The sequence below is a fragment of the Glandiceps talaboti genome, chromosome 4 (assembly GCF_964340395.1).
Source record: "Glandiceps talaboti chromosome 4, keGlaTala1.1, whole genome shotgun sequence".
NCBI classification, from domain to species: Eukaryota; Metazoa; Hemichordata; class Enteropneusta; family Spengelidae; genus Glandiceps; species Glandiceps talaboti.
In genome coordinates, this window is record NC_135552.1 from 1,525,464 (window position 1) to 1,813,821 (window position 288,358).

The window sequence follows — 288,358 nt, forward strand, 5'->3', positions numbered from 1 at the left end:
AATATGTAGTTTTCTAAATAAAATCTGTGTGTGATAGAACAGCATCTTTTTACTCTCTGTATTACCCTGTGCGAAAACCAAACAGAAAATTGTGGCAACAAAAGTAGGTGTTCAACATTGACGTAAAAATAATCCGGATATCTCAAAGAAGCAAAGAAAAAAAAAGTTGCCAGCATAGGCGAAGGAGAAAAATAATTCTCAGGCAAGCAGGTGGGGCAAAAAATAATGACTCTCCAACAATCTTCCAAGCCCTCCCCCCCGGATATCGAATGGTCTACCCCTAAGTTCTCCAACTCAACTTACAACACGATTTGCGTATATGCGTACGTACGTATTTCCGGGTCCCAGTGACATGTGCCAAATTCAAACGATAAGGACACTGAATATAGTTGGGGATCACATTATCATTGATTGTTACAGGAATATCAATATTATTATCCAAGAAGGCGTGAGGCTTGCTGTCCAGTGCAGTGTTATAAAGATGGTGACTGTTATACTGTGTGTGCGCAAGTTAACTGACATCACTAGAATGTAATACAATGTAGCAATATATAGCTATCACGCGAATCATGCATGTCACGTGCACTGCACTTATGTGTGTATGCAGTGGTACGCGGTGTGCGGTACACACATCATATACACAAGCAAGATAGACAATGAAAGCAACCAACTCACTAGCCTATTGTTTACATGACCGCCGCACGACTAGGAATAATCGAAGTTGCTAAAATTTACACGAAGTTGACTTAAAAACAGAAAGGGGCATATATTTTGTAATGCATGCGTAGTCCGGATTGTTTGTCTTGCTTTCAAGCAGACTACCGAGAGTTGATGGCTTTTATTTTGATACAATAACATGTTCCACTCACGCAATCAATGTAAAAAGACGCAACAATGATGTTGCCATTGTTGTATCTACCTGGAAAATTACATACATACGCCATGCTCCCACATCAAAAACCAAAACAAGATAAATAAATAAAACAAAAATTTGCACTGTAAGACATGCCTAGCCATAGTTCTCTTCAGCATGTTCAAATTTTATTTTACGAGACAAAAATAGTCGTAGACAATATACGGCACAATGACACACTGTGTAAGCACGAGTAGTTTTTTGAAGATGACAAAACTGCTGCTGTATGTATGGTAATGAATCCAATCAATAGAAAATGAAATAATTAAAACAAGTCATTGAGAATGACATACTCCCCGCTATGATTGGATTTTAAGGAATTATCACTACTCTGATCACGCAACAACACTTGTGAACCTAAATCAAACAGACTTAGATATGTTGTGTCTGCTTGTTGGACATGGAACATGCCTACAACAATAAAGAATGGGTCGGGTATGGGGGATCATACCACGACGAAAATGGATATGCACATGTATGTCATATAGAACACTGTCCTAATACCAACTTTGAATGAGATATGTTCAAGCATGTCTGAGTTATGGCTTTGAACATAGAAAAATCGCAAACAAAATGGCTGCCAGGCGGCCATATTGGATCGTATCACAACAACAATGAATATGCACATATACGTCATAGAACACTGTCCTAATACCAACTTTGAATGAGATCTGTTCAAGCATGTCTGAGTTATGGCTTTGGACATGGAAAATTCACAAACAAAATGCCTGCTAGGCGGCCATATTGGATCGTATCATGACAACAATGGACATGCACGTGTATATCATAGAACACTGTCCTAATACCAACTTTGAATGAGATCTGTTCAAGCATGTCTGAGTTATGGCTTTGGACATGGAAAATTAGCAAACAAAATGGCTGCCAGGCAGCCATATTGGATCGTATCATGATGAAAATGGACATGCACATGTATGTCATAGAACACTGTCCTATACCAACTTTTAATGAGATCTGTTCAAGCATGTCTGAGTTATGGCTTTGGACATGAAAAATGGCTGCTAGGTGGCCATATTGGATCGTATCATAAAACAAATTGACATGCATATGTATGCCATTGTATGTTGCCCCTGTATCATGGAAAACCAGACTGCCGTATTTTTCTTAAAAGAAGCAAATCAAAGAGATGAAGCAACTTTGACAACCATACATTTTGGAGTACATACAAGTACACAAACACGGACATTTCTGCCCATCCATGATCAGTGGACTCGCCCATAGGCACGTTATTAATACATTGCCTCATGTGTTGTCTTATCGTGAAGCCCTTTCTCATCAGATCTCTGTAAGTTTGCGAGTACGAAAATATCTGATCATTTTCGATTAGAATTCAATAATTGGGAATTAGAATGTTCCATTTTGTTCATTTCAGTGACATTTTTATATTTAGAAGGTAGTGTGCTGTAGGTCGACAACACAAGACAGGGTGTGTTTACATGTATACATGGCTCTGAATTCATATGCTAAGAGGTTCGATCAGGGACATATAAACTTCATACTAATATTTTTTTTATTGTCATTATTATATAATATTAAACCCCTTCACTTTTTTATTCTCCTGACATGTAATTTTGAAAACTTTTATTATAGTTTAAACTCTCACAAATTGAATGCAGAATTAAGTATGTACAGATAAAGTTGTGAAAGGGCACTCTCAAACGTCAGCCAGCATAGCAAATATGAGCCGGCATAGCAAATATATGCTCAAACGGATACATTTTATTGACAATAGGACCAACAGGCACCATTCCTCTAAATTGTCTGTCACACAATGCTTTATTATTATATAATATTTAAACACCTTCACTTGTAATAGTAATAATAGTAATATTAATAATGATAATAATAATAATAATGTTGCAAAACCAAGATTATTTATGTTATTTTCCCATTAACTCCAACATGCGCCATCGTTGAAATGTAATGTTTCGAACTGACGGAGAACACCTGGAAAACACCATACTGTTCTAAGTTGATATCGGATATCTGCACATGAAAGGTTTTAGAATTAGTATGGCACTGTATTTAATTCAGATTTCAACAAGAAATGCGGCAAACACATGAATGTGACATTTTAAGTGTACATTATTTAATGAACACATTTAGTCAATGGTAAGAATTATTGGTATTCATTTCAAGATTGCCAAAGACGAATTTAAGAGAAAGAAGCAAAGACGATGTACAACATACCAACGTTCTAATATACTTAAGGCTGGAGTCAGAATTTACGTTGGGGGGCGGGGGGAGAAATTGGGGGCCATGAAAAAAATATTGAGGATTCAAAGGGAGGGGGGCATGAAAATTCTGATGGTCTGAAATTTAATAAACAATTCAATTTTAAGATGTTCATGTTTTTCAGTTTCACTATCTTAGTCATATCGTCATAGATTTAAAATCAAGTATTTATGAATACACCTCTCTCTCTCTCTGTGTGGAGATTTTCTTGAACAGTCAAACCTCGGGAGCAGTTGTTTACCATGTAGTTTGCAAAATTGTACACTTCATTTACCTACCATACATTTAATTATAAGGCAGTCAATAGCCAAGAAAATGTGTGTGTCTGCCAAAATATCTCTGAATAGGTAAGTTAAAGTGTAGGTAATATAGCTATACAGTTGTGTAATAATGTATTGACTTGAATAAAATTGGGATATCGAAGACAATTTTCAAGTATTCTATGGCTTTTGATAATGTGTATAGTTTGAATTTTAGGCCATTAAAATGACCTTCTACATGGCCTTATGTTTTGCAACACTGTACACTGGCACTAGCTGTCATGGGGAGTGTTTTCTGCCCAGAATCAAAATTGAAAGATAAAACCCTGCCGACTAAGTATCTCAAAGTACAGACACATATATTTGTAAAGAAATCTCTAATTGTTATGTATGGATGCTGCAGTTGATTTCCACGGTTAGTTTAATGTAGTGCACCATTCTGTACAACTCTGAAGTGGAGCGGGGGGGGGGGGGGGGGGGATACTGTATCATTACACATTAAAATATGTGTAGCCAGGAGGGGGGGGGGGGCTACAAAAATTCTTGGGTTTCTTTCGGGGGAGGGGGCATAACATTTTTTGAGAGCTCGAAGGGGGGGGGGGGCAAATTGTTTTTGACCAATATAATCCCCCCCCCCCACCCCGGTCGTAAATTTGATTCCAGCCTAACAGTAACAACTTGCAGATAATCAAAATAACTATTCAAAAACTATACCGTATACTTACCTTGTCAATTTAGTCGTTCGAGAGATACATACAAGAAACAACACTAAAACATAAGTTAGCACTGGGAGTGATGGTTGACTTAACTGAATTAATTGAGCAAACACTTTGTAGGTAGTGTAATGATATTACAAAGTCGAGTTCTGTGATTACTTCCAGAAAAGAATGCCGACAAAAACAACTGTGCGATTGTGACCAAAGACACAACAAAGAACCCAATGTTTATGTTGTAAGCTTTGTGCATCTTATGATTATGATAACATTGGTGACTGGCAAGTTAAATTTCTGTGTGCTCTGTATATACATTGTAGCAGTTTACGTCACGCGCGTACCTAACTTATCCTAACTTGTACAAATAACAATCTGTTAGAATTGGGTAAATAGGTTCACCACACTAAATGATGGTTGTGTCAGTCTTCAGTATTCTATTAATGCATTGCTCTGGTGACGAGTACTTTTGCGTGTCTTCTCTGTATTTCAGACCACTAAAAAGAGTGGTCTGAGTCTTTATATATTGTAACAGTTTACATCACATTTGTGCCTAGGAGACCTTACCTGTATCAAATCACAATTCAGTTGGAATGAAATATTAGCTCACAAGTGACCGTGATCCAGACCCACATAAAAAATGGGAAGAGCTACAAATTTATTGGTGCTCAAATTTCAAAATGCTAACCCTGGCCACCAGATCTTTCAAATTTCAAAATGCTAACCCTGGCCACCAGATCTTTCAAATTTCAAAATGCTAACCCTGGCCACCAGATCTTTCAAATTTCAAAATGCTAACCCTGGCCACCAGATCTTTCAAATTTCAAAATGCTAACCCTGGCCACCAGATCTTTCAAATTTCAAAATGCTAACCCTGGCCACCAGATCTTTCAAATTAAAGTGCAAAGTTCTTTACTAAGGTCATTCAGAAACTACCAAAAGGAGGCGTGACATTGGCAAAACAATTGCCACTTTAACCCAATACAAAACGCTCATATTATAATAATTCTAACCAATCGCATATATGCTTCGAAATGATCAACAATAGATTATTTCTTTATCCTTGCTTTATCAGTTACATTTTTTATTTCCAGGATGTACAGGTGGGAAGGCTGACAGTGCTGGGAATCCTGAAAGCCACGCCAACATTAAATTGAGTGGCAGGAGGCTCATAAGTCAGTGATATTGCAAACAGCGCCAATGGCGTTGTGGCACAACTGTACATTTAAAAAAATGTTCATCCACATGCTTATCGATGCTAGGTATACGTGTTCATTTGCTGAATGACTATCCAGTTGCCTATCCAACCATGTTGCTATCTTTGCGATCATTTGGCTGTTGCTATGGGCGTGGTCATGTTACTAGATATATTTGCATACATTTTTGAAGGTTTTTGTTCACTTGTGTATGAATTCATGATATTATCTTTGCAATATATGTGATCATTTGCCTGTTGCTATGGGCGTGGTATTGTTGCTAGGCACATTTGCATACATTTTTGGAATGTTTATTCATGTCTTTCAATTCCTGTTATCTTTGCAATTTACGTGCTTATTTGGCTGTTGCTATGGGCGTGGTCTTGTTGCTAGGCAAATTTACATACATTTAAAAAATGTTTATTCAATTTTCTATTAATATCTGTTATCTTTCTGAAATACACGGCCGTTTGGCTGTTGCTATGGGCGTGGTCATGGTTGCTAGGGATATCTGCACACATTTCTAGAATGTTTACTTACTTGCCTACCAGATGATGTTCTTATTTAACCAAAATATACTGCCATTTGGTTGTTGCTAAGGGTGTGGTCATGGTTGCTGGGGCCAATTTTGTCGAAATGTTTTGAAGAAAATCTGCATTATAACACTATAAGAAACACCTCAACAAGTTTCAGTCTCAAGTACTTTGTCAGATATAAGTTTTTGACCAAAAACAAACATTTTTACACCTAATTTGCATATCACTCACGACATAATTGTATCCTTAATATTTCTTCATCTATACATCCCTAGATGCATTCCCATTAAATTTCAGCCCAATCTGCCCAGTAGTTTTTGAGTTTAAGCTTTTTGACCAAAAATCACATTCTTTGACCCAAATCACACACCGGTGATAAGATCATTTTGATTTTGACAATTTCCCAAATAGACACCCAAGGTAATACACCCACCAAATAACGGTCCAGCGTTTTTTGACTAGTATGTTGTTCACACACACACACACACACACACACACACACACACACAGACTGACAGACAGACACATTTTGCCATGCACTACTGAATGTTATCAGTTCAGTTGTGCTAAAAAGGGCACATTTTAGCAGGCTTATAGCACTGTCACATTGCCATAACCCTTTGGAGGGTATGTATGTGGACTTGTGCCAAGTGATTATATAACATACTTCATATTTTTACACTGAAGATTACAAACTGATCAGATGTAAGTTGAAAATTTAGAAAAGAATTTCACCCACACCCTAACTTCCCTACCAAATATGAAGCGCGCACACACACACACACAAACATTTGCCATGCCCCTAGCACTTATTTCAGTGTGTGGAAAAAATTAGAATAGAGTGTGGTATGTGTAGTTTGAATTGTAACTTGATATATTAAATAAATTAAATTATTTCCCTTACAGAGTCACTTAAATAGAAGGAGAAAGTCTAAAGTTTTATCATTAACATAGAATCAACCTCTATTCTCTCCTGGTTACAGTCACCCATATTTCTTCACTTGGCAAAGTCACAAATCCAAACTTTCTCTGTATATTTTGACCTTCAACCAAATGAAATTTAAACTTTCTAAGAAGTGTTGCTAAGAAAACACTCCCCTCTGCATAAGTCATGCGATATCCAGGACACATTCTTTCTCCAGCAAATCCAAAGGGTGAAAAGGCTAACTTGTGACGCTTGGCAGTCTCTTCTGGCAGAAAGCGATCAGGATCATATCTAAAAATAAGCAATTAATTTTAGTACTTTATCATTTTACAAGTCTATTTCAGAATAAGTCAATTATATACAATAAGCTTTAAAGAAACACAAGCTGAATTTATTGGGTGTAAATCTTACTGCAATGTGGCACACTTACAAATGGTGTAAATGTTACCACAATGTGGCACACTTACAAATGGTGTAAACGTTACCACAATGTGGCACACTTACAAATGGTGTAAACGTTACCACAATGTGGCACACTTACAAATGGTGTAAACGTTACCACAATGTGGCACACTTACAAATGGTATAATTGTTACCACAATGTGGCACACTTACAAATGGTGTAAATGTTACCACAATGTGGCACACTTACAAATGGTGTAATTGTTACCACAATGTGGCACACTTACAAATGGTATAATTGTTACCACAATGTGGCACACTTACAAATGGTATAATTGTTACCACAATGTGGCACACTTACAAATGGTGTAAATGTTACCGCAATGTGGCACACTTACAAATGGTGTAAATGTTACCACAGTGTGGCACACTTACAAATGGTATAATTGTTACCACAATGTGGCACACTTACAAATGGTGTAAATGTTACCACAATGTGGCACACTTACAAATGGTGTAATTGTTACCACAATGTGGCACACTTACAAATGGTATAATTGTTACCACAATGTGGCACACTTACAAATGGTATAATTGTTACCACAATGTGGCACACTTACAAATGGTGTAAATGTTACCGCAATGTGGCACACTTACAAATGGTGTAAATGTTACCACAGTGTGGCACACTTACAAATGGTATAATTGTTACCACAATGTGGCACACTTACAAATGGTGTAAATGTTACCACAATGTGGCACACTTACAAATGGTGTAAATGTTACCACAATGTGGCACACTTACAAATGGTGTAAATGTTACCACAATGTGGCACACTTACAAATGGTGTAATTGTTACCACAATGTGGCACACTTACAAATGGTATAATTGTTACCACAATGTGGCACACTTACAAATGGTATAATTGTTACAACAATGTGGCACACTTACAAATGGTGTAAACGTTACCACAATGTGGCACACTTACAAATGGTGTAAATGTTACAACAATGTGGCACACTTACAAATGGTGTAAATGTTACCACAATGTGGCACACTTACAAATGGTGTAATTGTTACAACAATGTGGCACACTTACAAATGGTGTAAATGTTACCACAATGTGGCACACTTACAAATGGTGTAATTGTTACCACAATGTGGCACACTTACAAATGGTGTAAACGTTACCACAACGCAGCATGGTATACTCATAATATTCTAGTTACTGAAGTATAATTAATCACTTGTAATTGATGTAAGTCATACTTTGATATTAAGCTTATAAACTCATAAATGATTTGATGTAAATTTATTATACATACAACAATTTTTGAGGAAATCCTTCTTTGTATACTTTGTAATACCTACCATTCTATCTAAATGCCTACCAACCAATTCTATATACATGTATGCTGTCATTTCCAAGGGTGCTCCCATACCTACTCAAATTATGGATTGAGGTTAGAGCAATGTATAATGTGGTTTTATTTGTGGAAGACCCTCCCCTGCCTATGCTTTTATGTTTACCACAGTCTTTTTGTAAAGTATTTTAAACTATATTCTTGAGTTATACTAGTGTTTTTGTTGTACCCTTTTTTGCTGCCGTTGTCCCCATACATCATTACCTCCGTAAGGGTACGGGAGGTATTAAAAGGGTGATGTCTGTCTGTGGTCTTCAATTTCTTAAAAACGGCTGGCTGAATTATACTGAAATTTGGTACATATAATGTTTGGGGTGATGGCTAGACCTGATTAGTTTTTGAGCGAGATCTGTTCATGTTAATAAGGGAAATTTGCATATCAATGAAATCAACTAATTAAGCAATATCTTAAGACTGCATTCTTCAATTTCAATATAATTTAGTACATATGTTAACCATTACAAAAAGCATATGTCCTATCAAGTTTGTTGATGTACCTTACAGTGTTAATGAATAATTTGCATAATTAATGACTTTAAGTAACTAAACTGTATCTTAAAAATGCAAGCTTTAAATTTCATATGATATGGTACATATATCAACTACAATAATACGCACCTGTCCTATGAAGTTGTTAATACAACTTTTACCTTTTAATGAGTAATTTGAATAACGAACGATATTCAGTAATTAAGCAGTATCATGCACTCTTCAAATTCCGTATAATTTGGCATTCACATTAACCTAAGAAAGCACACTTGTTAAAAAAAAAAAGCCTAGTTTTTTGTTTTGTTTTAATGAGCAATTTGCATAATTAGTGATTCCCTTATGGGAGGCATTCAGTTTAAATCTGGTTTTATTATTATTTTAATGTTATAGTAATATACTGTGATTTTTCTTTTGCTATTATCTGCGATTGTAATGTTGTCTCAATTCAGCAGTTGGCTGCTATGTACAATATTAATAATTCATAAATAAATAAATATAAATGATAATAATATATACTTTGTAGTACCTACCTATTACATCATTTAGAAATACTTCGAATTTATTAATGTCCTATGATCAGCTTAGTCATCCTAAAATGTCAACATGCATATCAGATTTTTCTTTTTTGAATTCAGGTATTGGGAAAGCCTCAAATTTATTGCCAGAGTGAAAACCTTAAGAGAATTTTTAAAACAACACCACATGAATTTAATAGCATCAATACAATGAAAGGAGCATCCTACATGTTTTACCTGTCAGGGTATGGCCAGATGTTTGGATCCTGTAAAACTACACCAAGAGCATGGACTACGCCAGTCTGTAAACAATTCAATATAGAAACAATAAAAAGACATGTAAATACAGGTAAAATAGTTTTATGTAATCATTTACTGCATATCATCATGTTCTAGTGTTAACAAATGACCTATAAGTCAGAAAAGCTCTGCTATTTTTTTGTTTTTGTTTTGCTTTTGTAACACGTGTTTTGTTTTTAGTGAAGTAATAAAGTGGTTAGTGGTTTCATATGATGACTCACACACACACACTATAGAACACATTTCACACAGAAATTGGTAAAATATTGTACTTTTATATTACAGTCACCATTTTACAAAAATTCTATTTTTACCCCTAATTTGCATATTAATAACCCAATCAACTTGTCTTGAACAAACTTATATCTGCTCATCCAAAGACACCTACACTAGAAATTTCAACTCAATTGGCTCAGTACATGGACATGGAAAATTTGCAAACAAAATGGCTGCCAGGCAGCCATATTGGATCATATCACAACGAAAATGGATATGCACATGCATGTCATAAAACACTATGCTAATACCAACTTTGAATGAGATCTGTTCAAGCATATCTGAGTTATGGCTTTGGACAGGGAAAATTTGCAAACAAAATGGCTGCTAGGCGGCCATATTGGGCATATACATTAACCTAAGAAAGCACACATGTCCAAACAAAAAGCCTATTACCATGGTTTGTAAGTTTCAATGAGTAATTTGCATAATTAGTGATTCCCTTATGGGAGGCATTCAGTTTAAATCTGGTGTTACATTTATAGTATGTATAGTGATTTCTAGCAAAAATCTTAAAGTTGTTGACACAAAGAAGTGTTCAAAATCAGTCTGATTTGACTGAAATATTCTAACACAGCTAGCTGCATTGTGGGTATCACTTTTTCAAGATGGCAGTTGCATGATGAATACTAGTCTCATGGTTTATGTGGCATCATTGGAGTTGCAGGTCACATGCCAATTAACATTTGTCTACAAATTGATCTAAGATTTCCATTTTGCTACATTGGCAACCTATCTTGAAACCTTAGCTTGCATACTAAGGTTTCAATTAGGTTTCATTAATTTTCACTGGTCTCCAGTGATAAGCTTCCAAAATGTTGGACACCTATGGACACCTTATTTTTGGCTGAAGCTAAAGGGAAACCCTATGGACAGTTTAATTACCTTTCCAGTTTGGTGTGTACCATAGTTTACTGTACATTTCAACCAAGGCATGCTTACAAATTTTAGTGATTTTTTTTGTAAACACTTACTGATTTATTTTTGCTTATTAATTTACACAACATATGTGATATAGTGGTATTGTTTGTGGGGAGTTATATTGTTTGACAAAGTTCACATACATGTATACACAAGATTGTAGCTAGAGTTTACCCCCCCCCCCCCCCCCATGGAATGGTACAGCCTTTAGTTTAAGTTCACATGTACACAAAGAATATAGCTAGTTTTACCCCCTTTAGAATGGTATATCCCAGTAAGTGCACATACAGAATGTAGCTAGTTTTAACCCTTTTGAAATGGTATATGCCAGTAAGTTTATATATACATGAAGAATGTTACTACTTTACCCCTTTTGGAATGGTATATCCTAGTACTCTCATGTCTCTGTCATAGTTGACTCTTGCAGCAAAAGGAGCAAGTATTGAACATCTCATAGCTTCATCGAGGACCTGTTTTGTATACCTAACAAAAGAACAATATTCATTGGTATTACAAATTGAATACAGTTTCTTTGACATGTACTAATAATCTTAATGTAATCTAACAATAATTTGTTTTTACATTAAATTGTACTTCTCTTGCAATATTTTGATCACATGAATTTATTTGGACCCTTCAACACAAACTTATTAAAAGTGACCTTGCAGATGAGAAACAGGTATCTTATCAATGGCAGTAGCCTTTACCATCCACATGGGAGGTATCGTAAAGTGCTCAAAGGAATTAAGGTGAACAAAGCACCAGGTCCAGACAAACTAAGTGGAAATCTCTTAAAACAGTGTAAGGATAGTTTATTTTATATAATCCATTATATATTTGAGTTATCGTTGTCAACATGCACATATCCATCATCTTGGAAGATTGGTGAGATAGTACCTGTTCCAAAGAAAGATCTACCACAGGTTATCAATGACCTTAGACCTGTAACCCTCACATCTATTCTGTCTAAATGTCTTGAACGAGTTGGTTTAGCATTATTAATGCCACATGTAAAGGATAATTTTGATCCTTTGCAATTCGCATACATACTTGGACGTTCAACTGATGACGCAATTTGTACTTTAATAAATCGTCTTACTAAGCATCTAGACGCCAAGTCATCGAATACAGCTAGAGTTCTATTTATCGATTATTCCTCAGCATTCAACACTATTCAGCCACATCTAATGCTTAATAAACTGAATGCACTCAATGTACCGGCATACTTGAAATTATGGATCTTAGATTACCTCACCGAAAGATCACAATATGTCCGCACTAAGTATGGTGTATCCGACATAATAACAGTTAATACAGGTGCACCACAAGGCTGTGTGCTGTCACCAGTTCTTTTTGTACTTTACACAAATGATTTGGCATGGGACACTAATGGCGCAATGATTGAGAAATATGCAGATGATACAGCTGTTGTCGGATTTATATCAAATGATGATGACAGTGAGTATGTGGAGTGTATCGAGTTTGTCAACACCTGGTGTAAAGATAACTACCTTGATCTTAATGTGCCAAAAACAAAAGAATTGATTATTGACTTCTGATGGAATAAAGCAGAAAAACAACCTGTTGAAATTAACAATATGCAAGTCGAAAGAACATCAGTATATAGATATCTTGGCTGTATGGTTGATGATAAATTGTCCTTTGCTCAACATGTGGACAATCAGCTCAAAAAAGCAAATAAAAGGTTGTATTTTGCAAGGTCCATGAGGAAATTAAATGTTAGCTCGAATGTCATTTCTTTGTTCTACAATTCAACTATTTATACAGTCCTCAGTTATGCGAACATTGCATTCTGTGATATGCTGCCTACCTATCTTAAACACGATCTAAACCGTCCTAGGAACATATGCAGAAAATTAGTTAATAATGAATTCTACGAACTATCTAATAACTCTACATTGTATAAACTCAAATCGTTTAAGACTGCTACAAAAATTATCAAAGATTCAACGCATCCACTACATACAGAATATGAATATCTACCAAGTGGTCATCGCCTCAGAGTACCACGTGCACGTACAAACAGGTTTAAGTATAGCTTTGTTCCAAGATCTATTCATCTCATAAATAACATGTAACCGCTACTGTCTGTATGTATTTATATGTATTGTAATCCTAACTTTACTTTTCATGGATTATGTATTTAAGTTAATGTAAACTGTGTGGATATGTATTTGTCTATTTTCTGTCAATGCAACGAAAATTTCATGATCGACATGACGAATAAAGTTATTATTATTATTATTATTATCCACTTATATAAATGTAATGCATTAGCCAGAGAAATATGGTTCTGGTGCAATGAAAGAGACACTTGGTTGTCAGCTGCACACTTGCCAGGAGCAAACATTGTTAAATGCAGATGCATGCTCCAGTGTTCATTCTAGAGCACGGGATTGCGGCATTACCCATTTTTCATTTAAAAGGCCCATAAACAATATGTCAATGTGGCCGTAGTGCCGCGTTAACTTATTGGTTGCCTTGGACCTATTTCAATGAGTTCTGTAATACCGCAAATCTAAATGTTTTGACTTGTTTTTGACATAAAGGCTGCTGACGAAACAACATCATGTGATATCAGTCACATTTGTAAAATTGACACAATGTCTAAATTTGTTGCCGGACTACATTGTATAAACGTCATGACATACAATAAATTGATTGACACATGAATTAAAAACATCTGAGTTCTTACAACATGCAAGTTACACGCACACACACAGACATTTATCATTGGCTCTCCCTTATGAAGCTGTCAATCATATGTGTTTTTCCATGATAGAGAGAATCTAATTTTAGTATTACTCAACATGTGTTTAAAACTGAAAATTTCATTATCACGTCATCATTTCACCCACTTTTGAATATGGCACGACAGACTACGTAGGGCCAGTGTAGTTGAAGAAGTTGAAATGACTTCTATGAGAACCAATGATGACAATGATTGCAGTGATGGTGATAAAATTGCCCCAAGTACAACTATGAGTGAGACATGGCTATGGCACTGGCACCGTGTCCCCTTCCTTCAAAAGATTTCAAAAACACAAAGGAGGATAAAAAATTTACAAAATCGCTGGTTAAAAGACTATAATTGACTTTGCTATGATTCCACAGAGGACAGTGAAATGCCAGGTTTGTATGGATGGCAAAAAGGACAATACGTTTACGCACAAAGGCTGTCACAACTTTTGAACATGAACTTTAACTCGTCACGTGGCAAATACTGATCATCAACAGGCTTTGAGTGAAATGGTATTACACAAGAATTTCATAAAATCTGCTGAGTCAGCGAGAACAAAAGGACTGGAAGGTATCATTGCCGGACTGAGAACAGTTTACACGTTGACCCGAGAGAAGGTTGCTACAATTACAAGCGAGTATCCCTCATTACTAAAATTGCTTGAACTACAAGGATGTGAAAATGTAAAATACATGGATGTCGGGCAAAATGCCACATATTCGTCATTTACTACTGCCAAAGGGTTCACCGATGCCATTTCTGATGTCATTATAGAAAAACGTTGTGAGTAATGTTTATAGGAGCCGATACGTAGCCATTCTTATCGACGAAAGTACAGACATTTCGGTATCAAAAAATTAAACTTTAAATGTGTATGTGCGGGCTGTGTCACCTACAGACTTCCAACCAAAACCAGTAATATTTCAATTTGTAATGCTGAATCAATGTGGATTGAATTCATAGAAAAGGGCAAAACGTATTTGGTGGCTATTATTTATAGACCACCCAGTAGTAATGCTGACTCATTCATAGAGGATCTTGGTAGGACATTGCATGAACTTAATCACAAGTATCATGGGTCCATAATTATAGGAGATTTTAATATTGATGTGGCAAAGTCGTCTAGTAATTCTGAAAAACTGCTAAACACACTATCGTGTTTGCATTTTGAACAAACTATTAGAACTCCTACCCGTGTAACAGATAGATCTGAAACAATAATTGACCACCTCTATACGAATATGAGTTATGTCCACACTGATTCTGGCACTATTCTAGTCGATGTTTCTGACCATGTTCCAATCTTTACCTTTTTCAATAATGTAGATATCTCATTCTCAGACACAGGCAATGCATGCAATCTTGTAAGGGATTTTTTTAGCACGGGTTGTCCCTATATTTAAAAAGGGAAACACAGAAAACACTGGAAATTATAGACCAATTTCTATTTTGCCTTTACTAAGCAAAATTTTTGAAAAAATGGTTAATAATCAAATTCTAAACTTCTGTGAGAAAAACAACACATATGGTTTTCGGAAGCAACATGGCACCAAACTGTCTTTGATCAGCCTCACCCAACATCTTCTTGAAGAAATTGATAAGGGAAATCCAACACTTGGGTTATTCATTGATTTTTCGAAAGCGTTTGACACCATAAATCATGATATTCTAATATCAAAATTAGAATATTATGGAATACGAGGTTTGCCCCTTCAATGGCTAAAAGATTATCTCACTTTCAGGTATCAGTTTGTAGGTATAAATGGTGTTAATTCCTCCAAACGGGCAATTACTTGTGGTGTTCCCCAAGGCTCAATTCTAGGACCTACACTTTTTCTTGTATATATTAATGATATACCACTATCTTCCGATTTATTTGACTTTAGATTGTATGCCGATGATTCAAATTTATTCCATACTTTTACTGATAGAAGTAATATTATTGATATGACATCAATGAGCTATGAATTAACAAATATCACAAATTGGTGTGATGCGAATAAGCTAACGATAAATCTAGCTAAAACGAATTACTTAATTCTGAAAAGCAAAAGGAAAACAGTGGATAACACTGGATCTATGCGCATAAAAGACACAATACTGCAAGAAACTGATACTGCATCATTTGTTGGAGTGTCAATTGATCAGTGTATGTCCTGGAAGCCACAAATAACTGCTGTAAATTCTAAAATAAGCAAACTTACAGGCATATTCCTACATATTCGCAAAGTTGTGCCTCAACATATACTTATCATGCTGTATAACTCCACTGTTCTCCCACACATCACATATGGACTGGAAGTATGGGGGAGTACGTACCCGACTTTAATATACCTTAATGAATTATTTATTGTACAAAAACGATTAATTCGTATTATGACTTTTAGCAAATGGAATGTACCTTCAGAACCATTATTTCAAAAGCTCGGTATTCTAAACATTTTTCAACAACACAGCCTACAAATAGCGATGTTTGTCCATGATGTTTTACATAAAAGACTGCCAAGCATCTTCCACGATTACTTCACTACAATTAGCCATTCTTATTCAACACGGCAAAGCAGGAGAGGCGATTTGAATATTCCAAGAACAAAACATAGGTCGGGCCAATTCAGCATAAAATATGCAGGTGCGAAACTATGGAATAAAATACCAGTGCATATTAGGACTATACAATGCAGGTCAGATTTTAAGCGGGAATTTAAAAAATGTCTACAGTCTGGTTGTTTCGGGATCTAGAGCTCATGTTTAATTTTATTTTGTAATTTCAGTGTATTTCCATGTATCATCTACCACGTTAAATAGTCTTGATTGAAACAGGGCAAAATTAAATGATGAGTGTCATATGTTTTGTGAGGGGAGGACTCGATTAGTTGTGTAACAACTACTTCCACACCCTTTTCCCGAATAACACGTTTATGTATATACATAAGGATATTTAGTTGTTCTGTATCACATTTTTTTTTTTTTTTGTACGTGGGAATAAATTCTCATGGAATCATTGTATGCTTAATACTTCTTCGTCCATACATCCCTAGATGCATTCCCATTAAATTTCAGCCCAATCTGCTCAGTGGTTTTGGAATTATAGATTTTTAACCAAAAAGACACATTTTTAGCCCTAATTTGCATATCACTGATGGGACCATCATGTCATGAAGAAATTCGTAGTAAAAACACCCTGAAGAATGTTTCACCCAAATTTCAGCCCAATCTGCCCAGTAGTTTTTGAGTTTAAGTTGTTTGACCAAAAATCACATTTTTTGACCCAAATCACAAACTGGTGGTAAGATCATTTTGATTTGAACAATTTCCCAACTAGACACCTAAGGTAATGGACCCACCAAATATCATTGCAATCGGTTCAGCGGTTTTTGACTTTAAGTTGTTTACACACACACACACACACACACACACACACACACACACACACACACACACACACACACACACACACACAGACAGACAAACAGACAGACAGACAGATGCCGGGCGATCCCTATAGCACTACTGAACCTCAGTTCAGTTGTGCTAAAAAAAAAAGAGTTAAAACTGGCAATCAGCAGCAACCCGAACAGCCATGAATTTATGGTTATACTGCCTATTATTGATTATGACATCACAGAGGGTACCATTTTATGTCAGTTAGTATCGTAAGCAATGGCAGACAGTAGTAATACTGACTTTGATACTCGACAGAATTAATCTCAGAGTGATGAATCTTCTTTCAATGATGATTTTACCATGTTTGATAGATAGATTTAGCTTTTATGTAGGTTTCATGTCGTACGATATTAGCAACAATAGTGAAAATGCTAGTGATGTTGGAGAGTATATCGGGTTCAAGTTGATCGTCAAATTCTATTGCTGAGGGCGACCAAAGCTGACATGGAAGAGTATGGTGGAAGGACAATGTAAACAGATTGGATTAAACATCAATGACTATGGGAACAGGCAGAAATGGAGGAATGGGATTGCCACATGGAAAGAAGGACAGTCGGTGACCCCCCGCCAGGGGGAAGAAATCGACTTTAATTAATGATGATGATGATTCCGACCTCAATAAAACTAGGAGTAGGAGCTCAACTACTGTTACAAGTTAATATCAAAATTCCTCTGATGATATTGTATTGAATCAAAAAATAATAATTCGAACCAAGTATAATGTTCCAATTGTCGATCTTTTTTCCCGTCCTAGAAGTTGATTGCTTCTAAAGTTCAATGGTTTTGCGGTGTAGGCCTTTAACTACTTGGGCAAGAGAAAATTAAAGCCAACCTAATTTTATTGTCTATATATGAAATGAGAGTGACCTGTAAATGTTTCACAGTTTTTGTTGGGGTCTTGTATTGTCACATGCTTGGCTTGTGACAGTGAGTTTACATCTTTTATTTTTGGCCAGGGATATCTAGGGTGCGATCTGCTAGATTTACTGAACTCGAGTCTGCGACCTACTTAAAATTCACATTCGGACTGAACAGAAGCAGGCGTCATCAACTTGTTGGGGACTCAAATTATTGTGTGTTTTTGATCATGGTGTACAGGTGATTATTAGGAGTCTTTAATTAACGGTAGGTGGGTAGTGTTGTCAATATGGAGTAATTAAAATTGTTTCTTGGGTAGTCACCCCGGCGGTATGACCGTTCCCCGATCAAAGCTGAAGTAGTGTACCTATGGACTCGGAGACTACACTTGGATTGAATTTATCCATATTTATAAATTAAATTGCAAAATTCTTAAAGTCATACAGAAATAATGTCTCTTACTTCAAAACAAACAGAAATCAGAGCAAACGTGCCTCATATCTAGTTGCAGGCTTTCGCTCATAACCATGTGTTGGGGTCATGACCTTAATGGCATGCTGACGTTAATATTGTCCAATCATATAGAATATCATGAACACATCATGATATTTGATTCGTTAGTTTCCTAAACTGTATACTTCTGAATTCGGTTTATTAACTGAATTTTATTACCAGCAGTAAGTTGTAAAAGAAATACGAAATTTCGTAAGACATTTACAACTTACTGCTGGTATAAAATTCTTCTTTTACGTCATTTTCATTGAAATTTAGCAAGTAACTTTTATGAACCTTGGTTTTTTAGTGGTATACAGTGCTGTTTACATGCAATGACTCGGAGAGTGCCTCTATGCTCAGAGCAAATCGAATCAACAGCATATTATGAACAAGAATATTGTGGCACTGCATGTCCTGATACGCCTTCTTGAAGTTTCCCGTGGGTATTCTAATAGGGTACTAGTATATTTTAGTTGAGATGAAATATGTTTACTTTGTTGTTAAATGAGCTGCTAAAAAGGCAACATGAGTTAGTGGTCTAAAACTTATGCCGTCATGAAGGTATTGCAGTGCTCTTGTTGGCAAATGATAAAAATCAGATAAATAAAAGTCATTGACTGTGAAAACCCCAAAAATTACAACTATTTGTGTATATTGAGTCCAATATTGAGCAGTTTTCATTTATATTGCCCATTTCTAACATAAGGGGACATATCATACATGGAAACTTCAAATTAATACATTTCTGTACTGCCACCAACAGACACAGATGATAGTCAGGTAGTGTGGGTAAACATCAGCAAAGGTTAAGCTAAGACATGTAGATTGTAGTTTTTTGTTTACTGATGTCTATTAGGCATGGTCTAGGTGGACCACAAATACCCGAAAACTCTCGAACTAAATCCAACGGGAACTGACTGAAAAACTGTCAAGTTTTTAAACCAGAATACGTTTCATGAACTTGTCGTCTAGCAAAATAGCAATAGTGAATGTGGGTATTTTGAATCACCTTTAAGTGGTTGTAACACACACACACACACACACACACACACACACACACACACACACACATTTCACCATGCCAATAGCACTACTGAACCTCAGTTCAGTTTCGCTAAAAAAATAATACAGGTGAAAAATACTTTCAATTTGGTGTGTCTTGGCAACTTTGTTTCAAATTGGTGTGACTAGGCAACCGGAACAAATTTATGTGATTTGAAATCATGAAATCATTCTCCAGAACCCAAAGTTTATGAAAATGTGTAGTGATGTTTGATTATAACAGGAAAAAATATAAAAAGTCCCAATTCATGGACTAAGACTGCTGAATTAGGACTATAAAATATGCAGAAATCATTGGTTGTATACTTACACAAGTTTTGTCAGAGTCTTATTATTTACTTGTCCACTTATTCCAAGTACATCAATCAACTCTTTGTACACTTTATCTTGGAATTCTTGATGTTTGCTGATATAGTATAATGTCCATACCATCACTGTAAATTGTAAGGAGATACAGGAAGGGTATTTTAGAATCAACTGTCAATCAATCAATCAATTAATCAAGTTCAGTAGTTGTTTAATTCACACACACACACACCCACACACACACACAAGCTTTGAAGTACAAAAACCTATTCAGTAACTAACTTACTATTAATTTGTTTCTATGCAGAAATTTTAATGTAAAACATTTTAGGAAAAGCATGGTTTCAAATGAACGAATATACAGACTGGGAATTACGAAACTCGAATTCCATGCGACGACAATCAGTACGTAATAGATGAGGCTGATGGTATATGACATCGAAACACGGTCTTTTGATGGACTGGTGTAAAATGGTCAAGCAGTCAAGTAGATGAATGGTCATGGTGTGTTCATAGTTTATGCCATATGAGTAATCATAGATACTTGAGACGTTTGTCAGACTATCATTACAACAGAAATTCGTAACTTTATTATCAACCATTTTTACATTGTTAAACAGACATTATAGTCCACATTCAGTGTTGGTAAACCACTGTTGTATGATAACTATGTACACAAATATATGGGGCTACCAGTGAAGGTCATGGGGCTACTGACCTTTATGAATGGTAGCCAACAGGGGCTACCAGGGAGAAAAGTTAATTTCGAGCCCTGATATATATATATATACAACTTTGGCGACAGGAAAAGGGTTTAATCAGACCAACAATATGCTACTGCAATGCCATAACAATATCCTGTAAGGCTGTATATAGTTCACCAGCACCAATGTCCAGTAGCCAGGCAACAAAATAGTCCTATAACAGTTTTGCACTTATTCAGACTTTCTGGTCTATGTATAATGTAAGAAAGCCTGAAATGGACGATATTCAATAATGTTGCATCAGATGTGAAAAATCAATACACTACCATGTTGCCTCATAAGGGCAATATTCAATATGCGATGTTGCATCAATACACTACCATGTTGCCTCATATGGGCAATATTAAAATCTAAGAGTTTCTGTGTATTTTGTTTAGGGTGAATATATGTTGCCTTGTGGTAGTTGTTTTTATGTGTACTTTATTGTCACCAAGCACTACAAAACTAGTTCTTTTTTTTTGGGGGGGGGGGGGGGGGGGGGGGGCTTGCCAACTGGCAGATAAATCAGTCTCTAGATTCTGACCAGTTGAGTGTGTCTTGTTTTACTAAACTATTTTCCAAACAGGAAAGTATATCTTTGGCAGGTAGGAGTATAGTATGTTTGTTGTAATGTGTAATGTCGGTGATGATGCTTGGGTGTTTGTGGTTCAACACAAAGCCTATCCAATTCCTGGGTATCTGTAATTACAGTTTAATGACTTACTGTACCCATATGTTACCATATGTACCATTCATGGAATAAATTAACTCTTAGTCTAGTTCCAATTCCAGAAAAAGTTGCTGGAAAATGTTATTGTAGGCATTATTGTGTAAAAGTTGGAAGGCAACTTATCTAGAGCAATTTCATGGTGCTGAATCCAAAAAACATGCCTTCCAAGTGAAATTTTGAGATCTTACCCCTAAATTTGCACACATTTGCATAAATTTGGCTTTTTTTTGGGGGGGGGGGGGTTTGATAGAAAGAAACATCTTTGCATAAAACTACTATAAAGCCATCATAATGCCTTTTTCACCTAAATGTACATGTGTCTGATTGACATCACAGTTGAAGTAAATCTGTGGGTACCAAAAAGTATTAATTAGCAGACGCGCTATGGTTTGTATTAAAGCCTATTAGGGACTTCACACTTCACACTTCCACAGTTTATACGTCACTAAAGCATTGCATCATGGGCTAATTTTCATTCATATATTCTGCCCTTATGGAAATCTGTGTCCAGAATCAAGACTTGATCAAAGCAAGGTATGAAGTATAATCTGTGAAATATGAAGTATGAAGTGTGAAGTATGAACTGTGAAATGTGAAGTATGAACTGTGAGCTGTGATTCAGTGTGAAGTATGAAGCATGAAGTATGAACTGTGAAATGTGCAGTATGAACTGTGAAATATGAAGTATGAATTATGAGGTGTGAAGTGTGAAGTATGAAGTGTGAAGTATGAAGTGTGAACTGTGAAGTATGAAGTGTGAAATATGAAGTATTAACTGTGAAGTGTGAAGTATGAAGTATGAACTGTGAAGTATGAAGTGTGAAATATGAAGTATGAACTGTGAAGTATGAAGTGTGAAGTATGAAGTATGAAGTGTGAACTGTGAAGTATGAAGTGTGAAATATGAAGTATGAACTGTGAAGTATGAAGTGTGAAGTATGAAGTATAAAGTGTGAAGTGAAGTATGAAGTGTGAAATATGAAGTATGAACTGTGAAGTATGAACTGTGAAGTGTGAAGTATAACGTGTGAACTGTGAAGTGTGAAGTATAAAGTGTGAACTGTGAAGTGTGAACTATGAAGTATGAACTGTGAAGTATGAACTGTGAAGTATGAAGTATGAACTGTGAAGTATAAAGTGTGAACTGTGAAGTATGAACTGTGAAGTGTGAAGTATAAAGTGTGAACTGTGAAGTATGGAGTGATAACTGTGAAGTATGAACTGTGAAGTGTGAAGTATAAAGTGTGACCTGTGAAGTATGAACTGTGAAGTGTGAAGTATGAACTGTGAAGTGTGAAGAATGAACTGTGAAGTGTGAAGTATAAAGTGTGACCTGTGAAGTGTGAAGTATGAAGTGTGAAGAATGAACTGTGAAGTGTGAAGTATAAAGTGTGACCTGTGAAGTGTGAAGTATGAAGTGTGAAGTATGAAATGTGAAGTATGAAGTGTGAAGTGTGAAGTATGAAGTGTGAACTGTGAAGTATGAAATATGAAGTATGAACTGTGAAGTATGAAATGTGAACTGTGAAGTGTGAAATATGAAATGTGAAGTATGAAATGTGAAATATGAAGTGTGAAGTATGAACTGTGAAGTAATTAAACATCCGTGTCTATTGGTTGCGCTGTCTCGAACCAATTCAATATTGCTACTAACAGCATCAAAATTGCTTAATGAATATTGTTTGTTCTCATCCTGAAAGACGAACTCACTAATTTATTCATAAAGTTCAATACTGTCCTGAGCATAATACAACATTGTCAAAACCTCAACCATGTGGATAAATGGTTCTACTTTCATGTTCAACACCAGGCAAATTACTCATAATGCTACTTTCATGTTCAACGCCAGGCAAATTACATGCACTGCTACTTTCATGTTCAACACCAGTCAAATTACTCACACTGCTACTTTCATGTTCAATGCCAGTCAAATTACTCATAATGCTACTTTCATGTTCAACACCAGGCAAATTACTTGCACTGCTACTTTCATATTCAACACCAGTCAAATTACTCATAATGCTACTTTCATGTTCAACACCAGGCAAATTACTTGCACTGCTACTTTCATATTCAACACCAGGCAAATTACATGCACTGCTACTTTCATGTTCAACACCAGTCAAATTACTCACACTGCTACTTTCATGTTCAATGCCAGTCAAATTACTCATAATGCTACTTTCATGTTCAACACCAGGCAAATTACTTGCACTGCTACTTTCATATTCAACACCAGGCAAATTACTGGCACTGCTACTTTCATGTTAAACACCAGGCGAATTACTCACACTGCTACTTTCATGTTCAATGCCAGTCAAATTACTCATAATGCTACTTTCATGTTCAACACCAGGCAAATTACTTGCACTGCTACTTTCATATTCAACACCAGGCAAATTACTGGCACTGCTACTTTCATGTTCAACACCAGTCAAATTACTCACACTGCTACTTTCATGTTCAATGCCAGTCAAATTACTCACACTGCTACTTTCATGTTCAACGCCAGGCAAATTACTCACACTGCTACTTTCATGTTCAACACCAGGCAAATTACTCACACTGCTACTTTCATGTTCAACGCCAGGCAAATTACTCACACTGCTACTTTCATGTTAAACGCCAGGCAAATTACTCGCACTGCTACTTTCATGTTAAACACCAGGCAAATTACTCGCACTGCTACTTTCATGTTCAACACCAGGCAAATTACTCACACTGCTACTTTCATGTTAAACACCAGGCAAATTACTCACACTGCTACTTTCATGTTCAACACCAGGCAAATTACTCACATTGCTACTTTCATGTTAAACACCAGGCAAATTACTCGCACTGCTACTTTCTTGTTCAACACCAGGCAAATTACTCACACTGCTACTTTCTTGTTCAACACCAGGCAAATTACTCGCACTGCTACTTTCTTGTTCAACACCAGGCAAATTACTCACACTGCTAATTTCATGTTCAACACCAGGCAAATTACTCACACTGCTACTTTCATGTTCAACACCAGGCAAATTACTGGCACTGCTACTTTCATGTTCAACACCAGGCAAATTACTGGCACTGCTACTTTCATGTTCAACACCAGGCAAATTACTCACACTGATACTTTTATGTTCAACACCAGGCAAATTACTCATAATGCTACTTTCATGTTCAACACCAGGCAAATTACTGGCACTGCTACTTTCATGTTCAACACCAGGCAAATTACTGGCACTGCTACTTTCATGTTCAACACCAGGCAAATTACTCACACTGCTACTTTCATGTTCAACACCAGGCAAATTACATGCACTGCTACTTTCATGTTCAACACCAGGCAAATTACTGGCACTGCTACTTTCATGTTCAACATCAGGCAAATTACTGGCACTGCTACTTTCATGTTCAACACCAGGCAAATTACTCAAACTTCTACTTTCATGTTCAACACCAGGCAAACTACTCACACTGCTACTTTCATGTTCAACACCAGGCAAATTACTCATACTGCTACTTTCATGTTCAACACCAGGCAAATTACTGGCACTGCTACTTTCATATTCAACACCAGGCAAATTACTGGCACTGATACTTTTATGTTCAACACCAGGCAAAGTACTCACACTGCTACTTTCATATTCAACACCAGGCAAATTACATGCACTGCTACTTTCATGTTCAACACCAGGCAAATTACTCACACTGCTACTTTCATGTTCAACACCAGGCAAATTACTAGCACTGCTACTTTCATGTTCAACACCAGGCAAATTACTCACACTGCTACTTTCATGTTCAACACCAGGCAAATTACTCACACTGCTACTTTCGTGTTCAACACCAGGCAAATTACTCACACTGCTACTTTCATGTTCAACACCAGGCAAATTACATGCACTGCTACTTTCATGTTCAACACCAGGCAAATTACATGCACTGCTACTTTCATGTTCAACACCAGGCAAATTACTCACACTGCTACTTTCATGTTCAACACCAGGCAAATTACTCACACTGATACTTTTATGTTCAACACCAGGCAAATTACTCATAATGCTACTTTCATGTTCAACACCAGGCAAATTACTGGCGCTGCTACTTTCATGTTCAACGCCAGGCAAATTACTGGCACTGCTACTTTCATGTTCAACACCAGGCAAATTACTGAGTGCATGCATGTGTCTATACGTATATCCTCTGTTCACCAAGTCATGAGTGCATACATGTGTCTATACGTATATCCTCTGTTTACCAAGTCATGAGTGCATACATGTGTCTATGCCTATATCCTCTGTTCACCAAGTCATGAGTGCGTACAAGTCTATGCCTATATCCTCTGTTCACCAAGTCATGAGTGCATACATGTGTCTATGCCTATATCCTCTGTTCACCAAGTCATGAGTGCATACATGTGTCTATGCCTATATCCTCTGTTTACCAAGTCACGAGTGCATACATGTGTCTATGCCTATATCCTCTGTTCACCAAGTCATGAGTGCATACATGTGTCTATATGTATATCCTCTGTTCACCAAGTCATGAGTGCATACATGTGTCTATGCCTATATCCTCTGTTTACCAAGTCATGAGTGCATACATGTGTCTATACGTATATCCTCTGTTCACCAAGTCATGAGTGCATACATGTGTCTATGCCTATATCCTCTGTTCACCAAGTCATGAGTGCATACATGTGTCTATGCCTATATCCTCTGTTTACCAAGTCATGAGTGCATACATGTGTCTATGCCTATATCCTCTGTTCACCAAGTCATGAGTGCATACATGTGTCTATATGTATATCCTCTGTTCACCAAGTCATGAGTGCATACATGTGTCTATGCCTATATCCTCTGTTTACCAAGTCATGAGTGCATACATGTGTCTATACGTATATCCTCTGTTCACCAAGTCATGAGTGCATACATGTGTCTATGCCTATATCCTCTGTTCACCAAGTCATGAGTGCATACATGTGTCTATGCCTATATCCTCTGTTCACCAAGTCATGAGTGCATACATGTGTCTATGCCTATATCCTCTGTTTACCAAGTCATGAGTGCATACATGTGTCTATGCCTATATCCTCTGTTTACCAAGTCATGAGTGCATACATGTGTCTATGCCTATATCCTCTGTTTACCAAGTCATGAGTGCATACATGTGTCTATGCCTATATCCTCTGTTTACCAAGTCATAATGAGTACATGCACATGCCTATATACCTATGATAATCATCTGTTTGCCATCACATTGATAGGACTTACTGAAAGTTGTTGTGTGGTAACCACCAATGAAGTATGTGATTGCATCTGACAGTAATCTTTCTTCAGTTGGAGAGTTTTCTATCAGTACATCAATAAAAGTCCATTCTTCCTGACAGGGAGGATTTTCACACCGTTCCTGAATCACATTACGCATCATATCATGCCATGATTTCAGGGCTATAAAACAATATAAGACCAGATTTAAACTGAATGTCTCCCATAAGGGCAAACCATAGATTTAAACTGAATGCCTCTCATAAGGGCAAACCATAGGTTTTTACTCCTCCACATTCATATTAAATTATTAATTATGCACATTAATCATTAAAAATAAACTAGAGATGAATTGAAAATGTTCCTGGAGAGGGGAAATGTTATTAATGTGCATATATGCTATATTAACAAGTATTTTACATATATGTTCTATATTATGTTTAATGTACATACCAAATTATATTGAATTTGAGGTATGAATTCATAAGATATAGTCTAATTACCGAAAATAATGAACTATGCAAATTAATCATTAAAATGAAAAGCTATGCCAACAGGCTTTATAGGATATGTGTGCTTTGTTTTGGTTGATGTCTGTGCCAAATTATATTAAATTTGAAGCTTACATTCTTAAGATATAGCCTAATTATATAATATTTAAAGTCTTATCACTCCGCTCAAGGTTATTACCTATTGTATTAAGGAGTGGATACGAGATGTGAATGTTGGTAATCCCAAGCGGAATGATTTTCCATTTATGGGTGGGTGGGTGGGGCTTCGGATCTTATTTCCTGGTTTGTGTTACCTGCCCTACCTTCCCTCATCACCCATTATATATTTTGGAGTCTGCTTACTCTCCTCATTCGTACTTCAGTGTCGTGAACAAGGGATGACACCGACCTCTTCCCTTCACCTGGTTATATACCTATCCTCATTAATATTCATGAGATCATTTGCATATTGCGTAGTAATTTCACTCCGTGATAAGGCTTTTAATAACCGAAAATAATGAATTATGCAAAATATTTATTTAAATATTTATTTCAGCTACATCAACAAGCTTTACAGCGGATATGCAATTTGTTATGTTTAAAGTATAACCAAATTATATTGAATTTGAAGTTCGCATTTTTAAGATATATCCTAATTAGTAAAAACCATTAATTATGCAAATGACTAAGTAATCTTTCATTAGAATCAGTTCAGTAGATCTTGACGTATCATGTCCATAGACAAACACACACACACACTCACACACACACACACACACACACACAAACACACTCACACAGACAGACAGACAGACAGACAGACAGACAGACAGAAGCATAACATAACACTCCTTTACGAGAGGAAAAAACTAAACATATAAAGTGACACACACAAATAAATGTAAAATAACTGTTACAGTTTCAATTGTTTATGTCTTAATTTAAAGCAGGCAATAGTTATTAACTTTAAGTTACCACCATCAAATTCCTCATTTGTCTGCATGTCTTCTGATATGCTCTTATTCAATATTGCCATTGCCTGAAAAAAAAAACCCAGAGTTTACATTAACTTGGACATTTTAAATTGGCTCACCAAATAAACAATGTGTTCTGTAATTTATCAACACTAAAATTTTTAGACTTATGAATCTATCTTTACAATTTTTTTTTTTTTAAATTTTACACATTGATATACTTGCATAGAGTTGCATATCTCCAACAATCATTATTAACACATTCTATAACAAAACCATTTCAGATAGTATTAGGTAGTTTAATTAGCTATTTACATATCTGTCTATATCTTGTTGGTACATTAGATATTTACACACATTTGTTGGTATCTTGTTGGTACATTAGATATTTATATATCTGTGGATATCTTGTTGGTATGTTAGATATTGACATATCTGTTGGTATCTTGTTGGTACATTAGATATTTACATCTGTGGATATCTTGTTGGTATGTTAGATATTTATATATCTGTTGGTATCTTGTTGGTACATTAGATATTTACATCTGTGGATATCTTGTTGGTATGTTAGATATTTATATATCTGTTGGTATCTTGTTGGTACATTAGATATTTACATCTGTTGATATCTTGTTGGTACATTAGATATTTACATATCTGTTGATATCTTGTTGGTACATTAGATATTTACATCTGTTGATATCTTGTTGGTACATTAGATATTTACATATCTGTCAATATCTTGTTGGTACATTAGTTATTTACACATCTGTTGATATCTTGTTGGTACATTAGATATTTACATATCTGTTGGTATCTTGTTGGTACATTAGATATTTACACATCTGTTGATATCTTGTTGGTACATTAGATATTTACATATCTGTTGGTATCTTGTTGGTACATTAGCTATTGACATATCTGTTGATATCTTGTTGGTATATTAGATATTTACATCTGTGGATATCTTGTTGGTATGTTAGATATTTACACATCTGTTGATATCTTGTTGGTACATTAGATATTTACATATCTGTTGGTATCTTGTTGGTACATTAGCTATTGACATATCTGTTGGTATCGTGTTGGTACATTAGATATTTACACATCTGTTGATATCTTGTTGGTACATTAGTTATTTACACATCTGTTCATACATTAGATATTTACATCTGTGGATATCTTGTTGGTATGTTAGATTTATATATAATCCCATGAAATCAATGTTAGTGTTACGTCATAATGATCCGAGTATGATTTGTTGGTATGTAATCATTTGTTGGTACATTAGCTAGTCTTTCTCATGCCAATGTAAAACCTGTTCACATGCAAGTCTACTAGCAATATAAATGCCTTGTATATTGATTCAACATATTCTCACATTATATTGGTTGTTATCAACCCTATAAAATACATGCATTCATGTACACAAGCACACACTCACACAGATACATACACAACATACATGTACACAGACAGACAGACAGACACACAGACACACACACACACACTAGTATTTACAGTGCCAACTTTAATAGTAGCTGAAAAAACTAAAAACTACCAAAGGAAGATTTTAACATTTTAGATTATGTATATTCTTACAAGGAAGTGACATGGACTTGACAAAAGAAAAGAATGACTTACTGTTTCGTAATGATGAAGGAGGGCAATGGCTGACTCTTCATCAATGAAATAGTCCCCAAAAGTAGCATTACTAAATGCTTTGATTACTAATTTGGACATGTACTCTGATAATGGAATATGTTCTTCTGGAGGAAGCCATGATATTTTCTCCACCATAGCATCAGCAGCCTGCAACCATAAAATAAGGAATAACTCTTAATAACATGGGGGCTAAAAAAAATATGAACCAGATTGAAACTGAGTGCCTCCCGTCAGGGAATCACTAATTATGCAAATTAAACTAAAAAAAACTATGGTAACATGCTTTTTTTTGGACAAGTGTGCTTTCTTAGGTTAATGTATGTGCCAAATTATACAGAATTTTAAGAGTGCATGATACTGCTTATTTACTGAGTATTGTTCATTACCTAAAATCCTTAATTATGCAAATTTTTCATTAAAACTGTAAGCTATATCAACAAATTTTATAGGACATATCTGCTTTGTTGTGGTTAATGCATTCCTTCCAAAATTAGCGTCAAAATCCCATTAAGGTGCATCTTTTCGAAATTTGCATGCACTCTACATGTAAATACGTTATAAATGTAAATACATGTACATGAACACATCAGTGTCATTCTCCCGCACACCGAATACAAGTACATAGTTTGCACTTCCAAAAAGAAAACATTTATATGCAACAATACTCTATACAGTGGCTTAATTTCATCTTTCTAGATTTTCGATTTTCTATGGTAATCACTCTCTAAAAATATGTGCTCCGAGGACGAACTCTGGATGAATCTATGTTAGGTCGGTTCTTGGAGTCGGACCGTACAGAGTACATAAAACTACTGTATGATACAATACCACAATCCATGAACTATTAGTTCCACAACATGAAGTATGAACGACAGCGTGAACTTTCAATTTGACAAAGACACACAGTTGTAAAGGTTTGATATAAATTTTGTGTTGCTGAGGAGAACTATTACTTCAGTATACACCAAGATAATCATTTATTCATAACCGATGCCTTACGTGTGAACCATGTTCACCCCAGACGAATCTTCGATGAGCATGTAGTGAACTTTAAATTCACATAATGCGTTCAATCCCATAACGAAGCTCAAAAAAAAGTTTCAGTTTTTATTATAGTGAGAATGAAATGGTGACATGGCAGTATGAATTTATCTAAGTGAAGTTTTCAGCATAGACTACTGTCCACCGATGTGGTCTATTTGATCATCGCTTCGCCCGTGAGGGAAGAGGCTTCGCCGTAATGGCCGTGCTATCGATGGAAACCCTTTCTAAATTCTAACCGCGTCTGACCAATCACGTGGATAAGTAATGATAATATCACGTCGTTTCTACACTACCCAAGACGTGCTCTCCACGTCAGGAAATGGTCATGGGGCACATGAAACTGTTGAAATGTTTTGCATACGATGGGTCATATTCAAATTTCACAGGTCACACTACACAGAGATTTAAAACTTGAAGGTAGTTACAATTAGAACTGACTAAATCCAAAATGCCTTTTTCTACAACTTTGAAGAAAAGATGACAACCGTACGTTTGCCAACAGTAAGCCCCATTTGTCCCCTGTTTATGACGCATACCCAGTGATGCATACATCCAAAAAAATGCATCCCAAGTGTCAAGTATGGCGTCAAATATGCAAGAATAACACGTTAACGCGACCTCTAGTATGTACTGAATTATATTGAAATTGAAGTATACATTCTTAAGATATAGCCTAATTACCAAAAATAAATTATGCAAATTATTCATTAACCCTGTAAGGTACATCAACAAATTTTATAGGGCAAATGTATGTTATGTTTAACGAATACTAAATTATATTGAAATTGAGGTATGCAGACTTGAGATATTGCTTAATTAGTTGATTTCATTGATATGCAAATTTCCCTAATTAACACAAACAGATCTCACTCAAAAACTAATCAGCTCTAGCCATTACCCCAAAAATTATATGTACTAAATTTCATTTTAATTGAGCCAGCCATTTTTAAGAAAATGATGACAGACAGACAGACAGACAGACAGACAGACACACACACACAGACACACACACACACACACACACACACGGACATTTGACATACACAGACAGACATCCCCCTTTTAATACCTCCCGTACCCTTACTAATTACTACATTTGTCTGTTTACTACATAAGAAATATTTTTCTAAACTTCATATATGTAGTGTTCCAGTCAAACTGCCTTTTGATCTCAGATGAACAGAGAATACATGTTCTAGCAATTGCAATCACATTTTTTTTAATTCAAGTCACACACCTGTGGTGCAATTTCCCATCTACATTGTACATACCCTTAATTATGGCCCCATCGAATATCAAAGCAATTGGTCTGGCAGTTTTTACGTAAGTTTTTCACACACACACACACACACACACACACACACACACACACACACACACACACACACACACACACACACACACACACACACACACACAAACACACACACACACACACAAACACACACACACACACACACACACACACACGCACACACACACACACCCCTCAGTTCAGCTGTGCTTAAAATATGAATGGAATTTTCAACCATAGTTTCGCACCTTGATCAGCTTCCTTATTCAATAGCTGATTTGAATTCAACTTCAATTCTAAATAGCACAGTTTATCACATACAATTAGCGCCAATGGTATTGTAGCACACCTGTACAGTTTTTAAAATTGTTTATCCACATACTGATCCATGCTAAGTATAGGTGTTCATTTGCTGAATGTTTATGCAATTGCCTATCCAGGCCTGTTATTATCTTTGCAATATACATCATCACATGGCTGTTGCTATGGGCGTGGTCTTGTTGCTAAGCATATTTGCATACATTAAAAAAAAAAGGTTTTCCACATGTCTATTAATCCCTGTTATCTTTGCAATATATCTGATTGTTTGGCTGTTGCTATGGGCATGGTCTTGTTGCTAAGCATATTTGCATATACACACTTGTCAATGAATCCCTGTTGTTATCCTAGTGATATACACTATCATTTGGCTGTTGCTATGCTATGGGCATGGTCTTGTTGCTAGGCATATTTGCATACATTTTTACTTGTCTATTAATTACTGTTTGGCCTCCCAGCATTTCAAATGATTCAGAATTCTGCAGCTCGTTTAGTTATTAGAGAAAAGTGTAACCACATTACCCCTTTTCTCAAAGTGTTACACTGGCTACCAGTACAACAGTGTGCAGAATTTAAAATTCTCTGCCTAACATTCAAAGTACTTCATGGTTTTGCACCTGGCTATCTTAGTCAGTTATATTTACCCGTCGTAGCTCCAGCCGTGATTTATGCAGTAACTCACGGTATGAAATTTACTTACACCAACCACTCAGCAATACTGCTGATTATGGTGACAGAGCATTCTCAATTTGTGCCCCACACTTGTGAAAATGCTCTGCTGTCATATCTGCAGAGTGTCGCTACATTCCAGACATTTAAATCAGGTCTTAAGACCTATTTCTTCGCTTGAGTCTGTTTTTGTACTTGTTTTTCTGTGCTTTATAAACCCCATTGTGATAGTTATATGGAATGCGCTATATAAGAAAATTAGATTAGATTAGATTATTAATCCCTCTTGTAATCTTTGCAATAGACACCATTGTTTGGTATGGGCTGTTGATAGGGATATTTGCATACATTATGATATTTTTCTGATTCCCAATACCTAATAAACAACATTTGCCTATTTTACCATAAGAACTGTAATATATGTAACTTTCAATAACAAGGTACCTTTAATATATAGTATAGCTGTATTAAACTCACCCTCTGGAACCGAGTGTAATAGTTTCTGATAGCTTCATGATTGAATGGAATATCATAAAGCTTGCGACGTTCTTTACCATCAATCCTGTTAGCAAACTGAATACTTTCTGGACCAATAAGGGGTTTACCAAATTCAAAGAGTTCAGCTGTAAAATAAATACAAAACATTATACAATGTGTAAGCCAAGTTGTTCACATTCCAGCAGAAAAAATTGAATTTATACCCCATTAATCATCCTATATCAAGAAAACATGCATGAATGTTATTGTCAAAGTTTCCTTGTTATATGACTTGAAGTTCAGCCATCTGATTCCGTTCATACAACTACAACTACAACTACATGTATGGGTCCATACAATGAACTTTAAAATCTTACTGATAGTTATAGGTCAAGTCAGAGACCATTAACTGAGAATAATCAGACACTAGGACTTGTCCTGTAAAGAAGTTATACTTAAAATTCTATGTCATTGAGTTTTTAGGTTTTCACCAGATAGTCAACCTTGTTATCCATAGCTCTGTTATGTAACATCTTACCCATTATCATGTTAATTACAAAATTCACTATGGAAAACCCATCCTGCATATTTCGGCCAAATATAACCTGATGTTTTCCCGAAAAGGTCAGTGTGAAATCCATTAATCTGGCAAAGACTTGTACTGTAACAAAGTTACAGTCCTAATCCACACAGTATTTCTGGTTTTACCCACCCATAGCTCTGTTGCTAACCCTGGTGCAGATAAGGTTTGTCATGTCAATGAACAAATTCTATATGGACACCTGCTTTCTGCACAAGTCACTTTGTAGTGAAGTGGTTATACAGCATGGCTGTGGATAGATAGGTACAGGCTAGAGGTACTGTGTTCGAGACCCACCAAGATACGGGTGATTTGGCTGTAACTATGGGAACAGTCTTGCTGCTGGGCATTTTTGAATACATTTTTATGTTTATCAAGTGGTTTATATATGAATCCCTGTTGCTATCTTTGCAATACACACCATCAATTGGCTGTTGCTATGGCCATGGTCTTGTTGCTAGGCATATTTGCCTAACTTTTTTGAATGATTATTCACTTGCCCACCCATTCTGGTCATTATCTTTGCAATAGACATCCTCGCTTGGCAGTTACTGAGTGTGGCCTTGTTGCTCGGTACATTTGCATATATTTTTTTTTTTTTAAATTTCTCTTGCCCACCAGTATGTTATCTTTCTAATATACATTATAACAATTGCTAAGATTGTGAAAGTTTGTAGGGCCAATTGTGTCAAAATATTTGAACAATATCTGCAGAATAAAGACCCCCATCAAATGTCAGCCCCACCCATTCACCATGCAGTTTTTGAGATGTAAGTTTTTGACCAAATTTGAGATATTTAGATGTAATTTGCATATTGCTGATGGGATCATCATGACGTGAATACATTTTCATTCACACACCCTAAACACATCCCCATTAATTTTTCAGCTTAATCTGCTCAGTAGTTTTGGAATTATAGATTTTGACCTAAAGACACATTTTGAGACCTAATTTGCATATCACTGACAAAATCACTACATCATGAGCAATTCTTCATCTGTACACCCCAATGAACATTACTAACAAATTTCAGACAAATCTGTCCAATAGTATTGGAGTTTAAGTTTTTTGACCAAAAATTATATTTATTGACCCAGAATGCACTTCTCTGACGTGATCATTTTCAATAGAACATTTTTCTATCTACACACCCTATGTAGCCATTCAACAAATTTCTGAATTCATTTGGATGAACAAAGATTATTATTATTACTACACACATACTTACATACATCCATTCATCCATCCATACATATGCATGCATGTAGACAGACAGACAGACAGACAGACAGACAGACAGACAGACAGATGTACATGTGTACGTATGCACGTACATACACACAGACAGATGTACATGTGTACATATGCATGTATATACACACAGACAGACAGATGTACATGTGTACGTATGCACGTATATACACAGACAGACAGACAGATGTACATGTGTACGTATGCACGTACATACACACAGACAGACAGACAGATGTACATGTGTACGTATGCACGTATATACACAGACAGATAGACAGATGTACATGTGTACGTATGCACGTACATACACAGACAGACAGACAGATGTACATGTGTACGTATGCACGTATATACACACAGACAGACAGACAGATGTACATGTGTACGTATGCACGTACATACACACAGACAGACAGACAGATGTACATGTGTACATATGCATGTATATACACACAGACATAGAGACAGATGTACATGTGTACGTATGCACGTACATACACACAGACAGACAGACAGATGTACATGTGTACGTATGCACGTATATACACACAGACAGACAGATGTACATGTGTACGTATGCACGTACATACACACAGACAGACAGACAGACATACATACATAAAATGATAGACATTTCACCATGTCTATGAAACTACTGAACCTCAGCTTAGTTGTGCTAAAAAATAGGAAAAGAGGTATATAATGTAAAATATTTAAACATACGTGGTCTATCAAATATCTTGAGGTGATCTTTCCAGGCTTCAGGTGATGCAAAGCTGACATAATAGTGCCTACCATACCAGAATGATGCCACTGGACCATATCTGGAATGTAACTTCACCAAGAATTCATGGAAAGAGCCGGCAGCAGTTATATTAGTAAGGTTTCCATCACTGCAAAAACAGAAATAATGTATAAAATATATGCTTGAATATGTGTGTAAGCTTCTAGTACACATCTTTACCAAAGATGTGTATGTTTACCAATTACCTTTTGCTCAACATGCTTCTCATGCATTTAATTTACTATAGGTGCACATGAAAATAAGTTGACCTTCTTGTTCCATTTTGACCCTCAATAGCATGAGGTGAAACGGTATTTATAGGTACCACAAATTGATTTACATTTCACAAACAAGTATACACAATGTCATGCTTTCCTATTCATTTAACTCTGTATTTGTATGGGATACATGAAATGAAGGCTAATAGCATAATTTGTCTAAAATTCAAAATTATTAATCTGTTTTATAGAACTGTTCCGTTACATATAATCTAAATCAAATACATAATATGTATCTTCTGCAACAAAATACATGTAAGAAAACATCTTGAATTGCCAAGTAGTGGACCTGTAAGCTGTGCCATGTAGTGGACCTGTAAGCTATGCCATGTAGTGGACCTTTAAGCTATGCCATGTAGTGGACCTGTAAGCTGTGCCATGTAGTGGACCTGTAAGCTGTGCCATGTAGTGGACCTGTAAGCTGTGCCATGTAGTGGACCTGTAAGCTGTGCCATGTAGTGGACCTGTAAGTGTAAGCTGTGCCATGTAGTGAACCGGTAAGCTGTGCCATGTAGTGAACCGGTAAGCTGTGCCATGCAGTGGACCTGTAAGCTGTGCCATGTAGTGGACCTGTAAGTTGTGTCATGTAGTGGACCTGTAAGTGTAAGCTGTGTCATGCAGTGGACCTGTAAGCTGTGCCATGTAGTGAACCTGTAAGCTGTGCCGTGCAGTGAACCGGTTTAAGCTGTGCCATGTAGTGGACCTGTAAGCTGTGTCATGTAATGGATCTATAGGCTGTGTCATGTAGTGGACCTATCAGCTGTGCCATGTATGTAGTGGACCTGTAACAGTGTAAGATGTGCCATGTAGTGAGCCTGTAAGTTGTGCCATGTAATGGACCTGTAAGCTGTGCCATGTAGTGGGCCTGTAAGCTGTGCCATGTAGTGAACCGGTAAGTGTAAGCTGTGCCATGTAGTGGACCTGTAAGATGTGCCATGTAGTGAACCGGTAAGCTGTGTCATGTAGTGGACCTGTAAGCTGTGTCATGTAATGGATCTATAGGCTGTGTCATGTAGTGGACCTATCAGCTGTGCCATGTATGTAGTGGACCTGTAACAGTGGAAGATGTGCCATGTAGTGAGCCTGTAAGTTGCGCCATGTAGTGGACCTGTAAGATGTGCCATGTAGTGAGCCTGTAAGCTGTGCCATGTAGTGGACCTGTAAGATGTGCCATGTAGTGAACCTGTAAGATGTGCCATGTAGTGAACCGGTAAGTGGAAGCTGTGCCATGTAGTGGACCTGTAAGTGGAAGCTGTGCCATGTAGTGGACCTGTAAGTGGAAGCTGTGCCATGTAGTGTTTCTATCAGCTGTGCCATGTAGTGAACTGGTAAGTTTTACCATGTAGTGGGCCTGTAAGCTGTGCCATGTAGTGGACATGTAAGCTGTGCCATGTAGTGGACCTGTAAGATGTGCCATGTAGTGAACCGGTAAGCTGTGTCATGTAGTGGACCTGTAAGTGTAAGCTGTGCCATGTAGTGGACCTGTAAGTGGAAGCTGTGCCATGTAGTGTTTCTATCAGCTGTGCCATGTAGTGAACTGGTAAGTTTTACCATGTAGTGGGCCTGTAAGCTGTGCCATGTAGTGGACATGTAAGCTGTGCCATGTAGTGGACCTGTAAGCTGTGCCGTGTAGTGGGCCTGTAAGTGTAAGCCGTGCCACGTTGTGGACCTGTAAGCTGTGCCATGTAGTGGACCTGTAAGCTGTGCCATGTAGTGGACCTGTAAGTGTAAGCTGTGCCATGTAGTGGACCTGTAAGTGTAAGCTGTGCCATGTAGTGGGCCTGTAAGTGTAAGCTGTGTCATGTAGTGGACCTGTAAGCTATGCCATGTAGTGGACCTGTAAGCTGTGCCATGTAGTGGACCTGTAAGCTGTGCCATGTAGTGGACCTGTAAGTGTAAGCTGTGCCATGTAGTGGACCTGTAAGCTGTGCCATGTAGTGGACCTGTAAGTGTAAGCTGTGCCATGTAGTGGACCTGTAAGCTGTGCCATGTAGTGGACCTGTAAGTGTAAGCTATGCCATGTAGTGGACCTGTAAGCTGTGCCATGTAGTGGACCTGTAAGTGTAAGCTGTGCCATGTAGTGGACCTGTAAGCTATGCCATGTAGTGGACCTGTAAGCTGTGCCATGTAGTGGATCTGTAAGCTGTGCCATGTAGTGGACCGGTAAGTTGTGCCATGTAGGGGACCTGTAAGTGTAAGCTGTGTCATGTAGTGGACCTGTCCTGTGAGTGTACGCTGTTTCATGTAGTGGATGTGTAAGCTGTGCCATATGTGTCATGTGATGGACTTGTAAGCTGTTCCATATAGTGGACCTGTAAGCTGTGTCATGTAATGGACCTGTAAACTGTGCCATGTGTCATGTAGTGGACCTGTAAGCTGTGCCATGTTTCATGTAATGGACCTGCAACCTGTGCCATGTGCCTTGTAATGGGCCTGTAAGCTGTGCCATGTGTCATGTAGTGGACCTGTAAGCTTTGTCATGTGTCATGTGGTGGACCTGTAAGTGTAAGCTGTGCCTTGTGTCATGTAATCGATCTGTAACCTGTGTCATGTGTCATGTAGTGGACCTGTAACCTGTGCCATGTGTCATGTGGTATATCTGTAAGTGTAAGCTGTGCCTTGTAATGGGCCCATGTAACAAAGAATTCAAAATCGGAACAGTTGCGGGGCAAAGTGCTAGATCTAGCACTTCGCCATTTTTTGACAAAGTGCTAGATCTAGCACTTTAGCGAAAACTGACGAAGTGCTAGATCTAGCACTTTGTCAAAAAGTGGCGAAGTGCTAGATCTAGCACTTCAACAAAGAGTGGCAAAGTGCTAGGTCATCGGTAAATATGTCATGTTATACCGGTAATGGGCATGTTATTACTCTCAGTGTAAAATGTTACTTCCCGTGTTAACGACCTTAGAGTTTGATTTTCCGTATGTTTTGCCAATGCACAAACAAGTTTCTACTTCGTAATTTTCAGTAACGTTCAGTTTTGTATTTTTTCGATGTTCTATGCGGCGAAAACTACAGCACGTGGTCGTTTCCCTTCCACGTTTCGTAATCCTTACAACGGCTTGACACCACTACCAACAACCGCAGACTGCCATTTTGACAGCTGTCACGTCAAACTTAGTAACGCACTCCCTCGAAACTACGAACATTTTGTTCGGCGTGCGTCACAGACTTCAACTATAGCACGTAGTCATTTCGTCGGAACCACGTTTCGTACTCCGTAGTTGACAACGGCGTGACACCACACAGTCGAAACTTCGAAGATTTCAGGAAGTAGAAACATTTAGTTCGGCGTGTGTCACAGACTTCATACTGCAGATTTAATGGCAGTGACATTTGTAACATTGCATGACAAAGAAATAATATAAAGGAAAACTAAATTTCTTGGTGTGTGTGTGTGGGGGGGGGGGGGGTTAGTGTGCCTAGATGCGAGAGCGAAGATTTTTCTTGATCGTTGAACACGAAAATAAAGTCTGGGTGTAAGTTTAAATCATGTTCACTATATTTCTATTGAATAGATTCACTTCTTTCAGTATTATCAGATCGTTTATAGATGACAAAAAATATTGCTATCGAAAACGTAAGTGCGAAAACATATTCGTGTGAACAATTTTAATTTGAGCCCTTCATTGCTGTAAATATTTTGATAGAAATCTATAAATAACCTGTCACTACTGTTTTGTAAATTCCATGTACTTGGTACTGCCAACTTCTTGACTGAAAACAACGACAATAAATAATCCATGACTTCGCCAGATCTCAAGTAAACCATCACATTACTGTTTACTGAATTTTTTTGCATTCCTAGAGACAATCACCAACTTCAATATCGTCCCTTATGTAATTCCTGGTCGCTCAGAAATTATACTCCAATGTGGGATAAAGATTTCAGTGATTTTCAAATTTATTTCAAGACGTTATATCTTTCCCGCTCTAAAATAGACATGGTATAAGAAATACTGAGTGGCTAGTCCTTGTTTACAGAGTAGATTGCAGATTCTGAAGTACAGTCCCGCCCACAGGCACTAGTTTCCCGAGATATGTATCAGAATGTTTCTATCATAATACAATACAGTGTCGATAATATCGATGGTATTGACGTGTTTTAGCCAATTGTATATGAAAGGGGTAAAATAATAACACTTGTTTCTGTGATCGCGCAAGTCCATCCAAGGTATTGACAAGGCATGTTTGTAACAGAACACACAACCCCCAGACACAACCGTACGTACGGCAACGTGAAGTTTCAACCGGCCGTTTTACTCGGCAAACATTTAACAAACTTCAGATAAATCGTGTCGTTGTTACAATCGGCCAAAGATAAGTTTTGGAGTCGATCGTGCGCCACACGACCATGTACACGGACTACTGACATGGCGCATGTATGTGACATTTATCGACCACGTTATATCAAGCCGTTGGAGGCGCTTCGTTGTTTACAGTCCCGCACTTCGTTGTTTTCTGGCGAAGTGCTAGATCTAGCACTTCGGCGAAAACTGACGAAGTGCTAGATCTAGCACTTTGTCAAAAAGTGGCGAAGTGCTAGATCTAGCACTTTGCCCCGCAACTGTTCAATTTTGGACCATTTAGCTACCTCATGGGCCTGTAAGCTGTGCCATGTGTCATGTAGTGGACCTGTAAGCTGTGTCATGTGTCATGTGGTGGATCTGTAAGTGTAAGCTGTGCCTTGTGTCATGTAGTGGACCTGTAAGCTGTGTCATGTGTCATGTAATGGACCTGTAAGCTGTGCCATGTGTCATGTGGTGGACCTGTAAGCTGTGTCATGTAATGGACCTGTAAGCTGTGTCATGTGTCATGTAATGGACCTGTAAGCTGTGCCATGTGTCATGTAGTGGACCTGTAACCTGTGCCATATGTCATGTGGTGGTCCTGTGAACTGTGCTATGTGTTGGACTTGTACATTGTAACAATGTAAGCTGTGCCATGTAATGGACCTGAAAGCTGTGGCATGTAGTGGACCTGGACCTAAGCTGCGCCATGTAATGGACCTGCATGCAGTGCCATCATATAGTAGACCTAAAAGCTTTGCCATATAGCGATCCTGTAAGCTGTGTCATGTAGTGGACCTGTAAGCTGTGCCATGTAGTGGACCTGTAAGCTGTGCCATGTAGTGAACCGGTAAGTGTAAGCTGTGCCATGTAGTAGACCTAAAAGCTGTGCCATGTAGTGGACCTGTGAGTTGTGCCATGTAGTGGACCTGAAAGCTGTGCCATGTAGTGGACCTGTGAGTTGTGCCATGTGTCATGTGGTGGACCTGTGAGCTGTGCTATGTGTTGGATTTGTAAGCTGTGCTACATAATGGACCTGCAAGCTGTGCCATATCAATTTAGCTGTACGTCATGTATTTTTTTGTACATTGAAAGTTAACAAAACAGTAAAACTTTAAAATAGTTCCCGCTATGATTGGGTTTTAAGGAACTGGCAGTTTATGTTGTCATTTTCAAACCTGGTTAATGTTGTTTGGCCTCATATGGTTGATTTTGATATCACTACTCTGATCATGCAACAACACTTGTGAACCTAAATCAAACAGACTTAGATATGTTGTGTCTGCTCGTTGGACATGGAACATTGCAGCCATATTGGATCGTATCACAACGAAAATGAATATGCACATGTATGTCATAGAACACTGTGCTAATACCAGCTTTGAATGAGATCTGTTCAAGCATGTCTGAGTTATGGCTTTGGACAGGGAAAATTCGCAAACAAAATGGCTGCTAGGTGGCCATATTGGATCGTATCATGAAACAAATTGACGTGCATATGTATGCCATAGTATGTTGCCCCTGTACCAAGTTTTAAAAAATCGGTCCAGGCATCTCCAAGAAACGGCTCTGGACAGACGCACGGGCGCACGGACGGACGGAACCCAATCAATAAGTCCCCGTCCGGACTTTGTCCGGCGGGGACTAATAATGAACGAACATATATGTACATGAATCAAGTGACAGATGCCGATGAATTGAATACATATAATAAATACAAGGCCTGAATGGATTAAAAAAATGAGATGATCTCATATGAAAAATTAATTCTGACCTTGAGTCAGTCTTAGCCATTCCTGGTATTCCAGTCACAGCTTTCATTTCTTCTTCATTTGCACCATCACTCTGAAGAACCAAAATATATTAATGAAAGCTAATGAATGAGAAGGTTCTAGTTCAATTACTCCACTTAATGTCACATCATATAATTATATGTATTGTGGTTGTCTTGGCTCTCTCTATATAATTATATGTATTGTGCTTGTCTTGGCTCTCTCTATATAATTATATGTATTGTGCTTGTCTTGGCTCTCTCTCTATATAATTATATGTATTGTGCTTGTCTTGGCTCTCTCTATAATTATATGTATTGTGCTTGTCTTGGCTCTCTATATAATTATATGTATTGTGCTTGTCTTGGCTCTCTATATATAATTATATGTATTGTGCTTGTCTTGGCTCTCTCTATATAATTATATGTATTGTGCTTGTCTTGGCTCTCTCTCTATAATTATATGTATTGTGCTTGTCTTGGCTCTCTATATATAATTATATGTATTGTGCTTGTCTTGGCTCTCTATATATAATTATATGTATTGTGCTTGTCTTGGCTCTCTCTATATAATTATATGTATTGTGCTTGTCTTGGCTCTCTCTATATAATTATATGTATTGTGCTTGTCTTGGCTCTCTCTATATAATTATATGTATTGTGCTTGTCTTGGCTCTCTCTATATAATTATATGTATTGTGCTTGTCTTGGCTTTCTCTATATAATTATATGTATTGTGCTTGTCTTGGCTCTCTCTCTATATAATTATATGTATTGTGCTTGTCTTGGCTCTCTATATATAATTATATGTATTGTGCTTGTCTTGGCTCTCTCTATATAATTATATGTATTGTGCTTGTCTTGGCTCTCTCTCTATATAATTATATGTATTGTGCTTGTCTTGGCTCTCTCTATATATAATTATATGTATTGTGCTTGTCTTGGCTCTCTATATATAATTATATGTATTGTGCTTGTCTTGGCTCTCTCTATATATAATTATATGTATTGTGCTTGTCTTGACTCTCTCTCTATATAATTATATGTATTGTGCTTGTCTTGGCTCTCTATATAATTATATGTATTGTGCTTGTCTTGGCTCTCTATATAATTATATGTATTGTGCTTGTCTTGGCTCTCTCTCTATATAATTATATGTATTGTGCTTGTCTTGGCTCTCTCTCTATATAATTATATGTATTGTGCTTGTCTTGGCTCTCTCTATATATAATTATATGTATTGTGCTTGTCTTGGCTCTCTATATATAATTATATGTATTGTGCTTGTCTTGGCTCTCTCTATATATAATTATATGTATTGTGCTTGTCTTGGCTCTCTCTCTATATAATTATATGTATTGTGCTTGTCTTGGCTCTCTATATAATTATATGTATTGTGCTTGTCTTGGCTCTCTATATAATTATATGTATTGTGCTTGTCTTGGCTCTCTCTCTATATAATTATATGTATTGTGCTTGTCTTGGCTCTCTCTCTATATAATTATATGTATTGTGCTTGTCTTGGCTCTCTCTCTATATAATTATATGTATTGTGCTTGTCTTGGCTCTCTCTATATATAATTATATGTATTGTGCTTGTCTTGGCTCTCTATATATAATTATATGCATTGTGCTTGTCTTGGCTCTCTCTATATAATTATATGTATTGTGCTTGTCTTGGCTCTCTATATATAATTATATGCATTGTGCTTGTCTTGGCTCTCTATATATAATTATATGTATTGTGCTTGTCTTGGCTCTCTATATATAATTATATGTATTGTGCTTGTCTTGGCTCTCTCTCTATACAATTATATGTATTGTGCTTGTCTTGGCTCTCTCTCTATATAATTATATGTATTGTGCTTGTCTTGGCTCTCTCTATATATAATTATATGTATTGTGCTTGTCTTGGCTCTCTCTATATAATTATATGTATTGTGCTTGTCTTGGCTCTCTCTATATAATTATATGTATTGTGCTTGTCTTGGCTCTCTATATATAATTATATGTATTGTGCTTGTCTTGGCTCTCTCTATATAATTATATGTATTGTGCTTGTCTTGGCTCTCTATATATAATTATATGTATTGTGCTTGTCTTGGCTCTCTATATAATTATATGTATTGTGCTTGTCTTGGCTCTCTAATGGATAAATATCATATCAATTGTAATCTTTCTATTTCAGATATTTTCATGTATATAAACTTTCAATTTGGAATTTTGATTTTGTGGAAAAAACATTAATTGTATTTCACAATAGAAATTTTTCCAGTATTATTTCTATGAATACAGCCTAAAAATCAGGATTTGAGCTGTCAGGAAAATAATTCTTTTCAATTATTAAAGAGAGCTTATGAAAACGAGATGACAACTAGAACGTCATCATTTTGCATCACACATCATCAAAAAATGCAGACATAAGAAGTTCAATTCTTGTAAGCGAGTTCCAGCAAGTTCTTGTAATTAATAGTTAGGCATAAAAACTCCTGTTTACCATCAAATTTCACCAAGAATTAATTCAAAATATACTTTAACTGATTTGTAAAGAATTAAGTGTGATTGCACCAGGATGTACGAAAATCTATATCTGAAATACCTATGGTAAAGCTGAATACAGAGAATGACATGCAGACTAGAAACCATTTGTCGTTTTTGTCTCGTTCTCATAAGCTCTGCTTAATCTTGCTATGGCCAAAACTTGCTCGACAAGGCAGAAGTTCAAAGGTTAAGTTTTTCCACATTAAGGAACGTGAGCCTTTGCTCTTCAAATGATCAGAAGTGCTCCACATAATACTGCATTATACGTTTTGGTGTTATACAGTTCTGTGTAACCATGGAAGTATTTATACTTAGTAATTCCATGGTGTAATTTATTTGTTGGGAAATGTTCAGCGTCTTCAGTAAGGAATGGCTTAGTGTCACCGCGGTGGCAGTAGTCTCTCCAGTGAGGGCCGGCTACTGTCACTGGGGTGGTACTACTACTAGACTCGGCCATATTTTAATGTTGATTTGCGTATTTAAAATATGAACAAAAGGTGGACAAGAAAGGTAAAGGGTTCAATGTCCCTTGGTAAACCAGGGGTCGCAATAATGGCCTTTTACTTGCCCTGGGCAAGTAATTTCAAAGCTTGGGCAAGTTGTTTTGAAAAGTACTTGTCCCAAGGGGCAAGGAGAATTTCTTATGATTATTGATCAGGGATATGTTTTTGCCTGTGTTCATGCTATATACTTATCAGACACTGCACATGTCTGATAGGATTTTGGATACATTGTATAACCATGGTGCCAACAAGTCTGGAAAATTATAACATTGTATCAATATTGAGAAGACATCTTTCTTGACTGATCACTTTTCAAAACAATCTGGACCAGCTGTCCTTGAGGTACTTTGTTTACTCTATCAAGAAAACATACCTGGAATGACCAGTGACTCATTGAATATTGTTCATCAATAGTAAACTACTGCATGATTTTTCAGGTTTTCGGTGTTTGAATCAACTGCAAATTTTACAACAGCCATTTTATTTGAAAATACTACTAGGAAAATATAAACAAATCATACTGGGAGAAAAATAGTTGGTGTGGATGAGGAAGGAAAGAAAATATATTGACATGGTGGAAAAGGAAATACTTAGAAAGATTTTACATCAGTGTTGAAATAAATGTTAATTTTTATATTGATAGCTTACATGTATGAAAGTGATGAAAAAATTATTTTAACAACTACTTTTTATAAGTGAACAAAAAATTGTATGCTATGCTATAGTATGAATATTAATTAGGCCATGAAAATTAATATTATTTAGGACACCTATTTATTGTGGAGAGAACTTTTCAGTACCCACAGAAACTTTCAAAGTGACATTTTTTGATAATAAACAAAAGAAAGCTCAATCAATCACAACAGTGCATTTGTAAGCCACACAAAAATACCCCACTATTTTGAATGGGCAAGCACTTTTTGATTTGGGCAAGTACTTTTTGTTTTCTACTTGTCCAGTGGACAAGCGAAATTTTTTCATTATTTCGACCCCTGTAAACTACGCACATGCAGTTGTTTGTCCGAAATTTAATAGCATAACACCTAGTAATGAATCATGACCTCATTATGTAACGTCATGAAAGTTGAAAGTGGAAATAGTGATGTGGGACCAGGTCCTCTTACCTTATCACTTCCAAACAATGACTTCAAATAGTAGAATACCATGACAACAAATAGTATCACTACCGCAATTACCGCCATGGCCAACGCGGCCATCTTGATATTTGTAATGTTACAGTTTGTTTGGCCCTACAATTTCCAAGGACTGCACTGATCCAGCTTCACGATCATATGCATAACATTGTCCGCCCGTCCGTCTAGACGAACGATACACCGTACCGCACTATGTCCTATGGATAGTGTGTGACCAACAGCCATGTATTGGTGGGTCAAAATGACTGTACAGGAGAGAGTATGTACAATAGAACACGGCTAGCTAGCGCTAGTAATGTATGTTGCACTTCACTGCACTGCCAAGTACTTAAACCGTTTAGCAGATATAACGTACGCATTGATTGGCTGTTACGAATGGGACTTAAACGATGTTACGCAGGTTATGGTGCGCGTTTCCTGCCCACGTACCTCTTAAGGCTGCTTTCACAAAAACTTGTTAGGGGGGGGGGGGGGTCGGGAGATTTTTTGTAAAACCCTAATTTTTTTTCAAGTACCCCCCTGCCATATTCCAAAATTTTTCAAGTACCCCCCCTGCCAAAGCCCCAAATATTTCAAGTACCCCCCCCCCCTACCCGAATAAATTTTCAAATACCCCCACCCGAATAATTTTTTTTTGGAATACTCTTCCTGTGCATTAACATTCCATACCAAGTACAAAACTGTACATAATACTTTGTCCATTATATATATAATTAATTTGTATATTGTGTGTATATACACAAACACCAATTAAAACAAAATGTTATGTTAACCAGTGCATTGCCTTTCCAAAAAACAACATATACTTGTAAATGAATTACACTTTGAATAACTCTTGTAAAATGATCAGCAGACCAACTGAGTCTTTGTTTTCTGTTCAATATTGTATTAGTACATTATACTAGTAGTGTTACAGTTGAATGTCTTTTTAGTTGTATTTGCAAATATTGTGATGCACATGTTATCTAAAGAGAGTTTTATACTGTATTGTTCCAGTTCAGTTTCCTAAATGTGTGCTAAAAGAAATCAAATTGGTCTAAATAACACTGAAAAAACTCTTGATAAAATGCATTGCCATGTATCCCGTTCTTGTTTGATGTAAATTAGTTCAATATAATGTCAAAAGAAAATAAATGTATGACTCAAAAATGCCAGCCACATTTCATCTAACAGAATAGGAATCAAGTGATATATATTAGTGGTAATGATAATTAAGATGTCCCTATTATCATAGTAATTGTATATTTTAATGAACCTGGTAATACATTTACCTTGTAAGAGCCTGATTATTGGACTGGTTTTGAAGTTAGATTACAAAGGTGAATGCAGGATTCTAAACAAAGTCTCAGAATGTGTTTATTTAAATTTTTGATTTCCAAGTGGTAGCTCTCCTTCCAGATCTTGTGTATATAAACATGGCATTGTCATCATCATCATCATCATCATCATCATCATCATCATCATCATCATCATCATCATCATCATCAGACCCAATTTCTCCTTCAACTTCATCAGAGTTGGAACTAGCTGTATCATCATTCTCACTGTCACTGTCATCAGATGACAAATCACTCTCACTTTCTTTAGATTGATAATAGTGGCATCTTACAGCCTCAACTTTGTCTATTTTGTGCATTCCTGCCACAGCTGGAATTTCATAGTTGGAAAGGTACTTATCAAGTTCTTTCACTTTCAATTTGGAAATGTCACCGTTTCTGACAAGCGCATCCCAGTCATATTCATCAAATTTTTTTCAGCACGTTGCTCCCTTTCTTTCATTCTTTTTCTTTCCCTCATAGAGGCAAGTGTTCTCTGTTGTTCTAAATGAAGGATTGCTCCCTTTAATATCTCTTTCTTGACACACAGTTTCTTGCTCAATTCGTCAAGTTTCTCAACATTTTTACTTGACACTAACCCTTTACTATACAGGTGTTTTAGTTGTGCACGGGGTTGGAAGTCATCTGGTGGTCTTTCACTACCATCATCTCTTGTTAATGGTGTTGAGAATACATCCATATAGTGTCAAAGTTTATTTATATTTACAAGTAATAGTATATTCATGCAAAGTTGAAAAGTATGTGCAAAAAACTTATTTTACTTTTTCTCTGTTAACTCAGCTTGTGAGATATTGTCTTCTGTTTCACATGTAGCAGACGTTGCCAATATGCTAATTTTAGGAAATATTTAGAATGTGTTATTAAAAGTTTGTGTTCAAAATTATAGTCATATCTATAGGATGAAAAAATACCTTGCACAGAAGTTTTTGATACTTGTCAAGTATGTTTTAGTGCAGGTGCATCTTTTACATTTTGATGGCAGGCTGAGATGAACCTTTTCCAACTCTTTTTTTTTTAACTTCCAAGAGCTGCAAATGTAAAATGCTGTCTGTCATATTTGTCTGTCATTTAATACTAGTAAGAATTTACATGAAAAAGTTACATATCATTGTGATAACCACAAACCAAAACACAGTCATGTCACAAAGAGTATTTTCAGTACAGTGTAAAGGTAATTTCACACATTAAATGAACCAAATTTCAGTAGATAGTAGTGTACATGAAAGACACTGGTATTTTCAGACAAAAAACAATCTGTACCACTCAATTTGCCCATTTCAATTTATCATTACATTAACAGTTTATTAAAAGAAAATTAAAATTTGACTGTTTTTGTTTTTCATTTTACTAACTTGTGAGCAACTGTTGTTTGTAGCCGCTGTTGTTGTTGTTGTTGTTGTTGTTGTTGTTGTTGTTGAAAAAGGAAGACCAACATTTTAAAAGCTTATTTTCCCATGTTTGAAAAGTCATGATGTCAATTTATTTTCAGGTACCCCCCCCCTACAACCCATAACATTTTTTCAGGTACCCCCCCACACACTATCCATATATTTTCAAGTCCCCCCCCCCTAAAATCTCCCGACCCCCCCCCCCCTAACAAGTTTTTGTGAAAGCAGCCTAAACATGCTAAACGTTCCGGATTCATTGGATTGGGTCATCGCAGGGTCATCACACGTGCATATATTGGTCACACATATTGATTAGGCCAAAAAATAAAAGGATTCGTTTCTTGTCCTCGCGCGCGTCATCTAAACTCATGCGCGTCACACGTTTTTATTTCATTTTCCCGTTTTCGCCAACATCTACTTAGGGACCGGTCAGTTTCTTCGGCCGGGGGGGCCGCCGGTGGATTGGGAGGGGGTCATCCTGTTTTTGAAATTGGCAGTTGGGGGGGGGGGGGGGTCATGCTGTTTTCAAAATTGTGGATGGGGGGGGGTCATTGTGTTTTGGATTGTGATGGAAGAAAAAAATCCTTTTTCTACAATGGCATATAGCCTTGTCTGAAATGTGGTACATGTAAATATTTGTTCTTCTCCCTGTTTCTTACATGAATTCTTTAATATTACTTATTAGTTCAAGCATAACTAAATATGACATGTATTACCTAGCGACCACACTAGTTACAGAACATGTCATGTAAATGCTTGGCTGTTTCACAATCAGTGCTTCACTTATATTGCACTTTGGGGTAAAAGTGAACTTGAAGGTTTCGTAATGGTAATTTTCATAGATAGTTTATAAAAGAAGTTAATCTAAAATGTTCCCTACTCGTCACTATGAACTTGTCAGAAGGGATTAATACACTTTCTATTTTGGACACTACGTGTTATTGACACTACAAATCACCACATCTCATCAGATTCCAGTTTCTATTATACACTAGGTATGACCACCTAAAGTTCTCGAACATACCGGTGACTTTACTATACATGCAATATCAATGCCACTATACCAATGTTACGGGGCCACTGGTTTTTATGTGACATGGGAAACTCATTTAAAACTTACATTTACGTTAGCTATTAGCTCAAAGGCTATGAATAACCTAAACATTGCCTTAATAGAATAAAAAAACTGCAGATCTGCCAGGGGGAAAACCCCCAAGGACTCCCTCATTCCCAGAGGTCACTCATGCATTCAACCAACACTCAGATGCACCAACAACCCTTTTACTGTCATAATGGTATTAAACTTTTCTTAAATATTTTCACCCAATTCTAATTTGAGATGATAGTCTTTTAAAGATGTGAAATGTTTGCCAAGGTAGTCTAAAATTGCCTTAAATTCCAAATCTACCCTACCAATGATACTACCATTAGATGTGCTGACCTTTACTACATGTATATAATGATGCCATTTAACTGTTTAAGAACATATTTCAACCCTATGTAAGTTATAAAGAATAGTTTCTGATACTTGATGTTGCTGTCTTGTAAAGCATGGATTGAGTTATTGCTTGAATAGCCTAGAAATTGGCTTTGAGAGTAAAAATCCTCCAGGGCTTCTAGAGGGAGACCCCCTTGGAACCCCCCCCCCCACACACACACACATGAGGTGGACATATCCCAGTCTCAAGCTCTTCCCCTCTTAGTTTACTGTCAAGATGCTATCAATTTATATTCAAAAGTATTTCAACCCTGTAAAACCTCCAGGGCTTCTAGGGGGAGAGTCCCTAGGACTCCCCCCCCATAAGAGATATACATATTCCCTGCTCAAAGCTTTTCCATACCTTTCACTGTCAAGATGCTATTAAACTCCTTTTGGAATACATTTACCCTGTGTAGTCAATAACTATAATTATGATAGTGCTAACCCAGGATCTTATAAAGTAGATGCAAGACAGTCAAGCAGTCCACACTGAGTCACGATAAAAAAATAGTCATGTGAATATTATATATATATGGGGGGGGGGGGGGGTCATCATGTTTTAGAATTAAGTGATGGGGGGGGGGGATCAGCCTGTTTTTGGTTTTACAGATAGGGGGGGGGGGGGGGGGGGTCAGTGACTTTTTGTCGGCCCAATTTAAGAATACACCCCCCCCCCCCAGGCTGAATAAACTGACCGGTTCCTTAGTACTTCCATGTTGATGGCGAACCCAAACAGTTTGAGAAGTACAGAAGAGAGGTTGTAAAACAAACAGTTTACAATGCATGTAGTTTACTTTCAGAGTTCAATAAATGTTATTAATCGTTCAGGGCAGCTTCAGTAGTAATATCACGTATGTGATAGCGTAATCAAGGGAGCCGTCATTATTTATGACCGGGGGGGGTGTGTCGGAGGAATTGCTTCGAAAATCCATAAAATTTGAGGTGACCCCCCCACGTACCTGGCTTGAATTTTTTCGTACCCCCCCCCCCCCCCCCCCCCCCCCCCCCGACACAATTTTTTTTTAATAACCCCCCCCCCCCTCACCATTTTACAGTCAACATAACTCATTAACTGTTAATGATGCTACACACATTATACAAATTGAGCCATTGGAACACCGGCATCACATGCACACACACTCACACACATGTATACATATGCATACATACGTACCGATCTGATTAAAATCCGAGGTAGATGTCGGCTAATCCATTGCTATTTTACCTTCGTTATTTTGCCTGAATTGACTTTCGTGGTACATGTTTACGTTTTTATCCTGATCGCAGAGGAGGCGATCAGGATAAAAAGAGGAGATAAAGAGGAGGCGATCAGGATAAAAACGTAAATAAAGAATTTGACTTAAAATTGTATTTTCATTCTGTGACCATCAGTTGGCTTTGAAATCTCACGTGATCAGGAAGTGCATGATAATGAGGTAGAATAGAAAAATGAAATGAGACAAATTGACGTGCATATGTATGCCATAGTATGTTGCCCCTGTACCAAGTTTGAACAAGTCATTGAGAATGACAAAGTGCCCGCTATAATTGGGTTTTAAGGAATTATCATTACTCTGATCACGCAACAACATTTGTGAACCTAAAACAAACAGACTTAGATATAATGTGTGTGCTTGTTGGACATGGAATATGCCTCCAACAATAAAGGATTGGTTGGGTATGGGGATCATATCACGATGAAAATGGAGTCTGAGTTATGGCTTTGGACATGGAAAATTCACAAACAAAATGGCTGCCAGGCAGCCATATTGGATCGTATCACAACAAACATGGATATGCAGATGTATGTCATAAAACACTGTCCTAATACCAACTTTGAATGAGATCTGTTTAAGCATGTCTGAGTTATGGCTTTGGACATGGAGAATTCACAAACAAAATGGCTGCCAGGTAGCCATATTGGATTGTATCACGACGAAAATGGATATGCACATGTATGTCATAGAACACTGTCCTAATACCAACTTTGAATGAGATCTGTTAAAGCATGTCTGAGTTATGGCTTTAGACATGGAAAATTCGCAAACAAAATGGCTGCTAGGCGGCCATATTGGATCGTATCATAAAACAAATTGACGTGCATATGTATGCCATAGTATGTTGCCCCTGTACCAAGTTTGAAAAAAATCGGTCCTGGCATCTCCAAGAAACGGCTGCGGACGGACGGACGGACGGACGGACAGACAGAACCCAATCCATAAGTCCCCGTTCCGGACTTCGTCCGCGGGGACTAAAAAAAATCAGTCCAGGAAACCTGGATGGACGGATGGAACCCAATCCACAAGTCCCGGCGGGGACTAATGATGTGCCTATTAATGAAATCATGAATGTTGCTGGCTGGAATTCTAGTTGTACTTTCGCTAGGTTTTATGACAAACCTGTAACTAATGATGACAACTTTCCACATAAGTGTTAAATGTTGGTGTTATGAACCAGATAAACCTTTGATGACTATTAATTAGGTAGAATGGGTCACCGAGTTAAATCAAAGAATTTGACTTGATAAATTGTATTTTCATTCTGTGACCATCAGTTGGCTTTGAAATCTCACGTGATCAAGAAGTGCATGATAATGAGGTAGAATAGAAAAATTAAATGAGACTTACCTGGAATTGAAGTTTATTTGATATGCTACCGACTTATCTCAAGCACTGAGTAATTACGTGCCCAAAGCCCGGATGGAAATAACCCACCCACAATTATCATGTACATCAATCCTGATGTGCACAGAATATACTTTCAAGGCTGAAGATTACATCACCACAACACTATCTAATGTAATCAACTCAGTCCTCGAGATAATTTGGTAGACTTTCACACTTAAACTTCCAGGTAAGTCTTGTTTATTTTTTCTAATTTCCGTATTCCCGAGACTCCGTCTATTGAAGAGTTTGATATATATATATATATATACATATTCTGATTTGTTACATTGGCAATACTAACCCTCAATATCCAAGCAGTGTTTTCATTAAGAACAATTATATATATATATATAGAAATATATATATATATATATATATATATATTATATTTTGTCAACCTCATCGCTGCACTCTAAACAAACGGAATGAACTTGTGTTGTCGTGTAGGCATAGACATAAATCATTATTGCAGAACAATTAACTATGCAAATACGCTATGTTACTCGGTAGATATTCCCTGTTAGGAACATTGGAATAATAGAATTTAACGGTAAGGAAACGCAGATACTATATTCCATTCTACCCCTGATGAGTGAGGAATACACACCTCACGAAACAGTTCTGTAGGGTCAATAGCATGTAATTTTGTTCATATTTTCAAAACCTGTATGTATATGTATATATATTAAGCTGGTTGTTTTCCAGTTGCAGTTGATGCCAGAAATGCCAGACCTGCTGCAGCACTATGTCATGAAATTATAAAATATTTTATGGGGTAATTCACACTTGGTTCTAAATGTCACCACAGGGTTTCTCACCTTCAAGTTGTGAGGAATTCTACATAGTACAACGTACTTTGAGGTACTCTGTGGTACTTTGAGACCACAAGAGCAGTAAAGAGAACTACAATCAAACAGCCTTCACACCATTTTAAAATTTTAACTTTTTTTATTATTCAGTTAGGTTACCACAGACATTCTGCCAATAAGGTTACCAGCCAAACAATGAATGACACGAAAAAAAAAGAAGAAAAAAAAATGAAAAAAAGTGTCAGCCTTGTTTTTAACGATAACGATGCATTTGAATGGTGTTGCGGCGTTTCCATGATGCACGACGAGAGCCACCTTTGATGTGTCCTCTGAAATGATGTCCCTTTCCTAGACCACGGTTCTTTTTACCTGCAAATTGAGACGACACAGAATCATAAAGTGAACCACGATAACTATCCCTTAATTATTTCTATTCGGATTTGTTACATTGGCAATACTAACCCTCAATATCCAAGCAGTGTTTTCATTCAGAACAATTATAAGCGTAAATCAACCCGACTACACAATTCAAAACACAAATTGTAATAAAATATGCAAGTTTTGTGAGATTTACAGCTGTTACCCGGATTCTCAAACTTTATAAAAACACTGAAAAGGAAGTAAGCACACATAGGGCATCAATAATTTCATGATGAACTTCTTTAAATAAATGCCAAACTGCTTTAAATTTACCATTTTCCCCTCCATTTCAACCACAGTCCACTCTGGTAGAGAATACTGCGACAATGTTTGACGCACTATCTAAAAACAAGTGTTCTACATCTGAAGACACACTGGGGACAGACAAGGTCAAAAGTGTCTTTCTCGATAGATAATTTCCAAAGTTATTGAGATATTAAATGACAAGTACTGCGTACTGTCTGATGTGGTGCCAGGTTTGTTTAAAATTGAGTCATGAATGTCAGAGATATGGCCGACCATGGACAGACACACAAGCATGGCTGGATGGACATGGGCCATTATTATACAAAGTAACATACCTGCTGAGGTAAGTCCACGCAGTTCACGATGTTTATGAACTGGTTTACAAATCCATTGAGAGTCTGGATTACGACGAATAGTTTTGTGGAATGGATCAATCATGATGATTTCATAAAATTTGTAGGTAGCGTCTTGTCCAACCCAGTAGCTGTTGAGGACACGCAGGCCACCACATTTACGGCCAGCTCTCTCCTGAATTAAGATAAGAAATATATGTTTTAGATATTCTGGTATAACTTAACCCTTTCGCCACCATTACTCGCCTTTATACCATCAACCCTTTCACCACCAATGGCCTCATGGGATTGTGTGTTGTCCACCAGCCCCCTCACTAACATAATGTGAGAGTGAGTGTGGTGTAATCAAACTGATATAAAAATACTTTAAAAAAAATAAGGTATCATTTGAATGGAAAATAAATTTTCTACATCATAGTAGCAAATACATACATTCAAATATCACACACATAACCGAAATATGGATTAATGTAACGAAATTTTAATAAAACAAACATAGGTTGTTTATTTATTGACATATCACAAATAAACAAAATATTTATATTACAAACAAAATTCAAAATACCAACATTTATGTTCCTACAAAACTTCTGTATACTGGTCAAATGGTCAAAATCGGCGAAAATTTGTCAGAAAATGTTATTTTTAGTCGTAATAAATTTGAACGAAAATAATTAACGGCTCACTAATCCGATTACAACGCAATAGTCAGCCCCGCACCGGCAATCAAAGGGACAAAAATATCTGAAGTCGTCGCCCCAATACCTTCAGAAAAATCAGTTTGTGTAATTATATATCATTATTTGACAGAACAACAAAAAATTATCACCAAATTTATCCTCAAAATCAGTAAAAAATGCCCCCAAGTTGGTAGTTTACGAGTCCAAATCGGGATGCCAAAGTGATGCTTTTCGCCGACATGCTTACCCACGAAAGCAAATATGCAGTCGGGACTTTGAAGTTACGTTGCGATAATCTGATCCTTCCATATACTGTATCGAGTTCACTCAGCCATCTCCTTGTACAAAACATCGTATTCATAGTCAAAATTGAGTGGAAATTTCTACGAACAGCACCTTTATTTACATTGCAAACGATGTTAGGGGAGACATATTTTGCTTCGGAGTTGTTGAAATTTGAATTTTACATTGAAAAACTCGCGTAAAAAATCCGATCGGAAAATTGCCCATATCACGAGTAAGTTTCCCTCCACTGACCTCTGCACACAGAGCTAATACAAATACAAGTCATTATTGAGCCGTAACAAAAAGAAATAAAACAAAAATAATCCACGATATAGCCCAAAATTACCCCCAGAACGTTAGCATGGGCGTCGGCACGGTCACAAGATTGCGTAAATTTGAACGACATTCAAAAATTCAACCGTAAACTGCCGTCGGCAGCTCACACTGCCTTAGCGGGAATTTGGTGCTTACATACAAGTACAATGTGTTCCCATAGCTAAATACTTGTATTCAACGATGTATTTCAAGTCAAATTCTGTCGAAATATCCAAAGATAGTGACATAATTTATATCGTAGGCCATGTTATGAGAGCCGTTAATTACTTCCGCCATTTTGAAATTCGATTTCGTGAGCGAAAAACGCACAAAAAATTACGATCGCTCGTCATTTGGATCGTACTCCAGATACCGTTCACTGTCATGCTTTCAAAATGGCTGTGTAGATAAACAAGCCTAATACGCATGTGTGAACTAGTTATGGCAGCAAATTTTGCAGCAATAGCTGCCGTTAAACGGCTTAACGGCGAGGTAGGTGAATGAACTTTGGCGTTCCCGCAATAGCGGGAATTGGTGGGCGCCCTAGCGCGTTCCGGCAATAGCGGGAATTGGTGGTGAAAGGGTTAAAGGCAGCTATTGCTACAAAAATTGCTGCTATAACTAGTTCCACACATGCGTATTCACTTTTTCACCATCACTTGCCTCATGGGATTGTTTGTTCACCACCTGCCCCCTCACTGACACAAGATGAGAGTGGGAGTTATGTAATCAAACTGATATAAAAATACTTAGAGTTGCATATTTTTGAAAAATAAAGTCTCCATAATAGTTGCAAATACATACATTCAAATATCACACAAACAACCAAAATATGGATTAACCCTTTCACTACAAATGGTAGTGAAAGGGTTAAGTTGTTTACACACACACACACACACACACACAGAGAGACAGACAGACAGACAGACAGACAGACAAGACACTTAGCAATGCCTACATGTATAGCATACACAGACAGACAAGACACTTAGCAATGCCTACATGTATAGCATACACAGACAGACAAGACACTTAGCAATGCCTACATGTATAGCATACACAGACAGACAAGACACTTAGCAATGCCTACATGTATAGCATCCACAGACAGACAAGACACTTAGCAATGCCTACATGTATAGCATACACAGACAGACAAGACACTTAGCAATGCCTACATGTATAGCATACACAGACAGACAAGACACTTAGCAATGCCTACATGTATAGCATCCACAGACAGACAAGACACTTAGCAATGCCTATAGCACTACTGAACCTTATCAGTTCAGTTGTGCTTTCTTAAAAGTAGCATATGTACAATGGTGCAGCAATGGACGATTTGATAATTCACGATCTTACTTGCCTGTGGAAAAAAAACAATAATCTCACAATGTTTGAATTCCTGTGTCAAAATCCTTTTAAAAATCACTTATTATATATTCATAAATAAAAATTGCTAGGAACAAGCAACTTCAACAGAGCATAACTCATCTGAAACTGCAGTGATATTGATTCTGACTGTGTGGCAGTCTTCGTTTCCGGTTATAGACTACACTTACTAACCTTTGACCTTTTCCGATAGAAACTCAGAGAGCCCATTCACACCTAATACAATAGGCGTTTCTAGTCTGTTCTCTACAGTGGTCCATGGTTTAAATTGTACTCACAGTTGGGCGAGTTTCCAGTGACATCCATGATCTCATTGTGTACACTGTTTAGGACTTCAAGTGTTTAGGCCAAAAAAAATATATATCTGGTTCTGGTCAGGGTAAACTTTCTAAAGTGGTGCGATGACGCGAATTTTTTTCCCCCCTATTTTTTTTGTTTTGTTGCAAATTAGTAAATACACATTTTTTTGACACTTTACATACTCTGTTCTATCATATTCATCTCTTGAAAAACTTCCTTTTTCTTCGAAGCAGTTTAGGCTTTGTATTTAAGCAGTCTTGGCATGTAGGGTAGATTTCAGCTGCTTGTTCTGATATCAGGAATAAATAAGGAACGGGAAAGCAAAAATTATCAAAAAAAAAAGGATCAACGCGAGGGTATTCAGGGCACGCGTGCGCTGACCAAAACCAGATATATATATTTTTTTTGGCCTTATGCACTTTTGATTATACCATGATTATACATACACAACAAAGACACTAATTTATAACCTACCTGTCATCTACCATATCAAACATGTTTAGTCTATGTATCTCTCAGTAAGTTGAAAGCTCAGTTTGTGCAGCAGTACATTCTAGTGAACGGACTGCAATTCTAAATTATTCTCATTTGGAGCTCTGCTTACATTTAAGTGTTCAAAGTATGCAATGCTGACAAAGAAAGGTATACATTCACCATCACAAAATGCATCATTTAGCCTTTGTCCTCAGTGGAAAAATATTGCTGACAATAACTTGAGTAAATGCTTTCTTTTGATGATAGACAAATTGTAAAAGATCTTAATGACAGTAATAACAGCACACTTGACTCACCTCTGCAAGGGACTGCAAGCTCCTTTGCCATTTCAGTTGGTTCACACCCTGGTTGTTGGGTTTACCATAGGTGGCACCTTTTGGTACTGGGCGTTTACGACCACCACGTCTGACACGGACACGGTAAATGACGTATCCTACTCAAGAAAAAACAAACAAATAGTAAGCTGGGATCAAAACTAGGTCGATGTGTTGTCACACTAGTAGTCACTTTGTGGGTCGAGTTTAACCTCTCACAAGAAAGGCATGTGTTCTCACTACATTAGTTCACAGACATGCTGACGAAAGTCCCACTCTGATGACCAAGAATCACGAAATCAAACCTTGTCATAATTTTGAAGCACCCACCTTCATGTACACCACCATATATATATATATATATATATATATATATATATATATATATATATATATATATATATATATATATATATATATATGGTTACACCAGAGAGTACACATCACAAGTCGGTAGGAACATTTGAACCCGATGTTTGAAAATTTCTGATTTCGTGACTTTTGGTCATCTGAATGGGATTAATGTAGTAAAAGAGACATCACACCACAGGGAGCTCAGGCTCAGTTAGTTTTGTTTACATATGCAAACAAGTAAACAAACAAAACACAAAGAAATAAACAAGTAAACAAACAAAAACATAAACAAATAAACCGATAAATGAGTAAATACATGAATAAACAACAACAAACAAACACTACCCCCCACAATAGTCACAATGAAGAGACCCCAAATGGGTTGAGACTGATCCATACCCAAAAGCAAGAAGTACTAGTTTTCATATCCTGAAAAAAATGCCATAATTTGACTTCAGATCAGTCAAAAATCCACCTTGCTAGAACAAATATGCTTAGAACTCACATTTTTACCAGGTGAAATTGACAGTGAAATGAACAGAAAGGCTGAAATTCCGATGATTTCTGCGTCTAAGCATATTTGTTCTAGCGAGGTGGATTTTTGACTGATCTGAAGTCAAATTAATGGGGAATGATGGCTGAAAATGATGTCAGCGCCACTTCAGGCAGTGAAATTGTACAGTCCACATAATAAGGACTTTGTATGTTTACAGATATTAACAGATGAGATTTGGCAGGACATAACTTGGCACATACCATTTTTCTCTAGGGTTGGGTCATAGCATATTATTTTCTAATTTAGGGGAAAATGAAATGGATGGTCACCGTGTGTATTTTTTATTGTGTGGCACTGTTAATATCTTTTACAAAATAAATAACAATAAATAGCATAAATGCTCAGATTTGAGAGCATTTGTGTTATAAGTTTGACAAGCAACCCACATACCCGAAATGGAATGAGCCACTAGTCATTAGTGTAAGGCATTTCACATTGTTGTTGATTCAGTGAAATATGTAAACTACAACATGGAAAGTAATTTCGCTGTGTGACTAGTGATTTAGTTAAGAGTTTTGAAGTTTATTTCTGTCAATCTCTCAGTCACGTCCTGTATATATGTTTGAGGCCAGTAATTGTTTTGGGTGTGTGTGTGGGGGAGGGGGGGGGGGGGAGGTGGGGGTGACTATGAATGTCAAATATGTGTATATTTATTAATTTATATACTTTCATGAAAGTTCATCTGTATTGGTAATACATATTGTCACAAATTGAACTTTTGTTCTCAATACCGAATATTTTTTTTTCACCGAAATTTTCAGCAAATATTACCAACAAATACATGGAGCGGCTATGGGGTCACCGGTGTCACCAATCGTGTGCAACCTGTACATGGAACATCTAGAACAATTAGCTATCGAAACCGCACTACACCCACCGTTATGGTGGTACCGCTATGTGGACGACACTCACACGAAACTCAAGAAGGAATTTGCACAGGAATTCACAGACCATTTGAATTCACTTGATCCTGACATCAAATTTACCACAGAAGGAGAAGTAGATAAGTCCTTAGCATTCCTGGATACACTGACAGTGATTCAAACAGATGGCAATCTTGATATAAGAATATATCGCAAACCAACCCACACAGACCAATACCTTCACTTTTCATCAAACCACCCACTTGAACATAAGTTGGGAGTAATCCAAACTTTGTTCCACCGTGCTAAGACAGTTATCACAGACCCTCATGTTGTTGATGAAGAGAAACATCACATCGTCCAGGCTCTCTCGAAATGCGGATACCCTCAGTGGGCTTTTAACAAGGTCAACAAGCCCCCTAAAGCTAAGTCAACTACCAAAAAGGACAGTACAATACAATCTAAAGGACAGGTAGTGATACCTTATGTCAAAGGAATTTCAGAAGCACTTCGGAGAAATTTCAACAAATTTGGCATAAGGGTATGTTACAAACCTACAAGAACTCTACGCCATTTCTTAGTAGCACCGAAGGACAGGACAGGACAGAGAAGAAAGACGTCACTGGCCCTATATACATGATTCCTTGCCAAGGGCAGACTACCAGAGGTGTTTGTCAGGAATCGTACATTGGTGAAACTGAACGATCCCTCAGGACCAGGTTTCTTGAACACCGATGACGCAGCTCTACTTCATCTGAGGTCTCCCAACATATCCATGTGGAATCACCAGGCCATCATGTTGACTTGGTCAAAGTGCAGGTTTTGGACACTGAACCACGATATTTTGAAAGGGGAGTGAAGGAAGCCATTTACATCAGGGCATTACAACCTTCTCTCAACAAAGACGGGGGGCGCTACAAACTCCCAAATGTCTACGACTCGATCATTGACCTTCACACAAAGAAGGTCAAGTTAGATCATTCCGCTGATGAAAGCTGTAGTGTTGACAGCTGAAAATTTCGGTGAAAAAATATTCGGTATTGAGAACAAAAGTTCAATTTGTGACAATTTATATACTTGTTATGCCATAATTTGTGTCAGTTTGAGGTTTCCAAGTGGACATTGCAAAATAAGAACTTGGTACACACAATAATCATTTATATGATATTTACTTACTATGATACAAGAATGATACTAGTATTGGAGGACAGGTTACTAATTTCATGAAAAAAAAACTTTTATTACTTAACGTTGTGATATGCATATATTATTAAATGCTGAAAAAAATAATGACTACCAAATCTTCCCTGTTGACTACCAGTTTTGAAAAGTGGTAGTCAAAGTTACTACCCACTAAAAAGTTAATTTCGAGCCCTGTAGGCTGTAGCAGGAGTACTGAGCCTCAGTGCCATTGCTACAAACCCATTATTTTGTAACTAACCAACCTTGTTTAGCCCTGTAGCCCATTCTTCTAGCCTTCTCTGGTCGAGTAGGGCGAGGTGCACGGTGTATTGATGTCAGTTGACGATATTGCCAGCATCTCACACGTTGCAAGAACCTCATGGCATCTGACTGTTTCTTTTTCCATAGTTCTTGCATGTACTTGTAGGCACCCATCTTGCTTTATTTGACGGATGGTCCCTGTAAATTATTCATAAAATAATGTTACTGTTAGCAATTCTTTTGCATGACTGAGGTACCCAAAGAGAATAAACAGTACAAACAATTTATCAATGAATGATCTTCCTTGTCTGTGTTGCAACACATTACTAGTAATACTATACATGCTTAAAGTCCCCTGACCAGTATATAAACGTGTCTGCGGCAAAGCAACTGTTTCTTTGTTTAGAGTACTTTAGCAACTTTTATTTCAACTCTGAAAAGCCTCAGAGGTAAATCAACATATCTCTGATATATATATTTGCAAGTGACAATTAGATGGCCAAATTTTGTCCTAGATTTCGACGGATTTCTGTTGGAGTTACGGCAATTTACCTGTGATCTCAAAATGGCCGACGGTTCCGAAAGACCGACAGTCTCGGGGTGTAGCCCCCTCAACGGCGAGAGTCTGGGTAACCGAGACTAAAGATAAATAACCGAGCGTGTACCGGAAACGGAAGTGAAATGTCGCGCAATATGGAGGTTGGGGCTCTACGTGGAAATAGGTGAGTTGGCGACTTTAGCGTAAATTACTTTCATTAGGTATTGGCATTGAGTTCTTTCCCATGTATGTGTTAACCTTGTGTGTAGAAGGGGTTTGTCATGTAGATTTGAAAGGCCAGGTTACTCTGACTTCAATTAAGCCAGTTCATATCTAAATCAAAAATATTGAAAAAATGAAAGGTGTACTATAAATAACGAGATTGAGTGAATTTATTTGGGTTATCTTAGTTCGGTGAAAAAAACCACATACATTTTAATTAACATGAATATGGCAACATGGAGTAGAATGACAAGAGACAGACGAGAATGGAAATTGCTGGAGGGCTTCACCCAACACTGGATGAACATAGCCACAACCATGGATCCTGACTCGTACTCACTAACTATCTTAGACAAAAATTGTGACGTTCTTAATCTTAGCGGTTAATGTAGTGGACGGTTAAGGTCACTTTATGAATGCAAAATGTTTTGTTGTTGTTCTTATTCGTTTGGGGAATCACTGTCAATGAACCAAATTAATTTCTCTTTCTGGCTGTGTGGGTGTATGTATACATACCCAGCCAATGTTTGCTCTACAGCTCATTGCACAGCATCTTGTAGTAATATTATAAATTAAAATATTGAAAAAATGCAAGGTGTACTACTACAGTAAACTTACTACATGTATATAAAGGCCAGAAAAAATAACAAAACTGTTTAACGGGCCCAACCTACCCATATTTTTGGCATTTCATTTTTTGTGTGTGATTGGTGATATATTCACATGCTGGCTTCACACGGCAGTAAAATGGCTATAAAAAGCATTTCCAAATGCCAAATTTGTTGTCAACCGAAAAAAATATCACCGTTGTATACACTGTAACAACTTAAACAAGTCTTTGAACTGTACTTTTCATGTCACAGGGAAAGTAAAAAATTCCACACAGAACGGCAAAGGTCCAGTGACGGCGAACGTACAGTCACGCAATCGTAAACATGAATTCCTAAATTTATGAAGGATATCAAAATTACTGCCACAGAGGGTGCAATTTTTGCTTAACTAGAACAACAAAGCATATCACGAACATTTTTGTACATTTAATGGAATACAGTACGCAAAACAAAGACGCACTCATTTTTCAGCTGAGGGTTATAAGTTTGAATATGTCACTGAGTGATATGCAAACATTACGTCATAATACTGAGCAGACGCGCACTCTGATTGGATGATAAAGTTAAGGCTGATCTGTAAACAACCGCATTGAAGTTAAAGGAGAGTTGCATGATACTACGCTCAATAGTATAACGCAGAAGTGATTTTTATTTTAAAATGAAACAGCATTTTTAGACATTCAAAAATGAATTCTTAGTCGTAGGTGACGTATAAGTATGTTATTCACCAAATACTGTTCCACATCTTGCTGCTTGAGGTAAATTTTCCGGTATAACGGAGAGCCGGCTGCTCTCCGTTATTACCGGCAAAAATTACCTCTCACAGCAAGGTATGGAACAGTATTTTGCAAATAACATATACTTATTGTTGTTGGCAGTGTTCTGCAAAGGTTTCCAACTAGTGGGGACAAAGGCCCCTTGGTTGCAAAAAAGTGGGGTCATTTGACAGGGAGTGGGGTCAATTATGTTTTTGCTAAGGTTTGGGAACCCCGGTAACAGAAAGGGGGAAAGAGGTAAAACTGGTAGTGCTTCCCATGCAATGTATCATAGTTTAGGTGGGGAACCCCGGTAAAATGATGTGGGAACCCCGGTAGATTTTACCTACTTACCGCCCTTAAATAAAACACTGATTATTGTCTATAAAATCATATATATTACCTCAGACCACTATAGAGATACTGTGGTCTGAGATATTCTATTACATATAGACTATTACCTTAGTCCTAACTACATAAACAAATTCCATTCATAATAACTTCCCAGTAAGCTATTTTTTGGCCGAACCCCCAGAGAAACATAAGAAACAAACAGGAGAAGAAAAAAGACTACAACAAAGGGAGTACGAGAGAAACAGAAGAAAAACCCTGAACTTTTCAAACTTCGTGGTAGACTGAGTTTCAAGGATGGTTACCGTACGATGGGAACTAGCTTTGGATGTATGCGCTATGATGTTCGACATGTCTTTCCATCCCCGTAGAGATGGAAAGACGTGTCGAACATCGTAGTGCATACATCCAGAGCTAGATGGGAACAAAATGTACTGTAAACCATGTAGGCAAGCTTACAGCTAATTATTGTTTCACAAGCTGCAGAATGTTGCGTCGTGTAAGTCATCTTTTTCCAACAATTCTAAGGGCCCCTTTGTACTTGGCACCGACAATTTTAGACATTCTAATTTAATCACTCACGGCCAATCAGAGGGCCATAAAGTCGCAGTTGAACACACACGGAACAGAAATCAACCTCTCGGACAGAGTGCAGCAGAGGTATCGCTTCAGAAACTAAACAAATCTGTGTTCAACAAATTAAGTCATCTGTTCCGAAATGCACATGCAGTTTGTCTGTATACTGTATTGAAGCAACACTGTTTTTCTCCATCTCCATTTGTTTCTTTCATAGTTGACTCAATGTGTGCTCATAAGGAAACTTAACACAAAGATCCATTTTGCTTTATTTGAAACAGATGTATACTCATTGTATAGGTACACTGAAATAAAATGAAAAAAAGCATGAACTGTTCAAAGCATTGTGTTCTGTTTTCTTTTAGACACTGAATGCATCAACAAATACTCAATGCCATGGAAACCATTCATGATAAACTAAGTTACCTCCATGACCAATGTGATGTCATATATGATATACTAATATCAAATATTTTCTGGAAACTTTACCAATTAGTCAAAATGAAAGCAGCTATGTGAAGGCCCAACAGTTTTCCATCAGGACCAGCAGCTTAAATCTCTGTCTGTCCTTTTGACCAGGACCTTTTTTGTGTTAATTTCACACACTGTTCTACATGTTACCAATAAAAAAAGAACAAAAAAACCAACGGAGCTATTCTGACCTATAGGTCGCTTGTTTATGTTACAGCACCATGTCTCAAATATTGTCATGTTTTCTTTTGTTCTTTCTTCTTAGGTACATGTAGACATTCCTTGACACAGACTTATGACCTGAATGAATAATGTGATGAAGCCTCATGAAGAAGAGAACAGTCTGTGTTGACTGAAGGATTGCTTTCCAATAACTGTATACATTTATCTTGTATTTCGACCTTAACATTTGAAGTGCAGTCACCATGCAGACACTCGTGTATGTATCATTTGGAATACTGTCCTTCATCTGTGCAATATCCCAATTTCTTGCCAGTAGAACTAAACAAGAAGAGATAGTGACATCGAACCCTACCTTTATTCAGTTCCAAAGAAGTTACTTTCTGGTCTACTTTCTAGCACTAGCTGCAGACTGGTTACAAGGACCTTATCTGTACAAATTATACAGTTATTATGGTTTCATTGAACCACAAATTGCTGTACTTTATGTCTGTGGATTTGCCTCCAGTGTCATATTTGGCACTGGAACAGGAGTTCTTGCTGATAAATTTGGCAGAAAGAAACTCTGTATGATTTTCTCAGTCATATACTCAATATCATGCTTGACCAAGTTATCCAGAAATTATGGTGTATTAATACTTGGGAGAGTGTTGAGTGGAATATCAACTTCGCTTCTCTTCTCGGCATTCGAAGCATGGTATGTACATGAACACACTGAGACCTATGACTTCCCAACTGAATGGTTACCAGTCACATTTTCAAAGGCCACACTTTGGAATGGAATTCTAGCCATTATGGCAGGAATTGTTGCCAACCTATTTTCAGGAGCATTTAAGTTTGGTCCAGTAGCACCATTCATGTTGGCAATTCCATTTCTGGTTGCCTCCGGTATTCTTGTTACAATTCAGTGGAAAGAAAACTATGGAAATAAAAAAATTCGACTTGGTAAAAGCTGCATAGAGGGTCTACGACACATCATTCAGAACAGACGTACAATGTTAATAGGTGCTATTCAGTCATTGTTTGAAAGTGTCATGTACATATTTGTATTTATATGGACACCACTCCTAGATCCAGCAGGCCCACCTCTTGGTATTGTTTTCTCCTGTTTTATGGTTTGCATAATGATAGGATCATCAGTTTTTCAGTTACTCTTATATTGGAAAATTGCTCCTTATAACATCTTAAATGCTTCTCTTGTGCTTGGTTTGATTTCAATGCTTGTATGTGTAGCATCAACCAATCCTCGCCATTTCAGTCCACCAGCCTCTTACATAGCTTTCTTACTCTTGGAGTTTGCATGTGGAATGTATTTTCCTGCCATGGGTTTCCTTCGCAGCCAGGTCCTACCTGAAGCACACAGGGTTGGCATTATGAATTGGTTCCGAATGCCACTCAATCTCATCGCATGTGTTGGACTGATGATGTTACATGGTGATCCCTCACAGATGGGGGAGAGGAACATATTTGCTATCTGTACAATATTAATGGGAATAGCAATGATCTGTGGGTTTAATTTTGCAGCTCTTGTTAAAGATGATGAAGAACTGAAACCTTCCAATAATTCAGAGAACAAGCAAAATGCAGTTAACAGTTTAGTATCAGTGTAAACTCTCGTATTCTGCAGTTAACAGTTTAGTATCAGTGTAAACTCTCGTATTCTGCCTGTGTACAGTATATGAACCAATAATTTGTGTTTGGAAGTGGATCAACGCATTCATTTGAAGTGGATCAAGGCATTCATATTCATATCAAGAACTACAAATGTGCACCCGAATATTTTGTCTCCTTGTTATGAAATTGTATACTTTATAGTATTTCAGTAACTCAGAGCATAAATTATTAACCAGTATACTATATTTCAGCTAAATCACCTGTCGTTTTTCAACTGTTATTGTCTGTGGTCCAATAACATAGACTTATCAGATGACCAAAGTGATTAAGCTGAAAGTAAATACTATATGCCTTGAGTTGAGAGCTACCTAGCATCGACGCATCACACACTGCAGTTACATTTAATTATAGAAAGAATACATTTGATTAAGTAGCTATAATTCAGCATGCCAGGTGTCATCTGTAGTTTTACATTGTATATATCAAAATGTGCATGAATGATATAGTTTGAAAATACATTGCTGTGTTGCTGCAAGAAGATGCAAAATATATGTTATGTTATTTTTGATGTGATATAAACTGTACTGTATACTAAAACTTCTATAGCTTGAGTAGTGGATTTTTAGTCTTTCTCTCTGATCAGGTCCTTCCATGCAGAGTCATAATTTGTCTAGTGTTGTTAGTCCCCGCGGACGAAGTCCGGAACGGGGACTTATGGATTGGGTTCCGTCTGTCCGTCCTTCCGTCCGCAGCTGTTTCTTGGAGATGCCTGGACTGATTTTTTTCAAACTTGGTACAGGTGCAACATACTATGGCATACATATGCACGTCATTTTGTTTTATGATACGATCCAATATGGCCGCCTAGCAACCATTTTGTTTGTGAATTTTCATGTCCAAAGCCATAACTCAGACATGCTTGAACAGATCTCATTCAAAGTTGGTATTAGGACAGTGTTCTATGACATACATGTGTATATCCATTTTCGTTGTGATACGATCCAATATGGCTGCCTGCCAGCCATTTTGTTTGTGAATTTTCCATGTCCAAAGCCATAACTCAGACATGCTTGAACAAATCTCATTCAAAGTTGGTATTAGGACAGTGTTCTATGACATACATGTGCATATCCATTTTCGTTGTGATACGATCCAATATGGCTGCCTGGCAGCCATTTTGTTTGCGAATTCTCATGTCCAAAGCCATAACTCAGACATGCTTGAACAGATCTCATTTAAAGTTGGTATTAGGACAGTGTTCTATGACATACATGTGCATATCCATTTTCGTCGTGATACGATCCAATATGGCTGCCTGGCAGCCATTTTGTTTGTGAATTTTCCATGTCCAAAGCCATAACTCAGACATGCTTTTACAGATCTCATTCAAAGTTGGTATTAGGACAGTGTTCTATGACATGCATGTGCATATCCATTTTCATTGTGATACGATCCAATATGGCTGCCTGGTAGCCATTTTGTTTGTGAATTTTCATGTCCAAAGCCATAACTCAGACATGCTTGAACAGATCTCATTCAAAGTTGGTATTAGGACAGTGTTCTATGACATACATGTGTATATCCATTTTCGTTGTGATACGATCCAATATGGCTGCCTGCCAGCCATTTTGTTTGTGAATTTTCCATGTCCAAAGCCATAACTCAGACATGCTTGAACAAATCTCATTCAAAGTTGGTATTAGGACAGTGTTCTATGACATACATGTGCATATCCATTTTCGTTGTGATACGATCCAATATGGCTGCCTGGCAGCCATTTTGTTTGCGAATTCTCATGTCCAAAGCCATAACTCAGACATGCTTGAACAGATCTCATTTAAAGTTGGTATTAGGACAGTGTTCTATGACATACATGTGCATATCCATTTTCGTCGTGATACGATCCAATATGGCTGCCTGGCAGCCATTTTGTTTGTGAATTTTCCATGTCCAAAGCCATAACTCAGACTCCATTTTCATCATGATATGATCCCCCATACCCAACCAATCCTTTATTGTTGGAGGCATATTCCATGTCCAACAAGCACACACAACATATCTAAGTCTGTAGGTTCACAAATGTTGTTGCGTGATCAGAGTAGTGATAATTCCTTAAAACCCAATTATAGCGGGGACTATGTCATTATCAATGACTTGTTATTATATACTTTTTAGCACAACTGAACTGATAAGGTTCAGTAGTGCTATAGGCATGGCAAAGCATTGTGTGTGTGTGTGTGTGTGTAAACAACTTAAAATCAAACTGCTTGGCCGATTGCTTTGATACTTGGTGGTCATGTTACTTCTGGTGTGTAGTTGGGAAATTGTTCAAATGAAAATGATTGCATCAGAGATGAGGATTTTGGATAAAAAATTTTAACTCCAAAGCTACTGTGCAGATTGGCATGAAATTTGCTAGGAACATTCTTAGGGTTGAAAAACTAAGATTTGTTCATGACATGATGATTCCCTCAGAAATATGCAAATTAGGGCTAAAAATGTGTCTTTTTGGTCAAAAACCTATAATTCCAAAACTACTCAGCAGATTGGGCTGAAATTTAAAAGGGATGCATCTGTGGGTAGATAGATGAAGAAGTATTAAGCATATAATGATCTCATCAGCAATATGCAAATTAGGTGTAAAAATGTGATTTTTGGTCAAACATTTCTCAAAAAGTACTGTTAATGAGACTGAAAATTGGTGAGATGTTTCTAGAAGTGTTATTCTGCCGATTTTCTTCAAAACATTTTGACACAATTGGCCCTAGCAACCATGACCACACCATTAGCAACAACCTAATGGCAGTATATTTTGGTCAAATAACATTATCTGGTAGACAAGTGAGTAAACATTCAAAAGATGTATGCAAATATCCCTAGCAACCATGACCACACCCATAGCAACAGCCCACACGGTCGTGTACTTCACAAAGAGAACAGGGATTCTTAGACAATTGAACAAACATTCAAAAAAAATGTATGTAAATTTGCCTAGCAACAAGTCTACGCCCATAGGAACAGCCAAATAATCACATATATCAAATAGCAACATGGTTGGATAGGCAACTGGATAGCCATTCAGCAAATGAATACCTATTGTTAGCTTGGACTAGCATATGGATAAAACATTTTTAAAAACAGTGCATTTGTGCTACATTAGCGGTGTTTTTATGTTGGGATATGTTACATGTGTCAATAATGTCAGGATATGTTAGATATGTCAATACTGTGTTAGTATAATGCATACTTCCTTATGTAAATAGCCATTTCAACTATAGTAAACCGTAACCTCTTTTAGAAGTGACTGTTTTGGGAACACATACATAATGTCGTCATCTACTATATTGCAGTAACGCTGTCATTCATTTAGTTAAATATGCGCTATCGCAAAACTAATATGTTTAATTAAGACATGTTTTGTTTGTTATAACTCAATACTTGAATTTGCTTAGGATTCTAGCCAGTCTTTATAGAGTATCGGGTTCCACCTTATAATTTACAAGGTTCTCCCCAGTCTTTATAGAGTAGCGGGTTCCACCTTATAATTTACAAGGTTCTCCCCAGTCTTTATAGAGTAGCGGGTTCCAACTTATAATTTACAAGGTTCTCCCCAGTCTTTATAGAGTAGCGGGTTCCACCTTATAATTTACAGAGTTCTTCTCAGGCCTGGGGAGAACCTTGCATTATAGGATGGAAACAACTACTCTATAAGTTCTAGATAGAACCCTATAAATTATATTATATAACTGAAGAGAATCATTTAAATGGAGGGTATCAGCTTACCTATTTTCAACAGATGTTGTTAGGTAGTAACAGCTGATTCTTGTTTACGTGACATGACATGACTATTTATAGAATGTGTACTGTAATTCTGTGAAATTGTAACCATTAAAGGTGATGTAAATGTGTTTTGTTTCTCTCTGTGATTTTTATTTAAGCATTTTAAGGTGGTGGTGTTGGGAGGGGGAGGGGTAAGTAAGAAAAAAAGCATGAGATTGGAGTAAGATATTTCATTGAATTTATGATTTAATTTCTAAAAAATCTTCAGTCCTCTGATTTCTTTTAATAATCGTAGAATCATCCATATAAATAATTTAGAAACACTGTTTAGAAAGACTAAATTCTGTACGATTATGAAATTATAATTTTTTTTGTTATGTGTAGTTTTTAGCGCAACTGAACTGAGGTTCAGTAGTGCTATATGGATCGCCCGGCGTCTGTCTGTCTGTGTCTGTGTGTGTGTGCGTGTGTCTGTGTCTGTGTCTGTGTGTGTAAACAACTTAAAGTCAAAAACCACCGAACCGATTGCCATGATATTTGGTGGGTCCATTACCTTAGGTGTCTAGTTGGGAAATTGTTCAAATCAAAATGATCACATCACAGGTGTGTGATTTGGGTCAAAAAATGTGTTAAAAAAATGTGTGTCAGTATAGTTAACAGACTATTACAGGATAGTTATCAAAGTCACAGTCAGTATAGTTAACAGACTATTACAGGATAGTTATCAAAGTCACAGTCAGTATAGTTAACAGACTATTACAGGATAGTTATCAAAGTCACAGTCAGTATAGTTAACAGACTATTACAGGATAGTTATCAAAGTCACAGTCAGTATAGTTAACAGACTATTACAGGATAGTGACCTATTTAAAACTTCAGGAAATCTTTGACATGTTCAGTGGTAGGGGCAGGCGTTTATCATAAATCTTTGAAAATGAAGGAGAAATATTTTATCTTGGAAAGATATGAAAAAATGTGCAGGTACTCTAGGTTTAGATCAGATTGCCAGAGTGAGAATTTCATAAACTACATATAGACACAAGCTAAATAAATGCAAGAAACTTCAAACAAATGTTTCCTTATTTTTTAAAGTTTGATTATTGAACAATTTCCTCAACAAATATATTCCATATAATTTTTTTTTTAAATTGTGTTTGTAATGATGACACAATTACTTATTATCTAAAGCTGCTACTGAAATCAAAGTACAATTACATACAAACTTGCGGCCTCTAGTGAACAAGGGACCCATCGGTCAGAATAGCTCTGCTGTTTTTTTTAATTTTATTTTTAATTTTGGTAACATGTAGAAGTGGTTCAGTTCTTCAGCTCTTCACTATGCAGTTTTGTTTTAGCGATGTAATAAAGTGGTTAGTGGTTTCATATGATGTCTCACTATAAAACACATTTTACACAGAAAGTTGGTAATGTATTGTACTTTTATATCATAGTCACCATTTTATAAAAAAAAATCTACTGTTATGAAAAATTACACAAAATCTCAGAAAAATAATGACTGGGAAATGCACACAAGAAAAAGAAAAAAAGAGGATTTTGAGGTTTGCTATAAATAATTCCAGTGTCTTACAGTTTTAACCCTGGAAAATTTTAATGATGAATGAAATAAACTAGGGATCTAAAATAATTTTGAGGCAATTCGAATTTCAATTTTCTAACAAATTTACCAAGTCAACAGCATTCAACTTGTACTAGTTGTAGTAGACATAACATCGTCTGATATTTTAATTTACGGAGTTTCTTGTGACCGGCGCCTGTCAGCAGACTCGGCCAATTTTTTCCATCATTCCATTGTATTTAAACCTTGTACTTGACATTTCGCAATATTTATAATTCTCAACAAAATACCTCAACATGCCTCACCTCGCTCGTACTCAAAGCAGTCCCGGTATGATCACTGACTAGTCGTGCTTGCATACAGAGTAATCCGGGACTCGGTTCTGACAATTGTCCCTACAATTTGTTTAGAGTCAAGTCAGCAATATAGACTCGTGCACTGCCTGTCATATGTAAGCAGGGCTAACCACTGACATGACCAGAGAGAACCTTTTCGGATTTACATGTAAAACGAGGAAAGATACGAAAAACATAATGCAAAGTCTGAAGCAAAATTAAAGTTGTAATTATTTTAATTATTTTTACTTGCCAAATATTTGCATTTTGGAAATGGCAAGACACGTTCATATCGTGTAAACTGTCTTCCAAATAAACAAAGTTTGGTTGATTCACAGTCGGCAGTGAGACTGCTCTTGCATAACTTCAACCGCATGCCTAGGCATGCCTTCCTTACACGAGTTGTCTTCATTCTGGTTCACTGTCACTCCAAATTGCACGACAATATAGAATTAATCACAAGTTACATGTTATCTGAAAACATCAAACTTTTATAGTTGGTCTGAAGTGTGATTTTAGTGAGTACCAAGAACTTCCGTGTTGCTACTTGCTGTGGAAAATTGGCCTGTCAAACGGGGTCAAACGAGGTCGGCTCCAGCTTCCGGGACAAATCAGTTGTTTTCTACCGAAAATTCTTGAACGGACCGTTACACAACGATCCTACTAAATTTATTTGCCACTGACACCATACTTAACTTTCATGGCTCAACCATGGAAGTATCACTCCACTGACACCATACTGAACTTTCATGGCTCAACCATGGAAGTATCACTCCACTGACACCATACTGAACTTTCATGGCTCGACCATGGAAGTATCACTCCACTGACACCATACTTAACTTTCATGGCTCAACCATGGAAGTATCACTCCACTGACACCATACTGAACTTTCGTGGCTCGACCATGCAAGTATCACTCCACTGACACCATACTGAACTTTCGTGGCTCAACCATGGAAGTATCACTCCACTGACACCATACTGAACTTTCATGGCTCAACCATGGAAGTATCACTCCACTGACACCATACTGAACTTTCATGGCTCAACCATGGAAGTATCACTCCACTGACACCATACTTAACTTTCATGGCTCAACCATGGAAGTATCACTCCACTGACACCATACTGAACTTTCGTGGCTCAACCATGGAAGTATCACTCCACTGACACCATACTTAACTTTCGTGGCTCAACCATGGAAGTATCACCCCACTGACACCATACTGAACTTTCGTAGCTCAACCATGGAAGTATCACCCCACTGACACCATACTGAACTTTCATGGCTCAACCATGGAAGTATCACTCCACTGACACCATACTGAACTTTCATGGCTCAACCATGGAAGTATCACTCCACTGACACCATACTGAACTTTCATGGCTCAACCATGGAAGTATCACTCCACTGACACCATACTGAACTTTCATGGCTCAACCATGGAAGTATCACCCCACTGACACCATACTGAACTTTCATGGCTCAACCATGGAAGTATCACTCCACTGACACCATACTGAACTTTCATGGCTCAACCATGGAAGTATCACCCCACTGACACCATACTGAACTTTCATGGCTCAACCATGGAAGTATCACTCCACTGACACCATACTGAACTTTCATGGCTCAACCATGGAAGTATCACTCCACTGACACCATACTGAACTTTTGTGGCTCAACCATGGAAGTATCACCCCACTGACACCATACTGAACTTTCATGGCTCAACCACGATCAGCTAAAAGTTTTTGAGAAGATGCACATTTGCCATTATCAAAAGAAATCTGAAAATAAAGTTATCTCTTAATTTTGGCCAAGCAAAGTTACAAAACACCTACATGTATCAATGTGACTGGCAATATACAGAAGCATATAAACAAACACATTGTCACTAGACGAAATGAAAAACTGATTCTACATGACTTTGTACATGTCACAGCATGACACTAACCAAGAAAGAGGTGGTTGTCATGATGATGCTTTCAAATTCTTTATATCCCCCCTCCCACCACCACCACCACCACCCAATTTAAAGTCCACTAGCCAAGAAAAAGGTGGTTGTCATAATCATGCTTTCCCTTCTTTATATCACCCATCATAGTCATCTATGCTATCCAAGTAAGATGGATTTTCATTTCTATTTTTAATTTCCTACATTCACCAGTGACCTTAAATTTAACCATTTTCATTTTTAGTAAACTTTAGTTATCAAACTACATGTAGCTCATTCTTATCAAACCATATGTAGTTCACTCTTATCAAACTACATGTAGCTCATTCTTATCAAACTAGCTCATTGTTATCACTGAGCCTGTCAAGTACTAATAACTAGTCTTAGAAATTAACCAGGTCTGTATGAAAGAATTGTAAGAACAGAATATAATATTGTTTTCACTTCAAAATCCTTTATTCCATGCACACATACATGTACAATATACACTCATGTGTAGCTTTACAAATGAGAAACAAGATAGGCAGTCCAGACTGATGTCCTGGAACAAGTGATTGAATAAGTATATATAATATGCCAGTTACACCACATCCATGCAATATTGGAAGGAGGTGCAAAGTTCATAACAGACTGATGCCAGTAGTTACCATGGTGACAGTGGTATTACTTTCACAAAATGTGTTATTTTACAGCAGTCAATAACAACTTTGATCTGAGGCACTGCAAACAACCAACATCCACACATACTAATTCTTGAAATATCCTGTATCACAGCAAACAATCAGCCTCCTCATTTTGTTCTAGGCAACCCATGGTGTTGTTCTGTTCTTTCTCATAAGGAATTGTATTTTCCTTTGCATTTCCTCGTTGTACATTTTCTTGACTGTTTCATACTCTATTCTCTGCCTCCTGCGAAATGGCTTCTCAAAGTATCGCCGTCGCCTTACTTCTTCTATGATGCCTTCTCTTCCAAGAATACTGAACAGAAAGATATATTAAAATATATGTGAGCAATCTCTTATTTAAACTACATGTATATAATGCTTCAGTGAATATACATACATGGATTGTACTACATCATACATATAATGCTATAGTGAATATACATACATGGATTATACTAAATCATACATATACTGCTATAGTGAATATACATACATGGATTGTACTACATCATACATATAATGCTTTAGTGAATATACATACATGGATTGTACTACATCATACATATAATGCTATAGTGAATATACATACATGGATTGTACTACATCATACATATACTGCTTTAGTGAATATACATACATGGATTATACTACATCATACATATACTGCTTTAGTGAATATACATACATGGATTATACTACATCATACATATACTGCTTTAGTGAATATACATACATGGATTGTACTACATCATACATATACTGCTTTAGTGAATATACATACATGGATTATACTACATCATACATATACTGCTATAGTGAATATACATACATGGATTGTACTACATCATACATATAATGCTATAGTGAGTATACATACATGGATTGTACTACATCATACATATAATGCTTTAGTGAATATACATACATGGATTGTACTACATCAAACATATACTGCTATAGTGAATATACATACATGGATTGTACTACATCATACATATACTGCTTTAGTGAATATACATACATGGATTGTACTACATCATACATATACTGCTTTAGTGAATATACATACATGGATTGTACTACATCATACATATACTGCTTTAGTGAATATACATACATGGATTGTACTACATCAAACATATACTGCTATAGTGAATATACATACATGGATTGTACTACATCAAACATATACTGCTATAGTGAATATACATACATGGATTGTACTACATCATACATATACTGCTTTAGTGAATATACATGCATGGATTGTACTACATCATACATATACTGCTATAGTGAATATACATACATGGATTGTACTACATCATACATATAATGCTATAGTGAATATACATACATGGATTGTACTACATCATACATATACTGCTATAGTGAATATACATACATGGATTGTACTACATCATACATATACTGCTTTAGTGAATATACATACATGGATTGTACTACATCATACATATACTGCTATAGTGAATATACATACATGGATTATACTACATCATACATATACTGCTTTAGTGAATATACATACATGGATTGTACTACATCATACATATAATGCTTTAGTGAATATACATACATGGATTGTACTACATCATACATATAATGCTATAGTGAATATACATACATGGATTCATACATATACTGCTATAGTGAATATACATACATGGATTGTACTACATCATACATATACTGCTATAGTGAATATACATACATGGATTATACTACATCATACATATAATGCTATAGTGAATATACATACATGGATTGTACTACATCATACATATACTGCTATAGTGAATATACATACATGGATTATACTACATCATACATATAATGCTATAGTGAATATACATACATGGATTGTACTACATCATACATATACTGCTTTAGTGAATATACATACATGGATTATACTACATCGTACATATAATGCTATAGTGAATATACATACATGGATTGTACTACATCTACATCATACATATACTGCTATAGTGAATATACATACATGGATTGTACTACATCATACATATAATGCTATAGTGAATATACATACATGGATTATACTACATCATACATATAATGCTATAGTGAATATACATACATGGATTGTACTACATCATACATATACTGCTATAGTAAATATACATACATGGATTGTATTACATCATACATATACTGCTATAGTGAATATACATACATGGATTGTACTACATCATACATATAATGCTTTAGTGAATATACATACATGGATTGTACTACATCATACATATAATGCTTTAGTGAATATACATACATGGATTGTACTACATCTACATCATACATATAATGCTATAGTGAATATACATACATGGATTATACTACATCATACATATAATGCTATAGTGAATATACATACATGGATTGTACTACATCATACATATAATGCTTTAGTGAATATACATACATGGATTGTACTACATCATACATATACTGCTTTAGTGAATATACATACATGGATTGTACTACATCATACATATAATGCTATAGTGAATATACATACATGGATTGTACTACATCATACATATAATGCTTTAGTGAATATACATTCATGGATTGTACTACATCATACATATAATGCTTTAGTGAATATACATATATGGACTGTACTACATCATACATATACTGCTTTAGTGAATATACATACATGGATTGTACTACATCATACATATACTGCTTTAGTGAATATACATACATGGATTGTACTACACATCATACATATACTGCTTTAGTGAATATACATACATGGATTGTACTACATCATACATATACTGCTATAGTGAATGTACATACATGGATTGTACTACATCATACATATACTGCTATAGTGAATATACATACATGGATTGTACTACATCATACATATAATGCTATAGTGAATATACATACATGGATTGTACTACATCATACATATAATGCTATAGTGAATATACATACATGGATTGTACTACATCATACATATACTGCTATAGTGAATATACATACATGGATTGTACTACATCATACATATAATGCTATAGTGAATATACATACATGGATTGTACTACATCATACATATACTGCTATAGTGAATATACATACATGGATTGTACTACATCATACATATACTGCTATAGTGAATATACATACATGGATTGTACTACATCATACATATACTGCTTTAGTGAATATACATACATGGATTGTACTACATCATACATATAATGCTATAGTGAATAAACATACATGGATTGTACTACATCATACATATAATGCTATAGTGAATATACATACATGGATTGTACTACATCATACATATACTGCTATAGTGAATATACATACATGGATTGTACTACATCATACATATACTGCTTTAGTGAATATACATACATGGATTGTACTACATCATACATATACTGCTATAGTGAATATACATACATGGATTGTACTACATCATACATATACTGCTTTAGTGAATATACATACATGGATTATACTACATCATACATATAATGCTATAGTGAATATACATACATGGATTATACTACATCATACATATAATGCTATAGTAAATATACATACATGGATTGTACTACATCATACATATAATGCTATAGTGAATATACATACATGGATTGTACTACATCATACATATACTACTATGATAGTGAATATACATGTACATACATGGATTGTACTACATCATACATATACTGCTTTAGTGAATATACATACATGGATTGTACTACATCATAGATATAATGCTTTAGTGAATATACATACATGGACTGTACTACATCATACATATACTGCTATAGTGAATATACATACATGGATTGTACTACATCATACATATACTGCTTTAGTGAATATACATACATGGATTGTACTACATCATAGATATAATGCTATAGTGAATATACATACATGGACTGTACTACATCATACATATAATGCTTTAGTGAATATACATACATGGATTGTACTACATCATACATATACTGCTATAGTGAATATACATAGATGGATTGTACTACATCATACATATACTGCTTTAGTGAATATACATACATGGATTATACTACATCATAGATATAATGCTATAGTGAATATACATACATGGATTATACTACATCATAGATATAATGCTATAGTGAATATACATACATGGATTATACTACATCATACATATACTGCTATAGTGAATATACATACATGGATTGTACTACATCATACATATACTGCTTTAGTGAATATACATACATGGATTGTACTACATCATAGATATAATGCTATAGTGAATATACATACATGGACTGTACTACATCATACATATAATGCTTTAGTGAATATACATACATGGATTGTACTACATCATACATATACTGCTATAGTGAATATACATAGATGGATTGTACTACATCATACATATACTGCTTTAGTGAATATACATACATGGATTATACTACATCATAGATATAATGCTATAGTGAATATACATACATGGATTATACTACATCATACATATAATGCTATAGTGAATATACATACATGGATTATACTACATCATACATATAATGCTATAGTGAATATACATACATGGATTGTACTACATCATACATATACTGCTTTAGTGAATATACATACATGGATTGTACTACATCATACATATACTGCTTTAGTGAATATACATACTGTACATGGATTGTACTACATCATACATATAATGCTATAGTGAATATACATACATGGATTATACTACATCATACATATAATGCTATAGTGAATATACATACATGGATTATACTACATCATACATATACTGCTATAGTGAATATACATACATGGATTGTACTACATCATACATATAATGCTTTAGTGAATATACATACATGGATTATACTACATCATACATATAATGCTATAGTGAATATACATACATGGATTGTACTACATCATACATATAATGCTATAGTGAATATACATACATGGATTGTACTACATCATACATATACTGCTATAGTGAATATACATACATGGATTGTACTACATCATACATATACTGCTTTAGTGAATATACATACATGGATTGTACTACATCATACATATAATGCTATAGTGAATATACATACATGGATTGTACTACATCATACATATACTGCTATAGTGAATGTACATACATGGATTGTACTACATCATACATATAATGCTATAGTGAATATACATACATGGATTGTACTACATCATACATATAATGCTTTAGTGAATATACATACATGGATTGTACTACATCATACATATACTGCTATAGTGAATATACATACATGGATTGTACTACATCATACATATAATGCTATAGTGAATATACATACATGGATTGTACTACATCATACATATAATGCTTTAGTGAATATACATACATGGATTGTACTACATCATACATATACTGCTTTAGTGAATATACATACATGGATTGTACTACATCATACATATAATGCTATAGTGAATATACATACATGGATTGTACTACATCATACATATAATGCTTTAGTGAATATACATACATGGATTGTACTACATCATACATATACTGCTTTAGTGAATATACATACATGGATTATACTACATCATACATGTACTTTATTGCCATGTGTTTAAAAAAAAATTGGAAAATGACTTTTCACGAGCGCCCCACATTAAAAGTGTACATTGAAATAAAAGTGGCTGACTATTATCGAAATAAACATTAAAAAGAATGATCATGACTGGTTTAAAATTCGGATTACAGAGGGATAAATACTCTTCCTAAAATGTTCAGACGATGTCTTAATGCTGCGATAACGCCGACCAGAACGTAAAATGTTAAAAAGACTATTTGCAGGATGGTTAGAATCCTTCAAAATGGAAGTAGCCTTACGTAATGACCTCGAGTGGTATATGGAGTCAAGTGTTGGCAGATCAGTACCGATTATTCTCTCTGCCATGCGGACAATTTTCTCGAGTGAAGACAGTTCCTCCGATGTGATGTTGCCAAACCAGACGATGATAGAATATGTTAAAATGCTTTCAATGGTCGAACGATAGAAATTGACTAAAATGTCTTGACACAGGCCAAATTTTTTCAGGCGTTTTAGAAAATAAAGACGCTGCTGTGCTTTTTTGACAAGAGACGTTGTATTTTTGCGCCATGACAAAACATGGGATATCTGAATACCTAAGAACTTAAAAGTGCTTACAATTTCTACATCTGCACCATTGATATTAATTGGACTATGAAGGTCACTCAATAATCTAAAATCAATGATTACTTCCTTAGTCTTACTGACATTGAGCTCGAGGTTGTTCACTTCACACCATTTGCTTAAATTCTCAATTTCCGCCCTGTACAAAGACTCATCATTGTTCTTTATTAGTCCGATTGCCGTTGTGTCATCAGCAAACTTAACAATTACATTATCATCGTACTTTGGTGTACAGTCATAAGTGAAAAGTGAATACAATAACGGACGGAGTCTGTTTTAAATAGTGACAAATCATGTGTTGAGGATTCATTTACTTCAATGAATGACGTCATTCATTTTTACCTCCCATAAGGGTACAGGAAGTATTAAAAGGGGATGTCTGTCTGAGTATCTGTCTGTCTGTATGTCCGTCTGTGTGTGTGTGTGTGTGTGTGTGTGTGTCTGTCTGTCTGTCTGTGTGTGTGTGTGTGTGTGTGTGTGTCTGTCTGTCTGTCTGTCTGTATGTCCGTCTGTGTGTGTGTGTGTGTGTGTGTGTCTGTCTGTCTGTGTGTGTGTGTGTGTGTGTCTGTCTGTCTGTCTGTCTGTGTGTGTCTGTCTGTCTGTCTGTCTGTCTGTCTGTCTGTCTGTCTGTGTGTGTGTGTGTGTGTGTGTCTGTCTGTCTGTCTGTCTGTCTGTGTCATCATTTTCTTAAAAACAGCAGTTTCAATTATAAGGAAATTTGGTACAAATAATGTTTGGGGTAATGGCTAGACCTTATTAGTTTTTGAGTGAGATCTGTTCATGTTAATTAGGGAAATCAATGAAATCAACAAATTAAGCAATATCTTAGGACTGCATACTTCAATTTCAATATAATTTAGTATATTCGTTAAACATAACATACAATTTGTCCTATAAAATTTGTTGATGTACCTTACAGTGTTAATGAATAATTTGCATAATAAATGATTTTCAGTAATTAGGCTATATCTTAAGAATACATACTTCAATTTCAATATAATTCAGTACATACGTTAACACGAGTCCCCAACAAGTCGATGAGACCTACTTCTGTTCAGTCCGATCTGAATGCGAGTTTCTGAGGTTTTACATGGGTCTCAGACTCGGACTAGAGTATTGCGCCCTAGACAGCCCTGGCCGAAAATAATATGTGTAAACTTGTGTTCACAAGCCAAACATGTGACAATACAAGACCACAACGAAAACTGTGAAAAATGTATGTCACTCTCATTTTATATATGGACAACAAAATTAGCTCGGTCACAGTTCCATTTACAAGATGCAATGACTCAGAGCATGCTTCCATATGCTCGGAGCAAATCGAATCAATTAGTGTATTATGGGACCAACAAATATATTTTTGCACTGCATGTCCTGATACACCTTCTTGAAGTTTCCCATTGGTATTCTAATAGCTAGTATATTTATTCGAGATGAAATATGTTTACTTTGTTATTAAATGCGACGCGAGTACGATTTGGCTAAAATATGCCGTCCTCGGGATGCCGTCAACGCGTCACGACGGTATCGTAATGCTTCTTGTTGGCAAATAATAAAAAATCAGATAAATAAAATTCAATGAATGTGAAACACGCAACATTACAAGTGTTTATGTATATCTAGTCTAGCCGTTTTGATTTATTTTGCCATAATATGGGGACATATAAATTTAGCATTTATACCCACAGACACTGACAATTAGTCAGAAAGTGTGAGTAAATATTGGTAAATGTTGGTTAATAAGACATGCAGACTGTAGTTTTTTTTACTGATGTCTATTTCAACGACCAGCAATGTATTTTTTCACAATGCTGTTAAGTTTTATTCACCTAGTGACTACGCTCATCATAGGCTACGTGCTAACGAGTACCCTTTATGATGTCATAAAATCCTGCGGTCTAGGTGGGACCGGAAATACCCGAAAACTCTCGAAGTAAATCCGAAGGGAACTGACTGAAAAAAGGTCATTTTAAGGTGTTTGCAGATGCTTTTTAAAAGTTTTAAAACCAGAATGTGTTTCACAAACATGTCGTCTAGCAAAATAGCAATAGTGAATATGAGCATTTTGAATTACCTTTAAAGTTTTTTGACTAAAAATCACATTTTTTGACCAAAATCACACATCGGTTGCCGATAAGATCAGTTTGATTTGAAATTTCCCAACTAGAACCCAAGGTTATACACCCACCAAATATCATGGCAATCGGCCCGGTGAATTTTGACTTGTTTACACACACACACACACACACACACACACACACACACACACACACACACACACACACACACACACACACACACACATCCACACAGACAGACAGGCAGATAGACAGACAGAGACAGTGCTCACCAGATGGAAACTGAATGCCTTCTGTAAGGGTTATATTCAGATTTTTGTTTCTACACATAATAATTGCTGGAATGCAACAACCTTGTTATAGTAGGCTATTAGTACATGATATACCCCTGAATTGGCAAAATGGTATGCCAAACTATAAGAAATCTGAAATGACTTTGTGATATCAATCTATTGTACGTAGTGGAACAGGTGTACATGATGGCTTTTGAAATGAAATTATTCAAATTTACAGCGATACGTATACAGACATACGTACATTTACCCATACATACAGAACAAATCTATGGATTGCTTATTGGTATCATTTGAACATAATGAAATTTAGCTCTATATCTGCCATTTTTGAAGTTAGTGTCGAAAAAGTTGTTGAAATGTCTACTTTGTGATATCAATCTATGTATGTAGTGGAACAGGTGTAATGGCTTTTGAAATGAAACTATTCAAATTTACAGGGATACACATAGATACAGACATACATGTACATTTGCCCGAACACTCCGACTTTCGCGATCCCCTACATATCCAGGATATGTACACTCATTTCCATGGCAAATAATAAACAAAATTCAAACCGTCAAAAGTTTACATACTTTATGGTAAGCATGATACGCCCTATACTTTTGATTCTCGTTTACGGCAATATACCCTTTACATGTAACACTCAGTTCAAAAATTTCGCGATGCATGCCATAATGAGGTGAATTTCCATGGCTCTCAAGTTCGTTTGGTATCTCAAAATATAAAATTCAGATCTGGACAGAAACTTATCGATATATATTTCAATACAAGCAACCCAAATACTTTGAACAGTCTAGAACAAAGCCAATCAATGTTGGAAAATTAGGGAAAAATTGACCTAATTAAACCACTTAGTACACTGCCCAACATTGCAACACAGTAACAACATTTACTTTTCTCATTTCCATTGTTGTGATAATGTGTTATATTTTTACAAAATAAATGCACACGTTCTGGCAGCAAACTCACCCTTACCTTAGTATCAAAAGATTTATATTAAAACAATGAGAGAAGATTTTCAATTTTGATCGAAGAAAAGATCATATGGATTTATCTTGGCGAATTCTCCAGCAAGAATTTTTGGTAGAAAGCTGGTGATTTCACCCAGAAGTTGAAGCCGACCTGGTTTAACCGATGATCTCCCAATGCATGCTTTCAGAAACAGAAACACGTGCGAGTATCGAATGAAGTAAAAACAAGATTTTAAATTTTGAAATAGTGAAGAGATCGTATGATTGCCTGCAGATGCGATCTTATGGCCAACTACAACATGCAATGTGAAGCTTTTATAGAACGTTGTAGCATAGCTCTCACCGTATTAGGAGTTTTAACAAAGGCCAACAAAAGATAAGGAATTGTTACCGGTCACTGCGCATCACTGAAATGCCCCCACTTCGACCTTTTTCCCCTGTTTTTCCAGCCAATGCAGTCTGCAGATCCACGGGAAAACACAAAATAACACTACCTACGTTAATTGCTACTTCAATAAAGATAACTGCAGAACTAATCATGTCAGAACAATTAAAAAAAAAAAAAATTTGCATCAAATTTAGACATTTCCTGACCAGAAACAATACTTTTCTTTTTTGTGGCCACCGCATCTAATTACCGAAATATGCTAATAACTTATTAAAACTAACAGCTACATCAATAATATTTTCAGGACAGATGTGCTTATGTATTGCAAATGTATGTACCAAATTATATTTAATTTGAAGTGTGCATTCTTGGATATATAGCCTAATTACTGAAAACCACTAATTACACAAATTGCTCATTACTATTCATGGAATGTTTACCAAACCTAATATCAGTTCTTGCCATTACCCTATGGAATACTTCTTCAAAATTTTGTTTGAATTGAGTCAGCTGTTTTGGAGAAAACGATGACACAGACAGCCACAGTGCGCACACAGACACAGACACAGACACACACACATACACATACATACAGACTTTCACCCATTAATACATCTCTTCCTTACGGAACAAAAAATGATGGAAATAGAGGTAAATAAAGACATCTACTTGCTTTCAACACACCAGATTTTAATCAGATTGCTACTAGACTTGGCATTCATAATTATGCTGTCATCAACATAATCTCAAATTTGGACAATTCTGAACCAATTTTGATGTCATTCAGTGAAATATTAGAAAAGAAAATTATTTGTTTTCATAACTTAACCAATTTTCTCACTGTATTTGCAACAAATATCAAAATAATATCAAATTATTTTCAGTTTTTAAGTTTTCAATAAGAGGGGAATTTTGGAGAATGCCACTCTGCTCATAATCTTTTACATTGTACCAGCCAGATACATGTATAATGATCTTACAGTGACCAATTTTCCAGCTGTCAACTTAAATGAAAAGACTGCTTGGAATTCAGCACAGTGTTTACTGAATATTAACTTGATCATGAATGTCAAATCTCTATGACGTACATGTAGTTGTACAGTGACGGGGGGAGTGTGTGGGAGGGAGAATCCCCTCCTGTGGTAGGAGCTTTTGCAAATTTCACTCTAGTAGTTGTTTAGAGCATAGCTGAGATATATTAGATCCATGTATGTTTAGAGTAACAGAAACTGCAAATTTACTGAAAATATTTTTGAATGACACCCCTTCACTTCCTCATTTTTCCAGTGGCCCCCTTGTGTACATTTGCATATGGAATTTTTGAGCGAGGCATTCTCCGTCTCCCTAAATTCTTCCGACCCATGCCCCAGACCATAAATAATGACTATTTTCCTAATAATATGGATCCGTCATCCCTACCTTCTTGATCCCATGCAACAAAACTGGTACCATTTATATTGCATGGTATTGGCAGTATATACATGTATGTATTATATATTGTCATAGGCACTCGAATCAATTTGTATGATTTTTTAAAAATGTATAGTAAATAATATATATATATTTTTTAATTTTACAAATTGATTCGAGTGCCTTTGTATATTGTAGTATAGTGTAGTTCCTAGCCGCCATCCGATTTTACACTACATGTACGTTATATAATGTAAAATCGGAACAAGGTCGTCATGAACAAGACTATTATTAGTATTATTACTAGTAGTAGGAGACACGAACATGTACTGTAAGTCATTGTCAACGGGAATACGGTTATTTAACGACAAAATATCACGTATTTTAAAGAATTTCGTAACTTACTTATTCAATGACCTATAAGCTGCATCCACATTACCGCCGCGAACCAGAACAGTTCGGGCAATGAACGGCAAATGTCTCATTTTAAGGGATTGTAGCCTCGCCGCTTACCGGTGTGCGTTCGGGTCACGACCTCGCCGTAAGAGAGTAAGCTCTTATGAAACTCTTGTCGTAAAACGAATTTCATACAGAATTTTGATAGCAATATAAATCGTTTCATATTGATATACATTTGTGATTTTGGGTTTACTTTTATTCTACAATTGTCTAACGATTGTGATTGCTTAAAAAAACATGCACCCACACTGTCATAACTTGTGTTGTCTTAAAACGGGAGTGCACACCGAGAATATTGTAATAGTGACATACACAAGTGATTGCGGCTATGTATGTATTTGAAACAGCGACGACAATGGTTTCACTTGATAATATACAAATTTGTAACATGCAATATTTCAAAACACCAAAAGTACTCATTCGGTCCACGTTTTATCTATTTTTTTTTCACCCAGGAGGTGTTAAGGATCTAGGAGTGACTCCCCAAAGAGATTAGACTGTTTTACGGCAAAAAACTCTAGCGTGAAGAGGAGCGCGAAAAATACATTCAACTTGGCCTGGAGAAATGGTGAGTAGAACGATTCATTGATGTAGCATGCCTTGCAAACTCTTGTGACCCACTCACCATCACCCATACAGGAGATATTATTAGTTTTCTAATTCTGAGGGATTAAATAATTGAAATAAGATATCGGTCAGTGCTCATGATCCCATTTTGACAAGGCAGGTTGGGCGTTCGTTTCATGATATGATCACTCACTAGGCGCTAGCGCTGTTATAGTATACGCTACGTGGAGTTGTCATCCGACTCACAACGCGGATTACCTGGCAAGGTTTTCTGGTGGAGATGCAAGCTAAGGTGTGCGAGTTTGTGAATTCCATCAGAACGTTGTCCGATGGGTAAACTGTTGTGATGAAAATGCAAGAACGTGAATCATCAGTTGAGCAGTGTAAATTTGTGAACTTGATCAATAAACGTACAAAAATGCAGTGGTGTCCACTTGTATAACTATAAGATATACTCGTGCTTCAGAAGATAGCCTGTAGTAGGTGCAGCCATTTTTTTAAATATTTTACTTGAAATTGGAACATTTTCCCAATGTTGTTATTTTATTATAACGTGAGGTAACAGTTCCACTTGACCGCTAACGTATTAAAAACAAAACTACGCGGAACATAGTAGCAGAAAATTGCATTATTCTGTATGTAAATTAGTCTATGCGTAACAATACAATTTCAGCAAAGCAAACAGACTGCTTGAATGAGATGTAGCACTCGTAGACTATCTAAGCCTAGCCGATATGCCAGCAGGTACTTCTAGGCGTGGGAAGAGCCAGAACAATCCAATCAATGGACGGACGTACATGTACACCTTAATGCAATTCAGCCTTTTAGTGCAGTACAATGGATGGTAATACTAATAAATCATTGTTGTCTTGTGTGGGGGCCAGGGTTACTTTAGCATGAATAAGCAGCATGTCAATACTAAATTCAGTGCTATGTCAAAATGTCTTCTATGTCAGTATCTAATGGCTGTGCTATATATACAACAACAGCTGAGCAGGGATTCTTATCAGTCTGCTGCAGAAAGCCTCAGAGGTCATATACAATAACATTGCTGACTTGTAGGAGTACTGCCAGTGCATGTCCTAAATTTTTCGGTCCCCGTACCTCGAGACCATGTATCGTTTAGATTTATAAACGTTTACTAGTGTTGTTGGGGCGAGTTGAAAATGGGACCAGTTAAAAATGGGGCGAGTTGAAAATGGGGTGAGTTGAAAAGGGAAGAGTTGAAATTGGGACGAAGTGAATCGCAATCTTGTAGGAGTACTGCCAAGTGCATACTTCGACAATAGCTCAGTTTTAGAGGATACAAATCTGATAATTATTCAGATATAAGATTGCTCCTCACAAATTGATATGAAGTTCAAGATATAAATGTAATTATTAGATCGTAGCGAGGAAGTATCATCAGTGATATGATCATAGTAACCCCACCAAGCCCCTCCCCCACCAAGTAACCCCACCAAGCCCCTCCCCCACCAAGTAACCCCACCAAGCCCCTCCCCCACCAAGTAACCCTACCAAGTAACCCCACCAAGCCCCTCCCCCACCAAGTAACCCCACCAAGCCCCTCCCCCACCAAGTAACCCTACCAAGTAACCCCACCAAGCCCCTCCCCCACCAAGTAACCCTACCAAGTAACCCCACCAAGCCCCTCCCCCACCAAGTAACCCCACCAAGCCCCTCCCCACCAAGTAACCCCACCAAGCCCCTCCCCCACCCTCCCATTCATACAAAAATGGATTATAATAGGAAATGATAAACATATTATACAAAGTCTAATATCAGTTTTGTCAAACTTAGCACTTGCTTTAATTTTTATGAAATCATTCAAATGAGATATATTTAGGTCAAGGCCAAAATGAAAATATATATGTTTCTGAGTATCTTGGGACATACCATTTCCTAGTGTGTTGTAAATAAAGGCTATATCTACACTCACTGTTGCAATTTTCAGACAAGGTCATGTTATTCGACTATTACTACATACTATTACATAAACACTGCAAAAAAGTAACACTTATCATTGGTGCGTAGACATGTTCCATAGGGTCTTTTTCAATAGGGTTTAAAGTCAGAAATACAAAAAAAATGTAACATTGTGGATGACATACATTGTAGTTCCCTTATTTATAACCCTACATGAATGACTTAGTAATCGGACGACAGTATTGGTAATCAGACACGAACTTCCACACCGATTTACATGTTTGTTGCGTAAATTATGAATTTCACCACTCCATTTGATTTTAATATATTGGACAAAAACATTGTTATTGTGGTATTTGAATCACCGTTAAACAAAAGTTGATTGTTTTTGCAAAGGAATTATCATGAACACTATCCTACTGCCGAAGTCGACCCCAGGATTTGATCACAGTTCATGGCGCTGATGGCAGTCTATGTCTTGAACATGCAAACGTCAGTATTGTCCAATATCTGAGACACTTCTTTGCTCAAGATACGTCTCATATTTTTGTTTAAAAAACACCCAGATTTGATAAAAAATGTCATCTAGTTTGAACTGAGCACTGGGAGAACACTATTAATGAGATATTTGTAAATTTGAATAAGAGCAAAATGATATTCAAGTGATTTTGTAACATTTCTGCATACTTTGCTGTAGTGAAAACACTGGCAACTATGGCAGTGTTGTTATATATGGCAACTTTGTGATCGCCGATATTAGCGCTCTCAAAACTGATACCATAAAATTAGTGTTGAATCAAAACTGCAGTATTGCCTGATCGAATTATTAAGCATGGCAATATGACAGTTCGGAAGAAAACAGCGAGGATCGTAGGACGAGTCGATATCTGTCCGAAAACTGCAACAGTGAGTGTATGATTGTGATATGCATCATCTTTACCTTGGTTCCCCTGTCATTTCACCTCAGTTCCCCAAACAAAATAATAATAAATACTATAGGAAACACTGCTATTTTTACCCTTTTCTCACTTTCTCAAGTTTCTGTTAGGCCTATTATGCTCAATTTTAAAATAGGTGGGGTAGGTAGATTTTTAGCACAACTGAACTGAGGTGCAATAGTGCTATAGGGATCGCCCTGCGTCTGTCAGTGTGTGTGTGTGTGTGTGTGTGTGTGTGTGTGTGTGTGTGTGTGTGTGTGTGTGTGTGTGTGTGTGAATAACATTCAAAAAATGTATGTAAATTTGCCTAGCAACAAGACCACACCCATAGCCAAAGCCAAATAATCACGTATTTTGCAAAGATAACAGAAATTGACAGATAAATGAATAAACATTCAAAAATGTATGCAAATGTACCTAGCAACAAGACTACACCCATAGCAACAGCCAATGATCACATATATTGCAAAGATAATGAGGATTAATAGAAAAATTAATAAACATTTAAAAATGTATGCAAATATGCCTAGCAACAAGACAACGCCCATAGCAACAGCCAAATGATCATGTATATTGCAAAGATAGCAACATGGTTGGATAGGCAACTGGATAGTCATTCACCAAATGAACACTTATTGTTAGCAGGGACTACCATATGGATAAAGATTTTTAAAAACTGTACAGTTGTGCTACAACGCCATTGGCGGTATTTTTTCATGTGCGAGTGTCTCCATGTAGTTCAGGTACCATAGTTATGTTTTCCAAATGGTCTCTGCATTATTGGTGTCTTCCCATCAGATGTACAACCACTACAGATCGGAAGAACAGTTTTATATTGTATTTTTAAGTTGATATCAGTTTCTGCATCCACTATTTCTCGCGAGACTTGACTGATTTAATTTTTTTTTCTTGAATATGTAAAAAAAATTAGGGTCGGCAGTGAAAAACTAGGTGTGTTGGGTAACAGGAACCAAACAGTTTTTTAGCACAACTGAACTGAAGGTTCAATAGTGCTATAGGCATGGCAAAGTGTCTGTCTGTCTGTTTGTCTGTGTGGATGTATGTGTGTGTGTGTAAACAACTTAAAGTAAAAAACTGCTGGACCGATTGCATTGATATTTGGTGGTCATGTTACTTCTGGGGTCTAGTTGGGAAATTGTTCAAATGAAAGTGATTGCATCAGAGATGTGGGTTTTGGGTAAAAAAATGTGATTTTTGGTCAAAAACTTAAACTCCAAAAGTACTGAGCAGATTGGCGTGAAATTCGATGGGGACATTCTTAGATGTGAGTAAATTAAGATTTGTTCATAACATGATGATTCCCTTGGTAATATGCAAATTAGAGCTGAAAATGTGTCTTTTTGGTCAAAAACCTATAATTCCAAAACTACTCAGCAGATTGGGCTGAAATTTAAAAGGGGTGCATCTGTGGGTAGATAGATGAAGAACTATTAAGCATATAATGATCTCATCAGTAATATGCAAATTAGGTGTAAAAATGTGAATTTAGGTCAAAAATTTATATCTCAAAAAGTACTTGGTCAATGACACTGAAACTTGGTGAGATGTTTCGAGTAGTGTTATTCTGCAGATTTTCTTCAAAATGTTTTAACACAAATGGCCCTAGCAACAATGACCACGCCCTTAGCAACAACAAAATGACTATATTTTGGTCAAATATCAACATCTGGTAGGCAAGTGAAAAAACATTAGAAAAATTTATGCAAATATCGCTAGCAACCATTACCATGCCCATAGCAACAGCCAAACTGTCGTGTATTTCAAAAAGATAACAGGGATTAGTATTGAACAAACATTCAAAAAATGTATGCAAATATACCTAGCAACAAGACCACACCTATAGCAACAGCCAAATGGTCACATATATTGCAAAGATAATATCAGGAATTCATACACTAGTGAACAAAAACATTCAAAAATGTATGCAAATATATCTTGCAATGTGACCACACCCATAGGACAGCCAAATGTTCGTGTATATTGCAAAGATAGCAACATGGTTGGATAGGCAACTGGCTAGTCATTCAGCAAATGAACACCTACATGTATTGTTAGCATTGACTAGCATATGGATACACATTTTAAAAGCTGTACAGTTGTGCTACAACGCCATTGGCAATATTTTTTTATTAGGTCTTTGTTATAGCAAAAAACATTGTGCCATGTTAAATCAATATTTTGTAATAATTCCAAACAACATAAAACATGTTTTTAGAGCATTACATAAGAATAATCTATAACAATAAAAAAGTAATATGACTTATTTGTGATATTGTCTGACTAAGTGCAATGGTAATGGACATTTACAAAAAATGTATGTACATTGTACATGTATATATACATACAGTACTTGGCAAGAAGGCGTGAATGTTATACTGCATGTATTGTTGAGACAGGTGACTGGTTATCAATCATTCTTCTGTCTAAAATATCTACAAAATGTAGATAGATCCCCTTGTTAAACCTTAAGTATTATAATACCATAATTTATACAATTTGTTCTTTATATAAAATTTTGTGATATTTTTGCATAAAATTATATGAATTTTGTTGCACATACTAAATATAACAATGCATTCTCAGCTAGAAAATGTTTTCCACTTGCCTTGTTGGAGATGTTAACTTAGTATACTTGGGTGTGGATAGTATACTTGGGTGTAGATAGTATACTTGGGTGTAGATAGTATACTTGGGTGTAGATAGTATACTTGGGTGTAGATAGTGTACTTCGGTGTAGATAGTATACTTGGGTGTAGTTTTGTTATTACATGTAGTGTCACTATTTCTGTATACATGTTACACATGAAAATAAACATTTCCTCGTGAAACCTTTTGTAATATTGTGCATTCACAAAGTACTATGTACATGTCTGACCGTGTGTGTGTGTCTGTGTGTCTGTGTGTCTGTGTGTCTCTGTGTGCATGTGTGTGTGTGTGTGTGTGTGTGTGCGTGTGCGTGTGTGTGTGTGTGTGTGTGTGTGAGAGAGAGATTAGTCTGAAATTTGGTCGAAACGTTTTTCGGGGTATGTAGATTTAGATTTGTTCATGACATGATTCCATCAGTAATATGCAAATTAGGACTACAAATGTGTCTTTTTGGTAAAAAATCTTTAATTCCAAACTATTGATGCATCTGGGGTGTATACACAGGCCTCGAAATTCGTTTTTTTTCCCACCTGCCCATTGGGCAGGTGGTTGAAAATTTTACCTGCCCAACCAAAATTTTACCTGCCCAATTCACCTTTCACTAATTTTGTTACTAGTCCTTTAGATCAAGTCTTCAACGGTAAGTACCACTATTGAGCCACCTGATCGCAACATAGCCTCACTCTCTGGCCCATCCAATACAATACGTAGTAACGCATCTAATGAGTCGATACTCAGTGAACTGCGCCAATCGTTCTCTTCTCTTTTCAACCATTTATATTCTTTCTCCCATTCTTCACGGAATTTTCGCTTTCTTTTCCTTTCATCCTGCTTCCAAAACGTTGTCGATTTGCTATCTCCGTCATCATCTTTGTGTGACTTTTCAGTCTCTTTCGATGTACTTGGTATTGCCACTGAATTATCACTCTCCATACTCAACTTCCCAGCTTTCTCGGCGTCACCACCCTCACTTTCTTTTCTTTCTTGCTTCTTCTTTTCATTTGGAGTATCATTGTTTGAAGACTTCGTAAATCCAAACTTTAATAAGCTCATGTTTATTCAACAGCTTTCATTTAATAGTATACGTAACGTCACTTCGAGGTCAGGGCCCGCAGAGGTAAATACTACTTCATGAACACATGACATGGCTAATGGCTGGTCACATGAGTGAAACACATGGTTGCTATTGATATGCAAATCAAACCAATACGTACCTATGACGCGGATGTCCATATATGGAGAGGTTGAAAGGTCATTGCATTCTGGCATTAGGCAATGCGGAAATGAAGAAACTTAGGTTACAAGAGACAAATCGACAAAAAATAAAACCCCAAAACGATTGCGATAACAATTATTGACCAAATTAGAATAAGCAGTTTATAATAAAGTATTCCAAAAAAAAGCGCCGGTCCAACTGGGCAGGTGTGCATAAATTTTACCGGCCCAGCACCACTTTTCACCTGCCCTGGGCCGCTGGGCCGGCGGGAATTTCGAGCCCTGATACATGTAGATCATAGATGAAGAAATATTAAAGGGAAGGTCCAATCAAATGACATTGCAATTTCTATTGATAAAATAGATATGTGACAAGTGATTTATACCATTTTTTGAACTCAATTACATGTACATTTATCTGTGGTATAGTTTTAAGATCAGTTTAGCTTCTGATATATCTATCGTATTGCCATTTTGCCCTTAAATACAGCGCCCTCCAGTGTTCACTTTGAGAAACTTACGTCACATCATCCTATCACTGAGTGAAAAGTATTCCATGTATAAAGCCAGTAAATGTTACCGGTTCCTGATCATTTTACCTAAGTTCCCCATGAGTGTGGCCATGATGAAAGTGAAATGACAGAAAACATATAAAATGCTTTGAAATTGGTGTTTTATCTTATAAAGGCGGCAAGTCAGCAGCGTAAAATATCTTTCAATGTTACTGAGAGTCAATTGTTTTCATTTTAAAGTGTGTGTAAATAGGTTTCCAAAGTTTCCGACTTTTTGCCTGCAAATGATGTAGTTTTCATAGGTGATTAAAGATTTGTATGACATTTTTGACAAAAGAACATTTGTACAATATTAATAATGAAACATTGTTTTTTTGATGATTTTTGTTCCATCCTCGATAGCGATGTTCGTTTGTGTGTCATGTATCGGAAGAACATCCGAGGTCTAGCAGCTAGACTATAATAGTATATACTTACTGGTGTTCACCTTCTATTACTGTATTCAAGTAAGTGTAGGAAGGTACAATGTAAATGGCAAATCTAAACCAACATACATGTACATGTAGTACACAGAGTGTTGTATGAGGTATTAAAGGTAATTCATTTCAGCAAATTGAAGTTCAAATACTTTCCTAAGTTCCAATATACATTTGTAAATTGCAAATGCTACGTACTGTATTAGAAATTCAATTTAGCACAAATTCATACATGTACATGAACGATGCAATCCTACAAACTGCAAAAAAATTAGACAAACTTTGGAGTGACCTATTATAACAATTATAATTTGACAGAATTTGATGACACAATGAAGAATCTATTAGGCCAAACAAAAAAAATTGTGTGGTTCCTATTACATGGTCTTGAAAATAAGGGTAGGTAGGTAGGGATTTTTTTTTTTTTTTTTTTTTTTAATTTCTATTTTGCAGGTATGGACGGGGTTGAAAATACAACTAGCAACTCAAATATATATGTACAGAGCAGACATAAATTCACAAATCAAATTATTTTTTATTTCTTTTCATATGATAATTCAGCAATACAGATTCCTTCACAATAACACTGACCAGTTGGTTTTACTGGCCTGCAAAATAACAAAATCAACATCTAAATCTGAATGTTATTTTTTCAGGTTTATATATTTCATGTACATTTATACATTATATTCTTCACTTCAACGTTTCTTTCCAAATGGGCTTTGAACAACTGAATGGTTCCCATTGTCTTTACAGGTAGTACAAATAGGTAAGACTGTTTTGTAGTGCTTCTTCAGTTCAGCATCAACTTCAGCTCCAACATCACCACAGTGGCAACATACATCTTTTCTTCCAATATCAATCCAGTCCTCTCTTCTCAAATAGATCTACCAATGAGTTATATAATTCTTGTTTTTTGGTCAGTGAAACGCCACTACAGACAAGAGAAATTAAATGGACATTTATTAAAAATACTTTTCACTCGCCCACTTAGTATTACGAACATATATACACTCAGAGTTAAAGCTGGAGTTATTTTTGAAGTAAAATTGAATATTCAACCTCGCATGCCTTAATTAAAAAGTTGTGCGTAAAAAGTCTGACTATTGCGCTATATAGCCTGTAACGACGTATGAAAATAGTGGCGTTGTAATAAAAAAAACGCAAACAAAACAGTCATTCAAAAAATCACGTCACGTTTACCCACAACAAATTCGTCTTTAATACGTTTCGTCTCTTCTCTTACAATGTCTTATTTTTCCAAAAGAATGGCACAAAAAATGCTTCGAAACAACGAAAGAACGGAGTAAAAAAACCAAAAAAACAACGGAGTAAAAATAAAATTTAAAAACAAACGTCAACGAACGGAGTAAAAATAAAGGCGAAAAATAAAAACAAACCTTGAAGAGGGTTTCTCCGAACAAATTCCCGTCCACCTGCCATTAGTATTTCGAATGCATTCACGGCTTTCGTTGTGGTTTCCTCAACAATATCCTCCATTTCACGAGAAACAGGGTCTCGTTGACATTGAACTCGTACGTACATATTTAATACTAAAGTTCTGACTGACGGTGCGGAGTTGAATATTGCTTTGAGTAACTTCCATCCACGGGCCATTCATTGAACTCGAACATTCAATACGAATCTGGTAAGATTTGCATTCCGAATAACCTGGATGATGGTCTTCTAACAATTGCTCGAATGTTCTGTCTGAGTTAACAGTAGTCAGTACAGATTTTTGCTGAATGTGGCATCATATTCCTGCGAATTCAATTGAAAACACGCCGCGTTCGCATGAGCGAGCGGCCATTTTCGTTTTTAAAGCATGGACGTCGTAACTCTCGCCCGAAATCTCGCGCTTCGCGAGATTCGTAAATTTTCGATTTTCTTTCGGGTTTTCGGTATTTTTCCGATAACTCGAATAAAAAGTCGGCAGTCGGGGGTTAACAATTAGGGTCGGTCGGGTAACCGGAACCACACAATTTTTTTTGTTTGGCCTTAAGATAAGGTTTTGGTACAATTATGCAAAACCGTATAATTGGTTTATCAAATCAATTGAGAGGCTAGAATTATGCAAAGCAGTATAATTGGTTTATCAAATCAGTTGAAAGGCTAGAATTATGCAAAGCAGTATAATTGGTTTATCAAATCAATTGAAAGGCTAGAATTATGCAAAACTGTATAATTGGTTTATCAAATCAATTGAAAGGCTAGAATTATGCAAAGCAGTATAATTGGTTTATTAAACCAATTGAAAGGCTAGAATTATGCAAAACAGTATAATTGGTTTATCAAATCAATTGAAAGGCTAGAATTATGCAAAACAGTATAATTGGTTTATCAAATCAATTGAAAGGCTAGAATTATGCAAACCAGTATAATTGGTTTATCAAATCAATTGAAAGGCTAGAATTATGCAAAACAGTATAATTAGTTTATCAAATCAATTGAAAGGCTAGAATTATGCAAAACGGTATAATAGGTTTATCAAATCAATTGAAAGGCTAGAATTATGCAAAGCAGTATAATTGGTTTATCAAATCAATTGAAAAGCTAGAATTATGCAAAGCAGTATAATTGGTTTATCAAATCAATTGAGAGGCTAGAATTATGCAAAGCAGTATAATTGGTTTATCAAATCAATTGAAAGGCTAGAATTATGCAAAACGGTATAATAGGTTTATCAAACAAATTGAAAGGCTAGAATTATGCAAAACTGTATAATTGGTTTATGAGATCAATTAAAAGGCTAGAATTATGCAAAACTGTATAATTGGTTTATCAAATCAATTGAAAAGCTAGAATTATGCAAAGCAGTATAATTGGTTTATCAAATCAATTGAAAGGCTAGAATTATGCAAAACTGTATAATTGGTTTATCAAACCAATTGAAAGGCTAGAATTATGCAAAACTGTATAATTGGTTTATGAGATCAATTAAAAGGCTAGAATTATGCAAAACTGTATAATTGGTTTATCAAATCAATTGAAAAACTAGAATTATGCAAAGCAGTATAATTGGTTTATCAAATCAATTGAGAGGCTAGAATTATGCAAAGCAGTATAATTGGTTATCAAATATATTAATAATAATAATAATAATAATAATAATAATAATAATAATAATAATAATAATTTATTCCCACGTACAAAAAAAAATGTGATACAGAACAGAACTAAATATCCTTATGTATATACATAAACGTGTTATTCGGGAAAAGGGTGTGGAAGTAGTTGTTGCACAACTAATCGAGTCCTCCCCTCACAAAACATATGACACTCATCATTTAATTTTGCCCTGTTTCAATCAAGACTATTTAACGTGGTAGATGATACATGGAAATACACTGAAATTACAAAATAAATTAAACATGAGCTCTAGATCCCGAAACAACCGGACTGTAGACATTTTTTAAATTCCCGCTTAAACTCTGACCTGCATTGTATAGTCCTAATATGCACTGGTATTTTATTCCATAGTTTCGCACCTGCATATTTTATGGTGAATTGGCCCGACCTATGTTTTGTTCTTGGAATATTCAAATCGCTTCTCCTGCTTTGCCGTGTTGAATAAGAATGGCTAATTGTAGTGAAGTAATCGTGGAAGATGCTTAGTAGTCTTTTATGTAAAACATCATGGACAAACATCGCTATTTGTAGGCTGTGTTGTTGAAAAGTGTTTAGAATACCGAACTTTTGAAATAATGGTTCTGAAGGTACATTCCATTTGCTAAAAGTCATAATACGAATTAATCGTTTTTGTACAATTAATAATTCATTAAGGTAAGTCGGGTACGTACTCCCCCATACTTCCAGTCCATAGGTGATGTGTGGGAGAACAGTGGAGTTATAAAGCATGATAAGTATATGTTGAGGCACAACTTTGCGAATATGTAGGAATATGCCTGTAAGTTTGCTTATTTTAGAATTTACAGCAGTTATTTGTGGCTTCCAGGACATACACTGATCAATTGACACTCCAACAAATGATGCAGTATCAGTTTCTTGCAGTATTGTGTCTTTTATGCGCATAGATCCAGTGTTATCCACTGTTTTCCTTTTGCTTTTCAGAATTAAGTAATTCGTTTTAGCTAGATTTATCGTTAGCTTATTCGCATCACACCAATTTGTGATATTTGTTAATTCATAGCTCATTGATGTCATATCAATAATATTACTTCTATCAGTAAAAGTATGGAATAAATTTGAATCATCGGCATACAATCTAAAGTCAAATAAATCGGAAGATAGTGGTATATCATTAATATATACAAGAAAAAGTGTAGGTCCTAGAATTGAGCCTTGGGGAACACCACAAGTAATTGCCCATTTGGAGATATTAACACCATTTATACCTACAAACTGATACCTGAAAGTGAGATAATCTTTTAGCTATTGAAGGGGGAAACCTCGTATTCCATAATATTCTAATTTCGATATTAGAATATCATGATTTATGGTGTCAAACGCTTTCGAAAAATCATTGAGAGGATAGAATTATGCATATACATTGTATTTACTAAGTACTGTCATTTGGACAGTTTTTTCTGACTAATGTTTCTTATATTAATAGTTGCAATGTAACTGACAAAGTTGTGCAGTTGATAACTTGAAGTTTTTACAACAATGCACGACAAATCATGTTTTGTATAATTATGATGTAATTGGTGAACTTGTACAACTTATTTATATTTTTATTATATAACAACTTTAAGTTTTAACAGCAATACACATTGTGTTCAACATTGATCAGCATTGCCAATGAGTATTGCAATACATGTAGCTTGGAAACTGCTTTTGAAGACTTGGTTAGTTTACGCTACAAAATAATTACAACTATATACTGGGATATTGATTGCAATACTAAAGTCCAGGCATAATTTATACATGTGCTTTATAGGGACAAATTCTTTGCAGGAGTTAAAAGTGTGAACTTTCAACCAGAGTGTACATGTAACGATAACATAGCAGAACGGCATAGTACATTTTGAAAGACTGGCAGACAGCTTAGGGCATGCCAACATGGGTGTCAAGGTATGACTGTATAAATCTCATTTTTAAGTGATTCCAGTACATGTACATTGTATTTGTGCAATTCCAAGCTGACATTGTGTCATGCCGATGTTTAGTTGTGTTAGCAGTGTAAATCAACTCAGTCATCTCTATGAAATCAATACATGTGGTGTAATATGCTTGCAGATTTTGAACTACCGTAGTAGTTGGGTTGAAAGTTCAAATTTGGAATTTGATAGAGTTACACATGTATAAAATGTATGTTAGATATGTAACATATATCAGAAGTCTTGGATCATATGGACCATAAAAGTACACTTACAAATATTACAAGTAGTATATATTTATTATGCCCCCACAAGGCCCTTCTATACACTGTAATCCCTAGCTGCCAGATTTCTCCTGAAGTGGTAGCTGCTAGGTAACAGTCATATGAAGGCATAGATCCACTACTATACATGTACTAATAGACTTGTTGTCTAGATACTCATATCTTTAAGTAGGTAACTGTAATACAACTTAAAATTCAAAGAAACCCTTTTTTGTTACACAGTCATTATATTATGAAGGATAAAAATTTATTCTTAAATTTGAACAACACAAAAAAATTGTTGCATTCTTTTTATTGTACATATCTTAATATTATAGTTTTCATGCGAAGGTTTTGAAACCCCAGTAAGAGAGCGGGAAATCTGGTAAAATTTGCACCAATGTCCATGATTTTGGTGGGGAATGCCAATTAAATACCTAGAGAACAAGTAGGTTTGTGTCTAGTAGTTCTAACTACATGTATACATGTACATGTATACAGGCCTTGACAAAAATAAGTATTAAATCTATATTTGAGAAGTGCATCCATGTATATACTACCAAAGTACATGTAATAGCCTACATTTTGTAAATGCTATAAACAGTTTCCTAAATATTTAGGTCAACTTTGAAGAAAATACTCTCCAAATTATTAAACATGTACAATGTAGTGAAATGTTATACTAGAATCAGGAATACAACATTTGAATTAATGTGTATATATATATATATATCTATCACTTGTGTGGGATCTCTTGATGTAAATGTACAATGTACATGTATCTACTATGTACCCATAGTTCAACATCATACATGTACATGTGGCAGAGAATATACACATTCTTTATAAAGAGAAGTTTGTATGGTTTCCTCTTTAGTAAAATAACTACATGGCTCGATCACAAAGTATTTGTCTGACGTTGTTCAGATTCTTGAACTGGCATTTCACCCTGCCCTAGTTAGTACAAATGTAGTACTAATATGTTATGTGTGGTGGTGGTGGTGTACATTGTATATATACACATATATGTTAATTACAACATGCATAACATACAAATGTACTAAACATGTCGGTGAAAATTCTTACAAAGTTGACACTGACTTGTGTCTGTTGGCAACTGTAAACATTTTGTGTATTTTCCAACCCAGGGATGTTAGAACAAAACTGAGATTATATAAATAATTATATTTGTCAAATTCTGATTTCAAAGGAGAGAGATGATTTAAAGTGTACATGCAAAGGTTGATACTTTTTTTCGTAATTATGTTTATTTTGCCATAAAAATAAATGAAATTGCATTCATACCTCTAAATATTGTGTGCATTGGCAAGAAAGTCGCAAAAATACTTGCCCCTTAATCCCCTGTGCTTCGACTAACTTCGGCACCTCAACCAGCTCACAAAAGGCGTCGAGGTCCCACGTGTTACAAAAGCCTTCTAAGCCTTTGTGTAATGTTTACTTATGAATTACTAATTACGCTTGCCATATAGTATTATCTGTAACTGTACATATTGTGGTGTACCAGTTTAGTCTTCCGACAACAATGGTTCCTTGGTGTTTTGTCGGCAGCACCCGCAGTGAAAGATCACCCTACGCACATTTCCGAGTGATATAACTGAGTAGGTAATTATGGGTGAAGGCAGTTGAAATCACGTAAAAACTGGACAGTGACGCCATACAGTGAAAGCCGGTAAATGTTACCGGGGCCGGGGTTCTCCACGCCACCGGTGTAGCCATGATCAAAGCGAAAAAAGGAAGACAAATAAAATAATTTGAAATGATGTTTTTAAGAAAGCAAGTTAGCTTCATAAAATATTTTCACTACGAAGGCATTTGTTTTTAAACAATGCGTAGTCCGATTGTATGTTTTGATTTCCATGTTGCTGGGAGTCGATCGTTTTCATTGTGATACATCACATGTACATCGTCGGAATCATATCAAAGTAAAAAGACGCAACGCTCATTATAATGTTGCTATTTTTATTTCCATTGTTTTGTCTACCTGAACAATTACTGTGTCATGCCAATCACATGTCAAAAGTGGATGGACACAGCAAAGTACAATCAGCACTTCACGCTCCCAGGTCAAATAACTTCCACAACGTAAGACATGTCTATCCATAAAAAACTCAAACAAAACTGGTTGGAGACAATACACAATACACCACCGTACGGCCGGCTTCAGTGAAATGGGCTGTGCTTTGAAAGAAGATGAAACCACTTCATGTCACTGTGTGGATGGTAATGAACACAGTAAAAAATGAAATAAAGTATTTGTACACATAGCTTTCAAGAGGGATGGTTATCCAACAAAACGTTCTGCTCTAACGAATTTGTGGGTCTACTTTCGCGAAGATTTTGAATGGTCATCCATAGATCAAATGTACTGTTACGACACATGCTACATTTGAACAACTTGAGAGAATATTATGGGGAACTCTTGAAGCCATTCTCATTCGATCTCTGTAGGTTTGATGGGTATGGAAATATTAGATAATTTTCGTTTCGATTACATTGTCTGCAGGAGCTGTTTTCCACCCATTGAATAGTTATGTCAACTAAGGACGCTGATAACAGCCTTTACTTTATGTAAACAACACGGCTTCACTAGGACATACTCATTCACTACCAGAGGAACTATCTTACTGTTAGCGGTCGGTTCGAATGAATTTGGCTAAATCACACCATCAGATGTTAATGCTGGAGTGTATTGCTCTATGCTTGATGAATCTGACCAATATTCAACGTCAGGGGTTTTGAAGTTGACCTTAACCATAATGGATTTACATGTAAAGATACATGTACACTGATGAATGCATTTGTGTTCCTGCATTGACGTCATAAAGTTCCAAATCCTGTCCTATCCATATGCAAATGAGAGGTACTTACCTGAAGGTGCTCTGTGGCTGAGCCGAGAGTGCCTCATTTTTTGCGCAATTTCTCGTGTTAGAATTATATTGTACTATTACAAACCCGATTTCCTTTATTTTTATGGCAAAATAAACATAATTACGAAAAAAAGTATGTACCTTTGCATGTACACTTTAAAGTGTGAATGGGTGGTATTATCTCCTCACTAGAGCTACATTGTAATGTGGCATTTTCTCCACTAGAATGCAGTGGTTATGGCAATTGGCCTTCAGGGGAACACTAGAAATGCTCAATGTATTAAATTAATAGAATGGTATTCAGGGTTCATGGTGTAGTGTGTTGGTCAATTTACTTTTCGATGTAATATCAGGTTTCTTACATGTACACAGTTCTCCACCATAAGCCTCCAACCTGTAGTACTGATAAGCCTCCACCCAATAGTACTGACAAACCTCCACCTAATAGTACTGATAATCCTCCAACCTGTAGTACTGGGAAGCCTCCACCCAATAGTACTGATAAGCCTCCAACCTGTAGTACTGACAAGCTTCCGCCCAATAGTACTGATAAGCCTCCAACCTGTAGTACTGACAAGCCTCCACCCAATAGTACTGGTAAACCTGCAGGAAACTGTACAATGATTTACTTATCCCTGCAGCAAGGAAATTGCATATTTATATTTTACTTCATACCCAACTGTTAGAAATGCACTTCAATAATTGCATGATGGCAAACTGAAATTTGTTTCAACAATGTCTACCCTAGTAAAAAATCATGTCATAACTGGACATTATTCATTGCTATATGTTCACTTCATTTAATTTGTGCCTTGTTATGCTAGATTTATTGTTTTGTTTTGTTTTAATTATCACACTTACATGTACATTGTCAATTTCATATCTGAAGTGTATGAGGCCTGAATGTCTAAAAATTTCCAATTTATACATTAGTATGAAAATGTAATATAATTTATAAACATAGTGATGACTTTGAAAATATGAAATGTTAGCCAAGAGGAAATCCACATTATTAATTTTTTATTGAGATTTAATGATGCATTAGTCAAGTGACAAGTTTGAATTCATTGTATGTACATGTATGTGCTATTAATGATGTCTATTGTGTGCAAGCAGCAAGTGTAGACACTGCAAGCAGCAAGTGTAGACACTGAATAGCAGCAAGTGTAGACACTGCAAGCAGCAAGTGTAGACACTGCAAGCACCATGTGTAGACACTGCAAGCACCATGTGTAGACACTGCAAGCACCATGTGTAGACACTGCAAGCAGCAAGTGTAGACACTGCAAGCACTGTAAAGTGTAGACACTGAAACCATAGAGTTATAAGTTCTAAATACTGTTTCTAATGAAACGAAACCAAACTTCTTGAAAATTACTGCATCATGCCAAACACAGCTGCACAGGTTTGGTTCATATAGACACAGTACATTCAACACATCACGCTCCCACATAAAAAAAACTTACACTGTAAGACCATGTCTAGCCATAGTTGCATGTTCAGATATTTTTTACAAAAACAAGGAGACGATAGGGCACCATGCTACATTCTACGTCTGAACTATTAAACTAGACTGTCGACAGTCGCTCGCGCCTTTTTTTCCTACGTTTTATCTAAACTCCGGTCCGACGCAACACTAGTATAATCGCAAACTGATTTCGAGGGCCGAATTGCGAAGGCCCAAGCGACTGTTGTCCCTTGCCACGCCCTCATGCGATAACAATAGGGACATTCAGTTTGTAGACTATTCAACATTTAGGTCATAGTTCACAAAGCTTGTCAATCAAAATGAACATGGCGTAGTCACCAAGCGAGTCAACACATCGAGACGCATTGGAAAAACTTTGATACTCGCCCTTGAAAGACTTTCAGAGAAGAATTATAGATACCTATGTCTCTGGGAAAGATGTTTTCGTTAGTGTACTGACAGGAAGTGGCAAGTCCATAGCCTATGAAGCCCGGGCTATAAAGTCGCTCTGATCGTTCTCGTGATACAGCTAACAACGTCTAGTCTGCAACACCATTGTCCCAGTAGTATCCTCATTGATACAATGATAACTCTAATATAATCCCATATATAAATGGCGAAGGCCCTTTTATTTGTGGTAATTTTGCTAAACAATAGGGAAGTGGTAACAACCTAGTGATAGCTCCTGCTAAACTGCAGTTATGCACGTGTTCCGACCATTGACATATTTACTACCTATCACTTCAACAACAAAAATCACATAAAAAGAAAACATCAAGGAAAAGACACAACAAACTGTCATATCATATAGCATCGTGATAAAGATTAAGTAAATTGACTCCTCAATCGGAATCTGAAATAATGGGGTGCATGCAATAGCTTTAGGTATATATAGACTCAGTACTCTGTGGAGGCACTAGTTGAAGAGTGTCGGATCGGAGCACGATCTCCGTGCCGTGGTAAATATGGAGGCACTTTTCTGTTTCAGGTAGAACGTCTACCATTTGCACATTATCTACGCCCCACTATCAAACATTTTATACATGAATGTTATTACTATATAATATGCTAGCTGCAGTCGAGGGAAGGTAAAAAAGGGTGTCCAAAACATCTATTGCTTGACTGGAGTGTCGGTCAGAGTTGGTACAACAAGTCGACTTCCGTAGCACTCTCTTACTCCAGTACCACTGTAACAGCTAGCTGCTAAACAAGGCAATAGACTAGTGAGCATGACAATGTATCGGGCGTCGAGGTTGTCAACGACATCATTTACGAATGTTATGAAAACGTGCGGTTTCAAGCTTTAACAAAGAAAGATAGGAAAGGAAAAAGTACTTGATTATGACCATCAAAATGCATTTACGAGGTCAAATTTGCGCTGCAGTTTACATGTGTCGCATGTTGAGTGACCTTACATTGAACTGTATGCAAACCATACGATAGAGTACCGCCCCATTAAATGATGTCACATCATGAATAAGTAATAGCAAGGGAGACGCGGCAAGGGACAACAGTCGCTCGGGCCTTCGGCCATCGATCACTCGGGCCTTCGGCCCTCGATATCAGTTTGCGATTAGACTAGTTTTGCGCCGGATCGGAGTTTAGATAAAACGTAGGGGGAAAAAAGGCGCGAGCAACTGTCGACAGTCTACTATTAAACTAAAGGGAAAGGATAGAGGGGAACTTAGTGTTTGTTACTGACGTAGCCATGGACAATCTTACTTCCATATTTTTTCTTTAAAGAAGCAAATCATTGCCATACATGTAGTGACTTTGAAAACCTTAGATCTTGAAGTACATGTACAGTGTACTAATACATGTATAGTAAAAACAAACTGTTCCAAGACTTTGTCATGGCCCACCCATCAATGAACAGTGCACTCACCTCCAATCTAGTCTAGTTCCTATCATTACGTTTACACCTCCAATCTAGTCTAGTTCCTATCATTACGTTTACACCTCCAATCTAGTCTAGTTCCTATCATTACATTTACACCTCCAATCTAGTCTAGTTCCTATCATTACGTTTACACCTCCAATCTAGTCTAGTTCCTATCATTACGTTTACACCTCCAATCTAGTCTAGTTCCTATCATTACGTTTACACCTCCAATCTAGTCTAGTTCCTATCATTACATTTACACCTCCAATCTAGTCTAGTTCCTATCATTACATTTACACCTCCAATCTAGTCTAGTTCCTATCATTACGTTTACACCTCCAATCTAGTCTAGTTCCTATCATTACGTTTACACCTCCAATCTAGTCTAGTTCCTATCATTACGTTTACACCTCCAATCTAGTCTAGTTCCTATCATTACGTTTACACCTCCAATCTAGTCTAGTTCCTATCATTACATTTACACCTCCAATCTAGTCTAGTTCCTATCATTACATTTACACCTCCAATCTAGTCTAGTTCCTATCATTACATTTACACCTCCAATCTAGTCTAGTTCCTATCATTACGTTTACACCTCCAATCTAGTCTAGTTCCTATCATTACGTTTACACCTCCAATCTAGTCTAGTTCCTATCATTACATTTACACCTCCAATCTAGTCTAGTTCCTATCATTACGTTTACACCTCCAATCTAGTCTAGTTCCTATCATTACATTTACACCTCCAATCTAGTCTAGTTCCTATCATTACATTTACACCTCCAATCTAGTCTAGTTCCTATCATTACATTTACACCTCCAATCTAGTCTAGTTCCTATCATTACATTTACACCTCCAATCTAGTCTAGTTCCTATCATTACATTTACACCTCCAATCTAGTCTAGTTCCTATCATTACGTTTACACCTCCAATCTAGTCTAGTTCCTATCATTACGTTTACACCTCCAATCTAGTCTAGTTCCTATCATTACGTTTACACCTCCAATCTAGTCTAGTTCCTATCATTACGTTTACACCTCCAATCTAGTCTAGTTCCTATCATTACGTTTACACCTCCAATCTAGTCTAGTTCCTATACAGTATCATTACCATTTAGACCTCTACTCACCATATAGTCAAAGTCATTACTCCGAGAAGTCCTGAGATGTATGAGATGCAAATTAAAATTCATTCACAGCCACCCACACAGTCATTAACATCATGTCTTTGTTAATCAATCACAAAATTCTAACCAATAACACAGTCCCTCATAAAGTTAGTGTTTATTGGGGCAGTTATGTACATGTAATGTCCAAATGTGGTATATTTGTCAGCTCAGGATGCTACATTGTACTTGTACACTGTTTAGGTACATAACTACAGCAGTTGGGGCTCACTGATTGGATGAACAACACTTTGTGCTGATTGAGGGATTTTGACTAGACGTAGTTTAGTTAGAAACCATGTTGGCATCCAGACTAATTATTTAGATACTTCCAACAGTCACTTAATCATTTCTATTCTACATGTATCCCTAATATGCCTATTTGTATTTTGAATTATGGTGTCATTTTACAAGATTGATGTACATTATGTATACATTGTACTTCTATTCCATTTCATATCATTTACACATTATATAGCAAAGCAGTTTGGATGGTAAAGTTACCCTAGAATTTGACAGAATAAATGATAAAATCATTTTATTATGTGCATGCTAATTCCTTCAATGGTCATACAGATAATGTAAGTAGAAAGAGGTGCTGATTAATTTGTCTGGATTGAATGTAATGAATTACTCTTTTCTGATGACCCTTCAGGATTTCAGTCATTTGTCTTTCATTTTATCCATGTCACCACTACTGTAGTCATGGTTACTGTTGTCAGAGTGAGATCAAGGCATTGATTTAGAGCTGCTACTGTTACCCAAATATAAAGGTATCAATTTACATGTTATCAATCAACCAATGATTCAAATCCACACCTTACATGTATATATTTAAATGGGTAGCTATAACTTGTTAGTTGTATATGTACATAGTCATATAAGTGTGTACAATTATTTCCTAGTTTAAATTATTTACCATAATAACATAACGGTAATGATCAAATCAGAAGTACGGTCCGGCGACAAGGCAAAAGTATACAGTGGTAGAAATGTGACTATTTTGTGTTTGTTTGTGTGCGTGTGTGTGTGTGTGTGTGTGTGTGTGTGTGATTGTCTTTCTGTTTGGGTTTTATTTTTTGGTAATGGGAGTACCATTTACACATACAGTAGAAAACCAATTAGAAAGGTGTTTTGATCTCAAATTCGAATAAAATTGCTAACAAATGACAACACCGACATACGCAAAACATGAACGTGTAGTTTAGGTAAGGTACACTCTTTTTGGAGGATGTGGTGGCCCTGAAAAGGGCCGTTTGGTTTGTGGCTTTTCAGCCGTTCGGTTAGACCGAGCTTACGCCCAGCTATGACCTCTGTACGGCACACCGGGTAAATTTGGATAAAGAGACCGTACCTGTGAAGTGACGCATTTAGGCATCACTTCCCTACGACTGATGGCAACATCATCAGCCTGCATTAGTTGCTGCTTCCTATGTAAGTAGCGTGGATCGTTCCACGCATTTCTTCGGTCGAGCATATTCCAATACTTTCGGTAGAGCCGATGGCGAACCAAAACATTTTCGTCACAAGGTTCCTGGCCCATACCAAGCCAGTCTTGTCGGTATGTTGTGACACACGGGTAGCAAAGGCAGTGTGGACATTCGTTTTGATGCAAAGCAATGTCGTTGTTTTGATCTTGCAGATCGTCCCCGATACCACTGTCATTGATGGCCGAGGCCTCGTCACCGATATCGATACCACTGTCGTTGCTGGCCGAGACCTCGTCAGTTGACTCAACAACGCCAGTGTTGTCAAGGTCGGGTGACTCGGAATCAATAACCAGTTCCCATCCGGAGTTTGCAAAGAGAGCCTTGATAGCGTCCCTTTGAACTTCATTGACGGCAATCAGTATCTTGCTGCTCATCTTGATGACAAACTGGAACTGACGTTGCAACTGAGTAAAACGACAGTTTCCAAAAAAAGTGGCAATCGGTTTTGAATTGCAAATTTGAAATATTTTAGCCGATTTCTCTTGTAATACTTTTTGGTGGAATCGAAACCCTTCTTTTACCTCATGTGTAAACCCGGAAATAATGACATCCTATTTTACGTGGTTTTGGCATTTGCATTGAAGGCTGAAAATCGGTACACCCTGTTACACATACCGAGCGTGCCAAATCACACAATAAATTCAAACTCCCCCGAAATAATAACGAACCTGTAAATCTTTTTTTTTTAAAGAAGTAAATTTTGGTGTTTTTTCCGCCCATTATCTGCGTATTATTTTGAATTGATTACATAACAAAGCATTCTTTTTCACCATGTCGTTGGAAGTGGCAGTATGTCGATCATCTCAATCTAAACTGAGCATGACGTCAACCCGACTTTCCGTGTTATGATACACATAGTACATGCTGCATCAACAGAAAATAATGTAACGCGTCTGGACAAAAATATACAAGGAAAGAAGGCAGAATACTATTCAAAATGGTGCCGAAACAGATTTTTTGGATCATGAGTTTCAATTGCACAAGTCATGTAGCTGTAAGTGCAATTGTCTTCGGCTCCACCCTGCCACGTACGTACATCCCCGGCGTACAGCACACCCCGTTATATTCATACGCTGTCGTCCAAGCTCCATATTTTGATTCACTGTACAGTGGTAAAGTTATAAAATTGGCCCGTTCAACCCTTTCGGGACATTGCAATGAACGATAAACAAAACAGCGATTTACTTCAGACAGTTCCTTTGCCATCGCTAGTGCATTGTTGTGTGATACGTCAACACAGCTGTCTCCCCGGTACATTTGTATTCCGATCTTTGAACAAACATACAAAAGGTTCTTTTTCGTGAAATTCATTCTTTTATTTATAAAACTATATGTGTCACATAATTATGACACATTACAATGAAACAAAATTCACCTCTGTCGAGTCAAAAGTGTTATATGCAGTAGACAACTGCCATCCATTGTCTATGGTATAATATGCACACTGCACAGTCGCTGTATACTGTGTCGGCCGAACTTTCAAGCTCAATGTGTATATGGCCGTTTCGTTGCGAGCCTGTACATAATACAGTTCGAGTATCACAACGACTAGCAACGTAGTGAAATGATTCCGATGTCCGTTGTTACTATAAATGATTTTGGTTCAGGCAGAAACAGTGTCTGTCAAAACAGGATTAGTAAATGTTTGATCGTTGTCATTGATATGTGGACACAGTGACGTGAGTGTTAATCCGCTCAGATAAGACGCTGTGTACTGGGTGGAGTAGTCCCTAATGCGGTGACCTGGGATTGAAATACGGGCCTTTAACCATTATAGTTGTCATTAGCCAGAGTAACTAACCTCCGTACATAGCCAGAGTAACTAACCTCTGTACATAGCCAGAGTAACTAACCTCCATACATAGCCAGAGTAACTAACCTCCGTACATAGCCAGAGTAACTAACCTCCGTACATAGCCAGAGTAACTAACCTCCGTACATAGCCAGAGTAACTAACCTCTGTACATAGCCAGAGTAACTAACCTCTGTACATAGCCAGAGTAACTAACCTCTGTACATAGCCAGAGTAACTAACCTCCGTACATAGCCAGAGCTAACCCTGCCAGGGGGTAGCATATTCACTTCATTACTATAGTATTATATTATACCAATATATTGAAATCAATTCCTTCGATAATGGGGATGATTTCACATACAATGTCAAGGACAAACTCACTAAATTTTGGCAGTATGGATACATTGTATGATGACCATATGAATGTAGCCGACAGTGATTAAAAAATGATTAAGCTATTCTCATTCATTGCCACCTAAAGTCATGCTAACAGTGAATATTTCAGTTTTAGATGGGTTACATTGTATTTTGATGACCAATCACATCTCTTGATTTTCACCATCAATATACTGATTATAATTTTTTTCAATGTTAATGATATTAAACTTAGTTATATCATAGCAATTTATGTAAGTTATTATCACCTGAGGTGTTGTATTCACTTCAAGAATAGTTCAGCTGTATTGTGTTGTACCTTTACAGAGGTGTACAACTACATGTATGCATTGACATGTATCATGTTCAAAGTTGATAAAACTTTCCAAAATGTTGATAGTTTTTCCCAGTCTCCAGCTGAGTGTTTTTTATCAAAGTTCTCTCCATTGCTGTGACCTGACTTTCTTTCCCACAGTACTACATACATATATGTGAATCATACATGGGCATTGTGTAATATTATCTGTAGGCTTGCATGATAGAATTTATGTTATGTGGTAGAAATGCCAGGGTTATGTGATCCCCAGATAGTTGTCTATGGTAATGAATTTTATTAAGATCTTGTCTGAGGTGTCTGCATGGCCATTACAATGTGGTACATGTACTAACCAGGTCATTCCCCTAGCCTTGTTTGTCTTGTGGTTGATCCTCCCTAAATGATTTATTTCTGCATAGGATTTACACTACAATATTATTGGAAGCAGTGTTGCAGCCAGCCTTTTGAAAGAGTGGGACATAGTGTCCCGAGCCTTTCATTTTTCTGGGTCATCATAAATTTTTTGGGGACATTATAAAAAAAAGCGTCAATGGCGATGTAGCACAGCTGTACAGTTTTTTAAAAAATTTACCCATATGTTGATCCATGCTAGATATTTGCTGCATGATTATGCAGTTGTTAGTATCAACCCTGTTGTTATCTATGAAATATACGCGATCATTTGACTTGCTATAGGCGTGTTCATGTTGCTAAACATGTTTGCATACAATTTTAGTGTGGGCCATCTATGACGGTCACTTCCAAAGTGTTGACAGTTTTTCCCAGTCTCCAGCTGAATGTTTTTATCTGTTTAGGAATTAGATGGATTGTAGATTAAATAAGGACCACTAACTGATTACTGTAGTCCATGTTTGTATATCATATCAGTTTACATGTAGCTAACCAATGATCCATGATGTTTTCATAGAATATATATCTACTGCTGAGTGTTTTCCACAGTAGTTGCAACACCTACTACTCTATCTAATTTAGTCACACATCCAAGAAGTGTACATTGTGTAAAATACTATATTTTAGTGAAACTGTGACCTTTAACTTGAGATTATTCTAGTCCTCAATTTATCAGGACATTGACCTGTGTTGTAATTGCCTTGGATATTGCTAATTAATGTACATGTATCTATCCAGCCAGCACCACACCTAATTATCCTCACAGTAAACCCCTTTTTATACAGGATTGTAAATATCAGATCTATATTTGCAAATTACATGTATATCAGTATTGTGTTCATTCTATCAGTTTTACAGAATACATATAACTGTTGCATGTATTCACAAAACATAAAGATGTAAACATATATTAATTAGTAAAAAATGCATAAAAATATGGGAGTCTATATTATAATAGAAATAAATTGTAGGAGAAAGGTTTTAAAAAAATGATTTTTGTACACAGATGTACATGTACAGCGCTTATTGTAAAATTACAAATTAATGTGTTTTGACTTTGTGTATGTTTGTTGTCATTTTATGAATACAATGTATGTGTATTAGACTAGACTATTAGAGAAAGTCTGTCAAGATTGAATCACAGTTTCAGAGATATAGCTGATCTTCTCACTGATCAAAGTTATGATCTTGAAAAAGTAAGTCCTGCAAATCAAACTGTCAAAACGACATGGTTGGTACTTATTAAAAAAAGAAGAAGAAAAAACAAATAAAAATAAAATAGAATAAATCAATTCTTTATTGTCATTTATTTATGCATCAATTTTTTTGTGCGGTGAGTTTGACTTTAATTGGATGTCTGGTTTTGCTAATTGATTTTGAGCCAAATTACTAAGAGATTTTTTATCCCAGAAGTAACACTGATTGTTCCTTACCTCAATAATATTGGGTGACATCAACAATAGTGTCATGGGAGGCCTAGTTTGGGGTTTTCAAAGTGAAAAATTCACATACCTCCCATAGCTACATGTATTCTAAAATTATATTTCAACTCTTAACTTCATATACGTACGTCATTTTGCTAATTTAAGTACATAATATTATATACAATGTAGCAGAAATATAAACTTTTAGATTACATTTATCACTCCTGTTGCCATGTTTGACAGTCTATAACCGACAAAATCGGTAGGGTTATTTGGGTATCCCCGACAGAATGCGTGCACACCACCCCTGTATCAAACAAGTGTAGCAAAAACTTACACCATGATAAACCGGGGAAATCAATCAAGTCCACCCAGTTTTCCATCTATAATTACTATTTAACCAACTGTACTAAAAAAAAAATTCTACATCCGTGCATCAGCAATATGCAAATTAGGGCTAAAATGTGTCTTTTTGGTCAAAAATCTGTAATTCAAAACTACTGAGCAGTTTCGGTTGAAAATTTAATGGGGGATGCCTATAGGGATGTGTACATGAAGGTGTAATCACAACATGATCCGCAATATGCAAATTAGGTCTAAAAATCTCATTTTGGTCAAAAACTTATATCTTTTGAAAACTACATGGTGAATGGGGCTGAAACTTGGTAGGGATGTTTCTGAAGGTGTTATCTGCAGTTTTTGTTCAAAACATTTTGACACAACTTGCCCTAGCAACCATGGCCATGCCCTTAGCAACAGTGAAGTAATAATGCATTACAAGGATAACAATCAGGTAGGTAGGTGAATAAAGAATAAAAAATGTATGTTATTGTTAATATGCCTAGCAACAGGACCACACCCATAGCAACATCCAAATGATAGTTTGTATTGCAAAGATGAAAACTGGGAAGGGTAAGTGAATAAAGATTCCGAAAATGTATGCAAATATGCCTAACAACAAGACCACATCCATATTTTTTAATTTGTTACAATGAATGTCTGAATTTAATCGATGAATCTAGCGACTAGAATCTTATAACAGTTCGGTCAATGTACTGGTATAGCTAAGCGGCAGCAGCTGGACGACTAAGTGAAGACTACAACAGACATCTCTCCATGTTTGTGTACAGCTGGACGACTAAGTGAAGACTACAACAGACATCTCTCCATGTTTGTGTACAGCTGGACGACTAAGTGAAGACTACAACAGACATCTCTCCATGTTTGTGTACAGCTGGACGACTAAGTGAAGACTACAACAGACATCTCTCCATGTGTGTGTACAGCTGGACGACTAAGTGAAGACTACAACAGACATCTCTCCATGTTTGTGTACAGCTGGACGACTAAGTGAAGACTACAACAGACATCTCTCCATGTTTGTGTACAGCTGGACGACTAAGTGAAGACTACAACAGACATCTCTCCATGTGTGTGTACAGCTGGACGACTAAGTGAAGACTACAACAGACATCTCTCCATGTTTGTGTACAGCTGGACGACTAAGTGAAGACTACAACAGACATCTCTCCATGTTTGTGTACAGCTGGACGACTAAGTGAAGACTACAACAGACATCTCTCCATGTTTGTGTACAGCTGGACGACTAAGTGAAGACTACAACAGACATCTCTCCATGTGTGTGTAACTGTTCTACTGGTGTCCCAAACAAGCCTACAAGTTCATGGTGCTTGTGATGCATGACCTTGGAAGAGACCACCACATGTATACTTGTGTATGGATGTACAAAATGTCATTTTCTGGAATTAGAGGTTTAGAGTCGAGTTGTGCACAGTATAATAAATGTACATACAGTTGTACACAGTGTGTGAACTTAAGGGAAAATGACTACTGGTCATAAGGACCGACATGTAGCAAATACTGCTGGCCCTTAAGGAAAACTGCTGGTCCATACTCAATGCAGTTCACGTTCACGACCTATATTTATATACCCTCCATTTACAGATTAAATGATTTTGAACTTTAATATGATACAATATATCTTTAGATATACTAAAGTAAAAGAGAGTACAACTAATTGTTCACTATCCATTATTAATTCATAAAATTTCCACTCACAGAGTAAACAAATAACTTGGAAGTAAATTTTGATTCACTACCAAGTAATATTTGACTCTATGAGAAGAGATTTTCATTTGTAACTATGAACCCAGAGACTATGAATATTCATTCTCGCATAATCTGTTCCTATAGACTATAGTGGTCTGAGACTGAATGTATTCATTCCACCATAGAAATACATATCCATAGATTGTAGATAATATGGGTGAATGAATCAATAAATCTACATTATCTGCAATCTCTAAGAGATCACAGTCCTCTCCTTCCTCTCTGTACGATTCACTAAATTCTGAATCACATATCCAAAGTCAGATTCATCGTCTGTGGCAACAGCTGATGTAGCTTTCCAACTCTTAGCTAACGTAGACCCACAAAATCATCATGGCAGAAAGTTTTGTCGCATAACTATCCCTCTAGAAAACTGTGTATTCACTTTATTTCAATTTCCATCCACAAAAGTGACACGGAGCGGTTTCGTCTTCCTTCAAATATGTACTGAAACCCCCCCCCCCCCCAATAAAGCCCTACCCGTACACCATACAGTGGTGTATTGAGTATCGTCTCTGACTCGACTGTTTGTGTAAGAAATCTGACCATGATGAAGAGAACTATGGCTAAACATGTCTTACAATGCAAGTTTTTTTGACGTGGAAGCGTGATATGGTAACTGTACTGTAATGTGTCATCCACTATATGTACCCGTGTTTGGCATGATGCAGTAATTTTCCACATACAACAATGGCAACAAAAATGCAACATTTCTACGTTGATTACAACATGACAGGACATACATTATCATATGAATCAAGTTGAAAGCAATCAGACTACGCATTTTTTTACTGTTTTACAAAAAAAACCTATCGTACTGAAGATATTTTACGAAGTGTATCTGCCTTCTTTATTAGTTAAAACATCATTTTCAGAGTAGTTTATATGTTTTCCGTCAGTTTGTTTTGATCATGGCCACACACATGGGGAACTCCGGTAAATTGATCGGGAAACCCGCTACCATTTACCGGCTTTAATACCAGCCTTTAAAAAACAGTGTCTGTTTAAATTCGTCTTCTTCTTTGGAAGCTCATTGCTGCCTTCTAAATATCGCCACATACTTTATAAATACAACGTGGAACTGTCTCAAACACGTTAAAAGTTTCATACACTTAGTAAACTTTACAACAATTACTATATCATGGTGGGAAAAGACGCATGCGCTGAATGTGTAAAATGGATCTGAATGTCTAAGACGTTCTGATTAGTCAAGACACAAATAATTGGAGAAATTCGGTCAATCATGTGTTTGCTAACATAATTAAATGCTGTATGCTACGTCATGTGTAGACATGCTATCAACATTGACAACAACACGTAGCGAGCGTCGCTTGACTTGAACGAGATGATGTCGAGAGTAAAATAGGTAACACAAGATCAGATTCATGTAGGTGAAATTGGATATATCTTTGAATATTTATTCCAAATTTCAGTCGGTCATAAGGACCGATACGTTGTTGTAATTCTGAAAAACTGTCGGTCCGAACGGAAATCTGTTGGTCTTGGGCCGAAGGACCGGCGTTAATTTCGCACGCTGGTTGTACATGTATACTTTGTAGAGATGTACACCGTCACTGACAATGACATACATGTATGTTAATTATGGGTACAATTGTATGTGTATTAATACTGTACATGTACATTTGTATAGTACTCGATATACATCATTCATTAATACCATTGCCTTATGTAGTTACACTGCATTGATAATCTGCAGAGATGTAAATATGTGTACTAGCTAAGCTATAGTAAGATATTTTGTATATTAGTCATCAGACAATTTGTCTGGCAGAGGCCTAAGTTATGATTTTGGTGTTAAAAACCATCTACATGTACATGTACAAAATTAATGTATGTGTAGGATATTCATACATGTTCTTGACAATAACTGGTATTTCAATTTAACAATTTTGTATTGCTAGAAGTAAGTGATATAATATTTGTTTATCAATATGGATTCATTTATAAACATAACTAGTCTATTTATAGGGAAATATCAAATTTTTAGTGATCCTGCAAACTTATGATTGGGGAAAGCTTACTACATGTATCGTATTTCAAAAAAGGCAACCAGGAAAATTTGTGGTTATACAAATAGTATATTTTATTACATTCCTCAATAGAAAAATGAGTGGTCAAATTTTACTATTACATTTATGAAATAAGGCTAATATTAATAAAATATCTAAACTATAACATTTGACTTTTGTTGATGTCAACAAAGGAAAGATGTCAAAATATCAACCACCTCCCTATATGTATTTAGTAAATATCAACCACCTCCCTATATGTATTTAGTAAATATCAACCACCTCCCTATATGTATTTAGTAAATATCAACCACCTCCCTATATGTATTTAGTAAATATCAACCACCTCCATATATGTATTTAGTAAATATCAACCACCTCCCTATATGTATTTAGTAAATATCAACCACCTCCCTATATGTATTTAGTAAATATCAACCACCTCCCTATATGTATTTAGTAAATATCAACCACCTCCCTATATGTATTTAGTAAATATCAACCACCTCCCTATATGTATTTAGTAAATATCAACCACCTCCCTATATGTATTTAGTAAATATCAACCACCTCCATATATGTATTTAGTAAATATCAACCACCTCCCTACATGTATTTAGTAAATATCAACCACCTCCCTATATGTATTTAGTAAATATCAACCACCTCCCTATATGTATTTAGTAAATATCAACCACCTCCCTATATGTATTTAGTAAATATCAACCACCTCCCTATATGTATTTAGTAAATATCAACCACCTCCCTATATGTATTTAGTAAATATCAACCACCTCCCTATATGTATTTAGTAAATATCAACCACCTCCCTACATGTATTTAGTAAATATCAACCACCTCCCTATATGTATTTAGTAAATATCAACCACCTCCCTATATGTATTTAGTAAATATCAACCACCTCCCTATATGTATTTAGTAAATATCAACCACCTCCCTATATGTATTTAGTAAATATCAACCACCTCCCTATATTTATTTAGTAAATATCAACCACCTCCCTATATGTATTTAGTAAATATCAACCACCTCCCTATATGTATTTAGTAAATATCAACCACCTCCCTATATTTATTTAGTAAATATCAACCACCTCCCTATATGTATTTAGTAAATATCAACCACCTCCCTATATGTATTTAGTAAATATCAACCACCTCCCTATATGTATTTAGTAAATATCAACCACCTGCCTATATGTATTTAGTAAATATCAACCACCTCCCTATATGTATTTAGTAAATATCAACCACCTCCCTATATGTATTTAGTAAATATCAACCACCTCCCTATATGTATTTAGTAAATATCACAAAGTTCCGTCAACAAAAAACAAATACAGGATGTACTTTAAATCTACATGTCAGAATTCAGTCAAAAACCTTTTTTACATACAATGATACATGTATTATCATATCCATGCCCTGATTCCTGTTCATTGTCAATGAGTGAGTCATCAGTTCACAGGATGTAAAATGATGAAATCTACACAGGGGAGCTGGTGATTGGAGTAAATCAGATCACATGATGTAAAATGATGGATTCTACACACGGGAACTGTTGATTGGTGGAGATCAGATCAGATCACATGATGTACATTTTTGTAAAATAATGGAATCTACACAGGGGAGCTGTTGATTGGAGTAGATCAGATCACATGATGTAAAATGATGGATTGTACACACAGGAACTGTTGATTGGTGGAGATCAGATCACATGATGTACATTTTTGTAAAATAATGGAATCTGCACAGGGGAGCTGTTGATTGGAGTAGATCAGATCACATGATGTAAAATGATGGATTGTACACATGGGAACTGTTGATTGGAGTAGATCAGATCACATGATTAAAATGATGGATTCTACAAAGAGGAACTGTCGATTGGAGTAAATGTAGATCAGATCACATGATGTAAAATGAGGGCTTCTGCACAGGAAGTTGATTGGAGCACTAAGTACATGTACATTTATAATGGCCACATGAGGGCAGTGTTCATGTCATACTTTGCATATCACTTTAAATATCTGTAGTACTAAATCAGATTTTTTTGGGCAGTGACTAAAAACTATAAAACTATAAAACTTTTCTTAATTCCTGATGTTTAGGCCACTGCCATTTTCTGAAAGTGTATGTATCATGTAAATTTGTCTGACATCATTTCCGAACAGTTGAGGTACATGTGCATGTACATGACAGGTTTGAAGGATTGTATGTACATGTAATGTACATAATGCTATACATGTACACTATTCATTGGTAATGTATGCTATACAGAATTTTTTTAGCACAACTGAAGTTTCAGTAGTGCTATAGGCATGGTATGGTGTCTGTCTGTCCTGTGTGTGTGTGTTTGTGTGTGTGTGTGTGTGTGTGTGTGTGTGTGTGTGTGTGTCTGTCTGTCCTGTGTGTGTGTGTGTGTGTGTGTGTGTGTGTGTGTGTGGTTGGGAAATTGTTCAAAGCAAAACGATTGCATCATACATGTAAGTGTGTGATTTTTGGTCAGAAAACTTAAACTCAAAATCCACTGGGTGTAATCACCTGAAATTTGGTCAAGATGGAGTGTAGGGTGTGTTTTTGGTAAAAAGCCTTTAATTCCAAAGTAATTGTCTGATTTAGCTGAAATTTCACAGGGATGTTTCTTACATACACAGATCAAGTGATATTAATTACATGATGATCCCATGAGTGATATGCAAATCAGGGTTATGGTTTTCTTTTAAAATAGGCAGATTATAATGTACTACTATTGTATAGGAGGCAGAAGTTTTATAGTTTTATTAGCACAATTGAACTGAGGTTCAATAGTGCTAAAGGGATCGCCCGGCGTCTGTCTGTCTGTGTCTGTGTGTGTGTGTGTGTCTGTGTGTGTGTGTGTGTGTGTGTGTGTGTGTGTGTGTGTGTGTGTGTGTGTGTGTGTGTGTGTGTGTGTGTAAACAACTTAAAGTCAAAAACCGCTGAACCGATTGCCACGTTATTTGGTGGGTCCGTTACCTTGGGTGTCTAGTTGGGAAATGTTCAAATCAAATTGATAGCATCACAGGTGTGTGATTTGGGTCAAAAAATGTGATTTTTGGTCAAAAAACTTAAACTCAGAAACTACTGGGCAGATTGGTGTGAAATTTGGTGGGAACATTGTTAAGGAGGTAGAAAGTAACATTTGTGTATGACATCATGACTCCATCAGTGATATGCAAATTAGGGCTAAAAATGTGCCTTTTTGGTTAAAAATCTATAATTCCAAAACTACTGAGCAGATTTGGCTGAAATTTAATGGGAATGCATCTAGGGATGTATAGATGAAGAATGTTAAGCATACAATGATTCCATGAGTGATATGCAAATTAGGTGTAAAAATGTTCATTTTTGGTCAAAAACTTATATCTCAAAGGTACTTGGTCACCGAGTCTGAAACACATTTTCTTCAAAACATTTTAACAAAATTGGCCCTAGCGACCATGACCACGCCCTTAGCAACAGCCAAACGGTCGTGTATTTCAGAGATAACAGGGATTGATAGACAAATGAATAAACATTCTAAAAATGTATGTAAATTTGCCTAGCAACAAGACCACACCCATAGCAACAGCCAAATACCAACATCATCTGGTAGGCAAATGAGTAAACATTCAAAAAAAATTATGCAAATACCCTACCAACCATGACCACGCCCATAGCAAGAGCCAAACGGTTATGTATTTCACAAAGATAACAACAGGGATTGATAGACAAATGAATAAACATTCTAAAAATGTATGTAAATTTGCCTAGCAACAAGACCACACCCATAGCAACAGCCAAATAATTACATATATTGCAAAGATAGCAATAGGAATTGAAAGACAAATGAATAAACATTCAAAAAATGTATGCAAATGTGCCTAGCAACAAGACCACGCCCATAGCAACAGCCAAATGACCACATATATTGCGAAGATTACAACGGGGATTAATAGACAATTGAATAAACATTCAAAAAATGTATGTAAATATGCCTAGCAACAAGACCACGCTCATGGCAACAGCCAAATGATCACATATATTGCAAAGATAATATCAGGAATTCATACACAAGTTAACATTGATCTCATTAAATCATTAAAAATGTTATGGGGTATTTAACATGATGTAGCAAGTGCATGTCAGTGTCAGCTGATTTAATCTCTACTTAAGGTTGCCTGTAAACATAGCTTGGTTCAAGGTGAAATTTCTGTCTGTCTTTTGTCAAGTGAATTTGGTATCAAACTTTAAATCTCAAAACTACGTGTACCTGTACCTATATGTACATCATGTGTAAGTATACTTCTATATATAGTGTACCATAAATGTACATCATGTTTCAATTTATGTATGTAACATTTAAAATATGACTTTGACTCACCATGTTCAAGGTTATGAACACATTACATACATGTACTACATTGTATGTCAAATACTGACAAGTAATTATTGAATAAGAATAACGAAAGCAAATGTTTAGCAAATTTCAGAATAAAATTTGTAATAAATGTATACTTGAATTGATTATACTGTGATACACTTTTTACCCACCCACTTAAAACTGTGTGAGGTGTATAATCAATTCAAGTATACATTTATTACAAGTTTTATAACATATCATTTGATAAAATGTACGTAGATAGATGTACATGTACAGTGATCTTTATACATGCAGTGCCAAAGTATAAAGCTATCAAGTGTCAATCATCATGTCCCAATTACATATTTGTAGTCAAATAGCTAAGGGAGCACCTGGTGAGTCATGTCTGACTTCAACATTTTGTCTGAAAATAATGTCATCTAGTAGGAACCATACCCATGTTGCCGTAGCTACCGTCTGTAGCCACCATGCCCATGTTGCCCTGCATGTTGCATGTTGCCATAGCTACCTGCATTTGTCACCTTGTTGTGACCTCTTAGTGAATGACAAGGCTGCAAGAAATTAACATCTTTACTTTATACCCTTGACCCGTTGCCTAGTAACAAGTGAGTTTGAATTTTATGGACACATTGCATTGGCTATTATGAGTTATCACTGTACAAAGTTGTCTCTCTGAGATTCTCTTTGCTCTAAATAATCAGTTATTTGTTTCCATAGCAACTGACTGGCTGTGAAAATGAAGGTAATTTATATGTATTATCTTAGTAATTAACATAATAGAATGTTCCGATTTCAAACATGAGCAACTCATATATTTATGATTTAGACCTAAATAAATGGTTCTAAACACATGACCTAATAATTACTGTAGTTAACAGCTCTTTATCAGGCCTCAAAATTAAGTTTTTTTGCCCACCTGCCCATTGGGCTGGTAACTTTAAAAATTACATGCCCACCTGCCCATTGGGCTGTTAACTTTAAAAATTACATGCCCACCTGCCCATTGGGCTGTTAACTTTAAAAATTACATGCCCACCTGCCCATTGGGCTGGTAACTTTAACAATTACATGCCCACCTGCCCATTGGGCTGTTAACTTTAACAATTACATGCCCACTTGCCCATTGGGCTGTTAACTTTAACAATTACACAATGTACATGCCCAACCACAATTTCTACCTGCCCAATTTTTTAAAAGTTGGGTATTTTAGCATGTCACAGTGGCCCAATGGTCATTCACTTTATATCGAGTTTGCCATTTTAAAGTAAGTATGGTCCCACCAACCAAACCTATGATAGCCAAATTGAGTGCAATCATGTTCAAAAAATATAGAGATATAGATTTGTTAATTTCAACTTTGAACAAATGAATATCAGCTTGTTAGTCCCCGCCAGACGAAGTCCGGGACGGGGACTTATGGATTGGGTTCTGTCCGTCCGTCTGTCCGTCCGTCCGCAGCCGTTTCTTGGAGATGCCTGGACGGATTTTTTTCAAACTTGGTACAGGGGCAACATATGCATGTCAATTTGTTTCATGATACGATCCAATATGGCCGCCTAGCAGCCATTTTGTTTGCAAATTTTCACAAATTGTTACACAAATTAAATATTGCAATCTAGTATTTTTAGCCAAAATAAGGTAACATAGGGCTAATCACTCACTGACATGTTACAGCAGTGCTCCATTTTAATTGCCCTATGTACATCCAGTCAATGAGGGCCCACAGTACAAGGATATTTGAGTACAATAACATGCATTAGATATCGGTACATACAAAACGGCCTTTTCAACATGCTCCTGAGGACTGTGAGAGAGTCTATGACAATGACAAAAACAATAACATGGCAGACCGTATATGTACATGTACTTGAGCATGATTGACAAGTTGAAAAAAATCATGATCTTTCAATTTACCGTAGTGTGATGTTTACAAAGTGTACTAAGTATAGAATGTAAGCTATAGTTTGATCTGAAAATGTTACTTTTACATGGTTACTGCACTCTACAAACTGTTTGAACGTAGGGAAATGCAACAATGCCTGAATATTAGGAAATCAAATGACACTATGAATGATGCGCACCAGAGTTTGTCATGTGGTCACCGTGTCATTTATGTCAATTTCTCATGCTCTGAATTGAATGTGGCTATAGCATTGTTACTTGATTTTATCACTCTGTGTACAGTGATGGGGTTTCTCTGTGAATCAACCACACTTACATGTAAGCACATTAATGATGTTAATTGTCTCTTTTCATGACATTCTAAAAGAACCTTATGTGAGACTCATAGTGGGTGATCTCATCAAACTGAAGCTGTTCCCAGTAACCTCTCTTTCTATTTCTCATGTGGGCAGCTTATGACCTTTTGACCTTTGAAACTGGGAAGGAATATATAATCAGTCAAAATGCGATTTTCTGCAATGTTACACATGTACATGATAATGTAGAAAGTTAATTATATACTGCACCAGTATTGCTGCAAACTTAAATAGTGTTTCTGAAAGTTTCAGAATTCAACCATTAGAAGCAAAAATTGACTTGAGAGTAGATTATCTGTTTTGAAACACTTGTGTACAACATTTATTCAAAAAGTTTTTAAATTTAGCAAAAAGGCTGGACAGTCTTCCCCCACCCCAAAATAGCTCCCTCTAGTGGCATGCCCCATACACGTACATGTATGGCTGAATGCAATTTACATGTATTTCACTGATATGTTGTGTTTCAATGCAATCATGTATTCCATAAATTTTATAAATTTAGATTTTGTACATCAGATATCAGTATGTAGGGTGTAGGGTATAGCATATTGGAATTATACAAAGACTCACTTGTCACCCTAACACACAGGTACATACATTGTACATGTAAAGTGAGACATACATGTACATACATACATACATACATACATACATACATACATACATACATACATACATACATACATACATACATACATACATACATACACCTTGTGCAGATGAAATAGATTGCTATAGACTACATGTACTGTTACATCATGTATAGATGAAATAGATTGCTATAGACTACATGTACTGTTACATCATGTATAGATGAAATAGATTGCTATAGACTTCATGTACTGTTACATCATGTATGGATGAAATAAATTGCTATAGACTACATGTACTGTTACATCATGTATAGATGAAATAGATTGCTATAGACTTCATGTACTGTTACATCGTGTATAGATGAAATAGATTGCTATAGACTACATGTACTGTTACACCGTGTATAGATGAAATAGATTGCTATAGACTACATGTACTGTTACATCGTGCATAGATGAAATAGATTGCTATAGACTACATGTACTGTTACACCGTGTATAGATGAAATAGATTGCTATAGACTACATGTACTGTTACATCGTGCATAGATGAAATAGATTGCTATAGACTACATGTACTGTTACACCGTGTATAGATGAAATAGATTGCTATAGACTACATGTACTGTTACATCATGTATAGATGAAATAGATTGCTATAGACTAAATGTACTGTTACATCATGTATAGATGAAATAGATTGCTATAGACTTCATGTACTGTTACATCGTGTATAGATGAAATAGATTGCTATAGACTACATGTACTGTTACATCGTGCATAGATGAAATAGATTGCTATAGACTACATGTACTGTTACACCGTGTATAGATGAAATAGATTGCTATAGACTACATGTACTGTTACATCATGTATAGATGAAATAGATTTCTATAGACTTCATGTACTGTTACACCGTGTATAGATGAAATAGATTGCTATAGACTAAATGTACTGTTACATCATGTATAGATGAAATAGATTGCTATAGACTAAATGTACTGTTACATCATGTATAGATGAAATAGATTGCTATAGACTACATGTACTGTTACATCTTATATCTATAGATGAAATGGTTTGGGTATTTTATATTGCTATTGTTGTGACTCTTACAAGAGTTACTGTTAGGGGGTTAGAACAAAGCAGTACAACTCCTCAGTTGTCCTTCTAGGTATAAAAATTGATATAGTTCTTATTATCGGTACTCAATGGCATTATATTAACACACCCACCCACACACAACTACATTTACGGTACAAGACACATTCCACTCCTTATAATCGACACAATACACTACTTCAGTACTCAATAGTATAGTATTTTTTATTTTACATAAAATAATGTATAAAATACATTATCTAGAGTCAAAAACAACATACAGAAACAACAACAATTATCCAACACACACAAATTGAAGCCACACCATCTATTCACATTCCATTCTTAGCTCAGGTCATAGTTCATCTAGTTTACTGGTCAAGTGTATTACATCAGGCCCTTACACAGGTTTAATATGCACTGCTCATTATAATTTGAAACATCTAATTTTGAAGGCCAGATATAATTAAGCCAGCCAAGTTACATGTACTTGAATCAAATGAACACATGTAGTTGTGTTGAAAACTAATACAGAAATCCATTCAATTTTCATCAAGTCAAATTTAATTTTTTTAGCAATGGTTGAAAATATGTCAGGCATTTTCTCAGGAGTATGGTTCTTGTTTTGCAAAAGAATATTTTAAAATTTGTAGACAGATTTATTGATTATAAAATGTTACTACTGCAAAGGATGTATGAATACAATTATAGTCAATATTGACAGTTTTAAATCTGCTAAAGTATGATGTAGTAATGAACCATAAAATTGTATTTTTAGTAATAGCCATGTTCATTTTAATATGTGAAAGTTTTTGGACACAACATTATATAAACAAAAATGACAGCAAATATTTATAAAACAATCAATATTACAGCAATAAAACATGTGCATTACTCATTTAGAATAAATATTGAATAAATCTATCCTTAGGTAGGCTACTTGGTTTTTCTGTCAACCTAGGAGGTCTTGACAGAAATATCGTCTGGTTTTTCTGTCAACCTAGGAGGTCTTGACGGAAATATCGTCTGGTTTTCATAATGAGCGTAATTGCGTAGACAATTGATCTTTTTATCTGAATTGTCAGAAATTATTTTTAAAACTATGAATGAATCATTGCTTAAATGTAGTCGATTAATTCAAATCAGAAGTCACAGTTCATGCAATATGAAACCAAAATTTTCCTCCTAAAATTTAATTTTATCGTCAATGTGAGTCATGATCAGGAATGTTAAAATTTGCTATCGTCATTTGAGTCAGTAATGTCATTTTGATTTTAGACTGAGTGTGTGCAGTAGATATGAAATCGATACTGTTAGTAAAAGGCCAGTATGCTATAGTGGAGGATTGGTTAGTTAATGATAGCCTATATCAAGGGCACAAAGCTATGGACAAAAATAAATTAAAAAATGCCTGACGTATATAGCCAGTATCTCCTTTCATTATTGTGTTAGGGGAGTGATCCACAGAATTAAAAAAAACTAGAAACTCAGATTTAGAGAAATTAGAGTGTTTTCAAAAATTATAGAATTTTAAGCTTGTTTTTGTGCATTTACAGGTATTTTTTGTGGGGGGTTCAAAATTTGGTATTATTTAAGATGATATGACATTTGTGTTTACTTAATGATTGATGAATATATGCACAAGTACATTAAAGATTTGATATAGATGGGAATGAGATTGCCTGCTGTAGGCCTCTGTCATATTATTATGATAATTGGACTTGGAAGCCCTTAAATAATGTATTGTGTGTGCAAACGTTGCTGTAATTGTTCACTGGAGGTCTAGTGAGATTACTGGAGCAGTTAGGCAGAGCAGAGTGACAGGTTTTTCATTTTGACCTGCCCTGTAGTTGGGTGTTTAGCATATAATTGTGAGCAAGTAGACAGACAGTGTGTCTGCCGTCATCGTTGATGTACATGTACTGGCAACAGAGAGATTGCTGGGAATGTGAGTGTGTGCACAGCACGTCACAAGAATATAGATGTGATGTGAATACATGAAGAAGGATGAATAATAGTATTACATTCACCGTCGCTTACTAAACACGCTTGGACTGCCACCTTGTGATTTCCACCCACCATTGTGTGCAATGTTACAGTTGTAAGGATTCTAGTTAGTGGTGTGTATATACAGTCTCCTTGTCACCCTTCCCACTGGTTTTATCCTTGTTGAATACCCACTAACTGCCATCCTGTGGAAGCCAAATTTGACAAGTATCTGCTCAGCCTGCCATCCCAAGTATACAAAGATGGCAGAACCCCCAGAAGAGGACAAGAAAGGTGATAAAAAGAAGGAAGAGCATCCTGAAGCAGTATTTCACCAAATGGGTGAGGGCTCTAGGGAAGGTCAAGGAATTGGCCCTGCACGAAAACTGACTGATTCCATGTTCAACACGGTGACTGAAAAAATGGGGTCATTACCCATAGGATTACGCAGGGATGCGGAACCGGTCTTTGAGGAGATAGATCGTACCCTCAAGCTCCCAGACAAAGGGGCGATGTATCGAGCTTCCCCAGAACATTTAGATACTTATAAAATACCAGGTGCTACAACTGCTGCCACACAGAATGGAACTGATAAAAAACAGAATGGAAAACCAGAAGCCAAAGAAAATACCAATGATACTGAAAATACCAAAAACACAACAGAAGCTGATATCGGGAAGACCAATGTTGCCAAACCCATGCTGGTAAAGTGATACTTGTATAACATGTGGTTTCACCTATCATACATATTAGCATGAGAGCATAATATATTCGCTTTCATTCACCCATCCATTCATTCATTCATGACCCACCCATGTCAGGCTATAACAAAGCCATCAATTATATGGCAAATATTTTTTCAAACCCACTACTGTAAAACCATTATACATCATTACATGTACAAAACTGAAAATGTAGGCAGGATAGTTTGTTGTAGTAAATGTAGCTAGCTGTGTTAACACTGTGAATATTAATCAGCTGGATACGTGTACCTCGCCTTCATACACATAACTCTGGTGTGATAAGATGACATGATGTACAATGTCCTTACACTGTATGCTCAAAATCCCAATTAACCAAATCACCTCTTGTACATTTGTATGACATGTGACGTCTCCTAAATTATATTTTTATACAAATTACATCATTTTGCAATTTTTTAGCCAAAATAAATTCAAAATGAAAATAAAATTGTAGAAAATGATGAAATTGTTTCACAATTTTGGCAGGAATCTATTGTGACAAATTTGTCCTGAAATATTGAAATTTACGTTTTCCATTTCTCACATTTTACTTGAAAACTTAAAACATTTTAATTTCTTTCTTCTTTTCCAATTTATTCATTTATTTTTTGATGAATTTGGAAATTTTCCCATAATTACTTTGTTGACTTTATACTGGAGTGATTTAGCCTGATAAATATCGCTCCTTTTTGTTGGCTTGTTATTCTTAAGAGTGCTTCTCATAGTGTCAGCCATTTTGACAAACACAGTAAGTTTGTATGATGATGACTCAGATTTCTGAAGTGATGTGATCCTTAAAGACCTCCTCTGATACCATGGTAACCATAGTAATGTAATAAACACAGCCTTATCATATCTATCATCTGACAATTCTGCTTTCTCAAATATCATAATTAAATTTCATAGAGCTAGCTGAATAAAGTAATTTTTACTTTGAAAGTAACACTATTATTATAAAACATCTATTATGTTGAAACAGACCTTTACACTAAATTGGATTTTGATGTCATATATACGTAATGTACAGTGTACCCATGAATTGAACGTTATCTACCCCAAATGATGAAATGTAGTGGTACTTCACCCATGAAATAGAACATTCTGTACCCCAAATGTAGTAGTACTTCACCCATGAAATAGAACATTGTGTACCCCAAATGTAGTAGTACTTCACCCATGAAATAGAACATTGTGTACAAATGTACCCCAAATGTAGTAGTACTTCACCCATGAAATAGAATGTTGTGTACCCCAAATGATGAAATGTAGTAGTACTTCACCAATGAAATTGGACATTGTGTACAAATGTACCCCAAATGTAGTAGTACTGTCTGTACCCATGAAATAGAACTTTGTGTACCCCAAATGTAGTAGTACTTCACCCATAAATTGAACGTTGTGTACCCCAAATGTAGTAGTACTTCACCCATAAATTGAACGTTGTGTACCCCAAATGTAGTAGTACTGTACCCATGAAATAGAACTTTGTGTACCCCAAATGTAGTAGTACTTCACCCATGAAATTGAACGTTGTATACCCCAAATGTAGTAGTACTTCACCCATAAATTGAACGTTGTATACCCCAAATGTAGTATACTGTACCCATGAAATTGAACGTTGTATACCCCAAATGTAGTAGTACTGTACTGTACCCATAAATTGAACGTTGTATACCCCAAATGTAGTAGTACTGTACCCATGAAATTGAATGTTGTATACCCCAAATGTAGTAGTACTGTACCCATGAAATTGAATGTTGTATACCCCAAATGTAGAAGTACTGTACCCATGAAATAGAACATTGTGTACAAATGTACCCCAAATGTAGTAGTACTGTACCCATGAAATTGAACGTTGTATACCCCAAATGTAGTAGTACTGTACTGTACCCATGAAATTGAACGTTGTATACCCCAAATGTAGAAATAGGAGTCCTCTACAGAATATTGTTTTTGTAAATTTTTCATTACACGCAAAATCAATGCACATTTCATTATATATGTATCAGTATATATATGACAATAAAACACATATCATATCATATCATATCATACTGTACCCATGAAATTGAACGTTGTATACCCCAAATGTAGTAGTACTGTACCCATGAAATAGAACATTGTGTACAAATGTACCCCAAATGTAGTAGTACTTCACCCATGAAATTGAACGTTGTGTACCCCAAATGATGAAATGTAGTAGTACTTCACCAATGAAATTGGACATTGTGTACAAATGTACCCCAAATGTAGTAGTACTGTACCCATGACATTGGACATTGCATACCCTAAATATACATGTAGTAGTACTGTACCCATGAAATTGGATATTGGATACCCTAAATATACATGTAGTAGTACTGTACCCATGAAATTGGATATTGGATACCCTAAATATACATGTAGTAGTACTGTACCCATGAAATTGGACATTACATACCTTAAATATACATGTAGTAGTACTGTACCCATGAAATTGGATATTGGATACCCTAAATATACATGTAGTAGTACTGTACACATGAAATTGGATATTGGATACCCTAAATATACATGGAGTAGTACTGTACCCATGAAATTGGACATTGGATACCCTAAATATACATGTAGTAGTACTGTACCCATGAAATTGGACATTGGATACCCTAAATATACATGTAGTAGTACTGTACCCATGAAATTGGACATAGCGAACCCCCCAAATATGATGATATTTAATAAAGTTGAAGTGTTCAGAATAAAATTATTTTACTTTGAACATTGCAGACTATTAATTATTATAAATCATGATAAGTCTTATATATGTTATGTTAAAGGAAAGAGACCTTAATAGCGGTCTAATATTGAAATGAGATGTTGATGTCAATCCATGGGTACTTACTAATATACATTTCCTCTAATGATAGTCATGCTACAAACAATAATATCTTTACATTGTAAGTTTATAATATGCTTACACTAAACTTTGAGGGACAGGTGGAACATTTTTTTTCCATCATCATGGTTTCATATGTTTACACACATTAATAACAAGATAATTGTAATACTAGTGTCAATTTTGTGTCATTTTTGGTATGATGATATTCAGGCATGAATAAAGTCAGATATTGAAAGCAACACCATATCAATTCAATTGGTTGCATTTAGATATACATCAATAACAAGAAAATTGTGGTAATGTTTTGTTTAAATTAATTTAAATTTCCTGTAAATTCAGTGATATTCAGGTGACTAATATCATAACTAGGCAAAACCCATAAGCTCGCGCAGGGTAGATTCATTTGTGACCGGCTGCCTGGGCCAGGGTTCGTACACTTCAAGTGATTTAGGTCATTTTCTATGTCTGACATGGACAAGAAGTAAAGAAAGTCAACACTCTATGCAGTTGTTGGTTTCAAAAACCACCATAGCCATTAGATTAATATTGTTCATTTTCAATCAGCCAACTTATCATAGACCCTCCACCAACGTACGTTGGTCTTTGGACAATTCAACTCGATGATTTAGGAATGTTACTGTACCAACAAACATAGGAAAGTAGATATTCTTTTTAAAACATGTAAAAAATTATCGACAATATAAATGTCAAAACCACACTTCCACAACCCGGAAATTAAACTGCGCTATGCCATCAGTGGTCTGTATCGCGTACCGCCGTGCATCAAACTTCCAAATAGTGAAACAATTTTTCCTTGAGGTACAGTGATGCCTCGATATTCGTTACAATGTTACGATAATCGTGCAAACAGAGCCTACTGTTACAATATTGCGATGCATGGTGATGTTATGTCGCCTATGATATACGATGATACGGTAGCGCGTGGAGAATGCGCGTAGTATATGGAAGGCGCATGCGTAGTCAGTGTGTGCCGCAATGCATCATTGGGAGAACACCAAATTTTTTCGCATAGTATATACGACGCGCATGCGTACTAGTAATTGAGCAGCTTCGCGGCAGCTTCGCTACCGCTGCGAGAGCTAATACTAATATCCCGTAATTATGCAAATTACTGTCTTCATGATAATAATAGATCTTCCTTCTGATGTGACTACATTTTGTGAGACTGAGATAGACAGACTGGCACTCTGTAATTAGTCACACAGTACTAGACAGACAATGTTGTATCTCTATTAGTCTGACAGTACTAGACAGACAATGTTGTATCTCTATTAGTCTGACAGTGTTAGACAGACAATGTTGTATCTCTATTAGTCTGACAGTGCTAGACAGACAATGTTGTATCTCTATTAGTCACACAGTACTAGACAGACAATGTTGTATCTCTATTAGTCACACAGTACTAGACAGACAATGTTGTATCTCTATTAGTCTGACAGTGCTAGACAGACAATGTTGTATCTCTATTAGTCTGACAGTGTTAGACAGACAATGTTGTATCTCTATTAGTCTGACAGTGTTAGACAGACAATGTTGTATCTCTATTAGTCTGACAGTACTAGACAGTCAATGTTGTATCTCTATTAGTCACACAGTGCTAAACAGACAATGTTGTATCTCTATTAGTCTGACAGTACTAGACAGACAATGTTGTATCTCTATTAGTCTGACAGTACTAGACAGACAATGTTGTATCTCTATTAGTCACACAGTGCTAAACAGACAATGTTGTATCTCTATTAGTCTGACAGTACTAGACAGTCAATGTTGTATCTCTATTAGTCACACAGTGCTAAACAGACAATGTTGTATCTCTATTAGTCTGACAGTACTAGACAGACAATGTTGTATCTCTATTAGTCTGACAGTACTAGACAGACAATGTTGTATCTCTATTAGTCACACAGTGCTAAACAGACAATGTTGTATCTCTATTAGTCTGACAGTACTAGACAGTCAATGTTGTATCTCTATTAGTCACACAGTGCTAAACAGACAATGTTGTATCTCTATTAGTCTGACAGTACTAGACAGACAATGTTGTATCTCTATTAGTCTGACAGTACTAGACAGACAATGTTGTATCTCTATTAGTCACACAGTGCTAAACAGACAATGTTGTATCTCTATTAGTCTGACAGTACTAGACAGTCAATGTTGTATCTCTATTAGTCACACAGTGCTAAACAGACAATGTTGTATCTCTATTAGTCTGACAGTGCTAGACAGACAATGTTGTATCTCTATTAGTCTGACAGTGTTAGACAGACAATGTTGTATCTCTAGTAGTCTGACAGTGCTAGACAGACAATGTTGTATCTCTATTAGTCACACAGTACTAGACAGACAATGTTGTATCTCTATTAGTCTGACAGTGTTAGACAGACAATGTTGTATCTCTATTAGTCTGACAGTGTTAGACAGACAATGTTGTATCTCTATTAGTCTGACAGTACTAGACAGTCAATGTTGTATCTCTATTAGTCTGACAGTGCTAGACAGACAATGTTGTATCTCTATTAGTCTGACAGTGTTAGACAGACAATGTTGTATCTCTATTAGTCACACAGTGCTAAACAGACAATGTTGTATCTCTATTAGTCTGACAGTGCTAGACAGACAATGTTGTATCTCTATTAGTCTGACAGTGTTAGACAGACAATGTTGTATCTCTATTAGTCTGACAGTGTTAGACAGTCAATGTTGTATCTCTATTAGTCTGACAGTACTAGACAGACAATGTTGTATCTCTATTAGTCACACAGTACTAGACAGACAATGTTGTATCTCTATTAGTCTGACAGTGTTAGACAGACAATGTTGTATCTCTATTAGTCTGACAGTGCTAGACAGACAATGTTGTATCTCTATTAGTCTGACAGTACTTGACAGACAATGTTGTATCTCTATTAGTCTGACAGTACTAGACAGACAATGTTGTATTTCTATTAGTCTGACTGTACTAGACAGACAATGTTGTATCTCTATTAGTCTGACAGTGTTAGACAGACAATGTTGTATCTCTATTAGTCTGACAGTACTAGACAGACAATGTTGTATCTCTATTAGTCTGACTGTACTAGACAGACAATGTTGTATCTCTATTAGTCTGACAGTGTTAGACAATGTTGTATCTCTATTAGTCTGACAGTGTTAGACAGACAATGTTGTATCTCTATTAGTCTGACAGTGTTAGACAGACAATGTTGTATCTCTATTAGTCTGACAGTACTAGACAGTCAATGTTGTATCTCTATTAGTCACACAGTACTAGACAGACAATGTTGTATCTCTATTAGTCTGACAGTACTAGACAGACAATGTTGTATCTCTATTAGTCACACAGTACTAGACAGACAATGTTGTATCTCTATTAGTCTGACAGTACTAGACAGACAATGTTGTATCTCTATTAGTCACATAGTACTAGACAGACAATGTTGTATCTCTATTAGTCTGACAGTACTAGACAGACAATGTTGTATCTCTATTAGTCTGACAGTGTTAGACAGACAATGTTGTATCCCTATTAGTCTGACAGTACTAGACAGACAATGTTGTATTTCTATTAGTCTGACAGTACTAGACAGACAATGTTGTATCTCTATTAGTCACACAGTACTAGACAGACAATGTTGTATCTCTATTAGTCTGACAGTGCTAGACAGACAATGTTGTATCTCTATTAGTCTGACAGTGTTAGACAGACAATGTTGTATCTCTATTAGTCTGACAGTACTAGACAGACAATGTTGTATCTCTATTAGTCACACAGTACTAGACAGACAATGTTGTATCTCTATTAGTCACACAGTACTAGACAGACAATGTTGTATCTCTATTAGTCACACAGTACTAGACAGACAATGTTGTATCTCTATTAGTCTGACAGTACTAGACAGTCAATGTTGTATTTCTATTAGTCTGACAGTACTAGACAGTCAATGTTGTATCTCTATTAGTCTGACAGTGTTAAACAGACAATGTTGTATCTCTATTAGTCACACAGTACTAGACAGACAATGTTGTATCTCTATTAGTCTGACAGTGCTAGACAGTCAATGTTGTATTTCTATTAGTCTGACTGTACTAGACAGACAATGTTGTATCTCTATTAGTCTGACAGTACTAGACAGACAATGTTGTATCTCTATTAGTCTGACAGTGCTAGACAGACAATGTTGTATCACTATTAGTCTGACAGTGTTAAACAGACAATGTTGTATCTCTTAGTCTGACAGTGTTAGACAGACAATGTTGTATCTATTAGTCTGACTGTACTAGACAGACAATGTTGTATCTCTATTAGTCTGACAGTGTTAGACAGACAATGTTGTATCTCTATTAGTCACACAGTACTAGACAGACAATGTTGTATCTCTATTAGTCACACAGTACTAGACAGACAATGTTGTATCTATTAGTCTGACTGTACTAGACAGACAATGTTGTATCTCTATTAGTCTGACAGTGTTAGACAGACAATGTTGTATCTCTATTAGTCTGACAGTACTAGACAGACAATGTTGTATCTCTATTAGTCTGACAGTACTAGACAGACAATGTTGTATCTCTATTAGTCACACAGTACTAGACAGACAATGTTGTATCTCTATTAGTCTGACAGTACTAGACAGACAATGTTGTATCTCTATTAGTCTGACAGTGCTAAACAGACAATATTGTATCTCTATTAGTCTGACAGTACTAGACAGACAATGTTGCATCTATATTAGTCTGACAGTACTAGACAGACAATGTTGTATCTCTATTAGTCTGACAGTACTAGACAGACAATGTTGTATCTCTATTAGTCTGACAGTGCTAGACAGACAATGTTGTATCTCTATTAGTCTGACAGTGTTAGACAGACAATGTTGTATCTCTATTAGTCTGACAGTACTAGACAGACAATGTTGCATCTATATTAGTCTGACAGTACTAGACAGACAATGTTGTATCTCTATTAGTCTGACAGTACTAGACAGACAATGTTGTATCTCTATTAGTCTGACAGTACTAGACAGACAATGTTGCATCTATATTAGTCTGACAGTACTAGACAGACAATGTTGTATCTCTATTAGTCTGACAGTACTAGACAGACAATGTTGTATCTCTATTAGTCTGACAGTGCTAGACAGACAATGTTGTATCTCTATTAGTCTGACAGTGTTAGACAGACAATGTTGTATCTCTATTAGTCTGACAGTGTTAGACAGACAATGTTGTATCTCTATTAGTCTGACAGTACTAGACAGACAATGTTGTATCTCTATTAGTCTGACAGTACTAGACAGACAATGTTGTATCTCTATTAGTCTGACAGTGTTAGACAATGTTGTATCTCTATTAGTCTGACAGTACTAGACAGACAATGTTGTATCTCTATTAGTCTGACAGTACTAGACAGACAATGTTGTATCTCTATTAGTCACACAGTACTAGACAGACAATGTTGTATCTCTATTAGTCTGACAGTACTAGACAGACAATGTTGTATCTCTATTAGTCACACAGTACTAGACAGACAATGTTGTATCTCTATTAGTCACACAGTACTAGACAGACAATGTTGTATTTCTATTAGTCTGACAGTACTAGACAGACAATGTTGTATCTCTATTAGTCACACAGTACTAGACAGACAATGTTGTATCTCTATTAGTCTGACAGTACTAGACAGTCAATGTTGTATCTCTATTAGTCTGACAGTACTAGACAGTCAATGTTGTATCTCTATTAGTCTGACAGTACTAGACAGACAATGTTGTATCTCTATTAGTCTGACAGTACTAGACAGTCAATGTTGTATTTCTATTAGTCTGACAGTACTAGACAGACAATGTTGTATCTCTATTAGTCTGACAGTACTTGACAGACAATGTTGTATCTCTATTAGTCTGACAGTGCTAAACAGACAATATTGTATCTCTATTAGTCTGACAGTACTTGACAGACAATGTTGTATTTCTATTAGTCTGACAGTGTTAGACAGACAATGTTGTATCTCTATTAGTCTGACAGTACTAGACAGACAATGTTGTATCTCTATTAGTCTGACAGTGTTAGACAGACAATGTTGTATCTCTATTAGTCTGACTGTTATACAGACAATGTTGTATCTCTATTAGTCTGACAGTGCTAAACAGACAATATTGTATCTCTCTTAGTCTGACAGTACTTGACAGACAATGTTGTATCTCTATTAGTCTGACAGTGTTAGACAGACAATGTTGTATCTCTATTAGTCTGACAGTGCTAGACAGACAATGTTGTATTTCTATTAGTCTGACAGTACTAGACAGACAATGTTGTATCTCTATTAGTCTGACAGTACTAGACAGACAATGTTGTATCTCTATTAGTCTGACAGTGTTAAACAGACAATGTTGTATCTCTATTAGTCTGACAGTGTTAGACAGACAATGTTGTATCTCTATTAGTCACACAGTACTAGACAGACAATGTTGTATCTCTATTAGTCTGACAGTACTAGACAGACAATGTTGTATCTCTATTAGTCTGACAGTGTTAGACAGACAATGTTGTATCTCTATTAGTCTGACAGTGCTAGACAGACAATGTTGTATCTCTATTAGTCTGACAGTACTAGACAGACAATGTTGTATCTCTATTAGTCTGACCACAGTCCCTCTATCACCGGTCTGGAAGCGCAACAAATTCCTTTGTCTGTATCCGTGTTCGGGTACATAAACCATTCACACCTTTCCCTTACCTTTTTCATGCAGCTGGAGAAGTCGTGCATGTAATTAACATACAGCATAATTTGTCCAAATACAAAAAAAGACAATATTACAATGAATATAGTGTGTGTAACCATGTACATTATATATGACGTATGTATATAACCTTGTTTCACTGCCACACTATCCTACCCTCAATATATCCACTATCGGCCAATTTACACCAATCCCAACATCATCGAATTACCTCTTCATGTCCCCAACTGTGCCCTGGAACTATGCTTTTGCTTGCAAATGCATACTAGTTTTCTTGAAAAATTCACAAATTTTTGGACTTTTGTCACATTTAAAAGCTGTCTGTCTCTACTTTTTTCAAAATCCATGAATGAAGAATTGTAGTACGTGTGGATACGAATCGAATGATATATTGGGTGCTTAGGCACATAGAAAATTCCTTGACAGAGATAGGATTTGAACGTAGTCATTGCAGTCATATAGAATTTTCGAAAATGTCATGTCACCATGTATGACAACCATGGGACAGCAGGTTTAGTAAATCTTCTGCAGGTATGTTCTATCATGGATGTATTAGTGAGACTAATACATCCATGGTTCTATACAAAGCATTTATCCCAAAAAATCGGATGTAATAAACTATGGCTTTCAAGAGAAAATAAATTCGTAACCGTGAATAAATGTTTGTGTAGTTTTATTAATTGTAAATATGAGACAGTAAGCAGCAGGGTCGTAAATCTTTACCTGTATTTTCTATGGACAATCAGTGCCGCGGTGGTGCACATGGACGGTGTAACGCGTATCATGCTAGGCACAACGTAGTCAAGTTACTTGTACACCATATGCTTGTAATGCTGTCACTCGGTAAATTGTATCATGTACTATAAATATTATATTCTGGCCTTTGAGTGAGAAATGGGACAAATAAAATTTATAACTCTTAAGTAACTATTAGATTAAAATATCAGACGATGTTATGTCTACTACAAGTTGAATGTTGTTGACAATTATGGATGGTGTTTTTGGTAAATTTGTTAGAAAATTCAAATTCAAATTGCCTCAAAATTATTTTAGATCCCTAGTTTATTTCATTCATCATTAACATTTTCCAGGGTTAAAGCTGTAAGACACTGGAATTATTTATAGCCAACCTCCAAAATCCTTTTTTGTTTTTTTGTGTGCATTTCTCAGTCATTATTTTTCTGAGATTTTGTGTAATTTTCATAACAATAGATTTTTTGTAAAATGGTGATTATAATATAAAAGTACAATATTTTACCAACTTTCTGTGTAAAATGTGTTTTATAGTGAGACATCATATGAAACCACTAACCACTTTATTACATCGCTAAAACAAAACTGCATAGTGAAGAGCTGAAGAACTGAACCACTTCTACATGTTACCAAAATAAAAAAATAAAAAAACAGGGGAGCTATTCTGACCGATAGGTTGCTTGTTTGGAAAATGGGAGGGGAATAAATACACAGCAGAATTATTTAGAGAGCAAATTAACTTGTATCTGTCCAACATAGAAGTGACTATGATTTGTTCTCACTTGCACTGAAGTTGCAGACAGACATGTCGTTTTTCAGACATAAAGGAATAGACCCGCAGTAAAGAAAGCATAAAACAGATTCTTTTCTGTTTGTCACACCTGCCTTTGAAATCTACAACATATAATAGGGATTGAATGGAAAGGCATATAGCAAAGATGTTTTGATGCACGTGTTCTGCATAAAAATGATTTCTCTCTTCCAGCCCTCACAGACACACTTTAATCCATTAAAAAATGGGGTAAGCTCTAAGAAAGGAAAAAAAGTAAAGAAATGGTATTGTATCAAATGATGGATGCATTGACACAACTGATAGGGTCTTTTGTATAAGTGCATTTAATGCTTGTATTGGTAGTGTGTCAGGGTGTGCCATACTCTTTGTGACTTTAATGCATGATTTGGTAGTCTTTGTAGGGCAGAGACACTAAAGAATGCTTTTGTCAGACTTGCAAAACAGTTTGTTTGTTGAATATGGTGGCTAGCTAGGCTTTATCCTATCAATGTGTGAGATTAAAAAAACCCAGACTATTGTGAAGATAATCAAATGTTACAAATCGCACACCCAGCCTTACAGAATCTGATCAATAGAAAATAGAAGGAAAAAATATGATGTATGCATTGTGGAATTAAAAAATAAAAAATACAATGTATGCATGATTGAGTGAGTGAGTGAGTGAGTGAGTGATTGCATGTATGATATTGTAGAATTTGGATGATGTTAATTAATTGATAATTTGTCCAAGTACAAAAAAAGACAATATTACAATGAATATAGTGTGTGTAACCATGTACATTATATTTACATATATCCTCAGACAGAATACAAGTACAATATACATTTTTAGCACAACTGAAATGAGGTTCATATCAGTAGTGGTATAGGGATCGCTCAGCATCTGTCTCTGTGTGTGTGTGTGTGTGTGTGTGTGTGTAAACAACTTAAAGTCAAAAACCAATGAACCGATTGCCATGATATTTGGTTGGTCCATTACCGTGGGTGTCTAGTTGGGAAATTGATCAAATCAAAATGACCTTACCACCAGTTTGTGATTGGGTCAAAAATGTGATTTTTGATTTAAAAAAACTTAAAACTCAAAAACTACTATGCAGATTGGGCTAAACTTTGGGTGAAACATTCTTCAGAGTGTTTTTTTACTAAGAATCATTTATGATATGATGGTTCCATCAGTGATATGCAAATTAGGGCTAAAAATGTGTCTTTTTGGTTAAAAATCTATAATTCCAAAACCACTGAGCAGATTGGGCTGAAATTTAATGGGAATGCATATAGGGATGTATGGATGAAGAAGTATTAAGCATACAATGATTCCATAAGTGATATGCAAATTAGGTGTAAAAATGTTCATTTTTGGTCAAAAACTTGTATCTCAAAAAGTACTTATCAATGAGTCTGAAACTTGGCGAGATGTTTCTAAAAGTGTTATTCTGCAGATTTCCTTGAAAGCCTTTTGACAAAATTGACCCTAGCAACCATGACCACGCCCATAGCAACAGCCAAATGGCAGTATATTTTGGTCAAATAACAGCATCTTCTGATAGGCAAGTGAGTACACATTCAAAAAATGTATGCAAATATCCCTAGCAACCATGACCACGCCCATAGCAACAGCCAAATGGTCATGTTTTTCACAAAGATAACGGGGATTAATGGACAATTGAATAAACATTTTTTAAATTTATGTAAATTTGCCGAGCAACAAGGCCATACCCATAGCAACAGCCAAATAATCATGTATATTGCAAAGATAACAGGAATAGAAAGACAAATGAATAAACATTAAAAAAATGTATGCAAATGTGCCTAGCAACAAGACCACCCCTATAACAACAGCCATGTGATCATATATATTGCAAAGATAACAAGAGGATTAATAGACAAATGAATAAACATTTAAAGATGTATGCAAATATGCCTAGCAACAAGACCACGCCCATAGCAACAGTCAAATGATCACATATATTGCAACTGTACAGTTGTGCTACAGCACTATTGGTGGTATTTTTTGTACATGTTTCAATTATGAATATATATTAAAGAGACAAACATTTCACTTATGTAATTTTCTTACACACATGATACCAGTATATCTATAATTATACTGTCATGTACATAACTAAACAGTTCATCTGTGAGGGAGAACTTATTATAACTTTACCAGAGAAATAGATGCCTGGAAGGGATCGAATAGATCCACTATCATGTCTGTATTGTATACACATAATTGTACAAGTTAGTAGGAGACATACTGTGCAAAAAGCTATTGTTAAAATAACCATGCAGTGGATTCCAGCTTTACACACGATGGCATTTTTTATCTATCATCACAAAGTTTTTGGGCTGTACATGTATACATAGTTTTTACATGATGTATTTAAGTGTAACCCTTTACATGTAATCCTAGTATTAATTTTAAAACAGTATAAGGAGTTATTTCAGATATTATACTACAGCCTTGTATATCAAAGTATGTATGTATTACTTACAAGTATTGAAGTAAGGAGTTATTTCAGATATTATACTACAGCCTTGTATATCAAAGTATGTATGTATTACTTACAAGTATTGAAGTAAGGAGTTATTTCAGATATTATACTACAGCCTTGTATATCAAAGTATGTATGTATTACTTACAAGTATTGAAGTAAGGAGTTATTTCAGCCATTGTGACATCATGCCATAGTGACATCATATAATGGCCTTGTATATCAATAGATATAGATAGATTGGATTATAGATAGATTGGATTATAGATAAATTGAGATAGATTGGATTATAGATAAATTGAGATAGATTGGATTATAGATAGATTGAGATAGATTAGATTATAGATAAATTGAGATAGATTGGATTGTAGTTAATTTGTGAGTTTGGATTATAGATAAATTGAGATAGATTGGATTACAGATAAATTGAGATAGATTGGATTAAGGATTAATTGAGATAGATTGGATTATTGATAAATTGAGATAGATTGGATTACAGATAAATTGAGATGGATTGGATTATTGATAAATTGAGATAGATTGGATTAAGGATTAATTGAGATAGATTGGATTATTGATAAATTGAGATAGATTGGATTATAGATAAATTGAGATAGATCGGATTATAGATAAATTGAGATAGATTGGATTATAGATAAATTGTGATAGATTGGATTATAGATAAATTGAGATAGATTGGATTATAGATAAATTGAGATAGATTGGATTATAGATAAATTGAGATAGATTGGATTATAGATAAATTGAGATAGATTGGATTAAGGATAAATTGAGATATATTGGATTATAGATAAATTGAGATAGATTGGATTATAGATAAATTGAGATAGATTGGATTATTGATAAATTGAGATAGATTGGATTATTGATAAATTGAGATCGATTGGATTATAGATAAATTGAGATAGATTGGATTATAGATAAATTGAGATATATTGGATTAAGGATAAATTGAGATAGATTGGATTATAGATAAATTGAGATAGATTGGATTATAGATAAATTGAGATAGATTGGATTATAGATAAATTGAGATAGATTGGATTATAGATAAATTGAGATAGATTGGATTATAGATAAATTGAGATAGATTGGATTATAGATAAATTGAGATAGATTGGATTATAGATGTTGATTAATTGCGATAGATTACCGATAGGTTTCAATTCAACACTATGGTTTGCATAGCTTTTCTTTCATGAATGCAGAGGTCAGAGGTCATGACACTGTTTTTATTGGTTATGTGAGGCATGAAAATAAGCTTTGTCACTTTCTGACTTTGAATTTGAAAAATGACATTATTTTGACTAAAGTAGTTGATGATGGCCTTAGTAGAATTCATTCAGACATATGAAATTGTACATGTACAAATATAGTCTGTATCTGTAGACATACCTAGACATATGAAATTGTACACGTACAAATATAGTCTGCATCTGTAGACATACCTAGACATATGAAATTGTACACGTACAAATATAGTCTGCATCTGTAGACATACCTAGACATATGAAATTGTACACGTACAAATATAGTCTGCATCTGTAGACATACCTAGACATATGAAATTGTACACGTACAAATATAGTCTGCATCTGTAGACATACCTAGACATATGAAATTGTACACGTACAAATATAGTCTGCATCTGTAGACATACCTAGACATATGAAATTGTACACGTACAAATATAGTCTGCATCTGTAGACATACCTAGACATATGAAATTGTACACGTACAAATATAGTCTGCATCTGTAGACATACCTAGACATATGAAATTGTACACGTACAAATATAGTCTGCATCTGTAGACATACCTAGACATACATAGCTGATTCATCAAGATGATGCTGAGCATCCCAAGGTGGAATCTGTCTGGTTGTCATGGTGACCAGTGAAATCGCATGATTGTGATGACTCAGAAATGAGCCAGCTCATCTCAAGTCACTTTATTAGCAGATGTTGTTTTTTGTGTTTGCAGATGGCTTTTCCGATATTACAGAAGTACATGTAGGTTGGATCTAAATCAACTCAAAAGTACAAATATACTTGTATATTTTGGCATCACAACTCAGTCATTAATTCATTGATATTTCTTTTTACATTTCTTCTGTGAGTACTGACCAATATGAATACAACTGAGTATATTTGCAGCTTTCCAAGAAATGTATTAAATATTCTGTTTTAAAAATATGTTTGTATATATATATGTAACAGTATATAACAACAATGAATTCATGTATTGATCAAAATGTAACAGGATCTAAATATCTGATGAAAGTTTCGATGAGTGAGACAAATTTCAAAATATCAAATGCAATCATAGTGCAGTACGTACATGTAGCATATAAATCATAGTGCAGTACGTACATGTAGCATATAAATCATAGTGCAGTACGTACATGTAGCATATAAATCATAGTGCAGTACGTACATGTAGCATATAAATCATAGTGCAGTACATACATGTAGCATATAAATCATAGTGCAGTACATACAGCATATAAATCATAGTGCAGTACGTACATGTACATGTAGCATATAACTCATAGTGCAGTACGTACATGTAGCATATAAATCATAGTGCAGTACATACATGTAGCATATAAATCATAGTGCAGTACATACATGTACGGATGTAGCATATAAATCATAGTGCAGTACGTACATGTACTGATGTACATATAAATCACAGTGCAGTACATACATGTACGGATGTAGCATATAAATCATAGTGCAGTACGTACATGTACTGATGTAGCATGTAAATCATGGTAATTTTTATATATAATCCCATGAAATCAATGTTAGTTTTACGTCATACTGCTCAGAGTATGATTCCACAACTAATACAATTCGAGTCGGTAGGCGAGATTTGTAGTTTGTGGAATCATACGAGGCGCAGTATGATGGAAAACTAACATTGATTTCATGGGATTATATATTTATCACATAATTAAGTTTTTCCACTTATTTCCTCCATTTTGAATTGAATTTTACGAATATTACATCGTTTCATTGCACTTTATTCTCCATCGCGTATCAAAAATGGTGTCCAATGGCTATGCAAATTATATAATCATGTGACCTGTTGCAAGGTCAACCTTACGTGCAGGTTACACTGTGCCGTAGTTTCTCGACCAAAATTATCTATTATAACCTAGCGATGAACATGTAATATCAAATTTAGTTTTAAAACGTAAGTAAACTTTGTCTGAATGCGAATTTTGTTCAGACATTTTAATTATATTAGCTCAGGATTACATTCGGAGCTTTGACTCTTTGAGCTTGATGGAAAATCGAACCGGCTGCAAGTGCGCAAGCCTACATATGAATTGTTATTGATAATCTACATGATTTTTAGATAGAATAAAATCTGTTCAATAAAAATAAAGTACCTCTACGTATCGGACTCATGGCACCCAATGATGTATGTAAAGTAATGTGTGCATTTACGGTTTGAAAGTATGTAATTATTACGACAACTTGATCGTAGCGTAGCAGGAACATTCGAACAGAGAAAAAAGTTCGGTAGAACATGGGTGATATGCGTTTTTGATCTGCCCTGTTTGACGTCATACAGTAGAAGATATGCACATGCTTATGTGATAATAATAGTAATACATGGTTTATTAAAACAAAAAGTGCTAACATACATTTAGCATGTAATCATAGTACAGTACTTACATGTAGCACTTATAAATCTGTCCTTGCGTCCGTCCATAATGTCATTTCTCAGACAGCAATATCTGATTTCTTTCAAACCTAACACAAAGGTGACACATGTGGAACGTATGCACGTCACTTTTTTGTTGTATATGCAAATTTGACCAAATGATGGCCATATTTGTAGTTAAAAATCATATTTACGCATAACTCAAAAACTATAATATATAGACACTACATTCGAGTGTCTACCCCCATGTCATCAGATGTAAGCTATCATTGGAAACTTTGACCTTAACCTTCAGGGTCAGTTATCAAAATCAAACCAATTCCTGCCTATCAGTATCATAGACACATTGAAGTATTTACATATTGGCAATCTCCTCCAAATCATGTTTACAAGTAATATTGAAGAAAGGTACTATATATGTATAAGAGCATTATTGTTGGAGCTCATATCACTTTTCCGGAATGGCACACATAATTATAGCTAAAAATCATTATTTACTGCATAACTCAAAAACTGTAATCCATGTACACAGAGACTCCATTCAAGTGTCTACCCTCACATTATCAGATGCAAGCTATCTTTTGAGACCTTGGCCTTCAAGTTCAAGGTTAATTATCAAAATCAGGCAAATTCCTGCCTATCACAAGACACATTGTAGTGTTATATTGCCAATTTCTTTTAAATCATAGCATTTCACATTAACAGACGTGGTACAAAAGGGTTTCCATTGATAGAACGGCCATTACGGCGAAGCATCTTCCCTCACGAGTGAAGCGATGATTGAATGGACCAAATCGTTGGACAGTCCATGCTGAAAACTTCACTTAGATAAATTCAAACTGCCACGTCACCATTTCATTCTCACTAAAACTGAAACTTTTTCTTTTTGAGCTTCGTTACTAGATCGAACGCATTGTCAATGAAACCACAAGCATTACGCATAGATTTTGTGGTGCCCTATTCTAAATTGGTTTCGCAAGTTTGGCTAATTGTATCTAAAATATTCTCGCCAAATGCAGATTTTATTCGCATTTTGCGATTTGGCGAATGGGCAGCGGAAACACTGCACTTTGTGCTAGTTATTTGTTGTCATGAATTTCTTTTAAAATCATGTCTCCATTCAGTAACATGTGAAGGAGGGGGGGGGGGGGGGCTATGTTTTCTATGAAGACTTAATGTGCTAGTCTCATGTCTCCATTCAGTAACATGTGAAGGAGGGGGGGGGGGCTATGTTTTAAGACTTAATGTGCTAGTCCCATGTCTCCATTCAGTAACATGTTAAGGAGGGGGGGGGGGGCTATGTTTTCTATGAAGACTTAATGTGCTAGTCTCATGTCTCCATTCAGTCACATGTGAAGGAGGGGTGGGGGCTATGTTTTCTATGAAGACTTAATGTGCTAGTCTCATTTAAGACTACAAGGACATTTGTAAATAGGTAAAGAGTATAAAATAAGAATGAGGAAAGATTCGTTGGAAATTGCCAATTTAGTGTTGATATACGGGCACCGCACTTAGTATACTGTAGTATGAAGTGCCATGAACGCAGTCCTTGAGTTCCAGAGTCTTGCGCCCGGGGAACACTGTTAAAAGATCAGGAAAAGTATCATAAACAACATTTCAATAAATACAGGTTGTGAATGAAATTACGTTTATCTCGAGTGAAGTCGCATGAATTGGCCAATCTCAGCATGTTGTACCTTACATATGGCTGTTGTACTAACTTGCTTCATGATCATATCTGACGGTACAAAGCATCAGTGAAATCCATGATCTCATCAAACCCTATTTTATACTTCCAGGCAAGTCGTTATTTTTTGTTCATATCATTCCAATCTTGTCTGCAGGATCTAGATGACAAATTTCACTGTTCAGCAACAAGAACTGAACTTGTGCAAGTCAGTTTTCAGTGTACAATGTATGTATCTTGCCATTGCATATTACGTTGTACATGTATGCATGAGGCAATCTGATTGGTTGTAGTGTTGATGTACAAAGCCACAGAGATTAATACTTTTACTGTACGCAAATGACACCACAGCCTCATAGATGGTGCCGTAAAAGAGGCTGTTGTTTATGATGATGATAAACATTACATATTCTAAATTGGTAGTATTTGTACATGTACATGTGTACGGAAAATTCATTGTCTTTGATACATTTGAACTTGAGTAACAGTTGATTCAGGTGAACTATCAATCAAATTTCGCATGCGACGAATTGCATCGTGTACTCGCCCCGTCGCAGGGTCTTGCGACATCGCAAGGAAACCGACATTTTGGTTTCCTTGCGACTTGTCACAAGTTGCTTCTTGAGTTGCTTCGTAATTGCACTGTGTAACCACTTCGTCGCGTCGCAAGTAATAACCTTTGACATATACCTACGTGTCAAATGACGTTCAATGTTATGGCTGCCATGTTTTTAGTATAAATATATTCTATTTCAGCAAGTATTTTTGATATAATTTCGATTTATCACCACGATTACCACTTATAAATAGTATACAATGTCTATGAATGCTTGATTTCCGCTGAATATCATTTTATTTCCAACTTGAATGCAAGTAGCTACATCGGAAAGATCAACATCGCCCTAAACGAACTTCGAATTGAATAGAGTTTTACTATCGATACCTCAACAAGTTTTCAGTCATTTTATTTGTAAATATTAGCAATTTCATAGCATTTTTGCAAAATTCCTGCCGCTAGAAGACTTGACCTCGATGACCTGTAACTTTTATATATCTACGCATTTGCAACAGTTAGCTCTTGTGACTCACCATGCAACTAGTTGCATCGTGTACACGCTCCGTCGCAGTTGCAAGCCTCGTCGCATGCGCCGAATTGCTTCATGAGTTGCATCGTGTAACTGAGCCTTCAAAAACATCAAAAGGCACGTCATTACTGACATATATGGTACAACATGTATGTACATACAACATATACTTACATTGTTCTCATATTATGTTATACAATGTACATGATGCACTTTACTACATTGTATGTATATACATATACTTGCATTGTGCTCATATTATGTTATACAATGTACATGATGTACGGTACTACATTGTATGTATATACATATACTTGCATTGTGCTCATATTATGTTATACAATGTACATGATGTACGGTACTACATTGTATGTATATACATATACTTGCATTGTGCTCATATTATGTTATACAATGTACATGATGTACGGTACTACATTGTATGTATATACATATACTTGCATTGTGCTCATATTATGTTATACAATGTACATGATGTACGGTACTACATTGTATGTATATACATATACTTGCATTGTGCTCATATTACATGATAAGTTGTGCAAGAAACCTGGTGTCTGCAAAAGTAGTGATGTAGAAACTCCAAATCTCATTCTTAAAATGCATACATGCAGTAAATTATAAAAGGATTCAAAATCCTGACGCAAATATTTCATGCGCAACATTCGCTTTAAGTTTAATTGTTGTAATGAAAGTCTTTATCATACATACAAGTATTACAGGCAGTCATGGTAAGAAATGTTTAATGTCATTGTGTGTATTGTACAAGTACAGGCTTACTCCCCTCTCTAACCTGCCTTGTCCCAGGATTATTAAGGTGAACACGCAGTGATATGTGTGTGAAGTTTGTATCAAAGTGTACATTTGGTGGTGGGTGTGTCACGGCTTACTACAGTTTGATCTTAGACTAATAATATATGTGTTAATATTGCATTGCATTCTAGCTATTATCATATTCTTCATTATAATTATTCATTTTACTAATTGAGAAATTCATAATATGTGTATGTCATAATAATATTACTGTTAATCAACAAGTTCACAAGGCAAAGTTTGGTAGTCAAGTTTTGTATAAACTATAACATGTCTGATTGAATCACAAAGTTTATATCAGTCAGGAAATCCAAGTAGATGTGAGTCACAATTTCACAAACTTTGGCTATTATACCTGTCATCACAAGATGTTACATTGCAAATTTTGATGGGACATGCTTTTCTTGACAATTTTAGGTACAATGTAGCTTTTGACCAAAATCACTTAATGACTGTTTTAATTAAGCCATAAAAGTTTTTGTAAACAATGATGGTGTTTATCTTGGGATGGTGTAAGTCAATCTGATATATTTTAATCCAATGTAGAGCATACAGTCGCGATTTCTTTTTGGCTGTTAAGTTTGCTGTCATTTGTTCTTTTGTGAGCGCTCATTACATACATCTGACACAATACCATAGGTTTTCCCGAGTGAATTCACTCAACCAATGAAAACGCATGATACGACAAAGCATATGGGTACAATACTTCAGAATGCTCTGTTCAAAAAGAGCACAAGTACAGAGTGCAGAAAACAATGTTATTATTATTGTTTTAGTCACTTTAGTGGTTCTCTTTCTTTCAATTTCAAACGTAGAGTTTTAGTATTGTAAAACGGATTCTGGTTGACTACTTGTAAGTATGAGATTGGGTTCGGGAAAACCTATGGTATTGTGTCAGAAATATGTAAAAAGTGCTCACAAAGGAACATACAACAGTAAACGTAACTGCCAAAAAGAAATTGCAATGTGTACTCTACATCAGATTTTAATCAGATTGGGATTAGGTGTATAGGAGCAACATGATATATAAAAATCACAGTAATGGTTTTGGAAGAAAACATTAATATTTAAAAGAAAGAAATTTACCAAATTATTATATGTGATGCTTGTACGTACATTTGTACAAATTGGAATTATGGTAAGATGAATTTATTTGATAGACAGTGGTATTAAAGTAGTTTGTATCGTATATCAAACACCATGTACAAATGTACTTGTAATAGGTATCACTATCACTATGAGAAGTCCATACTGTCCACACTGTTTAACAACTTATTGGGTTGGAGTAAGGACATACATGTATATGATCTATATAAATTCAACACAACATTTTCCTGTGTTGGGTTTCCTGACTGCTGCACAATGTTTATTTCAAGGTACAAATGTTTTAAAACTTGACTACCAACTTGTATGTGCCTTCATATTTTACTTACCAAAATTAAGTTATCAATGTTATGATCATTTTGTATTAACTTTCATGATGGACTAACTTTAATTTTACCAGTACACATTTAGCTATGGGACTACATAATTAGCTATGAGACTACATAATTAGCTATGAGACTACGTAATTAGCTATGAGACTACACAATTAACTATAAGACTACACAATTAACTATGAGACTACACAATTAGGTATGAGACTACACATTTAGCTATGAGACTACACAATTAGCTATGAGACTACACATTTAGCTATGGGACTACACATTTAGCTATGGGACTACACATTTAGCTATGAGACTACACATTTAGCTATGAGACTACACATTTAGCTATGGGACTACACATTTAGCTATGGGACTACACATTTAGCTATGAGACTACACATTTAGCTATGAGACTACACAATTAGCTATGAGACTACACATTTAGCTATGGGACTACACATTTAGCTATGGGACTACACATTTAGCTATGAGACTACACAATTAGCTATGAGACTACACAATTAGCTATGAGACTACACAATTAGCTATGAGACTACACATTTAGCTATGAGACTACACAATTAACTATGAGACTACACAATTAGCTATGAGACTACACATTTAGCCATGAGACTACACAATTAGCTATGAGACTACACTATTAGCTATGAGACTACACAGTTAGCTATGAGACTACACAATTAGCTATGAGACTACACTATTAGCTATGAGACTACACAATTAGCTATGAGACTACACATTTAGCTATGAGACTACACATTTAGCTATGAGACTACACAATTAACTATGAGACTACACAATTAGCTATGAGACTACACATTTAGCCATGAGACTACACAATTAGCTATGAGACTACACTATTAGCTATGAGACTACGCAATTAGCTATGAGACTACACAATTAGCCATGAGACTACACATTTAGCTATGAGACTACACAATTAGCTATGAGCCTACACATTTAGCTATGAGACTACACAATTAGCTATGAGACTACACATTTAGCTATGAGACTACACATTTAGCTATGAGACTACACAATTAGCTATGAGACTACACATTTAGCCACAAGACTACACATTTAGCTATGAGACTACACATTTAGCCATGAGACTACACATTTAACTATGGGACTACATGTACACATTTAGCTATGAGACTACACAATTAGCTATGAGACTACACATTTAGCTATGAGACTACACAATTAGCTATGAGACTACACAATTAGCTATGAGACTACACATTTAGCTATGAGACTACACATTTAGCTATGAGACTACACAATTAGCTATGAGACTACATAATTAGCTATGAGACTACACAATTAGCTATGAGACTACATAATTAGCTATGAGACTACATAATTAGCTATGAGACTACACAATTAGCTATGAGACTACACAATTAACTATGAGACTACACATTTAGCTATGAGACTACACAATTAGCTATGGGACTACACATTTAGCTATGAGACTACACATTTAACTATGAGACTACACATTTAGCTATGAGACTACACATTTAGCTATGGGACTACACATTTAGCTATGAGACTACACAATTAGCTATGAGCCTACACATTTAGCTATGAGACTACACAATTAACTATGAGACTACACAATTAGCTATGAGACTACACATTTAGCTATGAGACTACACAATTAACTGAGACTACACAATTAGCTATGAGACTACACATTTAGCTATGAGACTACACATTTAGCTATGAGACTACACAATTAGCTATGAGACTACACATTTAGCTATGGGACTACACATTTAGCTATGAGACTACACGTTTAGCTATGGGACTACACATTTAGCTATGAGACTACACAATTAGCTATGAGCTTACACATTTAGCTATGAGACTACACAATTAGCTATGAGACTACACAATTAGCTATGAGACTACACATTTAGCTATGAGACTACACAATTAGCTATGAGACTACACAATTAGCTATGAGACTACACAATTAGCTATGAGACTACACATTTAACTATGAGACTACACATTTAGCCATGAGACTACACAATTAGCCATGAGACTACTCAATTAGCTATGAGACTACACATTTAGCTATGAGACTACTCAATTAGCTATGAGACTACACATTTAGCTATGAGACTACACATTTAGCTATGAGACTACACATTTAACTATGAGACTACACATTTAGCTATGAGACTACACATTTAGCTATGAGACTACACAATTAGCTATGAGACTACTCAATTAGCTATGAGACTACACATTTAGCTATGAGACTACACAATTAGCCATGAGACTACTCAATTAGCTATGAGACTACACATTTAGCTATGAGACTACACAATTAGCTATGAGACTACTCAATTAGCTATGAGACTACACATTTAACTATGAGACTACACAATTAGCTATGAGACTACATAATTAGCTATGAGACTACACATTTAGCTATGAGACTACACATTTAGCTATGAGACTACACAATTAGCTATGAGACTACACAATTAGCTATGAGACTACACAATTAGCTATGAGACTACATAATTAGCTATGAGACTACACAATTAGCTATGAGACTACACAATTAGCTATGAGACTACACAATTAGCTATGAGACTACTCAATTAGCCCTGAGACTACACAATTAGCCATGAGACTACACAATTAGCTATGAGACTACACAATTAGCCATGAGACTACACAATTAGCTATGAGACTACACAATTAGCTATGAGACTACACAATTAGCTATGAGACTTCACATTTAGCTATGAGACTACACAATTAGCTATGAGACTACACAATTAGCTATGAGACTACACAATTAGCTATGAGACTACACATTTAGCTATGAGACTACACAATTAGCTATGAGACTACATAATTAGCTATGAGACTACACAATTAGCTATGGGACTACACAATTAGCTATGAGACTACACATTTAGCTATGAGACTACACAATTAGCTATGGGACTACACAATTAGCTATGAGACTACACAATTAACTATGAGACTACACAATTAGCTATGAGACTACACAATTAGCTATGAGACTATACATTTAGCTATGAGACTACACAATTAGCTATGGGACTACACAATTAGCCATGAGACTACACATTTAGCCACGAGACTACACAATTAGCTATGAGACTACACATTTAGCCACGAGACTACACATTTAGCTATGAGACTACATAATTAGCTATGAGACTACACAATTAGCTATGAGACTACACAATTAGCCATGAGACTACACAATTAGCCATGAGACTACACATTTAGCCATGAGACTACACAATTAGCTATGAGACTACACATTTAGCCACGAGACTACACATTTAGCTATGAGACTACATAATTAGCTATGAGACTACACATTTAGCTATGAGACTACACAATTAACTATGAGACTACACAATTAGCTATGAGACTACACAATTAGCTATGAGACTACACATTTAGCCATGAGACTACACAATTAGCTATGAGACTACACATTTAGCCACGAGACTACACATTTAGCTATGAGACTACACAATTAGCTATGAGACTACACATTTAGCTATGAGACTACATAATTAACTATGGGACTACACAATTAGCTATGAGACTACACAATTAGCTATGAGACTACACAATTAACTATGAGACTACACAATTAGCTATGAGACTACACATTTAGCCATGAGACTACACAATTAGCTATGAGACTACACTATTAGCTATGAGACTACACAATTAGCTATGAGACTACACAATTAGCTATGAGACTACACTATTAGCTATGAGACTACACAATTAGCTATGAGACTACACATTTAGCTATGAGACTACACATTTAGCTATGAGACTACACAATTAACTATGAGACTACACAATTAGCTATGAGACTACACATTTAGCCATGAGACTACACAATTAGCTATGAGACTACACTATTAGCTATGAGACTACACAATTAGCTATGAGACTACACAATTAGCTATGAGACTACACAATTAGCCATGAGACTACACATTTAGCTATGAGACTACACAATTAGCCACGAGACTACACATTTAGCTATGAGACTACACAATTAGCTATGAGACTACACATTTAGCTATGAGACTACACATTTAGCTATGAGACTACACAATTAGCTATGAGACTACACATTTAGCCACAAGACTACACATTTAGCTATGAGACTACACATTTAGCCATGAGACTACACATTTAACTATGGGACTACATGTACACATTTAGCTATGAGACTACACAATTAGCTATGAGACTACACATTTAGCTATGAGACTACACAATTAGCTATGAGACTACACAATTAGCTATGAGACTACACATTTAGCTATGAGACTACACATTTAGCTATGAGACTACACAATTAGCTATGAGACTACATAATTAGCTATGAGACTACACAATTAGCTATGAGACTACATAATTAGCTATGAGACTACACAATTAGCTATGAGACTACACAATTAACTATGAGACTACACATTTAGCTATGAGACTACACAATTAGCTATGGGACTACACATTTAGCTATGAGACTACACATTTAACTATGAGACTACACATTTAGCTATGAGACTACACATTTAGCTATGGGACTACACATTTAGCTATGAGACTACACAATTAGCTATGAGCCTACACATTTAGCTATGAGACTACACAATTAACTATGAGACTACACAATTAGCTATGAGACTACACATTTAGCTATGAGACTACACAATTAACTGAGACTACACAATTAGCTATGAGACTACACATTTAGCTATGAGACTACACATTTAGCTATGAGACTACACAATTAGCTATGAGACTACACATTTAGCTATGGGACTACACATTTAGCTATGAGACTACACGTTTAGCTATGGGACTACACATTTAGCTATGAGACTACACAATTAGCTATGAGCTTACACATTTAGCTATGAGACTACACAATTAGCTATGAGACTACACAATTAGCTATGAGACTACACATTTAGCTATGAGACTACACAATTAGCTATGAGACTACACAATTAGCTATGAGACTACACAATTAGCTATGAGACTACACATTTAACTATGAGACTACACATTTAGCCATGAGACTACACAATTAGCCATGAGACTACTCAATTAGCTATGAGACTACACATTTAGCTATGAGACTACTCAATTAGCTATGAGACTACACATTTAGCTATGAGACTACACATTTAGCTATGAGACTACACATTTAACTATGAGACTACACATTTAGCTATGAGACTACACATTTAGCTATGAGACTACACAATTAGCTATGAGACTACTCAATTAGCTATGAGACTACACATTTAGCCATGAGACTACACAATTAGCCATGAGACTACTCAATTAGCTATGAGACTACACATTTAGCTATGAGACTACACAATTAGCTATGAGACTACTCAATTAGCTATGAGACTACACATTTAACTATGAGACTACACAATTAGCTATGAGACTACATAATTAGCTATGAGACTACACATTTAGCTATGAGACTACACATTTAGCTATGAGACTACACAATTAGCTATGAGACTACACAATTAGCTATGAGACTACACAATTAGCTATGAGACTACATAATTAGCTATGAGACTACACAATTAGCTATGAGACTACACAATTAGCTATGAGACTACACAATTAGCTATGAGACTACTCAATTAGCCCTGAGACTACACAATTAGCCATGAGACTACACAATTAGCCATGAGACTACACAATTAGCCATGAGACTACACAATTAGCTATGAGACTACACAATTAGCTATGAGACTACACAATTAGCTATGAGACTTCACATTTAGCTATGAGACTACACAATTAGCTATGAGACTACACAATTAGCTATGAGACTACACAATTAGCTATGAGACTACACATTTAGCTATGAGACTACACAATTAGCTATGAGACTACATAATTAGCTATGAGACTACACAATTAGCTATGGGACTACACAATTAGCTATGGGACTACACAATTAGCTATGGGACTACACAATTAGCCATGAGACTACACATTTAGCTATGAGACTACACAATTAGCTATGAGACTACACATTTAGCTATGAGACTACACAATTAGCTATGAGACTACACATTTAGCTATGAGACTACACAATTAGCTATGGGACTACACAATTAGCTATGAGACTACACAATTAACTATGAGACTACACAATTAGCTATGAGACTACACAATTAGCTATGAGACTATACATTTAGCTATGAGACTACACAATTAGCTATGGGACTACACAATTAGCTATGAGACTACACATTTAGCCACGAGACTACACAATTAGCTATGAGACTACACATTTAGCCACGAGACTACACATTTAGCTATGAGACTACATAATTAGCTATGAGACTACACAATTAGCTATGAGACTACACAATTAGCTATGAGACTACACAATTAGCTATGAGACTACACATTTAGCCATGAGACTACACAATTAGCTATGAGACTACACATTTAGCCACGAGACTACACATTTAGCTATGAGACTACATAATTAGCTATGAGACTACACATTTAGCTATGAGACTACACAATTAACTATGAGACTACACAATTAGCTATGAGACTACACAATTAGCTATGAGACTACTCAATTAGCCCTGAGACTACACAATTAGCCATGAGACTACACAATTAGCTATGAGACTACACAATTAGCCATGAGACTACACAATTAGCTATGAGACTACACAATTAGCTATGAGACTACACAATTAGCTATGAGACTTCACATTTAGCTATGAGACTACACAATTAGCTATGAGACTACACAATTAGCTATGAGACTACACAATTAGCTATGAGACTACACAATTAGCTATGAGACTACACATTTAGCTATGAGACTACACAATTAGCTATGAGACTACAGAATTAGCTATGAGACTACACAATTAGCTATGGGACTACACAATTAGCTATGGGACTACACAATTAGCTATGGGACTACACAATTAGCCATGAGACTACACATTTAGCTATGAGACTACACAATTAGCTATGAGACTACACATTTAGCTATGAGACTACACAATTAGCTATGAGACTACACATTTAGCTATGAGACTACACAATTAGCTATGGGACTACACAATTAGCTATGAGACTACACAATTAACTATGAGACTACACAATTAGCTATGAGACTACACAATTAGCTATGAGACTATACATTTAGCTATGAGACTACACAATTAGCTATGGGACTACACAATTAGCCACGAGACTACACAATTAGCTATGAGACTACACATTTAGCCACGAGACTACACATTTAGCTATGAGACTACATAATTAGCTATGAGACTACACAATTAGCTATGAGACTACACAATTAGCCATGAGACTACACAATTAGCCATGAGACTACACATTTAGCCATGAGACTACACAATTAGCTATGAGACTACACATTTAGCCACGAGACTACACATTTAGCTATGAGACTACATAATTAGCTATGAGACTACACATTTAGCTATGAGACTACACAATTAACTATGAGACTACACAATTAGCTATGAGACTACACAATTAGCTATGAGACTACACATTTAGCCATGAGACTACACAATTAGCTATGAGACTACACATTTAGCCACGAGACTACACATTTAGCTATGAGACTACACAATTAGCTATGAGACTACACATTTAGCTATGAGACTACATAATTAACTATGGGACTACACAATTAGCTATGAGACTACACAATTAGCTATGAGACTACACAATTAGCTATGAGACTACACAATTAGCTATGAGACTACACATTTAGCTATGAGACTACACATTTAGCCATTAGACTACACATTTAGCTATGAGACTACATAATTAGCTATGAGACTACACAATTAGCTATGAGACTACACATTTAGCTATGAGACTACACAATTAGCTATGAGACTACACAATTAGCTATCAGACTACATAATTAGCTATGAGACTACACATTTAGCCATTAGACTACACATTTAGCTATGAGACTACACAATTAACTATGAGACTACACAATTAGCTATGAGACTACACAATTAGCTATGAGACTACACATTTAGCTATGAGACTACACAATTAGCTATGAGACTACACATTTAGCCATGAGACTACACAATTAGCTATGAGACTACACATTTAGCTATGAGACTACACATTTAGCTATGAGACTACACAATTAGCTATGAGACTACACATTTAGCTATGAGACTACACATTTAGCTATGGGACTACACAATTAGCTATGAGACTACACAATTAGCTATGAGACTACACAATTAGCTATGAGACTACACATTTAGCTATGAGACTACACATTTAGCTATGAGACTACACATTTAGCTATGAGACTACACAATTAGCCACGAGACTACACAATTAGCCATGAGACTACACAATTAACCATGAGACTACACATTTAGCCATGAGACTACACAATTAGCTATGAGACTACACAATTAGCTATGAGACTACACATTTAGCTATGAGACTACATAATTAGCCATGAGACTACACAATTAAATATGAGACTACACATTTAGCCATGAGACTACATAATTAGCTATGAGACTACACAATTAGCTATGAGACTACACAATTATCTATGAGACTACATAATTAGCTATGAGACTACATAATTAGCTATGAGACTACACATTTAGCTATGAGACTACAGAATTAGCTATGAGACTACATAATTAGATATGAGACTACACAATTAGCTATGAGACTACATAATTAGCTATGAGACTACACATTTAGCTATGAGACTACACAATTAACTATGAGACTACATAATTAGATATGAGACTACACATTTAGATATGAGACTACACAATTAGCCATGAGACTACACATTTAGCTATGAGACTACACAATTAACTATGAGACTACACAATTAGCTATGAGACTACACAATTAACTATGAGACTACACATTTAGCTATGAGACTACACATTTAGCTATGAGACTACATGTACACATTTAGCTATGAGACTACACTATTAGCTATGAGACTACACAATTAGCCATGAGACTACACAATTAGCTATGAGACTACATGTACACATTTAGCTATGAGACTACACAATTAGCTATGAGACTACACATTTAGCTATGAGACTACACAATTAGCTATGAGACTACACATTTAGCTATGAGACTACACAATTAGCCATGAGACTACACATTTAGCTATGAGACTACACAATTAGCTATGGGACTACACAATTAGCTATGAGACTACACATTTAGCTATGAGACTACACAATTAGCTATGAGACTACACATTTAGCTATGAGACTACACAATTAGCTATGAGACTACACATTTAGCCATGAGACTACACAATTAGCTATGAGACTACACATTTAGCTATGAGACTACACAATTAGCTATGAGACTACACATTTAGCTATGAGACTACACAATTAGCTATGAGACTACACAATTAGCTATGAGACTACACATTTAGCTATGAGACTACACAATTAGCTATGAGACTACACATTTAGCCATGATACTACACAATTAACTATGAGACTACACAATTAGCTATGAGACTACACATTTAGCTATAAGACTACATAATTAACTATGGGACTACACAATTAGCTATGAGACTACACAATTAGCTATGAGACTACACAATTAGCTATGAGACTACACAATTAGCTATGAGACTACACATTTAGCCATGAGACTACACATTTAGCTATGAGACTACACATTTAGCTATGAGACTACACAATTAGCTATGAGACTACACAATTAGCTATGAGACTACATGAGACTACACAATTAGCTATGAGACTACACATTTAGCTATGAGACTACACAATTAGCTATGAGACTACACAATTAGCCATGAGACTACACAATTATGCATGTAAATTATGCATGTATATATGCATGCAATTATGATTAAAAAGAACAGTCAATTTAAGTCACAATTCATTTCATTAGAACATCATAGCTCAATATAGTTATATACAAATGTTAGAATTCAAAGTGTCTATCGGTACATGTGTAGCTGCCTATAAATTGCCATTGACTGATGGACAAACTTTATGCAAAACAGGTCTAAAGTTTTGGGGTTGGCATCTAAAAAGTCACAATATCGACTTATCACATCACCACAAGTAAAATCACACAAACAGCTACAAGTGGTCTGTAGACCAATCGTATCATATACTGTGTGCCGTCGGATCTAACACGTCATTGTAATTTACTGAGTTTGTAATAAACCAATTCAAGTGGTAAGAATGGAAGACAGAGAGAAACGATCACTGAAGCAAGTACCCCATCTGAAGGTATGCCACTTATACATGTACAGTTACTGTTAGTAGTAAAATAATTATCTTGAACTACATGTATGCACCCTTCAAAACCCACCACACAACTCCACCAGCCCTCGAACCCACCACCCAACACCCAACCTTGATGAAAGTTCACCAACCTCTATTTACCTTGAACAGAGGTTGTAAGTTGTCTCAGAAGAGCGCATAGAATGGCAATTGTTGTATTTTTGGTTCCAATTGTTGAGTTACAGCTGCGTATCTGTCACCTAATATATAACATCACTACATGTATACATGTACACATTTGTACAACAAAGTCCTCGGCAACTACACTACCAGAAATAAAATTCTTACTTTCTTGTCTCAAGAAAAAAATTCTTGACACAAGAAAATTAAGAACAAACAAGCATGTTCAAGAATAAATAAGAAAGTTCAAGTATGCAAAATGTCAAAATGTATGGAATATATTCTTGACACAAGAATTTTTTCTTGCCCCAAGAATTTGTCAGAAATTTTTTTCTTATTGAATCTTAACATCAGGAAAGGCAATTCTCATTATAAGAATCTCCAAGAAATGTACCATACATATTCTTCATATGAGATTTGAATTCTTGAGTTTTCTTGCACAACAATCTTGGTACAAGAATAAAATTCTTACTTATGCTTGTCAACCCATGCATTCTTGATACAAGAATTGAATTCTTGAGTTTTCTTGCTCAGCAATTCTTCTCACAAGAATAAAATTCTTACTTTTTCTTGTCAACCCATGCATTCTTGTTACAAGAATTGAATTCTTGAGTTTTCTTGCCCAAGAATTCTTGGTACAAGAATGAGATTCTTACTTTTTCTTGTCAACCTCTGCATTCTTGAAACAAGAATTGAATTCTTGAGTTATCTTGCCCAAGAATTCTTGGTACAAGAATGAAATTCTTACTTTTTCTTGTCAACCCATGCATTCTTGAAACAAGAATTGAATTCTTGAGTTATCTTGCCCAAGAATTCTTGGTACAAGAATGAAATTCTTACTTTTTCTTGTCAACCCATGCATTCTTGTTACAAGAATTGAATTCTTGAGTTATCTTGCCCAAGAATTCTTGGTACAAGAATGAAATTCTTACTTTTTCTTGTCAACCCATGCATTCTTGAAACAAGAATTGAATTCTTGAGTTTTCTTGAGCAAGAATTCTTGGTACAAGAATGAAATTCTTACTTTTTCTTGTCAACCCATGCATTCTTGAAACAAGAATTGAGTTCTTGAGTTTTCTTGCCCAAGAATTCTTGGTACAAGAATGAGATTCTCACTTTTTTCTTGTCAAACCATGCATTCTTGAAACAAGAATTGAATTCTTGATTTTCTTGCCCAAGAATTCTTGGTACAAGAATGAAATTCTTACTTTTTCTTGTCAACCCATGCATTCTTGAAACAAGAATTGAGTTCTTGAGTTTTCTTGCCCAAGAATTCTTGGTACAAGAATGAGATTCTCACTTTTTTCTTGTCAACCCATGCATTCTTGAAACAAGAATTGAATTCTTGATTTTCTTGCCCAAGAATTCTTGGTACAAGAATGAAATTCTTACTTTTTCTTGTCAACCCATGCATTCTTGTTACAAGAATTGAATTCTTGAGTTTTCTTGAGCAAGAATTCTTGGTACAAGAATGAAATTCTTACTTTTTCTTGTCAGCCCATGCATTCTTAATACAAGAATTGAATTCTTGAGTTTTCTTGAGCAAGAATTCTTGGTACAAGAATGAAATTCTTACTTTTTCTTGTCAACCCATGCATTCTTGATACAAGAATTGAATTCTTGAGTTTTCTAGCCCAAGAATTCTTGGCACAAGAATGAGATTCTTACTTTTTCTTGTCAACCCATGCATTCTTGTTACAAGAATTGAGTTCTTGAGTTTTCTTGCCCAAGAATTCTTAGTACAAGAATGAAATTCTTACTTTTTCTTGTCAGCCCATGCATTCTTGTTACAAGAATTGAATTCTTGAGTTTTCTTGAGCAAGAATTCTTGGTACAAGAATGAGATTCTTACTTTTTCTTGTCAACCCATGCATTTTTGAAACAAGAATTGAGTTCTTGAGTTTTCTAGCCCAAGAATTCTTGGTACAAGAATGAAATTCTTACTTTTTCTTGTCAACCCATGCATTCTTGAAACAAGAATTGAATTCTTGAGTTTTCTTGCCCAAGAATTCGTGGCACAAGAATGAGATTCTTACTTTTTCTTGTCAATCCATGCATTCTTGTTACAAGAATTGAATTCTTGAGTTTTCTTGCCCAAGAATTCTTGGTACAAGAATGAAATTCTTACTTTTTCTTGTCAACCCATGCATTCTTGTTACAAGAATTGAATTCTTGATTTTCTTGAGCAAGAATTCTTGGTACAAGTATGAAATTCTTACTTTTTCTTGTCAACCCATGCATTCTTGAAACAAGAATTGAGTTCTTGAGTTTTCTTGCCCAAGAATTCTTGGCACAAGAATGAGATTCTTACTTTTTCTTGTCAACCCATGCATTCTTGAAACAAGAATTGAATTCTTGAGTTTTCTTGAGCAAGAATTCTTGGTACAAGAATGAAATTCTTACTTTTTCTTGTCAACCCATGCATTCTTGTTACAAGAATTGAGTTCTTGAGTTTTCTTGAGCAAGAATTCTTGGTACAAGAATGAAATTCTTACTTTTTCTTGTCAACCCATGCATTCTTGATACAAGAAATGAATTCTTGGGATTTCTTGCCCAACAATTCTTGGTACAAGAATGAAATTCTTACTCTTTCTTGTCTATCCATGAATTCTTGGGGTTTCTTGCCCAACAATTCTTGGTACAAGTATGAGATTGTCAGTTAGACTCCATGCACAAACAAAAGGATATATCCCTTTTGTTAATAGTGTGTCTCCATTGGTCAAGCTTGTATATATGGCCATATATGGAAGTGTGTGGGCAGACCTGATGCTTTCTGGGATAGCATCATTTGGCTCCATTTTTGAATTCACAACTGCACACCACACTTTGTTAGAAGATTGACAACATTGTCATTTTTGATCCTGCATCATACATCATAAGCTTGAAAAGATGGTTTAACCTTGACTGGTTTTAGAAAAAAGATTGTACCCAGCTTAGAGAGTGGCTTCTGTTGTGTTCAGAGTCTATCAACAAGTTTAAAAATGAAGACGTTAAAGAAGCAATCTGAAGGGCATTCTTTGGTAAGTGCAATTATTTCACATTCTTCAGAACTTTGAATCTGTATAAATGTTATCATGGCCATTGTTACACTGGGCTTGAGGTTTAAAGTTTGACTCTCCTGCCAGTGAAAGGTCTTGCGATGTCATCAAATTTATCCTGTAAGCAATGTTTAGTACACTTCACTCAATATACTCAAAGTCTAACTAACACCATGAAAATAAACCTTATGCAATCTTGAGCATGTGTACTTAGAAAAGGTGCAGATTAGCATATATTAGACTGACAGATCAGCCATTGTGGTTGTGGCCTGGCCTACATGTAGGTACATTTTACATTGCCATGAAACTTGCCTAGCTACATGTACATCTCCAGAAGTAACATCCTACATAGCCCAGTAACTTGTCTTGTTTTACTATCTCAAGAAGCTCTCAACACTTAGTACAAAGACAAGGTCATGGGCAACACTTAACAATAGATATAATTATTAAAATGTACTCGATTACTATGGAAGTCTTTGACAACTTTTGAGACAATTTCTTTCTTGTTCACTTTCCAGGTTGGTTACCATGACAGTGTAGCTCAAGCCTACCTCTTCCTTGTACAACTTGTGTCACCATATTGTTGTATGGCTGCGAGTCATGGATAATCTCTAAGGATATGGAGAATAAAATCAACTCCTTTGGCACATCATGTTACCGTATAATGTTAAACATCAAGAGGATTGACAAAGTACCAAATGTTACTATCTACAATCTTACGGAGACTGTGCCCCTTGTCGAGAGAGCCAGGAATCATCAACTGAAATTCCTTGGACATGTACTGCGCATGCCTGATGGGGAGCCTGTCAAGGAGTATGCATTGTATGTCCCAAAACATGGAAAGAGGAAACCTGGAAGGCCAAGAACCCTGTTCTCAAAATACATCCACTATCTTCTGGGAGATGCAGATGGCATGCTGAATCATGGTCAACTGTCAGAAATGGCTCAAAACTGTTGTGGCTGGAGGAAACGTATGGTCGACTGCTGCACAGCCGAAAGATGATGATGACCTCTTCCTCGAAGAACAGATACTTTAGGACAAATTTACTAATCCACATGACATGAAGAACACATCGTATACTATAGGAAGAAGCTGAAGGAACTCCATAGATACATTGTAGTACCTGACGAACGATGACAGCGAGTAGGAACAATTGTTGTTTAACTTTTTAATTTGATCCTCATTTTCCAAACTTGTAGTTTTTTCTGTGCAAAGAAATTCCTCCTGATAGAAAGAGCATTTAATTTTTTAAAGATTTTATTCAAGTTAATTAGATCATGGGCACTGATGAGAAATGGACTGGAAACAACAGCCAGGTAAAGCTATAAAGTTATGATGATTCTCTGTTGTCTGTCTGTCAGCCTTTTCTATTTCAACTTCTTCATCGACCTTTTTTTCAAAGCTACATTGTCACTTCTTTTCTGAAATCAGAAGTCAGATTACTTTGATATTTGGTGCACTGAGAATGGCTATTTTCTGCACAGTTCAATCAGGATATTTTGACTTCTTGTCCAAAGTCATTGGTCAGATTGCACACACACACACAAAGAGAGATTTCTGTTGCCATCTAAATTACAGAAAGTGTGCATTTCTTGGGTAGGTACCCTGTTGCTGTTAACTGTCGTAAAATAGGCTATTAGCAAATTTTCTGGGGTTGTCTGTCAATGTCATACTTTTATCCTTGAGCTTGTGAAATCAAGGTCCATTAAGTTTTGGAGCAAGCCCAGTGGACTATTTCAATGGACTGAGGCCGTTTAAGTTAGGCTAAATATCTTGTAATTAATATCCAGATTTCATTTCACTGTAATAAGATAAATGTATGATGGCATTTGAAAGTATTTAAAGAAGATAAAACTGGTTGAAGTGTTACATGACATTGAAATGTTATATTTTCAGAAGAGTTCAAAAAATATTTAATGACAGTTTTATTGACTTACATGTATATTGCCATTATTTATGTAAATAAAAGTTTTAAAATTTACAAGTTTTGTTTGGAGTAGATTTTTCATTAAAGGGGACTGTATTTATGGAAATCATTTTTTCCATATAATGAGTACTTTTCCTTGAATATTCTCCAGATAAGAATTCTTTTTCTTGCATATTCTTGAGACAAGAATTCTCTTTCTTGAATATTCTTAGGACAAGAATTCTCTTTCTTGAATATTCTCCAGATAAGAATTCTTTTTCTTGCATATTCTTGAGACAAGAATTCTTTCTTGAATATTCTTAGGACAAGAATTCTCTTTCTTGAATATTCTTGGGCCAAGAATTCTGTTGCTTGAATATTCTTGAGGCAAGAATTCTTTTTCCTAAATATTCTTGAGACAAGAATTCTCTTTCTTGAATATTCTTGAGACAAGAATCCTCTTTCTTGAATATTCTTGAGACAAGAATCCTCTTTCTTGAATATTCTTGGGACAAGAATTCTCTTTCTTGAATATTCTTGAGACAAGAATCCTCTTTCTTGAATATTCTTGGGACAAGAATTCTCTTTCTTGAATATTCTTGGGACAAGAATTCTCTTTCTTGAATATTCTTGGGACAAGAATTCTCTTTCTTGAATATTCTTGAGACAAGAATTCTTTTTCTTGAATATTCTTGAGACAAGAATTCTTTTTCTTGATAATTCTTGGGACAAGAGTTCTATTTCTTGATTATTCTTAAGACAAGAATTCTTTTTCCTGAATATTCTTGGGGCAAGAATTCTTTTTCTTGAATATTCTTGAGACAAGAATTCTCTTTCTTGAATATTCTTCGGACAAGAATTCTCTTTCTTGAATATTCTTGGGACAAGAACTCTTTTTCTTGAATATTCTTGGGACAAGAATTCTCTTTCTTGAATATTCTTGGGACAAGAATTCTATTTCTTGAATATTCTTGGCACAAGAATTCTCTTCCTTGAATATTCTTGGGATAAGAATTCTATTTCTTGAATATTCTTGAGACAAGAATTCTATTTCCTCAATATTCTTGAGACAAGAATTCTCTTTCTTGAATATTCTTGGGACAAGAATTCTCTTTCTTGAATATTCTTGGGGCAAGAATTCTTTTTCTTGAATATTCTTGGGACAAGAATTCTCTTTCTTGAATATTCTTGGGGCAAGAATTCTCTTTCTTGAATACTCTTGGGACAAGAATTCTCTTTCTTGAATATTCTTGGGACAAGAATTCTCTTTCTTGATAATTCTTGGGACAAGAATTCTATTTCTTGAAAATTCTTGGGACAAGAATTCTATTTCTTGAAAATTCTTGGGACAAGAATTCTCTTTCTTGAATATTCTTGGGGCAAGAATTCTTTTTCTTGAATATTCTTGGGACAAGAATTCTCTTTCTTGAATATTCTTGGGGCAAGAATTCTCTTTCTTGAATACTCTTGGGACAAGAATTCTCTTTCTTGAATATTCTTGGGACAAGAATTCTCTTTCTTGATAATTCTTGGGACAAGAATTCTATTTCTTGAAAATTCTTGGGACAAGAATTCTATTTCTTGAAAATTCTTGGGACAAGAATTCTCTTTCTTGAATATTCTTGGGACAAGAATGCTCTTTCTTGAATATTCTTGGGACAAGAATTCTTTTTCTTGATAATTCTCGGGACAAGAATTCTATTTCTTGATAATTCTCGGGACAAGAATTCTCTTTCTTGAATATTCTTGGGACAAGAATTCTCTTTCTTGAATATTCTTGGGACAAGAATTCTTTTTCTTGATAATTCTCAGGACAGAATTCTCTTTCTTGAAAATTCTTGGGACAAGAATTCTCTTTCTTGAATATTCTTGGGACAAGATTCCCTTTTCTTGAATATTCTTGGGAGAAGAATTCTTTTCCTTGAATGTTCTTTGGACAAGAATTCTCTTTCTTGAATAATCTTGGCACAAGAATCCTCTTTCTTGATTATTCTTGGGACAAGAATTCTGTTTCTTGAATATTCTTGAGACAAGAATTTATTCTTGAGAACATTCTTGGGACAAGAATTCTCTTTCTTGAATATTCTTGAGACAAGAATTATTTTTCTTGAATATTCTTGAAACAAGTTCTTAGGACAAGATTTTTGGGTAAACCTGGCATAAGAAAAAAATTCTTGATATAAGAATTTATCGGTTAGAATTTTCAAGAATTGCAATTCTTAACCTACTGATTCTTGTCTCAAGAATTTTTTTCTTGTGTGAAGAATTTTTTTCTTGTCTCAAGAATTTCATTTCTGGTAGTGTATAATTTGTTTTGGACACGTTCCTTATTCTTCAGTTTGAAATGGTTTGCTGAAAGTTCATGCACATCCCACAGTTGTTGATACATGTACATGTACGTTACATACAATGTTTTGAATACACAGTAATGTACATGTACCATTGCTATTTCCCTTCTGTACACAAAGTAGTTTTCTTTGAAAAGCAGAAATCTGTAGTACATCATGTAAACATTTTTAGCACAACTGAACTGATAAGGTTCAGTAGTGCTATAGGTATGGTGATGTGTGTGTGTGTGTGTGTGTGTGTGTGTGTGTGTGTGTGTGTGGACGACTTAAACTAAAAAAAACTGCCAGACCGATTGCCTTGGTGCGATGTCTGTCTGTCTGTCTGTCTGTGTACGACTTAAACTCAAAAACCACCAGGTCGGTTGTCTTGGTATTTGGTGGGGACATTTGGTGTCTAGTTGCAAAATTGTTCAAAGCAATATGATCAAATCACATGTATGTGATTTGGGTCAAAAAGTGTTATTTTTGATCGAAAAACGTACTCATAAACTACTCGGCAGATCGGTCTGAAATTTGATGGGAACTTTCTTAGGGTTACATGTATTAAAAATATGATGTGTTCGTGACATGATAATTCCATCAGTAATATGCAAATTAGGGCTAAAAATGTGTCTATTGGTAAAAGATCTTCAATTCCAAAACTACTCAGCAGATTTGGCTGAAATTTAATGGGGATGCATCTGGAGGTGCATAGATGAAGGAATATTAAGCATATACAATGATCTCATCAGTGATATGCAAATTAGGGGTAAACATATGAATTTTGGTAAAAAACTTATCTCAAAAAGCATTTGGTCAGTGACTCTGACACTGACATTTAATGAGATTTTTCTAGACATGATATTCTGCAGATTTGTTCAAAACATTTGACACAATTGGCCCTAGCAACCATGACCATGCCCTTAGCAACAACCAAATAGCAGTATAATTTAGATAAAGAACAACATCATCTGGTAGGCAAGTGAGTAAACATTCAAAAAAAAATGCAAATATCCCTAGCAACCATGACCATGCCCATAGCAACAGCCAAAAGGTGGTGTATTTCACAAAGATAACAGGGATTCTTAGACAAATGAACAAACATTCAAAAAGGTGTATGCAAATATGCCTAGCAACAAGACCACACAGGGCTCCCACTAGCAAATTAAAACATTTAGCCACTGAATTAGCCAATCTCAAAAAATTTCGCCACTTTCTGTGAATATTAACCATTACGTTAGGCATTAAAATGGTGAAATGTAGTGACGTAGGATATTTTAGCTCTAGAGGAGAAATGACAAGATAAAAGATGTATGCGGGCAAGGAAAAGCTGCTGTGATTTTCGATGACATGGAGCACGTACCACACGGCCCGATAAGAGAAATTTATTTTGAGACACAAGTCGGCCTCTGCTGACCATCATCTTCATTCAATACTATCGATATACTGAGTCGATATCTTGGGGGTAAAGGGACAAGAAACAAATTATTTATGTTAAAATTGTATGTACTGTAATCATTTCTAATTAGACTAATTTTTCTTTCACGATAAAATACCATTCTTTAATTACGTCACACTTACGACATAGGTCAATCTCAGGATCAGGATCAACCATCAAACTATGACAACATAGCTTGGATGAATAATTACCATCACCACATTACTATTTGTCGATGAAATTTTTCATAATGGGTAACAAAAATTAATGAATTTATGAATCATTAAAAAAAATCACCAGCACTTGGTTTACAGCTGACTTGGCGAAAGGTCGACTCATATGCATGTTCGTAGTTCTACAACGTACTGTAGCGACATATATATAATTCAGCTAACTTGGCGTAAGGTCGACTCAAATGCATGTTCGTAGTTCTACAACGTACTGTGGCGACATAATTCGGTCTGAGTTTTGACTTCCAGAAGTAGGAATCAAACGGTCCAATCTCACAGCCAGCCAGGACATAGTTTCAACTTACTCTTCCAAAGGATTTATATTCTGTTGAAAAATCACAAGATTTTCCCATAATTCAACAATAGCAACATGACCACGCCCATAGCAACAGCCAAATGATAGCGTATATCGCAAAGATAGCAACATAGTTGGATAGGCAACTGGATAGTCTTTCAACAAATGAACACCTATTGTTAGCATGGACTATATGGATAAACATTTTTAAAAACTGTACAGTTGTGTTTCAACGCCATTTGCGTTATTTTTGTAAATGTTACTGTCCTGCTCTTTATTATTTGCAAACATGGTGTATATTTGGCCCAATGTTTTTCCTTTTGGTACATATATGTATGTATACATAATTCATGATGCAAGATTAAGGGTGAAACGAGAATACATCAATGCACATTGCGATATTTTTTGATGAAAGGAAAAGTAATCAGGCTTATTTCTTATAGTTATATTGATTACAGCTGTCACCTTGCTTGGGAGATAAAATAAAATAAAATAGTTGATTTAAAATCTCGTAAAGAAGCTCCACTGAACATGAGTTCGGCCATTTTGGAAATGTCCTGCAATGAATTGTGGGAAAATCCTCTGGTGATAATATCATATTTACCACAAACTCTTTGTGTTCAGAAATACAAATCTTATCAAACTATGACAACATAGCTTGGATGAATAATTACCATCACCACATTACTATTTGTCGATGAAATTTTTCATAATGGGTAACAAAAATTAATGAATTTATGAATCATTAAAAAAAATCACCAGCACTTGGTTTACAGCTGACTTGGCGAAAGGTCGACTCATATGCATGTTCGTAGTTCTACAACGTACTGTAGCGACATATATATAATTCAGCTAACTTGGCGTAAGGTCGACTCAAATGCATGTTCGTAGTTCTACAACGTACTGTGGCGACATAATTCGGTCTGAGTTTTGACTTCCAGAAGTAGGAATCAAACGGTCCAATCTCACAGCCAGCCAGGACATAGTTTCAACTTACTCTTCCAAAGGATTTATATTCTGTTGAAAAATCACAAGATTTTCCCATAATTCATCAAAAATGTCGGATAGCATGATCTTATGATGTATAACAATTAGCTGCTTTATGATTTTGTAGCATGTCACATTCATTTTGTTAGTCATCGGCAAATTTCAATCTAATGGTGATGTATTCACGTAATTTGTATTCATGTGCAAATATAAATGTATATACCACCAAAAACTTATATCTCAAAAAGTACTTGGTCAATGAGTCTGAAACTTGGTGAGATGTTTCTGAAAGTGTTATTCTGCAGATTATCTTCAAAACATTTTGACAAAATTGGCCCTAGCAACCATGACCACGCCCTTAGCAACAACCAAATGGCAGTATAGTTTGGTCAAATAACAACATCATCTGGTAGGCAAGTGAGTAAACGTTCAAAACATGTATGCAAATACCCTAGCAACTATGACCATGCCCATAGCAACAGCCAAACGGTGGTGTATTTCACAAAGATAAAAGGAATTAATAGACAATTGAATAAACATTCAAAAAATGTATGTAAATTTGCCTAGCAACAAGACCACGCCCATAGCAATGGCCAAATAATCACATATATTGCAAAGATAACAGGAATAGAAAGACATGAATAAACATTCAAAAATGTATGCAAATGTGCCTGGCAACAAGACCCCGCCCATAGCAAGTCAAATGATCACATATATTGCAAAGATATTAGGATTTGACAGATAAATGAATAAACATTCAAAAAATGTATGCAAATGTGCCTAGCAACAAGACCATGCACATAGCAACAGCCAATGATTACATATTGCAAAGATAATATCAGGAATTCATACACAAGTGAACAAAAACATGCAAAAATGTATGCAAATGTGCCTAGCAACATGACCACGCCCATAGCAACAGCCAAATGATAGCGTATATCGCAAAGATAGCAACATAGTTGGATAGGCAACTGGATAGTCTTTCAACAAATGAACACCTATTGTTAGCATGGACTATATGGATAAACATTTTTAAAAACTGTACAGTTGTGTTTCAACGCCATTTGCGTTATTTTTGTAAATGTTACTGTCCTGCTCTTTATTATTTGCAAACATGGTGTATATTTGGCCCAATGTTTTTCCTTTTGGTACATATATGTATGTATACATAATTCATGATGCAAGATTAAGGGTGAAACGAGAATACATCAATGCACATTGCGATATTTTTTGATGAAAGGAAAAGTAATCAGGCTTATTTCTTATAGTTATATTGATTACAGCTGTCACCTTGCTTGGGAGATAAAATAAAATAAAATAGTTGATTTAAAATCTCGTAAAGAAGCTCCACTGAACATGAGTTCGGCCATTTTGGAAATGTCCTGCAATGAATTGTGGGAAAATCCTCTGGTGATAATATCATATTTACCACAAACTCTTTGTGTTCAGAAATACAAATCTTATCTGCTTTGTACCCTGAAAAGTTCTTGTCAAATGAAGAGCAACTATATCAATGAAATGTAAAGTCTGTTTGCAAATCAATGTAATATTTCAGTAATGTAATAGTCATTCAGCATGTTGTGTTTCTGACAAAAAGTGTAGCTGTGTACACATCTCACCAGTATACTGGGTACATACATGTATACCATGTTATGCACATTGCACACTGCATTATTAAACAAAACAATGTACATGATGTAACTGGTGACAATTTCCAATGGGCACTGAGTGTGGGATACCATGGTGACAATTCCCAACATGCACGGAGCTTCTGGTGAGAGATGCATAAATTCAGCAAATGTCATCACTTGACTTTTTTGGTGTAAATAATTATGACTTCAGATTATTCAAGGAAATTTCTTTGAAGTATTTTGTGCCAGAAACTCTAGCAGACAGGATGGTTGACTCAAAATGATTGTTACATTGCAGGTTGACCACCAGTCTACTACAACAGTTGATAATTATAAAATATAAGTGTAATTCTTATGATAAATCAGTCTCGTTCCCAAGTGTTGATGAGATTCATGCATACACATGTACAAGTGTACCTTTCTCAGTACTTTACAATTTTATATATTCCCCAAAATTTGTAAAATTATTAGCCAGGAAATAATTCAAGTATTTTAATGCCTGACACATAAATTTTCTGTGAGAAATGAACTATGGTTGAGAGATAAAGAAGGAGAAATATGGAAAATGGCTTGGAAGTACCCCCAAATCTCAAATTGTGAAAAATGGTTTGAAGTGCTCAAACTCAATTCATTTGACTTGTGTGTATGTACAGCCACCATGTACATGTATGTGTACATTTATATACCTGGTGTGTATGTACATGTATGTGTACATTTATACACCCAGTGTGTATTTACATGTATGTGTATATTTTATATACCCAGTGTGTATGTACATGTATGTGTACATTTATACACCCAGTGTGTATTTACATGTATGTGTACATTTATATACCCAGTGTGTATGTACATGTATGTGTACATTTATACACCCAGTGTGTATGTACATGTATGTGTACATTTATACACCCAGTGTGTATGTACATGTATGTGTACATTTATACACCCAGTGTGTATGTACACTTATGTGTACATTTATATACCCAATGTGTATGTACATGTACATGTATGTGTACATTTATACACCCAGTGTGTATGTACATGTATGTGTACATTTATACACCCAGTGTGTATGTACATATGTACATTTATACACCCAGTGTGTATGTACATGTATGTGTACATTTATATACCCAGTGTGTATGTACATGTACATGTATGTGTACATTTATATACCCAGTGTGTATACATGTATGTGTACATTTATATACCCAGTGTGTATGTACATGTTTGTGTACATTTATATACCCAGTGTGTATGTACATGTATGTGTACATTTATATACCCAGTGTATATGTGTACATTTATATAATTAACTGTGGACCAAAACATACCTGTGCATTTACAATGTAAACTTTACTATATGCCCATAACAACATCAGCTGTACTAAGATTCCATTGGTTGCAATGACAATTAATGTTCATAGTTATTCCATATACACATGTACTATATAGTCACATGTACATGTAGTGTAGTGTAGTGACTCATGTATGTTTCCCTTTCAAATGTCATTGGAATTTTTCTGAGGGGAAAGAGCAATTTGAAACAACCCAAGATTTGTATGGCCTGATATTGATGTGTGCTTTCTTGGATACATGTAGTGTATTAATATGACTGATGCCCCATTCCAATGAGAAAGACAGTTAGTCTTCCTAACTTACATGTGTACATGTATGGTTTTAAACACACCCCTCCCCCATTTATGAAGTCCTGCATGTACAAGATTCAGACCTGTATTGCACCAATGAATTTTAAAAGGAGTTCCCCAGCAGTTCAACAATGTTATTATATATTAAATATAGCTTTCAAATTTCATATACAAAAACATGTGTGCGTTCCCAGAATGCAACAATGTAAAAATGTACCCCTCCCCTAGACTGTGTGTACATATACATATACCTTATATCATATGTGAGGATTATAGAAGCATGAAACTCTGAGTTATGATATTAAGTATATATGTATACATGTACCTTGTATATATACATGTATGTTAGCTATAACTTGTATAACTTTCAATTATGTAGTCCTCACATAAGTAACCTAATTGTACTTGTATGAACAGAATACCATATACATGTACATGTATTTATATTAGTGTACATTACATGTAAATTTAACTATATATCATAAAAACATTACTTTCAGTATTAAAACTAAAACTGTTTTGTTTGGTACTAAATGTGTTGTGACTCCATGCTACTGTTGTGTTGAAACACTCTTGAGAAGACTTCATCTGTACAATCCATGTATTTATTTTAAGTTAACCCTGTCTTACAAAAATGTATCTGTACAATCCACTGCATGTATTCATTTTAACCCAGTCTTCTTGTAAGTTATTTAAATTTGTTTATTCATGCATTTCTGTTTTCCATGTAATACTTTGCGATGAAGGCATCTACATGTAGCGCAGGATCAATGTGTTCATTTTTAGTCCTCAAGGGGCACCGCCCAGAGGGGACTTATACATTGGGTTGTGTCCATGCGTCTGTCTGTCTGTGCATGCATGTGTGCATTCCCCCTCATATCTCTGGGATTTCATCCAAACCTGATATAAAGATATTATACTACATGTATGTGAGACATGTGCACATCACTTTGTTTTACGACCAAATCAATTATGGCTGAATGGTGGCCATATTTGTTGTTAAATTTCACAAGATTCATCATAACTTTGTATGTGTAATATGTAGTGACGCCATTTCAAGCACCTACACCCATATTAGCAAGTATGATCTTTCTTTTAAGATTTTGACCTTGAAAGTCTTCTTCAAGGTCAAATAGCTAAATATGGGTTATCTTCAAAGCTTTTTTTTCAAACATTTAAAGTGATGATATTTTAATCATGTCTTGTTTTTGAATGTCACTTAATTGCATGACCATGACCTGAATAGCAAAATGGCAGCCATGTTTGTGATAAACAAGCACAATTTGCCTATCTCCATAAGTTTGATACATAATTATGGACACCATTCAAGTGTCTACCCTCACATTATCAATGATGAGCTTTCTTATGAAATATTGATCTTTCTTTCTTGAGAACTTCATGTATGTTAACTCAAGAAGTTGAATACACAAAGACTCCATTTACATGTCTATACACAAAGGTCAGCTTTCTTTTCATATCTTGACCTTTGACTTTGATCTCAATAATCAAGGTCAAATTGTAAATTGGTCAATAAATTATGAAGTTTTGTATTAGAGAAACCATTCAAACATGCACAATAACTTGGCCATAAACACACGAGTTGGGAGTATGTCTTCAATTGAAGGCTTGTATTACATGTGTTGATATTACAGACATAAATGACATTGTATATCTATGTCATATGTACTGGTATGTGATGTTTCTACTAAATGTGTTTGATATTACAGACATAAATGTGTTCATTGTACTAAATGTGTTTGATATTGCAGACACAAAGAATCCTAGTTAAAGGTGGCAAGGTAGTCAATGCTGACTATTCCTTTGATGCTGATGTCTACATTGAAGATGGAGTTATTCGGTAAATATTTCCAGAATGCCTTCCTCCAATTATCCACACATCATCCTTCTAATTCCATTCTTCATTACTTCTTAACTCACCCTTCTCCTCATTTGTTCCTTTCGCTTTCTTATTCCATCGATCTATCCTCAGTTCACCACTTTCAGTACACTTAACGTCTCTACAAATATACCACCCCTCATAATCATTATGATGTTCAGTTCTTACATGTACACCCTAAATCCATTGACAAGCATAAACTCAACTTGATTTTGGAGAAGCAAATTCCTTTTATTACATTTTTAGCACAACTGAACTGATGAGGCTCATTAGTGCTATAGGCATGGCAAAGTGTCTGTCTGTGTGTGTGTGTCTGTCTGTCTGTCAGTCTGTGTTTGTTTGTGTGTGTGTGTGTGTGTGTGTGTGTGTGTGTGTAAAGAATTTAAAGTAAAAAATGCTGCACTGATTGCTATAATATTTAGTGGGCGTACTACCTTGGGGGTCTAGTTGGGAAATTGTTCAAATCAAAATGATCTTATCGCCGGTGTGGGATTTGGGTAAAAAAAATGTTATATTGGGTCAAAAAAACTTAAACTCAAAAACTACAGGGCAGATCGGTCTGAAATTTGGTAGGAATTTTCTTAGGTGTGTTTAAATTAAGAATTCTTCATGACATGATGATCCCTTTAGTGATATGCAAATTAGGGCTAAAAATGTGTCTTTTTTGGTCAAAAATCTTTAATTCCAAATCTACTGAGCAGATTGGGCGGAAACTTAATGGGGATCCATCTGGGTTTGTATAGATAATGAAATATTAAACATATGATTTTGTCAGTGATATGCAAATTAGGTGTAAAATGTGAATTTTGTTCAAAAACTTATTTCAAAAAGTTCTTGGTCAATGCGACTGACTGAAATTTGGGGAGATGTTTCTAGAAGTGTTATTCTGCAGATTTTCTTCAAAACACTTTGGCAATTGTGTCAATATGCCCTAGCAACTATGACCACGCCCTTAGCAATAACCAAATGGCAGTATATTTTGGTTCAATAACAACATCATCTGGTAGGCAAGTAAATAAACATTCAAAAATGTATGCAAATACCCTAACAACTGTGACTTTGCCCATAGCAATAGCTAAACAGTGGTGTATTTCACAAAGATAACAAGGATTAATAGACAAGTGAACCAAACATTCAAAAAATGTATGCAAATATGCCCAGCAACAAGACCACACCCATGGCAACAGCCAAATGATCACATATATTGCAAAGATAACAGGGATTAATAGCCAAATGAATAAACATTCATAAAAATGTATGCAAATGTGCTTAGCAACAAGACCACGCCCATAGCAACAGCCAAATGATCACATATAATGCAAAGATAACAGGGATTAATAACCAAATGAATAAACATTCAAAAATATATGCGGATATACCTAGCAACATGACCATGCCCATAGCAACAGCCAAATGATTGCGTATATTGCAAAGATAACAACAGGGTTGGATAGGCAACTGGATAATCATTCAGCAAATGAACACCTATACCTAGCATGGATCAGCATGTGGGTAAACATTTTTTAGAAACTACAGTTTGTGATACATCGCCATTGGCACAATTTTATGTGTAGTACTAGTAGATAGATATATAGTTTTCATTTTATATGTAGTAGATAGACATATAGTTTGTAGTAGATAGACATATAGTTTGTAGTAGATAGACATATAGTTTGTAGTAGATAGACATAGTTTTCATTTTATATGTAGTAGATAGACATATAGTTTGTAGTAGATAGACATATAGTTTGTAGTAGATAGACATATAGTTTTCATTTTATATGTAGTAGATAGACATATAGTTTGTAGTAGATAGACATATAGTTTGTAGTAGATAGACATATAGTTTTCATTTTATACGTAGTAGATAGACATATAGTTTGTAGTAGATAGACATATAGTTTGTAGTAGATAGACATAGTTTTCATTTTATATGTAGTAGATAGACATATAGTTTGTAGTAGATAGACATATAGTTTTCATTTTATATGTAGTAGATAGACATAGTTTGTAGTAGATAGACATATAGTTTGTAGTAGATAGACATATAGTTTGTAGTAGATAGACATATAGTTTGTAGTAGATAGACATATAGTTTGTAGTAGATAGACATATAGTTTGTAGTAGATAGACATATAGTTTGTAGTAGATAGACATATAGTTTTCATTTTATATGTAGTAGATAGACATATAGTTTGTAGTAGATAGACATATAGTTTGTTGTAGATAGGCATATAGTTTGTAGTAGATAGACATATAGTTTGTAGTAGATAGGCATATAGTTTGTAGTAGATAGGCATATAGTTTTCATTTTATATGTACATTTGTAGTAGATAGACATATAGTTTTCATTTTATAGACATATAGTTTTCATTTTATGTGTAGTAGATTGGTAATTATATAATTTTCATTATACTAGACTTCAGTGACATGTTCTTTCTTCACTTCTGCAGCCAAGTCGGAAAAGACTTGATCACCCCTGGAGGAGCTACTATCATAGATGCCAGTGGTAAACTGGTTATGCCTGGTGGTATTGATACTCATACTCATTTTGAAATGCCATTTATGTGTACTGTATCTGCTGATGACTACTATCAAGGCACTAAGGCTGCATTGGCTGGTGGTACCACTATGATCAGTAAGTTGTACAGTCAGGGGTATACATTTAAAGTCTGTAAATATATACAGCACAGTTTTATTCTTACATTTATACATTTATCCCCATTCCCAATCAACCTAGCAAGAGATCAAAAATTGCCTACTTAGGGGGCCTTATTCCCCCAATATGCCAATTAAAAATCCTCACTTGCATGGCTATATATGTGTGTTCCCAGCTCCTAGCAGACTTCATTGAATATTCAAGTTCGAAAATACCAGTTTTTCCCATTGTGACCTTTTTCAGTGTTCTTATTAGAGATTACTTGTTTGGTCATTGTTTTGTTCAGAATGGTAGCGAGAGTGATTAGTTTTGTGCAGTGAGTTCATTTTCATACTTCCACTTGTTATGTTTGTTGGTGGGTAGTTGTGGTCTTGTTGCACTGACAGAACATCTATGCCACAAATAATTCTACAACCACATTTGTTTGTCCTGTAACCAGTGTTGTTTGTCATTTACTCTGTTTATGGAATATTTGTAATTTAATATCAGGCAGTGTATTAGTATTACTGTGAGTTCGTTGTCTAGACTGATTTACAATCTCACCATCTATCTTGATTTGTGTTTTGATGCTAGACATGTCACATGGTTGTGTTTCACTGACTAGAATATCGATACCACAGCCTTTAGCGGCTTTGTTTTTTTATTTTTGCTCCGTAACCAGTTTAGTTTGATACTTGGTTTAATACAGTCCTTGCCAACAACTGGAAATCCGAAGTGATGCATAGTTGTTGGGTAATTGCTTGTCGGTTTTAAGCACAACTGAACAGAGGTTCAGTAGTGCTATAGGTATCGCCTGGCGTCTGTCTGTCTGTCTGTCTGTGTGTGTGTGTGTGTGTGTGTGTGTGTGTCTGTGTGTCTGTGTGTGTGTGTGTGTGTGTGTGTGTGTGTGTCTGTGTGTGTCTGTGTGTGTCTGTGTAAACAACTTAAAGTCAAAAACCGCTGAACCGATTGCCATGATATTTGGTGGGTCCATTACCTTGGGTGTCTAGTTGGGAAATTGTTCAAATGAAAATGATCGCATCAGAAATGTGCATTTTACGTTTAGAAATGTGATTTCTTGTATTACAAAATGCTTTGACTTCAGCCTGGAAATGAAAAATTCTTGTTTTATTGATTCAATGAAATCATTAAATCTTTTATGGTCTACTTCACACATCAGTGTGAATGGCGTAAAGATTAACACCTGTTTAAGGTTGTTTGGCAACCTAGGCCTGTTTTTAGCACAGCTGAATTAAATCTTAGACACTATGCTTAAAACAGGTTCATATAAATGCACAATCCTTAGGCATTCAAAAAACAGTTTGTACAAAGAATAAGAAGTCACACATTTTATGGGGAAAGAAAAATAGTCATATCAAGACCTCCATGATCATACTGTGTTTGGCAGGTTGAATTTCCTGTATGTACCGATTGCCATGATATTTGATGGGTGTATTACCGTGGTTGTCTAGTTGGGAAATTGTTCAAATCAAAATGATCTTACTACCGGTGTGTGATATGGGTCGGAAAATTTAATTTTTGGTCAAAAAACTTACTCAAAAACTATTGGGCAGATCAGTCTGAAATTTGGCGGGAACATTCTTAGGGGTGTCTAAGCATTCAAAATATGTTTGCAAATGTGCCTAGCAACAAGACCATGCCCATAGCAACAGCCAAACGGTGAGGTATTTCACAAAGATAACCACTGGGATTAAGACAATTGAATATTAAGCATTCAAAAAATGTAATGTAAATTTGCCTTACAACAAGACCACGCCCATAGCAACAGCCAAGTCATCTCATATATTACAAAGATAACAGGAATTGATAGACAAATGAATAAGCATTCAAAAAATGTATGCAAATTTGCCTAGCAACAAGGCCACACTCATAGCAACAGCCAATCAGTGATGTATTTCACCAAGATAACCATGGGGATGGATAGACAATTGAATAAACATTCAAAAAATGTGTTACCTGCCTAGCAACAAGACCACGCCCATAGCAACAACCAAATAATCACATATTTTGCAAAGATAACACAGACACATTCCAAAAGTGTATGCAAATGTGCCAGCACAGTTACCTACTTCACATCATTCATACGAAAGTATGTAGTAGTAAATATATGTAGCATAATTAATTTCTATGTTATTGTAATTTTCCTTTTCCAAGAAACAACTGTTACATAATTGTTCATCAAATCACACTTCCAAATATCACCGATATAAATATGTCACCCAGAAAAGTAACCCATGGTATATGACAAGCTTTCAAACTTTCTTAATATGAAAAGTTTACCCATCTATGTAAGCACAAATTGTTAAGGAAAAATTTTGGGAACAGTCCGTCTGCTATGTATTAATTTTGTTTTAAAATGTCTTAAATAACGCTGTAGTGTTTCTGTTACATGTTAGGAAGGTAAAAGTGGTTTAATAGATGTATATATGCACAAAGTTTTATTTTGTAATACAAACTGTATGTACATATACTGTTACTACCAGGTATATTAGAGATAAAATTCCAAAGTATTCTCTCTGCTTCATCTTTGCAGTGGACTTTGTTATGCCACAGAAGGGAGAATCCCTGATAGGGGCATATGACAAATGGCGTGCACGTGCTGACCCTAAAGTCTGTTGTGACTATTCTCTTCATGTTGCTGTGACTTGGTGGAGTGACAAAGTTGCTGAAGAAATGGAAGAACTGGCCAAGGATAAAGGTAAAATTTCAATCTAGTATTCTGTCTGATTTCAAATTCCCTGCTTCTCTTTATGTTGATAAGGGAATGTATTGTGAGAGATGTTTCCACCGAGACTCTTATATGATGACGGTTCAATGAAACAAACCTGCATTTGTCTAAGGATGTGCTTGGTGTTGGAAAAAGCTGTTGGAGTGTGAGTTGTACATGTACTGTGTGTTTGTATTTTGAGTTAGTGACAGATAGTTACATTTTTTACTGACAGAGGTATGTCTTTGTTTAGTATGCTGGGTTGTTTTTTTACTGACAGGTGTCTTTGTTTAGTATGCTGGGTTGTTTTTTTACTGACAGGTATGTCTTTGTTTAGTATGCTGGGTTGTTTTTTTACTGACAGAGGTATGTCTTTGTTTAGTATGCTGGGTTGTTTTTTTACTGACAGGTGTCTTTGTTTAGTATGCTGGGTTGTTTTTTTACTGACAGGTGTCTTTGTTTAGTATGCTGGGTTGTTTTTTTACTGACAGAGGTATGTCTTTGTTTAGTATGCTGGGTTGGTTTTTTACTGACAGAGGTATGTCTTTGTTTAGTATGCTGGGTTGTTTTTTTTACTGACAGAGGTATGTCTTTGTTTAGTATGCTGGGTTTTTTTTTTACTGACAGAGGTATGTCTTTGTTTAGTATGCTGGGTTGTTTTTTTTACTGACAGAGGTATGTCTTTGTTTAGTATGCTGGGTTGTTTTTTTACTGACAGGTATGTTTAGTATGCTGGGTTGTGACAAATAAAGATTCATGATTGTGTGCACTTCTTTTGTCGTAATGGTTGTAGTGCAAATAACAATCACTCTTTCAGTCTAGTTAACTTTTTCTCCTTTGATCAACTAATTTCTATATTTTTAGCACAACTAAACTGAGGTTCAGTAGTGCACAGTGAATGTGTGTGTGTGTGTGTGTGTGTGTGTGTGTGTGTGTGTGTGTGTGTGTGTGTGTGTGTGGGTAAATGACAAAGACAAAAACCACCAGACTGATTAGCTTGGTATTTGATGGAGACACTACTTAGGACATGTTGGTGGGAAATTGTTCAAATGAAAATGATCTCATCAGAGAAGTGTGTTTTGGGTCACAAATGTGATTTTTGGTCATTGGTGCTATTTTTGTCTATTTCAAGGTATCAATTCTTTCAAGATGTTTATGGCATACAAGGGTGTCTTCATGGTAGATGACACAGAGGTAAGAAGTCCTTCAAATAAGTTAATCAAATGTGATATTTGTAGAAATTAGCATATTTACTGACTTGTCCTGTTAAGAGTTAGAACAATACAATTCTCAGGAAAGAGTTCGACTATATGTTTTGATCAAAGATACCGTCAATTTTTCATATGATCCATTTGTCATTCTGCCTTTAATATTATAATTGTCACCAAAGTATGGATATTGACCTGACAACCACAAAACACTTCACCAGTATTGATATTGACCTGACAACCACAAACACTTCACCACTATGGATATTGACCTGACAACCACAAACACTTCACCAGTATTGATATTGACCTGACAACCACAAACACTGCACCAGTATTGATATTGACCTGACAACCACAAACACTTCACCAGTATGGATATTGACCTGACAACCGCAAACACTTCACCAGTATTGATATTGACCTGACAACCACAAACACTTCACCAGTATTGATATTGACCTGACAACCACAAAACACTTCACCAGTATGGATATTGACCTGACAACCACAAAACACTTCACCAGTATTGATATTGACCTGACAACCACAAAACACTTCACCAGTATGGATATTGACCTGACAACTACAAACACTGCACGAGTATGGATATTGACCTGACAACCACACACAAACACTTGTCAACTATCGTTATTCTTCATTGTAGTGCACTTAAACTGTTTCTAGACAATCCTCAACTAATACAATGTTTGAGGTTCACCTTTTCCATCTCCTGTACCATTTATGTAACAAATATTTTAAACAATGGAACTATTTTGACCACTAAGTTGAATATGTGATGAAAACCAAATGTGTTTTTATAGTAAGGGTCACTATAAGATGACACAACATTGTAGGATGATAGAGACAACATTGTAGGATGATAGAGACAACATTGTAGGATGATAGACACAACATTGTATGATGATAGAGACAACATTGTAGGATGATAGAGACAACATTGTAGGATGATAGAGACAACATTGTAGGATGATAGACACAACATTGTAGGATGATAGAGACAACATTGTAGGATGATAGACACAACATTGTAAGATGATAGAGACAACATTGTAGGATGATAGAGACAACATTGTAGGATGATAGAGACAACATTGTAGGATGATAGAGACAACATTGTAGGATGATAGAGACAACATTGTAGGATGATAGAGACAACATTGTAAGATGATAGAGACAACATTGTAAGATGATAGAGACAACATTGTAAGATGATAGAGACAACATTGTAGGATGATAGAGACAACATTGTAAGATGATAGAGACAACATTGTAAGATGATAGAGACAACATTGTAGGATGATGGAGACAACATTGTAAGATGATAGAGACAACAATTTAAGATGATAGAGACAACATTGTAGGATGATAGAGACAACATTGTAAGATGATAGAGACAACATTGTAAGATGATAGACACAACATTGTAGGATGATAGAGACAACATTGTAGGATGATAGAGACAACATTGTAAGATGATAGAGACAACATTGTAAGATGATAGACACAACATTGTAGGATGATAGAGACAACATTGTAGGATGATAGAGACAACATTGTAAGATGATAGACACAACATTGTAAGATGATAGAGACAACATTGTAGGATGATAGATACAACATTGTAGGATGATAGAGACAACATTGTAGGATGATAGAGACAACATTGTAAGATGATAGAGACAACATTGTAGGATGATAGAGACAACATTGTAGGATGATAGAGACAACATTGTAGGATGATAGAGACAACATTGTAAGATGATAGAGACAACATTGTAGGATGATAGAGACAACATTGTAGGATGATAGAGACAACATTGTAGGATGATAGACACAACATTGTAGGATGATAGAGACAACATTGTAGGATGATAGAGACAACATTGTAGGATGATAGACACAACATTGTATGATGATAGAGACAACATTGTAGGATGATAGAGACAACATTGTAGGATGATAGAGACAACATTGTAGGATGATAGACACAACATTGTAGGATGATAGAGACAACATTGTAGGATGATAGACACAACATTGTAAGATGATAGAGACAACATTGTAGGATGATAGAGACAACATTGTAGGATGATAGAGACAACATTGTAGGATGATAGAGACAACATTGTAGGATGATAGAGACAACATTGTAGGATGATAGAGACAACATTGTAAGATGATAGAGACAACATTGTAAGATGATAGAGACAACATTGTAAGATGATAGAGACAACATTGTAGGATGATAGAGACAACATTGTAAGATGATAGAGACAACATTGTAAGATGATAGAGACAACATTGTAGGATGATGGAGACAACATTGTAAGATGATAGAGACAACAATTTAAGATGATAGAGACAACATTGTAGGATGATAGAGACAACATTGTAAGATGATAGAGACAACATTGTAAGATGATAGACACAACATTGTAGGATGATAGAGACAACATTGTAGGATGATAGAGACAACATTGTAAGATGATAGAGACAACATTGTAAGATGATAGACACAACATTGTAGGATGATAGAGACAACATTGTAGGATGATAGAGACAACATTGTAAGATGATAGACACAACATTGTAAGATGATAGAGACAACATTGTAGGATGATAGATACAACATTGTAGGATGATAGAGACAACATTGTAGGATGATAGAGACAACATTGTAAGATGATAGAGACAACATTGTAGGATGATAGAGACAACATTGTAGGATGATAGAGACAACATTGTAGGATGATAGAGACAACATTGTAAGATGATAGAGACAACATTGTAGGATGATAGAGACAACATTGTAGGATGATAGAGACAACATTGTAGGATGATAGACACAACATTGTAGGATGATAGAGACAACATTGTAGGATGATAGAGACAACATTGTAGGATGATAGAGACAACATTGTAGGATGATAGACACAACATTGTAGGATGATAGAGACAACATTGTAGGATGATAGAGACAACATTGTAGGATGATAGACACAACATTGTAGGATGATAGAGACAACATTGTAGGATGATAGAGACAACATTGTAGGATGATAGAGACAACATTGTAAGATGATAGAGACAACATTGTAGGATGATAGAGACAACATTGTAAGATGATAGAGACAACATTGTAAGATGATAGAGACAACATTGTAGGATGATAGAGACAACATTGTAGGATGATAGAGACAACATTGTAAGATGATAGAGACAACATTGTAGGATGATAGAGACAACATTGTAGGATGATAGAGACAACATTGTAGGATGATAGAGACAACATTGTAGGATGATAGAGACAACATTGTAGGATGATAGAGACAACATTGTAGGATGATAGAGACAACATTGTAGGATGATAGAGACAACATTGTAGGATGATAGAGACAACATTGTAGGATGATAGAGACAACATTTTAACAGACAGATGAAAATAACTCTGCATATTAATATTGTGTTCCAGTTGTATCATATTTTCAAACGTTGTAAGGAGTTAGGTGCTTTGGCTCAAGTTCATGCAGAGAATGGAGACTTGATTGATGAGGTATGTAATTTATTCATAGTACGGTATTCTAACTACAGTTGCTACAAACTCACCAATTCATAGTATGGTATTCTAACTACAGTTACTATAAACTCACCAATTCATAGTATGGTATTCTAACTACAGTTACTATAAACTCACCAATTCATAGTATGGTATTCTAACTACAGTTACTACAAACTCACCAATTCATAGTATGGTATTCTAACTACAGTTACTACAAACTCACCAATTCATAGTATGGTATTCTAACTACAGTTACTACAAATTCACCAATTTAGAGTACGGTATTTGAAGTACAGTTACTATAAACTCATCACCAATGTACAAACAAATATGTTTAGCTATATTTTAACGAACATCTGCTAATTTGAACAATTTCAGGAGTTTGACCTCTATTTTTTTTCACCCTGAGTTTCTGAACTTCCTGGAGTTATCTCCCACTAGATATAAAACAATATATCTGAAACTATTGTGGAAAAAAACTGAAGGTATTCAAGCAAGCATTGAACAGAACAAAGTTTCCTGAGCTGTGTGCTACTGATGTTATTCATTTATTTATTAGTCCATGCCGGACGAAAGTCCGGGACGGGGACTTATGGATTGGGTTCCGTCTGTCCGTCCGTCCGTCCGTCCGTCCGTCCGCAGCTGTTTCTTGGAGATGCCTGGACCAATTTTTTTCAAACTTGGTACAGGGGCAACATACAATGGCATATATATGCACGTCAATTTGTTTCATGATACGATCCAATATGGCCGCCTAGCAGCCATTTTGTTTGCAAATTTTCCCTGTCTAAAGCCATAACTCAGACATGCTTGAACAGATCTCATTCAAAGTTGGTATTAGGACAGTGTTCTATGACATACATGTGCATATTCATTGTTGTCATGATACGATCCAATATGGCCGCCTAGCAGCCATTTTGTTTGCGAATTGTCCATGTCCAAAGCCATAACTCAGACATGCTTGAAAAGATCTCATTCAAAGTTGGTATTAGGACAGTGTTCTATGCCGTACATGTGCATATCCATTTTCATTGTGATACGATCCAATATGGCTACCTGGCAGCCATTTTGTTTGCGAATTTTCCATGTCCAAAGCCATAACTCAGACATGCTTGAACAGATCTCATTCAAAGTTGGTATTAGGACAGTGTTCTATGACATACATGTGCATATCCATTTTCGCCGTGATACGACCCCCCCATACCCAACCCATCCTTTATTGTTGGAGGCATATTCCATGTCCAACAAGCAGACACAACATATCTAAGTCTGTTTGATTTAGGTTCACAATTGTTGTTGCGTGATCAGAGTAGTGATAATTCCTTAAAAACCAATCATAGAGGGGACTATGTCATTCTCAATGACTTGTTTATTTAGTGATTACCTAAATTAATTATGTTTATTTATTACACATTAGTGTTCTAAGAAGATATTGGCGTTAGGTATCACTGGACCAGAAGGCCATGAAATGTGCAGACCAGAGGAGGTAAGGATGTATGCATGTCTTTTTAGGTCAGTTATCAATTTCATTGTCATAGTAACACATATTCAATGAAATGAAATTCACAAACAAAAATGCCCACAGTTTAGGACTTTGTTCTTTTCGGTTGTCATATAAATTCTAGAACAACTTCAAATATTGTATACCTGACAGAAACATGTGTTGTAATAAGCTATTATGGCTTTATTTGTACATTTGATGTCCCTCAATCTATGCAAACACCACAGCTACCATGGAAACTATGTTTCTCACATTCATAGGTTTTATAGATTTTCTTGGGATCAATTTTGAGTGTTAAAAATAAGTGAAATGTAAAAACGATTGTTGCATGCCAATTTTATATTCTACTTAGAACAATGTAAATGTACTGTAACTCCAATAGAGTAATCACTGCAAGTCTATATTCTAGTCAGTACAATGTATATATACTCCAATAGAGTAATCACTGCAAGTCTATATTCTAGTCAGTACAATGTATATATACTCCAATAGAGTAATCACTGCAAATCTATATTCTAGTCAGTACAATGTATATATACTCCAATAGAGTAATCACTGCAAATCTATATTCTAGTCAGTACAATGTATATATACTCCAATAGAGTAATCACTGCAAGTCTATATTCTAGTCAGTACAATGTATATATACTCCAATAGAGTAATCACTGCAAGTCTATATTCTAGTCAGTACAATGTATATATACTCCAATAGAGTAATCACTGCAAGTCTATATTCTAGTCAGTACAATGTATATATACTCCAATAGAGTAATCACTGCAAGTCTATATTCTAGTCAGTGCAATGTATATATACTCCAATAGAGTAATCACTGCAAGTCTATATTCTAGTCAGTACAATGTATATATACTCCAATAGAGTAATCACTGCAAGTCTATATTCTAGTCAGTACAATGTATATATACTCCAATAGAGTAATCACTGCAAGTCTATATTCTAGTCAGTACAATGTATATATACTCCAATAGAGTAATCACTGCAAGTCTATATTCTAGTTAGTGCAATGTATATATACTCCAATAGAGTAATCACTGCAAGTCTATATTCTAGTCAGTGCAATGTATATATACTCCAATAGAGTAATCACTGCAAATCTATAGTCTAGTCAGTACAATGTATATATACTCCAATAGAGTAATCACTGCAAATCTATATTCTAGTTAGTACAATGTATATATACTCCAATAGAGTAATCACTGCAAGTCTATATTCTAGTCAGTGCAATGTATATATACTCCAATAGAGTAATCACTGCAAGTCTATATTCTAGTCAGTACAATGTATATATACTCCAATAGAGTAATCACTGCAAGTCTATATTCTAGTCAGTACAATATATATATACTCCAATAGAGTAATCACTGCAAATCTATATTCTAGTCAGTACAATGTATATATACTCCAATAGAGTAATCACTGCAAATCTATATTCTAGTCAGTACAATGTATATATACTCCAATAGAGTAATCACTGCAAGTCTATATTCTAGTCAGTACAATGTATATATACTCCAATAGAGTAATCACTGCAAATCTATATTCTAGTCAGTACAATGTATATATACTCCAATAGAGTAATCACTGCAAGTCTATATTCTAGTCAGTACAATGTATATATACTCCAATAGAGTAATCACTGCAAGTCTATATTCTAGTCAGTACAATGTATATATACTCCAATAGAGTAATCACTGCAAGTCTATATTCTAGTTAGTACAATATATATATATACTCCAATAGAGTAATCACTGCAAGTCTATATTCTAGTCAGTACAATGTATATATACTCCAATAGAGTAATCACTGCAAGTCTATATTCTAGTCTGTACAATGTATATATACTCCAATAGAGTAATCACTGCAAATCTATATTCTAGTCAGTACAATATATATATACTCCAATAGAGTAATCACTGCAAGTCTATATTCTAGTTAGTACAATGTATATATACTCCAATAGAGTAATCACTGCAAATCTATATTCTAGTTAGTACAATGTATATATACTCCAATAGAGTAATCACTGCAAATCTATATTCTAGTTAGTGCAATGTATATATACTCCAATAGAGTAATCACTGCAAGTCTATATTCTAGTTAGTGCAATGTATATATACTCCAATAGAGTAATCACTGCAAGTCTATATTCTAGTTAGTACAATGTATATATACTCCAATAGAGTAATCACTGCAAATCTATATTCTAGTTAGTACAATGTATATATACTCCAATAGAGTAATCACTGCAAGTCTATATTCTAGTCAGTGCAATGTATATATACTCCAATAGAGTAATCACTGCAAGTCTATATTCTAGTCAGTACAATGTATATATACTCCAATAGAGTAATCACTGCAAATCTATATTCTAGTCAGTACAATGTATATATACTCCAATAGAGTAATCACTGCAAATCTATATTCTAGTTAGTACAATGTATATATACTCCAATAGAGTAATCACTGCAAGTCTATATTCTAGTCAGTACAATGTATATATACTCCAATAGAGTAATCACTGCAAATCTATATTCTAGTTAGTACAATGTATATATACTCCAATAGAGTAATCACTGCAAATCTATATTCTAGTTAGTACAATGTATATATACTCCAATAGAGTAATCACTGCAAATCTATATTCTAGTCAGTACAATGTATATATACTCCAATAGAGTAATCACTGCAAATCTATATTCTAGTTAGTACAATGTATATATACTCCAATAGAGTAATCACTGCAAATCTATATTCTAGTTAGTACAATGTATATATACTCCAATAGAGTAATCACTGCAAATCTATATTCTAGTCAGTACAATGTATATATACTCCAATAGAGTAATCACTGCAAGTCTATATTCTAGTCAGTGCAATGTATATATACTCCAATAGAGTAATCACTGCAAGTCTATATTCTAGTCAGTACAATGTATATATACTCCAATAGAGTAATCACTGCAAGTCTACCGGTAGGTACACAATCGAAATAATTTAAGAAGTTTTGTCTTTTATCTCATATGCTATTAAAGAGGTTGAGGCAGAGGCTGTAAACAGAGCTATCTGTACAGCTAAATTATGTAACGTATCTTTGTATGTTGTCAAAGTTATGAGCAAGAGTTCTGCCAATATCATATCGACTGCTAGGAAGGAAGGTGATTGTAACAGAGATTGCAATATGATTCTTTTCTTTTCTTTTTCTCTGTTTGTACCCACTCTTTGTGATGTGTTGTGTTTTATTTTTGTTGTCTGTATTTTATCTATTTTGTTTGTTTATTTGTTTACTTTGTACACCCTGTGCACCCCATATATGCAGGTTGAAGCAGAAGCAACAAATCGTGCTATAGTAATAGCCAATCAGGTCAATTGTCCTGTTTATATTGTTCATGTTATGAGTAAAAGTGCAGCTAATGTCATCTCAGCAGCAAGGAAAACAGGTAAATCAAACGTCAACTTTCAGGCTGTTTTTACAAGTTCACAAGTAATATTGATGAAAGGAACAATCCACAAGCATTATTTTTGTTGGTCATACCACTTTTACTGAATGGCAGCCATATTTGTAGTTAAAAATCATTATTTAATGCATCTCAAAAACTGTAATACATAAGAGCCTCCACTCAAGTTCTACTCAGATGCAAGCTATCTTTGGAGACCTTGACCTGTGACCTTGACCTTCTGGGCTAATTATCAAAATCAGCCCAATTCCTGCCTATCACAGACAGACAGATATTGGCAATTTCTTTTAAGTCATGTTTACAAGTATTGGGAAGAAAAGATTTATACACAAACATTATTTTTGGTGCTTATTTAATTTTTACTGAATGGCCACTATATTTGTAGTCAAAATCATTATTTACTGTATGGCAGCCATATTTGTTGTAAACAGTCACTGTATTTGATACTGCATAACTAAATAACTTCAGTCATAGACTATATTCATAGAACCATCAAAATTAAGCTATTGCTTACATATTGCTTAACAATTATGTGTGGCTAATGTCTTTTAGATCATGTCTATAGATAATGCAGAACTGAGGTAGGTAAAGGGTCCAGAATTGAACAGTTGCGAGGCAAAGTGCGAGATCTAGCACTTTGTTAGTTTTTGCGAAGTGCGAGAGTGTAAACAACGAAGTGTCTCCAACGCCCGATTATATTGTGGTCTTGTTCGCATTATACTACCATTGCCACTCCTGAGTTCCATCGTCTGCACCTTGTTGTAAACCATGGCTGAGTTCCATCGTCTGCACCTTGTTGTAAACCATGGCTGATCAAGAGAAATCTTTTGCAATTCCCAGTGTTTTTTTTTTAAGGCCAGTAAGCCGGTAAATGTTCCTTGGTTTCCCCAATCAATTTACCGGAGTTCCCCACGGGTGTGGCCATGAAAAGACGGAAAACATATAAAATGCTTTGAAAATGGTGTTTTAACTAATAAAGAAGGAAGTTAGCTTCATAAAATATCTTCAGTATGATGATAATTTTTTTTTTGAAAAACAATGCATAGTCCGATTGTATGTTTTGCTTTCCGCCATACGAAAATCAATTGTTTTGATACATAACATGTACCCCTAACCCCTGTCACAATCAATGTAAAAAGACGCTAAAGTAATGTTGCAATTTTCGTTTTTATTGTTGTGTCTACCTGGAAAATTACTGCGCTGGTTCATACAGACACAGCACAGTGCACTCAACACATCACGCTCCCACATCAAAAACTCACACTGTACATGTCAAGCCATAGTTCTCTCCACCATGTTCATTTTTTTTTTCACAAGGGCAACAGTGAGCAAGGGTCGTTTTTTGAAAGAAGATGAAACCGTTTCGTACATAGTTTTCAAGAAGGACAGTCATCTGACAGAACTTTCTGCTTAGATGACTGCACTAAGATTTTGAAAGGTCAAAGATTGTACTGTGGCGACACATGTAATGTCTGAACTATTAAACGAAAGGGAAGGGACAGAAGGGAAACTTTTCATTTGATACTGACGTAGCCGTGGAAAATCTTACTTCCGTATTGTTTCTTAAAAGAAGCAAATCATAGACATAGCGACTTTAAAAACCATAGGTTATGGAGTACATGTACATGTAAAAATGGACCCTTCCAAGACTTTGCCACGTGCACGGCCCACCCATTCACGAACAGTGGACTTGCCCACATTGAGACCACGTACTAGTACATTGCGTCATGTGTTGTCTTCCAGTGAAGCCCTTTGCCACCCGATAAGTAAGTTCCGACGGATGGGTAAGAAATATATTAGATCATTTTCGTTTCTAATTCGATAATTGGGAATTAGAATGTACCATTTTGTTCATTTTTGTGACATTTTATTTAGTGTCACCAAAGTAGTGTCGATCAACAACGCGAGACGGGATGTGTTTAGATGTAAACGATCCATTGATTTGAGTTGCCTTCAAGGCAATGAGAGTTCAGGTGCCGAAATCACAAGTCGTCTTCATTTGATGATTTAACTTAAAGGGGTTTGGTGTGTTTTGTTGGGGAAAAAAAACATGCTAGGGACAGTTTTCTGGCCGAAAAATTGATCTAGCATTTTGTCAAAAAGTGGTGAAATGCTAGAGCTAGCACTTTGCCCCACAACTGTTCATATTTGGACTTCTGTTACCTGCAGAACCAAATAAACATACACATGCATTAGTTTTGGTGATCATATCACATTTTTATCAATGGCAGACATATTTGTAGTGAACAATCATGATTTACCACTTGACTCTAAAACATTAATACATGGAGACTACAAATAAAGTGTCTATCTGAGGGGACCTATGTCTTCTATATGAAGACTTGTTCATTTCTTTCTTTTCACCAGTCTAAAACCTTGCAAACATTGGGTATGATCTTCACATCTGTTGCACATAGCCATAAATTACTATCATGCTACATGAAATAAAGTTATGTGTTTTGCTCCTGAAAGGGGGGGGGGGGGGGCTCTTAAAGGGGAATGCCACTTCAAGAAATAAAGGTATTATAATTTTGATAAACTTTGGATTCAGGGGAGTCATTTCACAATTTCACATCATAGAAACTCCATGATTGCCAAGAAACCCCAAATTAAAACTTTATTTCACCTCTATTGTTCTCACACAAGTCCACTGTTGCATCATGGGACCTAGCAGATATGCATATTTATTAGATGAGCAATGACTTCTAAGTGGAGCACTGATTATGAAACATGTTGTGATCTTATTTGTTGTAGACTTGTTTATATCTAAGTGTTGTATAAAGTATCACCCATTTACTTTATAAGTACCCATTGTTTACTGTATAAGTATCCATTGTTTACTGTATAAGTACCCATTGTTTACTGTATAAGTATCCATTGTTTACTGTATAAGTACCCATTGTTTACTGTATAAGTATCCATTGTTTACTGTATAAGTATCCATTGTTTACTGTATAAGTACCCATTGTTTACTGTATAAGTACCCATTGTTTACTGTATAAGTATCCATTGTTTACTGTATAATTATCCATTGTTTACTGTATAAGTACCCATTGTTTACTGTATAAGTATCCATTGTTTACTGTATAAGTATCCATTGTTTACTGTATAAGTACCCATTGTTTACTGTATAAGTACCCATTATTTACTGTATATATTATTTTATAGTTGTTATTACTAATAATCCAACTATTCTATAATTATTATGTTTGATAGGTCATGTTGTATTTGGTGAACCCATTGCTGCATCCCTTGGTTGTGACGGTACTCACTACTACAATAAATGTTGGCGTCATGCTGCAGGCTATGTAATGGGACCACCACTCAGACCAGATACTACTACTGCTGGCTATCTGATGGACATGTTGTCCAAGTAAGTTAACTGTACACCATAGCCATGGATGGCTCAACATATTGGGTTACATTATTTTGTAATTTTTACTGTGTTGTGATCAATTTTATTGTGTTGTTATATGTTGGCTAGGTTTGTTAATAGTATAGCCTTACAGTCTATGTTGTGTATGTTGGCTAGGTTTGTTAATAGTATAGCCTTACAGTCTATGTTGTGTATGTTGGCTAGGTTTGTTAATAGTATAGCCTTACAGTCTATGTTGTTATATGTTGGCTAGGTTTGTTAATAGTATAGCCTTACAGTCTATGTTGTGTATGTTGGCTAGGTTTGTTAATAGTATAGCCTTACAGTCTATGTTGTTATATGTTGGCTAGGTTTGTTAATAGTATAGCCTTACAGTCTATGTTGTGTATGTTGGCTAGGTTTGTTAATAGTATAGCCTTACAGTCTATGTTGTTATATGTTGGCTAGGTTTGTTAATAGTATAGCCTTACAGTCTATGTTGTTATATGTTGGCTAGGTTTGTTAATAGTATAGCCTTACAGTCTATGTTGTGTATGTTGGCTAGGTTTGTTAATAGTATAGCCTTACAGTCTATGTTGTGTATGTTGGCTAGGTTTGTTAATAGTATAGCCTTGCAGTCTATGTTGTTATATGTTGGCTAGGTTTGTTAATAGTATAGCCTTACAGTCTATGTTGTTATATGTTGGCTAGGTTTGTTAATAGTATAGCCTTACAGTCTATGTTGTTATATGTTGGCTAGGTTTGTTAATAGTATAGCCTTACAGTCTATGTTGTTATATGAATTGGCTAGGTTTGTTAATAGTATAGCCTTACAGTCTATGTTGTGTATGTTGGCTAGGTTTGTTAATAGTATAGCCTTACAGTCTATGTTGTGTATGTTGGCTAGGTTTGTTAATAGTATAGCCTTACAGTCTATGTTGTGTATGTTGGCTAGGTTTGTTAATAGTATAGCCTTACAGTCTATGTTGTGTATGTTGGCTAGGTTTGTTAATAGTATAGCCTTACAGTCTGTGTTGTTATATGTTGGCTAGGTTTGTTAATAGTATAGCCTTACAGTCTATGTTGTTATATGAATTGGCTAGGTTTGTTAATAGTATAGCCTTACAGTCTATGTTGTGTATGTTGGCTAGGTTTGTTAATAGTATAGCCTTACAGTCTATGTTGTGTATGTTGGCTAGGTTTGTTAATAGTATAGCCTTACAGTCTATGTTGTTATATGTTGGCTAGGTTTGTTAATAGTATAGCCTTACAGTCTGTGTTGTTATATGTTGGCTAGGTTTGTTAATAGTATAGCCTTACAGTCTATGTTGTGTATGTTGGCTAGGTTTGTTAATAGTATAGCCTTACAGTCTATGTTGTGTATGTTGGCTAGGTTTGTTAATAGTATAGCCTTGCAGTCTATGTTGTTATATGTTGGCTAGGTTTGTTAATAGTATAGCCTTACAGTCTATGTTGTTATATGTTGGCTAGGTTTGTTAATAGTATAGCCTTACAGTCTATGTTGTTATATGTTGGCTAGGTTTGTTAATAGTATAGCCTTGCAGTCTATGTTGTTATATGTTGGCTAGGTTTGTTAATAGTATAGCCTTACAGTCTGTGTTGTGTATGTTGGCTAGGTTTGTTAATAGTATAGCCTTACAGTCTATGTTGTTATATGTTGGCTAGGTTTGTTAATAGTATAGCCTAAGCCCTTACAGTCTATGTTGTGTATGTTGGCTAGGTTTGTTAATAGTATAGCCTTACAGTCTGTGTTGTTATATGAATTGGCTAGGTTTGTTAATAGTATAGCCTTACAGTCTATGTTGTTATATGAATTGGCTAGGTTTGTTAATAGTATAGCCTTACAGTCTATGTTGTGTATGTTGGCTAGGTTTGTTAATAGTATAGCCTTACAGTCTATGTTGTGTATGTTGGCTAGGTTTGTTAATAGTATAGCCTTACAGTCTGTGTTGTTATATGTTGGCTAGGTTTGTTAATAGTATAGCCTTACAGTCTATGTTGTGTATGTTGGCTAGGTTTGTTAATAGTATAGCCTTACAGTCTATGTTGTGTATGTTGGCTAGGTTTGTTAATAGTATAGCCTTACAGTCTATGTTGTGTATGTTGGCTAGGTTTGTTAATAGTATAGCCTTACAGTCTATGTTGTGTATGTTGGCTAGGTTTGTTAATAGTATAGCCTTACAGTCTATGTTGTTATATGTTGGCTAGGTTTGTTAATAGTATAGCCTTACAGTCTATGTTGTGTATGTTAACTAGGTTTGTTAATAGTATAGCCTTACAGTCTATGTTGTGTATGTTAACTAGGTTTGTTAATAGTATAGCCTTACAGTCTATGTTGTGTATGTTAACTAGGTTATTTGTAGCCACAAACATGTAATCTCATATTATTTATATGGTACACAGTGATGACTTACAACTGACTGGTACAGACAACTGTACATTCAATGCTGATCAAAAAGCTCTTGGCAAAGATGACTTCACCAAGATTCCCAATGGCATCAATGGAGTTGAAGATAGAATGTCTGTTATCTGGGAGAAGGGAGTGGTAAGGAGCTCTTATGTCATTGTATTGGTTGTATACATCGCCCTGTGGCACTGTTATGTTGCTGTTTGTCACAGTGAATTCAACATCACAAATCTATATTTAGTTAATGAGAGTATGAGAAAAGTATGTTATTACATTGTGTAGTGAGATGTCATTCATATATCACCCAGTGTTTTGTATACAGATCATCTGACTCCAGCAAATTTCACACTGAACTGTTTCGTGTTTGCTGATATTTTATTTAGCACACTGGTAAAATGGATGCCAATCGTTTTGTGGCAGTGACAAGTACCAATGCTGCCAAGATCTTTAATATCTACCCAAGGAAAGGTGTCATTCAAGTGGGATCAGATGCTGATATTGTTGTATGGGATCCAAATGCAACAAGAACAATATCCAAAGACACTCATCACCACGTAAGTTTAGGATTTCAATATCCCATAGTCCTGTTGTCAGAATGTGAACACTAGGAGTGCTGTTCACGGACAGTAGTTGGACCAGAAACTGATGTCCGTGAGAGTTAAGTACAATATATCCTCCCTTTACAAAGTCATTATTTCCCAGGGTTCCAAGGTAAAAATTGATTGCATTTTGAACCAGATAAATATTCTGGTAACTTTATTTCAGATCATGTAACTTTTAAGAACTCTCATCGGTAGTTATTTTAACCATATTTTGTTGACTGCTTTATGTACTGCCATGTGATTCTAGCTCTTGCTTTTCCTCTTGTGAGGCATTGGAATGTACTTAATATGTGTATAAGAATGCCAGAAATGTACTTCTATATAGAAGTCCAAGAATGCCAGACTGAAATGTCCAAGAATGCCAGAAATGTATGGAAATATACAAGAATGCCAGAAATGTATGGAAACGTACAAGAATGCCAGACATGTATGGAAATAAATCAGAATGCCAGAAATCTACAGAAATAGAATGTGAGAAATGTATGGAAATGTACATGAATGCCAGAAATGTACTGAAATGTACAAGAATGGCAGAAATGTACTGAAATGTACAAGAATGTCAGACATGTATGGAAATATATCAGAATGCCAGAAATCTACAGAAATAGTCACTGCACTGTAAAATTCCTACAATGCAGTACGATTTATACTCACGAGAGAATGGCCTGCGCACAACAGAGACATTCACGAACGCACTGCGCAGGCAAAAACTTCCAGCGTTCGATCACTGTGTGCATCAGCCTAACCGAGGTCTGGTGTAAGGGTGATGAACACAGAGTTTTCAGTGCTGCTTTCGAAAGCGTAGAGTACGGACGTTTGTCGCATGTGTGCTACATTCACTGATGAAAACTCTTTCACTCTGAAATTTTTATTGTAAGAATTTGATTTGTTGGTGTCAACAATTTGTATTTTAAAGTCATGCCGAAGTTTTCCAAACGACAAAGGCAATCCTGTGAAGCAAAAAAATTAAGGATTCGTGGGCGTGAAGCCACGTCTTTTGCCCCAAGTTCGGGCAGTACATGCAGTAGTACTTCTACGGCCATGATGGCCACATGTGGTGATACCGATCGAAATCCCGGGTCTGACGATCGCAAAATCGCGATCGGTCGTTCTTACTGTGGATCATCCACTATACTCGATCTTTCGTCTTCGATTTTGTCATCTGGAAGAGCATAGAAAATCCGATGTCAGAACTACATGCACTTTTTGCGATGACAAATTAATGACAAATTAAGTACTGCATTTTGTATTTCAATATTAGAAAATACATCGGCTGTTTCAAATGCTATCTAGTCTGTGGAAACACATACCAAGTACCGTGTACTGTATACCATTGGAAAGCTTAGACCTTACTCTACAATAGTACAATCCGTAAAAATGAGCTCCTGGCTTTCTATGGGAATAATAAATCTTGATTTTGAGGAAAATCCTTGATTTTTATGATTTTGTCTATTCTAAGAGAATAATTACATCGTAAACAACAAAATGATCGTACCTTGGCAGCCATTGCTCCTACCAGTTGACCCATCAGGCCCTTGCAGTGATTGAAGTTGATTTGGCGAAGTAGATAGCAAAAAATGTCCAAAAAAGGGTAAATTTGACATTCTCATTTGCATATCAATAGTTTTGCAATGAAAAAACAGAGGAAGAATAGAAAAATATCGGAAAAATCATAAGAATCTCGGGTTTTCAAATATTTTATTGTGAACGAGGCTGCAACCGAACCCTCTAAGTTATGGCTTATTCACTGAGAACACCCTGATTATATGAAATTTTAACACAGCGCCCTCGTTTGACGAACCTAGGACATTCGTGTTACGGAATCATGATGCATTTAGGGATACATCGTTTATAGTGAGTATGCGAGAAGTGTATGGAAATGTACATGAATGCCAGAAATGTACTGAAATGTACAAGAATGTCAGAAATGGACTGAAATGGACAAGAATGTCAGCCTGAAATGCATAAGAATGTCTGTTATGTACATGTGTACCGAAATGACAGAAATTGATTTAACTTATTTCTGTTTATATTTAATTTGTTTTCTAGGCTGTAGACTTCAATATCTTTGAAGGTATGGAATGCCATGGTGTAGCAGTGACTGTCATATGCCAGGGTAGAGTAGTTGTAGAAGATGGTGTGGTAAGTCAGTGCTTGTATTATCACAAAATAATGGCATCAAATATTGTATTTTAATGTATTGTGTAGAAATAGATTTGTAATTGTGTTGATGACAGACAACATTGGTAGTGGTAATAAGAGTTTCATGATGAGGCAAGACGCTGGTCCAAATAGAACTTGATTTTTTGGGGTTATTCGTGTGAAGGCATAGTCTATTGATTGTGGTATCCCAGGGGCCCTTAAAGTCATAACTTCAAGTCAAAAACCACTGGACCTATTGCCCTGTTATTTGGCGGGTGTATTACCGTGGGTGTCTAGTTTGGAAATTGTTCAAATCAAAATGATCTTACCACCGATGTGTTATTTGGGTAAAAAAATGTGATTTTTGGTTAAAAAAACTTGATACTCAAAAACAACTGTGCAGATCGGTCTGAAATTTGGTGGGAACATTCTTAGGGGCGTTTAGATTAAGAATTGTTCATGACATGATGATCCCATCAGCGACATGCGAATTAGGGCTAAAAATGTGTCTTTTTGATCAAAAATCTTTAATTCCAAAACTACTAAGCAGATTGGGCTGAAATTTAACGGAGATGCACCTGGGGGTATGTAGATGAAGAAATATTAAGCATACAATGATTACATCAGTGATATGCAAATTAGGTGTAAAAATGTGAATTTTGATAAAAACTCGTATCTCAAAAAGTACTTTTTCAATGAGACTGAAACTTGATTAGATTTTTCTAGAAGTGTTATTCTGCAGATTTTCTTCAAAACATTTTGACACAATTGGCCCTAGCAACCATGACCACACCCTTAGCAACAACCAAATGGCAGTATATTTTGGTTAAATAACAACGTGATCTGGTAGGGAAGTGAGTAAACATTCAAAAAAATGTATGCAAATATCTCTAGCAACCATAGCAACAGCCAAACTGTTGTATTCACAAAGATAACAGGCATTAATAGACAAATGAATAAACATTCAAAAAATGTATGCAAATATACCTAGCAACATAGCAACAGCCAAATGATCATGTATATTGCAAAGATAACATCAGGGATTCATAGACAAGGGAACAAACATTCAAAAAATGTATGCAGATATGTCTAGCAACATGGTCACACCCATAGCAACAGCCAAATGGTCACATATATTGCACAGATAACAACAGGGTTGGATAGGCAACTGGATAATCATTCAGCAAATAAACACCTATACCTAGCATGGATCAGCATGTAGATAAACATTTTTAAAAACTGTACAGTTGTGCTACAGTGCCATTGGCGCTATTTTTGAGATATTGTGTCCACGGACAGACACACACACACACATACACAAGACAGACAAAAGCATAGCATAACCTCCCTTATGGGAGGTAAATTCCTGCCTATCACAGACACATTGTAGTGTTCATGTAAATTTTACCCATATTTGTAGTAAACAATCACTATATTTAATACTGTATAATTAAACAACTTCAATCATAGACTATATTCATAGAACAATCAAAATTAAGCTATTTCTTACATATTGTAGATACTTTGTAGCAATTATGTATGGCTAATGTCTATTGATACTTTGTAGCAATTATGTATGGCTAATGTCTATAGATAATGCAGAACCAGATAAACATACACCTGCATTACTTTTGATGCTCATATCACATTTTACTCATTAGCAGGTCGCCATATTTGTAGTAAACAATCATGATTGACCAATTAACTCATATTGCCAGCTTTAAACTTTCTTGTTTAGACATTGACCTTTGACTGAGACCTGGATCTTCAGGTTTACTGAAATTCACAATTTCCCTTCATTATCAAAGACACTTTGTAGTATTTATTTGTTTGCCACCAATTTCTGTAAAAAAAACATCTCTCCATTCAGTCACATTGGGGAGGGGGGGGGGGGGCGCTATGTCTTCTATGAAGACTTGTTATTCCTCTCTGTTCTGGTTATTTTTAATGTAGTGTGCTTTATTAATACATGTGTATGCAATTCTGTTTGTTTTCAGGTGCATGTTACACAAGGTGCTGGTAGATTCATTCCAAATCCTACTAATTCACAAGCCTGCTATGGCAAGGTTAGACGTAGAGATGAGGTTAGTATTTATGTTTGCACACTGTATGAGAAAGTTAACCCTTAAGATGCCAGAGACTTTCCATTCAAATGACCCCCTAGGCCAAGGACTTTTTAGGTTGCACACAGTTGTACACAATGTTTTGATAGTGATCATTTTACACCAAAACAGGTGGGATATGGTCTCATCTATGTGTATACATGAATGTATGGTCAGTAACTTGACCAAGAAATTGGGGAAAATTGGTATAAAACACACGTTTTTGGTCAAAAAAGCATGTGAAATTTAGTTTTTTAGCACAACTGAACTGAGGTTCAGTAGTGCTATAGGGATCGCCCGGCGTCTGTCTGTCTGTGTGTGTGTGGATGTGTGTGTGTGTGTGTGTGTAAACAACTTAAAGTCAAAAACTGCAGAACCGATTGCCATGATATTTGGTGGGTCCATTACCTTGGGTGTCTAGTTGGGAAATTGTTCAAATCAAAATGATCACATCACAGGTGTGTGTGATTTGGGTCAAAAAATGTGATTTTTGGTCAAAAAACTTAAACTCAGAAACTACTGGGCAGATTGGTGCGAAATTTGGTAGGAAGATTCTTTAGGGGGTGTAAAGTAAGATTTGTTCATGACATGATGATTCCATCAGTGATATGCAAATTAGGGCTAAAAATGTGTCTTTTTGGTTAAAAATCTATAATTCCAAAACAACTGGGCAGATTGGGCTGAAATTTGATGGGGATGCATCTTGGGATGTATGGATGAAGATATATTAAGCATACAATGATTCCATGAGTGATATGCAAATTAGGTGTAGGAATGTTCATTTTTGCTCAAAAACTTATATCTCAAAAAGTACTTGGTCAATGAGTCTGAAACTTGGCGAGATGTTTCTGAAACTTATTCTGCAGATTTTCTTCAAAATATTTTGGCAAAATTGGCCCGAGCCACCATGACCACGCCCTTTAGCAACAACCAAATGGCAGTATATTTTGGTCAAATAACAACATCATCTGGTACGCAAGTTTGTAAACATTCAAAAACAGTGGTGTATTTCACAAAGATAACAATGGGGTTTAATAGACAATTGAATATACATTAAAAAATGTATGTAAATTTGCCTAGCAACAAGACCATGCCCATAGCAACAGCCAAATGATCACGTGTATTGCAAAGACAATATCAGGAATTCATACACTAGTGAACAAAAACATACTTAAATGTATGCAAATATATCTAACAACATGACCACGCCCATAGCAACAGCCAAATTATAGCATTTATCGTAAAGATAGCAACATGGTTGGATAGGCAACTGGATAGTTATTCAGCAAATGAACACCTATTGTTAGCATGGACTAACATATGGATAAACATTTTTAAAAACTGTACAGTTGTGCTACAACGCCATTGGCGGTATTTTTGATAAATACAAGGATTACAATTGGAAATTAGCTGTAAAAATTAATAGAAAGATAGTATGGGTGTTGGGTAAAATATTTATCATAAAATCAACAAGTACAGTCCGTTTATGTTTACAGTAAATACAAACAAATTTGCATATACAAATACTGCATACATGTAAGTCTGTAGATAGCAGCATAACGATACGTCTCATGGAAGATTATATCCAACACTTCGTTTGTTAACAAAAATCTGACGAAAGACAACGATGTAGGTCCTGCCACATGATCCTGTCGTACGTCTTCATCAGTTCATGTAAACCAACGTAGCGTAGAAGTAATCGTACAGCATTGACATCTGTGGTTTGTCATCGGCAGGATCGCGGGACCAGCCATTGACGACGTCAGTCCAAAAGTCTATGTTATCGGAGGGTTTTCGATACGTTCTAGGAGGACAAAATTTACTCCCTCAAAAACGTAAAATTCTTCATCATCATAGCTACCACTGTCTAGAAATTGTCGAGAGAAAAACTCTCTGTCTTCCGGGTTTACTTTGTTCAATATATTAGCATAATGTCGATGGTCAACATACATATCTATAGCGGCCGCCATATTAGACATTGCTAAGGTAGGCGCTATTTGCATTCAGCGGCAAAAAGTGAGAAAAATCGAACATGTGACTGTATCCCACCTGAATAATTTAATATTAAATAAGATAACATCGTGTACATCAGTACTTATTATGAGTATAAGGGCGGGACAGCGATAAACCCATTAAAACATCACTTTATTGACAGCATATGCAAATTACCCTGTTGTCGTTGATATCAACGACGTGGCCTAGAGTGCGGAAGTGTTACATCGTGGATATCAACGACGTGGCGTCACAAGGGTTAAGATATATATACTGTATGAGAAAGTTCAGATATATACTGTATGAGAAAGTCAAGACATATATGATATGAGAAAGTTAAGATATATACTGTATGAGAAAGTCAAGATATGTATGGTATGAGAAAGTTAAGATAAATACTGTATGAGAAAGTTAAGATATGTATGGTATGAGAAAGTTAAGATAAATACTGTATGAGAAAGTCAAGATATGTATGGTATGAGAAAGTTAAGATATATACTGTATGAGAAAGTCAAGATATGTATGGTATGAGAAAGTTAAGATATATATGGTATGAGAAAGTTAAGATATATACTGTATGAGAAAGTCAAGATATATATGGTATGAGAAAGTTAAGATATATATGGTATGTGAAAGTTAAGATATGTATGGTATGAGAAAGTTAAGATATATATGGTATGAGAAAGTTAAGGTAGCGGGAAAGGCTAGGACGTCAGTTGAATTTGCATATAAACACTTCATAAAAAACTTGAAGCAGTCACTAGAAACTATTTTTCACACGCAAAAAAAAAATCCATTCATAGTTGGAGACACTACACACGAATTAAATATCCCAACATTGGAAAGTTTTCTGTGTAGCTAGGGGGTTTGATACGCCCTCTACGAGGGAAATGGGGAATACATCCACGCCTACAGTAAAGTCTGAAGACCTTCAAATGATGGTGTAAACTGTAATAATAATCTGACGGCATTTCGAAACACCACTTTAAAACAATTTGCAAATGAAACCGCCATCGGATATAAAAAGAAAAACTTACTCGCTGCATAATACTAATGTGTCACGTTGCACAATTACTACTATACTAGCCCAAAGCTTGAAGTCCAAAGGTTACATGTTTACACATTCAATGATTCATATTTTGGTTGCTTTGATCGTAACACAAATTTGAAAAAGCGAGAATTGTTTTTAACGGATGGCAAAATATTTCATCATGTGGGACACAGTATTAGGTAAATTGACTGCAAACTAAATTCACAATTGCAATTAAAGTCAAAACTACATGTACGGGAGTCACTCAAAGTACGGTACTTTCGGTGACCTTGCACTGTACAAGTACGCGATTTCTTGTGTTCAAAATCTTTCAATGATTTTCTATCCACACCCCTTGAATGTATGAATGGCTAAAGCTCTTTGATGATGAATATCAAACTTGTCCTATTTACGAAATCCATATGTATTTACCAAAAACAATTGGCATAGACTCGCCAACATACAATCACACGACATGTGCTTCCACGTGTACTCATCCCCGATCGGGCCGGCCTTCGGGTACAGCGACTTGCTCCGAAGTCGAGCGTACTCTACTACTACGTGGTAGCGATATACCAATCAAGTCTAGTTTTTGTCTAGCGACAAATTTGTTTGTCAATGACGTCTGTCGATATCAATATTATTTAAACTATCGTGAACAATTCAAGACGTTTTTATCGTGTTATTCGGAGTGAAATGAATGTCTAAACTAAATTCACAATTGCAAGTCAAAACTACATGTGCGGGAGTCACTCAAAGTACGGTACTTCCGGTGACCTTGCACTGTACAACTTCTACAAGTACGCGATTACCAAAAACTAACTAATTTGACAGAAGACATGTTTATTCGTACAAAACTGTCGAATCAAAATCATGCTTTTACTATGTGTATTGAACTGAGTTTGATGTCACACATACTGGGTGTTTAGAGTTTCTCTTTCGCTTCAAGTTCCAGAGCTTGTTGTTGGTACATGGTGTTGCATGTAGCTCTGTGACGGAGGTATCAGTCCTCGATGAGTTTTCCTTATTTTTCTCAGATGCTAAAACTCAGACAGAGCCTTCATGCTTGTTCTTACCTTCTCTATCTTACTTACTGAGCAAACCATTTTGATATTGAATGGCGAATCTCGGTAAAATAACGATTTCTTTGAGCATTTAGTGTATGCATGGTGTAAGCGTAGCATGTGGTATACGTTACTAAAGAACTCGCTAGTGAAAGGACTCTACGCATGCGCAGTGTAGTGTCTATTGTTTACGACCCCTTAGCCTAGTTACATAGTATCACATTCTGGTAGACGCTTGACACGTGTCTTGCTTGAGTGCTTTTCGACACCATACAATCAAGGACGCGCCATATTGATAATCTTTATGTTTACTAGAGGGTCTTAACATGTCAGAATGCCAAACACACCAGCGAATTAGAGCAAAAGAGGTACTGTAAAAATGCTAAAAATACACGAAAAACGTCATTTTTCACCCTTTGTATCTCTTTTTCAAAGCTTTCGATCTACGTTGTTACTCATGGCAATGGAATGAAACCTTTTATGGTCGATAAAACGTGATTATATAAAAATTCTCTCGGTGGTTTTTCGACGTAGCAGGTATACTTCGACAACAAGGTGTCGCCAAAGTAGCACTCATTTTTTACCGAAATTTACAGTTTTAAAAATTCATTAAAAAAAAACGATGATAGATATCGACAAAAACCACTGAGAGAAGTTAGAAAATTCTATAAGGAATATATAAATGCAAAGAAATGATTAAAAGATCATGTAGTTTCCAAGATCGAAATGAAAATATTAAAAAATATTTATTTTTCATATTTACTGGTGTCATATTTCATTAATCATAAAGAAACGCAAAATAATAATACTCCTAAAACAATCATATCAAGAAGGATGTTTGCTGCGAGTTTGGTTGCAATATCTTTATTCTGACATGTTTTATGATTTTTTTTACACAACAAAGAAATGGGAGAAAAATAGCCTTTACTGCTACCTTAAGATATATATGGTATGAGAAAGTTAAGATATATATGGTATGAGAAAGTTAAGATATATATGGTATGAGAAAGTTAAGATATGTATGGTATGAGAAAGTTAAGATATATACTGTATGAGAAAGTTAAGATATGTATGGTATGAGAAAGTCAAGATATGTATGGTATGAGAAAGTTAAGATATGTATGGTATGAGAAAGTTAAGATAAATACTGTATGAGAAAGTCAAGATATATATGGTATGAGAGAAAGTTAAGATATGTATGGTATGAGAAAGTTAAGATATATATGATATGAGAAAGTTAAGATATATACTGTAAGAGAAAGTCAGATATATATGGTATGAGAAAGTTAAGATATATATGGTATGAGAAAGTTAAGATATGTATGGTATGAGAAAGTTAAGATATATATGGTATGAGAAAGTTAAGATATATATGATATGAGAAAGTTAAGATATATATGATATGAGAGAAAGTTAAGATATATATGGTATGAGAAAGTTAAGATATATACTGTATGAGAAAGTTAAGATATATACTGTATGAGAAAGTTAAGATATATACTGTATGAGAAAGTTAAGATATATACTGTATGAGAAAGTTAAGATAAATACTGTATGAGAAAGTCAAGATATATATGGTATGAGAGAAAGTTAAGATATGTATGGTATGAGAAAGTTAAGATATATATGATATGAGAAAGTTAAGATATATACTGTATGAGAAAGTCAGATATATATGGTATGAGAAAGTTAAGATATATATGGTATGAGAAAGTTAAGATATGTATGGTATGAGAAAGTTAAGATATATATGGTATGAGAAAGTTAAGATATATATGATATGAGAAAGTTAAGATATATACTGTATGAGAAAGTTAAGATATGTATGGTATGAGAAAGTTAAGATATACCGTATGTGGTATGAGAAAGTTAAGATATATATGGTATGAGAAAGTTAAGATATATACTGTATGAGAAAGTTAAGATATGTATGGTATGAGAAAGTTAAGATATACCGTATGTGGTATGAGAAAGTTAAGATATATATGGTATGAGAAAGTTAAGATATATATGGTATGAGAAAGTTACGATATATACTGTATGAGAAAGTTAAGATATATATGATATGAGAAAGTTAAGATATATACTGTATGAGAAAGTTAAGATATATATGGTATGAGAAAGTTAAGATATATATGGTATGAGAAAGTTACGATATATACTGTATGAGAAAGTGTAGATTTTTATGATATGGTTAGCATCCAAGACATAAGAAAGTCAAGAGGGTGTTTGCTAGTCAAATGTGGTTTTGTTATTTTTGCATGATTTGCTTAATGGTGATGCTGTAGGGCATCCAATAGTTTTGTTGCCCACCTGCCTTAGAGGGCAACTCTGCCAACACCCCCATAGGCATCTAGTCATTGGTGTTCAAATATCTATTTTCTGATAGGTAAACCAACCACAGAAGGTAGAACGTGAACCCTACACTGGTCCAGTATTTGAACCATCAGCTGATGCAGATCTTCCCAAGGCAACATTGTCACCTATTACCCATCAGGAAGAGTTTGTAGGGAGTAGACCGGCAACACGTCATGGTGGTGGCAGAGATCTCCATGCATCCTCTTTCAGCTTGTCAGGTTAGTTAACAAAGTGTCAATTTGGAAAAGTCACAAAAGAGAATGTTTGCAGAGATTAACTTCCCAATTTGTGATTGCTATCCCCTGACTACACTAATTTAAGGTCCATGTGTACTGGTACTTTAGATAGATAGATAGATAGATAGATAGATAGATAGATAGATAGATAGATAGATAGATAGATAGATAGATAGATAGATAGATAGATAGATAGATGGTCCATGTGTACTAGTACTTTAGATAGATAGATAGAAGGTTCATGTGTACCAGTACTTAGATAGATAGACAGTTCATGTGTACTAGTACTTTAGATAGATAGACGGTTCATGTGTACTAGTACTTTAGATAGATAGATAGATAGATGGTCCATGTGTACTAGTACTTTAGATAGATAGATAAGACGGTTCATGTGTACTGGTACTTTCGATAGATAGACGGTTCATGTGTACCGGTACTTTAGATAGATAGATGGTTCAAGGTACCAGTACTTTAGATAGATAGATAGATAGATGGTCCATGTGTACTAGTACTTTAGATAGATAGATAGATAGACGGTTCATGTGTACCAGTACTTAGATAGATAGATGGTCCATGTGTACCGGTACTTTAGATAGATAGATGGTTCAAGGTACATGTAGAATGCATCTTGGGAACCCATTTCCCTGAACTTTAAAATTCCTAAAATTGCTCTAAACTTTGCCATGTGAAAGATTGCTCCTGGTCTTTTTGAAGTATAAAATAAAACGATCATTTTACATAACCATTCCAACCAACCAATATTTCACATAACCATGCCAACCAACCAATATTTCACATAACCATTCCAACCAACCAATATTTCACATAACCAATGTAACCAACCAACCAATATTTCACATAACCATTCCAACCAACCAATATTTCACATAACCAATGTAACCAACCAACCAATATTTCACATAACCATGTCAACCAACCAATATTTCACATAACCATGTCAACCAACCAATATTTCACATAACCATGTCAACCAACCAATATTTCACATAACCATTCCAACCAACCAATATTTTACATAACCATTCCAACCAACCAATATTTCACATAACCATGTCAACCAACCAATATTTCACATAACCATGTCAACCAACCAATATTTCACATAACCATTCCAACCAACCAATATTTCACATAACCATTCCAACCAACCAATATTTTACATAACCATTCCAACCAACCAATATTTCACATAACCATGCCAACCAACCAATATTTCACATAACCATTCCAACCAACCAATATTTCACATAACCAATGTAACCAACCAACCAATATTTCACATAACCATTCCAACCAACCAATATTTCACATAACCAATGTAACCAACCAACCAATATTTCACATAACCATTCCAACCAACCAATTTTTCACATAACCATGTCAACCAACCAATATTTCACATAACCATGTCAACCAACCAACCAATATTTCACATAACCATGTCAACCAACCAACCAATATTGTACATAACCAATGTAACCAACCAATATTTCACATAACCATGTCAACCAACCAATATTTCACATAACCATTCCAACCAACCAATATTTCACATAACCATTGTAACCAACCAACCAATATTTCACATAACCATGTCGACTAACCAATATTGTACATAACCAATGTAACCAACCAATATTTCACATAACCATGTCAACCAACCAATATTTCACATAACCGTGTCAACCAACCAATATTTCACATAACCATTCCAACCAACCAATATTTCACATAACCATTCCAACCAACCAATATTTCACATAACCATGTCAACCAACCAATATTTCACATAACCATGTCGACTAACCAATATTGTACATAACCAATGTAACCAACCAATATTTCACATAACCATTCCAACCAACCAATATTTCACATAACCATGTCAACCAACCAATATTTCACATAACCATGTCGACTAACCAATATTGTACATAACCAATGTAACCAACCAATATTTCACATAACCATGTCAACCAACCAATATTTCACATAACCAATGTAACCAACCAACCAATATTTCACATAACCATGTCAACCAACCAATATTTCACATAACCCTGTCAACCAACCAATATTTCACATAACCATTCCAACCAACCAATATTTCACATAACCATGTCAACCAACCAATATTTCACATAACCCTGTCAACCAACCAATATTTCACATAACCATGTCAACCAACCAACCAATATTTCACATAACCATTCCAACCAACCAATATTTCACATAACCATGTCAACCAACCAATATTTCACATAACCATGTCAACCAACCAATATTTCACATAACCATTCCAACCAACCAATATTTCACATAACCATTGTAACCAACCAACCAATATTTCACATAACCATGTCAACCAACCAATATTTCACATAACCATGTCAACCAACCAATATTTCACATAACCATGTCGACTAACCAATATTTCACATAACCATTCCAACCAACCAATTTTTCACATAACCATGTCAACCAACCAATATTTCACATAACCATGTCAACCAACCAATATTTCACATAACCAACCAATCAGGGTCCTATCTGATATGAACACAGAATGTATCTTTTCTGTAATTATTGCAAATCGCATTCTGCATATTTTTTTTCCAAAGGTAAGTTTTATTAAGAAAGAATATGCTGTATTAGTATAAGTTCATATATGTTACCAAGTTTATACTAAATCAAAATGATTACTCTTAGATTTAAAATGGGCTTATATGATTATAATTATTACTAAGTACACTTGTGTATGGTCATACACTTTACAGCACATTATTTTTCCCAGTTTGTTTTTGTTACTTGTTTACTCGTATTTTGTAAGCTTGTGTATTACTTACTTTTCTTTTTATGTTACAGCTTAAAAATAGAAGGATTGCCGAAGGACTTTGCATATCATACACATTTTATGTTGATCAATGTAGATAGATAAGAAACAGGGTTCCCACAGACCACTTAAATACAAATATAAACAACACCATCTAACCCCAATTAATATACAGACACACACACACAACATCGTTGGAACATACAAGCTATTGAAAGTTATTGCATTGCAGGCTCAGATTTTTACACATACAAGTGCATTGATTCAAAGTTACAAGTGAACTCCTAGCCTGGAATCCATGCAGAGTGGATTTTTGACATTCGTCTTTCCAATCAAAAGACAAATGTAAAAAGTTCAATCCACATGGCTTCCAGACAAGTGACCGCTATGCTTTACATTACACTGACTTTCACATTGTTCTATGCTTTACATTACACTGACTTTCACATTGTTGTATGCTTTACAACACACTGACTTTCACATTGTTGTATGCTTTACAACACACTGACTTTCACATTGTTCTATGCTTTACAACACACTGACTTTCACATTGTTGTATGCTACATTACACTGACTTTCACATTGTTCTATGCTTTACAACACACTGACTTTCACATTGTTGTATGCTTTACAACACACTGACTTTCACATTGTTCTATGCTTAACAACACACTGACTTTCACATTGTTGTATGCTTTACAACACACTGACTTTCACATTGTTCTATGCTTTACAACACACTGACTTTCACATTGTTCTATGCTTTACAACACACTGACTTTCACATTGTTGTATGCTTTACATTACACTGACTTTCACATTGTTCTATGCTTTACATTACACTGACTTTCACATTGTTCTATGCTTTACAACACACTGACTTTCACATTGTTCTATGCTTTACAACACACTGACTTTCACATTGTTCTATGCTTTACATTACACTGACTTTCACATTGTTGTATGCTTTACAACACACTGACTTTCACATTGTTCTATGCTTTACAACACACTGACTTTCACATTGTTCTATGCTTTACAACACACTGACTTTCACATTGTTCTATGCTTCACATTACACTGACTTTCACATTGTTGTATGCTTTACATTACACTGACTTTCACATTGTTCTATGCTTTACAACACATTGACTTTCACATTGTTCTATGCTTTACAACACACTGACTTTCACATTGTTCTATGCTTTACAACACACTGACTTTCACATTGTTCTATGCTTTACATTACACTGACTTTCACATTGTTGTATGCTTTACAACACACTGACTTTCACATTGTTCTATGCTTTACAACACACTGACTTTCACATTGTTCTATGCTTTACATTACACTGACTTTCACATTGTTCTATGCTTTACATTACACTGACTTTCACATTGTTGTATGCTTTACAACACACTGACTTTCACATTGTTGTATGCTTTACATTACACTGACTTTCACATCGTTGTATGCTTTACAACACACTGACTTTCACATTGTTCTATGCTTTACATTACACTGACTTTCACATTGCTCTATGCTTTACAACACACTGACTTTCACATTGTTGTATGCTTTACAACACATTGACTTTCACATTGTTGTATGCTTTACAACACACTGACTTTCACATTGTTCTACGCTTTACAACACACTGACTTTCACATTGTTCTATGCTTTACAACACACTGACTTTCACATTGTTCTATGCTTTACAACACACTGACTTTCACATTGAAAGACGTAAATTCATATATTAAACTGTCATTAAATAAATTATAACTTTAATGGTCAAACAAAATATGGTAGAAATTACTTGGTTTCCCTAGTTATTTTACCAAAGTTTAACATTATGGTATACTGTATGAAAGTTTTAGCTTATTTCCCCATTCTATTACCAAGTTTCCTAAACATTAACAAAAACTGTGATGGTTAGAATGGAATGTTACAGTTGTTTTCATCATGCAACCCTAAAATTCAGGGTTACAACAACAACCTACAGTGGTGAAATATTGTGTATACAGTACATATCGCTGATTGTGCCATTTTGCATGTCAATTTGATGTATAGAGTATGTTTCATACCTACAGGTCGACAGTTTGATGATCATCTGTCCCCAAGGAATACCTCAAAGATCAGTGCCCCACCCGGTGGTCACTCTAGTATCAGCTTTGGAGATTAGGTTCCTAAGCAATGTAATTATAATATTTTCATCCATAACTGCTGCTTTTGTCTCTCACTCTATCAGTAATACCTTCTTTCTGTTGAAAATTTGCTTTTCAAAAAATAGAAATAGTGTTTTCTGAAATTCAACTGTGAATGTTGAATGAAAAGAGAAACAAAATAAGTAAAGATATCCCCTTCTATAAATGTTACCTGTTGTCATACTGTTACTTTGTTGAGATTATGCTGGATACAAATCTTAGGGTATTCAATGGTTTTGTCTTGTATTTCATTTTCTGTGTTCTCTGGGTTTTTTCTCTTAGTGATATGTTTGATGTGTAAATTATCGCATACCTACCTACACAAGGGTATATTATCACATATCTACCTACACAAGGGTCTATTATCACATATCTACCTACACAAGGGTATATTATCACATATCTACATACACAAGGGTACTAGTATATTATCACATATCTACATACACAAGGGTATATTATCACATATCTACATACACAAGGGTATATTATCACATATCCACCTACACAAGGGTATATTATCACATATCTACCTACACAAGGGTATATTATCACATATCTACCTACACAAGGGTATATTATCACATATCTACCTACACAGGGGTATATCACATCTACCTACACAAGGGTATATTATCACATACCTACCTACCTACACAAGGGTATATTATCACATACCTACCTACCTACACAAGGGTATATTATCACATTCCTACCTACACAAGGGTATATTATCACATACCTACCTACACAAGGGTATATTATCACATTCCTACCTACACAAGGGTATATTATCACATACCTACCTACACAAGGGTATATTATCACATACCTACCTACCTACACAAGGGTATATTATCACATTCCTACCTACACAAGGGTATATTATCACATACCTACCTACACAAGGGTATATTATCACATACCTACCTACACAAGGGTATATTATCACATACCTACCTACACAAGGGTATATTATCACATACATACCTACACAGGGGTATATTATCACATACCTACCTACACAAGGGTATATTATCACATACCTACCTACACAAGGGTATATTATCACATACATACCTACACAAGGGTATACATTTATTTGATATTTAATTCAGTTATTCCATAAAAATCATTATTTCTAATTATACCACAAATTTACATACATGTGCTAATTGTTAGGACATTACAAGGTTTTGGTAAACTCTACAGTAAATGTGAAATCCTGATGTTTATCTTACTAAGTTCTGAACTTCAATCTTTATTAGTCCCTGCCGGACGAAGTCCGGGATGGGGACTTATGGATTGGGTTCCGTTCGCCCGTCCGTCCGTCTGTCCGTCCAGAGCCGTTTCTTGGAGATGCCTGGACCGATTTTTTCAAACTTGGTACAGAGGCAACATACTATGGCATACATATGCACGTCAATTTGTTTCATGATACGATCCAATATGGCCGCCTAGCAGCCATTTTGTTTGTGAATTTTCCCTGTCCAAAGCCATAACTCAGACATGCTTGAACAGATCTCATTCAGAGTTGGTATTAGGACAGTATTCTATGACATACATGTGCATATTCATTGTTGTCGTGATACAATCCAATATGGCTGCCTGGCAGCCATTTTGTTTGCAAATTGTCCATGTCCAAAGCCATAACTCAGACATGCTTGAACAGATCTCATTCAAAGTTGGTATTAGCACAGTGTTCTATGACATACATGTGCATATGCATTTTCGTCGTGATACAGTCCGATATGGCGCAGTTTTCATGTCATAACTCAGACATGCTTGAACAGGTCCCGACCCCCGTACCCAACCCATCCTTTATTGTTGAATGGTTTATTCCATCACGTCATCTTGAAGAGTAGGCATGTCCCAAGTCCAACAAGGAGACACAACATGAGTAGGCATGTTCCATGTCCAACGAGCAGACACAACATATCTAAGTCTGTTTGATTTAGGTTCACAAGTGTTGTTGCATGATCAGAGTAGTGATATCAAGAAAATGACAACATAAACTGCCAGTTCCTTAAAACCCAATCATAGCGGGGACTATGTCATTCTCAATGACTTGTCTTACTAAGTTCTGAACTTCAATCTTTTATACTTGAAATCCCAATGTTGGAATCCCATGTTGTTGCGTTAGTGCTATCCTGTCAGTATCACTAAGCTGTTAAAATAAACATAAATGTCAGATGCTAAAATTATACTTCCCATTATTCATAATGCTGAATTAATTACTTCCCTTATCTATGCACATTGACACCAGGCAAGGTTGCAGTCCCTTACATCATCACCCCCCCCCCAGCTTATTTCTTTGTGTTAGTGTTTTAAACTTGTTTCTTGTGCTTTATATCACATACCCTACATTAATTTCTTTTTGTTTCTCCTTGCAGTGTGCAACACATCATATTACAACACCCATCATTATTAATATTCTTGTTATTGATTGCTCAAAGCATTTGATTTTGTACCATTTCTTTCTCCCATCATCTTTCATGTATGAGTTGTGACACATGGTTTGATCTTGTTGTTGATTCAATCTTTCTTGTGAGCATTGAGACTAGATTTGTCAGCAGAACCCCTAGACCAGTATCCTAGATATGGTTACAATAAATAGCACCGTCTATTTGAGATTTGTGATCACACATACACTCTTGTGAATTCATCAAAACTGACCACAGTGTATGGTCTTGTGAATTCATCAAAACTGACCACAGTGTATGGTCTTGTGAATTCATCAAAACTAACCACAGTGTGTGGTCTTGTGAATTCATCAAAACTGACCACAGTGTATGGTCTTGTGAATTCATCAAAACTGACCACAGTGTATGGTCTTGTGAATTCATCAAAACTGACCACAGTGTATGGTCTTGTGAATTCATCAAAACTGACCACAGTGTATGGTCTTGTGAATTCATCTAAAACTGACCACAGTGCATGGTCTTGTGAATTCATCAAAACTGACCACAGTGTGTGGTCTTGTGAATTCATCAAAACTAACCACAGTGTGTGGTCTTGTGAATTCATCAAAACTGACCACAGTGTATGGTCTTGTGAATTCATCTAAAACTGACCACAGTGCGTGGTCTTGTGAATTCATCAAAACTGACCACAGTGCGTGGTCTTGTGAATTCATCAAAACTGACCACAGTGTATGGTCTTGTGAATTCATCAAAACTGACCACAGTGCGTGGTCTTGTGAATTCATCAAAACTGACCACAGTGTATGGTCTTGTGAATTCATCAAAACTGACCACAGTGTGTGGTCTTGTGAATTCATCTAAAACTGACCACAGTGTATGGTCTTGTGAATTCATCAAAACTGACCACAGTGCGTGGTCTTGTAAATTCATCTAAAACTGACCACAGTGTGTGGTCTTGTGAATTCATCTAAAACTGACCACAGTGCGTGGTCTTGTGAATTCATCTAAAACTGACCACAGTGCGTGGTCTTGTGAATTCATCTAAAACTGACCACAGTGCGTGGTCTTGTGAATTCATCAAAACTAACCACAGTGTATGGTCTTGTGAATTCATCAAAACTGACCACAGTGCATGGTCTTGTGAATTCATCAAAACTGACCACAGTGTATGGTCTTGTGAATTCATCAAAACTGACCACAGTGTATGGTCTTGTGAATTCATCAAAACTGACCACAGTGTATGGTCTTGTGAAATCATCTAAAACTGACCACAGTGCGTGGTCTTGTGAATTCATCTAAAACTGACCACAGTGTATGGTCTTGTGAATTCATCTAAAACTGACCACAGTGCGTGGTCTTGTGAATTCATCAAAACTGACCACAGTGTGTGGTCTTGTGAATTCATCAAAACTGACCACAGTGTATGGTCTTGTGAATTCATCAAAACTGACCACAGTGCGTGGTCTTCTTCTTCATCACAAGCTCTATCTTAGTTTCTCTGGAAATCCATAATGCCATGCTGTCCCTTTAGACTCTACAAGGTGCTACTTGTGAGAAAGTGTATGCTCTGAAAGGTCACTGGCTTCTGTGAGAAAGTGTATGCTCTGAAAGATCAAACCACTGGCTTCTGTGCACACTTTCCTCAACTCTACTACTATTATTATAGGAAGTGTGAGTCTGTTTTTATGTAGTTTTTTTTACTCAGTTCTCAACAATGTCTTTGTACTTCTGTTTAATGTTGTTCTTGGTATTTTAATGTGTAAGATTATATGTATATATTTTTTCTGTGTTGTTGCATGACAAATTTCCCCTTGAGGGATGATAATTTATAGACATACGGATTTCATTGTTTACATTCCTGGCCATTGTTATTGTTTACATTCCTGGCTGTTGTTATTGTTTACACTCCCAGCTGTTATTGTTATTTACACTCCTGGCAGTTGTTGTTATTGTTTACACTCCTGGCAGTTGTTGTTATTGTTTACACTCCCAGCTGTTGTTGTTATTGTTTACACTCCCAGCTGTTGTTGTTATTGTTTACACTCCTGGCTGTCGTGGTTAATAAGAGTGTCAATAGTGATAAATCTAGCAATCTACAGATTCTATGCATTCTATGCATTGTCAATCTGAAATTTGATGTACACAACTTTACTAATGTTTGTTTACAGCTAACTTTAGACGATTGCAAATTTGTGGTCTTAACTTTTTGATGTAAAATAATGTAATCTGCAAAATTCCCTGCAGATATTAGAAGAAATGAGAAATTAAAACTTTGGTGAAAACACCAGTGAATAGTTAAAGACACAAAGGCTCAAACTACAGCAATGTATGAGACTCTGTGTGCTTTGTTGTTGTTGATCTTCATCACCACCATTACATTCCTTTGTAAACACAATGTCAAAAGTAGTAACTGCTCCCCATGCCAAATGTTAAAACCAATATACATACAGCAAGCAAGTCTTTTTTCAGGACTCCCATTTTCTCATATAAGCTCATTTTTAATAATACAAGAAATTTACTTTTACCATAAAATTATTGATTTCAAAGGATTTGTTGCTGACTGAAAATGAACAATTGTTTTTAAGTCGTTATGGCTGAACTAAGAAAAAAAAGCACATCAAGATTTTTTTGTGTAAACAATCTTCAGAATGATTTTTCTCTTGCTGAACACAAACATAAATATAAATTCATGTAATAATCCAATGTTTGACAGTAATTAGTACTGAGTGATTAGTTAATGTAAAAATCCAATGTTTGACAGTAATTAGTACTGAGTGATTAGTTCATGTAAAAATCCAATGTTTGACAGTAATTAGTACTGAGTGATTAGTTAATGTAAAAATCCAATGTTTGACAGTAATTAGTACTGAGTGATTAGTTCATGTAAAAATCCAATGTTTGACAGTAATTAGTACTGAGTGATTAGTTCATGTAAAAATCCAATGTTTGACAATAATTAGTACTGAGTGATTAGTTCATGTAAAAATCCAATGTTTGACAGTAATTAGTACTGAGTGATTAGTTCATGTAAAAATCCAATGTTTACTATACATCCACTGTGTCCATGTCTTGTTCATTTACTTGACATGTAACATAGTGTCTCTATCAGGCTATCATAGAGGAACTGATCTCACTTTTGTACTGAACCAAGTTGATACAAAGTATGGACAACTTTAGATCATAATAAACAAAGCAAACTGAGTTATCTTTTCTCCCAGATTTGAATCAAATCATTGACTGATAAATCTGACATGACCCTGATCACAGACTTGCTTCATATACGCCAAATTTACTTCACTTAACACCCTTAAATCATAAAGTTTTGTCAAATACAACTTTCTTACCATATTTTCTTTATGTCTGCTAACAAACATTGTGAAGATTGAAGATGACTTCATAATTACAAATATTGTTTGTGTCTCATTATGTCTTTCAGGCGCACAAGGTGATGACCCTGGACCACAGAAGAGTCCACGTCACGCCCAACGTCGTATCTTAGCACCACCAGGAGGACAGTCTAGCCTTCACTTTTAGATATCACATCCTGATCCTGACCACATTCAGCCATTGAACAAAGTAGTAGCACTCTGAGTCAATTTTACTAAATGTCAAAGAGATAAAAATAAAATGGACAAAAATCTTGTGTACTGTGTGTATAAATGGTTTGGTATTATATTCAACCATCTGTAGTCAGTATTATTGTGTTGTTGTAAAATGTAGATTTTAGGCAATTTTAGGTGTAGGCAGTGATCACAATGTTGACATGACAATCAAGACATAGTTGTAAGACTAGTAAACTATCGAATCACAGCATTTGAAATCAACATGGCAAATATACATGATGCAACAATCAGTTACAGGTTTGAAAGACTTTACAGCTTGTCTCTTGTCACCATTCATTATGCTCCAGTACACCACCAACATTTGCCATCTAAGACATTGTTATCAGACCACATTGGAAAGGATGGTGAAAGGTGACTTTAGTTTAGGCCTAGGCCTAAGTATAGAAGAAAAGAACCAACAAGTGGAAACGGAAAGTTTATGCTACATTGGTAGAAGGCGTGGGAAAATATGGAAAGGCCAGAGCTTGATCAGACAATGAAAGTCACTTGAAGACATGAAATGTATTGTTGTGTGAAATGAAATTATGGAAGTAAATGAAAAAGTAATTTTGCCGATAGTGTGATGTGTGAATGTTAAAACAATTTTAAAAAAAGCTGCATTCCAAGATATATGTCCTTGCTTTCATAATTATCAGAAATATTCTAAAATATGTTTAGATGCAATATGGTCATGTATGTAAGTCAGTTAATTGCCATAAAAATACACCCCAACTCATTCTATCCACTCCACAGCTGACTTAGTGAAATATACATGTTTATGGATATGTCAATTTCAAGTAATATCACATGTTAATTTCAGTCATGTGTTCTGTCAGTTTCACAAGATGTTAAATGTAATATAATGGTGTCTTGTTGAAATGCATTACAAACACATCACATAACAGGGGTGTTGAAATTAACACACATTAGTTTCAGACAGAAAAATAATGAAATCAGAATTTCACTCTAATCACTGCAGTTTACAGTACACAGCTGAAATGGTCAAGTTTAGACAACATTGTAAGAGTGCTGTTATTATGTTAAATGTACTGAAGAAATGCTGGATTATCTATAGATCAAAATATTACATGTTTTGTCTATTTTTACCTAGACTTGTGTGTAGTGTAGTGTAGTGTAGTGTACTCAAACATTGCAGTGTATGTTGGTGTGTTTTGATGTCCTCCAGTAGTCATGTGAGGGCAGTATTCAATTTTGTTATTTTTTACAATGGATGGTACCCAAAAGTTGAACTGTGCTAAGTTGAATATATTTTACTAACACTGAAATATTGTCACAGGTATTAAATTATATTCTTTTTACCTCTTGGAAGGCCACCTGTTAGGAAAGCAGACATAGCTGTGCTTCTGATGAAGTGTTTCTCACTCTAATATCAATGCACCACAGAGATAAAATGATTCACCATTTTTTAATCCAAAGTGAAAACTAGGTCTTTCCATGAGCTTTTGTTAGAGTGTCATCCTAATGGATAGTCATTGAATGCCTACAATGTATACACCATCTTTTGCCAGATGGCTTCTTCTTTCTGGCTCACATGACCCCGGTATTAAATGCCCATTGGCGGTTACCTGGCTCACATGTACCCAGTACTGGCAGTGCCTGGCTCACATGTACCCTGTAGCAGGTGTCAGTTGGCAGTTGACTGGCTCACATGTACCCTGTAGCAGGTGTCAGTTGGCAGTTACCTGGCTCACATGTACCTGGTACTAAATGTCAGTTGGCAATTGACTGGCTCACATGTACCTGGTACTAAATGTCAGTTGGCAGTTGACTGGCTCACATGTACCTGGTACTAAATGTCAGTTGGCAATTGACTGGCTCACATGTACCTGGTACTAAATGTCAGTTGGCAGTTGACTGGCTCACATGTACCCTGTAGCAGGTGTCAGTTGGCAGTTACCTGGCTCACATGTACCTGGTACTAAATGTCAGTTGGCAGTTGACTGGCTCACATGTACCCTGTAGCAGGTGTCAGTTGGCAATTACCTGGCTCACATGTACCTGGTACTAAATGTCAGTTGGCAGTTGACTGGCTCACATGTACCCTGTAGCAGGTGTCAGTTGGCAGTTGACTGGCTCACACGTACCTGGTACTAAATGTCAGTTGGCAGTTACCTGGCTCACATGTACCTGGTACTAAATGTCAGTTGGCAATTGACTGGCTCACATGTACCTGGTACTAAATGTCAGTTGGCAATTGCCCACTACTTTTGTAGCAAATACTGTGTATGCTTTAATCAATGCAGATTATCCATGGCTACATGACAGAACTAAGTCGACTTTCAAGTTTGATCGGCACTTTTCATGTCACGGGATGGGATTCCTTCCAGTTGCCAACATTTAAGGTGCAATAAGTAAATCTACAATTTTTCTATGCATTAAAAGTCCAAACCACCAGAAACAGTATGTAGCACAAGTGTACATGTGACTGTTATTATCAAAGTTGTTTGAGAAAGGAATGGCACGGTCACCTGTTACATAGAGCTATCTAAGTGGCTTGAAAAGTGCATATTGATCATGTAAAAGGAACCTTAGGAGGCAAACCCTCATAAACTGCCGGGGGATTTTAGAGTTGTGTACACTTTGTATTACTTTCATCAGTTCTGTATTTCTTGTGCCTTGTCTTGGACTTTTCATATCTAGAATCACCAACTATCGGATGGTCTCCAAGTGACAATTGATATTAGTGAGTTACCATATGTAGCAGAGTGTTTTGTAGCTATGTATTTGTTAGTACTATTTGTAGCTATGTATTTGTTAGTACTATTTGAAATGTCTCTTTATGACATGTTTAGATTTGGATGACAATACCTCCATCATTGAATACTTTTATAAAAACATCATTGGGATTTTAGTCCAACAAATAAGACATTTTTTTTACAAAACTGAACAATAAGTAGAACAATCATACATAAATGTACTGGATAAAACAAAGAAGACTGAAGACATCTCAGAATGCAACTTGTCTCTGCCAATGGAAAGCGTGCTTTGAGACATGTTCAATGATTGGTTTACTTAGCCATAGTATGGTCCATCCAGCCAATAATCTTTGGTCTTTTACCCCAAGGTACATGCATTTTCAAATATTTTCATTTCAGTTGACACATGTGATTAGGGGGCATAGCAATGTTTGTGCCCAACTCCTGGAGTGTCACGTATGTTTCTATTCATAGTATAGCCACATATACAACAGTTCATTTTGACAATGGAATTTTTCACTCTTATATAAGTTGTGCTTCCATCATTTCATATGTGAATTATTTTTTCCTTGTTCGTATCTGTTGTAATATCAAATTGATTGACAATATCGTTGAATCGCCATCAGGATTTGAAATACATCTCTCCAACTGTCTGATGTAATCCACCTTTCTTGCCTTATTGTGATTGGCCAGTTGTACAATTTTTATGAGGTCAAAAGTCAAAGTTCATTGTATTTGTTACCTGTAACAAGTAGTACTTTTGTGTGATAAAGATTTTTTTTCTTTATAAAGACTTGGACAGCTTGAATGCATAAGTGAAATAAATGTAACGCTGAAAATGTTGAAATGTTTGCTCGTGTATCGATATAGTATGGCAGTACAGTGCTATGTTAAAGTTAACCGTCCATGTTATCCACAGGTCTGTATACAGTGCTGTGTTGAAGTTAACCGTCCATGTTATCCACAGGTCTGTATATAGTATGGCAGTACAGTGCTGTGTTGAAGTTAACCGTCCATGTTATCCACAGGTCTGTATACAGTGCTGTGTTGAAGTTAACCGTCCATGTTATCCACAGGTCTGTATATAGTATGGCAGTACAGTGCTGTGTTGAAGTTAACCGTCCATGTTATCCACAGGTCTGTATACAGTGCTGTGTTGAAGTTAACCATCCATGTTATCAACAGGTGTGTATATAGTATGGCAGTACAGTACTGTGTTGAAGTTAACCGTCCATGTTATCCACAGGTCTGTATACAGTGCTGTGTTGAAGTTAACCATCCATGTTATCAACAGGTGTGTATATAGTATGGCAGTACAGTACTGTGTTGAAGTTAACCGTCCATGTTATCCACAGGTCTGTATACAGTGCTGTGTTGAAGTTAACCATCCATGTTATCAACAGGTGTGTATATAGTATGGCAGTACAGTACTGTGTTGAAGTTAACCGTCCATGTTATCCACAGGTCTGTATACAGTGCTGTGTTGAAGTTAACCATCCATGTTATCCACAGGTCTGTATATAGTATGGCAGTACAGTACTGTGTTGAAGTTAACCGTCCATGTTATCCACAGGTCTGTGTACAGTATGGCAGTGCTGTGTTGGTAAACCATCCATGTTATCCAATATGGTCTTGTTACTTGGCATATATATGTCCATTTTTTATCGTCCACTTGCCTGAGGGCTGGGCATTTTTTTTTTTTTTTTTTTTTTTTTTGGGGGGGGGGGGGTTTGGCAGCTAGTGTTTTGGAGTTGAACATTGGTTTTCTCAAAGAAAGCGGCTGACCTTTGGGATATTTAAATGGAGTCTGTTTATAATCAACTTCAAAAAACTATGAAGATAACCCAAATTTGGCTATACGACCTTGATGAAGTCTTTCAAAGTCAATGGACAGGGTCTTAAAAGAAAGCTCATATTTGATCATATGGGTTTTAGCACTTGAATGGAGTCACTACATATTATACCTCCAAAGTCATGATGCATATTGCATGATCAGTCAGTACATGCAGGTGCAGGCCTCGGCTAGGTCAGGTCAGGTCAGGTATCGACTGAATTTTATTTTTTGGTCAAATTCGATTCAGATCATGTTGAAACTAATAGCACAACAAACGCACACATCAACAAAAAACAAGTCGCAGAAATGTAAATATATGATTATGGCTACAGTTTGGGAAATAAGCTTTTAAAATTGAAAAAAAATAGTCAATGAATAGCTATTAGTATGTGTCAAAACATTCATCATGTTCAACAGTTTTTACTGCAATCATCAGACAGACAGTCATCACACAGTCATTCATGTGAGAGCTTGAATGTGAACATGAAATCATGTCTGTTCCAATCAAAGTTTGCCAAGACAATAGAGCTACGTTCTACAGACAGGAAGTCTCGCTGCCAGACTCGTGACTATCGTCCCTAAACTGTTTATGTATGCCGAGCGGCGCAGCCGCGAGAAGAGGGACTTGTCCCGAGTCTGACTGGAAGTGTATGGATAAAAATACCCGCCAATGAAACTAGCGAATCGACAAATTGTTCAAACATACTAGCTACTGAATATTCTATATCCAGGAGGAGTCAGTAATAAATAGCGACTAATCATGTGTTAAGGATTTATTTACTTCAGTGAATGACAATGTCACTCATCGTTCATTGTGTAATGTCAAGAGGAAGAAAACAAGCTGCCACATTTACCATAAACACAGAATTGCAACAGGCAAGTAACAAACACAACGCATGAAAATGGAAAAAGTTACCGAGAAAACCCGCCTCACGATTGAATATGGCATGCAGCAAATGACGCTCACAGAATTGAAGCCGAAACAAGTACAGGCGATTGCAGCGTTTTTGGAGGGGCACGATGTCTTCTAGCTGCAATAATTGTAGCGTTTTGCTGCGGTTTTGAGGGTTTTTTCGTTTGTTTTTGGTGACTTTTTAAGTTTTAGTGTTTAACCCGCACCTAACGCTACAATTCCTAGTGCAGGCCCGGATTCCAATCAGCTGATGCAATGCGGATTGGTATCGCAGGTATCAACCCCTATTTTCGCCAAAATATCGACCTACCTACGGAAAATCTGACATTTCCTAACCGCAGCACTTCTTGGGAATCCCCCGCAGCACAATCAACGCCCCGATCTGCCCTTTCCCCCATCAAAAACGGCTGCCAAAAATGCGAAACTAGACAATTTTGAAAACTTTCGCGGCTACGAGAGCTCAGCAAATGTACCACGTGATCAACTTGTGACGACCTTCATTCCATTTCCTTACAGTGTTACTTTGAAACAAAAATCAACTGCACCGTCTGTAGCATCATTTACTCGTATTTATATAGGAGAAAACATGGGGGAAGGACTGCGCAGGATGTGAAATCAACGGTGTACATTGTACATCAATAATGTACATCTGAATGAAAGACATATAGAAATGTGTATACTAAGATAGAACAGAAATAGAATTTGTATAAATAAGTTTACAAAAAATTCACACAAAATTGTTGCCTGCAGTTTCATCCGTCTCTAAAATAAGCACGATGTTCCTGTAGTCTCGTAATCTTAATGTGGAATACATTGTATGTATTTCGAAACGTAAACAGGAACATCATCAGGAGTTTTATATTAACCGGTGTTTTTGTTACCGAAGACATCATAGCCTTCAGGACAACAAATATTACCACGACTGCGTAGGCGACAACACATGTCTTTGTTATTATCTCACTACGTTGATGTCATTTGCATACTTTGGCAAACCCACATAATGACGACAACACATTCCTTTCCAAACGCTTCCAGCCAGACTCGGGACAAGTCCCTCTCTTCTCACGGCTGTGCCGCTCGGTATACATAAACAGATTAGGGACGATAGTCACGAGTCTGGCAGCGAGACTAACAGACAGGTCGCCCTTGGACTTATATCCCACAATGTTTTGTTCTTGAATGAGCAAATGTCACTTCATTTAGCCAAGCCATTTTCATACATACTGTCCTAAACTTAAATGCAATGGTATATTTTAGTTGTACAAATCATCCTGTGCTATCAATAAATACTGAAACTGCACAAAATGCGACTATTTTCCCATATGAGTGTCTACCATCTTTTTGTTGTCCCCGAGCAACATTTTAAAAGTGCTTATAGTTTTCCTGTGCGCTCTGGCCAAGTATTGGCAAAATGTTCTTTGCCCTTGAATGCACACAGTACATACAAGAATGAATATACTAACAATAATAATCTTTAAGTATATAAACACTTGTCTCCCAAGAAGTCCAGTGAGGGCCATCCCTCATGGGTTCAGTGTTAATGCAGGAGGAAACCGGAGCACCCGGGGAAAACCTGTGTTGTTCTGTAGAGTCAGACTGAACGACACTCTTCTTACTTACAGCGTGGTAAATTTAATCGAACCCTGAATGGGTTTGAACCCCGACCACAGTGATAGGCAAATGGTTTAGCCACCAACAACCCTGATATATGAAATCGATGTGAAAAATGTTATTCCTAGAACAGGAGACGCTATATTCTCAAAGAGACAATAGCACAATGTCACACTTGCTCAATAATCGAACATCATTCATTTAGGACAAAACTCCACCCCCTCCCACTGAACAAATATTCACAAGTGCAATATCACACGTTTATATATGATGTAAACCATGGTCAAAATTGCGGCAGTTACACCATACAATATTATGGTAAACATGAAGTTCCAAACTGTTTACTGAGACAATGGTAAACACATCAAAATACTACTGGGAACCCAGCACTGTATCTAACATTAGATGTAAATATTTATCAACATCTCAGTAGAAAATACAGAAGCTGTTATCATTGAAGGCGTGAAAGTTTTCGAAATTTGGTTAGAAGTGTGAAAATGAATTTCAGCAATTACACTGATGTCAGACCCCCTCCCCTTAAAAGAACAAAATTCGCTTATTGAGCTTGTGTGACATTGTGCGATTGTCCCTATTGTGTGGCGATTTTGAATAAAAAAGATAACTGATGGCGAATTGCTGAGAAAAAATAATCTGATGACAACTAATCGAAAATCTACAACAAATGTAATGACAGAAGTACACTTTGAATCTGAATGTGAACCTTATCTGACCTGGCCTGGCCTGCACCTGGCCTATGCCTTGGTTTCGTACCGACACACTGTGAAATTTAAACAACAAATATGGCAGCCATATTTGATTCGGTCGTAAAACAAAAGTGACGTGCACATGTTTGACAAAGTACGTTACCTTTCTGTCAGGTTTAGTTGAAATCAGTTCATGCATGCCGGAGATACGAGAGTGAACGCACGCACGCATGCACACATGGACGGGCGGGCGGGCGGAACCCAACGCAAAAGTCTAAAAACACAAATGGCTAGTTCAATCACCAGATAAAACTTCCGTCAGTACAATGTATACTAGGTGCATTGTAAGGAAAATTAAAACTAACCCCTAACATAATACACAACTAGCTATTACTATATACCCTAGTACTAATTGATTACTATATACCCTAGTACTAATTGATTACTATATACCCTAGTACTAATTGATTACTATATACCCTAGTACTAATTGATTACTATATACCCTAGTACTAATTGATTACTATATACCCTAGTACTAATTGATTACTATATACCCTAGTACTAATTGATTACTATATACCCTAGTACTAATTGATTGCTATATACCCTAGTACTAATTGATTACTATATACCCTAGTACTAATTGATTGCTATATACCCTAGTACTAATTGATTACTATATACCCTAGTACTAATTGATTACTATATACCCTAGTACTAATTGATTACTATATACCCTAGTACTAATTGATTACTATATACCCTAGTACTAATTGATTACTATATACCCTAGTAGCTAGAAAAAAAATGGCGAAAAGAAAATCTAGAAATCAACAAACAGTTATTCCGTGATCAGTGCAAGAAAGTGAATTCACTAATCCGTCAAGCAAAACGTGCTTATTATACTGAGCTCATTGAATATAACAGTCACAATCAGAAAGCCCTTTTCAAGATCATATCAAGTCTGACAAAGGAAAAACCTCGGCTTCCCACATCTTCGACTCCAACTGCTCTCGCCGAAAGGTTCAGCCATTTCTTCATTGAAAAAATAACTCATATTCGCACAAACCTAGATTCCTGTGGATTGTCAACTAATTCAACTGTGCCTCAAGTTGCGGCAATGTCACCTGTGACACTGTCAACCTTTGAACCCACGACAACGGAAAAATTAAAGGAAATTATCATGTCATCACCATCAAAATCATGCAGTCTCGATCCTATACCAACCATCCTTCTCAAAAGTGCCATCGACTCACTACTACCAGAAATCACAAATATAGTTAATGCTTCGCTACAAACCGGGACTGTCCCAGAGTTACTCAAATTTGCAGTTGTTACACCTCTTCTCAAGAAACCATCTCTGGACCATGAAGTGCTGAAAAACTATAGACCGGTTTCAAATCTACCTTTTCTCTCTAAAGTCATTGAAAAGGTAGTTGCAAAACAGGTTACCAACTTTCTCAACGCCAATTCTCTCTTAGAACCACTCCAATCTGCATACAAGAAATTCCACAGTACTGAAACAGCACTTGTCAAAGTTCACAATGATATCACTTTATCACTGGATTCTGGAAATGATGTCATCTTGGTCTTATTGGACTTATCTGCCGCTTTCGACACCATTGATCATAATATTCTCATCACACGTTTGACTGAACTTGGAATTCAAGGCACCGTTCTACACTGGTTTTCTTCATATCTATCTGGCAGATTCCAATCAGTTGTCATCGAAGGTCATCAATCATCTCCATGTCCACTCCGATTCGGTGTACCCCAAGGTTCTGTACTTGGGCCTCTACTGTTCACTCTCTATATAGCACCCCTTGGACAACTTATTCGACATCATCAGTTAAATTTTCATCAATATGCAGATGATAATGAACTCTACCTGGCATTTACAAGAAGAGAGACAGCCATCGCTACGTCCAAGATCGAGGACTGCCTGTTGGATATCAAGAAGTGGATGAATACCAACAAGTTAAAATTAAATGATGACAAGACAGAAATCCTGCACATAAGATCTCGATTCAGTCGTTCCCAAAATCACATTCAGTCATTAAGCGTTGGGGACAGTACCATACATCCAGTGGATTATGCTCGCAATATTGGGTTTTGGTTCGACAGCACCCATGAATTTAAACAACACATCATCCGACTCTGTAAGTGCATTTATTTCGATATTCGCCGCATTGGATTCATTCGTAAATACCTTTCCCAGCAGACCTGTTTAAAACTTGTCAACGCTACTCTTTCCTCAAAGCTTGATTACGCTAATGCCCTATTATTTGGACTACCGTCATCCAGCATTAATCTATTACAGAGAGCTCAAAACTCTGCTGCGCGGCTAATTGCACAAGTGAAGAAACATGAACACATTTCTCCGATTCTGATGAATTTCCACTGGCTCCCTGTAATATATAGAATCAAATTCAAGATTTTACTTCTTACCTACAAAGCTTTGAACGGCACCGCACCTGACTACCTCACTACACTCATCGAACTTAATAAACCAACCAGATCTCTCCGCTCAAGTGACAAAGTTTCTCTTAAAACTCCACGAACAAGACTCAGATTCTATGGTGATCGTTCTTTCTCATATGCCGCTGCTACCTTGTGGAATGATCTTCCAAGTCATATTCGATCAGCATCAAGTACTGAAATTTTCAAATCTAGGCTAAAGACCTACTTTTTTGAGAGAGCATATTTAAGTGACACTTTGTAAAGCGCCAGTGAACATTTTAAATGGATACCAGGCGCTATATAAATCTGTTATCATATCATATCATATCATAGTACTAATTGATTACTATATACCCTAGTACTAATTGATTACTATATACCCTAGTACTAATTGATTACTATATACCCTAGTACTAATTGATTACTATATACCCTAGTACTAATTGATTACTATATACCCTAGTACTAATTGATTGCTATATACCCTAGTACTAATTGATTACTATATACCCTAGTACTAATTGATTGCTATATACCCTAGTACTAATTGATTACTATATACCCTAGTACTAATTGATTACTATATACCCTAGTACTAATTGATTACTATATACCCTAGTACTAATTGATTACTATATACCCTAGTACTAATTGATTGCTATATACCCTAGTACTAATTGATTACTATATACCCTAGTACTAATTGATTACTATATACCCTAGTACTAATTGATTACTATATACCCTAGTACTAATTGATTACTATATACCCTAGTACTAATTGATTACTATATACCCTAGTACTAATTGATTACTATATACCCTAGTACTAATTGATTACTATATACCCTAGTACTAATTGTTTTAAATTTCTCATTTGAGATTGTCTACATGTGACACATGCATATGTGGAAAATACAGATGGGGGACGGGACGGGAGGAGTATAAAATTATGACAATAACTGTTGTTCAGGAGCCATTTTATGGCACCAAAATGACGCTTATCTTGTTGTTTTTCAGTTAAAATGCCCCTAAGGGGTAGACCATTCGATATCTTGGGGGGGGGGGGGGCTTGGAAGATTGGTGGCGGGTCATTATTTTCCCACCTGCTTGCCTGAGAATTATTTTTTTCTCCTTCGCCTATGCTGGCAACTTTTTTTTCTTTGCTTCTTTGAGATATCCGGATTTTTTTTTTACGTCAATGTTGAACACCTACTTTTGTTGCCACAATTTTCTGTTTGGTTTTCGCACAGGGTAATACAGAGAGTAAAAAGGTGCTGTTCTATCACACACAGATTATATTTAGAAAACATATTTCATACATGTTTGATTTTCAATTAAATAAACATTGAGAGGTTTTATGCCATGCCATGAGGACACACTGAAAATACAAATCGGAAACTTGATTGGCAAGCTCATACATTCAGATAGACCGGTCAGTTTCTCCAGCCTGGGGGGGGGGGGTGTCAGTGTTTTTTTCCATTGGGCCGACAAAAAGTCACTGACCCCCGTGAATAAAGTTTCATAGCATCTGACAGTAAGATGTAGAGGGAAGAGCTATTAGACTGGGATATGTCCACCTCTTGTGTGAGTGTGTGTGTGAATGGGGGGGGGGGGGTTCTAGAGGGTCTCCCCCAAGGCCCCTAGAAGCCCTGGAGGATTTTTACTTCTAAAGGCAATGTTTAGGCTATTCACAGACACTTTCAGACAATAATTTGCAAGCTTTACAAGACAGCTCTAACAATTGTAAAAAGCAACTACAAATGGTTGAAACATTTTTGAAATAAAGTTTCATAGCATCTTGACAGTAAGAGGTGGAGGGAAGAACTTTGATTTGAGGCTTGGACATGTCTACCTCTTATGGGGGTCCTAGGGAGTCTCCCCTAGAAGCTTTTGAAGTTTTTTACCAATTTTGGTGAATCTTATTGTTGGTTTAACGAATGAGTGGCCTCTGGGGTGATAGAGTCCAAGGCCCCCCCCCCCGGCCCGACAGATCTGCAGTTTCTATTTAAGCAATTTTTAGGTTATTCATAGCCTCTGAGATATATATTGCCAACATTAAAGTAAATCACTTTTAATAAACTTTTTAAATAAGTTTTCCATGTTATAAAAGTGGGCCTGTAACATTGGTATAGGGGCATTGATATTGCATGTATAGTAAAGTTACTGGTGTGTTAGAGCACTTTAGGAGGTCATACCTAGTGTACAATAGAAAGTGGAATTTGATTTGTGGTGTCGATACATGTAGTGTCTGAAATAGGAACTATATTCATACTGAAGAGACTAGAACAATTTAGATTAAGTTCTTTTCTAAACTATCTAATAGTATGAAGATTACGATAACAAAACCTTCAAGTTCACTTTTGCCCCAAAGTGCAAGATAAGTGAAGCACTGATTGTGAAACAGCCAAACACTTACATGGCATGTTCTGTAACTAGTGTGGTAGCTAGGTAATACATGTATTATATGTATAATTTTATGTATATTTATGTTTGAACCCTTACATTAAGTAATATTTAAACCATTTATGAAAGAAACAGAGACAAGAACAAATATATATATGTACCACAGGCTAACGAAACTGACTGGTCCCTGGCGTGTTTGAAAATGTGAAAATGTTTGTCATGATTTGATAAGTGTTTTGGTTGGAGAGGTACGAGCAGGTTGAACAGTACACTCGAACCTGTGCATCATTTCCCTGCCAAGACATTTTTTTTCTAGTAGCAGTGGTCCATCTTTTTTTCCATCACCCACTCATATCCGGATTTTTTTTTCAAGCAACTTCATTTGGAATTTTTTTTCCCCGAAATCTTCCAAGCCCCCCCCCCCCCCGGATATCAAATGGTCCACCCCTAACCATACTGGTTTACCTTCTGTAAGCCTAGGAAGGTTATAATGTATTTTAGGGATGAAAAGTCTGTGTGTCTATGTCGATCTGTGTCATAGTTTTTCAAAAGCGACAGAAAACGAAATTTAGTGCACATGTTCTTTAGGATAGTGGCTTGAACTGATTAGGTTTTGATAAACATCCATGAATATTAATGGTGCTTTTGCAAAATTAATATGGTTTTCGGTAGTTAGGCTAGATCTTAAGAATGCATGCTATTCAATATAATTTAGTGCATACATTAATGATAGCAAAGTGCAATTGTCACATAACATTTGATAATATAGCTTGAATTTTTAATGACTAACATGCATAATTAATAATTTTCAGTACTTAGGCTATATCTCGAGAATGCACCCTTAAAATTGAATATAATTTGGTACATACTTCAAACAAAAAAGAGAACATGTCCTGAAAAGCTTGTTGAAGTAGCTTTTAGTTTACATGAGTCATTTGCATAATGAAAGATTTTCAGTAATTAGGTGATAAAAAGTGCAAACTTAATATTCTATACAATTTGGTACATACATTCATTATACCAGGATGCAAATGTCTCATAAAGGTTATTGATGTGAGTCAACATAATTTTGTAGTCTGTAAACCCTTCTCAAAACAAACCCATTAAAAAATTGAAAAAATTAGGACACCAGAAAGCCAATCACCCTTGATCCGTGAAAGTGATGGCACAGGAAAGTTGAAAGTATCCAATTATGCAAATGATGCAAGACAGTTAACCTACATTATACATGACAAAAGCTGCTGTCTTCAGCATTCAGATCTTGACTTCTTTGATAGAACTGGAGACCCACTTCATCGATGAAGAGGAGCTCGGTATCTCCAAAGTATTTTGGTTGGAAATGTAAAGTCACGATGATATTATTTATGGACAAAACTTCAATGTAAAAGTATATATAATATAGATAATAAAGCATGGTGTGTAGTTATCACCTGCCTCATATTGTATAACTGCAACGAAGTTTGCAAATTTACAAGATTAATGACCTTTAATTTGATGCGGACAGCCATAATTCGGTGACGAAAATAAAACTTCCCCTTGATCCGCTTTATAAAAATAATGACCCCCCCCCCCCAGCCTTTCATTGATCATTAAATTGAGGTGCCCCCCCCTGATTTTCCCCTCCCGACTGTAAAAAAACTGAAAACCCCCTTACATGTTGATCGTATGTTAGCGTGTCTTCATTGTCTGTGTTACTACAAGATATAATGGAATTTTATTACCTGGTTATTCAACGTCGGTCTGCAAATGAAATGGAAACCACATAGACATAATATAAACATTGCTTAGTCAGCTGTCACAATATGGTTATGTGATGGAATTAGTCAGCTGTCACAAGTATATGGTTATGTGATGGAAAGCAAGTATATGGTTATGTGATGGAAAGCAAGTATATGGTTATGTGATGGAAACCAAGTATATGGTTATGTGATGGAAACCAAGTATATGCAGCTGCCCCTCCCCCCCCCCCGAGATTTTGGGAAAAAGAAAGAAAAAAAGCTACTTTTTGAACACATATCGATGTTATTAAAATTGTTATTTACGTGACGATTCCTAGCATGCGCGATTTAAATTGATGGTTCACTAAAGTCAAAAGTGACTGTACACTGACTCCTCGCTAATATGTATCTTATATCTCTATTGTACGCTGGCTTAACTGTGAATAAAAATGTGTCCAGTTAAAAATTGTAACTTTTTGCACAAATTAAAATTCTTTGTGCGGGAAAGTACAAAAGAAGTGCGCACATGCACTGTGCATTTTCCACGAGTAACAGTAGTCTTGAAAGTCTCCTTCATTTGAAGACAGCAAGTCGCAATAATGTTAGAGTGAAACTCCAAAAACCAGAGTTAAACTGAATGTCTCCCGTAAGGGAATCACTAATTATGCAAATAACTAAATACTAAAAATTAAACTAAAAAAACTATGGTAACAGGCTTTGTTTTTGGATAATTGTGTTTTCTTAGGTCAATGTATGTGCCAAATTATACGGAATTTGAAGAGTGCATGATACTGCTTAATTACTGAATATCGTTCATTATTCAAAATACTCATTAAAGGTAAATGTTGTAGCAACAAACTTCATAGGACAGGTGCGTATTATTATGGTTGATATATGTATCATATTATATGAAATTTGAAGCTTGCATTTTTCCTTGGAAGGATATACTTTAGGGCATAAATGTGTGTGTGTGTGTGTGTGTGTGTGTGTGTGTATGTGTATGTGTGTGTGTGTGTGTGTGTGTGTGCGTGTGTGTGTGCGTGTTTGTGTGTCTGTCATCATTTTCTATAGATCGGCTGGCTCAATTGTAATGAAATTTGGAATGCATAATCTTTAGGGTAATGGCTAGACCTGATTAGTTGAAGTTTGTTGATGTACATTACAACTGTTAATGAATAATTTGCATAATTAATGATTTTCGGTAATTAGGCTATATCTTAAGAATACATACTTCAATTTCAATATAATTCAGTACACACGTTAACCATAACAACCGCATATGTCCTGTAAAGCTTGTTGATGTACCTTTCACTGTTAACGAATAATTTGCATAATTAATGATTCTTGGTAATTAGGCTATATCTTACGATTGCATACTTCAATTTCAATACAATTCAGTATATACATTAACCATAACCATAACAAATTGTGTATGTCCTATAAATTTAGTTGATGTACCTTACAGTTTAAATCTGGTTGGAATATTTGGTGGCCCTGAAATACTAATAAACTAGGTACGCAGATTAAGACCCACTCTTTGAAGATCCACTTTCAATTGTGTTCGATAATTTGCCATGAAAGAATGGCCCTGAATTTGTAAACAGAGCTGTACCTTCGACATCAAAATCCAAACTTCAGTTTCCATTATAATGATAATGACAAGGAGAATCCACTGAGTTCACCTTGGGTTCCGACATAAAGGAGGGCCATAACAGTTTTGGGTAAACGGAAGGATTATTTTGTTGTGTTACTTATTTGAGAAAGTACATACACTACATAACACTACACAACACTACACTATTACTATACTATACTATACTGTACTATACTATGCTATGCCATGCCATGCCATGCCATGCCATGCCATGCCATGCCATACCATACCATACCATACCATATGATACTATACTATACTATACTATACTATATTATACTATACTATACTATGCTATACTATACTATACTATACTATACTATACTATACTATACTATACTATACTATACTATACTATACTATACAGACATACGTTTATAACTCGCAATTATCAAGTTAATAGTACACCTAGTGAATAGCACATTCCTTTAGCATATTATATATCACCTCTCCTCGCCATATGTGGTGAATTCATTGGTGTGTGTATTAGACATCAATCACATACATATAGCGGGTGGTCATCTCAAACTGGCATTATTGTACAGTACATTGAAATAGATTGAATTAAGCCTGGGTCGAAAAAGGATAAAATAGTGTCATCAGTCATTAAACTTCATGTCGACAGATGAAGGACTAGACAAACCGTCGTGTGAATGACGTGTACACGCATTTCGAATACAACGTATTCGATTATGAAATGGTTGGTTTCCTTGTGTAGAATGAACATGTAAAATCATTATTGTATAATAGGAAATTATAAATACATCTTCTTGCTAGGCGTGAATCAATAATGACACAGCCTTCTGGTACCACAAATGCACTAGTATTATTATTACCCTCTGTTTGAATATATGTAAATGGATTGTTATCTGTATTACTGTAAAGCAAATTTTAAGGATTTTTTTTCAAAACGTGCGCATGTCTATTTAAATTGCTTTATTTACAAGCCACACCAGTCAAAGTATTACCTTGGGTGTCTAGTTGGGAAATTGTTCAAATCAAAATGATCTAAGAATTGTTCACGACATGATGATCCCATCAGTGATATGCAAATTAGGGCTAACAATGTGTCTTTTGGTCAAACATCTTTAATAACAAAACTACTGAGCAGATTTGGCTGGAATGTAATGGGATGCATTTGGGGTTGTGTAAGTGGAGAAGTATTAAGCATATGATGATCAAATCAGTGATATGCAAATTAGGTGTAAATATGTGAATTTTGGTCAAAAACTTATATCTCAAAAAAATACTAGGTCAATGAGACTGGAACTTGGTGAGATGTTTCTAGAAGTGTTATTCTGCAGATTTTCTTCAAAACATTTAGCAAAAACCAAATGGCAGTATATTTTGGATAAATAACAACGTCATCTGGTAGGCAAGTGAGTAAAGATTCAAAAATATATGCAAATATCCCCAGCAACCATGACCACGGTGGTGTATTTCACGAAAATAATAACAGGGATTCTTAGACAAGTGAACAAACAGTCAAAAAGTGTATACAAATATGCCTAACAAGACCACACCCATGGCAACAGCTAAATGATCACATATATTGCAGTGATAACAACAGGGATTAATAGACAAGTGAATAAACATTTCAAAACTGTATGTAAATGTGCCTAGCAACAAGACAACGCCCATAGCAACAGCCAAATGATCACGTATATTGCAAAGATAACAACAAGGAGTAATAGACAAATGACTAAGCATACAACAAATGGATGTAAATATACCTACCAACAACACCATGAACATAGCAACAGCCAAATGGTCACGTACATTGCAAAGATAACATCAGGGGTTCATAGACAAATGAACGAACATTCAAAAATGTATACAAACATGTCTAGCACGTAGCAACAGCCAAATGATCCTGTATATTGCAAAAACAACAGGGTTGGATAGGTATCTGGATAATCATTCAGCAAATAAACACCTATACCTGGTATGGATCAGCATGAAGTTAAACATTTTAAAAAACTGTGCAGTTGTGCTGCAACGCCATTGGCGCTATTTTTTATGTAAGTAGCCTATTCTGTAACTAATATTCATTAGTCATATCGGATGTAAGTATGTTATGATATTATAATCAGTATGTGGACGTTTGCTGTTTCTCCACAGATGTGATACAGTACCTTTTAAAGATCCATTAAATATGCAAATTGTCCACTATATGCAAGCCACACCCAAAATCGTTTCGTGTGTGACTATGGTAAATGTGTTCATGGATATGAACATTTGATATTACATATGCAATCGTCTATTCCACCCAGTTAGCTGTTACCTATACAATGGTCTATTCTATCCACTTAGCTGTTACCTATACAATCGTCTATTCCACCCAGTTAGCTGTTACCTATACAATGGTCTATTCCATCCACTTAGCTGTTACCTATACAATCGTTTATTCCATCCACTTAGCTGTTACGTATACAATCGTCTATTCCATCCACTTAGCTGTTACCTATACAATGGTCTATTCCATCCAGTTAGCTGTTACCTATACAATCGTTTATTCCATCCACTTAGCTGTTACGTATACAATCGTCTATTCCATCCACTTAGCTGTTACCTATACAATCGCCTATTCCATCCAGTTAGCTGTTACCTATACAATCATCTATTCTATCCAGTTAGCTGTTACCTATACAATCGTTTATTCCATCCACTTAGCTGTTACCTATACAATCGTTTATTCCATCCAGTTAGCTGTTGCCTATACAATCATCTATTCTATCCAGTTAGCTGTTACCTATACAATCGTTTATTCCATCCACTTAGCTGTTACCTATACAATCGTTTATTCCATCCAGTTAGCTGTTGCCTATACAATCATCTATTCCATCCAGGTAGCTGTTACCTATACAATCATCTATTCCATCCAGTTAGCTGTTACCTATACAATCGCCTATTCTATCCAGTTAGCTGTTACCTATGCAATCATCTATTCCATCCAGTTAGCTGTTACCTATACAATCGCCTATTCCATTCAGTTAGCTGTTACCTATACAATGGTCTATTCTATCCAGTTAGCTGTTACCTATGCAATCATCTATTCCATCCAGTTAGCTGTTACCTATACAATCGCCTATTCCATTCAGTTAGCTGTTACCTATACAATCATCTATTCCACCCAGTTAGCTGTTACCTATACAATCGTCTATTCTATCCAGTTAGCTGTTACCTATACAATCATCTATTCCACCCAGTTAGCTGTTACCTATACAATCGTCTATTCTATCCAGTTAACTATTACCTATACAATGGTCTATTCCATCCAGTTAGCTGTTACCTATACAGTCGTCTATTCCATCCAGTTAACTGTTACCTATACAGTCGTCTATTCTATCCACTTAGCTGTTACCTATACAATCGTCTATTCCATCCACTTAGCTGTTACCTATACAATCGTTTATTCCATCCACTTAGCTGTTACCTATACAATCGTCTATTCTATCCAGTTAACTATTACCTATACAATGGTCTATTCCATCCAGTTAGCTGTTACCTATACAGTCGTCTATTCCATCCAGTTAGCTGTTACCTATACAATCGTCTATTCCATCCAGTTAGCTGTTACCTATACAATCGTCCATCCACTTAGCTGTTACCTATACAATCGTTTATTCCATCCAGTTAGCTGTTGCCTATACAATCATCTATTCTATCCAGTTAGCTGTTACCTATACAATCGTCTATTCCATCCAGGTAGCTGTTACCTATACAATCATCTATTCCATCCAGTTAGCTGTTGCCTATACAATCATCTATTCCATCCAGTTAGCTGTTACCTATACAATCGCCTATTCCATCCAGTTAGCTGTTACCTATGCAATCATCTATTCCATCCAGTTAGCTGTTACCTATACAATCGCCTATTCCATTCAGTTAGCTGTTACCTATGCAATCATCTATTCCACCCAGTTAGCTGTTACCTTTACAATCGTCTATTCTATCCAGTTAACTATTACCTATACAACGGTCTATTCCATCCAGTTAGCTGTTACCTATACAGTCGTCTATTCCATCCAGTTAACTGTTACCTATACAGTCGTCTATTCTATTCAGTTAGCTATTACCTATACAATGGTCTATTCCATCCACTTAGCTATTACCTATACAATCATCTATTCCATCCAGTTAGCTGTTACCTATACAATCGCCTATTCCATTCAGTTAGCTGTTACCTATGCAATCATCTATTCCACCCAGTTAGCTGCTACCTTTACAATCATCTATTCTATCCAGTTAACTATTACCTATACAATGGTCTATTCCATCCAGTTAGCTGTTACCTATACAGTCGTCTATTCCATCCAGTTAACTGTTACCTATACAGTCGTCTATTCTATTCAGTTAGCTATTACCTATACAATCGTCTATTCCACCCAGTTAGCTGTTACCTATACAATCGTCTATTCTATCCACTTACCTGTTACCTATACAATCGTCTATTCCACCCAGTTAGCTGTTACATATACAATCGTCTATTCTATCCACTTACCTGTTACCTATACAATGGTCTATTCCATCCAGTTAGCTGTTACCTATACAATCGTCTATTCTATCCACTTACCTGTTACGTATACAATGGTCTATTCCATCCACTTAGCTGTTACCTATACAATCGTTTATTCTATCCAGTTAGCTGTTACCTATACAATGGTCTATTCCATCCAGTTAGCTGTTACCTATACAATCGTCTATTCTATCCACTTACCTGTTACCTATACAATGGTCTATTCCATCCAGTTAGCTGTTACCTATACAATCGTTTATTCTATCCAGTTAGCTGTTACCTATACAATCGTCTGTTCCATCCAGTTAGCCGTTACCTATACAATGGTCTATTCTATATAGAATAGTTAGACCATGATGTTGTTTCTCCCCCAAATCAAGATTGAAATGGAAAGGTCCTGCTGGCTAAGGATCTCCAAGTACGGGTTACAGCAAAATTTGAGACCTGCAAAGCCCGCAATATATTCGTAAAGAAATCTTCTTGTGTGTATGGACACGAAGTCGATTTCCACTCTTATAATGTAGTGTACCATACAATTGTACATCTATACATTGAGCGGAGGGGGGGTGTACCGTAATATAAAAATGTGTATAGCCGAGGGGGGGGGGGGGCTACCTAAATTCTTTGGGGCCATGATATATTTTGAGATCGCGTTTTGCCAAAATATTTTTTTCTCCCACCCCTACCCCCGCTCCATAAATTCTGCTCTTTCCCTTACAGAAAAATACGAATATGAAAAAAATATGTTCAATACTGTTGTTACAGAGGAAGGAATATTTTAAGGACAAAACATAGCAGATTAAATAATTGTGTCTGTTTATTTTAAAGAGAAGCCAGTGAGGAGCTTTGTAAGCCTTGTATAGAGAGAGCTTAGCACTAGGAAAAACAGATCAATGGACATCTAGAGTGCAATGAACAGCGTTGCTTGTGATCACTGACAAAGGGGAGAAAGCAATAAAGTTTGATAAAAGCAAATCACGGCATGGTATTGTCAGCAGGTTACTGATGCTGTGAGTTATTAACGTCACACGTTTTAAATTATTATATAATTTCCTTGAGAAAATGAACGTGATTTCAATTTGGTGACTATGGAAATGTATCAAGAATACAGTTTGTAACCATAGAAACGTGATGTTTGTTTACTTAGTACATGAAATTGTTTTTCTCTTGGAAGGCTCTATATTGATATATTTAATTTGTTATTATTATTGTTTATGTTATTGCAGGAGTGTACTAAGATTATATATTACAGTTTAAGACAGGATACAAGGGATGATGTAACTTGACATATCAATCACAGGTCAACTCAACCAAAGAACTTTTAAGATGAGTTTAAAATGACGTCTAAATTTGCCTTTAGGTGATTTCTATTAAAGTAGTCAGGTGAATGTAGACGTTACTCTTCTAAAAATTGTTCATGCGTAACTCACAACTTTAAACGCTACCATTTCGTTGACGACGCCGAAGTGGAAACTTATTAAAACGCTGGTGTAGAGTTACCAGCAAAAGCTAGCACTAGTCTCGTCGCAAATGTAGATTATAGGTTTCTGTTCATTACCAAGGATGACAATATAATGGGATGACTTTTGTTCATTACCAAGGTCAAGATGACAATATAATGGGATGACTTTTGTTTATTACCAAGGATGACAATATAATGGGATGACTTTTGTTTATTACCAAGGATGACAATATAATGGGATGACTTTTGTTTATTACCAAGGATGACAATATAAGGGGATGACGTTTGTTTATTACCAAGGATGACAATATAATGGGATGACGTTTGTTTATTACCAAGGATGACAATATAATGGGATGACTTTTGTGAATTACCAAGGATGACAATATAAGGGGATGACTTTTGTGAATTACCAAAGATGACAATATAATGGGATGACTTTTGCTTATTACCAAGGATGACAATATAATGGGATGACTTTTGTGAATTACCAAGGATGACAATATAATGGGATGACTTTTGTGAATTACCAAGGATGACAATATAATGGGATGACTTTTGTGAATTACCAAGGATGACAATATAATGGGATGACTTTTGTGAATTACCAAGGATGACAATATAAGGGGATGACTTTTGTGAATTACCAAGGATGACAATATAATGGGATGACTTTTGTGAATTACCAAGGATGACAATATAATGGGATGACTTTTGTGAATTACCAAGGATGACAATATAAGGGGATGACTTTTGTTTATTACCAAGGATGACAATATAATGGGATGACTTTTGTGAATTACCAAAGATGACAATATAAGGGGATGACTTTTGTGAATTACCAAGGATGACAATATAATGGGATGACTTTTGTGAATTACCAAGGATGACAATATAATGGGATGACGTTTGTTTATTACCAAGGATGACAATATAATGGGATGACTTTTGTTTATTACCAAGGATGACAATATAATGGGATGACTTTTGTTTATTACCAAGGATGACAATATAAGGGGATGACTTTTGTGAATTACCAAGGATGACAATATAATGGGATGACTTTTGTTTATTACCAAGGATGACAATATAATGGGATGACTTTTGTTTATTACCAAGGATGACAATATAAGGGGATGACTTTTGTTTATTACCAAGGATGACAATATAATGGGATGACGTTTGTTTATTACCAAGGATGACAATATAATGGGATGACTTTTGTGAATTACCAAGGATGACAATATAATGGGATGACTTTTGTGAATTACCAAGGATGACAATATAATGGGATGACTTTTGTGAATTACCAAGGATGACAATATAAGGGGATGACTTTTGTTTATTACCAAGGATGACAATATAATGGGATGACTTTTGTTTATTACCAAAGATGACAATATAATGGGATGACTTTTGTTTAATACCAAGGATGACAATATAATGGGATGACTTTTGTGAATTACCAAGGATGACAATATAATGGGATGACTTTTGTTTATTACCAAGGATGACAATATAATGGGATGACTTTTGTTTATTACCAAGGATGACAATATAATGGGATGACTTTTGTTTATTACCAAGGATGACAATATAATGGGATGACTTTTGTTTATTACCAAAGATGACAATATAAGGGGATGACTTTTGTTTATTACCAAGGATGACAATATAATGGGATGACTTTTGTGAATTACCAAGGATGACAATATAATGGGATGACTTTTGTTTATTACCAAAGATGACAATATAAGGGGAACCAAGGATGACAATATAATGGGATGACTTTTGTTTATTACCAAGGATGACAATATAATGGGATGACTTTTGTTTATTACCAAGGATGACAATATAATGGGATGACTTTTGTTTATTACCAAGGATGACAATATAATGGGATGACTTTTGTTTATTACCAAAGATGACAATATAATGGGATGACTTTTGTTTATTACCAAGGATGACAATATAATGGGATGACTTTTGTGAATTACCAAACATGACGATATAATGGGATGACTTTTGTTTATTACCAAGGATGACAATATAATGGGATGACTTTTGTGAATTACCAAGGATGACAATATAATGGGATGACTTTTGCTTATTACCAAGGATGACAATATAATGGGATGACTTTTGTTTATTACCAAGGATGACAATATAATGGGATGACTTTTGTTTATTACCAAGGATGGCAATATAATGGGATGACTTTTGTGAATTACCAAGGATGACAATATAATGGGATGACTTTTGTTTATTACCAAGGATGACAATATAATGGGATGACTTTTGTGAATTACCAAGGATGACAATATAATGGGATGACTTTTGTGAATTACCAAGGATGACAATATAATGGGATGACTTTTGTGAATTACCAAGGATGACAATATAATGGGATGACTTTTGTTTATTACCAAGGATGACAATATAATGGGATGACTTTTGTTTATTACCAAGGATGACAATATAATGGGATGACTTTTGTTTTATTACCAAGGATGACAATATAATGGGATGACTTTTGTTTATTACCAAGGATGACAATATAATGGGATGACTTTTGTTTATTACCAAGGATGACAATATAATGGGATGACTTTTGTTTATTACCAAGGATGACAATATAATGGGATGACTTTTGTTTATTACCAAGGATGACAATATAATGGGATGACGTTTGTTTATTACCAAGGATGACAATATAATGGGATGACGTTTGTTTATTACCAAAGATGACAATATAATGGGATGACTTTTGTGAATTACCAAAGATGACAATATAATGGGATGACGTTTGTTTATTACCAAGGATGACAATATAAGGGGATGACTTTTGTTTATTACCAAGGATGACGATATAAGGGGATGACTTTTGTTTATTACCAAGGATGACGATATAATGGGATGACTTTTGTTTATTACCAAAGATGACAATATAATGGGATGACTTTTGTTTATTACCAAGGATGACGATATAATGGGATGACTTTTGTTTATTACCAAGGATGACAATATAATGGGATGACTTTTGTTTATTACCAAGGATGACAATATAATGGGATGACGTTTGTTTATTACCAAGGATGACAATATAATGGGATGACCTTTGTGAATTGTCACAGAATTAAGTGCGTAATAAAGTTATATATAAAACAATGTTTTTCAGATCACCAGTGGACTGGCCAACAACTGTTGACATCCTGATTTGGCATTCTTTATAATAATATACAAACCTCCCGTTCATCCATTGTGTATTGTATTTCGTGTTGAATGACATTATGTTCAATAATATACGGGTTATGATAATATCGGGACTAGGGGACTATTTTCAAATTGTAGATGTTTATCTGAGTAAAGGAAGGGTCTGGTAGGCATGATTTGGATGACACGGAATGTACATAAGCTGCAGAAACAAGCTTAGCTCTCCTGTGTCCTGTGAAACTTTTGAAACGAGTTCTGCTTCACTAATATCAAATCAGTCGTGTTTGAGCGGTTGTGAGTTTACCCTTCAGGTTGTCACTTAATCTATTCAGAGCGTATCACCTCATTTCAACAATCGTTGCAATAAACGTGCCATGACTTCATATACATCAGTGCTCAGTGGGGTGGTTAAATTTCTCAACTGAACCCTTATCAGCATTATGAGAGCCGTTTTTGAACACGCAATTAACACCAAAATTATCATGAGTCCGAATGTCACCAAGGGTTAAAAGATATCTATCATCGGGATGAATCGGAATGAAAGCAGCGATTCACGCACCAATATGACGATTTCCGAAGCCAAACAGAATTAATTAATATAGAATTAACCAATTTTGACAAAGTACCGATATAAATCATTTTCGCCCGCCTCTAATAGTTTGTCCTCTCTGGCAAGAATAAGAAAGTGCCTGGACTGTCGATGTCATCTGCAATCATGGCGTCGGCGACGACGCTTGTTCATGAACAAAACATTTCTTTCATGGCGGAAGTTATTCAAATGGGGGGGGGGGGGTCTGAGAACATGCCAATTGTGTAGAGAAGCTGGGAACGGGTCTGTTATCAGGAATCTAATAAAAAGCAGATAGAGAGGAGAAAAAGGAGAGGCAGAGAAAAATGAAGATAATTTTTTACCCTCTTTAAATCGACCGCCCTACCCATAGTTGCTATGACAAAGTAATGGGTTGCGTAATCTACATTAATTAGATTTGACGTTTCTATCGTTTTTATCACATTTTAATGCATATTTACCCACAATAAATTAGGTGATTAAGTCGTACTATTGTTCATATTTTTTAAACCAAATATTCAACAGCGTTCTACTATAAATGACAGATGCACATACTGGTTATAATATCTTCCGTATGTTGACTGCCATAAGTACCTCTTACTACACAGCAAGAACTACCACCCCTTCCCCTCACCCAAGAAAAAAACATGCAATAACCAGCATGCCTATGTAAATTGGCGTCAAGAGTGTGTCATGATGGTCCTATTGTTGAAGTGGGAACGCACGGTTGTTCTTATTTCCGTCGTTGCCGGGCGTGTATATTGCGACAAACACAAAGTTCTGATTTTCCCACCGTCCATTGCGTATTCAACATGGCGGCAAGTAAGATCGACAATCCTGATGGTAAGAATCAGTCGATTTCTACTAATAAAAATCGAAAATACGTATTCCTATAGCGTGCGTTCTGGGAAGAATTGGTTGGAGGAACAACAGGGAAAATTTCCTTGATTGATTCCACCGTTTGTTGGAGGAGTTAGCGAAAAACTTTTTCTACCGACGGATGTCCTATTCTAAAACACACGTGAAGAAGTTTTGCTATGATTGAAGTAAAAATTGACAAATCCGTAGAATTCCAATTGTAAACTCCGCACGGAATATGGGAGTAACATTTGATGAAAACTACACTCTATGTAAGCACGTTCACATGATATGCAAGTCAGTTTACTACCACCTCCGTCAAATAAGCCATATTCGCCAGTATCTAACTAAGGAAGTCTGTCAGATGTTAATACATGCTCTAATCACATCAAAACTAGATTACTGTAATGCACTCCTGTGTGGTCTACCATCTTCATCCATTCTACCACTTCAGCATGCCCTGAACTCAGCAGCCAGAATTGTGTCTCGCACTCGGAAATGTCACCACATAACCCCTATACTTATGGAATTACACTGGCTACCAGTACACTACAGAATCCAATACAAGATCCTGCTACTCACGTACAAAGTTCTGAACAACACTGCTCCTGTTTATATATCTGATCTAATCAACCTGAAAGTATCATCCAGAGTTCTCCGATCAAACGACAAAATCGTACTTCATGTACCACGGAGTAACCAGAAGACCTATGGTGATCGTGCTTTCTCGCGTACCACCCCCTTCGCTTGGAACAATGTACCTCTAGAAGTGCGCCAGTCACCCAGCCTTGATATTTTTAAGAAGCGCATCAAGACTTATCTGTTTAGCAGAGCCTACTGACATCTCTATATATCCACACTTTTGTAAAGCGCCATTGAACATTGCTACGTAGTGGAGTTTGGCGCTATATAAATCTCTTTGATTGATTGATTGATTGATTGATTGATTGATTGAAAATATGTATTTCAAGCGAAATGTGACGATTATGTGGTCAACATGTTGGGTTTTCTGTATAGTAGTTATCATCTTGCAAACGGCGCTCAGTGCTTTTGTTGGCTGTATAGCCTATTGTCACATTTGGCAACGTGTATGTAGTACCTTACTTTAAAAGGTTAACATTTCCATCTTGAGCTTTATTTTCAAATGAATTTGGCATGCTAATGAGTTGCGCTGTGAGGCTGCACTCAATCTGCTCTCCTGATCTAGCTTAAAATTTTACCCGTTTTTGAGAACTTTCCGTGAAATCACTGTTCTTATTAGTTTTATGAATATCCTGTCATACCTTTGGACCTATCAGAAGAAGTTTTTTTGAAGTTCAGTTGGTAGTTTGCTGCAGATTTACTTGCTGGGTTTTGTTGTTGCTACCCTGGAAAGTCTTCTGCTGACCTTACACCTGGTAAGTATGGCTTCATTAATATACACAAGAGCTGCCTTAATTAGTATCAAGAATGGAGTACTCAACAATCGTGCATTGTCTAGAGTTAACTGCAACACCTGGAATCAGCTGAAGACACTTAATATATGCAGGACGTGGCCAACCAAAAGAGGATGTGCCAGTGGAACAAAAAAGAAACAACTTCTTCCTGTAATGATCACTCATCAGACCAAAGTGATTACAAATGCACAGATGGAACAGAATAACAACATACACCAAAACAAAAGCAACCTGATGAACATTCCACTGCTGAAAGGGACAAATCATCACCCCAGGACCATCTCATTTGCATTATGGAATGCACAAGCCATGAAGTCAAAGTTAACATCACTATGTGACTTTGTAACTGAAAAACAACTTGATGTTATTTCTATAACAGAGACCTGGCTAACTGGTAACTCTGGCGATAATCACGCCATCTCTGAATTCAGAAGTACCCTACCTGATCATAACTTATATCACGTACCTCGCAAAAGTAAAGGTAGTGGAGTTGGTGTCCTATTACGAAAGGGATTCAGTGTCAAAGTTAATAAATTGTCAACTCAGTATAACTCATTTGAACATACTGATCTTACAATTAGCTCAAAGTCTACCACAGTACGCCTGATCACACTATACCGCCCACCCCCATCAAAGAAGAACAAGTTGACAACATCAATGTTCCTTAGCCAATTCTCCTCCCTGATTGAAACATTAACAACTGCTCCTGGCTACCTACTTATTGCGGGTGACTTTAACTTTCACATAGATGATGTAACAAATCGTGAGGCATCACACTTCCTTTAGCTACTTGAATCCTCCAACCTTCAACAACATACTACGGAAACCACACATCGTTGTGGGCACACTCTTGATTTGATCATCTCACGCCAAACAGATAACCTCGTCTCAAGTACCACTATTCACAGAGGTCTTCCATCTGATCATGATGCTGTGAGTTGTAATCTTGCTGTACCTCGTGTAAAGTCAACAAGGCGCAAAGTTTGTTATCGTAATTTCAAGAGCATCAACATGGCAGAAATGCGCAAAGACATCCAAGCATCGCCTCTTGTCACAAGCCACACTTCCGATCTGACTACTATCATAAATCAATACAACACAACCTTGCACCAATATATTAATCACCATGCCCCAGAGAAGACTCGCACCATCACTTTAAGACCACATGCACCTTGGTACTCTGATGTAATTCATGCCGCCAAGCAAAAGAAGAGACAACTTGAAAGGAAATGGATGTCATCTGGACTTGAGATTGACAAACAGATCTTCAAAGAAGAATGTAAGGCATACCATCATATGATTGAGAGTGCTAAATCTACTTACCACTCGGACAGAATTGCTAACTGTGATCTGAAAAAACTTTTCAAGATTATTGACAAGATGCTGACTCCAGAAGATGACAATACATTACCAGCTTCCGATTGCCCTGAAAAACTGGCAAACAAATTTGCTAACTACTTCGACAGTAAAATCAACAGTCTTAGAGAGGACCTTGATGAATTAGTAGTACCAACAGTGAACACTGTCAACTCCCGTACACCTATTGCCAAGAGACTCAGCGAATTCTCACATGTGTCATCAGAGCTGGTCCTTAAGATAATTATGGATTCACCAAATAAACACTGTCAACTGGACCCTCTACCAACCTGGATGCTGAAGGAATGTATAGATGAACTTTTACCATCGATTACGGAAATCACCAATGCTTCATTGGCAAGTGGATGTGTTCCCAACTCATTCAAGACAGCCTTAATTACACCCATCATCAAAAACCTGAAAAATGACCCCAATGACCTCAAGAATTACAGACCAATATCAAACTTACCGTTCCTGTCAAAAGTTCTGGAGAAAGTAGTGGCACATGAACTTCATCATTACCTACAAAGCAATGACCTATATGCAAAGATGCAGTCTGCATACCGTAAACACCACAGTACAGAAATCGCTATCATTCGTGTTTATAATGATATTCTTCATGCTATTGATGGACACCAAGATGTTATACTTGTCCTATTAGATCTGTCTGCAGCATTTGACACGATTGACCATCAAATCTTAATAGACAGAATGCATAAGCGGTTTGGGATAGATGGCACAGTACTCTCCTGGTTTAGGTCATACCTCCAGCATCGAACACAACATGTAACAGTAAACAATGCAAAGTCTGCCTGTCACAACCTAAACTTTGGAGTCCCACAGGGATCAGTTCTAGGTCCCATACTCTTTACCATGTATGTCGCACCCTTAGAGGATCTGATTTCACAACATAATCTAAACAGTATGATGTATGCTGATGACTCTCAACTTTACCAGATGATGAAACGATCACAACACATGAACACAGTCTCGCGTATTGAAGCATGCATTGCTGATATACGAACTTGGTATGCATTGAATAAATTAAAGCAAAACAGAGATAATCCACTTCTCATCTCGATTCAGTAAAACCAATCCTGTACCATGTATCACAATTGGGGACAGCACTGTTAACACATCATCCACAACACGTGACCTTGGGGTTATACTTGACTCGGAACTTAGAATGACTTGTCATGTAAATAACATCTGCAGAGCAGCATCCCGAGCCATTCGAAAGATCGGCCAAATTAGAAAGTACCTCGACAATACCAGCACCGAAAGACTAATCCATGTATTTGTTACCTCTAGGCTGGATTATTGCAATTCCATCCTCTATGGATTACCAGACAAAGAGATCAACAAACTTCAACGTGTGCAGAACACAGCTGCTAGACTTGTTGCCAAACTACGCAAATATGATCATGTCTCACCAGTATTACATAATCTTCATTGGTTACCTGTACGTCAACGTATTGTATACAAAATCTTGCTCATCACCTACAAGGCTGTCAACAAACTGTCACCATCCTACATCATTGAACTAATACCCATACACAAGCCAACGCGTGCCCTACGTTCTAGTACTCGTCTTACACTTGCCATTCCACGTGTTGCAACTACCACGTACGGAGATCGCGCCTTCTCTGTTGCCGGTCCTAAGTTATGGAACTCTCTCCCAATTCACATTAGGAGAGCGGTATCGATCGAAATATTCAAGTCCCAACTAAAGACATACTTGTTTACAAACTTTTAGAACATACTATACTTTTATATGCAGTAATCAATAAGTTTTGTTTTTTAGTGAATTTCAAGTTGTCGTTTTTTGCAAATTAAGTTTGTGCCATACTCTTGTCTACAAACGTTCAGGACATATTGTACTTTTAATAGTAATCAATAGTGAACGTCAAGTTTTTGGTTTTGGTTTTGATTTCTATGCAAATCAAGTTTTGTTTTCTTCTTCTTCTTCTTCTTCTTCTTCTTCTTCTTCTTCTTCTTCTTCTTCTCCTTCTCAGTTTTGTAAAGCGCATTGAGGCTGTTGCGTAATGCGCTGATAAGAATTTATTATTATTATTATTATTATTATTATTATTATTATTATTATTATTATTATTATTATCTTACTTACCTATTACAACTTCATTTGGAAAGGAGACATTTCTAAAAGTTGGCAAAAATCAACTTGTTTTAAAGGTAGATGGAAAGTTTAAGGTAGGAGATGTCATATTCGAATTACGTCACGTCAACTTTTGGCGCAGACTGAAACGGGAGCCATTGTCAGCATCGGAACGTAAAATAAACCCTGTAGTGTTTGGAAGTGAAGTGAAATGTTAGATGTGTTTGGAAGTGAAGTGAAATGTTAGATGTGTTTGGAAGTGAAGTGAAATGTTTAGTTCTCTTCCTACATACACGATTTTACTTTTAATGGGTCTGTTTGTACCCCTAAATGCAATTATTTCTTTTAAAAAATTTCCCCAAATTGAGAAATGGAAGAATTTTAATTTTTCAATTTACTAAGTAAATAACGGCCGCTCCTGAGGTTTAACTCAAGTTGTTAAAATCATGAGAAAATATTTCGGGCGCCCCCTTTCAGACCACCAGAATTTTCATGTCTCCGCCCCCCCCCCTTTGAACCCTCAATTTGTTTCATGGCCCCCAATTTCTCAACAGCCCCCCCCCCACCCACCCACACTGCCGTTAATTCTGACCCCAGCCTTAAGCCAGACCATATTGGGATATAACGTGAACCTATACGAATGAATATCTGGAAATCATCGATACAATGTCATGCATTTGAGGTGAACTCTCAAGTCTCCAAAACAGCAGCCTGGTTTATTGCAAACTTTTATTTCCGCATTCACAAGTTGATCGATCGACTGATGTTGATCAATTCCTTGTAGTAACGTGAAAATCAAAAAAGTTAACCACAAAAATTAATCATTCAATCGATCAATCATTGAACAAAATAATAAATCTATCAATCACCACTCGATCGATGGATCATTTACATGCTCGCTGCACCCTTTGTCAGTACGTTATATTTGCCACTTGATGGGGGTCACCAAAGTTTATATCAAACAAGCTTCCAGTCATTGCTCACACTACTTTCCCCAGGTCGCTTGACTATATGGATCAATCCGTGATTACAGTTTCACTCGTAACCATGGAAACGTTTAGCTAAGAGATCGGGAAGCCAGACTTTTGCCAAGCAACATCAAGAAATGGTTGCTAAGCCAATAGAAATAAAAGATTTGTCAACAAAAAACCCAAACTCCTCAATCGATTGTAATATAATAATTAGTAGGAAAATGCAATTATCTACATGGTTTTTTATTTTATTTTATTGCCTTCATCAAAATTCTTTGGTGAAAATGACAGGCAATTATGTGCTTTGAATACAAATGTACTTAACATGTTATTAATTACATCTGATATATTTGTTCTTACCATTACAACTGTAATAGTGAACAAAAATAAAGTCACGGATGGCGTTTAACGTTATGTTAGTAATTTGATGTAAACTCATACCATCGATCATACATACGTGCACCTCTTCTCATAAGTAAACTGTTGAATCTGTGTGATCCATATAATACATTACTTTTCATTGTGTAACTTGATGCTGCGACAAGTTAAAACCCCTTGAAGTATTTTTCAAAAATGTTTGCTTTTATGTTTGATTTAATTTGTGTTGTTCTTGCTCAAATTTGTATCTCAAACACTGTTAGGACCCAACACATTTACACGCTTTATTCACACAGAAGTAAATAGTTCGGACACTTTATTTGTACTGATTACATAATTTATGGACGTCAAGTCAGTGTACACAGTACATCACAGACAACCAACAACTTTTCAGTTGTCTGTGCAGGGCCGTAGCCTGACCAAATTGCCAAGGGGGGGGGGGGGGGGGGGCAGAACTTTGTCTTGGTGCAATCTTGCATTTAAAATTTAGAAAAGTGCTAATTTACATAAATTTGCATGCAATTTACGTAATATATATTTTAGCATACGCAATGAAATATATGTAAGGTCAGAAAATATAAAAAATGCTGGTCAACGGGTAACCTAACCCATCACATTGGGTAAGTAGGTCGATTTCATTTTTTCACAATGCTTGACAAGGATAAAACAAACCATATATAATGATAGCAAAATATTTCAGGTCGAGTTTAGATAGAACTTAATCAGTCATCTTGATACTATCTCATGCAATTTGTCTGCATAGCTACAGTTAGGAAATGTACACAATCTACGGTTAAACAAATGGTGTAGTTCCTCTAACCCTCTCTTCTCAAACAATGTTAAGCCCCGCCAATTAAAACTGAAGCATTATTTTAGCCACCCCTTCTGTCACCTACACTACAGTGGAGATATAAAATCATATGGTATAATGATGCATTGGAAGGAGACAACTCCAAAGGTGAAAAAAAATGAAAATAAGACAGTGTAGGAGGCCATTTAGAAGCATAAAATATCAAACCATAGACATAATAAAATACCAGAATTGAAACAATTATGTTATGCATTACATATTATCTGGAAGTGTATTTTGTTGTGGCAAAGCTGAAAGATATTATGCGGATGTACACATGGTAAATGACTTCTCCTGAAGTTTAATTTGGTTCCAAAATTCCCGAATAAAGAGCAAAACATTTCAAGACTTTCAGACTTTTGATGGCCCAATGGTCGTAAACTTTTGTTCAATTCTTTTTAGTGCACATTGGATATTTAATCTCAATTCATGCTTGTATGCAACATCAGAGCCAAGTAAACCACTGTGTAAGATATTTAAGCATAAACCACCCCCTGGGGATGGTATACCAAGAGGTTTTGACCAGTGAACGAAATATATGCACGAGCGGTAGCGAGTGCATATATTGAGTTCACAGGTCAAAACCGAGTGGTATACCTTCCCCAGGGGGTGGTTTATCGCTATTATATTATACCAGTATATTGAAAATATAGGAAACAAGATAAGAACTAACGTTTTCTCGTTTCATATGCGCCCCTGTGGCTAATTTGCATAACAATAACGCTGCTTTCAAGACAGCTGATCTTGGCCTCAACGTGAACGTCGTGCAGCGACTGGATTTATTTTACCTGCGAATTGTTTCTAGGGATAATCTGTACATTGATCGGCTCATTAAAAGTGCACAGTGATGAATAAACAACCTGTTTGACTCAAGGTATAAACTTGAAGTGGTTTATTGAATACAGCATGCTTCGATCGTTCCCGGCCGAATTCGCGACTCGGTGAAGTGATAGACAAGTTGATATTTACAATGTATTTATATTACTGGAAGTTACGTCAGTAGATTTTCGGGTTTGAGGATTTCCCTCTCGGATTGATGACTGATACTCTAGGACAGGATCCCAGAAAAATTTCTATTTAGATTAATGGTAAGTCGGCCAGTGTAAGCTCTTTCACTTGCTTCATTTTTATGACAGGACAGGACAGCTCACCAATGTTTCCACTCCAACTAGCCGCGCCGCGCCGAGGCTGGGACCGATTTCGTGCATGCCTTGACCTTAGTACATGTAGTAGGCGATGATTTGAACAAATACGCGATGACTTGGTTGCTTTCGAAATTTCCTTCAATAATTTCTCATAAAATATTGTCTCATTGAGAGAAAATCCTCCTCTGACAATTCGAAGAGTTCACTATCAGTATCACGGCGGACTACAACTCAACGCTCGTAGACGAACAAAATTTGGACGCGTGCCAGCAGTGCATTATCGTACCAGCAGTGCATTATCACTCGTTTTAGACGCGCTAGTTCGATGTCTAGACCAATCAGATCCCTCGATTTCCACCATCAATATACTGGTATAATATAATATATTATTTGGAATAGACTCAAATATATATTGTTACATGTACTATTCAGAAAATATGAAGAAATATCCTTAATTTTGAAAAGAAAATGCGAAGCCCGCATGAGGATATATTGCCCATCACCAGAAAAAAATATATGGGTAGGTTGAACAGCTTTTTCATTTTTTTCTGGCCTAATGTGGTATCTTTCAAAGTAGTTGCCGAAAAGATGTCACATTCAAAGTAAAAAAAATGGATGGTGCTTTCTGAAATAAGTAACACAGCAAAATAATCGTTTTCTTTACCCAACTCCCAAAACTGTTATGGCCTCGTTTATGTCGGAACCCAAGGTGAACTTAGTGAATTCTCCTTGTCATTACCATTATAATGGAAATTGAAGTTTGGATTTTGATGTCGAAGGTACAGTTCTGTTTACAAATTCAATGCCATTCTTTCCATATCAAATTGTCGCTTCAAAATGAATTGCGGAATAACGCTAGTGTTAGTGTGCAATGAGATAATAATATCAAACAACATTTTAACCAAAGACAACGTCGAACACAATTATTGAAAGAAATATCTTCAAATAGTGGATCTTAAACTGCGTACCTAGTTTAATAGTTTTTCAGGGGCACCAAATATTCCAAAAAGAGATCTGCCGTTTTATCAGTATGAAATGTTTTAATATAAGGAACTAGACGTAAATGAGATCGAGCGCATCTTGGGAGTCACTGCATGCAGCATAGCAGGCGACCTCACGTTGAACGTCTTTTTCCGTCTTTTTTTTATTGAGTTTCACTCGCTGACATTATAATTGCGACTTGCTATCTTCAAATGAAGGAGACTTTCAAGACTACTGTTACTCGCGGAAAATGCACAGTGCATGTGCGCACTTCTTCTGTACTTTCCCGCACAAAGAATTTTTAATTTGCTGCAAAAAATTACAATTTTTAACTGTACACATTTTTATTCAAAGTTAAGCCAGGGTACACTAGCGATATAAGATACATATTAGCCAGGAGTCAGCAGTGTACAGTCACTTTAGTGAACTATCCATTTAAATCGCGCATGCTAGGAATCGTCACGTAAATAACGATTTTAATAGCATCGCTATGTATGCAAAAAATAGCTTTATTTCTTTCTGTTTTCCAAAATCTCAAGGGGGGGGGGGCAGCTGCCCCCCTTGCCCCCCCCCCCCCGCAGGCTACGGTACTGCTGTGGTACCATCAACGACGAGTAGACATCAGGTAATTCACAGACAACCTTAGTAGTTGTCTGTGGGTAATTCAGACAATTATTTAGGCGTATACCATTTGTTTTCGGGGGATATGTAAACACCACAATGTGCCTGTGATAGGCAAGAATTGGCTTGATTTTGATAATTAACCTGGATGGTCAAGGTCAGGGTCAAAAGTCAATGTCTCCAAAGACAGCTCGCATCTAATAATATCGGGTAGACACTTGAATGGAATCTCAGTATATTTTCTTGAGTTACGCAGCAAATACTGATTTTTAACTACAAATATGGATGCCATTTAGTAAAAGTGATATGAGCTCCAAAAAATAATGCTTGTGTATAGTTCCTGTCTTCGATATTACTTGTAAACAACATGATTTAAGTTGGTAATATGTAAATACTACAATGTGTCTGTGATAGGCAGGAACTGGCTTGATTTTGATAATTGACCCTGAAGGTCAAGGTCAAAGGTCTCCAAAGATAGCTTGCATCTGATCAAATGAGGATAGACATTCGAATATAGTGTCTGTGTATTACAGTTTTTTAGTTATGCAGTAAATATTGATTTTTAAACTACAAATATGGCCACCATTTTGTCAAATTTGCATATATAAACAAAAATGACATGCATATGTGCCACATCACACCTTTGTGTCAGGTTTGAAAGAAATCAGATATTGTATGTCTGAGAAATGACGTGTACGCACGGACACACAAAGCCCATTATAATAGCACCCCCCCCCCGGGGGGATGGGGGTTGGCTAAAAAATGTGTAGCCGACCAAAAGCAGGAAAACAATTTGCTGACCAAGTCAAGACAGAAAAAAATGTTTCCAGGCCAAGGTATGAGCTAGAAAAAATAATTTGTTGTGCTGCAAGTGTAGAAACTAGCTACAAATGTCAAATTGTATTGGGTATTGGACACTGCTATCAAGTTGGATGCCGTGATAAAGTTGTTCTGTACATTAAAAGTCCAAAATAAATACCAAATTCCTCATTCGTACGGCCTCTTTAATTAATTGAAATCAATTAAAAGTCATTTATTTATGAACCAAATACCTAAAAGCGTTTAATTGAAAACTTTCATTGTTACTAAACAAAACTACGTCACGTGTCACGTATACAAGCAAAAATTACTAGCGTAAAAATAAACTAAACCGTAAAACGTATGTATCCTGTCTATGAACAAACATTAATTTGATTTACACTAGTAAAACGGAAGAGCGAAATATCTCTTTTTTTAGTATGACAACTGAAAATGAAGACTAATATATGTAGATATTTACATTCTTATGGTTCCTTAGTCGCCAAATGAACATAATTGTACAGTAATGTGTCGTAGCTGTCGCTTTGGTGGCAATTAATGGTACTTTTACCAATAATGCATTACAATTGACCCATCCATATGTTATTGTGTGGTGTCAGCGGTCTCAACTAAATTCAATTTCAGTTTTTCGTCCATAGCCTCTTCATAACCTAATTTCAAACAGTCTTTGATGTAGGAAAACAAGACCTTCCAGGCGTCTTCGACTTCCGACGTATATCTCTCCCCCAGTTCCTCTTGCCACACAGACAGCATAGATTCCTCGAAGGCGTCAAAATAATCAGGTTTGAATCCCTTAAAACGAACATGTGTCTTGGCGAGTCTTACAAGAAGTGGTTTTAAAGCATTATCTAAATCACTGAGATTATCAACAGCCGCTCCCACACTCTGCATGAAACGTGACGAATGCATTCGAAAGTGTGGATTTCTGTAAAGGTTATTTTTGCCTTCCACTTCCCTTGTTGGAAACAAATATTTAATTTCTGGATAGCTCGCAAAAATATGTAGGAATACCTTCTGTCCATTTTCTGTCATGTCGTCTGCTAGAGGTCGCCATGTTCGTCTGACTATCCGCTTCTGTCGTTCTTCGAGCAGGGGCACATTGCCCACAGCTCCCGGGCCATGAAACTCCGGATCCATCGATGTGGCAGTGGAAGGGGTGCACCCCATCGTCTAAATCTGTGCGATAGGTCGATAATATGAAAAAGAGTCCGTATTTCTGTGAGTAATCAATCAATCTGCCCGTCTCGCTTTGCGTTATTCGACCCTGCAAGCAAAGAATATTATGAGTCGTTTTACATAGGACTAATGTGAAACATGGACATCGGTCGTTGGTTTGTTCTAAAATTGTAACGAGACATGCACTGCTATCAATATCGTTCGTTCTATGGTGACGTACTGTACTACGTTGTTCGAATCTTATTACATGACGTCACATCAATCACAAGATATATGTAGGGTTGACGATACGTCGTTTTGTGCAAGTCATTAAATAGGATAGAAACTGCGTATTTAAATCGAAGTAATATGAGTACTCACGATAGCAATATTCACCGGAAGTTGTAATTTGTTATTGTAAAAACAAACGATTGAACTTCTGAACCAAAAACACGGTTCCGAATGTCAGGAGAAATGTCACTCGGATTTAAGGAGGTAAAGTGCATAGACGCAATGCCTGTGTTGTATTATTCGTTAGGGAGCACTCAGCAATTACGGGGGGGGGGGCTATTTCACATTTTTGTTACCTTGGGTAAGGAAGGTTTTATGTTGGGGATGAAAAGTCCGTGTCTGGCTCAAGTCAAACAAAATTCGGTGCACATATTCTTTAGGGTAATGGCTAGATGTCATTAGGCTTTCTTAAACAGCCATGATTATTAATGAGCGATTTAAATACTTTAAGTTTTTGCTAATTACGTTACAACTGTAAACTGTTGGAAACTCTTGTTACAGTTTGAACTATCCCAATTTGAATATTGACCCAACGATCTAAATGTCGCACACCACGATAAATAAACCACATCTGTGGGCAATCTTGCTGGAGAATTCGCCAAGATAAATCCACACCACCTCTTCTTTGATCAAAATTGAAAATCTTTCAAATCTTTCGATACTGAGGAGCGAGTTTGCTGCCAGAACGCAGTGCATTTATTAACAGAATGACGACAATGCAAATGAGAAAGTAAATGTTGTTACTTTGGGCTTTGTACTCAGTGCTTGGCTTGGATCAATTTTTCCCCAATTTTCCGACTTTGATTGGCTTTGTTCTAAACTTTTCAATGCGTATGTTATGAGGGTTTGAAGTTTGTTTATTATTTGCCGTTGAAACTAGTGTGTATCCAGGGTATGTATTAGGGGGTCGCTAAGGCCGAGTGATGTCGAGGACGGCAAGCTTTCCTGTACTGAGAATAACTAGAAAGCATTTGAACAACTTGTTTCAATTGGCAATATATGGATTGAAACCCTTAGTTTTGTAACAGCTATTCTATCAAAAGTGTTTCTAACAACAGATAAATATTTTTCACGTTGAAAAGTTAACTTAATTTTTGAATAAACATACATACATACATACATACATACATACATACATACATACATATATTGCATTACATACATACATACATACATACATCTATTACATTACATACATACATGTATTACCTACATTACATAGATACACAAATACATACACACATACATACATACATACATACATACATACATACATAGAAATGCATAAGGAACTAATAAACCAGTCCGTATATATAGCTGTTAAATCCGACGTTTCGAATAAATATTCTTTTTCAAAGGAAAAATTGGCGAGACAGAGAAATGCCAGGTGAAAACCCGAACATTTCTATTTTTTATTTTTTACATACATACATACATACATACATACATACATTACATACATACATACATACATACATACATACATACATACATACGACTGCAATTCGTAATGTTAAAAGCTCCATTAAAAATAAGGAAATAAATGGTTAAAATTCCGTTGGTTGGTTTGTTTATTTACCATCATGTTATTTAGTCGCTAATGTCTACTTGTGCTATCGCCTCACGTCATCCCTAAGGTGACGGTAATTAGCATTCTTTCGATTCACTTTATGACAATTAAATAAATCAAAATACAATTAATCTTAGGAATGTGTATAATATGATGAAATAGCAAATACTGCAATGTAGGACAGTCAATTTACAATGCACAGTCCACATTCCATTGCATTAGGTTTCACTACGTTTATTGAAGATGGTAATGGTAGTGAAGAAATGCACTAAAACATGTAGACAATACTAGGCGATAAAGGAATCGATCCTGAAATAAATCCATATTTCTCTCTGTCTATTCAAATCTATAGATTTGAATTAGCAGTTCACCGAGTAAATGCCGAACTCCCAGCCAACAGCGATCACCAGTTTTTAATACCATACACGGTTTGTATATACTAGTATATCGCAGTATTTTTCAACGGTGGATAGCATCGACAGCTGTTACCATAGAAACGACAAAATTTAGCGCCGCGTCATATATGCTGCCGCGGGTGACATTGTTTCATTTGAAGGGAGCCGTAAACGTAAGAAAATTGTGGAAATTTGTAATAACACATGGTCCTTCCTTCCACAATAAAATGGTTTATCTAAAACACTAAATCCAAGATTGCAAAATCGTCACGTCCAACGAAAGTAGATTCTTCAAGCAATACATCAATTGATTGATAAACTAATTAATCGAATAATTAGCCAAGTTATCAAGTTTTCAATCAATCAGCATATTATGTATGTATGTATGTATGTATGTATGTATGTATGTATGTATGTATGTATGTATGTATGTATTATTTCTTTTTGTAAATATCAGGTTGTCTTGCAAAGTTTTTATATCTTTCTGCCTGTCTTGCTATCTATTCAAGTACATTCATCGTCTATCTCAACTTTCAATTCATCAATATTCACTAGTCTCACTGTCCGACTTCGGCTTATCTTTGCAAGATGTCGTACAGTCCATATTATTCCAGATCACTGTCGAGGTCAGTCTTAAGTGTGAAATGAAAGTAAATATTTACCACAGAGCATATGTACCAATACCCGATGAGTTGTGCTGTTTTTAACCCTGAGATTATCAACAATGGCATCCTTGTTTTTAGTTGTCCTGCATCTAGGCCGAGTACACATTAACATTATTTCTATGACTGGTTTACGTTAGTTAAATACTAGATGTGGATGTCTAATACAAAAAGGAAAACATAACAAGGTGTCACTTTGCCCTTCACAATTTACGTTTACCCGAAACAAGATATCAACTTCCTAATGCCTGTCGACAACATCAATGATACCTTGATCCCTTCAAATGCCTGTCGACAACATCAATGATACCTTGATCCCTTCAAATGCCTGTCGACAACATCAATGATACCTTGATCCCTTCAAATGCCTGTCGACAACATCAATGATACCTTGATCCCTTCAAATGCCTGTCGACAACATCAATGATACCTTGATCCCTTCAAATGCCTGTCGACAACATCAATGATACCTTGATCCCTTCAAATGCCTGTCGACAACATCAATGATACCTTGATCCCTTCAAACTTCGCTGATCATCTGATTAAACGAAAATCTTATTTAGGGACCGGTCAGTTTCTTCGGCCGGGGGAGAGGTAATGGATCACCCTGTTTTTGAAATTGGCAGTAGGGAGGGGGGGGGGGTCATACTGTTTTGAAAATTGTGGATGGGGGGGGGGTCATTGTGTGTTGGATTGTGATGGGAGTAAAAAAATCCTTTTCTACAATGGCATATAGCCTTGTCTGAAATGCGGTACGTGTAAATATTTGTTCTTGTCCCTATTTCTTACATCAATTCTTTAATATTACTTCACATAAGAGTTCAGACATAACTATACATATACATATACATTGTATAATTACCTAGCTACCACTCTACTTACAGAACATGTCATGTGTATGCATGGCTATTTCACAATCATATGCTTCACTTACATTGCACTTTGGGGCAAAAGTGAATTTGAAGGTTTCGTAATGGTAATTCTTCATGGCTAGTTCTTACTCGTCAGTATGAACTTGTCAGAAGGGATTAATACATTTTCTATTTTGGACACTACATGTTATTGACACTACAAATCACTACATCTCATCAGATTCCAGTTCTATTGTACACTAGGTATGACCACCTAAAGTTCTTTAACATACCAGTGACTTTAGCATACATGCAATATTAAAGCTCCTATACTAATGTTACAGGCCCATTTTTATGTGACATGGGAAATTCATTTTAAATTTACATTTACGTTAGCTCTTCCCCTACCTTTTACTGCCGAGATGCTATTAAACTTTATTTCAAAAATATTTCAAACCTACGTAGTTGCTTTTTACATGTTTTTATTTTATATGCTGGTGTAAAGCTTGGAAATTACTGTCTGAAAGGGTCTGAATAGTCTCAAAATTGACTTTTCAGAGTAAAAACCTCCAGGGCTTCTAGGGGGAGACTCCATAGGACACCCACATGCAGTAGACATATTCTAGTCTCAAGCTCTTCCCCCTACCTCTTACTGTCAAGATCCTATCAAACTATATTTCAAAAATATTTCAACCCTATGTAGTTGCTTTTTACATGTTGGTGCTGTCTTGTAAAGCTTGGAAATTATTGTCTGAAAGTGTCTGAATAATCTCAAAATTGATGTATGTACCAATTTAAGTGCAATTTGAAGTTTGCATTCTTAAGAAATACCTAATTACCGAAAATCATTAATTATGCGATTTAGTCATTAAAATTAAAAACTCTTAACAGGCTTTAGAGGATATGTGCTTTGTCATGGTTGATATATGTACCATATTATATGAATTTCAAACTTTAAAGATAAAGCCTAATTACCGAAAGTCATTAATTATGCAAATTATTCATTAAAACTGTAAGCTTTATAGGACATATGGAAGATTTATTTCACCTTTGCATCGGTACAAAAAGAACAATAAAATAGAATAAAATAGACAGATCAGGTAACGAATAACTACACAACATAACAATACAAAATCAACATGAAACAGTAATGGCACTCCACTATCTTATTACTAAGATTTAAGTAACAGTGACAATGGACTTCAAGGCCCATATAATTAGAGATTTCTCTACAGATAGACAAAGGTTTAAGTAACAGTGACAATGGACTTCAAGGCCCATATAATTAGAGATTTCTCTACAGATAGACAAAGGTTTAAGTAACAGTGACAATGGACTTCAAGGCCCATATAATTAGAGATTTCTCTACAGATAGACAAAGGTTTAAGTAACAGTGACAATGGACTTCAAGGCCCATATAATTAGAGATTTCTCTACAGATAGACAAAGGTTTAAGTAACAGTGACAATGGACTTCAAGGCCCATATAATTAGAGATTTCTCTACAGATAGACGAAGGTTTAAGTAACAGTGACAATGGACTTCAAGGCCCATATAATTAGAGATTTCTCTACAGATAGACAAATATTTAAGTAACAGTGACAATGGACTTCAAGGCCCATATAATTAGAGATTTCTCTACAGATAGACAAAGATTTAAGTAACAGTGACAATGGACTTCAAGGCCCATATAATTAGAGATTTCTCTACAGATAGACGAAGGTTTAAGTAACAGTGACAATGGACTTCAAGGCCCATATAATTAGAGATTTCTCTACAGATAGACAAAGATTTAAGTAACAGTGACAATGGACTTCAAGGCCCATATAATTAGAGATTTCTCTACAGATAGACAAAGATTTAAGTAACAGTGACAATGGACTTCAGGGCCCATATAATTAGAGATTTCTCTACAGATAGACAAAGATTTAAGTAACAGTGACAATGGACTTCAGGGCCCATATAATTAGAGATTTCTCTACAGATAGACAAAGATTTAAGTAACAGTGACAATGGACTTCAGGGCCCATATAATTAGAGATTTCTCTACAGATAGACAAATATTTAAGTAACAGTGACAATGGACTTCAGGGCCCATATAATTAGAGATTTCTCTACAGATAGACAAAGATTTAAGTAACAGTGACAATGGACTTCAAGGCCCATATAATTAGAGATTTCTCTACAGATAGACAAATATTTAAGTAACAGTGACAATGGACTTCAAGGCCCATATAATTAGAGATTTCTCTACAGATAGACAAATATTTAAGTAACAGTGACAATGGACTTCAAGGCCCATATAATTAGAGATTTCTCTACAGATAGACAAAGATTTAAGTAACAGTGACAATGGACTTCAAGGCACATATAATTAGAGATTTCTCTACAGATAGACAAAGATTTAAGTAACAGTGACAATGGACTTCAAGGCACATATAATTAGAGATTTCTCTACAGATAGACAAAGGTTTAAGTAACAGTGACAATGGACTTCAAGGCCCATATAATTAGAGATTTCTCTACAGATAGACAAAGATTTAAGTAACAGTGACAATGGACTTCAAGGCCCATATAATTAGAGATTTCTCTACAGATAGACTAAGATTTAAGTAACAGTGACAATGGACTTCAAGGCCCATATAATTAGAGATTTCTCTACAGATAGACTAAGATTTAAGTAACAGTGACAATGGACTTCAAGGCCCATATAATTAGAGATTTCTCTACAGATAGACAAAGGTTTAAGTAACAGTGACAATGGACTTCAGGGCCCATATAATTAGAGATTTCTCTACAGATAGACTAAGATTTAAGTAACAGTGACAATGGACTTCAGGGCCCATATAATTAGAGATTTCTCTACAGATAGACAAAGATTTTGCGAGGAGAAATCTCACATAATGTGGTTCTTAAACCTTCATATGTAAATACTTAGCCAGCAGGGTCACCCCCCCCCCCCCACCTTTATTTGGGGGAAAAAAGCATCATCATAATGGTTGGTGAGGAAGGTGTGTCCCCCTCCAAATTTGAACATTTTGCTGAAAATATTGACCTGTAGGAAGACATTTCGAGGCATGCAATATCAAACCATACACATAAGAGGAATGGAATGGAATACATTAAATACTGTAATGTAGTTTTCAATACACCAATTTTACTCTCAACTTACAGTTTGTGCGACTGTTGTCCACATTTAACGCTATACATGTAACGTAGTTTACATACATACAGAGAGATATTAAGGCACACACACACACATAACTCATGATCAAAGCCTGGGATTAAAGATATGGAAGGCAAACAAAGTGCATAGCTAGTGTAGTTTCAGTATTTTATAAATGTACAAGTTAGGTTGAACGTTGTATGAGGGCACCCGGTCATGGCATACCTTACAGACTAGGTAAACGACTGCTGCTTCTGAGGTTTGATTTTGTTCAAATAGTCAACTTTATTTTACTCTTCTGTGATATTATCTGCCTCTGCGTTTCCGTCATTAGGGAGCATTCAGTAATTATAGGTCGAGGAGGGCTGGGTGAATTAGGAGTTGGACCATTTTCACAAATCAGTTCTTGGGGGTCACAGTTTACTTTGAATTGTTGTACATGTATTGTCTAACTTTGCGAACTTGTGTGATTTTAGCATCCCATTGCTCTAGTCAGTTAAGCCCAGCCAGAGAGATCCAAATACAGGTATTGGCTAATGCAGTGCATTCACACAAATTCACCGTGGTGGTGTTTAATAATAATAGTGGATAATGGGAAATAACCAATGCCTTTAAAACTGTTAGTGTGGTGGCAGTAGTTGGATTAAGTCATGTGTTGGGTCAACAGCCACTGCACCATCTGTAGTGACTACTGGTATGTACATTCAACTGGCTGCAATAGTTGGGTAACCTCCATGAAAACTCCAAGCATTTAATAAGTTCTCAGCAGGTGTACATGCACACATAATATAAAAATAGCGCAAATATTGCGTTGCCGCACAACTTCATGTTCAGGGCGATGATAGATATATAATTTTTTGAAGATTTAAAGTTGTAACAAAAACAAAATTGTCATACCTAATTTCCATCATCATAATCCAGCCATCCTATGTTGGAAGTGTACAAGACAAGTATAGCAACATCCTAATCAAACTTTAAAGGGATGTGTCTACAAGGTTTTGTACTTCTTTATTTTTTAAAATCAATTTGGAACCAAGTCATACCAATGTAACATGTTTAACTTTCTTGGTTGTCTTATTGTAATATTTTAAACACAAGCTACATTCAGTTTATATGGGTAGGTGATGAAACAGCTGTCTTACAACATATTACATAATCAAGTCATAAACCAAACTGGCCATGCTACAGGCTTTACCACCAGAGGAAATAGTAAAGTAAACATTATAGTTAATTAACAATGTACTGTTCTCACTGTGTCAGCTATAATGAGGACAAATCTACACATTCTCAACAAAGTTAAGCTCAATCTACTGGGTAATTTCAGAGTTGAAGATTTTTGAGGAAAAGCAATGATATAGAATAACACTTCTAGAAACATCTCACCAAGTTTCAAACTCATTCACTTAGTACTTTTTGAGATATAAGTTTTTGACCAAAATTCACATTTTTACACCTTAATTCCATATCACTCATGGAATCATGGTATGCGTAACATATCTTCGTCCATACATCCCTAAATGCATTTCCATTAAATTTCAGCCCAATCTGCTCAGTGGTTTTGGAATTATAGATTTTTAACCAAAAAGACACATTTTTAGCCCTAATTTGCATATCACTGATGTATCATCCCGTCATGGACAAATCTTACTTTACATCCCCTTAAGAATGTTCCCACCAAATTTCGCACCAATCTGCCCAGTAGTTTCTGAGTTTAAGTTTTTTGCCCAAAAATCACATTTTTTGACCCAAATCACACATTTGTGATGCGATCATTTTGATTTGAACAATTTCCCAACTAGACACCCAAGGTAATGGACCCACCAAATATCATGGCAATCGGTTCTGCAGTTTTTGAGTTTAAGTTGTTTACACACATACACACACACAGACAGACAGACAGACAGACAGACAGACGCCGGGCGATCCCTATAGCACTACTGAACCTCAGTTCAGTTGTGCTAAAAACAATAATGCACAAGTCATTGAAAATGACATAGTCCCCGCTATGATTGGATTGTAAGGAACTGGCAGTTTATGTCGTCATTTTCAAACCTGGTTAATGTTGTTTGGCCTCATATGGTTGTTTTTGATATCACTAATCTGTTCAAGCATGTCTGAGTTATGGCTTTGGACATGAAAACTGAGCCAACAAATTGGCTGCCAGGCAGCCATATCGGATTGTATCACGACGAAAATGGATATGCACATGTATGTCATAGAACACTGTGCTAATACCAACTTTGAATGAGATCTGTTCAAGCATGTCTGAGTTATGGCTTTGGACATGGAAAATTCGCAAACAAAATGGCTGCCAGGTAGCCATATTGGATCCTATCATGACAACAATGAATATACACATGTATGTCATAGAACACTGTGCTAATACCAAATGAGATCTGTTCAAGCACGTGTGAGTTATGGCTTTGGACAGGGACAATTCGCAAACAAAATGGCTGCTAGGTGGCCATATTGGATCGTATCATAAAACAAATTGACGTGCATATGTATGTTGCCCTGTACCACGTTTGAAAAAAATTGGTCCAGGCATCTCCAAGAAACAGCGACGGATGGACAGATGCAACCCAATCCATAAGTCCCATCCGGACTTTGTCCGACGGGAACTAACAAACACACATCTATATACATATAAACAAAAACACCTCCTACACACACACACACACACACACATGCATACACAATCATGTACATACATGTATGTACACATACATACATACACACAATCATACATATATACATACATACATACATACATACATACATAGACACATACACATGTACACACACACACACACACACATACACATACAATATGCAAAAGATACACATAGTACACAAGAGAAAGGGTTTGATCAAATGTCATTCCATACATAATACACAAAAAGCACAGTCCATTATGAACAAGTCATTGATAATGACATAGTCCCCGCTATAATTGGGTTTTAAGGAATTATCACTACTCTGATCACGCAACAACATTTGTGAACCTAAAACAAACAGACTTAGATATGTTGTGTGTGCTTGTTGGACATGGAATATGCCTCCAACAATAAAGGATTGGTTGAGTATGGGGGATCATATCATGATGAAAATGGAGTCTGAGTTATGGCTTTGGACATGGAAAATTCACAAACAAAAATATTGGATCGTATCACGACGAAAATGGATATGCACATGTATGTCATAGAACACTGTCCTAATACCAACTTTAAATGAGATCTGTTCAAGCATGTCCGAGTTATGGCTTTGGACATGAAAATTCGCAAACAAAATGGCTGCCAGGCAGCCATATTGGATAGTATCACAACGAAAATGGATATGCACATGTATGTCATAGAACACTGTCCTAATACCAACTTTGAATGAGATCTGTTAAAGCATGTCTGAGTTATGGCTTTGGACATGAAAATTCACAAACAAAATGGCTGCTAGGCGGCCATATTGGATCGTATCATGACAACAATGAATATGCACATGTATGTCATAGAACACTGTCCTAATACCAACTTTGAATGAGATCTGTTAAAGCATGTCTGAGTTATGGCTTTAGACAGGGAAAATTCGCAAACAAAATGGTTGCTAGGCGGCCATATTGGATCGTATCATAAAACAAATTGACGTGCATATGTATGCCATAGTATGTTGCCCCTGTACCAAGTTTGAAAAAAATCGGTCCAGGCATCTCCAAGAAACAGCTGCGGACGGACGGACGGACGGACACACGGACGCACAGACGGAACCCAATCTATAAGTCCCCGTTCCGGACTTCGTCCGCGGGGACTAAAAAATAGTGCCAATGGCATTGTAGCACAACTGTACACTTTTCTGTTTATGTTTATATGGTTGCCTATCCTGCCCTGTTGTTATCTTTGTAATAAGCATCATTATTTCACTGTTGCTAAGGGTGAGGTCTTGATTGCTAGGGCCAGTTTTGTCAATATGTTTTGAACAATAACTGCAGAGTAACACCTTAAGAAACAACTACACCAAGTTTAAGCCCCATTCCCTATGTACTTTTCAAGATACAAGTTTTTGACCAAAATTTACATTTTTAGACCTAATTTGCATATCACCGATGGGATCACCAGGTTGTGAATTCACCTCCACCTACACATCCCAGATACATCCCAATTACAATTCACCTCAATCTGTTCAGTAAGTCTGGAATTATACATTTTTAGACCTAATTTGCATATCATTGATTAAATCACCATTTTATGAACAATTATTGTGTTTACTCAGTAATACTAATATTAATCTAAACACCCCTAAGAATGTTTGACCCAATCTGCTCAGTGGTTTTGGCATTATAGATTTTTGACCAAAAAGACACATTTTAGACCTAATTTGCGTATCACTGATGGGGTCACCATGTCATGAGAAATCCTTAATCCTACAAATGTTTCCACTAAATTTCAGACCAATCTGCCAAGTTTATGAATTTAAGTTTTCTGACCAAAAATCACATTTTTTGACCCAAACCACCCACCTGTGACCATTTTGATCAATTTTCCAACTAGACACCCACGGTAATATACCTACCAAATACCACGGCAATCAGTTCAGTGGTTTTTTACTTTAAGTTGTGTGTGTACACACACACACAGACACATCCACACATACAGACAGACAGACTTTGCCATACCTATAGAACTTGTGTTCAGTTGTGCTAAAAACTGTATTTTTTATTCTTTCTCAGAATGTATAAAACACAAAATGTGACAATATAGCATAGAGAAACAGACTGGTGACATAATGCAAGATGGCAAGCATAACCTTCAATAATTCTACCCCACAAAAATATGTGTACAATTTATTTATGCTTTTGTTGGACTTCTTGTTTGAACAATGCTATAAGACAAACATACAGTTTTCATTTAAGCTCATTTCATATTGTTTTAAAACACTTTTTTATTTGGAAGAGAGAGACATCATCAATGTTTAGTAAGGCCAAAATGAAAAAAAAAAAATTGTTTCTGGTCAGCATCCGCATCACTTGAATACCCAACGTGTCTGTCTTTTTTTGTTTGTTCAGCATATGTCGTCTGCAGATCTGTGGGGAAACACAAACAAAACCCTCCCTATTTCAGTGAAGACAACTGCACAGTCAGTTATGAACAAGCAAATGACATCTGGCTCACATACACACTTGCTCTAAAGTGCTAAATTAAAAGAATAATAACTGCCATAAATAGTAGACTGAGTGACAGGTTTGTTGAGAATTTAAAAAAAATCTCGTAGTCATTCCATTTTAGACAAGCTGACCAGGAAGAATCCTTTTTTTGGCCTAATATTCCATACTAGACAGCCTCGCCGGCCTGTTGCCCATTCATACGCCACCTAGTGGTGAACATGAGAACAGTTATACTACAAAGTGATGAGCTGAGAATATTCACAATAAATCTCAACATATTGTATCTGTTCATAATATACACTTCATTTATATCAGGAGTATACAAATAGTGGGACTTTTATCTTTTCTCAAACACAAAGGCAGTTTAGAGCTAAATCAAGTGGAAATTATGGACATTTCCTTTCAACGCAGCTTTTCCCTGATTCTTCATACTCTTGTTTTGAAATCCACATCTGTTGGAATGTACCCTGTGGGATTGGAAATGCAAACATGGTTAAACATCTTTTGTGATAAAAACCCCATTTCCAAATTAATCAATCAATAAATTTATTAAATGCCTGTTTCCACTAGGACAGATATTAGAGGTGTTGTACAGTGAGAATGCTCAACGGAATAGATAGTAATATATATGTCTTGAAATTCTTTGTGAAGGCATTAGCTGTATAAAACAATGTATGTAAGTTCAATAGTAGTTTATTCAACAGACAAGATACAGCAAAGTGTAAAAGCACATCCACCATATCACACTAAATTATAATTAGGTTCATTGTGATCAGAGGGTTGGAGCAGTTGGCTTCATGTCACACTATTATATTTTGTGCCTTCTGTCTGTAACAACATTTCATTTTCTGAAAATCTGAATTTTGCTAAAGAAGATAAATGATGTAATATTTGTAAGGATTTATATTTGTTTAATCATAATTTTGCCACCCACGTATAAGGCCTGTGGTATTCATTAAGTCTTACCAACCCTGCCCATAACAAAAACACTGACTAAAACAACTTACCAGTGATGCAAGGATAGATCCTCCAATCCAAGAACTAAATCTCCTTTCTGCTGTGCCAGCACTACTCATTATTTTAAGCCTCATATTCTGTAAATATATAAAAACATTACAGATGGTTTGTTTAATTTGAACAAATGACACACTTCCCTACTGTCAGTCGGGATGAACAGGTGTTTACACCAAGTCATAAAAGTAAGTCAGGATGAATACCAAGTCATAAATGTAAGTCAGGATGAATAGGTGTTTATACCAAGTCATAAATGTAAGTCAGGATGAATACCAAGTCATAAATGTAAGTCAGGATGAATAGGTGTTTATACCAAGTCATAAATGTAAGTCAGGATGAACAGGTGTTTATACCAAGTCATAAATGTAAGTCGGGATGAACAGGTGTTTATACCAAGTCATAAAAGTAAGTCAGGATGAATACCAAGTCATAAATGTAAGTCAGGATGAACAGGTGTTTATACCAAGTCATAAATGTAAGTCGGGATGAACAGGTGTTTATACCAAGTCATAAATGTAAGTCACGATGAATACCAAGTCATAAATGTAAGTCAGGATGAACAGGTGTTTATACCAAGTCATAAATGTAAGTCGGGATAAACAGGTGTTTATACCAAGTCATAAATGTAAGTCGGGATCAACAGGTGTTTATACCAAGTCATAAATGTAAGTCAGGATGAATACCAAGTCATAAATGTAAGTCAGGATGAACAGGTGTTTATACCAAGTCATAAATGTAAGTCGGGATGAACAGGTGTTTATACCAAGTCATAAATGTAAGTCACGATGAACAGGTGTTTATACCAAGTCTTAAATGTTTGGATTAAAGCACAGTGATAACCAGTGAATACATACAAAGTCATACTGGTTCAAATAGAACATTACAAACTATAACGTAAAATTGTAAAACAGTGCAGTGACTGTATGAAATTTACACAAAATTGTTTTTACTTGAATGCATCAATCAATCAATGAATCAATTAATCAATCAATGACAAGCTCACTGCCCCTGTGAATACTTACTGGTGGTGTTTTGTTGGACAGTTCTCGGTTTAGTCTGTCAATAAAGCCAAGTAATAATGAATTGCCTCCTGTCACGATAATACTGTTATACATACTCTGTATACAAAGACAAATAAAAGAATAATAAGGACAAGTTATGAATACATAACAATTCAGTTGCTGGAAAGGTGAACTCTTGATAGTTTCATCTAAAGTTCTACAAATGTTCAATATTTATGCTATGGCCCATAGTGCCCTGATATTAATAACTATGTACTTCATACAAATCATTTCATCAGAATTCTCATTGCTGCATGCACAAATTTGCAAACTTAAATCCCTTAGATCTCAGACCACTAACGAACAGACTGGAAATGCCTATTGTATTAGGTGTGAATGGGACTTTTAACCCCTCTCCCTACTGTCAATCTCACCCTTCAAGCATGCCTTTTGTTTTAAACTCTCTCAGAAAACTGTCGGATGTTGCGCAAAATTATACTTCGAGTCTTTACGTTTTTTTGCAATTGACTCGACCAGTTTCTAGCTGAAAAGGTCAAAGGTTAGTAAGTGTAGTCTATGACCGGAAACGAAAACCTTCATGCAGTCAGAATTAAAATCACTGAAGTGTCAGATGAGTAAATGTCTGTTGAAGTTGCTTGTTCCTAGCAACCTTTATTTATGAATATATAATAAGTGATTTTTACAAGGATTTTGACACCGGAATTCAAATATCATGCGGTTATAGGTCTTTTCCCTCGGGTAAATCAGAACATGAATTATCGAGTCATCCATTGATATACTGTTGTACATGTGCTACATTTTGCTGAAAGTTTATTTGAAAACTGGATACTACTACTGTAGGCCAGGGATTAAAATAAACTACACTTCGATTCTACTACCCTTGCTTGTAGCCTGTTTTGACTTCGCCGCTTGATCAGTCATGCATCTTCCATCATACATCGATATGGTCGTCCTTGTTCTCAGAGTCATAAAAGTCAGTTACCAAAAAAATTTCATTTCATTCACAGTCATTAAACTCTAACATTTCACTCTCGAAATCCACGTCAACAAATGTGTTTGGTAACAACCTGATACAACTACAAGTATGCATTATGCATGTAGACTATAGTACATACACAGGAACATGTTTTCTGTGTGACACTGTCAACCTCCGGTTGGGACGTATCTCTGGATCTAGCTGAGTGTAGGGTTTGCTGTGATTTTGAGAGTGTTTTCTGTTTTTTATGCTCATTTTTTCATTCTGATGTTTAATGGGAAGCAAACGCTACAAATTCCAGTAACATTAACCGAAATAGTCAAGATCATGCTGAAAACGTGAACGATATGTCAGTGTACTGCCCGCTGCATGAAATGCATTGCTACATTTGCCGGACGGAAATTGGGGTGCTACATTTGCCAATTTTGACGGAAATTGGGGTACCTCTGAACACTTCATGGGTTTTCAAGGCTCCGTAATTAATGTTGGCGTTAGGAAATGTCAGAATATTGGGCAGGCAAGGCGTAATTTAGCAGAATAATCCACCAACCACAGTCCCTCTATCACCCAACTTTGCGATTCAGATCTGAAAGGCTTCCATCTATTTATGTTTACGTTTAATGTAGGAATTGTAGCTTTGCTTCCAGTTAAACATCGGAATGAAAAAAAGTACACACACAAAAGAAAAGGTCTTCAAAATAACATCAAACGCTACAATTATTCATTGCACTTACTCAGGCCTAAATATCGCATTACTTTACGTGATGAAACGTAACATTGCAACTTAATACATAATCAATGGTCCCTAATTAGGATTAAAAGATTATCGCTACAGCAAATAAGTAACATCATCACATCAAGGGAAAAGCTGTGTTTCTAGTCTGTATTTTTAGTAGTCTGAGCTTAGATAGATACCTTCACATATTGATATTAGTCTGAGCTTAGATAGATGCCTTCACATATTGATATTAGTCTGAGCTTAGATAGATGCCTTCACATATTGATATTAGTCTGAGCTTAGATAGATGCCTTCACATATTGATATTAGTCTGAGCTTAGATAGATGCCTTCACATATTGATATTAGTCTGAGCTTAGATAGATGCCTTCACATATTGACATTAGGTCAATTCACAAATGGTTCTACATGATAATGGATTATCTGCTCTCCTCAAAACAGGTATACACTAACCACTACAGCCAATCGTTAAACACAAATATTCCTATAAATTTTAACATTTGGTACCAGTGTTTACTCTACATCAATTTGATACACCAGTGTGCACTCTACATCAATTTGATACACCAGTGTGCACTCTACATCAATTTGATACACCAGTGTTCACTCTACATCAATTTGATATACCAGTGTTTACTCTACATCAATGTGATACACCAGTGTTCACTCTACACCAATTTGATATACCAGTGTTTACTCTACATCAATTTGATATACCAGTGTTCACTCTACATCAATTTGATATACCAGTGTATACTCTACATCAATTTGATATACCAGTGTTCACTCTACATCAATTTGATATACCAGTGTTCACTCTACATCAATTTGATATACCAGTGTTCACTCTACATCAATTTGATATACCAGTGTTCACTCTACATCAATTTGATATACCAGTGTTTACTTTACATCAATTTGATATACCAGTGTTTACTCTACATCAATTTGATATACCAGTGTGCACTCTACATCAATTTGATACACCAGTGTTCACTCTACATCAATTTGATATACCAGTGTGCATTCTACATCAATTTGATATACCAGTGTTTACTCTACATCAATTTGATATACCGGTGTTTACTCTACATCAATTTGATATACCAGTGTGCACTCTACATCAATTTGATATACCAGTGTTTACTCTACATCAATTTGATACACCAGTGTTTACTCTACATCAATTTGATATACCAGTGTTCACTCTACATCAATTTGATATACCAGTGTTTACTCTACATCAATTTGATATACCAGTGTTCACTCTACATCAATTTGATATACCAGTGTTTACTCTACATCAATTTGATATACCAGTGTTCACTCTACATCAATTTGATATACCAGTGTTCACTCTACATCAATTTGATATACCAGTGTTTACTCTACATCAATTTGATATACCAGTGTTCACTCTACATCAATTTGATATACCAGTGTTCACTCTACATCAATTTGATATACCAGTGTTTACTCTACATCAATTTGATATACCAGTGTTCACTCTACATCAATTTGATATACCAGTGTTTACTCTACATCAATTTGATACACCAGTGTTCACTCTACATCAATTTGATATACCAGTGTGCACTCTACATCAATTTGATATACCAGTGTTCACTCTACATCAATTTGATATACCAGTGTTCACTCTACATCAATTTGATATACCAGTGTTCACTCTACATCAATTTGATATACCAGTGTTTACTCTACATCAATTTGATATACCAGTGTTCACTCTACACCAATTTGATATACCAGTGTTCACTCTACACCAATTTGATATACCAGTGTTCACTCTACACCAATTTGATATACCAGTGTGCACTCTACATCAATTTGATATACCAGTGTTTACTCTACATCAGTGTGATATACCAGTGTTTACTCTACATCAATTTGATACACCAGTGTTCACTCTACATCAATTTGATACACCAGTGTGCATTCTACATTTGGTGTTTGTCTATTCCTTACTCATTTTGAACCACAAGAAAAATATGTTGTCTTTTGTTAGAGAACACAATGATTAACATTACTACAACATACTTACAGGTCTTATATCAATATCACACAGTCCTATACTTGTAGATACAACGTGGCCTACACTCAACATAGTGTTACCATCTAAACCCTGTAAATATAAAGAAACAAAACATGGATAGTGAATTCTCATTCAACATTCTCAGTACTAATTGAAGTAATTACATTTCTCTTTGTTCGTGGCATCTGAGTCTAATGAGAGGTTAACTTGTACTAACGTTAGTACAGTACTGTATGCTAAGTTTTGGGAACCCATGTAATGGGGGCAGGGAACTGTACGCTGAGTTTTGGGAACCCATGTAATGGGGGCAGGAAACTGTATGCCAAGTTTTGGGAACCCATGTAATGGGGGCAGGAAACTGTATACTAAGTTTTGGGAACTCCTGTAATGGGGGCAGGAAACTGTACGCTAAGTTTTGGGAACCCATGTAATGGGGGCAGGAAACTGTATACTAAGTTTTGGGAACTCCTGTAATGGGGGCAGGAAACTGTACGCTAAGTTTTGGGAAACCCTGTAATGGGGGCAGTGAACTGTTTGCTAAGTTTTGGGAACCCCCTATAATGGAGCAGGGAACTGTTTGCTAAGTTTTGGAACCCATGTAATGGGGGTAGGGAACTGTTTACCAAGTTTCGAGAACCCCTATAATGGGGACAGGAAACTGTTTGCTAAGTTTTGGAACCCATGTAATGGGGGCAGGGAACTGTTTGCTAAGTTTTGGAACCCCTATAATGGGGACAGGAAACTGTTTGCTAAGTTTTGGAACCCATGTAATGGGGGCAGGGAACTGTTTGCTAAGTTTTGGAACTCCTGTAATGGGGGCAGTGAACTGTTTGCTAAGTTTTGGAACTCCTGTAATGGGGGCAGTGAACTGTTTGCTAAGTTTTGGAACTCCTGTAATGGGGGCAGGGAACTGTTTGCTAAGTTTTGGAACCCATGTAATGGGGGCAGGGAACTGTTTGCTAAGTTTTGGAACTCCTGTAATGGGGGCAGTGAACTGTTTGCTAAGTTTTGGAACCCCTATAATGGGGACAGGAAACTGTTTGCTAAGTTTTGGAACCCATGTAATGGGGGCAGGGAACTGTTTGCTAAGTTTTGGAACCCATGTAATGGGGGCAGGGAACTGTTTGCTAAGTTTTGGGAACCCCCTATAATGGGGGCAGGGAACTGGTTAAACTTGTACAGCTGTTTCTGTAATCTTTCTCTTTAGGTAGTTAACCATGAAAAACTGGTAAATTTGACCTACTTAACAACCCAACAAAACACTAGTAAATTTGACCTACTTAACAACCCAACAAAACACTAGTAAATTTGACCTACTTAACAACCCAACAAAACACTAGTAAATTTGACCTACTTAACAACCCAACAAAACACTAGTAAATTTGACCTACTTAACAACCCAACAAAACACTAGTAAATTTGACCTACTTAACAACCCAACAAAACACTAGTAAATTTGACCTACTTAACAACCCAACAAAACACTAGTAAATTTGACCTACTTAACAACCCAACAAAACACTAGTAAATTTGACCTACTTAACAACCCAACAAAACACTAGTAAATTTGACCTACTTAACAACCCAACAAAACACTGCAAATATGGTTTGCAAAGCCAATCCCTGAATAGCTAGGAAATCACTGACAGGGTTACATGTATACTTGACACCCTTCCCATTGCCACCAAAACACAGTGGCACTGAAACACAATGAAAATAAGTGTTATAGAATCTTCTTACAACAGTATTTGTGCTATGGTTTGGCAATCCTGATAACAGATGGGGAAATTGTACTGTACCAGGAAAATTGTCAAGGGTACAATTAATTGCCACAAAAATGTTACAATTAGATCACTGAAAAATTATTCAAAGGAAACACTGGCTGGTCAATTAGAAAGAACAAATTGGGATAGTGTTACCACCTGTGAGGATGTGAATGAGGCCTGGTCATTGTTTAAAGTCATGTTTACCGATGTTCTGAACGTTGTTGCATCTGTTAAAGAAGTAAGGCTGAAACAATGCCCAGAACCGTGGATGACAGTAGAAATCCTTGAATGTATTTCAGAAATAGATGTGGCATTACTTCAGTTCAAGCAAACAAAAATGAGGTACTTTATAAAGAATACTACAGAATCAGAAATAGAGTACAGCGGACAATTAAGAATGCCAAAAGTGATTATCTGTCCAATAAAATTGAGGAGCATATTAAAACAACCCAAAAAAGCTATGGCAACAGTTAAAGAATTTAAGCTATAACATTAAGTCCAAAGATAAGTGTAATGTCATTCTAAATATCGACGGGGGAACTGTGTTTTGATAGCAAATCAATTGCCAACCATATCAATAAGTTTTACACTACAATATCATCTACCCTTGTAAGCAAGCTTCCTAGGGTAACAGGTGTTTATAATGTTAATTCAGACACTGTCAAAGACTACTACAATAACAAAAGTGTTCTTCCTAATTCATTTTCCCTGCAACCAGTACCCATGGAATTCATACGGACTGAACTGGACAATCTGAGTGTGTGCAAAAGCACAGGTTTAGATGGTATTCCAGCAAGGTTTTTGACAGACAGTTCTGACGCTATAATTGTCTCAATCACACATATTGTGAATTTATCTATCACCAGTCAAACTGTACCAGATAAATTTAACTTTGCCAGGGTTAAACCTCTCTTTAAAAAGTACAGTTGCTTGGAAGTTGGCAATTACAGGCCTGTCAGCATCCTGAGTGTTACATCTGAAATTCTCGAAAGGGATGTATTTGATCGCCATGCACCAACTAGTGTGAGACTGGTCCCCAATAGGCGACCAGTTCCATGGACCTATACTTTTTAATATGTACACTTCTCCATTAGGTGAATTAGTTTCAAGTCATGGATGTCTCTATAGTTTTTATGCAGATGACTCTTCACTTTATATGTCTTGTACTATAGATAATGAAGCTAGAATGGTTTCTAATCTTGAACTTTGTATTTCTGATGTCAGGTCTTGGATGTCTGAACATTTCTTGTGTTTGAATGATGATAAGACTGAATCTGTTATTTTTTCTGGTGATCTGTCCACTAGAGCGATTACAGAAATTCGTGTTGGCGATGCTCTGATTCCTGTCCATTGTCAGGCTAAGAGCCTTGGAGTGATCCTTGACTCTTGTCTGACAATGAAGCCGCATATTGGACAGATCTGCCATTCTGCCACTTATCCGCAAATATTTATCTCAACCTGCTACTGAGCAACTAGTTCATGCATTCATTATATCTTGAATAGATTCATGTAATTCACTTTTATTTGGGCTTCCGAAGTACCTAATCAACCGTATTCAACGTATTCAAAATATTGCTGCTAGAATTGTAACTCGTTCCAAAATCACCTTTCACATCACTCCAATTTTATATCAGTTGCATTGGTTACCTGTTTCAGAACGTATTGTTTTTAAGATTTTAGTTCTTATTTTTAAATCCATTCATAGGCTTGGACCAATTTATCTTTCTGACATCATCAAACTATATGTTCCACATCATAATTTAAGGTCAGCTGATCAGTTCAAACTTTGCCCCATCGTACTAAGACATATGGTGATTGTGCTTTTAGTGTTGCTGCTCCCACTCTCTGGAATAATCTCCCACTCAACATCTGTCAGTCACCTAACTTATCTGCTTTTAAATCTAATGTTAAAACTTTACTTTTTACAACTGATTTTAACTGATATTTGTATTGTATTATTTGCTTTCAGCGTCTTTGATCAAATTTTTTGTGGATACTGACGCTTTATAAATAAATTATTATTATTATTATTATTTACGTACAACTTGAAAAATATCTCAGCGATAGTAACTTGATTTATCACCTACAATCTGGCTTTAGGGGTAACTATTCCACCGATACCTGCCTAATTCACATTCTAGACTATATCAGATCCCAAACAGCTTCTGGATACTACACTGGTATGGTTCCACTAGACCTTCAAAAGGCATTTGACACCATTGACCATCATATTTTGTGTAAAAAGCTTAATCTTATGGGCATGGATTTGGTGCAATGGTTCCACTCTTATCTCACTGGCAGAAAACAGTTAGTTAATGTAAATGAATCGAATTCAGATTCCATGGATAGTCAACTGTGGTGTTGCTCAAGGAAGTATTCTGGGGCCACTGCTGTTTCTGTGCTATGTGAATGATATGGAAATTTCAATCATATGTAAACTCCTACACTATGCTGCTGACAGTGCCATATTAGTGTCACATAAGGATGTTAATCACATTGCCTCAGTGTTAAGCAAAGAACTTGAATCATGTAACAAATGGTTGATTGACAATAAGCTTTCACTCCATCAAGGGAAAACATTCTATTCGGCTCGAAATGCAAATTGCATAAGATTTCTGAATTTAAAATAACTTGTAATCAACGTGATATTTATGCCAGCAAATCTGTCAAATACCTTGGGCTCGATCTTGATCAGAGTCTATCAGGGCTCCAAATTGTTCAAAATATTATTAAGAAAACCAATTCAAGGCTTACATTTCTCTATCGACAGGCACATTTTCTCAATCACAACTCCCGCAAAACCCCTTTGCACTGCTCCAATCCAATGCCACTTTGATTATTCATGTTCATCCTGGTACTCTGCTCTCACCAAAACTCACAAATAAATTCCAAATTGCACAAAAGAAAATTGTATGGTTCATCCTTTCTATGGAGCCCAGATCACATATAGGTGCTGATCAGTTTGATGCCCTGGGTATGCTGGATGTCAAGGGTAGAGTGAGCCAGCTACATGTACGGCTTAACCATGCTTTCAAAATAACTCCAGCCCTGAGTATTTATCTCATCAGTTTACCAAAGTGTCTTCTGTTCATAATTATGGTACTAGGGTAGGTTGGTATAATTTTCATCAGACAATGGTTAAAGGTCAGGCTGCTAATACATTTTATGCTAATGCCATTAAGGACTGGAACAATCTACCAGCATCAATAAAACAGATATCACAAAGAAATGCCTTTAAAAAAGCTGTCAAATCATATCTGTCCAGAGATACTGAAAACAGCAAGTTTATTCGGTATAAGTTAGTTTGTCTCTACGTTTTCCCTACTTCTGTTATTCATTCCTATTTTCATGTAGTTAAACACCTTTGCTTATCCCACCACTTTCTTGAATCACTGTATGGACCCCACACTGGAAACAAGTCTTTGACTTTGTGGGTCATCTAAGTAATTCAACAATTTGTACCAGTTTTTATTTGTATATCTGTACTGTCAATCTTGTTGTTTTACTGAAATTATCTAAACTAAACTAAACTACTGAATAAAACTTTTCATACCTTAATATCTATGGTGGGAAACCCTGGTAAACTAAGATAGAGGTAACCATACATTATTGCCCTTAACAAAATCATTGCAATATTTTCACTTCAAAGTTTTGCATTATAACCAAATGATTGTTCCTTTGCTGGTTTTATAAATTTATATATCATTGTTGTGAATTGGAATCTCATAAGAAAATTAAATGAATTCTTCACACAGAGTAAAACATAAAATTACAATATTTCTACTTACTTTGACTACAGATGGATCAAAAAGACCTTCTGGTATAAGAAATCTCTCTGTTCCAAAATCTTGATGATAACCATCAGGAAACTCAAAGTGTAACGGTGGCATATTGGATATATCACTATGGCAGAACAGACAAACAATAGTAACAGTGGACTTCTTAGATGATTTATTGCAGTTTTTGTATAACACACAATGCACATATTACAAATACACCAAATCTCTATTTTTGTATAACACACAATGTCCAAATACACCAAATATGTGTTTTTTGGTAAATGCACAATGTAAGTATTACAAATACACAAAATCTGTGTTTTTTGGTATTAAGACAAAGGAGAAGTATTTAAAAAACCAATCAAGAATAACATAGTCATTTATTTTTGAAATAAACATCACTCCATGTGTAGTCTGCTCACACAGTACAGTACCACAAATAAACATCACCCCATGCGTAGTTTGCTCACACAGTACAGTACCACAAATAAACATCACTCCATGTGTAGTCTGCTCACACAGTACAGTACCACAAATAAACATCACCCCATGTGTAGTCTGCTCACACAGTACAGTACCACAAATAAACATCACCCCATGCGTAGTTTGCTCACACAGTACAGTACCACAAATAAACATCACTCCATGTGTAGTCTGCTCACACAGTACAGTACCACAAATAAACATCACCCCATGTGTAGTCTGCTCACACAGTACAGTACCACAAATAAACATCACTCCATGTGTAGTCTGCTCACACAGTACAGTACCACAAATAAACATCACCCCATGTGTAGTCTGCTCACACAGTACAGTACCACAAATAAACATCACTCCATGTGTAGTCTGCTCACACAGTACAGTACCACAAATAAAGATCACCCCATGTGTAGTCTGCTCACACAGTACTGTTACTGAGTACAGTACCACAAATAAACATAACTCCATGTGTAGCTTTTTCTACTGGAAAAAACAATGTGAAATAACATATACCAGGTCTGTGTTTGTAATTCAATAAATTGCAAAAGTGTAAAAAGTTTGTTATTGTATGTACAATAACAAGCATTTTACACATTTTTTAATGTTTTACAATTTATTGAGTTACAAACACAGACTTGGTATATGTAATTTCATATTGTTTTTTTCCAGTAGAAACACTATTAGTATAGTTTTATAAATTAAAAATCCAAAATAAATACCCAATTCTCATCCATATGGACACTTAAAGGTTTGGGAACATTTTAGAAATTCTTCTATACTACTGGACCCAACTATCCAATGCCTAGAATGAGTAGTGTTGCATTGTTTTTCCTTTTTGTATGTCTTGTTTGTTCCTTTCAGGATTGGCATTTAATATGTGTAAATTGCATTTTGGTGTACTGTTGTCAATTTCCCTATCAATAAACTACTAGTATTATCATCAACTACAACGCCTGTAAGTATACAGAGCCCTCTGGTGGTGAGAAATATTCCTACTTACTCATCATTGTAAGGGGTATCAGGTACTTGTAACACTGTGGCTTGGAAATCTTGTACAACTTTCTTTGTCATGTAATTGTGCCAAGATTTACTGACTGCTGGTACTTGTTTCTTTGTGTATTTGGCTGGTTCTGCCTCACCTACCTCCTCCTGAATGTCAAAGGTCATACAACAGCTCAGAGGTTAAATGAAATGATAAATTACACATCACATTTCTGAAGACATATTTTACTAAGCTAATCCTAATTATATAAAAACAGAACAAAAAGAGATTAATTGTCAGTTGTCTAAATGGCATGCACTTATAGAACACCTTTTTACCTTCCGTAAGGAAGGTTTTGTATTAGGGGTTGAAAAGTCTATGTGTGTGTGTGTGTGTGTGTGTGTGTGTGTGTGTGTGTCATCATTTTCTAAAAAACAACTGGGTCAATTCAAATGAAATTTTGTAGATGTATTTCGCAGGGTAACGGCAAGAACTAATTAGGTTTTGGTAAACATCCATTGAATATTAATAAGCAATTTACATAATTAATGGTTTTTGGTAATTAGGCTATATCTCAAGAATGCCCACTTCAAATTCATTATAACTTGTACATACACCTGTGATACCAAAGCGCATCTATCCTGAAAATATTATCGATTTAGCTCTTAGTTTTAATAATTCATTGGCATATTTTGGTAATTAGACGTGGTGGCCACACAAAAGAAAGTAGTTGTTTCTGGTCAGGAAATGTTGCCAAAAGTGGTGTGACAATGCAAATTTGTTTGTTAATTGTTCATGATTAGTTCTGCAGTTGTCTTCCCTGAAGTAGCAATTGATGTGGGGAGAGTTATTTTGTGTTTCCCTTGGATCTGCACTCTGCATTGGCTGGACAAACACGAGAAAAAAGAAGATCGAGGATGGCAAGCTTTCCTGTGCTGAGAATAGGAGGCGGGCATTTGAACAACGTTTTTGACAACTAACTTTCATTGGCACTTGAAAAATCCCAGATATAGAGCTACATTTCTGGCATAAATCATGAAATTGCAAGACTTTACCTTTGCAGAAGGCATTCCTTCTAAATCCGGTTTCTCAAATGTTAATCCTTTTGTTCTCTAAAAGGGTGTTTGCTTGTACACTAGTTGCAGAAATTAGGATTAACTACACCATACTTTTGTAGAATAGCACTGTATATTATTCCCAATGAAAGCTCAGAACATACCTTTTTGGCGACTTGATACGGTGAAACAATTGGTATAGTTTGTTCTTCAAACAGCTGATTACACTGCAAGGTTATGAAGTCTCCACCAAGTGGACTCTTGACACATGCTACATGTACAAAGTACACGAAATATCAGACAATGACAGAAGCATACAGACTTTATCTATGTGTGGAGCTGCTTCAAGTTCAGCACATCAAATGACATACTTGATTTTTTTTAGAATAAAGGGGAATATTAGCTTTGCAAGACATTTCTCTCTTTCTTATACTGAATAGATCCATGGGGCCATTCAGAAATAAATGGCAGTGACGGGGCTCAAACCTGCAACCTGCACACTTCAAGCCAGCCACTTTAACCATTCAACCATCATGACTTCACATGTGCATGTAACTGTACAAATGTACATCATGACTTCACATGTGCATGTAACTGTACAAATGTACATCATCATATTTTATTTTATGTATGGATGGATGGATGAAGACCAACAATTCTGACACCTTCACTGGATTGGTCCATTTAGTGTTTTGACAAACCCAGGTATATAGCAGATATATTACTCACCATGTGAAAGTGCATAACCATCATGCACTGGGACTGCTGTTGTGTGTGTAGCACCGCTGTCAACAATCAAACCTGTTGCCCTACCATTGGCAAAGCTGTGAAGTCTGGGTTAAGGAAGTTTGAGCCACATAGCAGTAACAAGTGAGGAAGTCAACTGTTTTTTTGATGTTATGGTGTGATATAGTCTCCGTTAACCAGACTCACGCCTGGGGGCACTACTACAAGACCACCCAGATGAGAGTGTGGGGCAAACGTACACCAGTACAGATCTCTATTCCAGAGTAGAGTATGCAGGGGAATACTTCACATCCATTCCAATATCATATTCCATTTTAATAAGGGAACCATGTCTCTTAAATGTAGTAGTGTTAATCAAGACATAGCCCCCCCCCCCTCCCCACTTGTGTTTTATGGCAAAGTTATTGTGCAAATTTGAATGGTGTCTCTTGATACAAAACTTCACTATTTACTGACCAATTTGCTATTTGACCTTGAATATGGAGGTCAAAGGTCAAAGTATAAAGATAAAGCTGACCTTTGTGGTATAGACATTTAAATGGAGTCTATGTGTTTGCAACTTCAGTTACCATAGAGCAATTTTGCAAGAGCAATGTTGGTCATTTCACTTTGAAAATGTCAGTCAAGGTCAAAGGTTAATATAGGAGTAACTTCATGGTGGTTGGCCGGTGTATTTTCCATGTGGGTGATTGGTGTGTTTTCCATTGTGGGTGATTGGTGTATTTTCCATTGTGGGTGGCCAGTGTATTTTCCATGTGGGTGATTGGTGTATTTTCCATTGTGGGTGGCCAGTGTATTTTCCATGTGGGTGATTGGTGTATTTTCCATGTGGGTGGCCGGTGTATTTTCCATGTGGTTAGCCGGTGCACGACAAGTGAGCTAGACCATCATGCAATGCGATTTGTATGCTCGCAGATACCTTGAGAGGACGCCATCTTAAATCTCATATCTTCCCTATACTACTACATGCAATGCTTTGAAGCCTAGCAGAGGGCGGAAGTTCACCATCCTCGTTCACAACAAGTTATTTCTGGAAATCAAAATTCTGATATTTTTAGTACTTTTTGAATTTTTTTCCTACAGCATTTCTATCGTATACCATAGTAATATTAAT

General features: G+C 35.9%; 7 protein-coding genes across 11 annotated transcripts in view; 2 read left to right on the forward strand and 5 right to left on the reverse strand.

The window, feature by feature from the left end:
- Positions 1-6,359: 6,359 nt before the first annotated feature.
- LOC144433799 (cytochrome P450 20A1-like) lies at positions 6,360-47,192 on the reverse strand. The gene is made up of 11 exons (XM_078122164.1): positions 46,834-47,192; positions 42,669-42,739; positions 36,267-36,436; positions 33,709-33,854; positions 29,886-30,053; positions 28,243-28,306; positions 26,783-26,959; positions 20,053-20,176; positions 11,491-11,605; positions 9,863-9,927; positions 6,360-7,084 (listed from the first exon to the last, which is right to left on the reverse strand). Exons 1-11 carry the CDS (start codon positions 46,924-46,926, stop codon positions 6,832-6,834), a joined length of 1,446 nt encoding a protein of 481 aa, XP_077978290.1. The 5' UTR covers positions 46,927-47,192; the 3' UTR covers positions 6,360-6,831.
- A 7,470-nt stretch (positions 47,193-54,662) lies between these two features.
- Positions 54,663-63,164, reverse strand: LOC144433593 (large ribosomal subunit protein eL15-like). The gene is made up of 5 exons (XM_078121919.1): positions 63,112-63,164; positions 62,562-62,757; positions 59,326-59,462; positions 55,545-55,737; positions 54,663-54,912 (listed from the first exon to the last, which is right to left on the reverse strand). Exons 2-5 carry the CDS (start codon positions 62,731-62,733, stop codon positions 54,797-54,799), a joined length of 618 nt encoding a protein of 205 aa, XP_077978045.1. The 5' UTR covers positions 62,734-62,757; positions 63,112-63,164; the 3' UTR covers positions 54,663-54,796.
- A 67-nt stretch (positions 63,165-63,231) lies between these two features.
- LOC144433999 (molybdate-anion transporter-like) lies at positions 63,232-69,226 on the forward strand. The gene is made up of 2 exons (XM_078122435.1): positions 63,232-63,281; positions 66,349-69,226. Exon 2 carries the CDS (start codon positions 66,509-66,511, stop codon positions 67,871-67,873), a length of 1,365 nt encoding a protein of 454 aa, XP_077978561.1. The 5' UTR covers positions 63,232-63,281; positions 66,349-66,508; the 3' UTR covers positions 67,874-69,226.
- Positions 69,227-75,890: 6,664 nt separating this feature from the next.
- On the reverse strand, positions 75,891-88,153 carry LOC144434530 (small ribosomal subunit protein bS21m-like). Its single transcript, XM_078122993.1, has 2 exons — positions 88,024-88,153; positions 75,891-76,507 (listed from the first exon to the last, which is right to left on the reverse strand). Exons 1-2 carry the CDS (start codon positions 88,101-88,103, stop codon positions 76,330-76,332), a joined length of 258 nt encoding a protein of 85 aa, XP_077979119.1. The 5' UTR covers positions 88,104-88,153; the 3' UTR covers positions 75,891-76,329.
- Positions 88,154-88,586: 433 nt separating this feature from the next.
- Positions 88,587-225,625, forward strand: LOC144433839 (dihydropyrimidinase-like). Of its 5 annotated transcripts, none has more exons than XM_078122218.1 (16): positions 88,587-88,645; positions 162,746-162,977; positions 178,423-178,511; positions 181,004-181,188; positions 183,743-183,907; positions 185,049-185,110; positions 188,621-188,701; positions 190,125-190,193; positions 193,544-193,664; positions 196,899-197,055; positions 199,462-199,603; positions 199,849-200,019; positions 202,117-202,209; positions 204,207-204,293; positions 210,787-210,973; positions 221,913-225,625. In XM_078122218.1, the coding sequence occupies exons 2-16, from the start codon at positions 162,930-162,932 to the stop codon at positions 222,008-222,010; spliced, it is 1,755 nt and encodes a 584-aa protein (XP_077978344.1). In that variant the 5' UTR covers positions 88,587-88,645; positions 162,746-162,929; the 3' UTR covers positions 222,011-225,625. The 5 variants fall into 5 exon arrangements, with proteins under 5 accessions (XP_077978344.1, XP_077978346.1, XP_077978345.1 ...); XM_078122219.1 differs by lacking the exons at positions 88,587-88,645; positions 162,746-162,977 and adding exons at positions 89,446-89,488; positions 124,196-124,220; XM_078122217.1 differs by lacking the exons at positions 88,587-88,645; positions 162,746-162,977 and adding exons at positions 129,288-130,120; positions 215,940-216,044.
- A 34,193-nt stretch (positions 225,626-259,818) lies between these two features.
- Positions 259,819-260,719, reverse strand: LOC144434659 (neuroglobin-like). The gene has a single exon (XM_078123165.1). It carries the CDS (start codon positions 260,556-260,558, stop codon positions 259,974-259,976), a length of 585 nt encoding a protein of 194 aa, XP_077979291.1. The 5' UTR covers positions 260,559-260,719; the 3' UTR covers positions 259,819-259,973.
- A 10,370-nt stretch (positions 260,720-271,089) lies between these two features.
- The window catches only part of LOC144433582 (actin-like protein 6B), a 40,601-nt gene continuing 23,332 nt past the window's right edge, over positions 271,090-288,358 (reverse strand). Inside the window, exons 6-13 of the mRNA XM_078121899.1 lie at positions 287,227-287,321; positions 286,662-286,768; positions 285,461-285,609; positions 283,990-284,104; positions 278,445-278,525; positions 274,669-274,764; positions 273,640-273,726; positions 271,090-273,099 (exon numbers count right to left, since the gene is read on the reverse strand). Of these exons, the coding sequence (XP_077978025.1) occupies positions 273,019-273,099; positions 273,640-273,726; positions 274,669-274,764; positions 278,445-278,525; positions 283,990-284,104; positions 285,461-285,609; positions 286,662-286,768; positions 287,227-287,321 (811 nt within the window). The 3' untranslated portion in view covers positions 271,090-273,018. The remainder of the gene's footprint in view (positions 273,100-273,639; positions 273,727-274,668; positions 274,765-278,444; positions 278,526-283,989; positions 284,105-285,460; positions 285,610-286,661; positions 286,769-287,226; positions 287,322-288,358) is intronic.

Bases quoted from the DNA above. Each gene is read 5' to 3' on its own strand.
- LOC144433799 (XM_078122164.1), bottom strand. From the start codon at position 46,926: ATGGCCGCGTTGGCCATGGCGGTAATTGCGGTAGTGATACTATTTGTT. The intron at 42,740-46,833 runs GTAAGAGGACCT...TTGGTTCTTCAG, and splicing joins CATTGTTTGGAAGTGATAAG to AGTGATGGTGCAAATGAAGA. The intron at 30,054-33,708 runs GTGAGTTTAATA...TTATGGTTGCAG, and splicing joins ATTACACTCGGTTCCAGAGG to GCTGCTGATGCTATGGTGGA.
- LOC144433593 (XM_078121919.1), bottom strand. From the start codon at position 62,733: ATGGGTGCCTACAAGTACATGCAAGAACTATGGAAAAAGAAACAGTCA. The intron at 55,738-59,325 runs GTGAGTCAAGTG...ATCTTAATTCAG, and splicing joins GCTTGCAGTCCCTTGCAGAG to GAGAGAGCTGGCCGTAAATG. The intron at 54,913-55,544 runs GTATGTTACTTT...CTCAATTTGCAG, and splicing joins GCGTGGACTTACCTCAGCAG to GTAAAAAGAACCGTGGTCTA.
- LOC144433999 (XM_078122435.1), top strand. From the start codon at position 66,509: ATGCAGACACTCGTGTATGTATCATTTGGAATACTGTCCTTCATCTGT.
- LOC144434530 (XM_078122993.1), bottom strand. From the start codon at position 88,103: ATGAGACATTTGCCGTTCATTGCCCGAACTGTTCTGGTTCGCGGCGGT. The intron at 76,508-88,023 runs GTAAGTTACGAA...CTTTCTGTTCAG, and splicing joins GCTTATAGGTCATTGAATAA to TATTCTTGGAAGAGAAGGCA.
- LOC144433839 (XM_078122216.1), top strand. From the start codon at position 129,680: ATGGCAGAACCCCCAGAAGAGGACAAGAAAGGTGATAAAAAGAAGGAA. The intron at 199,604-199,848 runs GTAAGGAGCTCT...TATTTTATTTAG, and splicing joins TTATCTGGGAGAAGGGAGTG to CACACTGGTAAAATGGATGC. The intron at 200,020-202,116 runs GTAAGTTTAGGA...TTTGTTTTCTAG, and splicing joins CCAAAGACACTCATCACCAC to GCTGTAGACTTCAATATCTT.
- LOC144434659 (XM_078123165.1), bottom strand. From the start codon at position 260,558: ATGGGGTGCACCCCTTCCACTGCCACATCGATGGATCCGGAGTTTCAT.